Raw genomic sequence first — 265,737 nt, 5'->3', positions numbered from 1 at the left:
TTGCACCCACTCCTATGTAGTACTGTGTGCCTAATTAGGATAACATACTGACAGCAGTAAAAGGAAGGGCATTTTCTTGCGACGTAGCTTACTTCTGCTACAAAGAAAGTAAACTTCATGTGGAGTTTCTTTGATGCCCATTATCTCCTCTGAAGTAGATTGGTGCTGCCAGGAGTAGACATGTCTCACTGTAACAAAGAAAAAATAATAATTTATGTTTTAAAATGCCATGTTCTGTACATCTCTGAGGTGTTTGAAAATGGCCTATCTAAAATATTTTTGTTTGATATTGAAAACATATCTAATATAACTACAATTTAATTGTTATTGGTATCTAATTACTAATCTGAATTTTATTTATATCCTAAACAGTTGGTAATAACTTTTGAAAGACCGTACAGACCCCCTCCTCAAAACCCGTAGCTAGCATGCTCCCGGGGGAAAATCCTGTTTGCTTTAAAAAAATTCTCTGGATCAGCAGCCAGCCTGCTCCCTTAAGAACATCCCATGTGCCTGAGAGAGCAGGAGATAGAGATAGGAAGACTGCAAGGCAAGATGTCAATAAGATAGGATATCAACAAAGCAGGTTAGCTATAAGATAGGAACAGGATGATTGTTGCCAGGCATCCATGTTAAGAGAGGAAACCATTCATGCCCCCGCCGCATTCCGATAACCACGCTTTTGCTTCTGTAAACTTGCTTCTTGCTGACACCCATGCTGAGAGAGGAAACAACTCATGCCCCCGCCTCATTCCGGTCGACCGATAACCACGCTTTTGCTTCTATAAACTTGCTTTTTGCTCTTCCCTATAAAAGCCCGCCCTCCAGTTGGCAGGTGCGCAAATCTTCCGAGAGATCTTGCTGCCCACAGGTACCTCTGTCTACTCAATAAACCTCTTGCGATTTGCATCCCTGTGGTCTCGGCCTGTTCCTTGGCGTTGGGGAGGTCTCCCCGAAAAAAAGGTCCTCTCCAAGGGTCTTTCACTTTCTTTTTTTTAATAAATTTATTTATTATGTATATAATATTCTTTCTGCATGTATGCCTGCAGGCCAGAAGGGGGCACCAGACCTCATTACAGATGATTGTGAGCCACCATGTGGTTGCTGGGAATTGAACTCAGGACCTTTGGAAGAGCAGGCAATGCTCTTAACCACTGAGCCATCTCTCCAGCCCTGGTAATAACTTTCAAGAACATAAATTTGTATTACATTGTTAAATGAGCTGTATAGATACAATAATTTGAACAAGATTAGAATTGTATGTACAATGTTTTAACTAATTAATTACAAATTAATCTTAAATTTGTATTGATATACAAAATTTGTATACACTATACAATAATTTAGTGCAAAGTAAAATATTTAAAACTAGTCATTTTAGTGTTCTACCTTTTTCTCTTATCATATCTACATATATCTATACCTGCCTTTTCAGAGTAGATTCAATAATCTACTCTTTTATCCTATCATATTTTTATCCCCTTTTATCTTTTCAAAACAAGAACTCTGAGTCTGTTATAATTTGTTCAACGTGTTACCTGACAATTATCAATAACAACTTGTAACCAACCCCGCTAAACAACATCAAATATCCATAACCCATTGAACAACCTAAAATCACACAACCCACCTCTTAAATTTACTTCCTTGTTCCCAGAGTCAGCGACATCTTTAGGGGGTTCTGAAAAAAAAATTGGATTAATTTTCAAGTCCTGGGAGAGATAGCTTTAACATTTGTTGTCCACTGTCTACCTAATGGGAAGGTTGAAGATTTGAATCAAGCCCTGCCTGGAGTAGTCTGTGAGGCTGGATCATCTCAGCTAAATAGATTGATATTGTTCTGAGCAGTTTGTAGACCAAAGCCAATATTTAGGTGGCAGTTTTTTAGTTTATTGGTGTTGTCAGAGTCATGGAGTAGTTGTCATTGTGGGGCCCCACCCTTTTGGAGACTTCAAAGGTTATTGTTAGGCATGCTCATGGTTCACTGTAGAAAACTAATGGAGACTCAAACCCCAAATCATGTAGAGAAATGTAGATCAAACCTCTTTTAGAATTAGTTAGTACTCTATATATCCATTAATATTATGACAAAAAATTTAAGATATATATTCATGGACACATTAATCCTTTAAAATTTATACTGTAAGAAAAACTTTGAAAAAGTCAATATAGATCCAAAGGATTAAGAGTGAAGTGGCAATACAATAGTTCTTAAATATTTGCTTTTCTTCTGTCTCATACCAGGTGGCTCTTCTGACATGAGACAGATTTTGGATTTTACTTTAATAAGCTTATGTGGGTTTAGAGGAGAGAATCCCTCCAAACTGCAAAGTCAGCTTTAATCTTTAATTGGATTGGGACTACAAAATGGCCATTAGCATTATATGACTGTAGAGAATAACAGAAACAAACTTGGGAAAATTTATGAAATTTTATTGTCTTTGTAATGTCATATAACCAATATGCTCCTTTTCTTGGGACACTTTTTTCTGGATGATTTCTATTTTTTTCTTCAGATGTCTCATTTATCTGAGGTGGGAAATACTTCTGTATATGTATTGCTTTTATTGGTTAATGAATAAAGAAACTGACTAATGCAGAGTAGAGCTAGTTCGAAAAACTAAACTGAATCCTAGGAAAAAGAAGGCACAGTCAGTGAAAAGCCATGAAGCCACAGCTGGGGACAGATGCACTGGAAGGTTGCCAGTAAGCCACAGCCATGTAAAACACAGATTAATAGAAATGATTAACCAATAATATAAGAACTTACTAGCAATACACTTATGTGATTGGCAAGCAGTGATTTAAATAATATGGTTTCTGAGTGATTATTTCATGGTCTGGGTAACCAGGAACTAACAAGCGGCTTCACCTACATTTATTCAGTGGTCATTGGATTCCTCAGTGGGATATCCTTATTCTCCTGTAAAGACAGAAACAAAACCTTCCTCAACCCTAATTTTAGGGATATTATATTTTGGCCAGTTACATCTGATTAAATGAAAAGCATTTGCTAGTTTCATTTTCAGCAGATTATTTTTTATTACTTTATAAATAATACCAATCAAAATTTACACTTCCTCCCTTCCTCCTAATTCCCACCCACTCCCCCACTCCCCGTCTTTCCTCCCCCTCCAGACTTAAGAGAGGGCAGGGTATCCTGCCTTGTGGGAAGTCCAAGTCCCTCCCCCCTCCATCCAGGCTTAGGAAGGTGTGCATCCAAATAGAATAGGATCCCAAAAAGCCAGTACATGAAGTAGAGACAAATCCCAGTGCCATTATCCTTAGCTTCTCAGTCTGCCCCAATTGTCAGCCACATTCAGAGAGTCCAGTTTGATCACATGCTCGTTCAGTCCCAGTCGAGCTGGCCTTGGTGAGCTCCCATTAGATCAGTCCTACTGGCTCCATGAGCGGATGAACCCCTCAAGGTCCTGACTTCCTTGCTCATGTTCTCCCTCCTTCTGCTCTTCATCTGGGCTTTGGGAGCTCATATCAGTGCTCCAAATCCATCCATCACCAGATGAAGGTTCTATGGTGATATGCAAGATATTCATCAGTGCGTCTATGGGAAAAAGCCAATTCAGGCACCCTCTCCTCTACTGCCCACAGACCTAGATGGGGAGGAGGCTCATTCTTTATACCAAAACAATTGCTTAACAGCATTGTTTTTCATGTGATACAGATTATTCTTAAATTATCTTAAATTAATTCATTTTATCAGATATATGAGAACAGATTTTCATCAGACAGATGATCCTGGTGTGAGTCTATGGTTGGTCATGCTAGACATGGCTTGGCATTAGTTTCAATATAAATCTTTATATCTAGGCTATGAGTTCACGGCATGAACTAAGGGCAAGCAGTTGTGGTTAATAGTTACACAGTCTAGAGTCTTTTTATATTTCTGCGATCTATGTAGAAGAACTTCTTTTCTTCTCCTTCTCCATTTTTCTCCCATCCAAGTACTAACCAGGCCTGACCCTGCTTAGTTTTCGAGATCAGAGAGATTGGGCACGTTCAGGGTGGTATGGCCATAGACTCCTTCTCCATATTTTTAACTCTTTTTCAAACCTTCCCCCAAACCAATCTCAAGATGTTACAGGCATTTATCTCTCTCTTCTATTCTTATCTAATGTTAGGTGACTCTGTCTTAATTGCTTAATTAAGTTTGTCTTTTTTCCTCTTTATTAAGCACCAGATTAAACCTGGAAACCTTTTTGTCTTGAATGTTAACCCATCTTCCCCCATTAGCATCATATACTCCTGTATACGCCAATGTCTCATCAGTAGACTCTGGAAGCTTAAACATACTTTCTTCCCTTCCAGAAGAAATCAGACTGTATTTCTTAGAACATAAGCAGGTAACACCAAAAGTGCAAGGGCTCCAATGCAGGAAGTACAGCACACACACACACACACACACACACACACACACACACACACACACACACCTTCTCTGCAGGCACTTTTTCTTTAAGCTTGTGGCATATCTCACATGAGAGATCATGCAGACTCCACAGGAGGTGGCATGACAAAATTTTTTTGGAGGTAAAATATTTATTTATACCAAGGTGCCTATTCTAATTCATATATTCCCTAAAGGAAAGCATCACATGCCCTTGCTACTTTGGTCCTTATTTTGAACCCTTTGCAGTAATCATTAATTCGGCAACTTCAGTTTGTTATGTAAGCCCCCAAGAAAAGTCCAACCATCACATATGCAACATATAAGAGAACTTTATTAATTCCAACAAGTTGGGGTAGTGAATGATGAATGATGAAGCAGAGATATGAAAATTCCAGGGAGAAGGGTTTAATCTGGAACTGGTCGGTAGAGGAAAGATTGGTCTGATTGGTAGGAAGCCGTAGTTGAACCAAGATTAATAAAAACTCAGGGTCAGAAACTGGGGTTCAACCTGAAGATCTGATAACATAATTCTAGTATGAATATTAATAATGGGCACACAATTGGTTAAATTACAATTTTCATAACTTTGATCTAATAAAGGGAAATATTTTTTCTAATATATTCTAAAACCCAGTGTATTGCTGCTACTGACATCCAGGTATGTTTGAGCTGTTATAGTTCCTGAGTAATGAATACCAGCAGCAAAACCTTTATCTCATTCCTCCTTCTATACTGAAGAGGGGCTTTAGCTACACATGGCCTCCATAATAGTATTTGATTGTTCCGACAATCAAAAAGGGTATATTTCTGAGGCAACTGTTCTCCAGGCTTTCTATTTCAATAGCAAATAAACACTATATTCTCCATTCCAAGATGTAGTGACTAAAACAACCAAACATTCAGTCAGTGTTCCTCAGAATAATTAAGACTCACAGAGGTCTGGGTAATTTGCACAGTAGTTCTACCAAAAAGTTGGGAAGTATTAACTATGACTATAATCTCCTTCCCTTCCAAGACTGCAGGACACAATACTGGACAATCAGGAACATAGGTTCAGAAATCTCTTTCCAACTCATTTGAGGGGGATGGTGGTACATTAGCAGCCACAGTATCAGCAGAGCTGGCGTTCTTCTTTCCACACACCTCACCAAATGCTTAGGCAACTATTGAGCTTCATTTTCCTCCTGTAAAGAACACAAACATGCCCCTGACCCTATATCAACACAGGCTTGGAAACCTTCCATATTCTAGTGCAAGGATCTTTTTATTTCACTTGAGCAAAGTTGCACTAGTGCCATCATGACAAAAATCTATCCATGGGCATCCACATTTAAGAAATTTTAAAATAAATTGGGCATAATTCAATGCATTATGTGTGTATAACTCCCCCTTTTTATTTTTTCAACTTGTGTTTTCAAGGCACCATGGGCACATTTCACGAGGTCACTGAGGGTTATGGGTAATGCCTGTTTTATGCTCAATTTTCTGAAATGTTTTACTAATATATCTGGATCCATTATCCATTTTTATAATTTTAGAAATTATATATGAAAAGCACTTCAAACAATCAAATGCTTGGTAGCTTCCTCAGTTTGCACAGTGGCCATCAAGAACCCTGAATAGTTCGAGACCAGCCTGGTCTACAAGAGCTAGTTCCAGGACAGGCTCCAAAGCCACAGAGAAACCCTGTCTCGAAAAACCAAAAAAAAAAAAAAAAAAAAAAAAAAGAACCCTGAATAGGTATCAACTGCCGCATGCAAATATCTTAATTTGCTAAATTCTGCAACATGAGTAATTCTATTTGCCATAAATGATTAGGATGAAGATCTCAAGGATTTACCCCAAAGTGAGGCACAGGAAAATACTAAAAGCATACATCACGTTTCTTAACAATCTGATGAACAATTTCCCAGGTAAGACCAAATTGTTTTCTTAAATATCTACTATTCTAAGATGAAGGGCATATGACTATTGAGCCAGTTCTACTAGGGATAAGACAATAATCTTTGTTAATTTATAAGTGATGCATTACCATCCATTAGAGGGCCAAGAAAACTGAAATGAGCTCTAATATGACCCACAAAGCATGGCAACTTTCTTTTGAGGAATTTGCTGAAACAACATTACTAATTTTAATACAGGAAACAGTCTCTATACTTTGAAGTGCTCTCAAAATATAATAATTATTAGCATATAAATGAATTGAACTATTCATAAAAAACTAAAAAACCTTAGCTACAGCTCATAATTCAACTATTTGAGCTGAAGATAGAACAGTTAAAAAACAGCATAGCATCTTTTATAGAACCTTTGATCACTTCTTTAGGAAATATAAAGGTATATGTTTGGGCAAATTGCAACATTTCCTCAGCTGGAAAATGATTATCAATCTGGCCCAAAAGCTGAGCAAAAGCCCGCCTACACTTCCTGGTCATCCTACAGGGGCTATACTGCCCTATACCTCCTCTCTCTTCCTATCCCATCCAGCTTACATTCAGATCCCCCCACCCCCTGTCTCCCTCCCTCCCTCCCTTCTTTGGTGGCATAGCACCTCCCTGCTCAGCATGCTCGGGGGCTGGGACCAAACCAGAATCAGGAGGACAAAGGAGAGGGCTGTAGCTCCTTTGTCTCCATAGTCTGCCTGCAGCAAGCAGGGTGGGCCCTTTGTTTGTGAGCTAACCAAGCAGCATGGAGATCCGATCTGGACACCAGGAGAAACATGACTGGGGAGTGACATCACTGGGAAGGTACATCAGTGGGCAAGAAGATCTGATCCTGTAAAAGAAGATCCATAGGGGAGTATTGGGAGGAAGAGATGGGCAGATACCAATGCAAGAATTCACCCAACAATCTGAAAAACAACACAAAACCACCAAAAGCCAGCGACCTCACAACAGGAGGACATGAACACCTTAATCAAGAAGTAGAAAAAACTGACTTCATGAAAGTGATTGACACCCTTAAACAGCATATAAAAAACACCCTTATAGAAATGGATGAGAAATATAACAGAAAGTTTCAGGAATTGAGTAAATCAGTGAATGATACCCTAGGAAACCAAGGAAAAACAAGCAGATAATGGAAACAGTTCATGACATGAAAACTGAAATGGAGGCAAAGAAGAAAACACAAACAGAGGGCCGGCAGGACATAGAAAATCTAGGTAAACGAATAGAGACTACAGGAACAAGCATAACCAGCAGAATACAAGAGATAGAAGAAAGAATCTCAGATTCTGAGGATAACAGAGAAAATAAACGCACTGATCAAAGAAAACAGCAAGTACAACAAACTCTCATCACAAAACATTTAGGAAATATGGGACACAATAAATGGACCAAACCTAAGAATAATTGGAGTAGAAGAAGGAGAAGAAGTGCCTCTCAACGGTCCAGAAAATATACTTAATAAAATTATAGAAGAAAACTTTCCCAACCTGAAGAAAGATGTACCTATGAAGGTTCAAGAAGCATACAGAACACCAAATAGGCTGGATCAAAAACAAAAACAAAAACAAAACAAAACATCCCCTCACCATATAATAATCAAAACGCAAAATATACAGAATAAAGAAAGAATATTAAGAGCCACAAAGGAAAAAGGCCAAGTTACTTATAAAGGTAAACCTATCAGACTTACACCTGACTTCTCTATGGAAACCATGAAAGCCAGAAGGTCCTGGATAGATGTACTGCAAAAACTATGAAATCATGGATACAAGCCCAGACTACTATATCCAGCCAAGATATCGTTCACTATAAATGGAGAAAACAAAATTTTCCAGGATAAAAAAAAAATTAAACAATACGTAGCCACACATCCAGCCATATAGAAAGTAATAGAAGGAAAATCACTAAACAAGGAGTCCAACAATGACCACAATAACTAAGACATCTAGAGACCCTTCACCAGCGCAACTCAAAGAAGGGAAACAAACAAACCCTACTACTAAAAAAGTGACCGGAGTTAACAACCACTGGTCATTAATATCACTTAATGTCAATGGACTCAACAAACCTATAAAAAGGCACAGGCTTAGAGATTGGATACGAAAACAGGATCCAACAATCTGCTGTTTACAAGAAACACACCTCAACCACAAAGACAGGCACCTACTCAGAGTAAAGGGCTGGGAAATGGCTTATCAAGCAAATGGACCTAAGAAACAAGCAGGTGTGGCCATACTAATTTCTAACAAAGTTGACTTCAAACTTAAATCAATCAGAAGAGATGGAGAGGGACATTTTATACTCATAACAGGAACAATTCATCAGACAGAAACCTAACAGAGAAATTAGAGAATTAATGGAGGTAATGAAGCAAATGGAGTTAACAGACATCTATGGATTATTCCACCCAAAGAGGAAAAATATACCTTCTTCTCTGCAGCTCATGGAACCTTCTCGAAAATTGACCACATACTCGGTAACAAAGCTAACTTACACAGTTACAAAAAAATATTAGAAACCACATGTGTCTTATTAGATCACCATGGATTAAAGTTAGAATTCAACAACAATGCTACCCCCAGAAAGCCTACAAACTCATGGAAACTGAACAGTCAACTACTGAACCATACCTGGATTAAGTAAGAAATAAAGAAAGAAATTAAAGTCTTCCTTGAATTCAATGAAAATAAAGAAACAACATACTCAAACTTATGGGACCCTATGAAAGCAGACCTAAGAGGAAAGTTCATAGCACTAAGTGCCCACTTAAAGAAAACAGAGAAAGCACATGTTGGAGACTTAACAGCCCACCTGAAAGCTCTAGAAAAAAAAGAAGCAGACTCACCTAGGAGGAGTAGAAGACTGGAAATAATGAAACTGAGGGCTGAAATCAACAAAATAGAAACACAGAAAACAATCCAAAGAATCAATGAAACAAAAAGCTGGTTCCTGGAGGAAATCCACAAGAATGATAAACCCCTATCGAAACTAATCAAACGACAGGGAGAGAATACACAAATTAATAAGATCATAAATGAAAAGGGGGACATAACCACAGACACAGAGGAAATTCAGAGAATCATTAGATCTTACTACAAAAGCCTGTATGCCACAAAACTGGAAAATATAAAAGAAATGGACACTTTTTTAGATAAATACCATATACCAAAGTTACACCAGGACCAGGTGAACAATCTAAACAGACCAGTTGGTCGCAAAGAATTAGAAGCTGTTATCAAAAACCTCCCTACCAAAAAAAAAAAGCCCAGGACCAGATGGTTTCAATGCGGAATTCTACCAGAACTTCCAGGAAGACCTAATACCTATACTCCTTAATGTATTCCACAATGTAGAAACAGAAGGGTCATTACCAAATTCTTTTTATGAAGCTACAGTTACTCTGATACCAAAACCACACAAAGACTCAACCAGAAAAGAGAATTACAGGCCAATCTCACTCATGAATATCGACGCAAAAATCCTCAACAAAATACTGGCAAATGGAATCCAAGAACACATCCGAAAAATTATCAATTATGATCAAGTAGGCTTCATTCCGGAGATGCAGGGCTGGTTCAACATACGAAAATCTATCAATGTAATCCAGCATATAAATAAACTGAAAGAAAAAAAACCCATATGATCATTTCATTAGATGCTGAAAAAGCATTTGATAAAATTCAACACCCCTTTATGATAAAAGTATTGGAGATATTAAGGATACAAGGGTCATACCTAATATATAATAAAAGCTATATACAGCAAGCTGACAGCTAACATCAAATTAAACGGGGAGAAACTCAAAGCCATCCCGCTTAACTCAGGAACACGACAAGGCTGTCCACTCTCGCCATACCTCTTCAATATAGTGCTTGAAGTTCTAGAAATAGCAATAAGACAACATAATGGGATCAAGGGGATTCGAATTGGAAAGGAAGAAGTTAAACTTTCGTTATTTGCAGATGATATGATAGTGTACATAAGCGACCCCCAAAACTCCGCCAAAGAACTTTTACAACTGATAAACAGCTTTAGTAATGTGGCAGGATACAAGATCAACTCCAAAAAATCAGTCGCCCTCTTATACACAAAAGATATGGAAGCAGAGAGGGAAATCAGAGAAGCTTCACCATTCACGATAGCCACAAACAGCATAAAATATCTGGGGGTAAATCTAACCAAGGAAGTGAAAGATCTATTTGACAAGAACTTTAAGGCATTGAAGAAAGAAATTGAAGAGGATTCCAAAGAATGGATGGACCTCCCTTGCTCTTGGATTGGGAGGATCAACATAGTAAAAATGGTTTCTAGCCATAAATAAGGGTCACGGAGTCTACAATTGGTGAATCTAAAGAAGCTAAGTAAGAAGGTGAACCCAAGGAAAAACATATAGTTATCCTCTTGGCTTAGGGAAGTAGACAAAATTGCCGGGGAGAAAATTGGGATCTTGGGGGTGGGGTGGGATGGGGGTAAGCGGAGATGGGGAGAGAAAAGGTAGAAGGGAAGGAGGGGGGGACTTGGGGAAACAGGAGGATTGGGATAAAGGAACGTTGGTTAGGGGAGCACGGAACCACAATTCTTAGTTAAGGGAGCCACTTTAGGGTTGGCAAGGGACTTGACTCTAGAGGGGCTCCCAGGTGCCCAAGCTGAGGTCCCCAGTTAGTTCCTTGGGCAGCTGAGGATAGGGAACCTGAAATGACCCTATCCTATAGCAATACTGACGAATATCTTGCATATCATCACAGAACCTTCATCTGGTGATGGATGGAGATAGAGACAGAGACCCACACTGGAGCACTGGACTGAGCTCCCAAGGTCCCAATGAGGAGCAGAAGGCGGGAGAACATGAGCAAAGAAGTCAGGACCACGAGGAGTGCACCTATCCACAGAGACAGTGGAGCTGATCTATTGGGAGCTCACCAAGGCCAGCTGGACTGTGACTGAAAAAGCATGGGTTAAAACTGGACTCTCTGAACATGGTGAACAATGAGGGCTGATGAGACACCAAGGACAATGGTACGGGGTTTTGATCCTACTTAATGTGCTGGCTTTGTGGGATCCTAGCCAGTTTGGATGTTCAGCTTCCTAGATATGGACGGAGGGGGGAGGACCTATGACTTACCACAGGGCAGGGAACCCTGACTGCTCTTTGGACTGGAGAGGGAGGGTGAGAGGTGTGGGGGGAGGGGAGCGTGGTGTGAGGAGCGGGAGGGAAATGGGAGGCTGGGCGGTGGTGGAAACTTGTTTTTTTTTTCTCCTTTTCTCAATTAAAAAAAATAGCTGAGCAAAAAAATAATCACCCAAGAATCATTATGTTGAAATAACTAATCAATTTATTGTTCAGAATAAGGAACATTGATTACACTTTGTTCTCTACCAAAATATCACATAGATTTTATCTGGCTTTTCTGTACTAAACAAGCTGAGATTAAGGTTGTAAATTATATAATTATACTCAATCATTTAAAATTCCTGTCCTAAATATTATTTTTGAATTCAAATAGTATTAACTACAAGAAAATAGAAACATAATTTATAGGAACTTGCACACTAACAAGCTGTTGTGTAGTAATATGAGGCGGCGGGGCTGCGTCCCTGGCACCCCAGCTGCCTGGCTAGCTTATGTCCCGAAATAACAACACACAAACTGTATTCATTTAAACACTAGTTGGCCCTTTAGCTCTAGCCCTTACTGGCTAATTCTGATATCCCAATCAACCCATCTCTAATAATCTGTGAGAACCGGTCTTACCGGGAAGATTCTAGCCTAGTCCATCCTAGGTCGAGCTTCATGGCGTGTGTCTGCCCGGAAGCGGGGCATGGCGTCTCTCTCAGGCGTCTGCTCCCGAGAGGAGAGCTGTGGAGTCTGAGCTCACTTCCTCTTCCTCCCAGTGTTCTGTTCTGTTTACTCCTTCAACCTATCTTCTAACCAATAAAATGGGCCAAGGCAGTTCCTTTATTAGCCAATGACTTTCCTCCATCACTGTGGAAAATTTTTTGTACACTGTATAGATTAGTCACTCATATTAGTTTAATAAAATGCTGATTGGCCAATAGCCAGGCAGAAATTACAGGTGGGCAACCAAACTAGAAGAATTCTGGGAAGAGAAAAGGCAGAGAGATACAGTCACCAGCCAGATGCAGAGGAAGCAAGATGAGAATGCCTCACAGAATAAGGTAAATATAGGTAAGAATTATTGTTTAATTTAAGTTATAAAACCTAGTTACTAATAAGGTTGAACTAATAGTCCAAACAGTTTATAATTAATATAAGGCTCTGTGTGTTTGTTTGGGGCTGAATGACTTTAGGTCCAGGCGGCACAGAAATGTCCATCTAAACAGTCATAGCTCAAATATTTATGTATATATATTGTTGCAATTAGTGATTTTTCTTTTATTTTAGAGACAGGGTTTCCCCGTAGCTTTTTATGGTTCCTGTCCTGGAACTAGCTCTTGTAGTCTGGCCTCGAACTCACAGAGATCCACCTGCCTCTGCCTTCTGAGTGGTGGGATTAAAGGCATGCGCCACCACTGCCAGGCTGGAAAAGTTTTTAAAACTCTTCAAAATTAAATTTGTAAAAATAGTTGTTTAATTCTGACATTCAGCATTGTGAATGTTAACTTCATTACTGATATAGAAGAAACTTAATAAAGTTGTTTTAAATATTACTGAGCCTGGAGAGATGGTTCATCAGCTAAGAACACTGACTGCTCTTCTAGATAATACAGGTTTAATTCCAAGCAACCACATGACAGATAACATTGTTTGGTAACTCTAGTTTCTGGGAATTCGGCATCATCAGAAATCTACATTCAGGCAAAACATATAGGAAAAAAATTAAAAAAAATATTTACTAATGGATTTTCTTAGAGTAGAATCTATCTAAAAGAGTGTTATTTTCAAATAACCCAAAGATAAGTAATATGCTAACCAGCCCGTTAAAGATAAGCAAAATTTAGGATGGTACATTGTTTATTCACCAAGATTGACCAGTTGTTAGGCCCATCATCAAAGACATGCAGCTCAAGGGGGCAGCATAGGGTCTTAACTAAAGAGCCCAAAATATAAAATTTTAAGTGCAAATGTATTTTGGAAAAAAATAAGGCTGGAAGTCACTGTTAACCTTTAACAACCACTTTCTTCCTTAAGAGCAGACATTTTAGCAGTCACTATGTACAGAGATAACCTTTAAACAATTGTCTCCTGCTTTCCAGCTAGGCAGGTACTACAGGCAAACGTTAGCTTCTAACTATTGCCTCTATGGGATTCCCTGCATTATATTTCCTTAATTTTTAACTGTCCCTCTACATGATCGTGCTCTCTGCCTTGAATTTTTCAGGGACAGTGAAAAGCAGCTGTGTCAGTCATAGGTTTTCACAAATATCCTAAGTTAGTATCAAAAAGTTGTAAAAGTTAAAATGTAACATGTGTTTAAGTCTGACATCAAGGTTGGAAAAGCTCTTTGACCCACACCTTGTGCTTGATTTTACTATAAGAAGAGGATCAAAACCTGCTTCCATTGTCACACTGTCAGAAGTGTGAATTCTGACCTGGGGCCCATGTGCACTGGAACTTTTTGTGCTGCACTGTGATTGGAATAAAGTTTGCTTCTGGTTCCTAGACTTCAGTGGTCTGTTTCTCATTATTTTGCTTGCACATGGGATAAAACAATAACCATCATTAAGTACTGGTCTGCCATTAAGTCCTCTGTTCTCTTAACAGAGAAAACATAATTCTGCCAGGTGACCAATATAAACCTGCTTAACCATTTATAAAGAATAAAACTTGTGTTCTTCTGAAATAATTCTGGCACTATCTTTGCTGTGTAACTTTACCTCTGTCCAAATGGGCAGGCTTGCTTGTCTATGTGTAAATTTTTTAAAGCATAACCCAGATCAGGGAGCCAAAAGAGAACTAAAGACATCTTAGTTGTGAAGTGATATCATAACCACAGAAACTATTATAAATGAAAACGTTTCATTGGAGGTGGGTCATTTACAATTTCAGAGGTTCAGTTCATTATCATCATGGTGGGGAGTATGGCAACATACAGACAGATATGGTACTGGAGGTGAGAGTGCAGGCAATAAGAAATCAAATTACTATGACACTGAGCAAGCTTAAACAAAAGACCTAAATCCATTCCACTTCCTGTAACAAGGCCATACTCTCTCCAACCAAGCTACACTTCCTAATACTACCACTCCTTATGAGATTATGGGGACCAAATATATTCAAACTACTACAAAGGAAAAACATATTAAAATTCATAAGTTGTACGGTGCCTATAAGATAGCAAATTCTTCTGTTCATTATTTTTCCTTGAGCATTAGCCAAGAATCAGACAAGTAATACTAAGGAGCTTAAATAAACTTCATTAATCTCTGAATATACAGAGTGATTTTCTTAATGGAAAGGCATTTTAATTTTATTACCTTACAATGCCTAACAAATCCTACTTCAAATGACAGAAGACCTTACCAATTAGTGTGATTATCAGAATTATCCACACAAATTTGCACAATGATATCTTGAGAAACATGAGGTTTGATTTGCTTTAGGATCTCTTCTCTTCAAATTCAGATTTCTGATTTTCTTTTCTTTTTTGGTTTTTCAAGACAGGGTCTATGTGTACTCCTGGTTATCATGAAACAAATTCTGTGTACCAGACAAGTCTTAACCCTTAAACTCTTTGTGATTTTTCATTGTGGAAAGTTGATGTGGGGTGTCCTTCTTTCTATGTGTTGCTTTTACTGGTTAATAAAGAAACTGCCTTGGCCTGTTGATAGGGCAGAACTTATGTAGGCAGGAAAAACTGGACTGAATGCTAGAGAAAGAAGGGTGGAGTCAGGGAGATGCCATGGAGTTACCACCAGAGATAAATGTGTTGAAACTTTGCTGGTAGGCCATGACCTCGTGATAATGCACAGATTAATGGAGATGTAAGATCTTAATATGTAAGAGTTAGCCAATAAGAAGCTAGAGCTAAGGGGCCAAGCAGTGATTTAATTAATACAGTTTTTGTGTAGTTATTTGGGTTCTGGTTGGCCAGGATGAATAAGTGGCTCCTCCTCCAACAGAAAGTAATTTTGCTTTGGTACATATGTTTTAAGGTATCTCTAAGAGTTATAAGCTCTGTGTTATGACAGCATTATGAATCTCTTTGACCAAGTTAGCAATCAATGACAAAATTATTACTTTAACTGGCAGTTCAGTATTATTTAGTGCCATGCTAGAGTGCAGATAGTGCTATCAGAGTATCAAAAAAGTTTTATCTTTAAAAGTTATAGATCTATCAGACACATAGTTGCATGCCTTTAATCCCAAAAGTTGGAAGGCAGAGGCATATGGTTCTCTTGTGAGTTCAATACCAAATAGTCTATATAGCAAGTTTCAGGGCAGACAGGGCTACATAGTGAGCCTTGCTTCCAAAGTAAATAGCTCTATTTCATGGAATCTTCTAGGTATCAAGATAAAGCAAAATATCTTCTTCCCAAACAAAGGCTAACAGAAACTCATTGCAGTGGATGATGAATGCAAGCTTCATACTTCCTATGATAATCGACTGGCTACAGAAGTAGATGCTCTGGGTAAAGAGTAAAAGGGTCATGTAGTATGAATCAATTGTAAAACAATAAATAATATTTTACCATGGAGAAAGGTGTGCTAACCCATTACAGTGCAACTAATATTGAGTTTGGAACACTCGTATAGACCAAGGAGATTAGAGAGAGGAAGGGCACATATGTCCAAGAATGCATTGTGGACTGTTCTCAACTAAGTGTTATCAAGTTGGTTATTATTAAAAAGGAAATCAAAGGAGAGAAGAATATTCTTTCACTGACAGATGTAATGGTACCTTCACAGCTGGAGCCCAAAGAAACTAAAAGAATCCAAAAAATCTTCAATATCTCTAAAGATGATGATTTTTCACTACTATGTTGCTAGAAATTCCTTAAACAAAAAGAAAAAATGTCTGGCATCAAATCACTCAAAATTCAGTATCATGTTATTACATATGACTTGCAATATGAACACCAATATATTGCTCTGAATAAACAACAAAGTAAGAAAAGCAAGGAGGTTGCAGAATATGCTAAATATTTATCCAAGAGAATGAAGGAAGCCAAAGAAAACACCAGGAATAGATTGTCAAGAGATACAGGATGTTCTTTCTAAAGTCTTCTACTTCTAAGTCAGAATCTCATCAAAAATAAGACTTTAAGAGTGCAAATAAATTGAACAGACCTGAAAAAATTTTAATTTAAAAGAAAAGAAAAAATTGTTGTTCTCAAGTTAACGGTAAAATCATACTTCCATTGGGGATTCTTAGTCTCCCTCTTCTCTCGTCTAATAAACCTCCCATATGTGTTCTGCTGTGTAGTATGTCTTCTTTTCGTGGCCTTTTTAAAACTACAACATTGACCGGGAAAGGCTTCCTCCTCCTTGCAGGAAGTTTGAGGCATGCCAAGACCCTGAAATTCGGTCCACATATGACAGTCTCATTTCTCCAGATCTCGGGGCCCCACTATCCAAAACTGGTAATATTGGTAAGCCCCAACCTTTCCCCCATGTCTGTCTATTTCCCAAGAGGATTCATCTTTAGAGCAGGGTTTCTTGACTTTTGGCCTTGCAAAGTCCTAGTACCAGGCAAACATGGATCTCTCAGACTTAAAGCCCTTGGACTCAGCCCCCAGCTTTACATGACTACTCACAGACTCTTTGCACTACTGCCCCAGATCCTTGAGTGATGACCTTCTGGGGCACCTCATGCCTTTCTCATTTAATTCTCATTTACTTGTTCTGTCTCTTTCGTGGGAAATAAGCTTACAAAAATCGACTTTCAGGCACTCTATATCCTGAAATTTTTTGGGAGTTTTGCAACATTCTGCCAACAATCCTGATAAATGGAAGGAAGTAACACTCTTTCATCCTTCCACTTTTCCCTTCCCCCAATAAAACTCTTTCACTCTGTTGCTTGAGGCATGTTTTCTCAGAGGCAGGGCTCTATACGGAGGAAGTGGTCTCCTGTGCCCATCTCCTGTAGGGTACTTCCCACTTTCTCTTCTATCAGGTTCAATGTGTTCTGACTGATAGTGAGGTCTTTAATCCATTTGGACTTGAGTTTTGTGCATGGTGATAGATATGGATCTATATTCATTCTTCTACAGGTTGACATCCAGTTATGCCAGCACCATTTGTTGAAGATGCTTTCTTTCTTCCATTGTATACTTTTAGCTCCTTTATCAAAAATGAGGTGTTCATAGGTTTGTGGGTTAAAGTCAGGGTCTTCTATTCGATTCCATTGGTCGACTTCTCTGTTTTTATGCCAGTACCACACTGTTTTCATCACTGTAGCTCTGTAATAGAGTTTGAAGTCAGGGATGGTAATGCCTGCAGAAGTTCCTTTATTGTATAGGATTGTTTTAGCTATCCTGGGTTTTTTGTTTTTCCATATAAAGTTGATTATTGTCCTCTCAAGATCTGTGAAGAATTTTGATGGGACCTTGATGGGGATTGCATTGAATCTATAAATTGCCTTTGGGAGAATTGCCATTTTTACTATGTTGATCCTCCCAATCCAAGAGCAAGGGAGGTCCTTCCATTTTGTGGTGTCCTCTTCAATTTCTTTCTTCAAAGACTTAAAGTTATTGTCAAATAGATCTTTCACTTCCTTGGTTTGAGTTACCCCAAGATACTTTATGCTGTTTGTGGCTATCGTGAAAGGTGAAGCTTCTCTGATTTCGCTCTCTGCTTCCATATCCTTTGTGTATAGGAGGGCGACTGATTTTTTGGAGTTGATCTTGTATCCTGCCACATTACTAAAGCTGTTTATCAGCTGTAGGAGTTCTTTGGTTGAGTTTTTGGGGTTGCTTATGTATACTATCATATCATCTGCAAATAACGAAAGTTTAACTTCTTGCTTTCCAATTCAAATCCTGTTGATTCCCTTATGTTGTCTTTTCGCTATTGCTAAAACTCCAAGCTCTATATTGAAGAGGTATGGAGAGAGTGGACAGCCTTGTCGTGTTCCTGATTTTAGTAAGATGGCTTTGTTTTTCTTTCCATTTAATTTGATGTTAGCTGTCGGTTTGCTGTATATAGCTTTTATTATATTTACGTATGACCCTTGAATTCCTAATCTCTCCAAGACTTTTATCATAAAGGGATGTTGAATTTTGTCAAATGCTTTTTCAGCATCTAATGAAATGATCATATGGTTTTTTTTCTTTCAGATTATTTATATGATGGATTACATTGATAGATTTTTGTATATTGAACCAGCCCTGCATCTCTGGGATAGAAAAATGGATGATTTTTTTTTTGATTTTTCTAATGTGTTCTTGGATTTGGTTTGCCAGTATTTTATTGAGGATTTTTGCGTTGATGTTCATGAGTGAGATTGGCCTGTAAATCTCTTTCTTGGTGGAGTCTTTGTGTGGTTTTGGTATTAGAGTAACTGTAGCTTCATAAAAGGAATTAGGTAATGACCCTGTATCTATATTGTGAAAAACATTAAGGAGTATAGGTATTAGCTCTTCTTGGAAGATCTGATAGAATTCCGCATTGAAACCCTCTGGTCCTGGGCTTTTTTTGGTAGGGAGGTTTTTGATAACAGCTTCTAATTCTTCGCGACTAACTGGTCTATTTAGAATGTTCAGCTGGTCTTGGTTTAACTTTGGTATATGGTACTTATCTAAAAAGATGTCCATTTCTTTTGCATTTTCCAGTTTTGTGGCATACAGGTTTTTTTAGTAAGATCTATTGATTCTCTGAATTTCCTCTGTGTCTGTAGTTACGTCCTCCTTTTCATTTCTTATTAATTTGCATGTTCTCTCTCTGCCATTTGATTAGTTTGGATAGGGATTTGTTGATCTTGTTGATTTTCTACAAGAACCAGCTTTTTGTTTCATTGATTCTTTGGATTGTTTTCTGTGTTTCTATTTTGTAGATTTTATCCCTCAGTTTGATTATTTCCAGTCTTCTACTCCTTTTGGGTGAGTCTGTTTTTTTTTCCTCGAGATTTCACGTGTGCTGTTAATTCTCCAATGTGTGCTTTCTCCCCCCCTTTATATGTGGTTACTTAGTAATATGAACTTTTCTCTTAGCACTGCTTTCATAGTGTCCCATAGGATTGAATATGTTGTGTCTTTATTTTCATTAAATTCAAGAAAGACTTTAATTTCTTTCTTTATTTCTTCCTTGACCCAGGTGTGGTTCAGCAATTGACATTTAAGTTTCCATGATTTTGTTGGCTTTCTGGGGCTAGCTTCATTGTTGAATTCTAACTTTAATCCATGGTGATCTGAAAGACGCAGGTTGTCACTAAATTTTTTTTGTACCTGTAGAGGTTTGCTTGGTTTCCAAGTATGTGGTCAATTTTCCAGAAGGTTCCATGAGCTGCAGAAAAGAAGGTACATTCTTTCCTATTTGGGTGGAATTTTCTATAGATATCTCTTAAGTCCTTTTGATTCATTCCCTCCATTAATTCTCTTATTTCTCTGTTAGGTTTCTGTCTGATTGACCTGTCCATTGGTGAGAGAGGAGTATTGAAATCTCCTAATATTAATGTGTGTGGCTTGATGTCTGCCTTGAGTTCTAGTAATGTTTCTTTTACATAAGTGGGTGCTTTTATATTAGGGGCATAGATATTCAGGATTGAGACTTCATCTTGATGAATGGTTTCTGTTATGAGTATAAAATGACCTTCTCTCTCTCTTCTGATTGATTTTAATTTGAAGTCAATTTGTTAGAAATTAGAATGGCCACACCTGCTTGTTTCTTAAGTCCATTTGCTTGAAAAACCTTTTCCCAGTCATTTACTCTGAATAGATGTCTATCTCTGTGGTTGAGGTGTGTTTCTTGTACATAGCAGAATGTTGGATCCTGTTTTCATATCCAATCTCTTAGCCTGTGCCTTTTTATAGGTGAAATGCGTCCATTGATATTAATTGATATTAATGACCAGTGGTTGTTGACTCTGGTTGTTATTAATTTTTTGGTAGTAGAGTTTGTGTGTTTCCCTTCTTTGAGTTTTGCTGGTGAAGGGTTGCTAGATGCCTGAGTTATTGTAGGCAGTGTTGGCAGTGTTGGATTCCTTGGGTTGTGATTTTCCTTCTATTACTTTCTGCAAGGCTGTGTTTGTGGCTATGTATTGTTTAAATTTGTTCTTATCCTGGAATATTTCTTTTTTTTCATTGATAGTGAATGATAGCTTGGCTGGGTACAGTAGTCTGGGCTTGCATCCATGGTCTCTTAATTTCTGCAGTACATCTATCCAGGACCTTCTGGCTTTCATGGTTTCCAAAGAGAAGTCTGGTGTAAGTCTGATAGGTTTACCTTTATAAGTAACTTGGCTTTTTCCTTTGCAGTCTTAATATTCTTTCTTTAATCTGTATGTTTTGATTATTATATGGCGAGGGGAAGTTTTTTTTTTTTGATCCAGTCTATTTGGTGTTCTGTATGCTTCTTGAATATTCATAGGAAAATCTTTCCTCCTTTTGGGAAAGTTTTCTTCCATAATTTTGTTAAATAAATTTTCTGGGCTTTTGAGCTGTAATTCTTCTCCTTCTTCTATCCCTATTATTCTTAGGTTTGGTCTTTTTATTGTGTCCCATATTCCTGAATGTTTTGTGATGAGAATTTGTTGGATTTGCTGTTTTATTTGATCAGTGTGTTTATTTTCTCTATGGTGGCTTCAGAGTCTGAGATTCTTTCTTCTATCTCTTTTATTCTATTAGTTATGCTTGTTTCTGTGGTCTCTGTTTATTGACCTAAATTTTCCATATCCAGTCGGCCCTCGGTTTGTTTTCTTCCTTGCTTCCATTTCAGTTTTCAATTCTTGAACTGCTTCCATTACCTGTTTGATTGTGTTTTCTTGGTTTCCCAGGGTATCATTTATGTATTGATTCATTTCCTCAAACTTTTTGTTACACTTCTCATCCATTTCTATAAGGGCATTTTTTTACATGCTGTTTAAGAGACTCTATCACTTTCATAATGTCAATTTTTCCCCTTCTTCTGGATTAGGGTGTTCAAGACCTGTTGTCTGATCACTGAGTTCTGGTATTGTCATGTAGTTTTTTAAGTTGGTGGAGGAATTCTTGCCTTGGCGCCTGCCCCTCTCTTCCTTCAAATACTATCTGATGGATCTTATGGAACAGGATCAGGTTCCCTTGGTGGCCAGGAACCTCACTAAGAAAGGGCCTGTCTTGCTGCAGACAGGCTATTGAAGCAAAGAAATTTCCGCTGGCCCTGTTGCCCTCAGCACACCATCACAGCACCCAAATAGGCTGAGCTGGGGGATCGCGTGGCCCAGCAGAAGGGAGGAAAAAGGGAGGAGGTTCCTGGGTGCAAACTGGTATGGGTTAGGGAGAGAGAGGTCCCATCAGAGGGGAGTAGCCCCTGCTGAATGATCAGGGAATGAAGGGGGTCTGCAGCAGGTGATTTTCTCAATACAAGAATTCCAATAACTGCCAGCCTCAGAAGGGGAGCTCAAAGGTTCCTTGGCCCCCTATCCTTCTTGGGCTCTCTGCAGGGCCTCCACTCCCTGCATACCGCCTCTTTCTTCCTAGCCCACCCAGCTCCCATTCAGAACCCTCCCCACTTCGGCCCCACTGCCCTCTTTCTGCACATAACATCACTCAGCCCAGCCTGTCTGGGCACTGGGTTCGAATCCTCGGGGCACTCAAGCGGGCGGGACTCCCTTTGTTTCTATCGCCTGACTACACCAAGCAGGGTAGGCGCTTTGTTTGCGAACTGCCCACCAGCACGGAGGCCTGATCTCTCGGCGCCAGGAGAGACAGCATTGGGGGTAGGCACTTTGTTTGCAAGCTGCCCAACCAGCACGGAGACCTGATCTCTTGGCACCAGGAGAGCCAACATTGGGGAGAGCCCGCGTTGGGTAGGCAAGGAGACCTGATCCGGTAAAAGAGGATTCATAAGGGAGCATTTGGAAGAAGAGATGGGCAGATGCCAAGGCAAGAATTCGCCCAACAAGCTGAAAAGCAACATGAAGTCACCAGAAACCAGCGACCTCACAACGGGAGGACATGAACACCTTAATCAAGAAGAAGTAGAAAAGATTGACTTCATGAAAGTGATTGATGCCCTTAAACAGCATGTAAAAAACGCCCTTATAGAAATGGATGAGAAATATAACAGAAAGTTTGAAGAATTGAATAAATCAGTGAGTGATACCGTAGAAAACCAAGGAAAAACAATCAAGCAGATAATGGAAACAGTTCACAACTTGAAATCTTGTTGATTTTCTCCAGGAACCAGCTTTTTGTTTCATTGATTCTTTGGATTGTTTTCTGTGTTTCTATTTTGTTGATTTCAGCCCTCAGTTTGATTATTTCCAGTCTTCTACTCCTCCTAGGTGAGTGTGCTTCTTTTTTTTTTCTAGAGCTTTCAGGTGGGCTGTTAAGTCTCCAATGTGAGCTTTCTCTGTTTTCTTTAAGTGGGCACTTAGTGATATGAACTTTCCTCTTAGGACTGCTTTCATAGTGTCCCATAAGTTTAAGTATGTTGTTTCTTTATTTTCATTGAATTCCAGGAAGACTTTAATTTCTTAATTTCTTCCTTAATCCAGATATGGTTCAGTAATTGACTGTTCAGTTTCCATGAGTTTGTAGGCTTTCCAGGGGTAGCATTGTTGTTGAATTCTAACTTTAATCCATGGTGATCTGATAAGACACAGGTGGTTTCTAATATTTTTTTGTAACTGTGGATGTTTGCTTTGTTACCGACTATGTGGTCAATTTTCGAGAAGGTTCCATGAGCTGCAGAGAAGAAGGTATATTCTTTCCTCTTTGGGTGGAATAATCTATAGATGTCTGTTAAGTCCATTTGCTTCATTACCTCCATTAATTGTCTTATTTCTCTGTTCGGTTTCTGTCTGATTGACCTGTCCATTGGTGAGAGAGGAGTGTTGAAGTCTCCTACTATTAGTGTGTGCGGTTTGATGGCTGCCTTGAGTTTTAGCAATGTTTCTTTTATGTATATGGGTGCTTTTATATTAAGGGCATAGATGTTCAGGATTGAGACTTCATCCTGATAAACTGTTCCTGTTATGAGTATAAAATGCCCCTCTCCATCTCTTCTGGTTGATTTAAGTTTGAAGTCTACTTTGTTAGAGATTAGTATGGCCACACCTGCTTGTTTCTTAGGTCCATTTGCTTGATAAGCCTTTCCCCAGCCCTTTACTCTGAGTAGGTGCCTGTCTTTGTGGTTGAGGTGTGTTTCTTGTAAACAGCAGAATGTTGAATCCGGTTTTCGTATCCAATCTCTTAGCCTGTGCCTTTTAATAGGTGAGTTAAGTCCATTGACATTATGTGATATTAATGACCAGTGGTTGTTAACACTGGTCATTTTTTTAGTAGTAGAGTTTGTGTGTTTCCCTTCTTTGATTTGTGTTTGTGAAGGGTCTCTAGATGTCTGAGTTATTGTGGTCATTGTTGGACTCCTTGGTTAGTGATTTTCCTTCTATTACTTTCTGTAAGGCTGGATTTGTGGCTGCGTATTGTTTAAATTTGTTTTTATCCTGGAAAATTTTATTTTCTCCATTTATAGTGAACGAAAGCTTGGCTGGGTATAGTAATCTGGGCTTGCATCCATGGTCTCTTAGTTTCTGAAGTACATCTATCCAGTGTCTTCTGGCTTTCATGGTCTCCATGGAGAAGTCAGGTGTAAGTCTGATAGGTTTACCTTTATAAGTAATTTGGCCTTTTTCCTTTGCAGCTCTTAATATTCTTTCCTCATTCTGTATGCTTTGTGTTTTGATAATTATATGGCGAGGGGATTTTTTTTTTTGATCCAGCCTATTCAGTGTTCTGTATGCTTCTTGAACCTTCATAGGTATATCTTTCTTTAGGTTGGGAAAGTTTTCTTCTATAATTTTATTAAATATATTTTCTGGACCATTGAGCTGCACTTCTTCTCCTTCTTCTACTCCTATTATTCTTAGGTTTGGTCTTTTTCTTGTGTCCCATATTTCCTGAATATTTTGTGATGAGAGTTTCTTGGACTTGCTGTTTTCTTTGATCAGTGTGTTTATTTTCTCTATGTTATCCTCAGAATCTAAGATTCTTTCTTCTATCTCTTGTATTCTGCTGGTTATGATTGTTTCTGTAGTCTCTGTGCATTTACCTAGATTTTCCATGTCCAGCCGGCCCTCTGATTGTGTTTTCTTCTTTGCCTCCATTTCAGTTTTCATGTCTTGAACTGTTTCTATTATCTGCTTGATTGTTTTTTCTTGGTTTTCTAGGGTATCATTCATTGATTTACTCAATTCTTCAAACTTTCAGTTATAATTCTCATCCATTTGTATAAAGGCATTTTTTACATGGTGTTTAAGGGCCTCTATCACTTTCATAAAGTCAGTTTTTTCTACTTCTTCTTGATTAAGGCGTTCATGTCCTCCTGTTGTGAGGTCGCTGGGTTCTGGTGGTTTCATGTTGTTTTTCAGATTGTTGGGTGAATTCTTGCATTGGCGCCTGCCCATCTTTTCCTCCTAATTGTACCCTATGGATCTTCTTTTACAGGATCAGGTCTCCTTGCCTACTGATGTACCGTCCCCGTGTTGGGACTCCCCAGTGATGACTCTCCTTGTGCTCCAGTGATGATCTCCGTGCTGGTTGGGTAGCTCGTAAACAAAGCGCCTACCTTGCATGCTGCATGCAGGCTATAGAGACAAAGGAACTACTGCCCTCCTCTTTGCCCTCCCAATTCGGGTTCGGTCCCAGCACCCAAGCAGGCTGAGTTCGAAGGTGCTATGCTGCCAAAGAAGGGAGGGAGGGAGGGAGACAGGGGGTGGGGGGATCTGGACGTAGGCTGGATGGGATGGGGAAAGAAGGTATCGGGCGGTGTAGCCCCTGCCTCAGCAACTTATTTTATTAGACAATCTGATCCAGGCATTAGGCTAGATGCAGAGCTGAGATTGAACCTCCAGTATAATTATTAAATTTGACTTTTGAATGTGAAATACAATAAACCAAACATCAGCAGATGATCTGTCTGGGAGATGAAAGGTAGCAAATCATTTTCTTCAAAGCATGTAGTTTAGAAGAAATGGCCTCCTGGCCATGACTGGACCTTAAAATATGAGATGATTAACAGAAACAACAGCATATATGGGAACCTAAACATGATGTCACATTAAAGTGTAGAGAGGCTTTCTTTTTTTTTTTAAAAAAAAAGCCTTCCTAACAGCTGCCATGAGATGGCAAGGGTTAAGGTTGGAGAACCAATCCAGTCTTAAATCCAGAACTAAGAAAAATCAGTTTTACAAATTTTCAGGGTTGGTGGGAAATATGACATCGCATGATATAGGTTCACCATAGTGCACAAAATTAAGAACACAGAGGAGCAAGTATTGGTTAAAATTAGTCGTTGATGTTAGGCTATAGCAGTGTTCTGAATTTTCTATGACGTGGAAAGTTGCAGGGATGTCTTCCCTGATCTCTTCAAATGGTACAAGATGGCTTTTTAAAGAGTGGAATGCCTTTAGGAGGTAGACAAGTATTAGCTTACGAAAAATTATACAGGGGCAAAAGTCAAGTTAATATCATCAATTTTGCCTTGTAGGTAATGTATTTCCTTAGGCAAAATAATCTTTTGTCTTATAAACCTCAGGTGAAAAAAGATCTTAAGAGGGCAATATATCATAAACCAATGATGTTAGATTATACTCTTGTACACTGTAAAGATTTGTCACTCATATTGGTTTAATAAAATGGTGACTGGCCAGTAGCCAGATAGGAAGTATAGATGGGACAACCAAATTAGAAAAATTCTGGGGAATAGGAAAGCCATATGCAGAGGAAGCAAGATGAAAATGTACCAAGCCATGTAGCTAAACATAGAAAATAATTACAGATTAATTTAAGTCGTAATGTCTAGTTAGTAATAAGCCCAAACAAATTTAAGTTGTAAGGGCTTGTTAGTAATAAGCCTGAATAGGCCAAACAGTTCATAATTAACATAACCCTCGATGTATTAATTTGTGACTGAATGGCTGTGGGAATGTGAGGGACAGAAAGTTCTGTCTACAAGCTAATGTAAAACCAAGACACAGAAAAGTACATCCAGAAAAGTTCTTAAGAAACATGGATTTAAGCTCTGTCAAATAAACTACTTTCTAAAATAGTGGTTCACAAGCTGTGGCTCATGACCCCATTGTGGGTTAACAACCCTTTTACAGGGGTCTCTTAAACAAATTTGAAGTAACAATGAAATGCAAATTTGAAGTAACAATGAAAATTTTTTTATGGTTATGGATCACCATAACATTAAGAACTGTATTAAAGAGTTGCAGCATTAAGAAGGTTGAGAACCATTGTAATTCTTTTGTATCTTTTAATAGGAGAATGAGCCTTCATCTTCAATGATAGCTACCTGTCAAGATGTTTCGAAAGTGCTCAGTTAATATGTCTCAGTAAAAATGATTTTAGATAACCATCAGGCACTCTGGTAACTCTAGGTTTTGACAGGAGAAATTTTAAGTGTTTAACATGGTGATTGGATTTGTTCTTTTGCTTTGTTACAACTGAACCCTCTTTTTAAAATTAAACTTTAGTAACCAGTGCTAATAGAAATGTTCAAAACACCTGTCTATGCAAAACCAGTCTAATCTTAAAAATTAATTATTGGAAAAAAAGATTACAGCTAAAGTAGCTAGGACAGTGCTAGTCATTTGTAGATCTGTTAGGGAAAAAAAAACAAGGTATGTGAAACTAGACACTGGTTTTCCAGGAATTGTATAAGCAGTAATGTACAAGAGACACTCAAAATATATAAGCTGCTCAAAGAAGCTTAGACCAGCTAAATGATCTGGAAGACACACTAAGTACAGGCCGTGCAGTGTGCTCTAGGTTTTGGATGGGGTGGGTAAGTCATTTCTGCTACAAGTTAATTAATCTCTGTAGTTAATTGTAAGTTAACCTCAAAGCACTACATCAGTTCACCAAGTTAGATTCTTGTGGTCTCATTATTTTGGTCTGTGGCTGTTTCCTTATCAAGAGTGAGTAACTGCTTGCTCTTGACTTCCCAAGAATATTGTGTCTCAACATACTAAGTTATATCCTTAACTTTTTCCTTGAAAAACAAAGAGCTGTGAGTCACAAAACAAAAATAACATCTCTGCTGGTGGTGTTGTTGGTGGTGATGCCTTTCATCTCATGAAAGTACCATGGAAATACAAAAGGGCTGAATGTGGATATTTATTCCTTTTTGTCCCACATGAAACAAAATATTAAGAATTATTTGGATTACTGAACAGAGAAGAAATCTGCAAATGACCATGAACAAAGGGGGTAATATTTTCAAAAATTTTATCAATAATTTGCCGTTTTTTAGATTAAGGTACATTCTGGCCCATTCTGTTTAACAATGGGCCAAGGAATATATCAACTATATCAAACAGGCACATCAAGTTACAGGTTAAAGACTATGGTCATTTGAAGTATTAGTTGTATAAAATGCCTATTAACTAATTCAGTGTTCATGGTAGTTTTTAACTGCACAACTGTTATTAGTAATAAGAATTCACCATATAAAAGTATGATTACAAAAGGAAATTTAAATAGTAGTAATAATTTTGTTTTTTTTTTTAATGGAGCAAATCTTTATACTAGAGCTTAATGTGTCTGAAATGTTAGGTCAATGTCACACCAGAGCATGCTATGAATAAAATTAAATGTATAGTCTGTGAAAATGTGTAGATATTAATAAAGCACCAAGAAATAAAACAGAATAAATTTTCCCAATCTTTATTTATGAATCCAGCAAAATTTCTACAAAGCGGCAAAATTTTCATTAAGTATGTTGTATTGCTTGTGGAAATATTTAGTGTGAAGAGAGCTTCCAAAATACTATATATAATAAAAAGTTACCACTTTAAAAATAGTACTAATCTGAGAATCTTAAATAACAAACAACAACTCAGAATTATTTTAATTAAGTAGTTTCTGTTTTAACTGAAGCCTCTCCTCTATCTCAAAAGAACAGATTTTATGAATGGACAAAGAAAAATGGTGCTTCGAAGCATGACTGAGGATAACAAGAAAATAAGCCAGATATTTTGGAAAATGACAATTCAAAATGTTGTGGAATCTGATGATAGCCATTTAATTATAAGACTGAGGAAGCACGTTTAGAAGCCTAATCTAATAAACTCTACAAAATAATAAAAAAATCAGTACAGTTCCTCTACAATAGAAAAATATCAAGTACAGCTCTTCTATTATGCTTCTACACATTGTAGTAAAGCAAAAAGATGCATATTTGTTACTTTTTTGAGAATGAGAATTAATGTCAAATAATATATTTTGTACATTTTATCTTTTGCACACTGGTACTGGCATTCATCATAAAACACTATACATATTCCACAGTAGGTGATTTATATAATCACAATAAACACAACAAATACTTCCAACTCCATGTTTATTTGGAATCTCTTTTTATACTTTTAAATACTAAGCAGGCACAGAAAAAGCTCTGCATATAAGGCCAAAATGCACTGACACAACAAACCAGTTATTTATTTGTGTGTCACTGATCCTTTGTTAGGGGTGAAGATACTTCTTCATTGCTTTCATAAGTTTCTTGTGGTTCATCGTTTTTCTGAGGGTTATTCAAGAGATGTGCTCCTCGATTTGAATATGGCTGTTCAGGTACATAATTCTAGGAGGGGAAAGAAATTTTCAGCTCAAACTTTTCAAATATTACAATTTAAAATTTAAACCATATGTTCAAGCTTTTTAAAGCAGATTTAAAAATGTTACTACAACCTGTTTTATTAAATTCACGTAGTTGTTAAACAAAGAACTTACAGACTGATTCCTATGTTAAAGTCCCATCTGAAAAAGTAAGTATATATAAATCTTTGAACAATTTTCTTTGTTTTATATTTATAGAGAGGAAGCATTTAAGACTTTTCTATGTCTAACTCTGATAAAAATAAAGGCATTCCAAGTATGGCTCTTATAGCATCACTGGAGAACTTGCCAAACATGTCTGTTTTGGAGAAAGAATTTTCCTATGTAGATCAGGATGGTTTCAGCTAGAATATTTCCACAGCTGTATGTGGGAAATATGAAAACTACAGTCATGCACCATCATTTATAGAGTCAGAACATAAAATCTTTAAGGTTCTAATTAAGTACTTTCAAGCCACGGTTAGACTACATTTGAGAATGACTTTCTTAAAAGAACTGAACTATATAACACTCTTGGCTTAATATTATGACTGTCTTTCCAGAAGTGCCTCTTCCTGAAATCTTTTTTAAAAAATCTCATAAAACTGTTCAATCCGTAGTTAACTATTTTTTTTTTATTTTTCTTTGTTTCATGTTTCCCAGGCTGGCCTTGGACTTGTAATGTGTCCAGATGTTAACTCTCCCTAGACCTAGCTAAATTGTTCTAATGTATGAATTCCATTAATGAAAAACAAATAGAAGACTAATCTAAATTTTACATAATCACAATACATGGACATTGCCTTATAAATCAGTAACTTTTCATTCATGTTTTTACGTCTTTTATCAACTAATGTCTTTTAACTTATTTCTTACCTTTTCTGGCAACAGGTCACAGGCTTTTGCAAGTGTCATTTTTGCACTATGAGATCTCTCTAAAAAATAACCGTCTGATGTTTCATTGCTTTGTATTGGAGGAGAAGAATTGCTGTAAGTGCAGTGAGGATTACAAGAATATGTTCTTCTTTCAAGTTCATCTCCGAGCCATTCAACTGCCCTAGTCCATTCCTTTTTAAGATCTCCATTACCCTTAAATAGAAAAACAAAACTATATGTTTAGAATTAAGAAATTAGGGGGCTGGAGAGATGGCTCAGAGGTTAAGAGCATTGCCTGCTCTTCCAAAGGTCCTGAGTTCAATTCCCAGCAACCACATGGTGGCTCACAACCATCTGTAATGGGGTCTGGTGCCCTCTTCTGGCCTGCACAGACAGAATATTGTATACATAATAAATAAATAAATATTTAAAAAAAAAGAATTAAGAAATTAGCTGTGCAGTGGTGGTGTGCGCCTTTTAATGCCAGCACTCGGGGGAGGGGCAGAGGCAGGCAGATCTCTGAGAATTCAAGGCCAGTCTGGTCTAGAGTGAGTTCCAGGACAGCTAGGGACATGAGAAAGAGAAGTCCTATAACAAAAAACCAAAAATCATTAGGAAATTAAATTTACTATTTCAACCTAAAATGGGAACTCCCAAACTGTGTTTTCTTTGGAAATTTTGAGTCAGAACTTCATAAAACTATTTCAAAAAAAAAAAAAGACTTTTACCTGTAAGATTTGGTAGGCAACAGGACAACTGTTAAAGAGAGTTACCATGCATTTAATACACTGATATGCTCTTTTTTGGTAGTGATTCTTACAACGCTGAATTGTATCAAACAGCCCATCTCGATCATTTGGAATTCCTTTAAGTGCTTTATGAATTCTGAAAAGATCCCAAAACAAGACAAAATTGTAACACCTAGAAGAAATGCACTTTTCTTTTCTCTTTCTTTCTATCTCACTAACAGACCAGGCTAGCATTAAAGTCAAAGAGATCTATCTGCCACTGTTTCCCAAATCACCACATTTGTTCAAAGCCAATAATTTAAAATGATTTCTGTGCATAAATCAATCCTTTTGAGGTAAATATAGTTTCTTTTTGAAAAGTAGGTAGTATTAGTAAAACCCATCAATGCTAATCAAAAGAAACAAAAATTGTAACACCAACCAAAATAAACAATTGAAAATTATGGAAAGTTAGTGAAAGGAGTTTCACAACATTTGTTTCATGGTAACTTTTTTTTTTGGCTCTTGAAATTTCTTTAACATTAGTTGATTTATTGAATGCTTTTTGTTATTAATTCTAGGTACTGTTCTGAAAACAGTTGATAATCACATTGAAATTTATGATAAACTGGGTGACAATTTGAAACTACTAATAATTTATGCAATCTAACATTTCTAATCTAAAAACAAGATTGCAATAGAATTTTTCTTAACTGAAATGTAAATAAAATTTAATAACCACTTAACTGAACAAGGAAAAAGTAGAAGTACACTTTTTCACTGTCAGGTGCAATTTTTCCAAGAACTTGTGAAGCTAATTATGCTGTTAGAATAGAGGTGTACCATACCTATGAGTTTGCCAGGAATCCTCCATCAGAATAATTTGCAAGAGTAGATCCAAATGTTGCCGAAGTTCATATGTATATGAATATGCAATCTAAAAATAGTTTAAGGCACAGTTAGATTGCATTTAAAGGACTATGAATAAAAGTAGATATTTTTATTTTGCTTTACCTGCCAAAGCAGTTCGCTGAGAACAGAAGATGAGAATTGGGGATTCTCCCAGCAGCAGAAGCAAAGTAACTTGACTGTTTCCTCTGAGTTGCTGTAGTTTTCAATAATTTTCTTCACATAAGTGGTTCTTACAAATAAAATGTCATCCACATTCTGCTGAATTGGCATTATGGGCTGTGACAAATTTGGGTCACCAAAAGGATTTGGAAGAGGGGAATTACCTGCAACATATTTGTCATTAATGAAAAACCTCAAAATTGTAATAAAAGATTATTCCAAACAATGAAATCTGATGTTTACACTCTCTATAAAGCACAGTAGTATACATTCGATAAAGTGATCAAATTATAGATCTTAAATGGTAGTTTCTGGAAGTGAGAAAAATAATCTTCAAAAGGCTTGGAATACTTCAGAAATTTGTATGTCCTTCCTGAGCAGGGGCCATGCTAATCTTTTTATCATTCTAATTTTGTGAATTAGGTGAGAGAATAGGATCCTGATGATTTTCTTCACTCATATGCTATAGCACATATATGAATACATATAGTAAACTAAAAGCTATTTATTAGTAGCTGGATTAAAAGAAACCAATTTAAAACATAAATAAGCTAACATTTTTTTGATGGTAATACTGTCTAAAGCTTGTAGTTCCAACATGTGAGAAGCTGAGTCAGGAGAATTGTTGTGAGTTACAACTCAGTTAGTGCCCAATCATATGACAAAAGCATTTGTTCAACTATGTTCATAGCAGCATTATTTGTAATAGCCGGAACCTGGAAACAACCTAGATGTCCTTCAATGGAAGAATGGATGAAGAAAGTGAGGAATATATACACATTAGAGTACTACTCAGCGGTAAAAAACAATGACTTCTCGAAATTTGCATGCAAATGGATGGAAATAGAAAATACTATCCTGAGTGAGGTAACCCAGACCCAAAAAGATGAACATGGGATGTACTCACTCATAATTGGTTTCTAGCCATAAATAAAGGTCAGTGAGTCTATAATTGGATATCCTAAAGAAGCTAGATAAGAAGGTGAACTCAAAGAAAAACATATAGCTATCCTCCTGGGTAGGGGAAGTAGACAAGATTGCCAAGCAAAAAATCGGGATCTTAAGGGTGGGGTGGGAGGGGGGTAAGGGGAGATGGGGAGAGAAAAGTGAGAAGGGTAGGATGGGGAGAACTTGGGGCAACGGGGTGATTGGGATAAAGGAAGGTTGGATAGGAGAGCACGGAAGCACATATCTTAATTAAGGGAGCCATCTTAGGGTTGGGAAGAGACTTGATCCTAGAGTGGCTCCCAGGTGCCCAAGGTGAGGTCCCCAGTTAGTTCCTGGGACAGCTGAAGATAGGGAACCTGAAATGGCCCTATCCTATAGCCATACTGATGAATATCTTGCATATCACCATAGAACCTTCATCTGGCGATGGATGGAGATAGAGACGGAGACCCACACTGGAGCACTGGACTGAGCTCCCAAGGTCCCAATGAGGAACAGAAGGAGGGAGAAGATGAGCAAGGAAGTCGGGACCACGAGGTGCGCACCCACCCACTGAGACAGTGGGGCTGATCTGTTGGGAGCTCACCAAGGCCAGCTGGACGGTGACTGAAAAAGCAGGGGATAGAACCGGACTCTCTGAGCATGGCGGACAATGAGGGCTGCTGAGAAGCCAAGGACAATGGCACTGGGTTTTGATCCTACTTCATGTTCTGGCTTTGTGGGAGCCTAGCCAGTTTGGATGTTCACCTTCCTAGACCAGGATGGGTGGGGGGACTTTGGACTTTCCACAGGGCAGGGAACCCTGTCTGCTCTTCAGACTTGAGAGGGAGGGGGAGAAGATTGGGGGGATGGGGAGAGGAGTGGGGGGAGGGGGGAGGAGTGGGAGGCTGGGAGGAGGCGGAAATTTTTTTTTCTCAATAAAAAAAAAGACTACATAGTGAATTCTAGGCCTAAGCAAGAGAGGAGGAAGGAAGGGAGGGAAAGGGGAAATGGGAGAGAGAGAGTGATAAAAAGGGAACATATGCGAGAGAGAGTGGAGGGGAGAGAGGTTGTGCAAAAATAAAACAATAAAACTTCCTCCCAAACAATAAACTAATCCAAAAAGTTATCATCTAAAAATAATGAAAAATGCATCATACTTCAGACTTCTATTTTATAAACTTTCAGTATTACTTGGAGTATAATGCACAGCTAACAATACTTTGAAACTATTACACAATAAAGCATTCTACTTTACCACTGATTGAAGACTGCATTCTTGATGAGACACTGCAACATCGTATCAGTTGAGATACTACTGAGTATAACTTACCTAACTCAGCATACTGGTATTTAATTGGAGGACCTGGCCCTTCATCCAAAGACACAAGCATAAAGATAGCAGGTACATTTAGTTTTAGAAGCTGAGCTTTTTCTGCCAAACCTATAAAAACGGAAGATCATTTTGTAAGAAAAAGGATGAATTGAATGACAGTTCTTTGTAAGTTATGAATAAAATTCTCACTATTAGTTTTGAAATAGGTAACTACAGGCAGAATGTGGACAGAAAACACTGATATTAAACACTAAGTATTAAAAAAGGAAATTATCATGATAGTAGTGTCTTGTTTTTCCCATTTATTTATAAATATGAGAGTTTCACTTGCGTTGTTTCTGTGAACCAACAAGCATGTTTTAGTCCCCAAGGAAGAAATGGGTTTACATGTAAGTCCCGGGAATCAAACCAGGCTCACAAGTGTCCTTAACCACTCTTCAGCCCTCAAAGATACTAGCTTATTAACTACACTAGGTCAAAAAAGAAATTAACAAACTTTCTAGCAGAGGAAAAAAAGGAGAAATTAAAAGGCAAGTCAATTTTTTTTTCTGTGTGTGAACTATCAGTCTCTTTCACTAAGTGCAAAAATTCCTTGGGTAAAGAAGTATTTTTGTTGTTTTTGTTTTTTCAAGACAAGATTTCTCTGTGTAAAAGTCCAAGCTTGCCTTGAACTCAGAGCTCTACCTGTGTCTGCCTCATAGCGCTGGGATTAAAAGTGTGCATCACCACTGCCTGGCCAAAAAAGTATATTTATACTCTTCTTTCCTCTTTGATATCTGTCTCAATTTTCTTAACTCGAAACTAAAGAAAAAGAATTATTAAATCTCTATTTACTTATTTATTTCCCCCTTGGTTTTGACACAAGGTTTTTCTGGGTAGCAGTCCTAGCTATAAACCAGGCTGGTCTTGGACTCACAAAGATCAGCCTACCTCTGCCTCTGGAGTGCTCGAATTAGTCTTTCAAAAGGCAACATGAATCAGTTATAGAATCTAATATAAATTCTATCACAAGATAGTTTTTTAATTAAAAGGGTTAAATACAAGTTACCTTATGGTATAAGATGAAAAGCACCATAAAATATTAATTAGAAAATTTACAATTGGTTTTAAAGATATGATAACATACTTTAAAAGAATAATTATTATTAACTTTATGGTTTCATTTTCATAGTCATGAAACAATCATTAAAAGAATTAAGTGGGGGCTGGAGAGATGGCTCAGAGGTTAAGAGCACTGCCTGCTCTTCCAAAGGTCCTGAGTTCAATTCCCAGCAACCACATGGTGGCTCACAACCTGTAATGGGGTCTGGTGCCCTCTTCTGGCCTGCAGGCATACACACAGACAGAATATTGTATACATAATAAATAAATATTAAAAAAAATAAAGGTGTGAACTTCCACATACAACTCTGATGTATGATTCTCTTTAAAAAAATAAATAAAAGAATTAAGTATACTCCTTACCTAAACTGGCATACATTACAAATAAACTGAAGTATTGCTGTAAATGTCGCCCATGTTCAGAAACTTCCCTTCTCAAGAGATTTAATACAGCTTTTAGTAAATGATCACTCAAGTTCAAATTATCACATATCTGGAAAAACAACATTCTATCAACAGCTACATACATCGATGTATTTTTGTTGGCATAAAATGGTTACATTCCTGTATATGGAAAAAAATTCAGGTTTATCAAACAGGAAATAAAGAACTTCATCAAGCCTTCACACTTGGTATTGTTCATAAAAGAGCAAAAATATATGTGCGTGGTTGTTTGAAAAGGCCAACAAAGGAAGTAGCATTATAAGGAGATGTGACCTTATAGCCTCTTTGGAGGAAGTGTGTCACTGGGGAGATATACACATACATACATACACACACACACACACACACGCACACACACACACACACACACACACACACACACACACACACTGAGGTCATATATATGCTCAAGATACTGCCCAGTGTCTCAGAACATCACCTCTTGTTGCCTGCAAGCCAAGACATAAGAACTCTCAGTTACTTTTCTAGCATCACATCTGCCTGCATTTTGTTTTGCTTCCCACCATGCCAATAATGGACTAAGTCAAACAACTGTACAGGCCAGCTATCCAATTAAAGGTGTTCCTTATAATAAGTGTCATGGTCATACTGTCTCTTCATAGCCAGAGAAACGCTAGCTAAGACAAAAGTTAAGGATACTTAACAAGGTGTTAAGGTTTGTTTTTGAAACAAGGTCTATGTAGCTCTACCTATTCTGGAAGTCAGACTGGCTTGGACCTAGCAGAGACTTGCCTATCTCTGACTCCTCAATAGTAGAATAAAAAGGCATGCACTACCATACCATACGGAATGTTACAGTTTATAAATCTGGGTTTGATTGCATATAAGTTCGAGAGAAGTCTGAACTATGTATTGTGATCTGTCTTTACCAAACCCAACAGGGTATTTAACAAAAATATTGTGATTATAAGATCAAACTTTAAACACATTCTGAAGATATAGTCAATATCTGAGTAGAAATTTCCATATCAAAGTGCCCAGTGACAAATTTTCATTAGCATAAAATAATTTTAAAAACCTGCAAGTGTTACAATGTACATTTAGATGAATGGTAAATATTTCAAATGCAACACATAAATATTATTTTAATTGTAAGACACAAAATTTTATTTTTAACTAACTAACTATTACAGAGAAGCTGACAATTACCTGACCACAAGGTGCTGGACTTGCAAAAGGTGATAAAAAGGGTGAAGGATAAGATCCATCTTGCAAAGAAAAATGTGCAATGGATACGATAAGCTTTGCAAATGTACCTCTCACTTCTGCACTTGGACATTCCAGGAGATACTCAGAAAAACGATTTGATACATTAAATAGGACATTGTGAGCAAACCAAAATCGTACATTCTTGCTGTGACGGAGAAGAATACACAGCACATCGCACCTAAATCAGAAACATCTATTAGTATTGATTTATTAAGATACTTACTGGGGGTTCTCTACAAAAGAGGAAGTTTTTTATGAAACAAAAAAAATGAGGCTATTGTTGGTTCAGATACAAATGTCATATTAACCAATAAAGTATTATAACAAGTTCCACAAAGTAATCAAATGCGTTAAGTCAATGATGATGTTGAGTCTCTGTAAAAATCAACTTCTTTAATATAAATGATGTTGAAAGAGTTTTTATAGGTAGATAGTATGTTTTGTAATTTTATAGTTAGTAATGATTTAAAATTACAGCTAAGAAAATTTCATCTACTAAGTGACACAGCTTTACTCTTTTCACAGTGAAAAAGACCATAAGAATATGCCACGAATAAGAAATAACAGAAAACATTTGTGCTGGAAAGAAAGCTCAATAGTTAACAAATTATACAGCTACTGCAAAGGATGTAGTTCAGTTGTTAGCATCCATGTCTAACAGCTCAGAACTGCTAGTAGCATTAAATCTGGTGCTCTTTTCTGGCCTTCTCATGCACCTGGACATATGTAGCATAGACCCAGACACATACAATTAAAAATAACATGTTTTTAGAGACAAGTTTCTCTGGGTATCCTATGTAGAATAGGCTGCCCTCAAACTTACAGAGATCCATATACCTCTGCCTCTAAAGTGCTGGGATGAAGGGTGTTCACTACCACTGGGCCTGGATGTAATAGTCAATTATTGAAAAACTAAGTCTAATAAAATTTTTCTGAGGTCTAGGTGTTGTAGGAGAAATCTTAATCCCAGCTATGGAACACAGAGGCAAGCAAGACCTATAGAGCCAAGTCCAGGGTAGGCAGAGTACATAGTGAGACTGTCTCAAAACAACAGGAGTAAGAGAGACAGACCCCTCTTCACAGGACATGGAGTGTTAAATTTCCAATACCCATATCATGGGTCAGAGATATCTGTAACTCTAGTTTTAGGGCATCTATGAATGCTAGGAAATGTGTTACACACCCATAAATGACGGGAAAACAGTCTTTCTTAACAGTATACACAAAATACAAACAATTTGGAAGACTTTCCTCATATCAGTCCAAAGATCTTTCTCTGATGTTTGAAATTAGTATTGTCCTGTCACGGTTAAACACATACATACATGCACACACACATAACACAGCACCAGCTTGCTCTATATAGAGAGTACCAGGACAGTCAGGGCTACACAGAGAAACTAGGTATTAAAAACCCAAAAAAGGCAGGCAGGCAATGGTGGCCAAAGTCTTTAATCCAAGCACTCAGGAGGTAGAGGCAGGCAGATCTCTATGAGTTCAATGCCAGTCTAGTATACAAAGCAAGTTCTTAGTATAAGGCTACACATGAAAAAAGTCTCAATCCCCCAAAACCCAAACAAATCAAAACCAACCAACCAAAAACAAACAAAAGCCAAAAATCCAACAACAACAACAACCAGAACAACAACAACCAAACCATATAGCTGGGCAATGTTAATTCTGACACTCAGGAGGCAGAGGCAGGGGGACCTGGGTGTTTGAAACCAGCAAGGTGTGCATAGTGAATCATATGACAGCCAGACATAGACAGATACATAAGAGACACCATCTGAAAAAAAAGAAAAACAAACCAACCAACAACCAAAGAAACAAAACCCTAAGCAAAAATTGAAAAAGAAAAAAAAAACACCTAAAGAACCAAAACAGTAAAGTAAACATACCAATTATGTTAGAACACATAAAAAATGAAATTCATACTCATACCAGTCATCAGCAGGGCCACGGACTATTTTCTTAGTATGAAATCCAGTTGTAAAAAGGAATCTAGCAGCTAGCTGAATGCTAATCATTGTAATATCTTCCGCTTCAGGTGGCAAATGATCTTGTCCTTTAAGTTAAAAAGCAACACATAATTAGACATGTTTTATTTCAAGTTAAAAATAAAAGTTTTATTTCAGTGTTAACAAATACAAGAACCATATTTTCTACAACTTTTACTTTAAAATAGATCTTACTGAAAATGCTGACATATTAAATGGATTCAGGTGAATCAATGTACAAAGGTGTGTGTGTCTACATACTGAGTTCCAGGACAGCCAGTTACATAATAAAGACTGTTCTTCAAAAACCAAAAACCCCACCAAACGTTAAGGTAAAAATAGAAAAGATAAATTTAAGCACTGTGATATTTGGTAAGAAATTCTTCAAATCATTCACTAGATACCACTTTCATAGGATGTAAGTTCCAGGAAACTTACCTGGAGCAGGGTTTAAGTACACAGCATTACAGGTAAGCAGTTTCTTAATGAACTGAAAATATTCTAAGCTATACTGCATTTGATTATGCAGGAATTGCACATTTTGTTTCCATACATTTCTCTGAATGGCTGGTGACATAATCTGATGAGGTCTTGTGACTGTTAGCTTTGATATAGGTGTTACCATCTTGTCTTCATCAGTTGTACTAATCTGTTCATAAAACAGAATATACGCATTCCACCACCTTTTCTGACGCCTGTATGAAATGCGTTTCATAATATGGTCAAACACTTCTCCCATGTACTCTCCACCAAAGCACTGATTTTTCATTTCTTCGTCATCATCCATCTTACACTCTGTCACGTCCCCGTCATCAAATTTGAACCAGCGACCCCTCTCACTGTCTTTACTATTTCTTTGAATGATGTAAGAATAATAATGTCCACCATTTGCTTGACCACTGTGAACAAGGACACCAACAAGTCTATACTTTGTGCTTCCTGCTATCACACTTTCACATTGCTCATTCTGCTGAATTAAATGAGTCAATGGATTTACACTATCAGCTTCCAGTCTTGTGACGCCTGCTACTGTGTAAGGTTCCATATCCAGTTCTCTTGGGAATTCAAAGTAATCATTGAATTTGATTGCACATTCTCTTTCCCAGTCATAGTCAAATCGTTTCAGTTGGATAGCAAGAACAGTAGGGAGTTTTTTAATCAGTAGGCGCTTTACTGTATCAACCTAAAACAGAAAATATAAATCCAATACATAAAATTTAAAAATCAATCATCTAAATTTACATATGTTACAAATATGGAATATAATCAATGTCATTTTTCAACAATATTTGCAAAACATTTAAATAAGTATGCCTCTTCTTATAAGATGCAAAATAGATATTCCTGAAGGGATTCCATATTGTCACTGTTATCCAATCACCCCTTCAAGGTAGATCGGGAATTTAAAATCGTATTTCCTACATGAGGCACTGTCACGTATGGTGCGGGAGAATTGCCTGTATTCTGTCAATCATGTTTTAAATAAATGCTGATTGGCCAGGCAGGAAGTTCAGGTGGGAAAACCAAACAGGAAGTAGAAATGATGTAATGAGAACAGGAGAAATCTGGGAAGGAGGAAGTTGATTCCTCCCACTCCTGCCCAGACCACCGAAGCAGCACTGATGTGATCTGCTCTGCTGAAAAAAGGTACTGAGCCACATGGCTAACAGATCAGAAAAATGGGTTAATCAAGATGTGAGAGTTAGCCAGTGAGAGGCTAGAGCTAATGGGCCAATCAGCTTATAATTTATGGAGACCTATGTGTGATTTTCTTTGGGGCTAAACAGTTGTGGGGTAAAGGGTGGGACAGAAACACAAACAAGCAGACCCCTCATGTTACACACGTAACCAACCTACTACAATACAGACAGCTTAAAGAGGTATGTGGGTCAAGAAATAGGTGTATTATTTACTGTATACTATATTTAAACATAGTCTGTTTTTATATTCTACAATCTAAAAGCTCACAGGTAATTGACTGAATGTAATAACCATAAATGTACATAAAATAAAGGAGTTGTGAAAATCTGGTACAATCAAATGAACTTGATTTGGTGAGTAATCTGGAGTAAACACTTTTAAACTATTACTACAGAGTCAGGATCTCACTATGTAGTTAAAATTAATTAGCTAGTTCTGGGATTGAAGTTTGTACCACAGTTAACTATTACTTATTATATATGTATTAGTATGTCTTTGTGGGCTTTTGTATCTGTGAGGGCATGTGTATGTGTAGATAGATGCCTATGCACAAAGGCTCAAAGTTGATGCTTCTTCACTTTCTTCCTTATATATCAAGAAAGGATCTCTTATTGAACCTAGAACTCACCATTCTGCCTATTTAGTCTAGCAGTTTGGTCCATAATTCCTTGTTTCTGTCTTCTACACAGTGGGATTATAAGTAGGCGGTCACGCCCACCTAGTTTTTAAAGTGAGTTCTAGGAACCTGAACTCCAGTATTCACATTGGGTAGCAACCATTTCCCCCAAATCTACAAATTCTTTCTATTTTTGGGATGGGGTTGGTGGGAGATGGATGGGGGAGAAAGATGGGGACTGTGTATTACTGCCTGGCATGATGCGCTACATAAACCAGGTTGAGTATGGACTCACAGAGTTGTACCTGTCTGTGCTTCTTAAAAGCAGGGTGTGCCACACCTTGTCATGATATTGTTTTGCTGACGAATCTATACATAAGCTAGAATGCTAATTTCTTTTATGGGACCATTAATGGAAATTAAAGACATAACAGCACTAGGCACAGTTGTTCATACCTGAAATACCAGTATAGGTAACTCTTGAAGCAGGAGTCTAAGTTCAAAGCTAGTCTGGGCTATATAGTTCTAGTCCAGCCCAAGTAACAAGTTTTCCTGAACTAAGCAAATGTTCACAGGGGTGGTGCTATTTGGAAAAATTATGGTCATCTTGGAGGAAGTTTATCACTAGGGGTGAGGGCTTTGAGAGAAAAAAAAACTTGCCTACTTCTGCTTTGCTCTTTTTGCTTTGAACTTGAAATTTAAGATGTGAATTCTTATCTTGCTGTTCCAGGCAGCACATGCCCTACTTCCCTGTGATAGTGATGAACTGTTATCCCTACGGTACCATAAGCCCAAATTAACTCTTCCTTCTATAAATTGCCTTGGCAATGTTGCTGTATCACAGCAATAGAAAAGTGACTAATATATCAATCAGGCAGTCAACCAATGCAACCATTCACTCAAACACGAGACAGAAGTTAATTTTAAAGAAAACTACAAGCAACTCCAAAGTCTTCTGGTTTTGTTACATACTGTAATAACCTTGAAAGCTATAAAACATACCTTTTTATCACATTTTTCACAATGATATGCATTTGCACCTTCTAATAAATCTCCCTTGATATACTGTTCCAAAGAATCAAGAAGATTTTGGTGATTTCTAATGTCTACATTCAGAGTTGTAAAAGATTCTTCACACTCATACCTAAAAATATCAGGAAACAAAGGAATTTAAGTTTAAAATCTTTTTGTCTTGGTCATTATTCTACTTCAGTGAAAAGACACCATGACCAAATCAGTTCTTAAAAAAAGAAGACGTTTATTGGGTTTGTTTAAGTTCAGAGGCATAGTCCAGTGTTGTGAATGAACATGGCAGCATACATGGCACTGGTGCATAGCTGAAAGCTCTTTCTGGTCCACAGGCTGAGAAAGTGAGATGGCACTGGGTCTGGCTTGGCCTTCCGAAACCTCAAAGCCATTAATCCCAGCATTGAGCAGACAGATGCTGGTGAACTTGAAGCAAGCCTGGTCTATGTAAATAAAGTCTAGGCCAGCACACTAGATAGTAAGATCAAGCCCCAAAATAAATAAGTAAAAATGAAAATAAAACAAGAAAATTATTAATGATCAGGCTTAGCAGTTAAGAATACTAGTTTCTTTTGGAGAAGACCTCTTTCAATTCAGCATCCATAAGGCATTCTACAACCTAGTAGTCAAAAGAGTGTTAAGAGCAATGACCCCTATTTTTGTTTATTTTATTTTCAGGTAGGGTCTTTCTACTAGTCCTGGCTATGTCAGTACTTGCCACGTAGACTAGGCTAGCCTTTAACTAACAAAGATACATCTGTCCTGCCTCCCAAATACTGGGACTAAATGTGTGCACAGTTATACCCAACTCAAGCAATTTCTCCAAGTTGTTAGCCCCAAGTAGCAAAGAAGTCAAATCCTTGGTAAACAGGCAATACAAATAATGCTTTAAGCACATCATTTGAAAAAAAAGATAAATTAGTATCTAACTGAAGGTGTTGAGAATAAGTGATTAATGAATTCTAAAAACTCTGTACCTCTATATCACCCCTTCCAGGGTCTGGACTAATGCTCTAAAAACTCCTATGAGTCAGCCTTGAATAAACTATCCAACAAAGCTATTAGCCAACAAAAGATTTGAAAAGAAAATTATTCCATGATAAAACCAAATTTAATCAGTATTTATCTAATAATCAAGTTTTACAGAAGACAGTAGGAAACATCAGTCTGTAAATGTTAACCATACCCCAAAAGACACAAATAATCCCATAGTATAGTAATAAGGGTAGGAGTGAGAGGACCACACTATGGAATAAAATAAAAGGACCAAGAAATGCTACCTATTAAAGACCCCCAATTTTAATGCCTTCAATTTGCCAATAGAAAGACATAGACTAGTAGACTGGATTAGAAAACAGGATCCCTCCTACTGTATCCACAAATTACACCTTACCATTAAGGACAGAAATCACCTCAGGGTAAAGGATGGGAAAACATTTACAAGCAAAGGCACCCATAGAACAAGCCATGTAGCCATTTTAATATCTGACAATATAGGCTTTGAATAACAACTTAGCAGAAGAGACAGAAGGAACACTACATAGTCATCAAAGAAAAAAAAAGCCCACCATGAGGACACTAGAATTCTTAATACCTGTGCAACAACAACAACAAAATAAATAAAAAAATAAATTCAAACAACAAAAAAGTCCACCGAACAAACAAAAATACAAAAAACCCCACAAACCACTTAAATACATATTAATTACAGATAACATAATTATTGACCCTCACTGATAGTGGGAAACTTCTCTACTCCACTCTCTCCAATAGACAGGCCATTTAGACAAAAACTAAACAGAAATTCTGGCACTAAGTCACATCTTAAACCAAAAAGACCTGACTAATACTTGCAGAATAGTCAAACACAAAGGAATATACCTTCTTCTCAGAGGCTCAATAAACTTCCTCTAAAACTGAATATTTACTCAAACATACAGCAAGTTATCCGCAGAAAAACATAAAATTGAAATAACAAGCTGTATCCTATTAGCCTCCATGGATTAAAGTTGCAAATCAACAAATGAAAGAATAGAAACCCATAAAAACCGAACACCTCATTACTGAGTAATAAATAGGTTAATTCAGAAATCAAGAAGAAAATTAAAAGTATTTTAGAATTGAATGAAAATGAAAACATAACCTGCCCAAACCCATGAGATACAGTAGAAATGGTTCTGTAACATGAAATTGGAGAGATATCTCATATTAAGTAACTTTATACATGAAGGTCTCAAACAGTGTTTCTCAACTTTACTAATGCTGCTACCCTTTAATACAGTTCTTCATGTTGTGGTGACCCACACTGATAAAACAATTCCTGTTGCCAGGCGGTAGTGATACATGCCTTTAATCCCAGGAGGTAGAGGCAGGTGGATCTCTTTGAGTTTGAGGCCAGCGTGGTCTACAAGAGCTAGTTCCAGGACAGTCAGGGCAGTGACGCGGAGAAACCCTGCCTCATCCTCCCCCCATCTCAAAAAAATTTATGTTGTTATTTCATAGCTGCAATTTTGTAGTATAATACTGCTACGCAGGATTGTCTAATTGTATATATAACCATACGGGACTGAGGGAAACAAATGGGAAAGGAATGAGTCAAATTATCTTGATTTGCATATGATATGACAGTATATATATAAAAAATCCTAAAAGTTCTAATGGGGAAATCCTATAACTGATAAACACTTCCATAAAACAAACATGGCACAAAATTAACACAGAGAACTGAGTAGTGGACAAATGGCGGACTGGGGAAAAATCAGGGAAACAATACCCTTAACAATTGCTCCAAACAAAAAAATAAATCTTAGGGTAAATCTAACTAAGGAAGCGAAAGACTCGTACGATAAAAACTTCAAGTGTCTGAAGAAGATATCAGAAGCTAAAAAGATCTCATGTTTATGGGGTGGTTGGTTAACAGTAAAAATGACCATTCTACTTAAAGGAAATCTATAGGTTCCCTTTAATCCTCATCAAAATTCCAACACAGTTCCTCATAGCTCTCAAAAGGACAGCTTCATATGCAAACATAAAAACTCAGGATAGACAATCCTGAATAATAAAAGAACTGTAAAAGTTATCACCATCCCTGATTTAAGGCATGGTATTAACACCCCCCCCCCCATACCCACAAGAAACATTGACTAATGGAATCAAACTGAAGGTCAAGATGAAAATTCAAACACTCACAGACATCTGGTCTTTAATTAAGAAGCCAGAAACACAAACTGAAGGAAAAAACTCGCACCTTCACCAAACAGTGCTGGTGAAACAGGATGTCAGCATTGCAAGATGTGATCCTAAGTGCTGGGATCACACACACTTGGGATCTCATGCCTTTAATTCCAGAAACGGAGGCATATCGAGACAGGAGTGATACGGTAGGACAGAGAGAGGTACATGAGGAGATGACAAGAGCTCACTGGAGCCTGTGGTTTGGTACAGACACTGTGCAGTCTAGCCAGTCTGAGGACTGTCCCTTTGGGCTGAGCATTAGCAGAGGTAAAATGTCTCTCTAGTGGCTTACTGCTCTGCTTCTCTGATCTTGTGCTTTAATTCCTGTATCTGACTCTGGGTTTTGATTAATTAAGATCAATTAAATTTGTACTACAAAAGGTCAATATCTAAAAATACATAAATAACCAGAAAAAGACATGAAGAAAACAAACAAAAATCAATTAAAGACAGATACAGAAGTAAAATGTGTAAGAATATAAATAAAAATGTTAATATCTGCAGTCAGCTGCCAAGTTTGGTAGGTCAGCACTCTAGAGACAGAGGCAGGCAGATATCTGGTTCAAGGTCAGCCTGGTCTGTAGAATGAGTATTAGGACAGGAATAACCAAACGGAGAATCCCTGTCTCAATCCCACCCCCGCAAATCAGCAATATTCACCTCAAGACATTGATACTCATCTTACACCAGTAACAATGAAATATCAATAAAACAAATAATGGCTCACATTACTGAGGATGTGGAGTAAGTCATGCAAACTTGTACAGCCACTATGGAAATCAATATGGTGGTTTCTTGGGAAGATGGGAATCAATTTATCTCAGGATCCAGCTATACTACTATTGGTATAGTCCCAAATGATGCTAAATCCCAAGACACTTCTTCATCCATGTTCACTGCTGCTTTATATAATATTCATAATATCTATATGTTAGAGCCATCTAGGTTCCCATGAAGAAATGAAGTAATAAGGGCGGCAGGGCTGCGTTCTCAGCACCCCCGGCCGCCTGCCCGGCTAGCTTATGCCCAAAATAATTACACAGACACTGTATTCTTTTAAGCACTGCTTGGCCCTTTAGCTCTAGCACTTACAGGCTAATTCTCACATCCCGATCAACCCATCTCTAATAATCTGTGAGAACCGGTCTTACCGGGAAGATTCTAGCCTAGTCCATCCTGGGTCGGAGCTTCATCCCAGGAGCGGGGCATGGCGTCTCTCTCTGAGGCGTCTGCTCCAGAGAGGAGAGCTGTCGAGACTCTGACCTCACTTCCTCTTCCTCCCAGCGTTCTGATCTGTTTACTCCACCTACCTATGTCCTAACCAATAAAATGGGCCAGGGCAGTTCCTTTATTAGCCAATGACCTTCCTCCATCATTTCCCCTTTTTCGGTTTAAACAAAAAAAAAAAGGCTTTAACATAGCAAAATTACATATAACAAAACAGTTATCAAGTAAAAGTTACAATAATCTTTATCATAACTAAGGAAAACTATAACTATAACTAACTATTCTTAACTCCATCAAAGACTCCAGAAAGATACACTACTACCTAAGCAAACAAGAAAAAAGCAACTTTCAAACTCTAGAAATGACAGAGACATCTCGCTGCCTGGACAGTCACCCAAAGTTCCTCTGTACCGTTGGGGCATCCATCTTCAGCCTTCAGGCCCATGGTATCCAGCAGACATTTCCATAAAGCAGGAAAATTCAAAGTCAGTTCAGTCACTATCTGTTGTGTCCTGCAGAATGTCTTGCAGACTCTTTCATGAATCAGGAACCCTGAAAGATCATCTCACCTTAGGCAAGTTCAGTAGTCCTCTCTCTGTGGGTTCTGTGTCCAGTTTATGCAATAGTCCAGGCAAGAGCAGTTTCTTGCCCAAATGGCTATCAAAACTCCATAATGAGCCTCTTCGATGCCCATCTTCCTCTTGAAGTAGATTGGTGCTGCCAGGAGCAGAGTGTCTCATTGTCATGAAAAGTCCTCAGTTATTAAAACATTAAATGTCCTATTCTGTAATCTTTGAAAGACATGAAGAATGTCTATCTAACTGAAATACATCTCTATATATCTAGAAAATCTAACTAACATGACTACAAGCTTTACTATTATCGATGATTATCCATTAACAACCTATATTTCTTAATTATACAGTACATATTTAAATGAACTACACAATCACAATACCTTAATCAGAAACACTTATACATATAACAAAATTGACCTTAAATCTCTATCAATAAAGCAAAATCTATACTAATGCAAATTATTCATATCTATATCATATCCCCCTTTAAATGTAAAAGAACGTTTATAAACCATATTTGGGAACATGGGCGCAGTTTTTTCTCTCCAAACTGCTTCCTGCTGAATGGGGGCGTCGTTAATTAGGTCTTTTATGGTATAACCTGTGTGCTAGTTTCATCTCAGTTGGCAGTTGAGCGAAGTAAATTTTCTGAAGATGTTCACTGCAACCCTTCAGGAGGGCGTGGTCCATCATACCAAATCGGAATAGAAGAAATGAACAGGGTCTCATCCTCTGTGAAAACAAAATAAGGAACTCTTTTCCAAAGTATCATATCCTTAGATCCAAATTCAAGATATCTATGTTGGATTAGTTCAGCAGTATTTATAAATAAATATCTTTTAGCAGCTGTTGCTCCTTCCTCAGCATTCAAATAATTCAAAGAGAGCATAATAGCATACAGTATCAAGATTCTCTGTGTATTTTCCATCTTTGTTCGTTTTATTTTAACCTCTATTTTGTTTATTTTTACTTTTAACTTTTTGCTTTTTGAGATAGGTTCTCTGTATCTTTGACCTGAAGTAACTCTGTAGACCAGGCTGTCTTTCAACTCTCAGAGATCCGCCTGTCTCTGCCTCCCAGGCATTCGGGATTAAAGGTGTAAGCTACTACACCTTGAACTCACAGAAATCTGTTTGTCTCTGCCTTCTAGGCACTGGGATTAAAGGCGTGTGCTACCACACACAACAACTCTCTTTTTTTATGTTTTTTACTTTAAGAACTTTAACTTTTAGTCTGCATATATTTTTAACACTCTGTAAACCATTTAAAAATTTTCTTTGTCTTTGAATCTCTCTTTACTGTATATCTCTCTTTTTTTTTGACCACATGAATCTTTAATTTACCAAGCAATCTCAGTAGGATTAAAGGCGTGGCTTTGCCAGCTAGATCCAGTCCATTCCTTAGCTTTTCAGCCTCATGGCTGATATACAGGCTGTAGCCATGTTTACTGCCACAACTGTATGGCATTTTAAGGTCCCTGCCAGCAAGTGAGCTACAACAGACAACACTCAAGTCCTCTCTCTAGGTAGCCGGCCCTCCTGCCTCAAACAGTCAGAGTTTGCCCTGGCAGGATGGCCCAGAAAGCCGGCATTTTTAAACAACAGGTTTTTTCCTGTTGTTGCTGAAAACCGAAAAGCATGTGTTCAGCTTTTCGTCAACACCATTTAAGTGTTTCGTGGCAGGACTTCTTAATGAGCTGCAGGCTTTGCAGCTAAAGTTGAGTCAGGAAGCTTCTCTTAGAAGAAAGCGCATGCTTGCCTCTAACAAGCAGAGCAGACCCGAGAACACAGCAAGTCTAGTTGTCATCAAACAAATCGTAGCACTTTACTCCAAATGCTCTATTCAAAAGCTCTGTCTCCTGTAGGAGCCAGACAGAGATCACAATGGCAGCACAGCCCCAGGAAGTCGCGCTTTAAAATGACACAGCATTTTTTCTGCTATTGTTGCCGAATCAGGAAATCTCTCTACAGCATGCCACCAACAAACAGCAAAAATCTGTGTTAAACTCTCTCTCCCTTATTTTTAAGCCTTCTCAGGTTTTTTAAGTGGATTTAGTCCATCACGTGGGGCGCCATATGAAGTAATAAGGGCGGCGGGGCCGCTCCCCCAGCACCCCAGCCGCCCGCTCAGCTAGCTTATGCCCCGAAATAACAACACACAAACTGTATTCATTTAATCACTGCTTGGCCCTTCTGCCCTAGCCCTTACTGGCTAATTCTGATATCCCGATCAACCCATCTCTAATAATCTGTGAGAACCGGTCTTACCGGGAAGATTCTAGCCTAGTCCATCCTGGGTCGGAGCTTCATCCCAGGAGCGGGGCATGGCGTCTCTCTCTGAGGCGTCTGCTCCAGAGAGGAGAGCTGTCGAGACTCTGACCTCACTTCCTCTTCCTCCCAGCGTTCTGATCTGTTTACTCCACCTACCTATGTCCTAACCAATAAAATGGGCCAGGGCAGTTCCTTTATTAGCCAATGACCTTCCTCCATCAAAGAAATAAATAGAAAATGTGGTATATTTATTTACTCAATGGAATATTATTCAGCTGGTAAAAATGAAATTATAAAATTTTCAGGGCCAACCCACCCTGTCCCCAAACACGCCTTTTCGCCTACCTGGTCCTTGGAACCCTGCAACACAGCCTGCTACAGCACCCACAAGCCCAGACAGAGGGATGCCCCACGCTCTGCTCTGGGACCTTCCCATTGGGACACAACCTTGGAGTCCCTCCCAAACTCTCTAAGCTTTTCTAGACAGCCAGCAGATGTGTTCCTGCTGCTGGGCTTTCCCCCAACCCACCCTGCCCCCAATGGCTCACAAACAGGAACTACAGAGACAAGTATAACCAAGAGAATACAAGAGATAGGAGAAAGAATCGCAGGCGCTGAATATATTATAGAGGAAACAGACTCACTGGCCAAAGAAAACATTAAATCGAACAAATTCTTAACACAAAACGTGCTAAGATGTGGCTATCCTAATATCAACAAAATGGATTTCAAACTAAAATCAATAATAAGAGATGGAGAAGGATAATTTATAACAGGAACAACTCATTAAGATGAAGTCTCAATCCTGAATACCTACGTATGTAATATAAGAGCACCCACATATGTAAAAAAAAATCACTAAAACTTTAATCACATATAAAACCCCACACACTAATAGTAAAAGATATCAACACTCCTATCTCGCCAATGAACAGGTCAACCAGACAGAAACTTAACAGAGAAATAAGAGAATTAACAGATGTAATGGATCAAATGGACTTAACAGAAACCTATAGAACATTCCACCCAAAGAGAAAAGAATATACCTTCTTCTCGGCACCTCATGGAACCTTCTCTAAAATTGATCACATACTTGTTATCAAAGTACACATTCTAGACGCAAAGAAATTGGAGCAACTACCCGTGTCTTATCAGATTGTCAAGGAGTAAAGTTAAAATTTAACAACAATACTACCCCCAGAGAGTCTACAAACTCACTAAAACTGAACAGTCAACTACCGAACTACTCCCAAGTCAAGGAAAAAATAAAGAAATTAAAGTCTTCCTTGAATTCAACGAAAATGAAGGCACAACATACCCAAACCTATGGGACACTATGAAAGCAGAGCTAAGAGGAAAGATCATAGCACTAAGTGGCCACTTAAAAAAAACAGAGAAAGCACATATTGGAGACTTAACAGCCCACCTGAAAGCTCTAGAAAAAAATGAAACAGACTCGCCTAGGAGGAGTAGATGACTGGAAATAATCAAACTGAGGGCTGAAATCAACAAAACAGAAACACAGAAAACAATAAAAAGAATCAATGAAACAAAGAGCTGGTTCTTTGAGAAAGTAAACCAGACTGACACACCCTATCCAAACTTATCAAAAGGCAGAGAGAGAGAGCAACCCAATTAACAAGATCAGAAATGAAAAAAAAAAGGGGGGACATAACAGACTGAGGAAATTCTGAACATCATTAGTTCTATGAAAGCCTGTACTCCACAAAATTGAAAAATGTAAAAGAAAAGGACATTTTTTTACGTAGATACCATATACTCAAATTAAATCAAGACTAGGTAAGCAATTTAAACAGAATTATAAGTCACAAGGAAATAGAAGCTGTCATCAAAAACCTCCATCCAAAAAAAAAAAGCCCAGGACTGGATGGTTTTAGTGTAGAATTATACCAGAAATTCCAAGAGCTAATACCTATACTCCTTAATGTGTTACACACAATAAAAACAGAAGGGTCATTGCCGAACTTTTTTTTTTTTGAGGCTACAGTTACCATAGTTACAGTTACCATATAAAGACTCAACCAAGAAAGAGAATTACAGACCAATCTCACTCATGCAAAAATTCCCAATAAAATACTGGCAAACTCAATCCAAGAACACATCAAAAAAAATCATCCATCATGATCAACCAGGCTTCACCACAAAGATGAAGGGCAGGTTCAACATATGAAAATCTATCAGTGTAATCCATCAAATAAATAAATTCAAAGAAAAAAACTGTAAGATCATTAGATGCTGAAAAAGCTTTTGACAAAATTCAGCACCCCTTCATGATAAAGGTCTTGGAGAGATTAGGGATACAAGGATCATATCTAAATATAATAAAAGCAATATACAGCAAGGCAACAGCTAACATCATATTAAATGGAGAGAAACTCAAAGACATTCTACTAAAATCAGGAACATGACAAGGCTGTCCACTTTCTCCATATCTCTTCAACACAGTACTTGAAGTTCCAGCAACAGCAATAAGACAACGCAAGAGATCAAGATGATTTAAATTGGAAAGGAAGAAGTCAAACTTTCATTATTTGAAGACAATATAATAGTGTACATAAGTGACCTCCAAAACTCTGTACCAGAGAACTCCTACAGCTGATAAATACCTTCAGTGATGTGACAGCATACAAGATTAACTAAAAAAAATATCCCTCTTATACCCAAAGGATAAAGAAGCTGAGAGGGAAATTAAAGAGACATTACCTTTGACAATAGTCACAAATCACATAAAGTATCTTGGGGTAACTCTAACCAAGGAAGTGAATGACCTATTTGACAAAAACTTTAAGTCTTTGAAGAACGAAACTGAAGAAGATACCAGAAAATGGAAAGATCTCCCATGCTCTTGCATAAGGATCAACATAGTAAAAAAATGGCAATTCTACCTAAAGCAATCTAAAGAATCAATGAAACCCCCATCAAAATCCCAACACAATTCTTCACAGACCTTGAGAGAATAATAATCAACTTTATATGAAAAAACAAAGAACCCAGAATAGCCAAAGCAATCCTATACAATAAAGGAAATCCCAGAAGGATTACTATGTTTGACATGAAGCTCTATTACAGAGCTACAGTAATGAAAACAGCATGGTATTCACATAAAAACAGAGATGTTGACCAATGGAATCAAAATGAAGACCCAGCTATTAGCCCATAAACCTATGAACCTCTGACTTTTGACAAACAAGCTAAAAGTATACAATGGAAAAAAGAAAGCATCTTCAACAAACGGTGCTGGTATAACTGGATGTCACCCTGCAGAAGAATGAAAATAGATGCATATCTATCACCGTGCACAAAACTCAAGTCCAAATGGATTAATATTAATCTGAACACACTGAACCTGACAGAAGAGAAAGTGGGAAGTAGTCTACAACACATGAGCACAGGAAACCACTTTCTAAGTATAACCTCAGTAGCACAGACAATAAGAGCAACAGTGAATAAATGGGACCTCTTGAAACTGAGAAGCGTCTTTAAATCAAATGACACAGTTAAGAAGACAAAAAGGCAACCTATTGAATGGCAGGAGATCTTCACCAAATTCACATCAGACAAAGGTCTGATCTCCAAAACATATAAAGAACTCAAGAAATTAAACATTAAAATTCTAAGTAACCCAATTAAAAATGGTGTACTGAACTAAACAGAGATTTCTCTACAAAAAAGTTTCAAATGGTCAAAAGATACTTAAGGATATGTTCAACTTCCTTAGTATCAAGGAAATGCAAATCAAAACAACTTTGAGATACCATCTTACACCTGTCAGAATGGCTAAAATGAAAACACTAATGATAGCTTAGGCTGGAGAAGATGTAGAGCAAGGGCAACTCTCATCTACTGCTGGTGGGAATGCAAACTTGTGCAACCACTTTGGAAATCAGTGTGGCAGTTTCTCAGAAAATCTGGAATCAACCTACCTCAGGAACCAGTAATACCACTCTTGGGAATATACCAAAAAGATGCTCAATCATACTACAAAAGCATTTGTTTGACTATGTTCATAAAAGCATTATTTGTAGTATCCAGAACCTGGAAACAACCTAGATACTCCTCAACGAAAGAATGGATAAAGATATTGTGACACATCTATACATTAGAGTACTACTCAGTGGTAAAAAACAATGACATCTTGAATTATGCACGCACATGGATGGAATTTGAAAACACTATCCTGAGTTAGATAAAAGACCCAAATACATGAATATTGTATGTACTCACACATCAGTGGATACTAGCCATAAACAAAGGACTTTGAGCCTATAGTTCATGATCCTAGAGAAGCTAAGTAATACGGTGAAGCCAAAGAAAAACATATATAGATTCACCTGAAAATTGGAAGCAGACAAGATCGCCTGACAAAATTTGGGGTATGGAGGTGGGGGGGGGGGTAGTAGAAGAAAGAGGGAAGAGGGGAGAAGAGGAGAGCTTGAGGGAATGGAGATGGAGGAAGGACAGATATGAGAACAAGGAAAGAGATATCCTGATTGAGGAAGCTATTTTGGGGTTAGCAAGAAATCTGGCTCTAGAAATACTCCCAGGAATCCACAAGGATGACCCCACCTAAGACTCTAAGCAATAGAGGAGAGGGTGCCTGAACTGGCCTTGCCCTGTAGTCAGACTGATGATTATCTTAAATATCACCATAGAACATTCATCCAGTAACTGATGGAAACGAGACAGAGACCCCCATCGGAGCACTAGAACCTGGAAACAACCTAGATGTCCATCAATGGAAGAATGGATGAAGAAAGTGTGGAATATATACACATTAGAGTACTACTCAGCGGTAAAAAACAATGACTTCTCAAATTTTGCATGCAAATGGATGGAAATAGAAAATACTATCCTGAGTGAGGTAACCCAGACCCAAAAAGATGAACATGGGATGTACTCACTCATAATTGGTTTCTAGCCATAAATAAAGGTCAGTGAGTCTATAATTGGATATCCTAAAGAAGCTAAATAAGAAGGTGAACCCAAAGAAAATCATATAGCTATCCTCTTGGGTAGGGGAAGTAGACAAGATTGCCAGGCAAAAATCAGGATCTTAAGGGTGGGGGGAGGGGGGTAAGGGGAGAAGGGGAGAGATAAGGTAGAAGGGTAGGATGGGGAGAACTTGGGGCAACGGGATGATTGGGATAAAGGAAGGTTGGATAGGGGAGCAGGGAATAGATGGATGGAAATAGAAAACACTATCCTGAGTGAGGTTACCCAGACCCAAAAAGATGAATATGGGATGTACTCACTCATAATTGGTTTCTAGCCATAAACAAGGGGCACGGAGTCTACAATTGGTGATCCCAAAGAAGCTAAGTAAGAAGGTGAACCAAAGGAAAAACATATAGTTGTCCTCTTGGCTATGGGAAGTAGACAAAATAGCCGGGGAGAAAATTGAGATCTTGGGGGTGGGGTGGGATGTGGGTAAAGGGAGATGGGGAGAGAAAAGGGAGAAGGGGAGAATGGGGGGAACTTGGGGAAAAAGGAGGATTGGGATAAAGGAAGGTTGGATAGGGGAGCACGGAAGCACAATTCTTAGTTAAGGGATCCACCTTAGAGTTGGCAAGAGACTTGAACCTAGAGTGGCTCCCAGATACCCAAGCCGAGGTCCCCAGTTAGTTCCTTGGGCAGCTGAGGATAGGGAACCTGAAATGACCCTATCCTATAGCAATACTGACGAATATCTTGCATATCATCATAGAACCTTCATCTGGTGATGGATGGAGATAGAGACAGAGACCCACACAGGAGCACTGGACTGAGCTCCCAAGGTCCAATGAGGAGCAGAAGGAGGGAGAACATGAGTAAAGAAGTCGGGACCACGAGGGGTGCATCCACCCACTGAGACAGTGGAGCTGATCTATTGGGAGTTTACCAAGACCAGCTGGACTGTGACTGAAAAAGCATGGGATAAAACTGGACTCTCTGAGCATGGCGAACAATGAGGGCTGATGAGAAGCCAAGGACAAAGGCATGAAGTTTTGAACCTATGTAATGTGCTGGCTTTGTGGGAGCCTAGCCAGTTTGGATGTTCATCTTCCTAGTAATGGACGGAGAGGGGAGGACCTAGGACTTACCACAGGGCAGGGAACCCTGACTGCTCTTTGGACTGGAGAGGGAGGGGGAGAGGAGTGGGGGGTGGGGGAGAAGGGTGGGAGGAGGGGGAGAAGGGTGGGAGGAGGGAGAGGGAAATGGGAGGCTGGGAGGAGGTGGAAACTTGTTTTTTTTTCTCCTTTTCTCAATAAAAAAATGGAAAAAAAAGATTGGAGGGTGTGGGAAAGAAAATCTGTGGAGGGAGTAGGAGGGGAGTGGGAATTTCGATTGGTATTTTTTAAGTAATAAAATAAAATAATAATAATAATAAAATTTACAGGCAATTGTATCAGCTAAAAAAAATCTTCAATGAGGCAAGGTAATGAAGACTCAAATGATAATCACAACATCTTTTTTCTTAAATGTGGATGTATCTTTTTAAGCCTTTGATATCTATGCTAATCATAGTGGTTAGATACCTAGAAGGGGACTAGGTAGGATTAGAGGGTCTCCCAAGTAGGAGAAATAGGACATGAACTTATATCATAAAATTATGGTGGTACACAATAGTGCAATTCTGATTGGATTTAAGACCCACTCGTGAGACAGAACCCAATGCTGACACTTCCCAGGTGTCTAAGAAACAAACTAAAAAGGCAATAGACAAGGGAAAAGCCCATATTCTGAAAAAGGAGTGTAGCAATAAAATAACTCTTAATTAAATTCTATTATACTTATAGAGAGATGCCTAACCAAGTGCAACTAGACAGATATTGGAGTCAGATTTGATAGATGACTTGAATGCACTGAATTCCGGACTCAATAGGACTGATGTACATATGAACTGACCAAAACTATGACAGAACATAGAAGAGCTACACAGGCTCTGACAGAGGGAAAGTGGGCATGAGGTCACAACATTGATTGATCAAGAAGCTCTCTGTTCTAGGGATCACTTATGTTGGGGACAGACTGGAGGTGTGGATGGATGCCATGGCCCAGGACACCATCACAGCAAAGGCCTTCTCTACTTAGCTGGCTAGGTAGCCTTGCTCATGTAGTTTAGGGAACTAGAGCTTGGTTCAAGTTCTGGTGGCTGCTGAGGAGTCTGAGCTGGAACACTAATTGACAGCCTTCATTCAGCCACCAAAAATGCAATGTCCCTCTGTAATTAGTGAACTTTCTTGAGAGTTTGTTCCGGACCAGGCATTTGCAGAGCACCTCGTCACCCAAGCCCCCCTTGTCCAAATCCACTAAAATGGCTTTATCTTAAAAAAGATGAAAAAGAAAAAATAATAAAAGCTCACTGTAACTTCTTTGAAAGAAAAATAGCTTTTTCCAATTGAGTCTCATTAACTTAACTTTAGAATAGGTCCCCAGCCCCAAGCATAGTGTAGCCCATTAACACAAACAGAACTGAATAGCATTTCTGTAGATGTTTTTCTCCAATGGATGCTGAGTTTATGTATTTTTTGTCTTACTGATGTCCTTTTGGGTTTTTTTTTTTTTTTTGCAGAGAAAAAGGCTGGGGATGATCTAGGAAAAACTGTGATAGGAATATAGTTCACGAAAATAACTTAATAAAAAGAAAATAATCCTCAAACAAAACATTTATCTAGGCACGTATTTGTGGTCCTATCTGACCTTCCTAAATAAACATTAATATGGTTATTTTCACTTACGATACATATTCTATCCATTCTCTTTGAAGCTGAAAACTTAAGACTATTCTTAATTAAGAATTTACTCTGTATTAAAATGTTATAAAATGGTAGTCATTTTATACATCTATATTAAGACACATTGTTTTCATAAAAGAAATAAAAGACCTAGGTAATTGTAGACTTGCAGAAAATATCACCTTCTGATGTAACCCAGAAAAATCATAATGCATGAAAAGGAAGCAAAATATCAAGAAAACGAGAAGCAATATGATAAAGAACCATTTTCTATAATTAATTGAACTTCCGGTTTAACTTTTCATGACGGTGAGGCACATCAGCTCCTGGCACACCAAGCTACTCCCAAGGGTAATGGGCATTGAAGAGGCTCCTATTGGAGTTGGTTAGCCATTTGGGTAAAAAACTACTCTTGGATGGACTGCTTAACTGGACATGCAGGATCCACAGAGAAATGACTGCTCAACTTGCCTAAAGGTGAGACGATTCTTCGGAGTTCCTGCTACATGAAAGAGCCTGCAGAACACAGAAGAAAGTGACTGACAAACTGCCAATCCAGGCAGACCTACCTTTGAAATTTCCTGCTTTACAGAAAAGTCTGCCAGATATTATGGGCCTGTAGGTTGAAGATGGATGCCCCAGTGGTACAGAAGAACTTTGGGTTATTGTCCAGGCAGTGAGATGTCTCTGTCAATTCTAGAATTTTGCAAGTTGCTTATACTGCACTTCCTGTTTACTTAGGTAATATTGTATCTTTCTGGAGTCTTTGATGGAGTTGAGGAATAAATGGTTATAATTACAGTTTTCCCTTAGATATTATAAAAGATAAAGTAGATATAAATATTGTAACTATTATTTTTTGCTTGATACCTGCTTTGTTATATGTAATTTTACTATGCTAAATTTAAAGCTTTCCTTTTTATTTACACAGAAAAGGGGAAATGATGTTGGAGGTCCTTCTGCCTTGCTTAATGAATAAAGAAAACTGGCTTGGCCTGACAGTGTAGAATAGAGGTAGGTGGGGAAACCTACACTGAATGCTGGGAGAAAGAAGGGCGGAGAGGCCATGGAGCTGCAGCATGCCGAAACTTTGCTGGTAAGCCACTGCCATGTAGCGATATACAGATTAATAGAGATGGGTTAAATTAAGATTTAAGAGTTAGCAAATAAGAAGACAGAGCTAGTGGGACAAGCAGTGGTTTAAATAATGTAGTTTCTGTGTGATTATTTTGGGTTAAAGCTAGCCAGGCAGCCAGGAATGAACAAGCGGCCCCTCCTCCAACAACTAGTAAAGATTTTATTGACACTTCTGCAAAAACAAAAAGAAAAAAATATACAACAACAACAACAACAAATATTGGCACTTACTTATGTGGGCATCCTTGGCAAATCTTCTGATCAGCAAAGGATCCTCCAAGGACATTACTTATCATGGTTGGATGTCCTAAAGCTTTAAAAGCTTCATCTAAACTATCCACCAAAGAATTAAAAAACTCTAATGCATCATGTTGTTCATGAAGATTAATAGGTTCACCCCAAAGCCTGTTAACAAATACATAGGTTAATCAATACAAGAAAGTACCAGATGCATTTAATTTCTGTAAAACAAATAAAAATAACAATGTAAGCTGAAAGAAATAATTAAAAACAAAATATAAGCTGAAACTCTATACCTATAGAAGAGACAAAAGAAACCAAGTGCATACTGCACTTAAGTAGTCATGATACTGCATTCAACCAATTACAACAGAAATTGGGTATAAGGCTAGAGAGATGGCCTAGGAGTTGACATGTGGTGTTCTACCAAAGCTAATGAGTTATAACCAAAGAAGTTTTGTTCCTGTAGCAGATGGGAACTAACAAAGATCCACATGTGGAGAATGTGCAGAGATTAAAGAGACACTGGAATACTCGGTTCCAAATGGGATATCTTCATCAAATCCCCTCCCTCAGGTCTCATAGAATTCAGGAGAGGGGATATAAAGATTCTAAGAGCTTCTCTGATGATAGCTGAGCAAAACACTGATCTGTGAGAACATCAAAATGCCATTAGTGGTTATTTTACTACTACATCAGTTAGAACAGTAGGATTTAGTTTTCACCTTGGCCTATAACTTACACAGTCTTAAGTTCTTAGCCACCAGACCTATCTCCTATAGTGGGCCTTATAGAGGATATGAATGTCACAAAGGAAACAATGTTCAAGACATAACATAAACATTACTGATGCACATATGAACTCACAGAGAGGGACTCAAGTCAGATCAGTCCCAGGGCTCATGAGAGAAAGTGGACATGATCCCTTAACCCAGAACCAATCTCCAACTGACAACTGCTTGTAAAGGAAAAAATATCCCCTATGTGGAGTATACAAACCACACTTAAGGGAGACTCCATGCCCAGCAGCAGACAGCCAATAGAAAACAAATTCAATAGAATTTAAAAAATAACTTTACCCCCTTTTAATTTGCCTATTTGATTTTTAAAGAGAAAGAGGAGGCATGGACTTGGATGGATAGGTAATATCTGGAAGAAGGGAAACCATGATCAGAATATGTATGAAAAACTATTTCCACATATATTTTTTCCTGTCTGTTCTCCGAGACTCAATCCCTGAGACTCATCCCTAGACCTTCAACAAAACACCAACTACAGACTGTCCCCCCACCACCCACATATTCATTGCTGGGAGGAATGCAAGCTGGTACAACCCCTTTGGATATCAGTGTGGCGATTTCTCAGAAAATTAGGAAACAATCTTCCTCAAGACCCAGCAACACCACTTTTGGGTATATATCCAAAGGATGCTCAATCGTGCCACAAGAACATGTGCCTAACTATGTTCATAGCAGCTTTGTTTGTCATAGCCAGAACCTGGAAACAACCTAAATGCCACTCGACTGAAGAATGGATAAGGAAAATGTGGCACAGTTACACAATGGGGTACTACATAGTAGAAAAAAATAACAACATCTTGAATTTTGCAGGAAAATTGATGGAGCTAGAAAACATTATTTTGAGTGAGGTAATCCAGACACAGAAAGACAATTATTACATGTACTCACTCATAGGTGGTTTTTAAACATAAAAAAGAGAAAGTCAGCCTACAAACTACAACCCAGAGAACTTAGACAACAATGAGGATACTAAGAGAGACTTACATATATCTAATCTACATGGGAAGTAGAAAGTAAAAAAGGACAAGATCTCCTGAGTAAATTGGAGCATGGGGACCTTGGGGGAGGGTTGAAGATGGAGGGGAGCAGAGAAAAATGTAGAGCTCAATAAATATCAATAAAAAAATTTAATTACTAGAATAGAATTAAAATGAATATACAGCATACCTAAACTTATGGGATATATGAAACTGGTTCTAAGAAAATTCAAAATAAAAAACTTGAAAGATCTAGAAACTTAGAAACACACCTGAAAGTTCCAGAACAAAAATAACCAATCATACCAAAGAATAGACAGCAAAAAAAATAATTAATCTGAGGGTTGAAATCAGTAAAATTTAAACAGAAAATACAAAGAATCAACTGAATAAAGAACTGGTTCTTTGAGAAAAATCAGGAAAATATATAAACGCTTACAGAAAAATATCCAAATTTACAAAATTAGAGATGGAAAGGGAGACGTAACAACAGATACTGAAGAAATCCAGAAAATTTTAAGGACATACATTTAAAAACATGTACTCCACCAAATTGAAAATTTTAAAAGAAACATGAATTTTCTAGATAGACACTACTTACTAAATTTAAATCAAGATCAGATGAACAATGTAAAGAGACCTAAAACCTCTAAGCAAATAGAGCCATCATGAAAAGTCACCCTCCTCCTGAAGCCCCAGGACCAAATGTTTTAGTGTAGAATTTCAACAGACTACATGGGTCTGCACAACATCTTATGTGTGTACATTATACAGCTGTTTCTTTGAGACAGGGTTTCTCTGTATAATAGTTCTGGCTGTTCTGGAACTTGCTTTGTAGATCAGGCTGGCCTCAATCTTGCAGAGATCTGACTGCCACTGTGTCCTGAGGGTTGGAACTACAGGCGTGTGCCACCATGCCCATCTTTTAGCTTAATATTTTTATGAGACTCCTGACTATGAGAATGAGTGGGTATCTGACTATTTTGCCCGCTCTTGGAGCCTCTTTTCTTTTGTTGAGTTATGTCAAACTTTGATACAATAGTATTTACTTCATCTTATGTTTTATTTTTGCAATGTGGGGTTATTATGTTTTAAAAGTCTGTTCTTTTCTAATAAGAGACAGAAAGGAGGTGGGTCCAGAGGTTAGAATCCATGACTACCATGGAGGAAGAATGGCAATGGAAGACAGGCACGGTGTTGAAACCCCAGAGTTTATATCTTGACTGAACAACCATGAGATAGAGAAAGCTAATCGGGAACGGTATGAGCTTTCGAAAATTTTATGTATCATTTTTTGGGGGGTGTCAAAATCCAACAAGCTTAATAGCACACATTAATTTCTGGGTCTCCCATTGTATTTATTATTGGTTCTTTACAAATTTTCACTGTTGGAATGTCTTACTAACTTTGAAAGAAGTCTGAAAAATGGAAAACATGAGTATTTAAGCTTTTAAAAAAGCTTTTCCTGAGATTTCTTTTTTCTTTTTCCCCTCAAATTAAATGGAAGTATGCCAATATATAGATACACAAACAAAAGTACTGGCTGTTTGGCAGAGGTTCAATATGAGGAATTACTTGATATTTCAACAAAAACCTTTAACTCCAATCCCAGGGAATCAACCCTTTGTAGGCTTCTGTTGGCAATGCAGGCATGTGGTTCATAAACATATTTTAAGGCAAACCACTCATTTACATAATAAAAATAAAGGGGAGGGAGAGAAGGGCATATCGACCTTTTCATATACTTATGAAAAAACCTGTGGAAGTCTGTTATCAGTCTTTTAAAGTGACCAGGAATCAAATGCTTTAAGAAATATATAAACAGAGATAACTAGATTATTTAAAGAATACATTTGATTTAATATACATGTTTATCTTTAAAGTCACTAATCAAGCTCATGAACAAATTCTGTACACTTCTAAGATTGCTTATAGTAAGTACTACACCTTCAGTGGGTGATGGTGAAATATACTTTTAACCCCAGCACTTGGAAATCATGGAAAGGAAGATCATTCTTGAGTTCTAGGACAACATAACCCTGTATCAAAAGACAAAACCACAATACCCGGCACAAGAAGCCCTCTTTTGAGTTATCGGCTAGAGCTGCCCAAAAGACTCTCCCAAGCATACAATGTATTGCTACTGCCTTTGGTTACTTCCATAAGTAGTAACTAAGTCTCTACTGTTGTAGACTCCATGCACCTCAAAAACAGGACCCAGTGCTGTAACTGACCTGAATGATCTCTCTTTGAGGACCAGCTTTTATGAGCCAAAAAGCCCACAAAGCTTACAAAATCCTACACAAAGATAATGATGGCTATGAACAACATTAAGGAGAAATATGACATGGTAACCCTATGGTGCAGTAGTGTTACACAACTTGGTGGTAATAAAAAACTCTCCTAATTGTACTTAAGACCAGAAGAGAGAAACCATGTCCAGTGTTGGAAATATAGCTTATTCAGTGCTAATCAAATCACGGTTATAAGAGAATCTAAAATCTCTAGTTTAGCACAAAATACTTAGCAACAATCTATAATCATTTGTGTTTATACTCACAAAAAATGTAGTCTTCACTCCTCATCAAGAAAATTTCTCTTTACAACAGAGATCCCTACGTAATGGTAGAAGCAACATTCCATCCTGAGTGAGTTAACCCAGACCCAGGAAGATGATCATGGTAGTACTCACTCATAAGGGATACTAACTGTAAAGCAAAGGATAATGAGCATATATATCGTTCCCAGAGAAGCTAAGAGACAAGATGAACCCTAAGAGAAACATATATAGATTCCCTTGGAAAAAGGGAAATAGACAAATCTCCTGAGAAAATTGGAAGAATAGGGGTGGGAGGAGAAGGAAAGGCAAAACAGGAGGAATGGAGAAGGGGAGGGGAGAACTCAAGGAAATGGGATAATCAAGATGGGGGAAGGACAGAGAAGGAGAGCAAGAAAGGAGGTATCTTGATTTAGGGAGCCACTATGGGGCTAGCAAGAAACCTGGCACTAGAGAAATTCCTAGGATCCACAAGGATGACCCGAATCAATGGTGGAAAGGTGAATGAACTGGCTTTGCCCTGTAGCCAGATTGATGACTATCTTAAATGTAACCATAGAACCTTCATTCATCAACTGACGGAAGCATAGGCAGAGCACCACAGTGCAGTACTGCTCTGAGCTCCCAAATTCCAGTTGAAGAGTAGGAGGAGGAGTAAGAATATGAGCAAAGAGGTCAAGACCATGATGGGGACACCCACTGAAACAGTGTACCTGACTTAATAGGAGCTCACCAACTCTGTCCAGATAGGGAAGGAACTAGCATAGGACTAAACTAGACCCTCCGAATGTGGGTGATAGTTGAATGACTGAGACAGACTGCCAGGCTACTGGCATTAGGATTTCTCTCTACTTTATGTATTGACTAGGAGACCTTGCTCAACCTAGATATAACAGGGAGGGCTTTGCTCCTTCCTCAGAGCAATGTGTTTACCCTCTTTGAGGAGCAGATGGGGGTGGAATGGGGGTAGGGTGGAAGGATGGGAGGAGGAGAGGGAAAGAGAACTGGGATTGGTATGTGAAATGAAAAAAAGATAGTTTTGTTTTTCTTTTTAATTAAAAAAGAAAACAAAAAGCATTCAAAGTATAGAATTGTGAAGTCCAGTCCCATGGGATACATGATGTGGCATTCCCCTTCTATACGCTGTGATTATGTCTTTCATTACTATTGGCTAATAAAGAAGCTGCTTTGGCATATGGCAGGGCAGAATATAGCCAAGCTGGAAAAGATATAAAGAAGAGAGTAGGCAGAGTCAAAGAGATGCCACGTCATTGCCAAAGGAGAAAGACTCCAGAACTGTACTGGTAAATCACAGTCTTGTGGTGATACACAGATTAATAGAAATGGGCTAATTTAAGATATATGAGCTAGCTAGAAATATGCCTAAGCTATTGGCCAAAGAGTGTTTTAATTTAATTAATATAGTTTCTGTGTGATTATTTGGGTCTGGGCAGCCAGGAAACCAACAAGCAGTCTCCATTTACAGATACACCTACAAAACAGTTGCAGAAATGGTTCAGGGAGCACTGCAGAAAAAAGTTACTACCTTTTGCAACGAATTTTCAAGAACCAAAAGATCAGAAAGTTTGATAAGAGAATTTGCCTCCTAGTAATATCAGAAACCACATCCATGAAGTCTTATCAATGAGAATGTCAAAATATGAACTGAACAAAGACACCAATTAACATGCCAAACTAGACAGCCCATAAGGTCTCAAGTCTACACAAAGCAGCAAAAAGCAACTAAGGATTGCTCTCAGGTATGAGAAATAGTCTCAGAGAAGAACAACAACATCTGTTGTTGACTACCAAATGGCAAATTTTGAAAACAAACATAGGCAGTAACATAGAAAATGTGGTCACGAATTTCAAAGGTGGGAGAGGTATAGGGGCGTTGAAAGGAAGGAAAGTAAAGGGGAAAATGCTTTAATTTATATTAAAATCCAAAACAATAAAAGAGGAACCTGATGCCTTTGCAGAAGATCTGGGTTTGGATGCTAGCAACAACATGGTGGTTTATAACCACCTGTAACATCCAGTTCTGAGGAACTGATTCTATCTTCTGGCCTACATAGGCACCAGCACACATGGGAGGCAAAACACTAATATACATAAAATCAAAATAAAATCTTTAAAAATAATACTATTATAATACTTTTATCATTTGAATTTTGATACAAAAGCACACTAAAACATATTGTATGTCTAGAATATGAATAGTATGAATGGATAGTTATGGCACTGCTAGTATCAATATCATAAAAAGGTATGTGGGAGGCCACAAATATATTTTACTCAATTAAAAATATCTTATATTTTAATACATTTTAATACATATTATTATAAAAGGCAATCCATAGTTTTATAGAAATATATATGTTTTGTTTTCTTCCTCAGTTGTAATATGTACAATTATTCAGTGGGATACTACTGTTATCATGCAAATAATACATAACTTAGTGGTAGAGTACTTTTGGAGAAATCTGAAAATTGGAGTAATATGGAAGAACAAAATTAGAAATAGTGCCTAGAAAAGTAAACCTTTTGGCACATCTGGGGATAAAATAGCAAAAAGAAATAGCAGAAACAGGTAAGAACAAAGCATAGCTTAAAGTACAGAATCAAACAATGTGGTATTGCATATAAATATCATTATGATCTACAACAGCATGATGTGGGTGGGAAGTCTTGTAAATATGTTGCTTTTATTGGTTAATAAAGGTGTTTGGCCAGTGGCTTGGCAGAATAGAGCTATACAGAAAAACTAAACTGAATGCTAGGAGAAAGAAAGAGAGTCAAAGAGATGCCATGCAGTTGCCACCAGGGACAGATATGCTGGAACCCTGAAGGTAAGCCACAGCCACATGGCAGATACATGGGTTGTAATAAAAATGGGTTAATTTAAGATGTAAGAATTACCCAGAAATATGCTTAAGCTATTGGCCAAACACTATTACAAATAATATAGTTTCTGAATGATTGATTATTTTGTGTTCTGGGCAGCCGGGAACAAATGAGCGACGACTGACTACAGTAGCGGTTCATCTGAATGGAATTAAATTTATACTGAAACACACAAATTGAGTCATTGTACTATAAATATCCAACTGTAAAGGAAAAATAAAATGACACATTAAAAGAACTTGCAGTAAGTAGAACAGAAATAAGTGGTCACAAGTTAGAAGAGCCCTGTTCCAAATAATCTTTAAATAGACAGTGAAGTGCCTGGATAAAAGAACTTTACATTCTTATTGTTCTGGCTAGTTTTGTGGTCAGCTTGACCCAAGCTGGTTTATTTTAGAAGAGGAACTTCAACTGAGAAAAAGATCCTACGAGACTAGCCTATGGAGCATTTTCTTAATTGATGACTGACTCTATATATTTGGTGCCACCTCTGGGATGGCTGCATCGGTATATGAGGAACACATGAAGAGCAAGACATAGGAACGCATGAAGAGCAAGACATATTTCAGATTCTTGCATTCATGTTACTGCCCAGACTCCTCAGCACTGGAATATGATCGAGAGTTATAAGAAGCAAAGTTTTCCTCCTCAAATTGTTTATGGTGTTTTATCAAAGCAATAGAAACCCAAATTAAGATACTTCTTAAATATTAGAGCTCTTTTCCTAAAAAGGAAAAAGAAATGTAATGTAACTTACACATAAAAAGTGAGGGAACTAATGTCAAAATTAAAAACACTTCAAAAAAAGGGCAAAGAACAAATCCTAAACTCAAAAAATATTAAAAATGAAAAACAGCACTTATATGTAATGAACCCGAAAGTATGCTTCTTAAAATTCATATGGAAAAAAAAATAAACAAAATAATGAGTAGTGAAATGTTTACTGATAGTAAAAACATTTTATTTACATACAATGATGGATGACAATCATGCTTAAAGGCGTTGGTGGTTCTCGCCTTTAATTCCAGAACGTGGAATGCAGAGGTAGGCAGATCTCTCCGAGTTCAATGCCAGTTTGATTTACAGAGCTGGTTCAAGGACAGGCTCCAAAGCTACACAGAGAAACTGTCTCAGTAAACCAAAAAGAAAAATTTGAAAACTTGGCATGGTTGCAGTATTGAATGTTAGTGTGCGCCAGACAAATTCTTGTCTAAAAAGTAAACAAACCAAAGACAAACAAGAAAACACACCAAAAAGGAAATTCTCATCCATAATCTTACAAACACAGAGACTGATGATGAAATAAGCTTGATATTTGCTTTAGTTGAAAAGTATTGGTTTCAAATAACTATAAACTATAAATTTCATTTTATGAATTAGAAAATAAAAGCAAGATAAGACAAAAGTACAAGAGTTCTATAGTTTGAAGAATAGGGATTATTTGTTATCTCAATTTTTATACTTACTATTCGTGACAATAGAATAAGAAAAAAACAGAGTAAAAATGACATCTGGAAAACTACCATTATTTAAACATTACAACAAATATCCCAATCTTTATCTTTAAAAGCATAACTAAATTATATAAAAACATAAATAAAATTCACACATAATTTACCTGAATTGTTGCCAGAATCCTCTGGGCACATAGTATTGTAGTTGAGAAGAAGCTAAATGTCCAAAGATTATCTGAAGGTGTTTTAAAACACCAATGTTGTACTCTTTTCTATCTTCTACTTTACTTAATGTGGGTTTGTCTTCAAACTGATGAGGATATCCAAATATATCTCTGGGATCAACATGACTCTAGGGATTAGCAAAAACACAAAATAATAATGAGCTAACCTACATTTTCAAATACAACAAAATAAGTTTAAATAGAAACTACGTAGGGAATACATTAGTAGTGTCTTAACATTACATTGAATTTCCTGTTTGTAAAACACATTTCAATTTATACGATTATTTATTTCCAGGTGGGCTGTTATGAACCATTTTAGATGTAATAAAATACAATTGGGGAAATGGTATAGTGGGTAAGATAACTTGATGTTACCAGTACAAAGTGAATATAGCTGGATATGCCTTGTAATCCCAGCACTAGGAGGCAGAGAAAGGTAGACCAGACCATGACAACTCTCTTGTTATTTTAAATAGCAGAACTAATAAAATTTCTACTTAGTGAAAATTTCTGACTTAAGGGAGCAACGTAAAGTGAGATAGAGGAAGAAACTTTTCATCGTCTGGCTTCTGCATGTGCATGCATAGCAATCCACCCCACCAGAACACACAGAGTTACTAAAAAAATAATAACATTGATTAACAGTCTAAATTTTAGTCAATTAGACTAGAAAGGAAACAAATGAACACGCGCAGATTATAAAATTTATAGTATTCAGTATCATCTTAAGGAAGCAATACTTTATCTGTGCTTTATATTTCTATGACATGAGAACTACTAACACCTAATATTAGAATATTTAAGAGGAACCCACCACAATTGTTCTAAATGATATAGTCCCTTTGTAGTTATGTGGGCAGAATTCAGTGGTTATACAACTTAGCTGTTTATTGGAAAACTAAGCATCTTTTTATATGCTTTGTCCTGCACCTAAAGTTCATAATATAAAGGAGTATTCATAATCTTGGTAGAGAAGAAAGCATACAAGCAGGCAATATATGGTAGTACAGACAACATGAAACACAACATAACAAATCACAAAAGTGAAACATTTAATTTCAATTTTTATATATTGTTTGTATCATTTACTTGTAGTTAGCATAATTAGATATCTTTATCAGCACTGAATCAACAATCTAGAAGTAGCATGATCTACTAGAATCTCGAAGTTCAAATGGCCATGTATAACCCAAATCCAAAAGAGAAAACATACACAGGTCTCTTATTAGGTAAAATAACCATGCTTTTTCTTCTGCAGAAGACACAGGTTTGGTTCTCAGTACCCAAAGGGCGGATAATAATAGTCTATCACTGAAGTTCAGAGAATCTAATATACTCTTATCGTTTTTGCAGGCACTGTGGTACATTCATGTGGCACGCACGCACACACGCATGCACGCGCGCGCGCGCGCGCACACACACACACACACACAGAGATTATATGTATGTACACACACATACATGCAGGAAAAACTCAAATACACAAAATAAAAGTTTAATAGAACAAAAATCAAAACAAACACCAAAACACAAAACAAAAACCTATCCTAAAATCATGTGACAGAGCACCCATTTGGAAACATAAATGGACTCAGATAGAAAAAAAAATCTGAGTAGAAAGAACAAGGCTAGAGATTGTCAATTCCAGATTTTAAGATTTATTACCTCTCTACAGAAATAAAAACAAATGGTACTGGCATAAAACAGATACGATGGCATATAAGCAAGCAAGAGTCAAATGAATATACATAACTCCATCAATTTAATCTCTGACAAAGATGTAAAAACACACAGTGAAGAAAAAAAAGTGCTTAAAAATCGGGATGTCCCCATGAAGAATCATAAAATCAGGCCTGTACACCTATCATCCTGCACAAAAATAACTCCACATGGACCTAATTTTACCTTGAAACCTGTTAACACTGAACGGAAACACTGGTAATACCTTACATATATAGATAAAGAAATGATTTGATTTTCTGCTTATGATTTTCCAAGAATTAAGGCCAATAATTGACAAGTGGGACTTCATAAAATGAAAAAAAGCTTCTACACAGCTAAAAAAACAATCAAGACAACAACAAAAAATGGTAAAAAGGAACCCACAGAATGGGAAACTTTGCCAGCTGTACATCTGATACAGAATATTCAAATATATACAGGCATCCCTCAAAAAAGTCAAGGAAACAAATGATACAGATATGGGCTATGCATATGAGTAGAATCCCAAAAGACACAAAAAATGGGTAAGAAGTATCTAAAAACAGACAAACCAAGCAACTGACAAACAAAAAAATTACAACCATTCAATAGTCTTAGGAATTATGGAAATACGGAATCCTAACAATGTTGAAACTTCATCTGACATCAGTCAGAATGGCAAAAATCAACAAAATGATCAAAAATTAAAGATGAACAAGATGTAGAAAAGGGGGCATATTCCTTTATTGTTGGCAGGCTTACAAATTGGTCCAGCCACTCTGGAAATCAGTATGGAGAAACCTCAAAAAGTTAAAAATAAATTTAACATGCAATCCAGTTTTCTGTGCCAAATGCCCAAAGAACAATACCCTGCTCCATTAATTTCTACTCTCCTGATGATAGCCAGAAAATGGAAACAACATTTAACCAACAAATAGCTAATTAAAATATGAGACGTATACTATAAAATACTATTCAGCTGTACGAAAACCTAAAATGTAATCAGCAGATAGACATCATATTGATTGACTTAACCTAGACTCAAAAAGACAAAGGCTACACATTCTCTCAACTGGGGTTCCTTGCTGCAAATTGTCAGATGTGAGTAAGTTACTGCAAGTAATGCAGAAACCAGAAAAAGTAAAAGCTGTAAGAATATTTTTAATAAGTGTGTGTATAGTTTATGTTAAGTTATGCTCAATTTGACCTGGCAATGCTCTTCACAAGAGCTATATATACTAGCAAAATCCCAGAAAGTCATGAGACAATCCCTTTTGAGTTGTCCAGGATGCTCAAGAGACTCTCAAAAACAATTTGGGCTACTGCTGTTTCCCTTGGTTGTCTCCCAGAGTTTGAGTGTATGTCTTTATTGCATAAGAAAACATATGGAGGGTCCAACCTGGATTGGGCCTGGAAGCCTAATTGATAAGTACACTAGTTTTCATAGAAAGGAAGGGAAACAATCAAATCGAGCTGTTTTGACTATGAACCACAACAAAAACCAGTGTGACTAGACACCCGTAAAGGTGAAATATCAGCACTGACAACAGGTGTAAGCCATAGCTCTCCACTTGGACTTAACCAATTAACAGGAGGCAAATCATGCCTGGTACTGGAAACCCAGCTTAACTACTTGGTGCTAATTAGATCATGGATCTTAATAAAGAATTTACTACTGACACATTAATAAGCCAGTGTATCTCAAAATTGAGTTCTAAATATTTTTCCTTATACCTTCATCAAAGAAAGGTGGTGGTGGGAGAAAATAGGAAATGATAATTATATTTTAATAAAAGCGTAAACAGAATCATGCTAGTTATAAATATTTTTATTATAACTTAACTTCTGTCCACTTTTGCTTCATTTGAGTACATTCAGTGGGTACTGTGTAATATTTCATTTGTATTTTAATAAAGTTTAGAGAGTAAAATAGCTGCACCGATCATGCTTATACACCAGCTCTCACAGTATTTTGAGGATTCTTGGAGGCAGGATTGCCATTTCAGACTGAGGTAAAGGTAAGAGCCAGTTGGCTGGTTGTTCTGCTTTTCTGACCTTCAGGTTGAACCCCAATTTCTGTTTCTGCGTTTTTAATAATCATGCAACAAGGTACTGATTATCTGCTAATGTTTGTTAATGTTATCAGTGAATTATATAGTATTGCTGAAGAAACAGCTCTGTTCCATCAAAAGGAACTAAGATTTGATTAAAACACTAAGGGAACGCTATGAAAAAGGATAGTTTATAAAAAAAAATAGCAGGAAAGCTTTACAATAGATTGGGTACACAGTAAGGATAATTGCCGAAAATAGTTAAAAACTAATTATACTTAAGACATCACAGAAAACAGGAATACATCAACTGTATTTGTTTGAGGGAAGAACATAAAACAAGTAAAATTTTCTATTGTACTTTCCAATCTGTAGTATATAATGGGGTATTATAATACCCTAGACGCACCAAATCAGACATTATTCTACCACCAGCATCAAAGACAGTAGAGGATACTATTAAAAGTATAACAACCTGAGAGAGAACTGGGAATACCTGGTTTTAGGATTTGAAAAAATAATACAAAAAGTGACTGAAACTTACCTTACTGTCCTGCTTTTCATCCTTGAATGTATCATCATTTATATTACTCCCTATGTTTTCAATTGAAAGAATACTATTCCTGATAAGAGGAATCATGTATAGTTGCTGGATCACTGAGTTCATATAACAAGTAGCACCAGCATTTTTGAGTCCCACAAATCCTTTTGGTGGGCGCGGTCCAACAGGTGGTAGATATTCCCACTCAGTAAGTGCTTCACAAGCTGAGAGAAGAAAATAAAATGTTTACAGCAAGAAAGTGATGCTTCTAATTTACAACTCTTTTAGGCTAAGAAATTACTATTAGGAACTTTTTATTTTAAAGCACAAGATTTGGAATACTAAAATTTTCCTTTAGCAATGAGTCAAACTGATTTCATAATTTTATTGACATTACTTCTATATTTCTTAGAAATATTAGTATAAGATAGGATTGCATATTATTTAATATTTTAATAATTTAGTGTTATATAATAAATTTATACTGCATAACACTAATTAGGACTATATACTAAATTTCTGTAATTTAGTAAGACAATAATTTAAAGAATAAACATTAAAAATAGTTTGTACTTTTAAAAATTAGTATGCTCACAGAATGGTTTTGGTGCACACCTTTAATCCCAGCACTCAGGAGGCAGAGGCAGGTGGATCTTTGTGAGTTTGAGGCCAGCCTACTCTACAAATTTAGTTCCAAAATAGCCTCAAAAGCTACAAAGAAACTCTGTCTCAAAATACCAAACAAAAACAGACCAAACAAACCAAACCGAAACCAAACAAAACACACCCCAAACCAACCTTAGTATGGTCAATTTAGTATGAACAGAACTATACAGAAACAGTCCAAACGTCTTAGTTTTAAATATAAAATCACTTACCTTCAAGCCACAGTTCTACTCATAAAAAAAAAGGTTCTTCCACATAAATATTTACTGTTCCTCATAATAAAGTGAAAAATTTATTTTGCTCTCTGGAGTAGTGGCCCTAAACATTCCCAATGCTGATACCCTTTATTTAGTTCAGTGGTAACTGCCTCAACTATTTCATTGCTGTGTCATAGTGTGATTTTGCTATGCTTGTGAATTTTAAGTATCTGTGTTTTCTGGCAGTTTTATGAAACCTCTGGAAAAGGAGCATTTGATCCATAATGGGGTCCTGACCCACAGGTTGAGAACCACTGGTTTAGATCTAGCTTTATAACAAGGGAAGTAGATAGTAAAACTGAAATTACTGTGAGAACTATTATTTTATATGTCCAATACTTAGCAAAAATCCAAAAGCAATTTAAAAATCATCAAAAATCTGTAAATTACAAAAATTAAAATATATTAAATTGAAATTCATACCATTAATAGTTATAATCAGACCTCTAGCTGAGCTTATGCACACCTTTAATTTCAATACCTGGGCAGAGGCATATTGAGCTCTATGAGTTCAAGGTCAACATGGCCTATTAGTAAGTACCAGGCCTACTTAGACCCTGTCTCAAGAAAAACACCAACAAAACAAACCAACAAGAATCAGACATCAAGATGCTGCTAAATATATTAACTATAAAATAAAGTTGAGAATATTGCATTTACTACATCTCTACTTATATGGGGTGGGAAAAATCAACCTAAGCAGATATAATGTATGGGTGTGTGTGTGTGTGTGTGCGCGCGCGTGCGCACACACGTGTGGCTATCTGTATGTATACATGTAGTATATGTACAACTTGCATATCCCTATTACTAAAACAGGAATATGGAATACATGGGAAGTTAACAGTTTTTGTATGCATTTTGGTATCTTTGAAAACTAGCAATGCAAAAAGCATTTTCTGTGCAGCAATGGTTTTACCCAGAAAGATTTGTTTCTTGTACTTGTTTAATAAAATGCTGTTTGGCCAGTAGCCAGGCAGGTGGTGTGACCAGGCTGAAAATAGAGGTGGGACAATGAGAACAGGAGAATTCTGGGAAGATGAAAAGTCAGTCTGCAGTTGTCAACAGACACAGAGCAAGTAAATGAGAATGCCTCACTGAAAAAGGTACCAAGGTGTATGGCTAACACAGAAAAGAATTATGGGTTACTGTACAATGTAAGAATTAGTTATTACAAAGCCTGAGCTAATTTGTCAATCAGTTTATAATTAATGTAGACCTCTGTGTGTTTTATGGGACTGAACGGCTGTGGGACCAGGAAGGACAGAAATCTCTGTCAACAAGTATCAGAGGAAAAAAACAAATTCTGACAAATAAGTTTTTCATTACAAGTTCATTATAAGTTTACCACAACAAAGAATTTCAGCATTTATTTAATAATATAAGAACAAAAGGTATAACAGAATCTATGACAGAATTTCAGGTCTTATATTTCTGTTAAATAATGTAACAAATTTAATAAACTATCATGCTTTTCTACTAAAATGAGTTCATGTTTTCATTATAATTAAAATTATCTAGCCCCATGCTCCATTCCACATGATTCAAAACAGAGAGCTTGCTATACTGCCGAGTGGCCTTCTTTAACTTCCTGTGGATAGCACTGTGGCTGGCCTCAAATTCATCCTTTTCCTCCACTCTTCCCAGTCTTAGGATTATTGGCATGCAGCTCTAAGTTTAGCTTGACTTTCCTTTTAAGTTTAAAACTCTTGTAAAATCTTCAGAGTCACTTCATGGAACTCTGAGGGCATGGAAAGCATAGTAAGTCACCTAAATATTCTCTTTGAACCTTAAAAATAAGCCTATTCTCAGAACTCAAGAAACATTAAATGACCTCCATAGTAGGGTATGAAATTCTTTCCAATATCTTGTGTAAAAATATTTATATCTGTGGCATTTATTGTTAAACTTTATTATTAAATTACATACAACACTTGTGATACTTTCAATAATGTAATTTTTCTGTTTGCAGACATTTTAATTTTAAACACTGGAATACTAAGAAACAATAAAAAAACTTTACATTTTACTTACTTGTTCTTGTTGTGCTTAAATAATACATTTCAGTCAAACAGTTTACTATCTGATTAAGATTCCTTACACAGCCAAAAGCCAAGGCTACGAGTAGTTCAAACCCAGCATTAACTGTAGTTGGTGAACCACAGACTGGAACAGCTTGCTTGGCTGGCAGTTCTCCACTACTCATATATTGGAGGTAAGCTTTAGATGCAGGAAAGATGAAATCATCAATTAGTTCCTAAGGAGTTAAAAAAAAGACATTGTCCATTATTTTATATTTTATATTTATTACATTATAAATATATTTTTAGAAAAACAAATCTCTTATAAGAAATTACTTTTGTAATTTGACATTTAACTACTTAACTCAAAAAGCAGTTTCAGAAATCCTAACAAGACATTAATAAAACAAAGTAATTAATGAATACCAATTTTCTAGACAAAACAAGTGACGAATCATATACTAACTTTAAGTTCATTTTAAATATCAACAAAATACATCCCAGTTATACAAAGCACAAAAAAGATCACCAAAAACCAAAAAAACAAAACAAGTATTTTAAGAAATTCTCACTGTCAACACAATCCTGGGAAGAATTCAGATGTAGCAAACAGCAAATCTTATACAGCTGCTTAGTGATCCTATATTCTATCTGTATTCTTTTGTATAATTATGTTTATTAACAGTTATGAGCACCCTTTTTATTATCATCTCTTGCAGCAAAGGTCTTGGGAAAGAACAAACCAAGAGTCACTGAAAACTGTGTGTGATAAAATCCATGACATCACTAACCCTGTTTCCCATATGTCCCCAGAAGATAGTCATTAAATGAAAAAAAAATCACAGCATATTTTTGGAAAAGGAGAACACAGAGGCACCCAAATGATAATGATAGTCCATTTGGGGGTGGAACAAGAAAGTTTGGAGTAAATACACTGTATACATGAATGAAACTATCAAAGAATAAAAGATTAAAAAAAATTGCAAAGTAATTCAAAACTTTAAAAATTAAGGATTTTATTAAGATAAAGTTTTTTAAAAGATAGGCTTTTTACAAGAATTTTTTAAAGAGAAAAAGAGAAGGAGAGAAGAAAAGAGGAAGAGGGGGAGAAGAGAAGGGGAGTGGAAGGGAAAGAGAAATAACAAACATGGGTGAACAGAAAGCAGGGAAATCAAAACATGCAAAAATATTTTAATAAGAGAAAAATAATAAAAGCTGGCTTAAACTTCAGCTTAACAAAAAATATTATTTTCAAAGATATAGCCTATTAATGAGTTTTATCAAAAACATGGTAACATATGAAGTGTTTCAACAGTTTGCTTTTTCTTCCTTTGGATAAAGAACTCACTTGTGTATCCTTTTGGATGACACGGAACCTTGCCTACCTTAGCCTCTGGAATCCTAGAAAGAAGCATATGTGTCCTCATGTTGGTGAATAGTTCAGAATTACAATTTAAAAATAAGGAGTTGAAGAACATGGTTTAGTAGGTAAAAATAATCTGATTTCAAAACCCTAGAACCCATGTAAAAATGGGCGCAATATTAAGCATCTACAATCCAAGATTTACTAAAGCGTGGACACGCAGAAGAGGACAACTCCAGGAAGCTTGTAGGTCATCTAATGTGGTGTATTTGGTGGTGAATAACAAGGAGTCTCAATTTCAAACAAGGTGGAAGGCTACACATCTACCCCAGTATGCACACACCTGCACTTATTCATACAAACACACACAAAAGCAGTTGAATTTAGAACTTACTTTAACAAGATTAGTACCTCCTTTTTCACAACCAATATGGTATTTTTTCTCTGGAGTTTGAAAGGCTAGTAACTCTTTTGTTACTCCAAGATGGCCTTCCAAGATCGGATCTTCAACACCTGCTTCACCTGAGTCTTTAACACAATCCTACCAAAGAAAAAAATAATACCAGTCTAACCTATGAGGATAAACAAAGGGGCAGGAAGTCACAATTAAAAAAAAAGCTCTAAGAATGCATGTATAATTTCTCTGTACAGATAGTTATTTTGAAGTTATACAATCCCAGGGAAAGAGAAATTTCTATGGCAACAATTAGAATTTGAGGTCACAACTGTCCTTTAATATTATAAAATATAAACAGGGCGGCTAGATAACGAAAATGGGTTATCTAGTACCAAACAAAATAATGCTGGTTCAGTTAACTTTCAGCATTTTAAGGCTTTACATACTAATAGAATAATGCCTATTTTAATGACAAAATTTTGAACTACAGATTATATAAAATATATAATTTGGTAAATTTAACATTCTGAATAAAAATAAACTAAGAATAATACCAGTAACATAAAAAATTCAGTGTAATTTGTAATCAGTGTAACACATTAGGTTTAAATAGCATCTGGGAATTGTTGTAAGATCTTGCCTTAAAAGAAAAACACCCCTATCAAACCTAAGAACCAACATATGCCCTAAATGGTAGCACTGTAATTCGCAAACAGGCCAGTAATACCAAAATAGATATAATCAAACAGCAAACTAACAAGTTTCAAATTCATTTAAGCAAAATAAGATGTGTTTTCTGTAAGTCAACTCCAAGAAACAACAGTTTGTCTTTGTAAAATTTTTGTTGGATATTTTAAATAGTATTTCATAATGCTCATACTTATTTCCTACTTTTGAGTGTTGAAATTAAAGAGAATATGATCATGTCTAGTTTGTTCACTTTTGTCTTCAAAGCAGAATAAAATCTCAAAGTTTTAAAACCTCTGAAATCGTTAATCTTCGTTATCAATTTTCTTGGATTCAGAAGTGTCCAAAAGTGTGAGGTTTTGCATAGAAGAAAGTATGTCCTGAATAACAACTTTAACATTCTATAGGATAGAAGACTGAATGAAATAAGTGCAGAAACAAGAAATCCACAAACAGACATTTTCTCTGCTTTAAAGCCACCAGTAGATGTGTGGGCTATGCAACATACTCATACTAACACAGTAGTTCATCTTGTCTCAGACACAAGAAAATGAATGACTGTGGCACACTTCAACTGAAATTTCTAAAATGGTGACCAAAACTCATCGATTCCTCCCTAATTTTCATAGCAAACACATTCTGCTTTAATTACAAAAAGCTAACATATCCTTCCTTTAAAGTTAATTTAATAATAAAATAATCTGAATATTATTCATCTTACCCTAACCCTTTTGAGCCAGTCAATTTCATCACTAAGAAGAACATCAGCATTGGGTACAAGAACACTGCAGTTGTAAGCATGAGTGAGAAGACGCCTCAAAAGTGTGAAGTATTCTTCTGAATATTTCCCCCTTTCTGTTGTGACACTCTGAAATATTAACAAACACAAACTAAAACTGTGATCATTAATGACTTATTTGCCAAAAAAAGTCTTAATGTTTGTAATATCATATCTATTCCTATGGAACATGAACTAAATGAAATAAAAGTTGTAGTTTATCTTTGAATATCTCTCATTTTTAAGAATAAATATATTGACAGTTCCACTAAAATTGTCTCACCCCCAGAATGGTAAAGAGTAGAGTAATGAAGAACATCAGAGGTTTATGTCCCATGCAACATCTGGTACACATTAAGAAGAACTGCTCCTGTGCCAACTGCCGTATAGGTCTGTAATAATATAAGGCAACAAATATACATTAACCCTTAATTAGTAGCAAATAAGGAGTTTAAGATATTTGCAGAGTTAAATCTCCTAACATTTATATAAAAGATAAATACTGTGATAATTTACAACTTACAATCTATTAAAATATAAGTATTACAAGTCAAGGATGGTGTAGAATTATGTAAAAGAGAGGCACAAAAGAGTATGAATAGATTTTATTTCATTAAGAAGCAACCCGACCCAGAGGAAGCAATCTTCACCAGACCCAGAGTGGGACAGAACCATCTGCTAGGACAGAAAGCGAACAAGCTCCACCGGAGAAAATCCAGTCCTGGGACATTGGCAGACCAGGATTGAGCTAGCAATCTGACCCAGAGACAGCCATCTCCAACAGAACAGGTACAACTGCAAACCAGGGACTTCTGCAGGAGGGGGATCCAGACCAGGATTTACAGAAGCAGGTCAAAGCCAGCAACGTATGCCAAAGTAGGCCTGAGACAGAAAACTCCAAGGGAGCAGAAAAAAAAGCACAGGAGAACTGAGCTATCTCCAGGAACACCAAGTAACCAATAGGGTAACTAGAACTGTGACTCTGAGAGTACCACGAGGAACAACCATCTAAACTTTGGACTCAAAGGCACCTAGACGATTATTCAACAGAATCTCAGACATCTCCAACCACACGCACTAGAGGAAAAGATCAGTAGAAAAGGTAAGATCACACGCTAAAACACAACACCAGTAAAACCTACAGACCCTACAGCAGCAAGACCTAAACAACCAAATATAGATAAACCAGAAAAAATAACCTAAAAAAAATAACTTCAAGAGAATGTTTGAAATTCTTAAAAAGGAAATGAGAAATTCCCTTAAAGAAATCGAGGAAAAGACAAACAAAAAATTGGAAGATATCAGCAAATCACTTAAAGAAATGCAAGAAAAAGAAATCAAACATGTGAAAGAAACTATTCAGGATTTGAAAACTGAAATAGAAACAATAAAGAAAACACAAGCTGAAGGAATTATAGAAAGAGAAATCATGAGAAAAAGATCAGAAACCACAAACGCAAGCATGAACAGCAGAATACAAGAGATGGAAGAGAGAATCTCAAGTGCTGAAGAAACAACAGAGGAAATAGACTCCTCAGTTAAAGAAAACATTAAATCTAACAAAAGCTTAACCCAAAATGTTCAGGAAATATAAGACACCATGAAAAGGCCAAATCTTAGAATAACAAGTATAGAAGAAAGAAAAAAAATATTCAACTCAAAGGCACATAAAATTGATTTAACAAAATCATAGAAGAAAACTTTCCCAACCTAAAGAAAGATATGCCTAAAAAAAAAAAGAAAGAAAGATATGCCTATGAAGATAGAAGAAGCTTACAGAACACCAAAAAGACTGGATCCAAAAAAAAAAGTCCGGTCGCCTCATAATAATCAAAACACTAAACATGAGAGTAAAGAATATTACGAACTACAAATAAGTTACAAAGTAACATATAAAGGCAGACCTATCAGAATTACACCTGACTTCTCACTGGAGACAATGAAAGTGTTATGCAGACATTGAGAGACCACGGATGCCAGCCCAGACTATTATACCCACCAAAACTATAAATCACCATAGAAGAACAAAACAAGATATTCCATAAAAAATCTTGATTTCACCAATACCTAGCGACAAACCCAGCCCTTACACAAAATACGAGAAGGAAAACTTCAACCCAAGGAAGATGGCAATCATCGGTCATTAAAATTCCTTAATGTAAATTGACTCAACTCACCTATAAAAAGGCACAGGCTAACAGATTGGATACAAAAACAGAATCCATCCTTCTCTGCATATAAGGAACACATCTCAACCTCAAAGACAGACATTGTCTCACAGTAAAGGGTTGGGAAAAAATATACCAATAAAATGGTCCTAAGAAACAAGCATTTGTAGCTATCCTGTTATGTAACAAAATAGACTTCAAGCTAAAATCAGTCAAAAGAGACAAAGAAGGTCATTTCATATTAGTCACAGGAAAAATCCATCAAGAGGAAATCTCAATACTGAACATCTATGCCCTGAATACAAGGGCACCCTGATATGTGAACGAAACCCGTCTAAAGTTTAAATCATACATCAAATCCTACACAGTAATAGTGGGAGACGTCAACACTCCACTCTCACCACTAAGCAGATCAATCAAAAAAATGAACCGAGAAATAACAGAACTAACAGATATTATGACACAAATGAACTTAACAGATATTTATAGACTATTCCATCCAAACATAAAATATACCTTCTTCTTTCAACCTAATGGAACCTTCTCAAAAATAGACCACAGTAACAAAACAAACCTATAGAAATACAAAAAATTGGAATAACCCAATGTACCTTATCAGATAATCATGGTTTAAACTAGAAGTCAAAACCAATACTAATTCCAGAAAACTCACAATAATAGAAGTTAAATAATGCTCACCTGAATCATCAATGGGTCAAGGAAGAAATAAAGAAAGAAATTAAAGACTTCTTAAAATTCAATGAAAATGACCAAACAGCGTACCCAAATTTATGGGACACAATGAAAGCAGTGTTAAGAGAAAAGTTCATAGCACTAAATGCCAACATAAAGAAGCTACAAAAATCTCACACTAGAGAATTAATAGAACATTTGAAAACTTTAGAACAAAAAGAAGCGAACTCACTAAACAGAACTAGATGGCAGGAAATAATGAGAGCTAAAATAAAAACAAACAAACAAACAAAAAAAGATACAAAGAATCAGTGAGACAAAGAGCTGGTTTTTCAAGAAAAATCAACAAAATTGACAAACCCTTATCCAAACTAACCAAAAGGCAGAGAGAGAATATCCAAATTAACAAAATCAGAAATGAAAAGGGGGACATAACAACAGAAACAGAGTAAATACAGAGAAATCATTAGGCCGTATTTCGAAAGCCTGTACTCCACAAAATTGGAAAACTTAAAAGAAAGAGAAACTTTCTGGATAAATATTCCTTACCAAAATTAAATCAAGACCAGATAAGCAAATTAAACAGACCTAAAACTGCTTAAAAAAAAATACAAACAGTCATCAAAAGTCTTCCAACGAAAAAAACAAGCCCAGGACCAGATGGTTTCAGGTCAGAATTCCACAAGACTTTCAAAGAAGAACCAATACTCCTCAGATTATTCCACACAATAGAAACAGAAGGAACATCGCCAAACTCTTTTTATGGATCCACAATTACCCTGATACCCAAATCACACAAAGACATTACAAAGAGAATTACAGACTAATCTCACTCATGAACATTGATGCAAAAATACTAAACAAAACACTGCCAAATCCAACCCAAGAACACATCAGAACCATCATCCACCATGACAAAGTCGGATTCATCCCACAGATGCAGGAATGGCTCAACATATGAAAAACTATCAACATAATCCACCACATAAACAACTGAAAAATAAAAACCACATAGACATCTCATTAGATGCTGAAAAAGCATTTGACAAAATACAACAACCCTTCATGATAAAGGTCTTGGAGAGAGCAGGGATACGAGGAACATACCTAAACGTAATAAAGACAATATATACAATGGAGTACTACACAGCAGAAAAAAATACGACATCTTGAAATTTGCAGGAAAATGGATGGAACTTGAAAACATTATTTTGAGTGAGGTGACACAGACAAAGATAGACAATTATCACATGTACCCACTCACAGGTGGCTTTTAAACATAAAAAGAAAGCCGGATTACCAACATCAATTCCAGAGAACAATGAGGACACTAAGAGAGACTTACATAGATCCAATCTACACGGGAAATAGAAACTAGAAAAATACAATATCTCCTGAGTTAATAGGAAGCATGGGGACCTAAGAGGAAAGGTTGAAGAAGTAGGGGAGAGGCAGGGAGGGGAGCACAGAAAAATGTAGAGCTCAATAAATATCAATTAAAAAAGCATGGTGGTGATATTTATATTGATTGTAGATGACATGGTGTGTATCTTTAATTGATATTGTATAAAATAGATGGTACTATATCTATAAATGTATCTTTATATAAAATCTGGAAAGTTTGTGCTTGTCATTGTGAGTTTGGAAGGGTGGTATTAATGAGTACCTTCAATAAGACCAATGTGTTATAATAATCTGGGTCTCAGAATCAGTGTACTATCCTTGTTTGTCCTTCATAATAAAAAAAAATCTCAAGATTCACCCCAAAGATCCACAAATTCACAGGACTCTCCCACATTATTAACAACATTTCCACTCAGACCTATATACATCCACCCTCTGGATGGAGCTAGAAGCGCACTGTAACAGCCCAGTGGTCTTCTGTCTATATGATTTTATTTCATCCAAACTTTAATGTTCAGACCCAACTGAGGTCCGCAACTCTTCTTTCCCAGCCTGTTTTGACTACAACAAATGCAGAGCTGACAAAGAAAATCAATATACCTAGATCTCATCACATAAATAACAATATGAAAAAGCCAGTGTCTCCTCTCCAAAACCAAAATGTTTGTCAACAAGAATTTCCTAAATTCTAGAACACATTTTTTTTTTGTTTTTACAAAATTTTAAAGTATTGTAAACTTACTCAAATAATTCAAGAAATTTAAAGACACAACAAAATAACTCAATTTAAAAAAAAGAAAACCTGAGTAATAACCAAGAAAACAGAAAGAAAATTAAAGAGACAGAAAAGATGCAGACAATTGCTATAGGAATTCCCACTGCCAGTAAGTAGCCTTTCAGTTACCTGCCCACTTGGGCGTGGCCTCTTATACTATAATTGCTAATGTAAAGCAGGTGTCTAGCCTCTTTTCCTGATGTGGGATTCTACTGCTGATACCTGTTCGAGCAGAAGACTATAATCTGTTGAGTCTACCCTTAAATAAATAACTCTGTATTCTCAATTCATAGCTACTATGGGATTTCTTTTAACCATCTGTCTTCATCTGGTACCCCACATGGACTGGTTTAATGGCCTAACCAGTTCAGAGCCCAGAAAGTCTTGCACCCCTACCAGTTTGGCTTGCTTTTTTTTTTTAACCTAAACTTCTTTTTTTAAACCCAGACAGAGTGGAGCTAACTACATTTGGTGACTTGGAAATTTCCCAAGCTCGAATGCCTCCCCTCACCCCACTGTGTAACAACTTGCCTAACTTTTAGTTTGTGCTCCCAGCTCCTGAGTTCTGGGCTTCTTGCTCCATTTACAGTATTAATTGCTTTTAATTTGTCAAGCAAAGCATATTTCTCAGTATTTCACCAGCACCAAAGTGAAAAAAAAAACCCACTCAGGACAGTTCACAGCACCAGGTTGCACTGCTAGTAGCGATTCTGCAACCATGACACCTGCTGGACAATAAGGATTATCACACCTAAAACAATTTAATGGACCTCATAATAGGTAACAAAAGTCTCCTAACTGTGGTGAGGCATAATCACAAAACACCTCAAAAAGCTTAATTTATTAAAACTATATTTAATTCTTTTGAGGTGTTAACAATTTTTAAAATATAGTTGGTTTTTGTATGAAAAAAAAAAGCAAGAAGAGAATGTCAGATCATCTTCCACTAGAGATACTAGAGTTACAAATGATTGTTGAGTTGTCATGTTATGCTAAAAATTGAATCTCTTGAAAAACAAGTGACCTTAACAACTGAGTCTTTTCTCAAAAATCTACATTAAGACTATTTCAGCTGAAAGTATGTTTTGGCAAAAATATTTACAAGTATGAGTGTTAAAAGTGTAGTTTCATATACACATACATGCATTATATGTAGGTTATGTAAATGTATGCACAGTATGTGATTTTTAAAAATATTTTCATATTGCCGGGCGGTGGTGGCACATGCCTTTAATCCCAGCACTCGGGAGGCAGAGGCAGGCGGAACTCTGTGAGTTCGAGGCCAGCCTGGTCTACAAGAGCTAGTTCCAGGACAGGCTCCAAAACCACAGAGAAACCCTGTCTCGAAAAATCAAAAAAAAATTCATATATAGAATGAGCTATTTTAGAGATGTAATTGAATTCTAATCAAAATTCACTTAGTTTCCTTCACATTTTAAAACATTTATTTAAAACGATACGTGTATGGGTATTCTGTGTGCATGCATGTATGTCCGTGCACCATGTGTCTCTGTTACCTGTAGAGGATAGATGAGGGTACTAGATGCCCTGAATATGTAATTATGAAGAATGTCAGTTATCTTAAAAAGGATGAGTATTGAACCTAGAACCTTGGAAGAGCAGTTAGTGTTCTCAACTCCTTAAATAACTTCTCAGTCTCTAAATTTCACACACTTTACATTAACCATATGCAAATAGGTTACTCAAGCCTAAAGGTAACATTAGTGAGTGTGTGCAATCACAATTAATAATAATAACAAAAATAAATTTGTTAAGAAGCAACAAAATAATTTGTTCGTTGGGAGTCCTAAAAAAGTAGAGACACTAACATAAAGAGTTTTCTTTTCGTAGTATCATGTATATGAATTCAAAATTTGAAAAAAACTTGTATCTCAATTTGTGAAGGCAACCTTCTAAAATATATATTTCAATTCAATGGTTTTTAAACTACCAGAACTTGATCAAAAGCTTGACAAATTATCACATATCCTGTCATCATAAGTAAGATCTAAGAAAAATAAATACTATTCAGAATGAAAATCTTTTATTTATAGGCGATAAACACCTTACACTTAGAAATGGCAACCAGCTTCCTTAATTTTAAATCTGAGACAACTAAAACTATATATTATAGATTATTTTATGACATTTATGATTATTTTTTTTAATTTTAATAATTTTTTTATTAAGAAAAGAAGAAAAAAAAACATAAACAAAAAACAAGTTTCCACCTCCTCCCAGCCTCCCATTTCCCTCCCCCTCCTCCCACCCTTCTACCCCTCCCCCCACTCCTCTCCCCCTCCCTCTCCAGTCCACAGAGCAGTCCAGGTTCCCTGCCCTGTGGTAAGTCCTAGGTCCTCCCCCCCTCCGTCCATATCTAGGAAGGTGAACATCCAAACTGGCTAGGCTTCCACAAAGCCAGCACATTAAGTAGGATCAAAACCCCGTGCCATTGTCCTTGGCGTCTCATTAGCCCTCATTGTTCGCCATGTTCAGAGAGTCCGGTTTTATCCCATGCTTTTTCGGTCACAGTCCAGCTGGCCTTGGTGAGCTCCCAGTAGATCAGCTCCACTGTCTCAGTGGGTGGGTGCACGCCTCGTGGTCCCGACTTCTTTGCTCATGTTCTCCCTCCTTCTGCTCCTCATTGGGACCTTGGGAGCTCAGTCCAGTGCTCCAGTGTGGGTCTCTGTCTCTGTCTCCATCCATCACCAGATGAAGGTTCTATGATGATATGCAAGATATTCGTCAGTATTGCTCTCGGATAGGGTCATTTCAGGTTCCCAATCCTCAGCTACCCAAGGAACTAACTGGGAACCTCATCTTGGGCACTTGGGAGCCCCTCTAGGGTCAAATCTCTTGCTCACCCTAAAGTGGTTCCCTTAACTAAGAATTGTGGTTCCGTGCTCCCCTATCCACCTTTCCTTTATCCCAATTCTCCTGATTCCCCAAATCCCCCCTCCTTCCCTTCTACCTTTTCTCTCCCCATCTCCCCTTACCCCCATCCCACCCCACCCCCACGATCCTAATTTTCTCCCCGGCAATTGGGTCTACTTCCCTTAGCCAAGAGGATAACTATATGTTTTTCCTTGGGTTCACCTTCTTACTTAGCTTCTTTAGGTTCACCTATTGTAGACTCCGTGGCCCTAATTTATGGCTAGAAACCAATTATGAGCGAGTACATCCCATGTTCATCTTTTTGGGTCTGGGACACCTCACTCAGGATAGTGTTTTCTATTTCCATCCATTTGCCTGCAAAATTCGAGAAGTCATTGTTTTTTACCGCAGCGTAGTACTCTAGCGTGTATATATTCCATACTTTCTTCATCCATTCTTCCATTGAAGGGCATCTAGGTTGTTTCCAGGTTCTGGCTATTACAAATAATACTGCTATGAACATAGTTGAACAAATGCTTTTGTCATATGATAGAGCATCTCTTGGGTATATTCCCAGGAGTGGTATTGCTGGGTCCAGGGGTAAGTTGATCCCGAATTTCCTGAGAAACCGAAACACTGACTTCCACAGTGGTTGCACAAGATGGCATTCCCACCAGCAATGGATGAGGGTACCCGTTCCTCCACAGCCTCTCCAGCAAAGGTTATCCTTGGTGTTTTTGACTTTAGCCATTCTGACAGGTGTAAGATGATATCTCAAAGTTGTTTTGATTTGCATTTCCCTGATTGCTAAGGAAGTTGAGCACGACTTTAAGTGTCTTTTGGCCATTTGAACTTCCTCTGCTGAGAATTCTCTGTTCAGTTCAGTGCCCCATTTTTTAATTGGGTTAATTAGCATTTTAAAGTCTAGTTTCTTGAGTTCTTTATATATTTTGGAGATCAGACCTTTGTCTGTTGTGGGGTTGGTGAAGATCTTCTCCCAATCAGTAGGTTGCCTTTGTGTCTTATTGACTATGTCCTTTGCTTTACAGAAGCTTCTCAGTTTAAGTAGGTCCCATTTATTCAATGTTGCCCTTAATGTCTGTGCTTCTGGGGTTATACATAGGAAGCGATCTCCTGTGCCCAGCTCCTGTAGGGTACTTCCCACTTTCTCTTCTATCAGGTTCAGTGTGTTCGGGCTGATATTGAGGTCTTTAATCCATTTGGACTTGAGTTTTGTGCACGGTGATAGATAAGGGTCTATTTTCATTCTTCTACAAGATGACATCCAGTTGTGCCAGCACCATTTGTTGAAGATGCTTTCTTTCTTCCATTTTATACTTTTAGCTCCTTTATCGAAAATCAGGTGTTCATAGGTTTGTGGGATAAAATCCGGGTCTTCTATACGATTCCATTGGTCGACTTCTGTTTTTATGCCAGTACCACACTGTTTTCAATACTGTAGCTCTGTAATAGAGTTTGAAGTCAGGGATGGTAATGCCTCCAGAAGATCCTTTATTGTATAGGATTGTTTTGGGTATCCTGGGTTTTTTGTTTTTCCATATAAAGTTGATTATTGTCCTCTCCAGATCTGTGAAGAATTTTGATGGGATCTTGATGGGGATTGCATTGAATCTATAAATAGCCTTTGGTAGAATTGCCATTTATACTATGTTGATCCTCCCAATCCAAGAGCAAGGGAGGTCCATCCATTTTTTGGTATCCTCTTCAATTTCTTTCTTCAATGCCTTAAAGTTCTTGTCAAATAGATCTTTCACTTCCTTGGTTAGATGTACCCCAAGATATTTTATGCTGTTTTTGGCTATTGTGAATGGTGAAGCTTCTCTGATTTCCCTCTCTGCTTCCATATCCTTTGTGTATAAGAGGGCGACTGATTTTTTGGAGTTGATCTTGTATCCTGCCACATTACTAAAGCTGTTTATCAGCTGTAGGAGTTCTTTGGTGGAGTTTTTGGGGTCGCTTATGTACACTATCATATCATCTGCAAATAACGAACGTTTAACTTCTTCCTTTCCAATTCGAATCCCCTTGATTCCATTATGTTGTCTTATTGCTATTGCTAGAACTTCAAGCACTATATTGAAGAGGTATGGGGAGAGTGGACAGCCTTGTCGTGTTCCTGAGTTAAGTGGGATGGCTTTGAGTTTCTCTCCGTTTAATTTGATGTTAGCTGTCGGCTTGCTGTATATAGCTTTTATTATATTTAGGTATGACCCTTGTATCCCTAATCTCTCCAAGACTTTTAACATAAATGGATGTTGAATTTTGTCAAATGCTTTTTCAGCATCTAATGAAATGATCATATGGTTTTTTTCTTTCAGTTTATTTATATGCTGGATTACATTGATAGATTTTCGTATGTTGAACCAGCCCTGCATCTCAGGAATGAAGCCTACTTGATCATAATGGATAATTTTTCGGATGTGTTCTTGGATTCGATTTGCCAGTATTTTGTTGAGGATTTTTGCGTCGATATTCATGAGTGAGATTGGCCTGTAGTTCTCTTTCCTGGTTGAGTCTTTGAGTGGTTTTGGTATCAGAGTAATTGTGGCTTCATAAAAGGAGTTTGGTAATGACCCTTCTGTTTCTATCTTGTGGAATACATTAAGGAGTATAGGTATTAGATCTTCTTGGAAGATCTGGTAGAATTCCGCATTGAAACCATCTGGTCCTGGGCTTTTTTTGGTAGGGAGGTTTTTGATAACCTCTTCTAATTCTTCGCGACTAACAGGTCTATTTAGATTGTTCACCAGGTCCTGATTTAACTTTGGTATATGATATTTATCTAAAAAAGTATCCATTTCCTTTACATTTTCCAATTTTGTGGCATATAGGCTTTTGTAGTAAGATCTAATGATTCTCTGAATTTCCTCTGTGTCTGTGGTTATGTCCCCCTTTTCATTTCTGATCTTATTAATTTGCAAATTCTCTCTCTGCCGTTTGATTAGCTTGGATAGTGGTTTGTCAATCTTGTTGATTTTCTCCAGGAACCAGCTTTTTGTTTCATTGATTTTTTGTATTGTTTTCTGTGTTTCTATTTTGTTGATTTCAGCCCTCATTTTGATTATTTCCAGTCTTCTACTCCTCCTAGGTGAGTCTGCTTCTTTTTTTTCTAGAGCTTTCAGGTGGGCTGTTAAGTCTCCAATGTGAGCTTTCTCTGTTTTCTTTAAGTGGGCACTTAGTGCTATGAACTTTCCTCTTAGGACTGCTTTCATAGTGTCCCATAAGTTTGAGTATGTTGTTTCTTTATTTTCATTGAATTCCAGGAAGACTTTAATTTCTTTCTTTATTTCTTCCTTAATCCAGCTATGGTTCAATTGTTGACTGTTCAGTTTCCATGACTTTGTATGCTTTCTGGGGGTAGCATTATTGTTGAATTCTAACTTTAATCCATGGTGATCTGATAAGACACAGGTGGTTACTAATATTTCTTGTAACTGTGGATGTTTGCTTTGTTACCGACTATGTGGTCGATTTTCGAGAAGGTTCCATGAGCTGCAGAGAAGAAGGTATATTCTTTCCTATTTGGATGGAATGTTCTATAGATGTCTGTTAAGTCCATTTGATTCATTACCTCCACTAATTCTCTTATTTCTCTGTTAGGTTCCTGTCTGATTGACCTGTCCATTGGTGAGATGGCTGCCTTGAATTTTAGCAATGTTTCTTTTATGTACGTGGGTGCTTTTATATTAGGGGCATAGATGTTCAGGATTGAGACTTCATCCTGATGAACTGTTCCTGTTATGAGTATAAAATGCCCCTCTCCATCTCTTCTGATTGATTTAAGTTTAAAGTCAACTTTGTTAGAGATTAGTATGGCCACACCTGCCTGTTTCTTAGGTCCATTTGCTTGATAGGCCTTTTCCCAGCCCTTTACTCTGAGTAGGTGCCTGTCTTTGTGGTTGAGGTGTGTTTCTTGTAAACAGCAGAATGTTGGATCCTGTTTTCTTATCCAATCTCTTAGCCTGTGCCTTTTTATAGGTGAGTTGAGTCCATTGACATTAAGTGATATTAATGACCAGTGGTTGTTAACTCCGGTCATTTTTTTTAGTCGTAGACTTTGTGTGTTTCCCTTCTTTGTTTTGTGTTGGTGAAGGGTCTCTAGATGTCTGAGTTATTGTGGTCAGTGTTGGACTCCTTGGTTAGTGATTTTCCTTCAATTACTTTCTGTAAGGCTGGATTTGTGGCTGCGTATTGCTTAAATTTGTTTTTATCCTGGAAAATTTTATTTTCTCCATTTATAGTGAATGAAAGCTTGGCTGGGTATAGTAATCTGGGCTTGCACCCATGGTCTCTCAGTTTCTGCAGTACATCTATCCAGGACCTTCTGGCTTTCATGGTTTCCATGGAGAAGTCAGGTGTAAGTCTGATAGATTTACCTTTATAAGTAATTTGGCCTTTTTCCTTTGCAGCTCTTAATATTCTTTCCTTATTCTGTATGCTTTGTGTTTTGATAATTATATGGCGAGGGGATGTTTTTTTTTGATCCAGCCTATTCGGTGTTCTGTATGCTTCTTGCACCTTCATAGGAAAATCTTTCCTTAGGTTGGGAAAGTTTTCTTCTATAATTTTATTAAATAGATTTTCTGGACCATTGATCTGCCCTTCTTCTCCTTCTTCTACTCCTATTATTCTTAGGTTTGGTCTTTTTATTGTGTCCCATATTTCCTGAATGTTTTGTGATGAGAGTTTGTTGGACTTGCTGTTTTCTTTGATCAGTGTGTTTATTTTCTCTATGGTATCTTCAGAATCCGAGAGTCTTTCTTCTATCTCTTGTATTCTGCTGGTTATGCTTGTTTCTGTAGTCTCTATTCGTTTACCTAGATTTTCCATGTCCAGACGGCCCTCTGTTTGTGTTTTCTTCTTTGCCTCCATTTCAGTTTTCAGGTCTTGAACTGTTTCCATTATCTGTTTGATTGTTTTTCCTTGGTTTTCTAGGGTATCATTCACTGATTTATTCAATTCTTCAAACTTTCTGTTATATTTCTCATCCATTTCTATAAGGGCGTTTTTTACATGCTGTTTAAGGGTGTCAATCACTTTCATGAAGTCAATCTTTTCTCCTTCCTCTTGATTAAGGGGTTCTTGTCCTCCCGTTGTGAGGTCGCTTGTTTCTGGTAGCTTCATGTTGCTTTTCAGCTTGTTGGGCGAATTCTTGCCTTGAGGTCGGCCCATCTCTTCTTCCAAATGCTCCCTATGGATCTTCTTTTACCGGATTAGGTCTCCTTGCCTACCAAACGCTGTCTCTCCCCAATGTTGGCTCTCCCAATGCTGGGTCTCCTGGCGCCAAAAGATCAGGCCTCCGTGCTGGTTGGGCAGCTCGCAGACAAAGCGCCTACCCCGCTTGGTGCAGGCAGGCCACAGAAACAACGGAACTGCTGCCCGCCCGGGAGCCCCGGATACTCGGACCCAGCGCCCAGATGGGCTGGGCTGGGCGATGCCACGCGCCTAAAGAGGGCAGTGGGGGCGAAGTGGGGAGGGCTCTGGACGGAAGCTGGGTGGGCCAGGAAGAAAGAGGAAGCACCCGGGGAGTAGAGGCCCTGCAGAGAGCCCAAGCAGGACAGGGGGCCAAGAAACCCCCGAGCTCCCCGTCCCAGGCTGGCGCCGTGGGCCAGAAACTCACCCCAATGCTGGGTCTCCTGGCGCCGAAAGATCAGGCCTCCGTGCTGGTTGGGCAGCTCGCAGACAAAGCGCCTACCCCGCTTGGTGCAGGCAGGCCACAGAAACAAAGGAACTGCTGCCCGCCCGGGAGCCCCGGGTACTCGGACCCAGCGCCCAGATAGGCTGCGCTGGGCGATGCCACGCGCCAAAAGAGGGCAGTGGGGGCGAAGTGGGAAGGGCTCTGGACTGAAGCTGGGTGGGCCAGGAAGAAAGAGGCAGCAGAGAGCCCAAGCAGGACAGGGGGCCAAGAAACCCCCGAGCTCCCCGTCCCAGGCTGGCGCCGTGGGCCAGAAACTCACCCCAATGCTGGGTCTCCTGGCGCCGAAAGATCAGGCCTCCGTGCTGGTTGGGCAGCTCGCAGACAAAGCGCCTACCCCGCTTGGTGCAGGCAGGCCACAGAAACAAAGGAACTGCTGCCCCCCTGGGAGCCCCGGGTACTGGGACTCAGCGCCCAGATAGGCTGGGCTGGGCGATGCCACGCGCCAAAAGAGGGCAGTGGGGGCGAAGTGGGGAGGGCTCTGGACGGAAGCTGGGTGGGCCAGGAAGAAAGAGGCAGCACCCGGGGAGTAGAGGCCCTGCAGAGCGACATTTATGATTATTAAAATATGACAAACACTGAAGTCTGAATAAGCATTTTTAAGATTAGACTTTTAAACTCAATCCAGTGAAGAAGGTAGATTAATTACCTAAAGGACCCTTCGCTCACTTCCTCCAAATATAATCCATCATCCCTCTAATAATCCCCATCTTCAGCTCATCCAAAAACAGATCTCCAGCATCTTTCACAACAGCCTTGTGAACATAAAATATTCTAGGGTAGCACTTAACCAAGCAAGTAAAAATTTGTATGATAAAAACTTAAAAGACATTGAAGAAAGAAACTGAAAAAGATATCAGGAGATGGAAAGATCTCTCATGTGCATGGATCCAGAAGATAACAGTGTAAAAAGCAATCTACAGATTTAATGTAATCCCATCAAAATTCCAAAATAATTCTTCACAAATATGGAAAAGATAATCCTCAAAAGGAAACATAAAAATCCCAGGAAGTTATGATAATTCTGAGTAATAAAAGAACTGCCAAGAGAGAGGACCAAAAAGTGAGTAATCACTCACACACAGCTGGACATCCCACTCTGTAAGCCTTCAGTACCTCAATAAAACCCCTGGCCCTGCTCCTGGCCTGGGAAGGAGAAATAAACAAGATCTGAGAAAACTGAAAGCATGGGGATGGGAGAAAAAGTGGAAGGCAGAAGGGAAGGAGGAGAGAAAGGGAATGGGAAGAAGATTTTGAGGGAACTGAATAGTCAAGATGGGGGAAGGAAAGAGACAGAGGGCAAGGTAAGAGATATCTTAATTGAGGGAGTCATTATGGGGATAGCAAGAAAACTAGCACTAGATTCCAGGATCCACAAGAATGATCCCAGGTAAGACCCTGTGCATTATTGAAGAGGGTGCCTGAACTGGCCTTGCCTTGTAGTCAGATTAATGATGATCTTAAATGTCATAAATGTCACCATAGAACTTCCATCCAGCAACTGATGGGAGCAGATGAGGAGAACCACAGCAGAGCACTGGGCTGAGCTCCCAAAGTCCAGCTGAAGAGCAGAAGGAGTGTGAATATGAGCAAAAAGGTCAAGACCATGAGTGGAATAACCAGTGAAACTGCTTACCTAACTTAATGAGAGCTCACCCATTCTGCTCAGAACAGGGAAGGCACCAGCATACAACAAAACTAGGCCTTCAGAATGTGGGTGACTGTTTTATGGATGGGGCAGACTGTAGGATCAGTGACAGTGGGACCAGAATTTATCCCTATTGTTTGAACTGTTTGTTTGGAACCCATTCTCATAGGAGGGAGACCTTTTTCAATCTAGATACAGTAGTGGAATTCCTATGTTCTTCCTCAAAACAATGCGTCTTACCCTCTCTGAAAAGTGGAAACTTGGATTGTTAGGTAAAATGAAAAAAAAAAAAGACAGCTTTTTATTTAGTAAAATAAGAAAGAACTGCCTGAGCTATCACCATCCCAGATTTCATGTTTATTACAGACTTATAAGTAATAAAAAATGAAAAGGCATTTGCACAAAACATATACGTTGACCAGTGGATCAAACCGAAGGCCAACATGAGAATGAAAAAACCCACAGACACCTGATTTTTAATAAAGAAGCTAGAAACATACACTAGAAAAAAAACCAAACAAACTGCACCTTCAACAAAGAGTGCTGATGGAACTGAATGGCTGCATGCAAAAGAATGCAAATAGATCCATACATAACACCATGAACAAAACTCAAACTTCAAAAAGATGAAAGATTAAACTGTATTCCCTGAACCTCAAAGAAGAGAAAATGGGGGTATAGCCTTGAACTCATGGCACACAAAAAAAGGCTTCCTGAACAGAAAGAACACTGTTAACGCAGACTCTTGAGATCAACAATTAATAAATGGGACCTCTGAAGCTGAGAAGCTTCTACACAGCCAGGGGCACTGTCATTTGATCAAAGAGGCAGCCTATATAATGTGAAAAGCTTTTTTCCACAGGTATCTCCTAGGAAAAGGAGATGGGAAGTGTTAAGAGTCAGAGGGGAAGGAGGATACCAGAACAAGGACCTCTAAATCAACATGATCAAAGTTCAAATGAACTCAAGAGTGGAGCAGCATTTTACAGGGCCTGCGGTGGTGTGCACTATGTCCTTTACATTATTTTGTGGGATTAACAAGTAAGAGTATGTATGAATCTGTCTCTGCTTCTTTTATCTTCCTGGGTTAGTTTCCTTCTGTTTCTTTTGTTCAATCCTGATGTGTTGGTTTTGTTTAGTTTATCATAATGTATTGTATTATTATCTCTTAGAGACCTCTTTCTTTCTTAATGAATCGCGATGGATTGTGAGGTGCAGAACCAAGAGCAGAGGTAGGAAACACTCATATCAGAATATATTATGTGAAAAAAAATATTTTCAATAAAAGGATAAAAACAGAAGAGACTTTTGACAATATAATATCCCATCAAATGAAGGTCCCATGATTGTAGTCAACGCACTCTGGAATCAGTTTATAGCTGGCCTTAACTACATTATAGAGTTAAAGACTAGCCAAGCAAACAGCAGTCTGTATCACAAAAACATGGGGGAGTAGTGAGGAATGAACTTCAAAATAGATTAACTGTTACACTTAACAGGTAGTAACAACTTGGAAAAACAAAATAAAAAAATTCTAGTTAAGGGATGAGTGTTTTATTAGACTATAACTAGATATAAAATATTTCCTCAAAGTTCACACTTTTAAAAAAGTAAAATACATTAAAATGTAAATGGCATTCACATTTTGCTAAATAATACTGTAAGAAAATATTAGTTGCAAGTTACTCTTAGATCAAGTTTACAAACCTTGACAAAGGAAGAATAATTCGTTCCCCATGATAATCACTGTCACATTCACTTATGTACTCTCTTAAAACCGTTAGTACACGAACCATCTGAATGGCTTCCTGTCTTGTACAACTAATAGTGTCTTTTTCACTATCCAAAACACACAACATGCCATATGAGGCTTTCAAGCGATCAAAGCATGTCTGAATAAAATCTTCATGGATAGCTACCTGCAAATGTGTCAAACAGAAAACAATACAATAGTTGCTTGTAAAAAAAAATCACCAAACATGACAACAAAAAGCAAAAAAAAAAATTACTTAAAAGCAATTCTCAATTACAATTATAACTAATCACAATAAATACAAGTTGTTTTTTTTTAAAAAAGCCTTAATATGAAACAAAGTAGGGAACACATTAATATTCTCATTAAAAAACTGAATCTTTCTTTCACACTCACACTGAGAATCATGCATGTATACATATACACACACAGAAAAAAGCACAAAAATAAAATGTATAGTTAAAAATAATAATAAAAAAAGAAGCTAGGGTTCGTTCATATGACTACAGTCCCGGGATCCAGAAGGCTGAGAAAAGAGGAATACCATGAATTCAGTAATTCCAGACCAGTCTGGGCTACATACATTATGTGAATCTTTCTCTCACCAAAGCAATTCCCCAAAACAAAAACAAAATAAAAAAGCAACAAAAACAACCGTAGAAATATGTCTTTAGTTAATATTGTACAAATAAAATAACCAATTCCTAATTCATTTTAAGTTTAAAATGGTATTATTACTAATGCTATTTTAATCTGTGAAGTTCTTTCAGTACTTCAATCCTTACCTTATTTGCCTGTAATCTGGGACCGAGATTTGTGTGTATTTCTTTTAGAAGATCTATTGCTCTGTTCGAAATATTGTCATTACTCTTTATCACAACCTAATTTTTAAAATAATAAAATAAATACCATTTAAGATGTAACTTGCCATTTAGAATATTCTCCTTTCCAATAAATAAAAGCTTACATTAATGTGATATAAATTCAAGTTTAAAAAAGGAAATAACACAAAAGATTTTCAGATGATACAATTAGAAAAATTACAATAGTATTATACTGGCAATTTTGTTGCTGAACTAAGACATTTCAAGTTATCAATAAGTCACTACAGAAAACTCACTCCCAGAATTTCTGATATTATTTATTAAAAATGACTTTATTAAAATATACTGTAGATTCCCTGGCTTCAGAGATTTTTTTTCATGAATTATAAATAAAAATTGGAAAAGGAAAAGAGCAAAAACATGTTCTGATTTTCTTTCCTCACTTTCTTTTCCTTTTTATCATTAGGTTCCATTTGCAGATTGCAGTCAGAAGAAAATTTAAACAATTAACCCGAATGTATGAACGATCCTTAAAAACATGACTATATTTAAAATTTGCTTAAGAAATGAGTGATTAAATCCCCAATGAAACTAAGCTACAATAAGAGAGTCTAAGACTGAAATAAATACACTATATCAAAATTGCAAAGTCAGCATTAGAGCATAAAACATTTTTCAGATACTTACTATTGATTTCAAGTGAAACAATTTATATAAAGGTTTTATTATTCACATTTCCTATTAAATCATTTTTCTGCTCTATCATTAATTATGGTACTTAAATATGTATCCATCTTATATAAAAACCGGAGAGACTAACTTTCATGGATGACAACAGGCAAAATATGTTTGCGAGGAAAGTTACATTTACATGAAACCTTTGAAAAGAATATATTTAATGTGAATGCCAAAGAATCACCTGTGTCAGACATAAACTAAGTCCTTTAATTTCTAGGACATATATCCAATCCGTATAAATATACAGAAGAAAATCTATAAAAACATCTGCAATTGTAAAAAACTACTTTAGATACTTTTGCCATAATTTCTCCTCTTTTACTTACCTCCCAAAGGTAATCTAATCCTATTAGGTCTAAATCATCCATCATATAGACTCTTCTTTTTATCATTAATTTCCCTTCTTGACAATTGACAGCCTTGAAAAATCTTTCAAAACACGTTATTCCACTTTCGGTTAATAGAGTCGGATCAAGTTGAAGCACATTACTTTCAAAAAAATCCTGAATAATATCAGGATCTAGGTCTGGATCGTCGCCCATTAACGTGGAAAACCACATAAAACAGGCTTCTCGATCACTAAAGAAAACTGCATTCTTTGCTAAGCAGTTCCATATTTGTTTGGCTTGGAGAGCATAGAGCCAAAGTTGACCATCCTTCAGTAAAAATCTTGAAAAACACATAAGAAACTAATTAGGTTCAAAATGATTTTATTCTCATCAGTACACTGTTTTGACACACAGAACACATAGTAAAATATCTTGAAGACCATACATTCTTTAAAAGTAATACATCTAAACTTACATTCTATTTTTTTCCACATATTTAATGAACGCAACCAGAAACTTTACCTATCTACATGACTCAAAAAGACTTTTGCTTTATTTTAAAATATTACAGCTTTTGAAACAAGTTAGATACCTAAACTGATGTAGGTTTGAGTTTAACAACAAATAGTTCTTATGACTTAAATCGGCTTTAACGCATGACAGTCAGGGTGCACCTTTAATCCCAGCACTTGCGAGGCAGAGGCAGGCGGATCTCTGTGAGTATGAGGACAGCCTGGTCTACAGAAGGAGTTCCAGGACAGCCATGGTTACACAAAGAAACTGTGTCAGAAGAAAAAAATTAAAGCTATTTTAGCAATCTTTACATTGTTGAAATTCTTTAGCCACTACTCAGTCATATTAAACAAAATTATTTACCTATAATTTTAATTTATTTCTATGATTATCCTTTTATGCTCAAAATTTAATTAGCCGAGAAGAACATTTTTAGTTTCAAGACTAAAAAATAATGATAATCATTATTTTAAAAGTTTACTAAACACTTCCTTAAATTCTTAACCTATTCTGAGTATTTCTCAATGAGTATTACATTTTCTTAAAAATCAAAATAAGCAACACCTGCCTTACAAAGTTGCTATGATGACACATCAATAAAAGGCATTAACTCTTAGTTTATTTTCTTTTGAATTAATTATACTGTTAACAGTTTATAGAGCTGCCACAAAGGAATGTCTTCTGATTCTTAACTTTATAGAGCTGATATTTTTAATTCATTTTTCTGATGCTTAGTACCTTACTAAAAGGTAGTGTTCATATAGTTTCTATGTATAGACAGAAAAGCAAACACTTTTAATAAAGTCAAAGTAAACCTAATAAGTGTTTTTTAGCATTATTCAAAATAGGGCCTTACCATGTCATTTTAAAATATTTTAAAACAATAAACCAATTTCCCACACATAAGAAATCAGATGTATTCTGATATTTAAAATTTAAATCAAAATTTAAACCTGTTTTTTAATTTTAAAATGTTAAGCTAAATTACCACAAAGAATCTTATGAACATTTATGGCATAGGGAGGAGGATCAATAGGTAAAGCATTTTGTGTACATACATCAGGGTCTATGTGTGGACCAAATGTTAAATGTAATGATTCAGGCCTGTAACACTGTTAGTGGGGGAACAGACACAGACAGATCTCAGATAAAAAAGAAATGTTTAGTAAAATCCCTAAGAAAAACAAAAAGCAAAAAGGTCAGAGTAATGGAGAAGGCTTACTGGACTCTAATCATAGGCACATATATACTACATATTAAAAAGTACTTAATAATAATGACTATAAAGCAAAATGATATGCAAACTTTGAAAATGTCCTTTTGGGGGGACAATATATTGCTATGGTAGCCAGCTAGTCACCTAATGAAGATTTAGCAAATTGAAATCTTTTATCTGTGCATTAACGAGAACAGCAGTATTGATCAAAACAAACCTGAGGAAATTAAGTCGTTCTTGGACTTCTTGAATATGACTGTATCTACTTCCTAGTCTTACAGTTTGTGGGTCATAGTCTTCATAATCTGCATATTAAAAATACCGTGAAAAAAATACCATGAAATTACATGCATCCACTGCTGAATTTAGCAAAAATACAGAAATAATCACTTTACTTAATAAGTAAGATGTAATACTTCATAATATTTCTATGTGTAGACAGAAAGCCAAAGATTTTTAATTTGTCAAAATATAAACTGCCAAGTGTTTTTTTTTTAAATTTTTGTTTTCTGAGTGAAGGTCTTGCTATGCAGCCCTTGCTGACAACGAATTCAAGACGTATAGACTAGAGAGAGGCTTGCCTTTACCACCAGAGTGTTGAGAAAAAAAGACTTGAACTTTAATCTGCCTAATTGTCAAATGTTATAAAAATCATTTTTCTCTGTAATAATTCTTTCCTTCTGTGCACAGTTATACTTCCCACCACATTTTATTCTGCTATTATAATTTGGAAATTTATATAAAATATTTAGTGTAAAATATGGTATTATTTCATTCACTCCAAAAGGTACAGTAAGAAAAGGCATTAAATTTTATGAAATTACCATAATTATATTTGTCACAAGGGTATGAGCATTAAGCATGGATCAAATATTTTAATGTTATTCTTCCTGTTATGATTATTGACACATGCATTACTAACTAGACCTAAGACAGACTGAAATACTTTCTTTTTCTTAAGAATAAAATCAACAGTATGGATTTCTTTTATTAACAGCATCACATATGTCTCTAGTGTCTATTAAAAGAAAAAATGCATAGTAAAAATTCTAAAGGGGTAGGCATGGTGACATATCTTTATTACCAGCACTCAGGAGATAGTTGTAGGCTGCTATCTGGGAGCTCAATTCCAGATTGATCTACACAGCAAGTTCTAAGTTATCCATAGCTATACAGTGACAGAATATATGAAAACTCCAATCAAATGCGAATGAACCTATCAAGCTCCCCTGAAAGTCATTCTGACAAAAACTAAAGTATCTACTATGATTAAAAAATAATGACCATGCTAATTTATTAATCTTAGATTACAGGAATGCATCAATGATTATAACAGATGAGAAAGATAAAATTAAATTTTTAGAAACTCCAGTGGAGACCAAGGACATCTATCTGGGACAAATGTATACTAATGAAATGAAGCAAACATTCTGATATTACCTCTGTTTTAACACGTAATTTATCTACAATGCAAGTATGTTATTATTCTATAAATGTAAAAACCATAATAATGCTTGAAATAACTTCCATGGTTCTTAGCTGTTCAGTGGGAAAAGGATTAAATCTGCACCAGAGCTCTGAATTTATCGAAACATAAAGAATATAGAAAAATAAAAATGTGAACATTTTTATGATCAGGAGGGATGAACCAGTAATGGGAACAGAATCTGATTATAAAGCAGAGAGAATTACATTGGCTTTGAAATACATACATGGCCTTTTTCCAGACTATCTTGGAAACCTTCACTTCCTGACTAGACATTAGAAATGAAATCATAGGAAAAAAAGATCCAAAATAGTCTACTTTTCAGAAGGAACTTTGTTAGCATTTTGAGGGCTCTTTATACTCAAGTAGGTTTGTGGTAACAGACTAAGAAAAACAGTAAACTTTCACTTGTCTAACTGTTTCTTTTCAAAAGAAATATGCTACAAGGTTTTAATGCATATGTTGCCTTGCTTGTTCAAGCAATCCACTGAGAACCTTTCTATGGCACTGGTCATTTGAATTTGCTTTTATAAGTTCTTTAATGGGAGAAAAGAATTTATCTGTGGAAAAACAGAAGAGGATGCAGAATTCTTACTCTCCTTTCTGTACACCACTGCAATATCTAGTCTCATCTCCAACCCTGGAGTAGACAGTCTGAAGGGGATCCTTCCCACTCTACTTCCATTCTCTTTCCTGTGGACATTCTCAGCCCTCCCTTCTAGTCCAGTCCCATTCCTTTGGGTCAAACTCCAATACCTAGAAACACAATACCTAAAAATTCTATGTGTATTAGAGCTCTCATTTTACAGAAACAGTAACTCCATGGTCAACTTGGCAAAGACCCAATCCTCCCTGTCCTCCACTATGACTTCCTCATTCTCACCTCAGTCAAGTAACACCAAGTTTACAGGTGCCATTCCTCCCATATCAACTGCATTCACTGGAGAATACACTCTTTATAAATGATAGGGTCTACCTAGCCCTTTCAACTCATCTTTCTGAATTATTCTTTTGTCTTTAAGAGCCAATTTGTACAATCCTCTAAGTTCCTTCCCAAAATTTATCTCAGCCTTTTATCTTAGCCCATCTTTATTTCCCTCTGTTATCCACTAACCTGGAAAAGTACTCTCTACCAGGTATTACACAGCCACCATATGTTGTTAAGGTCCAGAAAGAAAACAAGGTACAAATCCACTAACAAAGACAGGAGCAGGTATCAACACCTAGAATCAACTAAATCAATCCAAACCCAGATGTCTACACAACATCACAAAAGGACATATTAACACTCAAGAGAACATGCGTCCATCAAAAACCTAGTACTATAACAGGGCATTAAAATGCACTACCATTGTATAGTTAAATGTAGTCCAGTTATAGTTGAAGCATAAGATATGAATTTCAAAATAAAAATTATGAGTTGAGGATAGTGGAACACATCTTTAATCCTAGCACTCCAGGAGGCAGGGACAAGTGGCAGATCTTTGTGAGTTCAAGGCCCATCTGGTCTACAAATCTAGTTCTATGACAGCTAGTACTGTACAAAGAAACTCTTGGAAGAAAAAAAAGGAAAAAGGAGGAAGAGTAAGAGGAGAAGAAAGAAAAAAGAAAGGAAAAAAGGAAAAAAGAAGGGAGAATTATGAACATGTACAATTATGAACATGTACAAGAACCTTAAAGGTGATAAGAATCATTCCCTTAATAAAGTCTGTGAAAACACAATGGGATGAAATAATGAATATAGTTCAAGACAAGAAAGTAGAAGCAGAATCAATGAAGGCAAGGCAAACTGAAATAAAACTAATAATTAAAATTTGGAAGGCAGACAAAAACTTCAGAGGAAAGCCTCTCCAACACAGAACAAAACATGGAAGACAGAATCTAAGGCACTGAAGAAAGGTAAGAAGAAACAGAAACAACAGCCAAGGAAAATGTTAAGTATAAATATATTCAGGCATAAAACATACAGAAAATCTGAGATACCACAAAAGACCCAATTTACAAACAACAGAAAAAACAGAAGAAACCCAGATCAAAAGTACAGAAAACATTTTCATGAAAATCACAGAAGAAAAATTTTCTGATTTGAAAATAAAGTTGCCTTTCAGGGTACAAGAATAAAGGGCCAGAAAAAATTCTCCACAGTACATAATAATTTAAACACCAAATGTACAGAACAAAGAATGTTCAAAGGTTAAAGTAAAAAGGAAAAGTAACATATAAATGCAGACCTATCAGAATAACACCTGACTTGTCAATGAAGACTCGTAAGAAGCAGAGGGTCTGCATGGTTGTTCTATATTCCAAATTTAACCATACAGAAAGCACTAGAAGAAAACCTGAAGTTCTCACTGACAAAAAAACAGAAAGAATAAATAATTTCTTATCAGAATATTAAATGAGGTAAAAAGAAACAAAAGTCATAACAGTAAAATACCAGAATCAGTTAGTACTGCTCCTTGATAACTCAGTATTAATGATCTCAATTTCCAAATAAAAAGACACACACTAAGAGAGTGGATTAGCAAATAAGATACATGTTTTTACTGCATCAAAGAAATGCATCTTACTTGAAAGGTGAGAGATCACATTAGAATAAAAGAAAATTTATTCCAATGAATTTAGTCCATGAAACAAGTTGCTGCAACCATTTCAATATCTAACAAAATAGACTTCAAACAAAACTTAATCGAAGAGATGCAAAAGGACACAACAGATTCAAAGGAAAAAAATCAAGAGGATACTGCAATTCTTACCATCTATGCATCAAACATAAGGGCACCCAAGTTCATAAAAGAAACACTACTACATTTTAAACCACACATTGAGTTTCATGCAGTGATAGAGCATGACTTCAAAATGCCAATCTCAGCAATAAACATGTCTCTCAAACAAAAACTAAACAGAGAAATCCTGGAGTTAAATAACACCATAAAGATTTAGCAGATATTTATAGAACAATTCATTCAAATACCAGTTATACAGTACACACACATGTATATTGTTCTCAGTGTATCACGAAAGTTTTCCCCAAATTAACCACATATCTGGACACAAAGCAACAGATACAAGAAGAATGAAATAACACTCCGAAATCCTGTCTGACTGTGGCTTAAGCCGGATATCAATGTCAACAGTAACAAAAAAAAAAAAAACAAAAAAAAAAACGACCAAACTCATGGAAACTGACTCACTACAGAATAAAGTCAAGAAAAAAATAAATAAGGAAATTAAAAGCAGAAATGAAAAGAATATCAAAATATACTAAAATCCATTAGAAACAATAAAAACAGTTCTAAGAGGAAAGTTTAGAGTCCTAAGTACCTGCTCTGACACTTGGCACAGTGACAGTCATTTGGAAGAAAGCCTCTGTTGAAAAATGGCTCCATAACATCTGCCTGTAGGTATTTTCTCAACTAATACTGGGGTGTCAGGGGTAGGGCATGGGACACAATCCCATTTGTGAGCTGGTGGCCCTGGGATGAGGAAAGGGGGCTGAAAAGCCAGTAAACAGCTCCCCTCCATGCCTCTACACCAGTACCTGTCCCCAAGTTTCTGTCCTGACTTCCTTCAGTGATGAACAATGATTTGGAAGCGTAGGATAACTAAGATCTTTTCTCCCCAGTTTTCTTTTGGTTAGGTATTTCATCAAAACAATAGTAACCTAAGAAAAGGTCAACATAATAAAACTAGGAGAAGTCTCACAGAAGCTTAAAAACATACCTGAAAGCACTATAACAAAAATAAGAAATAACAGTCAAAAAGAGTAGAAAGCAAGGGGAAAAAGATTAGGATTGAAATCAATAAAATAACAACAAAAACAATACCCCACCTCCCAAAAAGTAAAAGGAAGATGTAGTTCTTTGAGAGAATTCAGTAAGATAGACCATGAGCAAATTAAGAAAGAGAAACCCATCTCGGCACAAGGAGAGCCATCATTGGGCTTGCATCCAGAACCCTCCCCCCTTCTGCCTCCATTCCCGCTTCTGGCACATAAAATCACCCAGCTCAGCCTGTCTGGGCGCTGGGGCCGAATCCTGAGGGCAACCAGGCAAGTAGGAACTCCTTTGTTTCAATAGCCTGCATGCAGCAAGCAAGGTAGGCGCTTTGTTTAAGAGCTACCCAACAAGCACGGAGATCATCACTGGAGCACAAGGAGAGTCATCACTGGGGAGTCCCAACACTGGGATGGTACATCAGTAGGCAAGGAGACCTGATCCTGTAAAAGAAGATCCATAGGGGACAATTCAGAGGAAGAGATGGGCAGGCGCCAATGCAAGAATTCACCCAACAATCTGAAAAACAACACGAAACCACCAGAACCCAGCGACCTCACAACAGGAGGACATGAACACCTTAATCAAGAAGAAGTAGAAAAGATTGACTTTATGAAAGTCATGGATGCCCTTAAACAGCATGTAAAAAAAATGCCCTTAAAGAAATGGATGAGAAGTATAACAGAAAGTTGGAAGAATTGAATGAATCAGTGAATGATACCCTGGGAAACTAAGGAAAAACAATCAAACAAATAATAGAAACAGTTCAAGACTTGAAAACTGAAATGGAGGCAAAGAAGGAAACACAAACAGAGGGCCGGCTGGACATGGAAAATCTAGGTAAACAAATAGAGACTATAGAAACAAGCATAACCAACAGAATACAAGAGATAGAAGAAAGAATCTCGGATTCTGAAGATACCATACAGAAAATAAAAGCACTGATCAATGAAAACAGCAAATCCAACAAACTCTCATCACAAAACATTCAGGAAATATGAAACACAATAAAAAGACCAAACCAAAGAACCAAAGAATAATAAAAGTAGAAGAAGGAGAAGAAGTGCAGCTCAATGGTCCAGAAAATATATTTAATAAAATTATAGAAGAAAACTTTCCCAACGTAAAGAAAGATATAATTATGAAGGATCAAGAAGCATACAGAACACCGAATAGGCTGGATCAAAAAAAAAACTTCCCCTCGCCATATAATAATCAAAACACAAAGCATACAAAATAAAGAAAGAATATTAAGAGCTGCAAAGGAAAATGGCCCAGTTAATTATAAAAAAAACCTATCAGACTTACACCTGACCTCTATGGAAAACATGAAAGCCAGAAGGTCCTTGATAGATGTACTGCAGAAACAAAGGGATCATGGATGCAAGCCCAGACTACTAACCCAGCCAAGCTTTCATTCACTAGAAATGGGGAAAACAAAATTTTCCAGGATAAAAACAAATTTAAACAATACGTAGCCACAAATCCAGCCTTACAGAAAGTAATAGAAGGAAAATCACTAACCAAGGATTCCAACAATGCCCACAATAACTCAGATATCTAGAGACAATTCACCAGCACAACTCAAAGAAGGGAAACACACAAGCTCTAATGCTAAAAAAGTGACCGGAGTTAACAACCACTGGTCATTAATATCACTTAATGTCAATGGACATAACACACCTCTAAAAAGGCACAGGCAAAGAGATTGGATATGAAAACATGATCCAACATTCTGCTGTTTACAAGAAACACACCTCAACCACAAAGACAGGCACCTACTCAGAATAAAGGGATAGGAAAAGGTTTATCAAGCAAATGGACCTAAGAAACAAGCAAGTGTGCCCATTCTAATTTCTAACAAAGTTGACTTCAAACTTAAATCAATCAGAAGAGATAAAAGGGGACATTATATACTCATAACAGGAACAATTCATCAGGATGAAGTCTCAATCCTGAACATCTATGCCCCTAATATAAAAGCACCCACTATGTAAAAGAAACATTACTAAAACTCAAGGCAGTCATCAAACCACACACACTAATATTAGGAGACTTCAACACTCCTCTCTCACCAAAGGACAGGTCAATCAGACAGAAACCTAACAGAGAAATAAGAGGATTAATGGAGGTAATGAATCAAATGGACTTAACAGACTTCTATAGAACATTCCACCCAAATAGGAAAGAATATACCTTCTTCTCTGCAGCTCATGGAACCTTCTCGAGAATTGACCACATACTCGGTAACAAAGCAAGCTTCCACATTTACAAAAAATATTTGTAACCACCTATGTCTTATCAGATCACCATGGATTAAATTTAGAATTCAACAACAATGCTACCCCCAGAAAGCCTACAAACTCATGGAAACTGAACAGTCAACTACTGAACCATACATGGATTAAGGAAGAAATAAGAAAGAAATTAAAGTCTTCCTTGAATTTAATGAAAATAAAGACTCAACATACTCAAACTTATGGGACCCTATGAAAGCAGTCCTAAGAGGAAAGTTCATAGCACTAAGTGCCCACTAAAAGAAAACAGAGAAAGCACACAGTGGAGACTAAACAGCCCACCTGAAAGCTCTAGAAAAAAAAGAAGCAGACTCACCTAGGAGGAGTAGAGGATTGGAAATAATGAAACTGAGGGCTGAAATCAACAAAATAGAAACACAGAAAACAAATCAAAGAATCAATGAAACAAAAAGCTGGTTCCTGGAGGAAATCCACAAGATTGATAAACCCCTATCCAAACTAATCAAACGGCAGAGAGAGAATATGCAAATTAATAAGATCAGAAATGAAAAGGGGGACAGAACCACAGACACAGAGGAAATTCAGAGAATCATTCGATCTTACTACAAAAGCCTGTATGCCACAAAACTGGAAAATGTAAAAGAAATGGACACGTTTTTAGATAAATACCATATACCAAAATTAAAACAGCACCAAGTGAACAATATAGACGAGATCCACGCTTTCAGGGTGGTATGGCGGTAGACCAGGTGAACAATCTAAATAGACCTGTTAGTCTCGAAGAATTAGAAGCTGTTATCAAAAACCTCCCTAACAAAAGAAGCCCAGGACCAGATGGTTTCAATGCGGAATTCTACTAGAACTTCCAAGAAGAGCTAATACCTATACTGCTTAATATATTTCAAAATATAGAAACAGAAGAGTTATTGCCAAATTCCTTTTATGAAGCTACAGTTACTCTGATACCAAAACCACACGAGACTCAACCAAGAAACAGAATTACAGGCCAATCTCACTCATGAACATCGACACAAATATCCTCAACAAAATACTGGCAAACCGAATCCAAGAACACATTAGAAAAATTATCCATTATGATCAAGTAGGCTTCATTCCTGAGATGCAGGGCTGGTTCAACATATGAAAATCTATCAATGTAATCCATCATATAAATAAACTGAAAGAAAAAAAACCATATGATCTTTTCATTAGATGCTGAAAAAGCATTTGACAAAATTCAACATCCCTTTACGATAAAAGTCTTGGAGAGATTAGGGATACAAGGGTCATACCTAAATACAATAAAAGCTAATTACAGCAAGCCACAGCAAACATCAAATTAAACGGAGAGAAACACAAAGCCATCCCACTAAATTCAGGAACATGAAAAGGCTGTCCACACTCTCCATACCTCTTCAATATAGTGCGTTAAGTTTTAGCAATAGCAATAAGACAACATAAGGGGATTAAAGGGATTCGAATTGGAAAGGAAGAAGTTAAACTTTCGTTATTTGCAGATGACATGATAGTGTACATAAGCGACCCCAAAAACTCCACCAAAGAACTTATACAGCTGATAAACACCTTTAGTAATGAGGCAGGATACAAGATCAACACCAAAAAATCAGTGAACCTATTATACACAAAGGATATGGAAGCAGAGAGGGAAATCAGAGAAGCATCACCTTACAAGATAGTCACAAAAAGCAAAAAAAAAAATCTTGGGATAACTCTAACCAACTAAGTGAAAGGTCTATTTGACAAGAACTTTAAAGCATTAAAGAAAGAAATTGAAGAGGATACCAGAAAATGGAAGAATCTCCCTTGCTCTTGGATTGGGAGGATCAACATAGTAAAAATGGCAATTTTACCAAAGGGAATTTATAGATTCAATGCAATCCCCATCAAGATCCCATCATAATTCTTCACAGATCTGGAGTGGACAATAATCAACTTTATATGGAAAAACAAAAAACCCAGGATAGCCAAAACAATCTTATACAATAAAGGAACTTCTGGAGGCATTACCATCCCTGACTTCAAACTCTATTACAGAGCTACAGTAATGGAAACAGCGTGGTACTGGCATAAAATAGAGAAGTCGACCAATGGAATCACATAGAAGATCCGGTTTTTAACCCACAAACCTATGAACACCTCATTTTCAATTAAGGAGCAAAAAGTATGCAATGGAAGAAAGAAAGCATCTTCAATAAAACCACGTGCTGGCATAACTGGATGTCAACCTGTAGAAGAATGCAAATAGACCCATATCTATCACCATACACAAAACTCAAGTCCAAATGGATTAAAGACCTCAATATCAGTCAGAACACAGTGAACCTGATAGAAGAGAAAGTGGGAAGTACCCTACAGCAGATGGGCACAGGAGATCGCTTCCTATGCATAACCCCAGAAGCACAGACAGTAAGGGAAACACTGATTAAATTGGACCTCCCAAAACTGAGAAGCTTCTTAAATCAAAGGACACTGTCACTAAGACAAAAAGGCAACCTACTGACTGGGAGAAGATCTTCACTAATGCCACAACAACGGTCTGATCTCCAAAATATATAAAGAACTCGAGAAACTAGACTTTAAAATGCTAATTAACACAAATAAAAAATGGGGCACTGAACTGAACAAAGAATTCTCAACAGAAGAAGTTCAAATGTCCAAAAGACACTTAAGGTCATGCTCAACCTTCTTTTTTTTTAAAAAACTTTTTTTAACTTTCTTTTTGTTTTATTGAGGAAAAAACAATTTCCGCCTCCTCCCAGACTCCCACTCCTCCCCCCCACTCCTCTCCCCGTCCCCCTACACCTCTCCCCCTCCTTATCAAGTCTGAAGAGCAGTCAAGGTTCCTTGCCCTGCGGAAAGTCCAAAGTCCTTCCCCCCCCACCCCCTCGCCAATCCTGGTCTAGGAAGGTGAACATCCAAACTGGCTAGGCTCCCACAAAGCCAGAACTTGAAGTAGGATCAAAACCAAGTGCCATTGTCCTTGGCTTCTCAGCAGCCCTCATTCTCTGCCATATTCAGAGTGTCCGGTTTTATCCCCTGCTTTTTCAGTTACAGTCCAGCTGTCCTTGGTGAGCTCCCATTAGATCAGCCCCACTGTCTCCGTGGGTGGATGCACCCCTCGTGGTCCTGACTTCTTTGCAGAAGTTCAACTTCTTCAACAGAAGAAGTTCAAATGGCCAAAAGACACTTAAGGTCATGCTCAACCTCCTTAGCAATCAGGGAAATGCAAATCAAAACAACCTTGAGATATCATCTTACACCTGTCAGAATGGCTAAAATAAAAAACACCAATGATAGCCTGTGCTGGAGAGGTTGTGGAGGAAAGGGTTCCCTCATCCATTGCTGGTGGGAATGCAAATTTGTGCAACCACTTTGGAAGGCAGTGTTTTGGTTTCTCAGGAAATTCAGGATCAACTTGCCCCTGGACCCAGCAATACCACTCTTGGGAATATACCCAAGAGATGCCCGATCATCTCACAAGGGCATTTGTTCAACTATGTTCATAGCAGCAATTTTTGTAATAGCCAGAACCTGGAAACAACCTACATGCCCTTCAATGGAAGAATGGATGAAGAAAGTGTGGAATATCTACACACTAGAGTATTACTCAGTGGTAAAAAACAATGACTTCTCAAATTTTGCATGCAAATGGATGGAAATAGAAAATACTATCCTGAGTGAGGTAACCCAGACCCAAAAAGATAAACATGGGATGTACTCACTCATAATTGGTTTCTAGCCTTAAATAAAGGTCAGTGAGTCTATAATTGGATATCCTAAGAAGCTAAATAAGAAGGTGAACCCAAAGGAAAACATATAGCTATCCTCTTGGGTAGGGGAAGTAGACAAGATTGCCAGGCAAAAATCGGGATCTTAAGGGTGGGTGGGGGAGGTAAGAGGAGATGGGGAGAGAAAAGTGAGAAGGGTAGGATGGGGAGAACTTGGGGAAATAGGATGATTGGGATTAAGGAAGGTTGGATAGGGGAGCAGGGAAGCATATATCTTAGTTAAGGGAGCCACCTTAGGGTTGGCAAGAGACTTGAACCTAGAGTGGGTCCCAGGTGCTCAGGGTGATGTCCCCAGTTAGTTCCTTGGGCAGCTGAGGATAGGGAACCTGAAATGACCCTATCCTAGAGCAATACTGAAGAATATCTTGCATATCACCTAGAACCTTCATCTGGTGATGAATGGAGATAGAGAGAGAGACTCACACTAGAGCGCACTGGACTGAGCTCCCAAGGTCCCAATGAGGAGCAGAGGCGGGAGAACATGAGCAAGGAAGTCATGACCACGAGGGGGGCACCCACCCACTGAGACAGTGGGGCTGATCTATTGGGAGCTCACCAAGGCCAGCTGGACTGTGACTGAAAAAGCATGGGATAAAACTGGACTCTCTGAACATGGCGAACAATGAGGGCTGATGAGAAGCCAAGGACAATGGCACTGGGTTTTGAGGCTTTGTGGGAGCCTAGCCAGTTTGGATGTTCACCTTCCTAGGAATGGATTTAGAGGGGAGGACCTTGGACTTTCCACAGGGCAGGGAACCCTGACTGCTCTTTTTACGGGAGAAGGAGGGGGAGAGGAGTGGGGGCGGGGGAGAGGGGCCGGAGGAGGGGGAGGGAAATGGGAGGTTGGGAGGATGCGGAAATTTTTTTTTTGGATATAAGATAAAAAAAAAAAAGAAAAAAAAGAAAAAAAAGAAAGAGAAGATCCACATAAATAAAATTAGAGATAAAAATGGGACAACACAACAAACACTGAGGAAATCCAGACAAATAAGAACAAACTTTAAAAAGCCTCTGTAAGGCAAGGGATAGCATCATTCAGATAAAATGTCAAAGTATAAAATGGGAAAGAACTTTAACAATACCACATCTGACAGAGGGCTAATGACTTAAAAATATAAACAACAAAAACAAAACTGGTTATAGTTAAAAGACACTGAAAATTAGTCTAGAATTCAAATTGTACACAATTTATGGTGACATAAAATATAAAGAAAATAGTAGTCCTCCATTTTACAGTGTTCTACAACTTTAGATTGAAAACTCACTCAAATGAAAAACCTACATCCGTACTGAGTTCTTTCTTGTCATCATATAATCAATATACTATTATGCTATTTACAGTTATTATGATTTATCAGTTATTATTATTAGACATAACTCAACATTATTAAAACGTATGGAGATACTAGGGGTTATTCAACAGCTGGAAACACATGCTTCTTTTGCAAAGAATATTAGCTATATTTCCAGAACCTACATGGTGGCTGACAACCATATATAACTTTAGTTATTGTGGGTCTGACACTCTCTCCTTGCCCTAAGAACACCAGATACATACATGGGGAGGATAAGACACACAAGAGTACAAAACATCCACTGCCATAAACATAAATAAGAATCTTATTAGTATATTTATTATATGCAGTGCTAATGTACTTTATTACAAAAATTTAAATAATTAATGCCCTTTATCTGGATGATGGTACTGGAATCCTACAGTTTAACAGAATTTTACAATTCATGACACTAACAGATATTTTTCACCAATAAAAATAAATCTCATTTCTGAAAACATTAACATTCTACTAAATCAAAATAAAGTCAGGAAATTTATTTCTAAAACAGATTCCTAAAAGTTAACTTTAGGTTAGCATACATACCTCTAGCATATAATCTTATGGTGTTCATGTAAGTTGCAAGATTTTCTGTTACCAAAGTAACTAAAGTATGATTATGTTGAAGTTGCCTGATTAAATCACGACGATAAAATACATGAGGACTTTGATGAGTTCGACTGAAATTAAAAATTGGGCATTAACATTAATACCACTGTTAGTAGAAAATTAAATTTAGCCACTACATGTAAAATGCTAAAAAAATTAAGGCAAAATATGGCCAGTAGTCTTCTCTTAATAATAAATGTAACAGTAACAACGATCTATAATGCCACGTACCATTTATTTCCATTTTACGTAAAAGGTATCAGTCTTTTTTTCCAATTTACTACTAGAGTACAAGTGTTTACATGACTCAAACATTATACAACAAAGGTATATTATAAAATACTGCATTTGCAACATGTTCTGTTTCTGGATATTACCGGAAGTAAAGTTACCTAGCTTCTATTTCATTTTGTTGTTGTTGCTATTCTAATGAAAACACTCAGTTTCTCAATATTATGGAGACACAATCCTTCCTGGCCATGAACTTCCAATGCTTTTGTTTCCACCTCCCCAGTGCTGTGGGCCTTTGTTATTTTTTTCTTAATTCAGTATTAAGGTCAAATCCCAGACTTTCATGTATGCTCACCAAGAACTGAGCTATGTTTTCTAGCCTACATTGCTCTTCTAATACTAATAAAATTACTAACTTTAGGATAGTACTAATACATTTACCTGAAAACAGTATGAATGTATTTTATAAATGAAAAAAGGTTGGATCTTATGTAATCAAAATAGATTGTTAATCAATATTATTTAATTTCTCCATTGCTTATCTCCATGAAATTCTGTGATTATATATGATTTTCTAGTACTAGAAAAATAAGTTAAAATTCCTCTGAAAAAAAAGTCAAAGCACATAAAAGATACCTTACATTCCTACTTATATAAGACTTCTATGTTACGTCATAATCATACCAGACCGAGATAGAAAGGATTTTGCCGATTATCATAAACATAGGAAACTATTTAAAACAGATGGAAGTTCCTTTCTAAAACATATTTTATTTAGCTAGTACACCTCTCAGAATCTCTAGAAATCATTATTGCACTGCAAATGTTTTGGTGACAACACACATTTTTCACGAAGGGAAATTTTTCAGAAAATTCATTACAAATGTATTACTAAAAAGTGAAGGAAAAAAAATGAAGGAACCAGGCAGTGGTGGGCACAGGCCTTTAATCCAGCTCTTGGGCTGGGAGGCAGAGACAGGAAGAGCTCTGTGAGTTGGAGGCCAACCTAGTCTACAAGAGCTAGTTCCAGGACTGGCCCCAAAGCTACAGAAAGACCCTGTCTCAAAAATAAAAAAAAGGGGGGGGGAAGTGAATTAGGAACAAGATATTGGATTCACTAAGATAGGTTAGATAATAGAGTATTTTCTCTGAATTTGTCAAATGCAAATGAACTAGACATTGTTGATATATTTATTGCCCATCTATATTATATATAGTTATTGTAGTTGTTGTATGTAGTTTTTCTTATATTAGCTATAACCCTTTTTATTTTAGACAGAAAGGAAAAATGTGGTATTCTGTTTGTGTTCTGACAAAATTTGTCTGAAGATCAGAATGTGGAGCTAGTCACACTAGTTAGCCACAGAGACCATGCAATGGTGGCATACACCTTTAAACCCAGCACTAGGGAGAAAGAGGCAGATGAATCTCTGTGAGTTCAAGGATACCCTGGGTTACAAGAGATAATCAATCTAAAAGAGAAATAGAGCCAAGCAGTGATGGCTCACATCTTTAATACTAGGGAGGTGGAGACAGGAAATGATATGGCTGGGCGAACAAAGCAATATAAAGCAGGAGGAAATAGAAGCAAAATATTCAGTCTGAGGACTTATAGAGACAGGATACCCTATTTGGTCTGAAGATTTTGTAGATGTAAAACTAGTGTCTGGCTCCTCCGCTTCTCCTATCTTTCAACTTTTACCCACTAATATCTGACTCTGGGCTTTTATTATGAAGACCAATTAGAATTAGAGCAACAATCAATAGTATCTTCTTCAACACATCTAATTCAATAAAAAAGGAATAGAAAACAACTAATATTTAGCATATTCCAAACAAAAGAACATACAAACAACAACAAAAAATGGCCATGTGTAGCAGTACTTGACTTTAATCCCATCACTGCAGTGTACTCTACAGAATGAGTTTCAGGACAGCTAGGAATGTATAGAGAGACCCTGTCTTACAATACAAAAACTAAACTCAAATAGAAAGATCTCTTTCTCTAACTTTGTCACTTTCCTTTATTTACAGTTTGCTAATACTCATAGACTAATTTCAACACAATCATAAATAGCAAGGAAACTGTATAAAAACCTTACCTTAAATTTGGAGGTGCTTCATTAAACAAACTACAAATCTCTTTTATTTGTTTCAGTGCAGGGATAACCCATTTGTTATTTGTTCGAAGTTCTTCTATAAAGTGATCTATCCACTGGATTTTTTGCAAATCTCGATCCTTACATATAAAAAAAATTACTTAAGTTCTGGCATAACTCATGATAACTATATAGAATTCAGCATTTAATATAGATTAATAAAATTCAACATGTCTCTCTTTAAGGTTGCTGAAACTTTCAAAATAGAAAAAGAATTTAAACTTCATATAATTGTAATTTAACTGAATTTAATCAAACCAAATGCTCTGTAATATAAAATATTACAATACACTCAATGTTACATGTTTCTAATATATTTTAAGTATTTCTCCCATCTATGCACAAGAAACATGGTTTTTAAAGTATCTAAATTTGGGCTTTGTGTATTATTTAGTGTTTTGCTCATTCTACATCATTATAAAAATTCAACAAAAAAATCAGCAAAATAAGCAAAAGTGTTAATCTTGAGAAAATTAAAAACTGTAGTGAGCTCACTTTAAATATTCTGCCACAGTTACTTTTCTTAATATTGTACAGGACTTTGCTGGCAATCATAATTTTAGGTTTAGTTTATTAGTGGTGATTCTGTGCAGATTTGGAGAACAATAATAGGAAATACTAAATATGTAAGGAAAAGTTGTGTGTGTGTGTGTGTGTGTGTGTGTGTGTGTAACAGGTCAGCATTTGTTATTTGCCTTAATCATTCTTCATTTGAATTTTTGACTTAAGGTGTCTCACTGACTGCAGAGTTCATTCTTCAAGATTGTCTGACCAACAAGCCTCAGGGATTATCTAATTGCTACCTCTTTTGTACTTAGCTCACATTTGGGCCCTAGTTTTTGCATAACAAGAACTTCAGAGACTGAGTTATTTCAACTCCATAAAGAATATTTAAAGAAAATACTATGATTGCTAAATTTGTCACTACTTTTCAAGTCTTCAATGGGAAGCCTAGGAATAAACACTGCATTTTCAAAATAACAAGAGATAAAGGCTGAATTTGAAAAAGAAAATTTTACTATCGTAATGACTATAATAACCAATAATCTGGCCAAATTCAAGATAGTATCCAAAGCAGTAATATGAATAAGCAAGTGCTAGATGAGCATTTATAATAATTATTTTGATTACTTACAATGCTTTTCTATTTGATAAAATATTATTTGTTTGCAAGAACCTTATTAACAATTTTAAATGCTTAGTAAAATGTCATTATCAAATACATAATATACCATGATCTGATTAAGTAACTTGATTCAGATTGATTTCCTCCTCATGCCTCTGAAAATCCAAAACTACTGTATTTTTATCTAACTGTAGAAGGAAACAGCTAAGATAAATTTTTATTTGTATCTTCTTCAGAATCGAAACAAACCTTCAGCTATGTGAATAAGTATGTAGTCTAGACTATGACTGTCTTTTTAAAAAGTATTCAAGCCTAAGAATATTCTCTTATTTACACATATAAGGATAACAATTAACACATAAGAGATTTTAAGAGTATTTTGATAAAGATAGTTCTGTAAGTACTTTCAAAACATCGGCAATACATTTTCATAACTATGACCAATTTAAGTTTGAAAAATTATATGTGCACGCATTAAGCAGTAGTTCAAAGTGTAGAGGCAAGAGGAAAAATTCATAAAGTCTGTTGTCTCCTATTTTAAGGTAGGATCCTGATGGAGGAAGGTCATTGGTTAAATAAAAAGAAACTGCTTGGCCCTCATTGGTTAGAAGATAGGTGGGAGGAGTAAACAGAACAGAAAGCTGGGAGGAAGAGGAAGTGAGCTCAGACTCCACAGCTCTCCTCTCGGGAGCAGATGCCTCAGAGAGACGCCATGCTCCCAGCTCCCAGGCAGACGCACGCGATGAAGCTCCGACCCAGGATGGATATAGGCTAGAATCTTCCCGGTAAGCGCACCTAGGGGCGCTACACAGATAATTAGAAATGGGCTAAATTAATATGTGAGAATTAGCCTAGAAGAGGCTAGATAGAAATGGGCCAAGCAGTGATTAAATGAATACAGTTTGTGTGTTGTTATTTCGGGCATAAGCTAGCCAGGCAGCCGGGGTGCTGGGGATGCATCCCCGCCGCCCTTATTACTACAGGATCCAAAGATTAAAACAAAGTCATCAGGTCTGCATTGCAACCACCTATTCCTGATGACCTATATTTCAGGCCTCGGAACACCTAACTTTGATTTTTCATGACCTGATTTATTCAAATGAGTAAAACATAAAGAAACCTGTACCTACACCTTTTAAACTTTTGTTTCAAAACAGAATACATCATACCTACTAAATCTTTAACTGAAGATGCTAAAGAGGATTCTATAACAAAATTCAACTAATAATTAAAAATGTCTTTGAAAACAAAAATTATGGAATAAAATGCAACTGTCCTCCAACTAAGACATCATATTTAACAAAATAAAAAGAGTTAACAAACAAAGTAATGAAGCACTTTCTAACCTGGGAACAACTATAATCGAGTATTTTTATGTGGGCACTGAGAGCGAGATCCATGATATCTACAGGTACATCATCACTGTGGGCTAGATTCCACAGAAGAGTCAATACTTTGTGTGCCATTACACCATCCTTGTCATCTTCTGCAAGGCGACGAATCAGTTGAAGAAGCTTTTGACGTTGTTTCTTACTTGCATTTGTCCAACTTGCCTAGAAAAAATAGGAGTGACACAGCAAAATCTACTGGAGCAGAGCACAGAGTGACCAATGGGGTAACTAGAACTGTAACACTGACTGTACTATGAGGAAAAACCACTGAATCTTGGATCCTACTAAGAATGGCACCCACATGGATAACTGCATCCATAGAAAGCCTGAGAAAGCTTGGGAAAGAATAAAGTAAAGCATGTTTTCTTGGTAGCCACAATTTCTCGGGTCTGCTCTGCTTGCTAGAGGCAAGCAAGCGCTCTCATCTAAGAGAAGCTTCCTGACTCAGCTTTAGCTGTAAAACTGCAGCTCTTTTAAGAGGTCCTGCCACGAAACACTTAAATAGTGTTGATAAAAAGCTGACTGCACGCTTTTCGGTTTTCAGACTTAGCAGGAAAAAAGCTGTGCAGTTTTAAAATGCCGGTTTTCTGGGCCATCCTGCCAGGGCAAACTCTGACTCTTTCAGTCAAGCGGTCTGATTATGGGGCATTTGAGTGTGGTTTGTGAGCACACTGTTGCAGCTTGCTTGCTGGCAGGGACCTTGAAACACCACAGAGTTGTGGCAATAAACATGGCTACAGCCAGTACCTCTGCTATGATGCTGGCATCGCAGAAAGCCAAGGAATGAGCTGAATCCAGACATCAAAGCCACGGTTTAATCCTACTCATATTGCTTGGTAAATTAAAGACTCGTGTAGTCAGAAAAAGAGAGATATACAGTAAAGAGAGATTAAAAAAAAACCTCTTAATGGTTTACTCTGTGTTAAAATATATGCTGGTTTGGGAGGGAAAAGAAAGCAGTTAAAGTCCTTAAAAAAAAAAGAAGAGAATAGTTGGGTGTGGTGGTACACACCTTTAATCCCAACACTTGGGAGGCAGAGGTCGATGGACCTCTGTGAGTTCAAGGTACAGTGGCACACGTCTTTAATCCCAAAGCTTGGGAGGCTGAGGTAGACAGATCTCTGTGAGTTCAGGGTGTAGTAGCACACAGCTTTAATCCCAGCACTTGGGAGGCAGAGGTAGGTGGATCTCTGTGAGTTCAAGGATAGCCTGGTCTACAGAGTGAGTTCCAGGATAAGATACACAGAAACCCTGTCTCAAAAAGCCAAAAATTAAAAATAAAAAATACAGTTTAAAATAAAACTGCATAAAGATGGAAAACACATAGAGAATCTGGACAATGTATGTTATTATGCTCTCTCTGAATTGTTTGAATGCTGAGGAAGGAGCAATAGCTGCTAAAAGATATTTGCTTATAAATGCTGCTAAATTAATCCAAGTTAGGTACTTTGAAAATACCTTGATTTCAAAATTGAAGTCAAGAGGTATGTTACTTTGGAGAAGAGATTTTGCTTTTTCCTCAGGACATGAGAGGCTGTGGATTCATTCTGAGTTAAGAAAAATCTGGTTTGATCAAGGAAGACCAGCTGAGAAATCTCTGATAGGAACAGACAGCCCAGATGTCTGAGTTCTACATCCAGAACAGATTCAAGACTGCCACCTGAGATGATCAAGACTCACAGGATACTCCAGTCAGGACTTGATCATAATTCTACATTTTCTGTAGCTCCCCATAAGATTATCAGCGCTCCCAACCAGCTGGAAGTAGCATGGAATACTGTGCCCACATTCCCAAAAAATGGACTAAGGATGTTTTCCTTTGTTTAAAAAAATAAAAGGGGAAAGTGGTGCGGGAGAATTGTCTGTATTCTGTCAATCATGTTTTAAATAAACGCTGATTGGCCAGGCAGGAAGTATAGGCGGGTCAACCAGAAAGAAAGCAGAGGCGGGCGATGAAAACAGGAGTATTCTGGGAAGAAGGAAGCTCTTTCCCGAGTCCTGCCCAGACCACAGAAGAAACAGGATGTGATCTGCATGACTAAGAAAGGTACAGAGCCATGTGGTTAACATAGATAAGAATTATGGGTTAATATATAAGAGCTAATACGAAGCCTGAGCAAATGGGCCAATCAGTTAATAAACTTATGGAGACCTCAGTGTGATTTTCTTTAGGACCTAAAGACTGTGGGAGCCAGGCAGGACAGAAATCCTGACAAGCAGCCCTCATACTACAACAATTGATGATTTTAAAGCAGCAAATCCCAAAGAAGGGAAAAACACACAAATTAACATCACCAACAATGAAAACAGACATAGCCTCACAGTAAAGGGTAAAATATCTAGTCAAATGAACCTAAGAAACAACCTGGTGTAGCTATTCTAATACCTGATAAAATAGACTTCAAACTAAAATCAATCAAAAGAGACAAAGAAGTTCATTTCATATTAGTCACAGGAAAAATCCATCAAAAGAAACTCTCAATATTGGAAACCTAGGGCCCAAATACAAAAGCACCCTCATGTAAAAGAAGCACTTCTAAAGCTCAAATCATACATTAAGCCCCACACGCTAATAGTGGGAGACTTTAACACACTCCCCTCTCACCACTGGACAGGTCAGTCAAACAAAAAATGAACAAATAAGGGAACTAACAGATTTTAAGACTCAAATGGACTTAACAAACACCTAAAGCATAGTCCATCCAAATATGAAAGAATATATACATTCTTTTCAGTACCTCATGGAACCCTTCTGAAAACTGACCACATACGTGGTAACAAAAGAAACCTCAACAAATACAGAAAAACTGGAATAACGCCAAGTATCTTATCAGACCACTATGGCTTAAAACTAGAATTCAAAAGCAATACTAATTCCAGAAAGCCCACAAACACATAGAAATTTAACAATGCTCACCTGAATTATTGATGGGTAAAAGAAGAAATAAAGGGAGAAATTAAAGACTTCTTAAAATTCAATGAAAATGACCAAACAACATACCCAAATTTATGGGAAACAGTGAAAGCAGTGTTAAAAAGAAAGCTATTAAATTCCTACATAAAGAAGCTGGAAAATCCCACACTAGTGAATTAACAGAACATTTGAAAACTTTAGAACAAACAGGAGAAAACTCACCCAGGAGAATTAGCAGGAAATAATCAAAATGATAGCTGACATCAACAAGTAGAAACAAAGAAACAATACAAAGAATCAATGAGACAAAGAGTTGGTTCTTTGAGAAAAATCAACAAAATAGACAAACCTTCATCCAAACTAACCAAAAGGCAGAGAGAGAATATCCAAATTAACAAAATCAGAAACGAAAAGGGGGACATAACAACATACATGGAGGAAATCCAGGTCAAATTTCAAAAACCTGTACTCCACAAAATTGAAAAACTTAAAGGAAATGGACAAGTTTCTGGATAAATATCACTTACCAAAATTAAATCAAGACCAGATAAACAAATTACACAGACCTACAACTGCTGAAGAAATAGAAGCAGTCATCAAAAGTCTCCTAAACAAAAAAAGCCAGGAGCAGATGGTTTCAGCTCAGAATTATACAAGATTTAAAGAACTAATACCAACACTCCTCAAATTGTTCAATACAAAAAAACAAAAGAAATATTGCTGAATTCTTTTTATGAGGCTACAATTACCCAATCCACATAAAGAAAAACCACACTAAAAAAAAAAGAATTACAAACCAATCTCATTCATGAACACTGATGCAAAACTACTAAATAAAATACTGGCAAATCAAATCCAAGAACAAAACAGAACCATCATCCACCATGATAAAGTTGGCTTCATTCCAGGGATGCAGGGATGGATGGTTCCCTGTATGAAAGTCTGTCAACGTAATCCACCAAATAAACAAACTAAAATATAAAACCACATCTCATTAGATGTTGAAAAAAGTTTTCAACAACATTCCTTCATGATAAAAGTCTTGGAAAGAGCAGGGATACAAGGAACAAACCTAAATACATACAGCATGCCAACAGCCAACATCAAACTAACTGTAAATAAACTCCCAGAGATCCTACTGAAATCAGGAACAAGACAAGGTTGTACACTCTCTCCATATCAATTCAATATAGTTCTAGAGGTCTTAGCTACAGCAATAAGACAAAGACAACCAAAGGAGATCAAAGGATACAAATTGCAAAAGAAGAAGTCAAACTCTCACTGTTTGCTGATGATATAATAGTTTACATAAGTGACCCCAAAAATTCTACCAACGATCTTCTACAACACATAAAAACTTACAGCAATGTAGCAGGATACAAGACTAACTCAAAAACAATCAGTAGCCCTCCTGTACACAGATGATAAAAAGGCTGGGGAAGAAATAAAAGAATCAATACTCTTCACAAATAGTCACAAACAGCATTAAAATACCTTGAAATAACGCTAACCAAACAAGTGAAAGTCTTGTATGACAAGAACTTTAAGGCCGGGCGGTGGCGGCACATGCCTTTAATCCCAGCACTCGGGAGGCAGAGGCAGGCGGATCTCTGTGAGTTCGAGACCAACCTGGTCTACAGAGCTAGTTCCGGGACAGGCTTCAAAGCCACAGAGAAACCCTGTCTCGAAAAACCAAAAAAAAAAAAAAAAAAAAAAACAGAAGAAGAAGAACTTTAAAGCTTTGAAGAAAGAAATTGAAGAATACACCAGAAAGTGGAAGGTATCCCACCCTCTTGGGTAGGCAGAATTAACATAGTAAAAATTGCGATTTTACCAAAAGCAATATACAGATCCAATGCAATGTCCATCAAAATCTCAGCAAAATTCTTCACAGACCCTGAAAGCAATGTACTCAACTTAAAATGAAAAAGCAAAAAACCTAGGATAGCCAAAACAATCCTGTACAATATAAGAACTTCCAAAGGCATCACAATCCCTGACTTCAAGCTCTACTACAGAGTTACAACCCTGAAAACAGCCTGGTTTTGGCATAAAAACAGACAGGAGGACCAATGGAACCAAACTGAAGACCCGGATATTAATCCTTTGAAATATAACACCCAATTTAGACAAAGAAGCAAAAAATATCAAATGGAAAATAGAAAACATATTTAACAAATGGACTGGCATGACTGAATATTTACATGTAGAAGAATGAAAATAGATCTATATCTATCATCATGCACAAAACTCAAGTCCAAATGGATCAAAGACCTCAGCATAAAGCCAGCCACACTGAACTTTATAGAAGAGAAAGTGGCAAGTACACTTGAACGCATTGGCACAGGGAACCACTTCCTAAATACAACCCCAGCAGTACAGACACTGAGAGAAACAATTAATAAATGGGACCTCCTGAAACTGAAAAGCTTCTGTAAAGCAAAGGACACAGTTAACAAGATAAAATGACAGCCTACAGACAGGAAAAGATCTTCACTATCCCTAAATCAGACAGGGGTCTGATCTCCAAAATATACTAGAACTCAAGAAATTCGTCATCAAAAGAACAAATCATCCAATAAAAAAAAATGGAGTAGAGACCTAAACAGGGAACTCTCAACAGAGGAATCTAAAATGGCTGAAAGACACTTAAGGAAATGTTCAACATTCTTAGTCATCAGAGAAATGCAAATCAAAACAACTCTGGGATTCAATCTTATACCTGTAAGAATGGCCAAGAACAAAAGCACTGATGACAACTTATACTGGAGAGGCTGTGCGGTAAAGGGAACACTTCTACATTGCTAGTATGAATGCAAGCTGGTACCGCCCCTTTCAATATTAGTGTGGCAATTTCTCAGAAAATTAAGAAACAGCCTCCCTCAAGACCCAGTAGTACCACTTTTGGGTATATATCACAAGGGATGCTCAATCATTCCACAAAGACATGTACTCAACTATGTTCATAGCAGCATTATTTGTCATAAACAGAATCTGGAAACAACCTAAATGCACCTCGACTGACGAATGGATATGTGGTACATTTACACAATGGAGCACTACACAGCAGAAAAAAAAATTATGACATCTTGAAATTTGCAGGCAAATTGATGGAGCTAGAAAACATCATTTTAAGTGAGGCAATCCAGATGCAGAAAGACAATTATCACATGGACTCACTCATATGTGGTTTTAAAATATAAAGTGAAGAAAACCAGCCTACAAATCATAAATCCAGTGAACCCAGACAACAACGAGGACCCTAAGAGAGACATACATAGATTGCAGAAAAAGAGAGGGTCTGCTGAGTTAATTAGGAACATGGGTACCTTAAGAGAGGGTTGATAGGGAATGGAGAGGCAAGGAGGGGAGGAGAGAAAAATGTAGAGCTCAATAAAAATTAGTAAAAAATATACATAAACATGCCAGTAGTATTCACAATATCAAACAACTTTACTTTTTAGAATATCACTTCATTTCTTTCCCTCAGATAGCTCCACCTATATATAAAATGGTTCTAATATATTGGTTTTTGTCATTTTAATGAGAGTATCTTCTACTGTATCCTTCTATAATTTATACACATTTAATTTCAGTTTGGGGCCTACAAAACTACAACTGTTAAAATGCTGAACAGGCATCCTACAGTATATACTATGAATTTCTTCAAGGTATAGCTGGCATTAACAGCAATTGGGATATAGAATATAATTCTTCACATTTTAATGAAAATTATCAAACAAATACTTTATCTTCAGGGCCTAGTAAAAGTTATTGCCAAAAATGTAATAATGATTTTAAACAAGAAATCTTGTATAGCTAAAGTCAATGGTAAGGGGGCTGGAGAGATGGCTCAGTGGTTAAGAGCATTGCCTGCTCTTCCAAAGGTCCTGAGTTCAATTCCCAGCAACCACATGGTGGCTCACAATCATCTGTAATGAGGTCTGGTGCCCTCTTCTGGCCTGCAGACATACACACAGACAGAATATTGTATACATAATAAATAAATAAATATTTAAAAAAAAATAAAGTCAATGGTAACTAGAATATTTGTACACTAATACTGTAACAGGGTTCTAACTTTTGATTAGTCAACTTTCTAACCAAATACACAGAAAAAGAATACTTAATAGTTAAACAATTCCATCAATACAAATGCAAATACACATTACAGAGTATGTACAAAATAATATTTCTTATTATTTTATCATGGTTGAGCAGTTAGGTATTTTCTCCTCATCATCCCACCCTTCATTATATTTATGTAAGATATTTTACCATAAACATTAAAATTTCCAGAAAAGACTAAAGTCAAAGAACTAAGCAGAATTAAAATGGTTACAAGTGCATACGCATGACAGAAATTATTATATAAACCACTTATAAGTTCTAATTAGAAGAAAAAGGAACTATCCAATGATCAATGTTTTTTTCCAAAGGCACATAAAAGCAAAGAAGACCAAATTAAATAATAGCAATATTTTATTATTTGTACTTTTACCTTAAAACAATCAAAAAGATGATCAAGTTGTTCAGGAGAAAAATCCCAAGCTAATTTTGCTAGTAGGTCATGTACATTCTTCACAATGGCTTCATGCTTTCCTGCCTTCAAAGAAAGAAAACAAAAAAAGGTAAAAGTAAATATAAACCACTGTATTATGACTTGGATAACCCTTAGTTACCTTCTCACCTGAAAGTGTAAGAATAACCCTTAACATAAAACAATTTCCACTGAAACTAAAGCAACTTAGTTTTTCCACTTAAAGTACTTAATAAAAAAGAAATTATTAATTTAACTTATTAAATTAATTAAAGAATTAAAGATTAAAACACCAATAATATTCAGGAAAAAAAACTTAGTCTATAAAATATAGTAAACTTTTTCAAAATTAGAAACCCAAGTAGGCTCTCTGCTCCTCCCTGTTCTAGGGAGCTTCTTTTCATGCAGTACCAGCCTCGTTCCAGAGACACAATGGTAAAGGTCAGAGGGAACGAATTTGGCCATATTGGATGCCTGGTTACCAGGGTTGCCTTCACTTCTGGCACAGTGGACGTTGTTGCCATCAATCTCAACTACATGGTCTACATGTTCCAGTATGACTACACCCATGGCAAGTTCAAAGGCACAGTTAAGGCTGAGAATGGGAAGCTTATCATCAACAGGAAGGCCAGCACCGTCTTCCAGGAGGGAGATCCTGCCAACATCAAATGGGGCGAGGCCGGTGCCGAGTATGTTGTGGAGTCAACTGGTGTCTTCACCACCATGGAGAAAGCTGGGGCCCACATGATGGGTGGGGCCAAACAGGTTATCATCTCCACCTTCCGCGAATGCCCCCATGTTTGTGATGGGTGTGAACTATGACATGTATGACAATTCCCTCAAGATTGTCAGCAATGCTTCCTGCACCACCAACTCCTTAGCTGCCATGGCCAAGGTCATCCATGACAACTTTGGCATCGTGGAGGGACTCATGATCACAGTCCATGCCATCACAGCCATGCAGAAGACTGTGAATGGCCCCTCTAGCAAGATGTGGTGAGATGGCCGTGGTGCTGCCCAGAGCATCATCCCTGCATCCACTGGAGCTGCCAAGGCTGTGGGCAAAGTCATCCCAGAGCTGAACTGGAAGCTCACAGGCATGGCCTTCCATGTTCCTACCCCCAATGTGTCCGTTGTGGATCTGACATGCCACCTGGAGAAAGCTGCCAAGTATGACGACATCAAGAAGGTGGTGAAGCAGGCATCTGGGGGTACACTAAAGGGCATCCTGGGCTAGGCTGAAAACCAAGTTGTCTCCTGTGACTTTAACAGTGACTCCCACTCTTTCACCTTCGATGCTGGGGCTGGCATTGCTCTCAATGACAACTCTGTAAAGCTCATTTCCTGGTACCACAATGAATTTGGCTACAGCAACAGGGTGGTGGACCTCATGGCCTACATGGCCTCCAAGGAATAAGAAGCCTGCCCAGGAACCCCATCCCAGCAAGGACACAGCAAAAGAGAGGCGCCCTCGGTTGCTGAGCAGTCTCTATCCTAACTCAACCCTTGACACTGAGCATCTTCGTCAGTTTCCATCCCAGACCCCCAGAATAGCAGGAGGAGCTTAGGAAGCCCTACTCTCTTGAATACCATCAATAAAGTTAACTACACCTGTCAAAGAAAATAAAAAAGAAACCCAAGTATTCAAAAAAAAAATCAACCACAATGCTCAAACAGGCTCCATCCTAAAGATGCAGGGATAATTCAAAATACATAAATAAACATAAAGGCACAGAAATAGTGGTGTACACCGTTAATCCCAGCACTGGGGAGGCAGAGGCAGGCAGATCTCTGAGCTCAGTGTAGGGGAAGCCCAGCGCGCTAACCCCTCCCGCCTGTCTCGGCTGAGTTTCCCAGCATTCGAGCTTGGTTGGCAGCAGTACAGCCCCGGCTGAATGAGCACAACCCTGCTGCAGTTCTAGCCAGCTGTTACCGCCAGCGCTGCAGTAAGGTAGGCGCACCACAGGGCACGTGACTCCATCCAAGCGAGCTCCCCCCAATCACTCTAACCTCTCAGGCAGCGCCATCCACGCTCCCACTGCTGTTTACAGCCATACTCTAATTCACATAGCACATTGTCTGTGGTTTAACTTCCAGTTTTGAGCCAGATCTCCTAGAAACACTCAGAGGCTAGTTACAATTTTCTTAGGCCAAATGTTATTATGGGAATTTTACCATCATTTGCTTTCACAGGACCCCCTAAGAAGAACGTCGCCCCCATGTCAGCTTAAAGCCCTATTACAGGACGACATCCCCTCTCCCAGCGGAGTTTACCCTCAGGTTTAGGGACATCATTTAGTGGTTGATACGGGTTGAGGGGATTCTTGTATATTGATATACTGAATATTAAATGTGAGTATGCTTCTACCTCTATTTCTTGTATAAGAGTATGCTTATACCTGTTTATATTGTATTAATATATTTACCATATCGCAATATACATTTCTACCTCTGATATTATTTATGTAATGACACTGTTTACAGTTGGAGATCATTGTCCTCATATATTGCACAGTTGTTTATTCTCTTAGTCTTCAAGCTAGATAGGTATTGAAAATTATATCTTTGTCATATTTATATTAGGATAATCAGGTTCTTTAGATACATAGAGATATTTAGTATAGATAGTATAATCTTCAACTTCTTCGAAGAGCTGTAGAAAATGGCCTTTAATCTAACCTAGGAATTCCGTGCCAATGAGACACAGTCACTCCTGGCAACACCGCTCTACTCCTGAGAGAACGTTGAGCACCAAAGACACTCCACTGGGAGCTTGTCTTCTTCTTCGCACAACTGGCCTTCAGGCAAAAGAAAAGCCCACACCTCAACTACTGACAAAGATACAAAATATCCGTAAGTGGATAAAACAGGATTGTCCTATCTTGCCAAGACAGGGTAGGATAGTTCTAAAAAAAGTTTCTTGCCTTTGATAACGATCTGCCAGTTATGTTAGGCCTTAGCCAAAGTTGGTTGACTCAACATTGCTAATGAGAGGTTGGGTGATTGCACAGGCAGTCAGCTGTCTCTGTCATTTGTTCCACATTTTGGAAATTTCTCGTTTGTTCTTCCTGTTTGCTTAAGTAATATTACTTCCCCTCTCAGATCTTTGACGGAGTTGAAGATTAGATAATTGCAATTACTCTCTACATTATTTAGATTCCTTGAAATAGAATGTTTAGTAAAACTTTTGTTACAGGTTTCTTGCTCAATATTGTTTGTTATTTGTAATTTTATATTTATTATTTGTTCTTATTGTATATAGTTGTATTTGGTTTGGTTCTGTCTTATTTAGACAAAAGGGGGAGATGTGGGGGAAGGCAAGCCAATCACCTTGTTTGAAGGGCAGGATCCCCTTAGGCTAATATTTACTTATAAATCTTGCGGGTGTACTCCCCAGTCTTCCCTTCTGTTTCCTGCTCTTTGTTGGAACCTTGGTTTTGTTAGCTATCCTCTTCTTCCCCTTAATAAAGCTGATATTAAAGCTAGCCTGATTAATCCTATTTGCCGGTCGTTTACACCCCATCAGTTCAGAGCCAGTATTATCTACAGAGAAAGTCCAAGACAGGCTCCAAAGCCACACTGTCTTGAAAACTATTTCAAAAAACTGTCTCAAAAAATCAAAAATAAATAAAATGAAAATTAACTGAAAGAAAAAAACACATAATCAAATCGTTAGATTAAGAAATACTCGATCTGGGCGCTGTGTCCGAGTACTCGGGGCTCCCGGGCGGGCAGCAGTTCCTTTGTTTCTGTGGCCTGCCTGCACCAAGCGGGGTAGGCGCTTTGTTTGCAAGCTGCCCAACCAGCAGGGAGGCCTGATCTTTCGGCGCCAGGAGACCCAGCATTGGGGTGAGTTTCTGGCCCACGTCGCCAGCCTGGGACGGGGAGCTCGGGGGTTCCTTGGCCCCCTGTCCTTCTTGGGCTCTCTGCAGGGCCTCTACTCCCTGGGTGCTGCCTCTTTCTTCCTGGCCCACCCAGCTTCCGTCCAGAGCCCTCCCCACTTCGGCCCCACCGCCCTCTTTTGGCGTGTGGCATCGCCCAGCCCAGCCTATCTGGGCGCTGGGTCCGAGTTCTCGGGGCTCCCGGGCGGGCAGCAGTTCCTTTGTTTCTGTGGCCTGCCTGCACCAAGCTGGGTAGGTGCTTTGTTTGCGAGCTGCCCAACCAGCACAGAGGCCTGATCTCTCTGCGCCAGGAAAGCCAACATTGGGGAGAGCCAGCGTTTGGTAGGCAAGGAGACCTGATCCGGTAAAAGAAGATCCATAGGGAGCATTTGGAAGAAGAGATGGGCCGACGTCAAGGCAAGAATTCGCCCAACAAGCTGAAAAGCAACATGAAGCCACCAGAAACAAGCGACCTCACAATGGGAGGACAAGAACCCCTTAATCAAGAAGGAGAAAAGATTGACTTCATGCAAGTGATTGACACCCTTAAACAGCATGTAAAAAACGCCCTTATAGAAATGGATGAGAAATATAACAGAAAGTTTGAAGAATTGAATAAATCAGTGAATGATACCCTAGAAAACCAAGGAAAAACAATCAAACAGATAATGGAAACAGTGCAAGACCTGAAAACTGAAATGGAGGCAAAGAAGAAAACACAAACAGAGGGCCGGCTGGACATGGAAAATCTAGGTAAACGAATAGAGACTACAGAAACAAGCATAACCAGCAGAATACAAGAGATAGAAGAAAGACTCTCGGATTCTGAAGATACCATAGAGAAAATAAACACAGTGATCAAAGAAAACAGCAAGTCCAACAAACGCTCATCACAAAACATTCAGGAAATATGGGACACAATAAAAAGCCCAAACCTAAGAATAATAGGAGTAGAAGAAGGAGAAGAAGGGCAGCTCAATGGTCCAGAAAATATATTTAATAAAATTATAGAAGAAAACTTTCCCAACCTAAAGAAAGATATACCTATGAAGGTTCAAGAAGCATACAGAACACCGAATAGGCTGGATCAAAAAAAACCATCCCCTCGCCATATAATTATCAAAACACAAAGCATACAGAATAAGGAAAGAATATTAAGAGCTGCAAAGGAAAAAGGCCAAATTACTTATAAAGGTAAACCTATCAGACTTACACCTGACTTCTCCATGGAAACCATGAAAGCCAGAAGGTCCTGGATAGATGTACTGCAGAAACTGAGAGACCATGGGTGCAAGCCCAGATTACAATACCCAGCCAAGCTTTCATTCACTATAAATGGAGAAAATAAAATTTTCCAGGATAAAAACAAATTTACACAATACATAGCCACAAACCCAGCCTTACAGAAAGTAATTGAAGGAAAATCACTAACCATGGAGTCCAACAATGACCACAACAACTCAGACATCTAGAGACCCTTCACCAACACAAATCAAAGAAGGGAAACACACAAACTCTACGACTAAAAAAAAAAATGACCGCAGTTAACAACCACTGGTCATTAATATCACTTAATATCAATGGACTCAACTCACCTATAAAAAGGCACAGGCTAAGAGATTGGATAAGAAAACAGGATCCAACATTCTGCTGTTTACAAGAAGCACACCTCAACCACAAAGACAGGCACCTACTCAGAGTAAAGGGCTGGGAAAAGGCCTATCAAGCAAATGGACCTAAGAAACAGGCAGGTGTGGCCATACTAATCTCTAACAAAGTTGACATCAAACTTAAATCAATCAGAAGAGATGGAGAGGGGCATTTTATACTCATAACAGGAACAGTTCATCAGGATGAAGTCTCAATCCTGAACATCTATGCCCCTGATATAAAAGCACCCACGTACATAAAAGAAACATTGCTAAAATTCAAGGCAGCCATCAAACCGCACACAGTAATAGTAGGAGACTTCAACACTCCTCTCTCACCAATGGACAGGTCAATCAGACAGAAACCTAACAGAGAAATAAGAGAATAAATGGAGGTATGAATCAAATGGACTTAACAGACATCTATAGAACATTCCATCCAAATAGGAAAGAATATACCATCTTCTCTGCAGCTCATGGAACCTTCTCGAAAATCGACCACATAGTCGGTAACAAAGCAAACATCCACAGTTACAAAAAAATATTAGTAACCACCTGTGTTTTATCAGATCACCATGGATTAAAATTAGAATTCAACAATAATGCTACCCCCAGAAAGCATACAAAGTCATGGAAACTGAACAGTCAACTATTGAACCATACCTGGATTAAGGAAGAAATAAAGAAAGAAATTAAAGTCTTCCTTGAATTCAATGAAAATAAAGAAACAACATACTCAAACTTATGGGACACTATGAAAGCAGTCCGAAGAGGAAAGTTCATAGCACTAAGTGCCCACTTAAAACAGAGAAAGCTCACATTGGAGACTTAACAGCCCACCTGAAAGCTCTAGAAAAAAAAGAAGCAGACTCACCTAGGAGGAGTAGAAGACTGGAAATAATCAAACTGAGGGCTGAAATCAACAAAATAGAAACACAGAAAACAATAAAAGGAATCAATGAAACAAAAAGCTGGTTCCTGGAGAAAATCAACAAGATTGACAAACCACTACCCAAGCTAATCAAACGGCAGAGAGAGAATTTGCAAATTAATAAGATCAGAAATGAAAAGGGGGACATAACCACAGACACAGAGGAAATTCAGAGAATCATTAGATCTTACTACAAAAGCCTATATGCCACAAAATTGGAAAATGTAAAGGAAATGGATACTTTTTTAGATAAATATCATATACCAAAATTAAATCAGGACCTGGTGAACAATCTAAATAGACCTGTTAGTCGCGAAGAATTAGAAGAGGTTATCAAAAACCTCCCTACCAAAAAAAGCCCAGGACCAGATGGTTTCAATGCGGAATTCTACCAGAACTTCCAAGAAGATCTAATACCTATACTCCTTAATGTATTCCACAATATAGAAACAGAAGGGTCATTACCAAACTCCTTTTATGAAGCCACAATTACTCTGATACCAAAACCACTCAAAGACTCAACCAGGAAAGAGAACTACAGGCCAATCTCACTCATGAATATCAATGCAAAAATCCTCAACAAAATACTGGCAAATCGAATTCAAGAACACATCCGAAAAATTATCCATTATGATCAAGTAGGCTTCATTCCTGAGATGCAGGGCTGGTTCAACATACGAAAATCTATCAATGTAATCCAGCATATAAATAAACTGAAAGAAAAAAACCATATGATCATTTCATTAGATGCTGAAAAAGCATTTGACAAAATTCAACATCCATTTATGTTAAAAGTCTTGGAGAGATTAGGGATACAAGGGTCATACCTAAATATAATAAAAGCTATATACAGCAAGCCGACAGCTAACATCAAATTAAACGGAGAGAAACTCAAAGCCATCCCGCTTAAATCAGGAACACAACAAGGCTGTCCACTTTCGCCATACCTCTTCAATATAGTGCTTGAAGTTCTAGCAATAGCAATAAGACAACATAATGGAATCAAGGGGATTCGAATTGGAAAGGAAGAAGTTAAACTTTCGTTATTTGCAGATGATATGATAGTGTACATAAGCAACCCCCAAAACTCCACCAAAGAACTTTTACAGCTGATAAACAGCTTTAGTAATGTGGCAGGATACAAGATCAACTCCAAATAATCAGTCGCCCTCTTATACACAAAGGATATGGAAGCAGAGAGGGAAATCAGAGAAGCTTCACCATTCACAATAGCCAAAAACAGCATAAAATATCTTGGGGTAAATCAAACCAAGGAAGTGAAAGATCTATTTGACAAGAACTTTAAGGCATTGAAGAAAGAAATTGAAGAGGATACCAAAAAACGGATGGACATCCCTTGCTCTTGGATTGGGAGGATCAACATAGTAAAAATGGCAATTCTACCAAAGGCAATTTATAGATTCAATGGAATCCCCATCAAGATCCCATCAAAATTCTTCACAGATGTGGAGAGGACAATAATCAACTTTATATGGAAAAACAAAAAACCCAGGATAGCCAAAACAATCCTATACAATAAAGGATCTTCTGGAGGCATTACCATCCCTGACTTCAAACTCTATTACAGAGCTACAGTAATGAAAACAGTGTGGTACTGGCATAAAAACAGAGAAGTCGACCAATGGAATCGTATAGAAGACCTGGATTTTATCCCACAAACCTATGAACACCTCGTTTTTGATAAAGGAGCTAAAAGTATACAATGGAAGAAAGAAAGCATCTTCAACAAATGGTGCTGGCACAACTGGATGTCATCCTGTAGAAGAATAAAAATAGACCCTTATCTATCACCGTGCACAAAACTTAAGTCCAAATGGATTAAAGACCTCAATATCAGCCCGAACACACTGAACCTGATAGAAGAGAAAGTGGGAAGTACCCTACAGGAGATGGGCACAGGAGATCGCTTCCTATGTATAACCCCAGAAGCACAGACATTAAGGGCAACATTGAATAAATGGGACCTACTTAAACTGAGAAGCTTCTGTAAAGCAAAGGACATAGTCACTAAGACACAAAGGCAACCTACTGACTGGGAGAAGATCTTCACCAACCCCACAACAGACAAAGGTCTGATCTCCAAAATATATAGAGAACTCAAGAAACTAGACTTTAAAATGCTAATTAACCCAATTAAAAAATGGGGCACTGAACTGAACAGAGAATTCTCAGCAGAGGAAGTTCAAATGGCCAAAAGACATTTAAAGTCGTGCTCAACTTCCTTAGCAATCAGGGAAATGCAAATCAAAACAACTTTGAGATATCATCTTACACCTGTCAGAATGGCTAAAGTCAAAAACACCAAGGATAACCTTTGCTGGAGAGGCTGTGGAGGAACGGGTACCCTCATCCATTGCTGGTGGGATTGCAATCTTGTGCAACCACTGTGGAAGTCAGTGTTTCGGTTTCTCAGGAAATTCGGGATCAACTTACCCCTGGACCCAGCAATAACACTCCTGGGAATATACCCAAGAGATGCTCTATCATATGACAAAAGCATTTGTTCAACTATGTTCATAGCAGTATTATTTGTAATAGCCAGAACATGGAAACAACCTAGATGCCCTTCAATGGAAGAATGGATGAAGTAAGTATGGAATATATACACGCTAGAGTACTACGCTGCTGTAAAAAACAATGACTTCTCGAATTTTGCATGCAAATGGACGGAAATAGAAAACACTATCCTGAGTGAGGTGTCCCAGTCCCAAAAAGATGAACATGGGATGTACTCACTCATAATTGGTTTCTAGCCATAAATAAGGGCCACGGAGTCTACAATAGGTGAACCTAAAGAAGCTAATTAAGAAGGTGAACCCAAGGAAAAACATATAGTTATCCTCTTGGCTAAGGGAATTAAACCAAATTGCCGGGGAGAAAATTAGGATCTTGGGGGTGGGGTGGGATGGGGGTAAGGGGAGATGGGGAGAGAAAAGGTAGAAGGGAAGGAGGGGGGACTTGGGGAATCAGGAGAATTGGGATAAAGGAAAGGTGGATAGGGGAGCACGGAACCACAATTCTTAGTTAAGGGAGCCACTTTAGGGTGGGCAAGAGATTTGACCCTAGAGGGGCTCCCAAGTGCCCAAGATGAGGTTCCCAGTTAGTTCCTTGGGCAGCTGAGGATCGGGAATCTGAAATGACCCTATCCTAGAGCAATATGGACGAATATCTTGCATATCATCATAGAACCTTCATCTGGTGATGGATAGAGATAGAGACAGAGACCCACACATGAGCACTGGACTGAACTCCCAAGGTCCCAATGAGGAGCAGAAGGAGGGAGAACGTGAGCAAAGAAGTCGGGGCCACGAGGCGTGCACCCACCCACTGAGACAGTGGAGCTGATCTACTGGGAGCTCACCAAGGCCAGCTGGACTGTGACTGAAAAAGCATGGGATAAAACCGGACTCTCTGAACATGGCGAACAATGAGGGCTGATGAGACGCCAAGGACAATGGCAGGGGGTTTTGATCCTACTTAATGAGCTGGCTTTGTGGAAGCCTAGCCAGTTTGGATGTTCACCTTCCTAGATATGGACGGAGGGGGGAGGACCTAGGACTTACCACAGGGCAGGGAACCCGGACTGCTCTGTGGACTGGAGAGGGAGGGGGAGAGGAGTGGGGGGAGGGGTAGAAGGGTGGGAGGAGGGGGAGGGTAATGGGAGGCTGGGAGGAGGTGGAAACTTGTTTTTTGTTTATGTTTTTTTTCTTTTCTTAATAAAAAAAAAATCAAAAAAAAAGAAATACTCTCTGTTGACTGTGACTGAAAAAGCATGGGATAAAACCGGACTCTCTGAACATGGCGAACAATGAGGACTGATGAGAAGCCAAGGACAATGGCACGGGGTTTTGACCCTACTTCATGTTTTGGCTTTGTGGGAGCCTAGTCAGTTTGGATGTTCACCTTCCTAGACATGGACGGAGGAGGGCGGACCTTGGACTTTCCACAGGGCAGGGAACCCTGACTGCTCTTTGGACTAGAGAGGGAGGGGGAGAGGAGTTTGGGGGAGGGGGAGGGAAATGGGAGGCTGGGAGGAGGCGGGTACTTTTTTTTTCCTTTTCTCAATAAAAAAAATAAATAAAGAAAGAAAGAAAGAAAGAAAGAAAGAAAGAAAGAAAGAAAGAAAGAAAGAAAGAAATAGTCTCTGGCAAAATCCAAGATATCTTCATGATAAAAGTCCTAGAGGATTAGGGATATCTCAACATAACAAAGGCAGTTTCCGGAAAGATTATAGCCAACAGCATCTTGAATGGAGAGAAATGAAACTCTAGACTTCACTAGAATGAGGAACAAGACAAGGTTGTCCACTCTCCACATCTATTCAAAATTTGATGTCTTAGCTAGAGTAATAAGACAACAGGAGATCAAAGGGTTAAAAATTGAAAAGGAAGAAGTTAAAATATATTTATTTACAAATAATATGGTAACATACACAAGTTACCGAAGACTAATTCCACCAGGAAATTTCTATAGATGATAACACTTTCAGCAAAGGATCTGCACACAAAATTAACTCACAAATATCAGGAGCCTTCCTATATTCAAATGACAAGCAGTCTGAGAAAGAAATTAGGGAAAAAAACATCTTTTATAAAAACTTCAAACATAAATAACCTGGGTATTTTGAACTAAGCAAATAAAAGACCTGTATGAAAACTTAAAAGTCATGAAGAAATAAACTGAAGAAGACACCACCAGTACACTGAAAAACCTGTCTGTGCTCATGGATCAGTAGGATAAAATAGTAAAAATGGCCATGCTACTAAAAGCTATCTACAGAACCAACGCCACTTTCATCAAAATCCCAACACAATTCTTAACAAATCTTGAAAGGTCAGTCAAACTGTAGAAGACTGAAAATAGATTTATAATTATTACCCTGAAAAAAACACTTCAAATAGATGAAAGACCCCAACATAAAACCACTTACACTGAACCACATAGAAGAGAAAATGACAACAGTCTTGAACGCACTGACATAGAAATAGACAAGAATAGTACAGGCAGTAAGATCAATAACTAAGGGACTGGAGAGATGGATCAGAGGTTAAGAGCATTGCCTGCTCTTTCAAAGGTCCTGAGTTCAATTTCCAGCAACCACATGGTGGCTCACAGCCACCTGTAATTGGGTCTGGTGCCCACCTGTAATGGGGTCTGGTGCCCTCTTCTGGCCTGCAGACAGAATATTGTATACATAATAAATAAATATTTAAAAGATCAATAACTAATAAGTAGGATCTCATGAATTGAAGATGTTTCCGCAAGGCAAAGGACACATTATTCAAAGTGGCAGCCTACAGAATGGGAAAAGATGTTTCACCAACTCCAATCCAATAGAGACCTAATATCCAAAATAAATAAAGAACTCAAGAAACTATCAAGGAAACAAACAAACAATGGGTACAGATATAAACAGAGAATTCTAAATAGAGGAAATTCAGTGACTGAGGATACTTAAATGGCCAACATCTTTCAGCAATGAGGGAAATACCAATCAAAACAATTCTGATAGTTCATTTTACATCTGACAGAATGCCTTGTGACAAGTGACAGCTCATGCTGAATAACAGAAGTGACAGTTCATCCTATGGAGAATGTAGACTGCCTAAAAGATATGATAGGGCAATGGTGGCACAAAGCTTGTGGGAGTAACACAACCAATATAACGACTTAATGTCTACTTCACAGAAACCATACCCTAACCTACCTGTGTTTTTCTTAAATATTTATTTATTATGTATACAATATTCTGTCTATGTGTATGCCTGCAGGCCAGAAGAAGGCACCAGACCCCATTACAGGTGGCTGTAAGCCACCATGTGGTTGCTGGGAATTGAACTCAGGACATTTGGAAGAGCAGGCAATGCTCTTAACCTCTGAGCCATCTTTCCAGCCCCTGTGTTTAAAAGCTCCTAAGACTAGATAGTCCAGAGGCCTAGGGCAAAACCAAGTAAGACTGGTTTATTAAAAAATAGTGAATAAATGACTCCTGATGGTATTACATTACAGATCAGTGCCTTCTTTACTCAATCATCAGAAGAGAAACTTTCCCCTGCAGCAGATGGAAACAAATACAGAGAGGCCTGTCATCAAACAGTAGGCAGAAAGTGAGTGATCTTAGAGCACTCAGCCCTAAATGATGTCTCCATCAAATTACCCCAACTCAATAGTCCAGGGAACCCCATGGAAAAGGAGGCACAAAAGAGCCAAAACGAGAATAAAGGCCTCTAAACCAACTGAGCAAAGAGACTGAGGCAACATGTACAGGGCCTACATCAGGTCCTCTATGAATATATAATGACTTCCAGGTTAAATGTTTTTATGGAATTACTACTGTGCAAAGTAGTGGTTCTCTGATTCTTGTGCCTTCTCTTGGGCTCTTTTCCTTCTGTTGAGTTGCCTTGATCAGACTCAATGTGGTTGCTTTTGTTTTATCTTGCATTTTACACTGTTATTAAAGAATTAATGAATGAATAAAACCTAGACACTATAATACCTACAGGGATTAATAACTACTCCAGGAGAGGCCTAATGTTTAGCAGTAGTTGAACAATGAATAATGGATTCTGGGCAGTGGTGGCACATGCCTTTAATTCCAGTACTTGGGAGGCAGAGGCAGGTGGATCTCTGGGAGTTCAAGGCTGGCATGGTCTACAAGGTTCGTTCCAGGAACAAAAAAAATAGATTCCACAGTTTTTTGTGTGCTTTTATTTAGCTAAAGTTTGAAGTTTGTTTTTGTACTTTGTTTCCTGGGTTTGTTGTTATACTTCCTTCCTTTTGTTTGGGAAAGAACTTAAAATTTGGGTGGATAAACAGGGAGGAAGAAATGATCTGGAAAGACTTGGGTAGAATCAAATTATAATTAAACTTAAGTTGTTTTAAATAATTAAAAATTTTAAATCATATTTAAGACATATGAAATTCTGCCTTAATAGTCATATATTTAGAAATAACTATTGGTGTCAATCAAGTCAGTATATTCATTATCTCACAGTCTTTTAGTTTGAGTGCCTAAATGTTATATTATCCAAAATCTCTCTCTCTCTCTCTCTCTCTCTCTCTCTCTCTCTCTCTCTCTCTCTCTCTCTCTCTCTCCCTCTCCGTCTGTTTTGAGACAAGAGTTCCTGGCTGTCCTGGAACTCACTCTGTACACCAAGATAGCTTTAAATCCAGATATCTGCCTGTCCCTATCTCCCAAGTTCTAGGATTAAATGTGTGTGCCACCACCACCAGCTTATTATCTACTTGGTACTATATACTTATATGTTACTGTTATAACTGTTATGCTGTGTATTTTTATTTAATGTTTCATATGTATCTGTGATATTATATATATAAAATTTAAAGAAATAATGAATAAAGTCCTTTGCTCTGTTAAAAAAAAGAAAGGAACCTAAATGTTTAATGAAGGAAATATAAAATATTTTATCTGAACAAAAAACTTGGCAGCATCTCTATAGTTGTTCCTTGCTGTCAGTTTCAGTAATTCTTCTGAGACCATCTCCTTTTGTTTGACTGGTGAACCACTATCTACTAGGGACCTTAGAAGTGCCACACTTGTCTGGAACCTAGGTAGTCTAACTGTGCACACCGTACCCTCTTTCATTCTGGTTTCTGGAGAGTACTCTTAGACTTTCTGCTACCTGCCCATCTCAGCTCCTCCTCAACCTCTACCTCTTCCATCTTCTTTGTACTCATTCACATCCTTAATAGTGTAATCCTAGTCCTTTTTCTGACTTAAAGACCTTGAAGGAACTCCAGGATTGGTTGTCACTGGAGGTCCGATAGCTTATCACCCAACCCCATCACTACAACAACTTGGACATGGTTGGGGTCTAAACCCCAACTCTAATCAGGTTTCAGAACTGAGCTGTGAAAACTGAGATCCAAGCATCATTCTTCTGGCCAATCAACTGTCAGATTGGTGTAATAGATTCAACAAAGCTCTATTCCAATAAACAACATAACTACAGATAAGCAGAGTCAGTGTAAACACAACATGAATAACAAAGACAATATGGCTTCACCTAGAACATAGCAACACTACTGTTTGGGTCTGAAAAAGTAATTTATTGGAAGCACATATATATTTGTTTATTGGTAGACATATTGGAAGCACTAGGACTTCAAAATAGCATTTATAAACATGATAAAAAAAGTTGAATGAAATAAAAATTCAAGACATGAAAATATAGATGAAGAAAAAATAGAACTGGTAAAGAAAAGGTGAACCAAAATAAAGTTCAAAATCAAAATCTTACCATGTAAGCTCAGAGGGTAAGACACATCAGTAGCATAAAAGAAAAAAACAAAGACTTTCAGGGCTTGAGATAATCTAACCAAGGAAGTGAAAGATCTATTTGACAAGAACTTTAAGGCATTGAAGAAAGAAATTGAAGAGGATACCAGAAAATGGAAGGATCTCCCTTGCTCTTGGATTGGGAGGATCAACATAGTAAAAATGGCAATTTTACCAGAGGGAATTTATAGATTTAATGCAATCCCCATCAAGGTCGCATAAAAATTCTTCAAAGATCTGGAGAGGACAATAATCAACTTTATATGGAAAAGCAAAAAACCCAGGATAGACAAAACAATCTAATACAATAAAGGAACTTCTGGAGGCATTACCATCCCTGACATCAAACTCTATTACAGAGCTATGGTATTGAAAACAGCTTGGTATTGGCATAAAAACAGAGAAGTCGACCAATGGAATCAAATAGAGGACTGGATTTTAACCCTCAATCTTATGAACACCTGATTTTCCATAAAGGAGCTAAAAGTATACAATGGAAGAAAGAAAGCATCTTCAACAAATCCAGGTGCTGGCATAACTGGATGTCAACCTGTAGAAGAATGAAAATAGACCCCTATCTATCACCATGCACAAAACTCAAGTCCAAATGGATTGAAGACCTCAATATCAATCTGTACACACTGAACCTGATAGAAGAGAAAGTGGGAAGTACTCTACAACTTATGGGCATAGGAGACCACTTCCTACGTATAATCAGAGCAGCACAGGCATAATGGGCAACATTGAATAAATGAAACTGAGAAGCTTCTAAAGCATAGACACTGTCACTAAGACACAAAGGCAACCTACTGACTGGGAGAAGATCTCACCAACCCCGCAACAGACAAAGGTCTGATCTCCAAAATATATAGAAAACTCACGAAACTAGATTTTAAAATGCGAATTAACCCAATTAAAAAATGGGGCACTGAACTGAACAGAGAATTCTCAACAGAAGAAGTTCAAATGGCCAAAAGACACTTAAGGTCATGCTCAACCACCTTAGCGATCAGGGAAATGCAAATTAAAACAACTTTGAGATATCATCTTACACCTGTCAGAATGGCTAAAATAAAAAACTCCAATGATAGCCTCTGTTGGAGAGGCTGTGGAGGAAGGGGTTCCCTCATCCATTGCTGGTGGGAATGCAATCTTGTGCAACCACTTTGGAAAGCAGTGTTTCGGTTTCTCAGGAAATTCGGGATCAACTTACCCCTGGACCCAGCAATACCACTCCTGGGAATATACCCAAGAGATGCCCTATCATATGACAAGAGCATTTGTTCAACTATGTTCATAGCAGTATTATTTGTAATAGCCAGAACCTGGAAACAACCTAGATGTCCTTCAATGGAAGAATGGATGAAGAAAGTATGGAATATATACACAGTAGAGTACTACACTGCGGTAAAAAACAATGACTTCTCGAATTTTGCATGCAAATGGATGGAAATAGAAAACACTATCCTGAGTGAGGTAACCCAGACCCAAAAAGATGAACATGGGATGTACTCACTCATAATTGGTTTCTACCCATAATTAAGGGTCACGGAGTCTACAATTGGTGATCCTAAAGAAGCTAAGTAAGAAGTTGAACCAAAGGAAAAACATATAGTTATCCTCTTCGCTATGGGAAGCAGACAAAATTCCCGGGGAGAAAATTGAGATCCTGGGGGTGGGGTGGGATGGGGGTAAGGGGAGATGGGGAGAGAAAAGGGAGAAGGGGAGAATGGGGGGAACTTGGGGAAAAAAGAAGATAGGGATGAAGGAAGGTGGATAGGGGAGCACGGAAGCACAATTCTTAGTTAAGGGAGCCACCTTAGGGTTGGCAAGAGACTTGAACCTAGAGTGGCTCCCAGGAGCCCAAGGCGAGGTCCCCAGTTAGTTTCTTGGGCAGCTGAGGATAGGGAACCTGAAATGACCCTAGCCTATAGCAATACTGACGAATATCTTGCATATCATCATAGAACCTTCATCTGGAGATGGATGGAGATAGAGATAGAGACCCACACTGGAGCACTGGACTGAGCTCCCAAGGTCCCAATGAAAAGCAGAAGGAGGGAGAACATGAGTAAAGAAGTCGGGACCACGAGGGTTGCACCCACCCACTGAGACAGTGGAGCTGATCTATTGTGAGCTCACCAAGTCCAGCTGGACTGTGACTGAAAAAGCATGGGATAAAACCGGACTCTCTGAGCATGGCGAACAATGAGGGCTGATGAGACGCAAAGGACAATGGCACTGGGTTTTGATCCTGCTTAATGTGCTGGCTTTGTGGGAGCCTAGCCAGTTTGGATGTTCACCTTCCTAGATATGGACAGAGGGGGGAGGACCTAGGACTTACCACAGGGAAGGGAACCCTGACTGCTCTTTGGACTGGAGAGGGAGGGGGAGAGGAGTGGGATGAGGGGGAGGATGGAAGGAAGGAGAGAAGGGTGGGAGGAGGGGGAGGGAAATGGGAGGCTGGGAGGAGGTGGAAACTTTTTTTCCTTCCTTTTCTCAATAATAAAAAAAATGAAAAAAAAATTACACAGTATTTTCTAGCAAAATAAGGTAACTTATTATTAAAAGTTCCAATCTAACATAGCAATCATAGGTTTTTGGAACTGATACAGTAATAAATTTTTTTTCCAAATTTTTCACACTTCCTTCTTCAAAGACTATAAGAAAAACTTCTTCCAATTACTAAATTCTTTATACTTTTTCCACCATTATTCCTTCCAAAATTGCTTCAATAGATGGTTTTGTAATATAAAATCATCTATATCTTTACTACATAAATATATGTGTATCTTTTAAAAAAAGAATTCCTGACCAGATATCTAAATAAAATAGCTTACTGAAATTGTAGTAATAAAAATCTGTTACTGAAGTCACTAGATAAACCTGTAATTTTATTAAATTTTTACTATCTTAAGAAAATTTCTTACCTGTGCTGCCCAGATATTATTAAGATCCTGTAAAGTAAGAGCCTTTTCTTTAATGACAAAATGCAGAATCTTCTCTAGCTTTTCCACATACTGTAGCTGATGAAGACTATCTTGTAAGAGTATGGATAAGATATTATTTTGTTGTATCCACTACTAAATTTAAAACAGCACAAATATTGTTTAACTGTAGAAAATAAAAATATTCCAAAAACCAAAATAAAATTTTTCACTTATACAGATGACACAAGTGAAATCAATCTTTAATGCAGTTACTAAATATTAAAATAAGTAATTTTATAGAATTAAATTCTGCATGTAAAATGTACCCATTAAGATAACACAATTGCTGCCTTAATGGGTAATTACAAACTGCATGTAATTTAATTCTGAAATAAAGAGAAATTCCTCATCTATGAGCAGCAGTATCACATATTTTAGTTATAATGTATGAGCATAATGACTTTTATATTTCCAGTATGTTTTAGAACATTCTCTTGTAAAATGTATTCAAATACCTCATAAATGTCACATTAATTTATAACAAAAAATGCTTCTTCTTTTTTTTTTTAAATAATTTATTTTATTAAGAAAAGAAGAAAAAAAAACATAAACAAAAAACAAGTTTCCACCTCCTCCCAGCCTCCCATTTCCCTCCCCCTCCTCCCACCCTTCTCCCCCTCCTCCCACCCTTCTACCCCTCCCCCCACTCCTCTCCCCCTCCCTCTCCAGTCCACAGAGCAGTCCAGGTTCCCTGCCCTGTGGTAAGTCCTAGGTCCTCCCCCCTCCGTCCATATCTAGGAAGGTGAACATCCAAACTGGCTAGGCTTCCACAAAGCCAGCACATTAAGTAGGATCAAAACCCCGAGCCATTGTCCTTGGCGTCTCATCAGCCCGCATTGTTCGCCATGTTCAGAGAGTCCGGTTTTATCCCATGCTTTTTCGGTCACAGTCCAGCTGGCCTTGGTGAGCTCCCAGTAGATCAGCTCCACTGTCTCAGTGGGTGGGTGCACGCCTCGTGGTCCCGACTTCTTTGCTCATGTTCTCCCTCCTTCTGCTCCTCATTGGGACCTTGGGAGCTCAGTCCAGTGCTCCAGTGTGGGTCTGTCTCTGTCTCCATCCATCACCAGATGAAGGTTCTTAGCCAAGAGGATAACTATATGTTTTTCCTTGGGTTCACCTTCTTACTTAGCTTCTTTAGGTTCACCTATTGTAGACTCCGTGGCGCTAATTTATGGCTAGAAACCAATTATGAGCGAGTACATCCCATGTTCATCTTTTTGGGTCTGGGACACCTCACTCAGGATAGTGTTTTCTATTTCCATCCATTTGCCTGCAAAATTCGAGAAGTCATTGTTTTTTACCGCAGCGTAGTACTCTAGCGTGTATATATTCCATACTTTCTTCATCCATTCTTCCATTGAAGGGCATCTAGGTTGTTTCCAGGTTCTGGCTATTACAAATAATACAGCTATGAACATAGTTGAACAAATGCTTTTGTCATATGATAGAGCATCTCTTGGGTATATTCCCAGGAGTGGTATTGCTGGGTCCAGGGGTAAGTTGATCCCGAATTTCCTGAGAAACCGAAACACTGACTTCCACAGTGGTTGCACAAGATGGCATTCCCACCAGCAATGGATGAGGGTACCCGTTCCTCCACAGCCTCTCCAGCAAAGGTTATCCTTGGTGTTTTTGACTTTAGCCATTCTGACAGGTGTAAGATGATATCTCAAAGTTGTTTTGATTTGCATTTCCCTGATTGCTAAGGAAGTTGAGCACGACTTTAAGTGTCTTTTGGCCATTTGAACTTCCTCTGCTGAGAATTCTCTGTTCAGTTCAGTGCCCCATTTTTTAATTGGGTTAATTAGCATTTTAAAGTCTAGTTTCTTGAGTTCCTTATATATTTTGGAGATCAGACCTTTGTCTGTTGTGGGGTTGGTGAAGATCTTCTCCCAATCAGTAGGTTGCCTTTGTGTCTTATTGACTATGTCCTTTGCTTTACAGAAGCTTCTCAGTTTAAGTAGGTCCCATTTATTCAATGTTGCCCTTAATGTCTGTGCTTCTGGGGTTATACATAGGAAGCGATCTCCTGTGCCCAGCTCCTGTAGGGTACTTCCCACTTTCTCTTCTATCAGGTTCAGTGTGTTCGGGCTGATATTGAGGTCTTTAATCCATTTGGACTTGAGTTTTGTGCACGGTGATAGATAAGGGTCTATTTTCATTCTTCTACAAGATGACATCCAGTTGTGCCAGCACCATTTGTTGAAGATGCTTTCTTTCTTCCATTTTATACTTTTAGCTCCTTTATCGAAAATCAGGTGTTCATAGGTTTGTGGGATAAAATCCGGGTCTTCTATACGATTCCATTGGTCGACTTCTCTGTTTTTATGCCAGTACCACACTGTTTTCATTACTGTAGCTCTGTAATAGAGTTTGAAGTCAGGGATGGTAATGCCTCCAGAAGATCCTTTATTGTATAGGATTGTTTTGGGTATCCTGGGTTTTTTGTTTTTCCATATAAAGTTGATTATTGTCCTCTCCAGATCTGTGAAGAATTTTGATGGGATCTTGATGGGGATTGCATTGAATCTATAAATAGCCTTTGGTAGAATTGCCATTTTTACTATGTTGATCCTACCAATCCAAGAGCAAGGGAGGTCCATCCATTTTTTGGTATCCACTTCAATTTCTTTCTTCAATGCCTTAAAGTTCTTGTCAAATAGATCTTTCACTTCCTTGGTTAGATGTACCCCAAGATATTTTATGCTGTTTTTGGCTATTGTGAATGGTGAAGCTTCTCTGATTTCCCTCTCTGCTTCCATATCCTTTGTGTATAAGAGGGCGACTGATTTTTTGGAGTTGATCTTGTATCCTGCCACATTACTAAAGCTGTTTATCAGCTGTAGGAGTTCTTTGGTGGAGTTTTTGGGGTCGCTTATGTACACTATCATATCATCTGCAAATAACGAAAGTTTAACTTCTTCCTTTCCAATTCGAATCCCCTTGATTCCATTATGTTGTCTTATTGCTATTGCTAGAACTTCAAGCACTATATTGAAGAGGTATGGGGAGAGTGGACAGCCTTGTCGTGTTCCTGAGTTAAGTGGGATGGCTTTGAGTTTCTCTCCGTTTAATTTGATGTTAGCTGTCGGCTTGCTGTATATAGCTTTTATTATATTTAGGTATGACCCTTGTATCCCTAATCTCTCCAAGACTTTTAACATAAATGGATGTTGAATTTTGTCAAATGCTTTTTCAGCATCTAATGAAATGATCATATGGTTTTTTTCTTTCAGTTTATTTATATGCTGGATTACATTGATAGATTTTCGTATGTTGAACCAGCCCTGCATCTCAGGAATGAAGCCTACTTGATCATAATGGATAATTTTTCGGATGTGTTCTTGGATTCGATTTGCCAGTATTTTGTTGAGGATTTTTGCGTCGATATTCATGAGTGAGATTGGCCTGTAGTTCTCTTTCCTGGTTGAGTCTTTGAGTGGTTTTGGTATCAGAGTAATTGTGGCTTCATAAAAGGAGTTTGGTAATGACCCTTCTGTTTCTATCTTGTGGAATACATTAAGGAGTATAGGTATTAGATCTTCTTGGAAGATCTGGTAGAATTCCGCATTGAAACCATCTGGTCCTGGGCTTTTTTTGGTAGGGAGGTTTTTGATAACCTCTTCTAATTCTTCGCGACTAACAGGTCTATTTAGATTGTTCACCAGGTCCTGATTTAACTTTGGTATATGATATTTATCTAAAAAAGTATCCATTTCCTTTACATTTTGCAATTTTGTGGCATATAGGCTTTTGTAGTAAGATCTAATGATTCTCTGAATTTCCTCTGTGTCTGTGGTTATGTCCCCCTTTTCATTTCTGATCTTATTAATTTGCAAATTCTCTCTCTGCCGTTTGATTAGCTTGGATAGTGGTTTGTCAATCTTGTTGATTTTCTCCAGGAACCAGCTTTTTGTTTCATTGATTTTTTGTATTATTTTCTGTGTTTCTATTTTGTTGATTTCAGCCCTCATTTTGATTATTTCCAGTCTTCTACTCCTCCTAGGTGAGTCTGCTTCTTTTTTTTCTAGAGCTTTCAGGTGGGCTGTTAAGTCTCCAATGTGAGCTTTCTCTGTTTTCTTTAAGTGGGCATTTAGTGCTATGAACTTTCCTCTTAGGACTGCTTTCATAGTGTCCCATAAGTTTGAGTATGTTGTTTCTTTATTTTCATTGAATTCCAGGAAGACTTTAATTTCTTTCTTTATTTCTTCCTTAATCCAGCTATGGTTCAATAGTTGACTGTTCAGTTTCCATGACTTTGTATGCTTTCTGGGGGTAGCATTATTGTTGAATTCTAACTTTAATCCATGGTGATCTGATAAGACACAGGTGGTTACTAATATTTTTTTGTAACTGTGGATGTTTGCTTTGTTACCGACTATGTGGTCGATTTTCGAGAAGGTTCCATGAGCTGCAGAGAAGAAGGTATATTCTTTCCTATTTGGATGGAATGTTCTATAGATGTCTGTTAAGTCCATTTGATTCATTACCTCCACTAATTCTCTTATTTCTCTGTTAGGTTCCTGTTTGATTGACCTGTCCATTGGTGAGAGAGGAGTGTTGAAGTCTCCTACTATTAGTGTGTGCGGTTTGATGGCTGCCTTGAATTTTAGCAATGTTTCTTTTATGTACGTGGGTGCTTTTATATTAGGGGCATAGATGTTCAGGATTGAGACTTCATCCTGATGAACTGTTCCTGTTATGAGTATAAAATGCCCCTCTCCATCTCTTCTGATTGATTTAAGTTTAAAGTCAACTTTGTTAGAGATTAGTATGGCCACACCTGCCTGTTTCTTAGGTCCATTTGCTTGATAGGCCTTTTCCCAGCCCTTTACTCTGAGTAGGTGCCTGTCTTTGTGGTTGAGGTGTGTTTCTTGTAAACAGCAGAATGTTGGATCCTGTTTTCTTATCCAATCTCTTAGCCTGTGCCTTTTTATAGGTGAGTTGAGTCCATTGACATTAAGTGATATTAATGACCAGTGGTTGTTAACTCCGGTCATTTTTTTTTAGTCGTAGAGTTTGTGTGTTTCCCTTCTTTGTTTTGTGTTGGTGAAGGGTCTCTAGATGTCTGAGTTATTGTGGTCATTGTTGGACTCCTTGGTTAGTGATTTTCCTTCAATTACTTTCTGTAAGGCTGGATTTGTGGCTGCGTATTGTTTAAATTTGTTTTTATCCTGGAAAATTTTATTTTCTCCATTTATAGTGAATGAAAGCTTGGCTGGGTATAGTAATCTGGGCTTGCACCCATGGTCTCTCAGTTTCTGCAGTACATCTATCCAGGACCTTCTGGCTTTCATGGTTTCCATGGAGAAGTCAGGTGTAAGTCTGATAGGTTTACCTTTATAAGTAATTTGGCCTTTTTCCTTTGCAGCTCTTAATATTCTTTCCTTATTCTGTATGCTTTGTGTTTTGATAATTATATGGCGAGGGGATGTTTTTTTTTGATCCAGCCTATTCGGTGTTCTGTATGCTTCTTGCACCTTCATAGGAAAATCTTTCCTTAGGTTGGGAAAGTTTTCTTCTATAATTTTATTAAATAGATTTTCTGGACCATTGAGCTGCCCTTCTTCTCCTTCTTCTACTCCTATTATTCTTAGGTTTGGTCTCTTTATTGTGTCCCATATTTCCTGAATGTTTTGTGATGAGAGTTTGTTGGACTTGCTGTTTTCTTTGATCAGTGTGTTTATTTTCTCTATGGTATCTTCAGAATCCGAGAGTCTTTCTTCTATCTCTTGTATTCTGCTGGTTATGCTTGTTTCTGTAGTCTCTATTCGTTTACCTAGATTTTCCATGTCCAGACGGCCCTCTGTTTGTGTTTTCTTCTTTGCCTCCATTTCAGTTTTCAGGTCTTGAACTGTTTCCATTATCTGTTTGATTGTTTTTCCTTGGTTTTCTAGGGTATCATTCACTGATTTATTCAATTCTTCAAACTTTCTGTTATATTTCTCATCCATTTCTATAAGGGCGTTTTTTACATGCTGTTTAAGGGTGTCAATCACTTTCATGAAGTCAATCTTTTCTCCTTCCTCTTGATTAAGGGGTTCTTGTCCTCCCGTTGTGGGGTCGCTTGTTTCTGGTAGCTTCATGTTGCTTTTCAGCTTGTTGGGCGAATTCTTGCCTTGACGTCGGCCCATCTCTTCTTCCAAATGCTCCCTATGGATCTTCTTTTACCGGATTAGGTCTCCTTGCCTACCAAACGCTGTCTCTCCCCAATGTTGGCTCTCCCAATGCTGGGTCTCCTGGCGCCGAAAGATCAGGCCTCCGTGCTGGTTGGGCAGCTCGCAGACAAAGCGCCTACCCCGCTTGGTGCAGGCAGGCCACAGAAACAAAGGAACTGCTGCCCCCCCGGGAGCCCCGGGTACTCGGACTCAGCGCCCAGATAGGCTGGGCTGGGCGATGCCACGCGCCAAAAGAGGGCAGTGGGGGCGAAGTGGGGAGGGCTCTGGACGGAAGCTGGGTGGGCCAGGAAGAAAGAGGCAGCACCCGGGGAGTAGAGGCCCTGCAGAGAGCCCAAGCAGGACAGGGGGCCAAGAAACCCCCGAGCTCCCCGTCCCAGGCTGGCGCCGTGGGCCAGAAACTCACCCCAATGCTGGGTCTCCTGGCGCCGAAAGATCAGGCCTCCGTGCTGGTTGGGCAGCTCGCAGACAAAGCGCCTACCCCGCTTGGTGCAGGCAGGCCACAGAAACAAAGGAACTGCTGCCCGCCCGGGAGCCCCGGGTACTCGGACCCAGCGCCCAGATAGGCTGCGCTGGGCGATGCCACGCGCCAAAAGAGGGTAGTGGGGGCGAAGTGGGGAGGGCTCTGGACTGAAGCTGGGTGGGCCAGGAAGAAAGAGGCAGCACCCGGGGAGTAGAGGCCCTGCAGAGAGCCCAAGCAGGACAGGGGGCCAAGAAACCCCCGAGCTCCCCGTCCCAGGCTGGCGCCGTGGGCCAGAAACTCACCCCAATGCTGGGTCTCCTGGCGCCGAAAGATCAGGCCTCCGTGCTGGTTGGGCAGCTCGCAGACAAAGCGCCTACCCCGCTTGGTGCAGGCAGGCCACAGAAACAAAGGAACTGCTGCCCGCCCGGGAGCCCCGGGTACTCGGACCCAGCGCCCAGATAGGCTGCGCTGGGCGATGCCACGCGCCAAAAGAGGGTAGTGGGGGCGAAGTGGGGAGGGCTCTGGACGGAAGCTGGGTGGGCCAGGAAGAAAGAGGCAGCACCCGGGGAGTAGAGGCCCTGCAGAGAGCCCAAGCAGGACAGGGGGCCAAGAAACCCCCGAGCTCCCCGTCCCAGGCTGGCGCCGTGGGCCAGAAACTCACCCCAATGCTGGGTCTCCTGGCGCCGAAAGATCAGGCCTCCGTGCTGGTTGGGCAGCTCGCAGACAAAGCGCCTACCTGGCTTGGTGCAGGCAGGCCACAGAAACAAAGGAACTGCTGCCCGCCCGGGAGCCCCGGGTACTCGGACCCAGCGCCCAGATAGGCTGCGCTGGGCGATGCCACGCGCCAAAAGAGGGTAGTGGGGGCGAAGTGGGGAGGGCTCTGGACGGAAGCTGGGTGGGCCAGGAAGAAAGAGGCAGCACCCGGGGAGTAGAGGCCCTGCAGAGAGCCCAAGCAGGACAGGGGGCCAAGAAACCCCCGAGCTCCCCGTCCCAGGCTGGCGCCGTGGGCCAGAAACTCACCCCAATGCTGGGTCTCCTGGCGCCGAAAGATCAGGCCTCCGTGCTGGTTGGGCAGCTCGCAGACAAAGCGCCTACCTGGCTTGGTGCAGGCAGGCCACAGAAACAAAGGAACTGCTGCCCGCCCGGGAGCCCCGGGTACTCGGACCCAGCGCCCAGATAGGCTGCGCTGGGCGATGCCACGCGCCAAAAGAGGGTAGTGGGGGCGAAGTGGGGAGGGCTCTGGACGGAAGCTGGGTGGGCCAGGAAGAAAGAGGCAGCACCCGGGGAGTAGAGGCCCTGCAGAGAGCCCAAGCAGGACAGGGGGCCAAGAAACCCCCGAGCTCCCCGTCCCAGGCTGGCGCCGTGGGCCAGAAACTCACCCCAATGCTGGGTCTCCTGGCGCCGAAAGATCAGGCCTCCGTGCTGGTTGGGCAGCTCGCAGACAAAGCGCCTACCCCGCTTGGTGCAGGCAGGCCACAGAAACAAAGGAACTGCTGCCCGCCCGGGAGCCCCGGGTACTCGGACCCAGCGCCCAGATAGGCTGCGCTGGGCGATGCCACGCGCCAAAAGAGGGTAGTGGGGGCGAAGTGGGGAGGGCTCTGGACGGAAGCTGGGTGGGCCAGGAAGAAAGAGGCAGCACCCGGGGAGTAGAGGCCCTGCAGAGAGCCCAAGCAGGACAGGGGGCCAAGAAACCCCCGAGCTCCCCGTCCCAGGCTGGCGCCGTGGGCCAGAAACTCACCCCAATGCTGGGTCTCCTGGCGCCGAAAGATCAGGCCTCCGTGCTGGTTGGGCAGCTCGCAGACAAAGCGCCTACCCGGCTTGGTGCAGGCAGGCCACAGAAACAAAGGAACTGCTGCCCGCCCGGGAGCCCCGGGTACTCGGACCCAGCGCCCAGATAGGCTGCGCTGGGCGATGCCACGCGCCAAAAGAGGGTAGTGGGGGCGAAGTGGGGAGGGCTCTGGACGGAAGCTGGGTGGGCCAGGAAGAAAGAGGCAGCACCCGGGGAGTAGAGGCCCTGCAGAGAGCCCAAGCAGGACAGGGGGCCAAGAAACCCCCGAGCTCCCCGTCCCAGGCTGGCGCCGTGGGCCAGAAACTCACCCCAATGCTGGGTCTCCTGGCGCCGAAAGATCAGGCCTCCGTGCTGGTTGGGCAGCTCGCAGACAAAGCGCCTACCCCGCTTGGTGCAGGCAGGCCACAGAAACAAAGGAACTGCTGCCCGCCCGGGAGCCCCGGGTACTCGGACCCAGCGCCCAGATAGGCTGCGCTGGGCCAAAATGCTTCTTCTTTTGCATTGTTGAGAGATGCTAATTTAATTTATCGATATAAACATAAAATCTGAGCTTAAATAAATCCTTAGTCAAAGTCTTTGTCTTAGGTATATACTATTTTCACAACAGTTAAGAAAAAAAAGCCCTCAAAGTTCTGAGTCAATCTGGTAATTAAGACTCTTGTAAGACAATGATTATTCTTCACAAATATGTATAAACAGTACTCATATTAAATTATAATTCAAGTTTTTATAACTGCTATTCACTTCAAATTAAAATGTTTTAAGTGATTCCATAGAATACTCATTCACTAGATTCCAGAAGTTTTCTCTTTAATTTAAACAAGTCACCTATATTCAGTACACATTCACAAAAGATACAGTAAGTTACTTAACGTTCTTACCAATCCATTGTTTATCAACTTAAAAAGTTCAGCAGTTTTAATTTTAAGAGTTTACTTATTTGTGTATACAGTGTGTTTTTATCATATGTTAGTGAACCATGTGTATATTATGTTTGAAGCATTCCCTGGTTGTCTAAAAGAGGGTGTGTGATTCCCTCAAATTAGAATTAGAGATATTTGCGGCAACTGGAAACCAATGGCTCTGGAAGCACAACAAATGTGCTCGAAGCCATTAAGTCATCTCTCCAGGCCTTATTATTTTTTTGTTTTGTGGTAGAAGTAATAAACACTTGGAGTTTGCTGCCAAGTTTGGTCATTAGATCCCAGATTGACAGGCAGAAAACTGAGTCTCATAAACTGTCCTCAGAAATTCCAGCCCTATACACAAAAAAATAAAGAGGCAAGTATGTTTCGATTATATAAAAAAATGGAGCTTACTGCCATTTGTTCAGCGGTTAGCCATTCTTCCTCAGAATTACCATGTTGATGTGTATAATATGATACACTTGACAGCATCTTGTTAATTTCATTCAGTGCATTCATCTTTCCATTAAAAGAAGAAATCTGCAGCAATCTATAAAAATTGTAATCAATAATAATTTTTCATGATCCATAGGAATAGCAAAGGGCTAGTGCCACATGCATAACACAAAAGCAACTCTAAAGACTGAAGTGGGAGTATCACAAAATGAAAGCCAGGGTTACACAGTGAATTCATAGCCAGCATAGACTGTTACAACCCCAAAACAAACAATAAAAACCCAAATCCAAACAAACCATTTTTTTTCAAATTGGTAAAATGGCTGCCTATCATACAGGATCCTAAATTCAATATGCAATCACCGAATAGGCAACAACATAAATCACAGTAACAGTAACTATAGGTAAAAAGTATCTCACCTGAGTATCATTTTTAACCTAAGAATGTCTAAATTTCTAATAGTTTCTTCTTGTCCTGGAATTCTTGAGGCTAAACTCTTTAGAGATTTAATAATCATTGAAATGGCATCATTTTTCACTTCACTCTTTGCTTCTCATTTCAGTTCTTCATTAGTTATTTTTTGTAATAATTGTGGAACTACCTCAATAACTGGGATGAAGTACTTTCTTAAAGTGTGTTGAGTGAGAAACTCATAGCACTGTCCAAAAGGCCTGAAAAGAGGGAACACAAAACTTTAATATCCAATTTTTCTTCTACAGTCTAGTTTTCAAATTAGTTTCAATACGTACAAGCAAATCATGCTAAATTCAGAAAAAAAACATTTAAGAATTAAAACTCAATTATTTCCAAGTAAATAAGAGCAACTTGTATATTATGCTGAAAATATCTTAAAATATAACTTACTTAATTAGAGCTGAAATTGTTTGAATTGTTAATGCTGATCCAGTAATGAAACGATCATGCAAAATCTGGAAACCATCTAATGTGCCAAATGTGTTAATAAGATCCACTAACCAACCCTGTAAGTGAATGATAAGCATTAAATTACTTCTTTAAGAAATTACTACCTAAAATTTATGTTTTAAAACAGACAATATATAATTATAAGCCAAACACTGTTATAAAATCACACATATATGATTTACTTGTTTAGGAAGACCCTTTAAGAGTGACTGTTTCTTTTTATATTTTTGCTCAGAAAGAGTTAACTTTTTAAATTGCATATATATTACGAGCAAAATATTGGGCTTTGATCAGCTAACATTTTCTACATTTAAGAAGTAAGTTTTAGCTGGTCGGTGGTGGCACATGCCTTTAACCTAAGCACTCGGGAAGAAGAGGTAGACAGATAGATCTCTGTGAGTTTGAGACCAGCCTGGTCTACAAGAGCTAATTCCAGGCTCCAAAGTTACAGAGAAACTCTGTCTCAAAAAACAAACAAACAGTTCCTGCTTCTACACTGAAGAGATATACCCAGAGAGTCAATCACAGCAAAGGCTGGACCAAGAGACCAGGCCTCTCCTGGCTCCATTTGAAGGAAGAGATGGGAAGGCGCCAATACAAGAACTCCTCCAACAACCTGAAAGGCAACATGACACCACCAGAAACCAGGGATCCCGAAATAAGAAGAATTGTACACCCTATTCCTGAAGAAATAGAAGAAATCGACTCAAAAGTGAACTATATGAAAATAATAGAGGACCTTAAACAGGAGGTGAAAACTGCCATAAACAATAAGAGATTACAAACAAAAAGGTAGAGGAAATCGCTCAAAGACACGCAAGAAAACCAAGAGAAACAAGAAAAAGCAATCAAACAGGTTAGGAAAGCGGTTCAAGACATGAAGAATGAAATGGAAGCAATGAAGAAAGCACAAACCGAGGGAAGAATGGAGATGGAAAATCTGGGTAAACGAACAGGAACGACAGAGACAAGTACTAACAACAGATTACAAGAGATAGAAGAGAGAATATCAGACACTGAAGACACCATAGAGAAAATAAACACACTGATCAAAGAAAACAGCAAAACAAACAAATTCTCATCACAAAACATTCAGGAAATTTGGGACAAAATAAAAAGACCAAACCTAAGAATAATTGGAGTAGAAAAACGAGAAGAAGTGCAGCTCAACGGTACAGAAAATATACTTAATAAAATTATAGAAGAAAACTTTCCCAACCTGAAGAAAGAGGTACCTATGAAGGTTCAAGAAGCATACAGAACACCAAATAGGCTGGATCAAAAAAAAAAAACATCCCGCCGGGCGATGGTGGCGCACGCCTTTAATCCCAGCACTCGGGAGGCAGAGGCAGGCGGATCTCTGTGAGTTCGAGACCAGCCTGGTCTACAGAGCGAGTTCCAGGACAGGCTCCAAAGCCACAGAGAAACCCTGTCTCAAAAAAAAAAAACATCCCCTCGCCATATAATAATCAAAACACAAAATATACAGAATAAAGAAAGAATATTAAGAGCCGCAAAGGAAAAAGGCCAAGTTACTTATAAAGGTAAACCTATCAGACTTACACCTGACTTCTCTGTGGAAACCATGAAAGCCAGAAGGTCCTGGATAGATGTACTGCAAAAACTAAGAGATCATGGATGCAAGCCCAGACTACTATTTCCAGCCAAGCTTTCGTTCACTATAAATGGAGAAAACAAAATTTTCCAGGATAAAAACAAATTTAAACAATACGTAGCCACAAATCCAGCCTTACAGAAAATTATAGAAGGAAAATCACTAACCAAGGAGTCCAACAATGCCCACAATAACTCAGTCATCTAGAGACCTTTCACCAGCGCAACTCAAAGAAGGGAAACACACAAACCCTACTACTAAAAAAGTGACCGGAGTTAACAACCACTGGTCATTAATATCACTTAATGTCAATGGGCTCAACTCACCTATAAAAAGGCACAGGCTAAGGGATTGGATACGAAAACAGGATCCAACATTCTGCTGTCTACAAGAAACACACCTCAACCAGAAAGACAGGCACCTACTCAGAGTAAAGGGCTGGGAAAAGACTTATCAAGCAAATGGACCTAAGAAACAAGCACCTGTGGCCATCCTAATTTCTAACAAAGTTGACTTCAAACTTAAATCAATCAGAAGAGATGGAGAGGGGCATTTTATACTCATAACAGGAACAATTCATCAGGATAAAGTCTCAATCCTGAAAATCTACGCCCCTAATATAAAAGCGCCCACGTATGTAAAAGAAACATTACTAAAACTCAAGGCAGCCATCAAACCACACACACTAATAGTAAGAGACTTCAACACTCCTCTCTCACCAATGGACAGGTCAATCAAACAGAAACCTAACAGAGAAATTAGAGAATTAATGGAGGTAATGAAGCAAATTGACTTAACAGACATCTATAGATTATTCCACCCAAAGAGGAAAGAATATACCTTCTTCTCTGCAGCTCATGGAACCTTCTCAAAAATTGACCACATACTTGGTAACAAAGCGAACTTACACAGTTACAAAAAAATATTAGTAACCACCTGTGTCTTATCAGATCACCATGGATTAAAGTTAGAATTCAACAACAATGCTACCCCCAGAAAGCCTACAAACTCATGGAAACTGAACAGTCAACTACTGAACCATACCTGGATTAAGGAAGAAATTAAGAAAGAAATTAAAGTCTTCCTTGAATTCAATGAAAATAAAGAAACAACATACTCAAACTTATGGGACACTATGAAAGCAGTCCTAAGAGGAAATTTCATAGCACTAAGTGCCCACTTAAAGAAAACAGAGAAAGCTCATATTGAAGACCTAACAGCCCACCTGGAAGCTCTAGAAAATAAAGAAGCAGACTCACCTAGGAGGAGTAGAAGACTGGAAATAATCAAACTGAGGGCTGAAATCAACAAAGTAGAAACACAGAAAACAATCCAAAGAATCAATGAAACAAAAAGCTGGTTCCTGGAGAAAATCAACAAGATTGATAAACCCCTATCCAAACTAATCAAACGGCAGAGAGAGAATACGCAAACTAATAAGATCAGAAATGAAAAGGGGGACATAACCACAGACACAGAGGAAATTCAGAGAATCATCAGATCTTATTACAAAAGCCTGTATAACACAAAACTGGAAAATGTAAAAGAAATGGACACTTTTTTAGATAAATACCATATACCAAAGTTACACCAGGACCAGGTGAACAATCTAAACAGACCTGTTGGTCGCGAAGAATTAGAAGCTGTTATCAAAAACCTCCCTACCAAAAAAAGCCCAGGACCAGATGGTTTCAATGAGGAATTCTACCAGAACTTCATGAAGATCTAATACCTATACTCCTTAATGTATTCCACAATATAGAAACAGAAGGGTCATTACCTAATTCCTTTTATGAAGCTACAGTTACTCTGATACCAAAACCACACAAAGACTCAACCAGAAAAGAGAATTACAGGCCAATCTCACTCATGAACATCGACGCAAAAATCCTCAACAAAATACTGGCAATCCGAATCCAAGAACACATCCGAAATATTATCCATTATGATCAAGTAGGCTTCATTCCTGAGATGCAGGGCTGGTTCAACATACGAAAATCTATCAATGTAATCCAGCATATAAATAAACTGAAAGAAAATAAGCATATGATCATCTCATTAGATGCTGAAAAAGCATTCGACAAAATTCAACATCCATTTATGTTAAAAGTCTTGGAGAGATTAGGGATACAAGGGTCATACCTAAATATAATAAAAGCTATATACACCAAGCCGACAGCTAACATCAAATTAAACAGAGAGAAACTCAAAGCCATCCCGCTTAACTCAGGAACACAACAAGGATGTCCACTCTCGCCATACCTCTTCAATATAGTACTTGAAGTTCTAGCAATAGCAATAAGACATCATAATGGGATCAAGGGGATTCGAATTGGAAAGGAAGAAGTTAAACTTTCGTGATTCGCAGATGATATGATAGTTTACATAAGCGACCCCCAAAACTCCTCCAAAGAACTTTTACAGCTGTTAAACACCTTTAGTAATGTGGCAGGATACAAAATCAACTCCAAAAAATCAGTCGCCCTCTTATACACAAAGGATAGGGTAGGGAAGCAGAGAGGAAAATCAGAGAAGCTTCACCATTCACGATAGCCACAAACAGCATAAAATATCTTGGGGTAAATCTAATTAAGGAAGTGAAAGATCTATTTGACAAGAACTTTAAGGCATTGAAGAAAGAAATTGAAGAGGATACCAAAAAATGGATGGATCTACCTTGCTCTTGGATTGGGAGGATCAACATAGTAAAAATGGCAATTCTACCAAAGGCAATTTATAGATTCAATGCAATCCCCATCAAGATCCCATCAAAATTCTTCACAGATCTGGAGAGGACAATAATCAACTTTATATGGAAAAACAAAAAAACCCAGGATAGCCAAAACAATCCTATACAATAAAGGATCTTCTGGAGGCATTACCATCCCTGACTTCAAACTCTATTACAGAGCTACAGTAATGAAAACAGTGTGGTACTGGCATAAAAACAGAGAAGTCGACCAATGGAATCGTATAGAAGACCCGGATTTTAACCCACAAACCTATGAACACCTCATTTTTGATAAAGGAGCCAAAAGTATACAATGGAAGAAAGAAAGCATCTTCAACAAATGGTGCTGGCACATCTGGATGTCAACCTGTAGAAGAATGAAAATAGACCCACATCTTTCACCAGGCACAAAACTCAAGTCCAAATGGATTAAAGACCTCAATATCAGCCCGAACACACTGAACCTGATAGAAGAGAAAGTGGGAAACACCCTAGAACAGATGGGCACAGGAGATCGCTTCCTATGTATAACCCCAGAAGCACAGACATTAAGGGCAACATTGAATAAATGGGACCTACTAAAACTGAGAGTCTTCTGCAAAGCAAAGGACACTGTCACTAAGACACAAAGGCAACCTACTGACTGGGAGAAGATCTTTACCAACCCCGCAACTGACAAAGGTCTGATATCCAAAATATATAGAGAACTCAAGAAACTAGACTTTAAAATGCTAATTAACCCAATTAAAAAATGGGGCACTGATCTGAACAGAGAATTCTCAAAAGAAGAAGTTCAAATGGCCAAAAGACACTTAAGGTCATGCTCAACCTCCTTAGCAATCAGGGAAATGCAAATCAAAACAACTTTGAGATATCATCTTACACCTGTCAGAATGGCTAAAGTCAAAAACACCAAGGATAACCTTTGCTGGAGAGGCTGTGGAGGAACGGGTACCCTCATCCATTGATGGTGGGAATGCAATCTTGTGCAACCACTATGGAAGTCAGTGTTTCGGTTTCTCAGGAAATTCGGGATCAACCTACCCCTGGACCCAGCAATACCACTCTTGGGAATATACCCAAGAGATGCCCTATCATATGACAAAAGCATTTGTTCAACTATGTTCATAGCAGTATTATTTGTAATAGCCAGAACATGGAAACAACCTAGATGCCCTTCAATGGAAGAATGGATGAAGAAAGTATGGAATATCTACACATTAGAGTACTATGCTCCGGTAAAAAACAATGACTTCTCAAATTTTGCATGCAAATGAATGGAAATAGAAAACACTATCCTGAGTGAGGTATCCCAGACCCGAAAAGATGAACATGGGATGTACTCACTCATAATTGGTTTCTAGCCATAAATAAGGGTCACGGAGTCTACAATAGGTGAATCTAAAGAAGCTACGTAAGAAGGGGAACCCAAGGAAAAACATATAGTTATCCTCTTGGCTAAGGGAAGTAGACAAAATTGCCAGGGAGAAAATAGGGATCTTGGTGGGGTGGGATGGGGGTAAGGGGAGATGGGGAGAGAAAAGTTAGAAGGGAAGGAGGTCGGGCCTTGGGAAAACAGGAGGATTGGGATAAAGGAAGGTTGGACAGGGGAGCACGGAACCACAATTCTTAGTTAAGGGAGCCACTTTAGGGTTGGCAAGAGACCTGACCCTAGAGGGGCTCCCAGGTGCCCAAGCTGAGGTCCCCAATTAGTTCCTTGGGCAGTTGAGGATAGGGAACCTGAAATGACCCTATCCTAGAGCAATACTGACGAATACCTTGCATATCATCATAGAACCTTCATCTGGTGATGGATGGAGATAGAGACAGAGATGCACACTGGAGCACTGGATTGAGCTCCCAAGGTCCCAATGAGGAACAGAAGGAGGGAGAACATGAGCAAAGAATTCGGGACCACGAGGCGTGCATCCACCCACTGAGACAGTGGAGCTGATCTACGGGGAGCTCACCAAGGCCAGCTGGACTGTGACCGAAAAAGCATGGGATAAAACTGGACTCTCTGAGCATGGCGAACAATGGGGGCTGATGAGACACCAAGGACAATGGCAGGGGGTTTTGATCCTACTTAATGTGCTGGCTTTGTGGGAGCCTAGCCAGTTTGGATGTTCACCTTCCTAGATATGGACGGAGGAGGGAGGACCTAGGACTTAACACAGGGAAGGGAACCTGGACTGCTCTGTGGAGAGGGAGGGGGAGAGGAGTTGGGGGAGGGGGAAAAGGGTGGGAGGAGGGGGAGAAGGGTGGGAGGAGGGGAAGGGAAATGGGAGGCTGGGAGGAGGTGGAAACTTGTTTTTTGTTTATGTTTTTTTTTTCTTCTTTTCGCAATTAAAAAAAGAAAAAAAATACAAAAAAAAAACAAAAAAAACTGGACTCTCTGAACATGAACATGGAGAACAATGAGGGGTGATGAGACGCAAAGGACAATGGCACGGGGGTTTGATCCTAGGTAATGTGATGGCTTTGTGGGAGCCTAGCCAGTTTGGATGTTCACCTTCCTAGATATGGACGGAGGTGGGAGGTCCTAGGTCTTACCACAGGACAGAAAACCCTGACTGATCTTTGGACTGGAGAGGGAGAGGGAAAGGAGTGGGGGGAGGTGGAGAAAGGTGGGAGGAGGGGGCGTAGGGTGGGAGGAGGGGGAGGGAAATGGGAGGCTGGGAGGAGGTGGAAACTTGTTTTTTTGTTTTTTTTCTCCTTTTCTCAATAAAAAAAATAAATTAAAACAAACAAACAAACAAACAAAAAAAGAAACAACAACAACAAAAAGGTGAATTTTAAAATTAAAAAATTGGAAAAATAAACATGTTTAATTAAAAAGGCCTGTGAGTCTTTTGTTCTAAAAATCAATTTTAAGAGAAAATAGAAATAGTAATGGAGAGAGAATAATGAACCTGCAGGGGAAATATTTTCTGAATTTATATAGAAAAGGGACTCCAAAAAATGTTCAGTCTGCAAAATGCTTGCCAGGCCAGACTGATGTAAAAAACATAAGTGTGGCTGCAAGTGACTGTACTCCCAGCAATGATGATGCAGACGGGAGGATGCCCAGGACTTGATGGTCACCTTGTCATGTCTATCACTGACCTCCAGGTTCATGGAACGCTCCTAAGTCAAAAGTTAAAATGAAGTGCAATTGAGAAGGATACCTAACACTGACCTGTAGTTGTGCGGGACCCAATTCCAGTTAAATATCACCCTCCCATACACAAATACACACCAAAACAAAACAAAAAGTACAACATTAAACAATGCTACAGAAAAGTCAAATTCTTGAAAAATAAATCAGTATAAGCTATTGCTAATTTTAAGAGATGAGAAACTAAATAAAGACTAAAACTACTAGGTTTATGGTTGTTTCCACTTTTGTTTATAAATTCCTAATGTTATCTGAAAGTAAAATGAATTCAGTTTGTAAACTCTGTATGAGTTAGAACTTTATAAAAACCTTGAAAATTGGTTAAACATACAATAAATTAAACATAGTGCCAAAAAAACCCCAGTTGAATCAAAAGGAGAAATAATTTTGTAGTAACCTGCCAGGAGGCTACCTGAGGTGCTAACTTTTATGTTAAATGGCTTAAGACAGAAGAGTAAAGATAAGTCAAGAGAAGAATGGTATGAAAACATACTGGAACTACAGAGCAGACAGACTACTAAGACAAATTACTTAATAAAGAATATAAAAGTGAGGTATTCAAGCAATCTGAGGTAGGATTTAAAAATTAAAAAATTTTAGCCGGGCGGTGGTAGTGCACGCCTTTAATCTCAGCACTCGGGAGGCAGAGGCAGGCGGATCTCTGTGAGTCCGAGGCCAGCCTGGTCTACAGAGCTAGTTCCGGGACGGACACCAAAGATACAGAGAAACCCTGTCTCGAAAAACAAAAAAAACAAAAAAAAAATTAAAAAATTTTAAAGCAGCTATGCACATAGAAAAGAATATATATGGTGGGTCATCTCTTCAGGCTTTAAGTCCATGTCCATACATTAAAAGTATTCCTTTTCTTGCCCAAGTTCAAAAATACTATAAAATGTGAAATTTCAACAAATGTTAAGATTGTGGAAAGAAAACCAGACAATCAGACAGACCTATTTGAAAAGTATTAATATCAGGTATTCTTAAGAGCTATAAGAAATACTGACGAAAACCTGAAGGTAACTAGAAAAAAATATAAGCAAATTGAGTACACCAGTGAGGACAAAAAAAAAATAAAAAACCTATCATTATAGATAAAAATATAACACATTCAACAGTAAGTCTGAACAAGGCAGATTTAACTACTAGAAATTTAATATGCGTAATTTTAACTCCTAAAGTCAGATAAGAAAAAGCTGTATTGATCCCAAAGGATTTATAAATCACCACCCATGGAGAAAAATACAGAACATAATGTTCAAAAAAGGCAAAGATGGAGTTTATTTGAATGCTATACAAAAGATCTTCCTAATTTTGAGAACAGAAATATATAAATTTAAGAAGTCATAAAAATCTAAGAAGACACAAGCAAGAACTCATACGCATTACTGTGAAATCATGACCAAGAAACAGAAAGTAGATTTGGCGGTTGGAATAAGATGATCCCCACAGACACATACATCTAAATATTTGGTCCTACTGGGTGAACTGTTTATGAAAGGTTGTTAGTATGGCCTTGTTGAAGAAGGTGTGACCTTGCTGGGGGTGTGTCACTGGCTTTGATGTTTCAAGACATCAAGCAAAGTGTCTCACTCTGTGTATAACTTACAGATCAGATGTGTGAGCTTTTAGCTGTTGATTCAGTCTGCCTGCTCCCACACTCCCCACCACAATGGTCATGGACTAGATCTCTGAAACTATAAGAAAGCCTCTAATTAAATGCTTTCTTTCATAGCTGCCATGGTCATGGTGTCATTTTACAGCAATAAAAAAGTAACTAAGATACCAGAAAAGAACCTTAAGAAAGATGCATATCCATATAAACTCAGAATCATCATTAGGAACCCTGCAAATCAGGATTAATTACATATTTGAAAGTTTTAGAGAAAGGAGAATGAAACAAACCAATCTGAAAGACAAATTTAAAATAAACCTGTATGGTATTTTTTCAAGATATTATTTCCCCACATTTTATTTTGGGCCTCTATATTCTACTCTAAACTTCCAAAACCTATACCAACACAGTAAAAATATTATAGCAGACAAAATATGTACCAAAATGCAGAGCTACCAACTGTAAGAAACAAATATTCACAAACTGAATTGAGAACTGGTCAGAACATTAAATACCATACTTTAATGATGGGTAACAGTCATACAAAAGTTCAGGAGAAGCCGGGCAGTGGTTGCGCACGCCTTTAATCCCAGGAGGCAGAGGCAGGAGGGTCTCTGAGTTCAAGGCCAGCCTGGTCTACAAGAGCTAGTTCCAGGACAGGAACCAAAAGCTACGGAGAAACCCTGTTTCGAAAAATCAAAAAAAAAAAAAAAGTTCAGGAGAATCTACAAAACAAGCACACATTCCCCCACAAATTAACAGAAGATGCTTTCCCAAGAGCCGATGAAGCATTTATCAGCCTACACTACATCACAAGATAATATCCAAGACTAATAAAACAGAATGTTTTTCAGAACATAATGCAATGAAACAAGAAATCAAAAGAAAAAAGCGTAATTATAAATAAAACAGAAATTAAATTATACATTAGAAACAATCTATCTCTCAAAGAGCAAAAAACAACTGAAATTAAGATAATTAAAACAAGTAAAAAAATCAAACATAGGATGCAAAAAAGTTATTGTAGGGGGAAGTCTAGAATTATGAGAAAAAGGGTTTCAAACCGGCAACTCAGCCACATCTTATTCTTTTCTTCTACAGTGCTAATGTTTTAACTCAACTTTGGGCATGCTAGAAAGGCACTGTACAAATAAATTACACCCCCCCAGGTCCACACTATGAACCAAAAGGAAAAACCAAACACAAAGTTGGAAGAAAATGGAACACATTTGAATGTATACAATGGAAATAAATGTAGAGAAGAATATGAAAAGCATCAAGAAAAATGGATAAAGCCAAGTCTGATTATAGGCATTACAAGTTCTACAGAAATAAAACAATTGTAGTACTTTAGTGTAATGAATTAGATAAACTGGATAAAAGAAGAAACTTCTAGAATTATCCAAACTAATCCTACACTAGAGAATATTATTGAATTAGTAATTAAGAACTCAATAGCTGGGTGTGTGTTGACAAAAGCCTGTGATCCCTCCACAGATTAAGTGAAAACAAGACAATATGAGATTCAGGGCCATAACTATTGATAGTCTATCAGTATGGGCTGGAAGAAACTTCAACAAAATGATCAAGGACCAAAGCGTATTCTTCCTGAGGGCAATCATATTTCAATATTTAACTACTAACCAATATGATGTATCACATTAACAGAATAAAACACCAGAAAACCAAAATAATCTGTTAATGCAAAAACCAGTAACAAGCAAAATCCAACCACCTAAGCACCCAACAATTATTTCAACATAACAATGGTCACACTAGAGAAGAATCAAAGTTAATGTAATACTCAATGTAGAAACAAAATGTTTTTAAGATTAGGAATGCCAATTTTTTTACATTTCATGGCCAAGATAATATTAATGTCTAAGTTTCAAATATTATACAAGAACAGATATACAGTTAAAAAAAACAAGGCACAAAATTTCCTACTTTTTAAAAGATGTACTCTATCACTTTATATTCCCTCTTAGATTTTATTTCTGTGTATGTGTTCACATGATAAAACTGTATTATTCTTTGTATGCTTTTTTAAAAAATGGTTGGTTATTCTACATAGTTCAACTATATTTGAGACACCACAAACCCATTAAAAGTGACACTAAGACATAAAAAAATCTACAAATCTATTAATAAGTATTTTTAGTTCTTTAGATGAGAAAGTATTTTCTTGCTTAATGAACATGTTATAACATTTACTAGTATAAAGCACAACTTTCATTTCAAGTTAAGAATAAAATAATTATTACTTGATTCAATATTCACATTTTGATGAACACTAAGATTTACTTTTAGAGAATCAAATTCTAATAACTGCCTAATGGTAAGTGAAAATGGAAATTTAAATGTGAATTTTCAGCATCTATTAAAAAGTATTTTTTGTTTTTTAAGAACATATACACACAAACACACACATGCATGTACATGCGGACTTAAAGCACAAAGAAGACAACATGCAGTCAATATTTGTCCTATAGTAGTTAAATTGTCTAACATCAGAGGAAACACAAAATTAATAAATACAAAGAATCATTTTTCCCTGAGAAAAAAATATAAATTAATTTTCAGCAAGCATACTTATCAATCAATTAGTTAGTGTGTTATATGTTTTCTTCAGGTTTTAGTTATAATGTTACCAGGAATTCCATGATTATGAACCAACAATACACATTAAATAAAAAAACTGCATAAAGCAAGGTTACATATTTAGATTGGCTATTGTTATTTTAAGCAGTACATTTTATTTAAATGCAAGTTTGTAGCAGTATTTATATATAACAAATGCTAAAAATAGTTAATACTGGATCTTTAAAACAAACCAACATACTTTTGGTAAACGTAGGTCTGGAGAACAGGCAAAGAGTTCATCTTCAGGAAACTGAACACTTGAGGACACTGACTCACAAGGACGTGCACCATTACAGATATGAAATTTGCAATGAGGATTTAAGGCCATTGCTAGAAGTTCTAGAAACAGACAGCAGTCCTGAGACAACTTCGTCACACAAAGCTCCACTAGGCGATGGGTATTGTTAATAATATACCTCTGTTAAACAAGTAATAGTTAGGGAGACAATATGGTTTACATTAAGAACAGACTACAATTTCACATACAGAAAATTTCATTCTTGTTAATCATCTTTTCATTCATTTCTGCAGTAATTATGTGAAATTTCTTACACAGCACTACTGTGAACAAATTAACATTTTCATTATAGTAATATTCAATTCACTGTATAATTTTATGTTTCAGAACCACCTGCAATCTTAGCACTTAGAAAATATAAACAGGAAGATTTTAGGCCAGTTCAACTGTATAATGAGCCCAGTGATATAAAAATTCTATGTCATATGAGAATATTAAAATAAAACCTAAAAAAGATTTCTAATGATGTATCAGCAATGGATTGCTTATAACTAACTACACTGTGTACACAAAATAAATGCAACAGTATTTTCTCACCCTGGTATGTTGCAGTCTAGAAGCAAAAATCAAAAGTCTAAACATTCTTTATTCACTACAAACATTAAGTCTTAATTGATAAATCAAACATTACTTCCAAACTTTGCATTAACTGACAATTAAAAAGTAAATTCTGAAGTTTACAGCACGTCTGCATAAACACACATATAGCCAGGCGATGGTGGTGCAGGCCTTTAATCCCAGCACTCGGGAGGCAGAGGCAGGCGGATCTCTGTGAGTTCGAGACCAGCCTGTTCTACAAAAGCTAGTTCCAGGACAGGCTCCAAAGCCACAGAGAAACCCTGTCTCAAAAAACCAAAACACACACACACACACACACACACACACACACACACACACACACACACACACACACACACACACACAGGCCCTGGCCATTTTTGAAAAATTTAAGTGACATTCTGCCCATAAAAAATATGTATGTTTCACAACTCATGGTTACTTGCAGTTCATAAATGACTGCCTTGTCATTCAGTAACTTGTTAAAAAGACTTCTATATTGTCATTAAAAGAAAACTGAGTCTCTTGCCAAGTCTAAGTTCAAGTCTCTTGCCAACTCTAAGTTCAAGTCTCTTGCCAACTCTAAGGTGGCTCCCTTAACTAAGAATTGTGCTTCCGTGCTCCCCTATCCAACCTTCCTTTATCCCAATCCTCCTTTTTCCCCAAGTTCCCCCCATTCTCCCCTTCTCCCTTTTCTCTCCCCATCTCCACTTACCCCCATCCCACCCCACCCCCAAGATCTCAATTTTCTCCCTGGCCATTTTGTCTACTTCCCATAGCCAAGAGGACAACTATATGTTTTTCCTTTGGTTCACCTTCTTACTTAGCTTCTTTGGGATCACCAATTGTAGACTCCGTGACCCTTGTTTATGGCTAGAAACCAATTATGAGTGAGTACATCCCATATTCATCTTTTTGGGTCTGAGCCTAGCCAGTTTGGATGTTCACCTTCCTAGAAATGGACGGAGAGGGGAGGACCTAGGACTTACCACAGGGCAGGGAACCCTGACTGCTCTTTGGACTGGAGAGGGAGGGGGAGAGGAGTGGGGGGAAAGGGGAGAAGGGTGGGAGGAGGGGGAGGGAAATGAGAGGCTGGGAGGAGGTGGAAACTTGTTTTTTTTCTCCTTTTCTCAATAAAAAATGGAAAAAAAAGAGAGCAATATGAATAAACAAAAAAAAAGAAAAAAGAAAACTGAGATGCAGGAAAAGATGGCTCAGCGGTTAAGAGCACTGCCTGCTTTCCCAAGGTACTGAGTTCAATTCCCAGCAACCACATGGTGGTTCACAACCATCACATAATGAGATTTTGTGGGAGGAGGGAAGGAGGTGGAAATTTTCTTTTTTTTTTTTAAAGATCTGCTACTATTTATTTATTTATTTATTTATTTATTTATTTATTATGTATACACTATTCTGTCTGTATGTCTGAAGGCCAGATGAGGGCGCCAGACATCTTTACAGATGGTTGTGAGCCACCATGTGGTTGCTGGGAATTGAACTCAGGACCTTTGGAAGAGCAGGCAATGCTCTTAACCACTGAGCCATCTCTCCAGCCCAGAAATTTTCAATAAAAAATAAATAAATTAAAAAAATAAAAGAAAAATGAAATCTTATGATGGATCAATAGTAGTTTAAGTTATTTCTGTTCTAAGCTATAATCCATCTGAGAATACAAAATTATGTTTGACGTTTTCAGTGTCAAAATTAAAGTTTGAACTTCCAAAATATTTTAGTATTAATTTGTGACTTATATTTCAAAAAGAAAATTAAACTTTTATCTTCCAGGGTCAAGGTAAGTATAAGTTTCTTTGCTTGCTTCTACATGAAAACTGCTAAGTAATTTTATCATTATCAGTTAGTGTTTCAGCTATATTGAGACATTATTCCCCAATTTAGAAATATATTTTAAAAATAAACACAACTGTGGATAACTTAGAATCAATACTATCACACATCTGGTAAACTATATTGTTACAAGATACTTGAATTCCTAGAGGCAGATTTTATTTAAAACTGTACTTAAAACCCCACGCAAGATTTACCTAAAAAAAAAACTCCTCCTTCCAAATTATATCACACCTATTAATAAAGTTGATACTTTATTATTATTACCAATAATATTTTTCAAACAGACTCATAGAAATCATTATATAAAACCAAATCTCCCTTTTACAAAACTCACATGAATTTCAAATTTCCATCCACTCAGTGCCTCATCCATAAGTATTTTGGTAAAAGATACAGTTAAAACATCTCGAAAAAAACGCTGACAAGCTTCACTTTTAGCATCAAGGCCTATGAAAAAGTATAATAAAACAGATAAAAACATTCCTATAGCCAAGTTTGTGACTACATATAACATACTGTTAGAAACTGGTGTGTTTTCTAATCCACATAGAATATTATATAGTGTTTGAGAGAATTAGCATTAATATAAAAACTCAGGATAGAATTCAGAAAAACTACATGAAAAACTCATCAAGGAATTGCAACAACTGAAAATGTCTCAGAACATCATGTAGCTTAACATTTTCTGATGTCAGTTAAACCTAAAACACTACTTAAAAAGAAAGGCATCTCTGCTTCACATGATGCCCCAAAATAAGGGAAAGCCCTATAAACTGAAAGTGAATCATTATCAAGCATAATTTAGAATTCTGGTTCAGCTTACACTGTACTGTAAAATGCCCTGTACGTATGTGACATCTTCTGAATTAAGAAGATCTCTCTACAGTTGCTAAAGAGATACGTCACCAGTTAAAAGAATGAATGTACTGTTTTTGGAAAAAACATTGTTTAAGTCCCAACACTTCCACCATAGATTCATAAAACACTAGTAACTCTAGCTCCAGGGTATCCTATACCTTCTGGCCTTCATGGACTCCTCAAGTCATAGGCATATTTCCCCATAGAGACAGATATACATGTATAGATCTGATTGAAAAAATTGACACAAGGACCAAAGATATATAAATATGCCATCTCATTTCAAGGACTTGAAAAATGATCATTACATTAAGTTGGTTTATCGTTTGCCTTTGAAGACTTAAAAAGTAAAGAATATTATACAAATTCCTAATCAGTGGTAAGAATGCACAATACCTGACATGATAAAACAGAAAAAAAAACCTGTCCATTCTAGGATCTAGGACATAATTCAGTTAGTAATGTCTTTAACTTATACGTCTAAGACCTAAGTTTGATTCCTAAGTTTATACAAAAATAACATGTAATCTCAGTGCTTGGAGAGGATAAAAAGATTCCTGGGGGGAAAAAAAGATTCCTGGAGCTCCCTAAACTACGTGACAAGTGCTAAGACTGACATTCCCAAATGTCAGGTCTTCTCTGTCCTCTCTATGTACAATCATACACACATGCTCACCTGTACATACAGACACAGATAAAAATTTAAACTACAGCTATGCTGCAAAAGTAAAAACTAGACTTTATTATTTCTTTTCCTGTGGTTGCTTCACGGCAAAAGACCCCATATTTCAAAATATCCATGTTCCTTTTGAAAAACAAAAGACCTCTTTTTCTTCATTAAAGAAAGCAAACATGTAAGAATATTTATTAGAAAATATACATGTAGTAGTAATGGAAAAACAATTTTCAAAAAATATCAGGGGCTTTCATTATCACATAATTTTATTTACTGGCATTCTAGTCAATAAAATAGCATGTTTGGGTAATTTTTGCTGAAATAATTTTATAAATAAATGTCTCAATGCCTTAAATCTAAATTTCACCAAAAATACAAGAAATTATATAGCTATCAAAAAGCAAAACTTTTAAATTGTAAATAATCCTTAATGTGTATTATAATTTAAAATGAATGTGAATTAAACTTTATTGCCTTCTTAGAAACATGTAAGTACACATAAAATCCTGCTTCAAATTTTACAAGTTCAGATTGCTTTTTATTTGTCATGTTAAATATTTTTCATGTTTTTTAAAATTCATTTTTTTTTAAAATCCACTCCATATTCAATTCCTCTGGCCATTTTCCTACTGGCATTTTGAAATCCTATGGTCCAATGTTTAAATAGGCCTTAACCTCTATGTATCAACCTTAAGACTAATCTAATGTAATGTGAAAATGACTACAGATCAGCAGTTTTCTATCTCCGGGTCTCAACCCCTTTGGCAAACCTCCATCTCCAAAAAACTTGAAATTATGATCCTTAACCATAAAAAACTTATGGTTATAAAATAAGGACAAAAATATTTTATGATTGGAGCCACCACAATATGAAGAACTGTACTAAAGTGTTACAGATTAGACGGTTCAGAACCACTCTATAAAGTTTGCAACAGCCTCAGGCTCTCCAAAAATATGTGGACAAAAGTTTAATTTTCCATTTCATTTCCCTGACCAGGTCACTACAACTAAACATAAAAGTTTAGGTGAGATCAAAATACTTTCCTTCTTCATTATTTATAATTGTAAGGAGGGTGTAAGACATGTTTAGGTGAATAAATGTCACTAAGGCTGACACAGATTTCTAAACATATAGGATATCAATAAAACTAACCCCGTTAATAAACATAATGAGTAACATGGAAAATACCTATTTTGTCGATACTAATTATAGTGGCTAGAGAACTAAGAGATGCTTCTGCTGTCACATGCAGAGCACCTAGCTTCTTAGTTCTTAGAGTAGAGATAATTCCTCTAAAGATTTTCCTGACTCCTTACTCTCAGTGAATGAATGCCCATATATATATATATATATATATATATATATATATATATATACACTTAGCCTTACCAGGAAGTTTATTGATATTGACTGAAAATCACAAATATTTAACTTTGTAATAGAAAAAAAACAAAACCTTCAAAAATATTATTTACATATATAAAAAGCATATACTATGAAAAGAATGGGAACATGTGAAACTCACCTTTTTTACTAAGATCAATAGAAGCTTCTAAAAGTACTTCTAATTCTCCCTTTGGCACAACAGGAACCACCCATTGAGGTCTAATAATGATTATAAAATAAGATTATTTTTCAGAACATTACTCAAACACTTTAAGTTATGTAGAGTGCTTTTAGTAGGATAAAGAGTGAAACAAACAACAAACAAAATCCTTTTAGATTTAAAGGAAAATCCTGCAAACATCTCCTTTCGTGGCATTAAAGATATACATTATAATCTATATAAACTTTTAAAGATAATATCAAATAACAAATAACTCATCATTCTTAACAAAAAACAAAACAAAATTCAATTGCTAATGCCTGTAGTTAGAAAGGAAAGTGTTCTTTCAATTTTTTTTTTAAAGGAAGAGGATGTTAAGAGAATGTGAGTCTTTTGGGTGCCCTTGCGTGCTATGTGCCATAAAAGCTACCAAGATTATCTGGAGCCTTTTGTCATAACAGTTTTTGATGATAATGTGATGATGGCATCTATCTCCTTATTACTTGATTCAGGAATCAGGGATTTTTGAAGATGTAGCTACATACTTCATTTACCAACAATGGGTGAGTGGGCAAGCCTGACAACTTACTTAGAAGGTTCTATATAGGGACACGTTGCAGCAGAACTTTACTTCATTAGAGCAAGAAAAAGAGGTATATTCTCTCAATCAAAGGTGTTAAGAACCAGGGGTTTGGAAAGCAGGGAACTTCTCAAAACTAAGAAAATATGCTCAACAACTTAAAAGAATATGTGGAATGAAATCAAGTTGGCTGTGTTAGACAAACAAAAAGGAAGTTTAACTCCTGACCTTTAAATATCAGTTTGACAGATTTATTAGACATGTTAAATAGCAAATGTAGCTTCTTCTTTCTGTAGTTATGCATATTTTCTAGTAACCTAATGTATCAATAAATGTACTAACAGAGTACAATTAGCAACAAAACTAAAAAAGAGAGTATTATGGGTAGAACAGAGTGTGCACAAAGGGAAAACCACAGAAAAGGAATAAAAAAATCTCCTAAATTAGTATTATCCACTGACCCTCCCCTTTCCTCTTATTTAATACCAATTAATTTTTTGGTCAAAAGCAGTTTTTTCTTTCAAGTCATTACATCAGTATGCATACAGATAAAAATAAATGCACCTGTTGACCAAATCTTCCAACTTTGCCAGGTCAGCATGGGGAAATGAAAGATCTTCATCTTCATGCTGTGGTGGAGCATCACCTTGACCTTGTTCATCTGGAAGAGTCACTGGAGAATTCTCATTGGAAGAGTCAGATGATGAGATCTTAATTAAAAGTTAAAAAATCCCAGACTTAACTATTTATAAACACATGTACAGGACTTAGCAATTCACATATCAATATATATCTAGGATAGGCTTACTTATTATCTGATATATATTATCTCTGTATTTAATTAAACTGGGGTAGTACTACTGATCTCTGCCCCTTTCCATCATCATGAATGCTATTTCCCACAAGATTAAAAATAATAATTATTATATAGCACTGTATTAATTAAGCTAACTTAGAGAACACTTTTTAAAATGATTACTACTAGTATAAATAGTTGTAGTTAAATTTATTCACAAAACTTTAAGACTTTAAAACGTTCATTTGTCACCACACACATACCATGACATAACTAATAACTAGAAACATGCTTTTGACAAAATATAAAACCCCTTCATGATAAAGGTCTTGGAGAGAGCAGGGAAACAAGGAACATACCTAAACATAATTAAGTGAATAATCAGCAAGCCAACAGCCAACATAAAACTACATGGAAAGAAACTCCCAGTGCTTCCATTGAAATCAGGAATAAGACAAGGTTGTCCACTCTCTCTATATATATTCAATATAGTTCTTATGGTCCTAGCTACAGCAATAAGACACCAAAGGGAGATCAAGGGGTTACAAATTAGAAGAGAAGAAGTCAAACTCTCACTGTTTGCTGATGATACGGAAGTTTATTTAAGTGATCGCAAAAATTCTACCAAGGAACTTCTACAACTTATAAATACTTTCAGCAATGTAGCAGGATACAAAATTAGCTTTAAAAATCAGTAGCCCTCTTTAACAAAGATGAAATAAGGGCTGTGGAAGCAATCAGAGAATCAATACTCTTCAGAAATAGCCACAAATAGCATAAAATATGTTGAAATTACTCTAACCAAACAAGTGAAAGTCTTGTATGACAAGAACTTTAAATCTTTGAAGAAAGAAATTGAAAAGGACACCAGAAAGTAGAAAGATATCCCACACCTTGGGTAGGTAGAATTAACATAGTAAAAATGGCAATCTTACCAAAAGCAATCTACAGATTCAACACAATGCCCAGCAAAATTCTTCACAGATCTTGAGAGGACAATAATCAACTTTATATGGAAAAACAAAAGACCCAGGATAACCAAAACAATCCTGTACAATAAAAGAACTTCTAGAGACATCACAATCCCTGACTTCAAACTCTACTACAGAGCTACAGTACTGAAAACAGGCTGGTATAGGCATAAAAACACACAGGAAGACGAATGGAACCAAACAGAAGACCCAGATATCAATCTACACAACTTTGAACACCCGATCTTTTGATAAAGAAGCAAAAAATATCAAATGGAAAAAAAGAAAGCATATTTAACAAGTGGTGATGGCGTAACTGGATATCATCAACATGCAGAAGGATGAAAATAGACCAATATCTATCACCATGCACAAAACTCAAGTCCAAATGGATTAAAGACCTCAACATAAAGCCAGCCACACTGAACCTTACAGAAGAGAAAGTGGGAAGTACACTTGAATGCACTGGCACAGGGAACTACTTCCTAAATATAACACCAGCAGCACAGAAACTGAGAAAAACAATTAATAAATGGGACCTCCTGAACCGGAAAAGCTTCTTTAAAGCAAAGGACATGGTCAACAAGACAAAACGACAGCCTACAGAATGGGAAAAGATCTTCACTAACCCCATATCACACAGAGGACTGATCTGCAAAATATAGAAAGAACTCAAGAAATTGGACACCAAAAGATCACAAAATCCAATAAAAAATGGAGTAGAGACCTAAACAGAGAACTCTCAACAGAGGACTCTAAAATGGCTGAAAGAAACTTAAGGAAATGTTCAACATCTGATGTAGGTGAGTCTTCTTTCTATGTGTTTCTTTCATTGGTTAATTATTTCGGGTAAAGCTAGCAGAGAGCCGGGCTGCAGCCAGCGGCTCTGATAACTACAAACATCCTTAGTCATCAGAGAAATGCAAATCAAAACAACTCTGAGATACCATCTTACACACGTAAAAATGGCCAAGATCAAAAACACTGATGACAACTTTTGCTGGAGAGGTGGTGGGGAAAAGGGAACAGTTCTGCATTGATGGTGGGAATGCAAGCTAGATGTCAGTGCAGCGATTTCTCAGAAAATTATGGAACAAACCTTCCTCAAGACCCAGTAATACCACTTTTGGGTATACACCCAAAGGATGCTCAATCTTGCCACAAGGGCATGTGCTCAACTATGTTAATAGCAGCTTTGTTTGTCAAAGCCAGAACCTGGAAACAACCTAAATGCGCCTCTATTGAAGAATGGATAGGAAAATGTGGTACATTTTACATAATGGAGAACTACACAGCAGAAAAAAATTATAACAGCTTGAATTTTGCAGGAAAATGGATGGAGCTAGAAAACATTATTTTGAGTGAGATAACTCAGACACAGAGAGACATTTATCACACGTACTCACTTATAGGTGGGTTTTAAACATAGAGCAAAGAAAAGCCAGTCTATAAACCCCAACCCCAGAGAACTTAGATAACAATGAGGACACTAAGAGAGACTTACATAAATCTAACCTACATGGGAAGTAGAAAGTAGAAAAAGACAAGGTCTCCTGAGAAAGAAAATTGGAAGCATGGGGACCTTAGGAAAGGTTTGAGGGGGAAGGAGAGAGGCAGGGAGTAGAACATAGAAATATGTAGAGCAATAAAAAATGTGAAAAAAAAGAAAGAAAAGAAAAATACTAATCAACTACAATATACTTAAAAAACAAAAGAAATAGTTATGTTAAATCAATCAATTTGGTCAACAATAGAGATAAGAATTATAGTTATAGCCGGACGGTGGTGGCGCACGCCTTTAATCCCAGCACTCGGGAGGCAGAGGTAGGCGGATCTCTGTGAGTTCGAGACCAGCCTGGTCTACAAGAGCTAGTTCCAGGACAGGCTCCAAAACCACAGAGAAACCCTGTCTCGAAAAACCAAAAAAAAAAAAAAGAATTATAGTTAATATTAGCTATCAAAAAATTAATAACCAAACCAGTTAATACTACTTATCAAAATTCACTGAAATGACAAGTCACATGAATAATCTGCAAAACTTTACTCAAATTTTTTTATTTCTGGGAAAGAAACATTCAGAATGTTCAGGTGTTGCACTTCTGAATGATAAAAGTCTAGAATGGAGTGCTCTAAAGAAGTAGTTTTCTAGCATTCTCACAAAGTACAGTTTATACAATAGGAAGATGAGAATCACAAAATTAGAAAAAGGTTCTAAGTATCATGACTTAAAAGAATGAACAATTTCTGAACACAGGATTATAGCTCATAAGCAGTGTAGTTATTTAGCAATGAATAAGGCTATGAAGTTTGATCCCTAAAACTCTGTAATCCAAACAGAAAAAAGTACATCACTAGTATAAAAGGCTATTACTTTATCTATCCATATTGAATTATCTTCATGAATCAATTGAAGTCTCCAACACAATCTATTCAGAAAAAACACATCTATAAATAGGGCGGTTAACATTTCTATACTTAAAGTAACTATGAAGCTGTAAAGGGTTGCATTAAATTAACAGAGGGGGACTTTCAGAAATTGAAGGTTTCTAGAATAATTCGTAAGTGAATACTTATAAAATGCTCTAAATGTAAAAGGAAGATAATAACTAAAAATTTATTAAGTTGATAAGGAAATGTTCAACATCCTTAGTCATCAGAGGAGTGAAAATCTAAACAACTCTGAGGTCACATCTTACACATGTCAGAACGGACAAGATTAAAATGACAACTTATCCTGGAGAGGTTATGGGGTAAAGGGAACACTCCTGCATTGCTGGTGGGAGTGAAAGCTCTCTATAGCCAACTTAGAGGGTAGAAAAGGACAGTAAGAAGCTCAGAAATGTAAATGGTTAGAAATCAAAATACTGAAACTGAACCACTATTCTATTTTCCTACAAACTTATCACCACAAAGGATTTATTAAGAAGTTTGTTTTCACACAGTATGTTCACATTTCAACTGCAAATTTCAAGCCATATGGAAGATCATGTTGGAGAGAGAGTAAGTCTGACTGGAAATTAAGTATTTAATTATCCTCAGAATTGCAGAGGCTGTAAAATCAATAAAAAAATTGTAAATTTAAAATAACCATTAAAAAATGAAGGGTTCTAACAAATAAAGACAGCAAGGTGAGCAAAAATAAAAACCAGGAGATGAAAATTTTTAAAAACAAAATAAAATATTAGCAATAGACAGGGGCTATACTGCCCAAACCGCCTCTCTCTTCCTATCCCATTCAGCTTACATCCAGATCCCACACCCCCTGTCTCCCTCCCTCCCTCCCTCCTTTGGGGCATAGCGCCTCCCTGCCCAGCCTGCTAGGGCGCTGGGACCAAATCCAAACCGGGAGGACAAAGGGGTGGCCGGTAGCTCCTTTGTTCCCATAGCCTGCCCACAGCGAGCAGGGTGGGCCCTTTGTTCGCGAGCTAACCAAGCAGCGCGGAGTTTCGATCTGGGCACCGAGTGAAACATCATTGTGGTGAGTGAGTGCTGCGGCAGCTGGGATCATACCTCAGCCCGCCCACACTTCCTGGCCATCCTACAGGGGCTATACTGCCCAAACCGCCTCTCTCTTCCTATCCCATTCAGCCTACATCCAGATCCCCACACCCCCTGTCTCGCTCCCTCCCTCCCTCCTTTGGGGCATAGCGCCTCCCTGCCCAGCCTGCTAGGACGCTGGGACCGAATCCGAACCGGGAGGACAAAGGGGTGGCCGGTAGCTCCTTTGTTCCCATAGCCTGCCCGCAGCGAGCAGGGTGGGCCCTTTGTTCGCGAGCTAACCAAGCAGCGCGGAGTTTTGATCTGGGCACCGAGTGAAACATCATTGTGGAGAAACATCTCTGGGCAGTGATATCAATGGGAAGGTACATCAGTGGGCAAGAAGACCTGATCCTGTAAAAGAAGATCCAAAGGGGAGTATTGGGAGGAAGAGATGGGCAGACGCCAATGCAGGAATTCTCCCAACAATCTGAAAAACAACACGAAACCAACAGAAGCCAGTGACCCCACAACAGGAGGACATGAACACCTTAATCAAGAAGAAGTAGAAAAAACTGACTTCATGAAAGTGATTGATACACTTAAACAGCATATAAAAAACGCCCTTATAGAAATGGATGAGAAGTATAATAGAAAGTTCGAGGAATTGAGTAAATCAGTGAATGATACCCTAGGAAACCAAGGAAAAACAATCAAGCAGATAAAGGAAACAGTTCATGACTTGAAAACTGAAATGGAGGCAAAGGAGAAAACACAAACAGAGGGCCGGCTGGACATGGAAAATCTAGGTAAACGAATAGAGACTACAGAATACAAGAGATAGAAGAAAGAATCTCAGATTCTGAGGATAATATAGAGAAAATAAACACTCTGATCAAAGAAAACAGCAAGTCCAACAAACTCTCATCACAAAACATTCAGGAAATATGGGACACAATAAAAAGACCAAACCTAAGAATAATTGGAGTAGAAGAAGGAAAAGAAGTGCAGCTCAACGGTACAGAAAATATACTTAATAAAATTATAGAAGAAAACTTTCCCAACCTGAAGACAGATGTACCTATGAAGGTTCAAGAAGCATACAGAACACCAAATAGGCTGGATCAAAAGAAAACATCCCCTCGCCATATAATAATCAAAACACAAAATATACAGAATAAAGAAAGAATATTAAGAGCCGCAAAGGAAAAAGGCCAAGTTACTTATAAAGGTAAACCTATCAGACTTACACCTGACTTCTCTATGGAAACCGTGAAAGCCAGAAGGTCCTGGATAGATGTTCCCCAAAAACTAAGAGACCACAATGCAAGCCCAGACTACTATATCCAGCCAAACTTTCATTCACTATAAATGGAGAAAACAAAATTTTCCAGGATAAAAACAAATTTAAACAATACGTAGCCACAAATCCAGCCTTACAGAAAATAATAGAAGGAAAATCACTAACCTGGGAGTCCAACAATGACCACAATAACTCAGACATCTAGAGACTCTTCACCACCGCAAATAAAAGAAGGAAAACACACAAACCCTACTACTAAAAAAGTGACCGGAGTTAACAACCACTGGTCATTAATATCACTTAATATCAATGGGCTCAACTCACCTATAAAAAGGCACAGGCTAAGAGATTGGATACGAAAACAGGATCCAACATTCTGCTGTCTACAAGAAACACACCTCAACCACAAAGACAGGCACTTACTCACAGTAAAGGGCTGGGAAAAGGCTTATCAAGCAAATGGACCTAAGAAACAAGCAGGTGTGGCCATACTAATTTCTAACAAAGTTGACTTCAAACTTAAACCAATCAGAAGAGATGGAGAGGGACATTTTATACTCATAACAGGAACAATTCATCAGGAAGAAGTTTCAATCCTGAATATCTATGCCCCGAATATAAAAGCACCCACGTACGTAAAAGAAACATTGCTAAAACTCAAGGCAGACATCAAACCGCTCACACTAATAGTAGGAGACTTCAACACTCCTCTCTCACCAATGGACAGGTCAATCAGACAGAAACCTAACAGAGAAATTAGAGAATTAATGGAGGTAATGAAGCAAATGGACTTAACAGACATCTATAGATTATTCCACCCAAAGAGGAAAGAATATACCTTCTTCTCTGCAGCTCATGGAACCTTCTCGAAAATTGACCACATACTTGGTAACAAAGATAACTTACACAGTTACAAAAAAAATATTAGTAACCACCTGTGTCTTATCAGATCACCGTGGATTAAAGTTAGAATTCAACAACAATGCTACCCCCAGAAAGCCGACAAACTCATGGAAACTGAACAGTCAACTACTGAACCATACCTGGATTAAGGAAGAAATAAAGAAAGAAATTAAAGTCTTCCTTAAATTCAATGAAAATAAAGAAACAACATACTCGAACTTATGGGACACTATGAAAGCAGTCCTGAGAGGAAAGTTCATAGCACTAAGTGCCCACCGAAAGAAAACAGAGAAAGCACATATTGGAGACTTAACAGCCCACTTGGAAGCTCTAGAAAAAAAAGAAGCAGACTCACCTAGGAGGAGTAGACGACTGGAAATAATCAAATCGAGGGCTGAAATAAACAAAATAGAAACACAGAAAACAATCCAAAGAATCAATGAAACAAAAAGCTGGTTCCTGGAGAAAATCAACAAGATTGATAAACCCCTAGTCAAACTAATCAAACGACAGAGAGAGAACAGGAAAAGGCAGTCCACTCTCGCCATAGATCTTCAATATAGTGCTTGAAGTTCTAGCAATAGCAATAAGACAACATAATGGGATCAAGGGGATTCGAATTGGAAAGGAAGAAGTTAAACTTTCGTTATTTGCAGATGATATGATAGTGTACATAATCGACCCCCAAAACTTCACCAAAGAACTTTTACAGCTGATAAACAGCTTTAGTAATGTGGCAGGATACAAGATCAACTCCAAAAAATCAGTTGCCCTCTTATACACAAAGGATATGGAAGCAGAGAGGGAAATCAGAGAAGCTTCACCATTCACGATAGCCACAAACAGCATAAAATATCTTGGGGTAAATCTAACCAAGGAAGTGAAAGATCTATTGGACAAGAACATTAAGGCATTGAAGAAAGAAATTGAGGAGGATACCAAAAAATGAATGGACCTCCCTTGCTCTTGGATTGGGAGGATCAACATATTAAAAATGGCAATTCTACCTAAGGCAATTTATAGATTCAATGCAATCCCCATCAAGATCCCAACAAAATTCTTCCCAGATCTGGTGAAGACAATAATCAACTTTATATGGAAAAACAAAAAACCCAGGATAGCCTGAACAATCCTATACAATAAAGGATCTTCTGGAGGCATTACCATCCCTGACTTCAAACTCTATTACAGAGCTACAGTAATGAAAACAGTGTGGTACTGGCATAAAAACAGAGAAGTCGACCAATGGAATTGTATAGAAGACCCGGATTTTATCCCACAAACCTATGAACACCTCATTTTCGATGAAGGAGCTAAAAGTATACAATGGAAGAAAGAAAGCATCTTCAACAAATGGTGCTGGCACAACTGGTTGTCAACCTGTAGAAGAATGAAAATAGACCCTTATCTATCACCGTGCACAAAACTTAAGTCCAAATGGATTAAAGACCTCAATATCAGCCCAAACACACTGAACCTGATAGAAGAGAAAGTGGGAAATAGCCTACAACAGATGGGCACAGGAGATCGCTTCCTATGTATAATCCCGGAAGCACAGACATTAAGGGCAACATTGAATAAATGGGACCTACTTAAACTGAGAAGCTTCTGTAAAGCAAAGGACATGGTCATTAAGACAGAAAGGCAACCTACTGACTGGGAGAAGATCTTCACCAACCCCGCAACAGACAAAGGTCTGATCTCCAAAATATATAGAGAACTCAAGAAACTAGACTTTAAAATGCTAATTAACCCAATTAAAAAATGGGGCACTGATCTGAACATAGAATTCTCAACAGAAGAAGTTCAAATGGCCAAAAGACACTTAAGGTCGTGCTCAACTTCCTTACCAATCAGGGAAATGCAAATCAAAACAACTTTGAGATATCATCTTACACCTGTCAGAATGGCTAAAGTCAAAAACACCAAGGATAACCTTTGCTGGAGAGGCTGTGGAGGAATGGGTACCCTCATCCATTGCTGGTGGGAATGCAATCTTGTGCAACCACTGTGGAAGTCAGTGTTTCGGTTTCTCAGGAAATTCGGGATCATCTTACCCCTGGACCCAGCAATACCACTCTTGGGAATATACCCAAGAGAGGCTCTATCAAATGACAAAAGCATTTGTTCAACTATGTTCATAGCAGTATTATTTGTAATAGCCAGAACCTGGAAACAACCTAGATGCCCTTCAATGGAAGAATGGATGAAGAAAGTATGGAATATATACACGCTAGAGTACTACGCTGCGGTAAAAAACAATGACTTCTCGAATTTTGCATGCAAATGGATGGAAATAGAAAACACTATCCTGAGTGAGGTATCCCAGACCCAAAAAGATGAACATGGGATGTACTCACTCGTAATTGGTTTCTAGCCATAAATAAGGGTCACAGAGTCTACAATAGGTGAACCTAAAGAAGCGAAGTAAGAAGGTGAACCCAAGGAAAAACATATAGTTATCCTCTTGGCTAAGGGAAGTAGACCAAATTTCCGGGGAGAAAATGGGATCTTGGGGGTGGGGTGGGATGGGGGTAAGGGGAGATGGGGAGAGAAAAGGTAGAAGGGAAGGAGGGGGGACCTGGGGAAACAGGAGAATTGGGATAAAGGAAAGGTGGATAGGGGAGCACGGAACCACAATTCTTAGTTAAGGGAGCCACTTTAGTGTGGGCAAGAGACTTGACCCTAGAGGGGCTCCCTAGTGCCCAAGATGAGGTTCCCAGTTAGTTCCTTGGGCAGCTGAGGATTGGGAACCTGAAATGACCCTATCCTAGAGCAATACTGACGAATATCTTGCAGATCATCATAGAATCTTTATCTGGTGATGGATAGAGATAGAGACAGAGACCCACACAGGAGCACTGGACTGAGCTCCCAAGGTCCCAAGGAGGAGCAGAAGGAGGGAGAACATGAGCAATGAATTCGGGACCACGAGGCGTGCATCCACCCACTGAGACAGTGGAGCTGATCTACGGGGAGCTCACCAAGGCCAGCTGGACTGTGACCGAAAAAGCATGGGATAAAACCGGACTCTCTGAACATGGCGAACAATGAGGGCTGATGAGACACCAAGGACAATGGCAGGGAGTTTTGATCCTACTTAATGTGCTGGCTTTGTGGGAGCCTAGCCAGTTTGGATGTTCACCTTCCTAGATATGAACGGAGGGGGGAGGACCTAGGACTTACCACAGGGCAGGGAACCCGGACTGCTCTTTGGACTGGAGAGTGAGGGGGAGAGGAGTGGGGGGAGGGGGAGAAGGGTGGGAGGAGGGGGAGAAGGGTGGGAGAAGGGGAAGGGAAATGGGAGGCTGGGAGGAGGTGGAAACTTGTTTTTTTGTTTATGTTTTTTTTTCTTCTTTTCGCAATAAAAAAATATTAGCAATAAATAGTATAATAAGAAAGAAGGAAAATATGGACGGGATTGTTAATAGACTAGTGTTCCAACACAGAAAAGCAGAGAGTGAATTAAAAACACTAATATCCAGAAATGTGAGATACTTATATATCCAAAAAAAAGAAGAAAGAAAACTAAATAGAAGTAATTACTAAAATTTTTCATATGGTTTTAAGCAAGATAAAGTAGTGCCTAATTGCTAAATGTTAGGTGGCAATCCTAGAAATAACAGATCAAAATTTTTAAATAAAAATCTTTGAGTACCAGGATTAAGTTTTGCACTGTGTTATTAGTTCTTTTTATTTCACAAAAATATTACTTTTATTTATCTATAGTGTATATACACTTATTGAATTCCCAGTTTCATAGTATTTTTAACATAGTGCTTACATATCTGTTTAGACACCTTCTCTTTATGTGGCTTTGGAAATGTTGAAATATAGGCTCAAGATAAAGGAGGAATAATGTAAACATACACATAGACTTGCACAAAGGAATGAAAGAAGAAAAGAAGGGAGGGAGTCTGGAAGATTAAAGATGCATACAAAGTCAGATAATCTGAGTTAAATCCCAACAACATAAATGGTGGAAGTAAATATGCACTTCCATATATTCCATGTTTTCTGTTTTCCATACATAATAAGTTAATAAATAACAAAAAATGAAAGTAAATTATCAACATTAGATAATTGGTCCTTTCTAAAATCTTACTTGTGAATAAAAATTCTTACTCCCATGACAGGAAAAGAAACAATTTTTGAGATCTAAATCAAAACAAAACTTTAATACTCATCTATATCTTAATACTTAAACAAATATTTCATTGATTTTTATTTTACAAATGAAGGGAAACAAGTTTAAAGTTTAGTAACTTGCATGGAACTTGAACATAAATAGCTTATTTCACTCTATGCTTCTGACCAGCTATAATGAGTAACTTAATAATTTTGCTCCAGATTCATAATTATCTTTAAACAAAGTAAACACAAGTCTTCAGCATACATAATATTTAAGTTTTTCCTGTTACTAACAGCTAGTCATTTTTCTTAAGTACAATGAGACAGCTTTTTTGGTTAAAAGTTCAGAACTATTATCCAATTGTTAATTTTCTACAATACCCTAAAATATACTATAATCATACCTGGTTCTTTTGGAAAGAAGACTGAGACTGCCCATCAGGAGCCTGCCCCTGGTTTTCATTCCCTCCTACTGGAGAGCCACGAGTCATGACTGTCATGATCACCAAAGAAAAGACCTTCGCTAGTTTTGTCTGTTTATGGAGTTGTCCTAAGAGAAGAAATTATAATCTACTCATAAGAGAGAAAGTACTAGCATGTGCCAATCCCTAAAATCTCTAATTCAAGAGCAAACAATACTGCAGAAATTACTTTAATAACCTAAAAGTATAATAAAAATTGAAAAGACGAATAGGAAATCAACCTAACTTTAATGACCACTCCAAATTTAAGCAAGATCTCTATAATTTGTAATACAGGATTATAAAAATGAAACAAAAGTAATAAAAATTTTAACAATATTTTTACTCACCCTGATAAACTGTTTTACCGAGAAAACAAGACTTGCCAGTTAAGTAAAGGCCAAAGTATAACACTAGAATCCTCAAAGGATTACATTATGGCGAGAGATTTTGCAAAATAACACAATAGCATTGATTAAAACGTTTAAAATATTTAGGACAGTGATTTTTTAACCAAAGCTATAAATCTGAAAATAAAATTTCCTGTCTTTTCTAAGGATGCTAATAAAGCCTGACTTTGGCCTGGACAGGGCTAGACCACCTTTCTAAGGTTAGAACTTGGTATTTGTTAAATATCTCTAAGAAAATAATGTGCCAATTAGTGAAAACCAAGTTTCACACGAAAAGCCAAGTGTTGGAAGTCAAATAAAGTAAAAAGGAATAATCTGACATTTACCTGAAATAATCACAAGAACCATCTCCAGCTAAAAGAAGTCATGATCACAAAAAGCAAGCTAGATAGAGTGAAAACTGAATAACCAAAGGAATTGTTTGATCATATTGGTAATTGATCAGTTACCAATACATAGGTAAAATAATATAATAATAATGGTTTTATAATAATAATGTAGTCTTTCTCGTGGATTAATTTTTCTCGTATACAAAATGGTTATATTTTTTATGAATAAAGAGGCACAAAAGGAAAAAAGCTCATTTTCATGTACTTAAGTAAGCAAAATATAATCATAACCTAGAGTCTAACTTTAGAATAAGTTAAAGTACTATAAACTTTAGTAATAACCATAAACAAAGGAAACCAATAAAAGTTAATTTTTGACTGAAAAATTTACTAAATTTTTTAGATATTAAACATCATTATGGTGAGGACAAACATGAATTTTTCTTAAATACAAAATGACAATTGTCAAGAAATAATGTGACCTATCACCATATACAAAACTAACGTCCAAATGGATCAAAGACCTCAACATAAAGCCAGCAACACTGAACCTTACAGAAGAGAAAGTGGGGAATACACTTGAATACATTGGCACACAGCACCACTTTCGAAATATAAGTCCAGAAGCACAGACACTGTGAAAAACAATTAATAAAAGAGACCTCCTGAAACAAAAAAGCTTCTGTAGAGCAAAGGACACAGTCAACAAGACAAAACGAAGGTCTACAGAATGGGAAAAGATCTTCACTAACCTCACATCACACAGAGGTCTGATCTCCAAAATGTACAAAGAACTTGAGAAATTGGACACCAAAAGATCACAAAATCCAATAAAAAAATGGAGTACAGACCTAAACAAAGAACTCTCAACAGAGGAATCTAAAATAACCGAAAGACACTTAAGGTCATGCTCAACCTCCTTAGCAATCAGGGAAATGCAAATCAAAACAACTCTGAGATACCATCTTACACCTGTCAGAGTGGCTAGAATCAAAAACATCAATGATAGCCTTTGCTGGAGAGGTTGTGGAGGAAGGGTTACCCTCATCCATTGCTGGTGGGAATGCCAACTTGTGCAATCACTATGGAAAGCAGTGTGGTGGTTTTTCAGAAAATTAGGGAACAAACCTCCTTCAAGACCCAGTAATACCACCTTGGGGTATTTATCCAAAGGATGCTCAATCATGCCACAAGAACTTGTGCTCAACTATGTTCATAGCAGCTTTGTTTGTCATAGCCAGAACCTCGAAACAACCTAAATGCCCCTCGACCGAAGAATGGATAAGGAAAATGTGGTACATTTTACATAATGGAGAACTACACAGCAGAAAAAAATTACAACAGCTTGAATTTTGCAGGAAAATGGATGGAGCTAGAAAACATTATTTTGAGTGAGATAACCCAGACACAGAAAGATATTTATCACACGTACTCACTTATAGGTGGGTTTTAAACATAAAGCAAAGAAAAGCCAGGCTATAAACCGCAACCCCAGAGAACTTAGATAACAATGAAAACACTAAGAGAGATTTACATAGATCTAATCTACATGGGAAGTAGAAAGTAGAAAAAGATAAGATCTCCTGAATAAACTGGGAACATAAAGACCTGGGGAGAGAGTTTAAGGAGGGGGGGGGGCGGGAAAGAAACAGGTAGGGGAGCAGAGAAAAATGTAGAGCTCAATAAATATCAATAAAAAAATAAAACAAAACACCCCAAAGGAAATAATGTGATCCTAGACAAGTAATAGACCAAAAGTGGAAAAGAAAAAAAAAGATAAAATATGCACACTTATGTATCCATTATCTCCATAGTGATGATAATATCTTATAAATTCTTACTTTTGTTGTCTATGAGTAATCATTTAAACAGCCTATGTAAAAATTTCATGACAATCTTATTGTTTTCTTATGGTTTGTCTTGCTAATAAAACTAAAAAGTTTTCATTAAATTAAGGCAGGGTAACTTTCTGTTATTAGTTTAAATCTGTTCTATAGATCGAGAGCAACGTATCTGTCTGTTTTGGTACTGGCTTCGTATCTGTCTGTTTTGGTACTGGCTTAAATCTGTTCTATAGAAAGACTGAGGAACATACCTATTTTCTTGCAAGAAGGTCATTGTTAAAAAATGGCTTTCCCTTTTCATTATTTATATTATGTATAAACTGCATTGAACCAGGGTGATTAAATTCAATCAGGGTAGTTTTTGTTTGTTTTTTCCCATTTTTCAAGAGAGGATTTCTCAGTGTAACAGCCCTGGCTGTGCTGGACCTCCCTCTGTAGACTAGGCTAGTTTTGGACTCGGAGATCCCCCTGCTTCAGCCTCCTGAATGCTGGGATTAAAGGCCTGTGCCACCGCAGTCCAGTTCTAATTGCTTTTAAATAACAAAAGGAAAGGCTGGAAAGATGGTTCGGCAGTTAAGAGCAGTGGCTGTTCTTACAGAAAATCAAGGGTTGATTTCCAGCATCTAAACAGAAGCTTTACTACTGGCCAGTTCCACGAGAAATACTACTTGTTTCTGTCCTCTGAAAGCACTAGGCATACAGTGTGCACATATATGCAAGCTAAATATTCATCCATATAAAATAAAACAATAAAAAGGTTTATAAAAATGAAAAAGTTTAAAAACTATGTACTCAAAAGCTTACATTGGGCCAGTATGAAAACATGTACCAAATAAGTATATGAGAAGACGTGCCATGTTACTTATCCATTAATGAGGGGCCTACAAAATAAAACCCCGAATAAGAGTATCCTATACATTCACTAGAAAAAAGTCAAATAAAGACTGAAGGAATTGAAAGCTCAACAGCTGCTCATAGGAACAGAAAAGGAAAGTTATCTGGAATACTACTATTTAAATAAACATAAATTCAACTATTATTTAAATTAACATTCAACAATTTTATATCCACAAGCCAATCAAAACATAATTGAAAAACTGATTCTGCAAAATTAAGTTCTTTTCTGTCAATTTAATAGTCTCAAAGTAAAAACAACCCAAATGTTAACCAACAAACGAGTAAAGTGGTTTGTGCATATATAATGGAATACCATTAGTATGCCATATAAATACCAATAATTTAAAATGCACACTATTGCATAATATAACATTAATTTCAAAAACAGGGAAAAAGATATACCCAAACATTACATATTGCCCAGGTGGCAGTGGCGCTTGTCTTTAATCCTAGCACTGCAGGAGGCAGAGGCAGACAGAGGCAGGCAGAGCTCTATGAGTTCAAGGCCAGTCTGATCTACATACTTAGTTTCAGGACAGCTAGGTTGTTATACAGAGGAACCCTGTCTCCAAATAAATAAATAAATAAATAAATAAATAAATAAATATCAGATTATGTGTTTGCTTTATGTGTGACACTTGAAAATTAAAAATTAATGATGAAAAATCACCTATTAGAAATTATCTAGAGCTAGAAGTAGAAAAGAAGCAAACATTATTGTTTGCCTAAGAATGGACTACATTAGATTGAGATAGCTTTCAGAATTCTATAAACACAATTTATTGAAAATCAGATTTGTACATAAAACAGGAAAAATTTTATATGTAAATATCTTTGTGTCACTATTAAGTTAATCAGCACAGTTATGAAAACAATATTATTTATCTATAGCCTGTTGCAAAGAAATCAAAATAAGAAACTTTCTTTTTTCTGTTTTTGAGATAGTGTCATGATAGAGTTCACACTAGCTTGCAATTTGCTATGTATCTCACTCTACACTCAAACTCATGGTCCTCAATTTCAGTCCCACAAGTTCTGAGATAGGACTCTCTAAGAAACACACTTTAGAAAACAAAACAATATAATGGCTGCTGATAGAGCTGAGTGGGAGAGTGTGCTTAGCATGTTTTCAGGACTGGGTTTGAGGCTCAGCACTGTCAAAAGAAAAAGGTTTCTCGAGTTGAAACAATTATCATTCAGGTTAATCAAAAGTTGATTTGCACAAATGGTAACCTAAGTTTGTGCATTTTGTATATTGTAGTTTAAATTCTACTCTTCTAGAAGCTAAGTATTCATTTATATAACTCATAAAAACCTCTTAAAAATTACTTCTCTAGGGATTGGAGGAAAACAGACTGAACATTCATTCATGTTAATGCTGCTTAGGAATAGTAAAGAAAACAAGTAAATCTATCCAACTTATTTTAAAGCCAGAAGCAAACAAAAAAAATCATTGTGAACTCACCAAATAAATTCAAGCTTTCATTCTTCCCACACTGGAAAACATAAAGTTTAAGATGTTAAAAGTAAAATCACATGACTGATCTTTGAATTAAGAGTAAACAAAGATACCTTCATATTCACATATGCCCAACTATCAGCTAATTAACATACCAAGGAAATGCAGTTTAAGGTTCTTTCAGCTTTTCAAGATATGGATTGCAATTATCAACAGTAGTACAGTTAACCCTTTTATCATATAAACTTATTGATAATTAGCCTTAAGATACTGAAACTTTATAACCAAAACACCCTAATTCATTTTGTAAAGATGTAAAAAAAAGTAATCAAAACACCTCAAATAATTTTAATGACAGTGGACAAACGTTAGTTAGATTTACAAGATGAACAAGCAATGTCTCATTAAAAATTACAGCTCGAGTATTTAGGAATCCTTGAGTCAAAAAGTTAAACAAAAATTTCAAAGTGTAGGCATTCAAAGTGTTTCCATTATGTCAGTTATGTACGTAACGCTTTTATAAATACATCATAAAACCTAGTTTTGCATCCTTTGAATTGGTACGGCAATAGAAAAACACATTTATGAAACATCACAAAAATCAGATCCACCACTAACTAAGCCAGATTTTTCTTTTTTGAACAGAGAAAACCAGATAAAGTGGCAGACCAAGGCCAGCTTAGGAAAGACTTTTTCATTAAAACATCCTTCGAGGTATGTTCAACCTCAGCAGCCTCAGGAAGGGCAAAAATGTTTATTTCTCTGGAGAAGATGCCACTAACATACCGGAAGTGGGTAGGCAAATGTCGCTTGGCCAAAAGCAGTACCCGAGGCTTAGCTTGACTGTAAAATATTCATTGTCAGGAATGACATTTGGACCAACCCGTGGGTGCACAAAAAACAAGACGCGAAGCTTTAAACAAGGACCAAGCTCTTTCTGCACTCAGTCCTCAAAATAACCGGAAAGGGAAGGGGAGGGTCAGCCATTTTCTCGCCATATGCAAACGTTAACAATTCGCAACAGCCCGCCTTTTTAAAACACGTGACAGAGAGCGTAAACTAAGAGTGATAGATCTACAAGCCACTGCTTCATTCTCCTATCCTGTCTGAATTCCACTGAGTAGTGCTTCGTCTCTTCTGAGGCCACAAGTATAGTGGCCGCGTCAAGAATCAAGAAGCAAATTTCAACAAATTACTGCCTGTGGCAAGAGTGTGCCTTACCACAGAGACCTAGGATACTATCCCGGCTTCTCCCCACAGGAAAAAAAAAAAAACGAGCTTCTTACCTTTTCTTCTCTGTCCTGGGAGCCGAATGCTCTAACCGCAGAATTCCGTTTCTGTAACTCCGGGCGTTTTTCTGGCGTCACCTCCGATTTCTCCGGTGATTATGGGTACACTTTTCTTTGATCACTGTTCTTGGTCTTGTGATATCACAAGAATGGCATAACCAAGCAACAGGAAACAGGGGAAAGGGAATTTTAGGTCCTTTTAATATACCAACATGGCGGATCGAGTGATCCTCCACACAATAACGGACCGTAGCTACCAGCAAAAGCGAAAACTCCCAACAGTCTTTGCGCCACGCAAAGGCTCAAGGGATCCTGATGCACGGAAGCCACGCCCCGTAAACCTTCCCTTATGTACTTCAAAACGGTTCCTTCCTACATGCCGTGGTCCTTACCTTTCTTCTTCCGTTCCCCCATTTCCAGCACCAGTAGCTAATAAATGGTTCGGTCAGAAACTGGAGGACAAATGACACTTAAGTTCCCACTTACCTATAGCGGGCGCTTAGGCACTACCTGAAACTTGACTTTGTGCTGGGAAAATTATACGTGGTCAGAGTGATCAAATTTCATAGTTGTCCATAAGGCCCTGAGACTGCTTGCATACATGTATAATTTCATTTTTTTTTTATTTTTCAAAACAGGGTTTCTCCGTAGCTGTTTTGGTTCCTGTCCTGGAACTAGCTCTTGTAGTCCAGCCTGGCCTCGAACTCACAGAGATCTGCCTGCCTCTGTATAATTTTAATATCGATGATTGACGAAAATGATTGATTACCATTTTGAGGACAGTTTTCTGTTTTTCTTTTTATTACATTAATTTATTTTATTTTAATTTAATATGCATTGGTGTTTTGTCTGCATGTGTATCTGTATGAGGACGCCAGACTCCCTAAAGGTGTAGTTACAGGTAGTTCTAAGCTACCATGTGGTCGCTAGGAACTGAACCTAGGTCCTTTGGAAGAACAGCAGAAGGCTGAGTGTGTGACATCCCGGGGGAGAACTGTCCGGGAAGGGAGCACAGCCCCCTCAGCTCCTGCTGCAGGGGCTTCTTTGTTACACAGGACCCTGCATATCCCCCCACCCCTGCAAGCCTGCCCTATTGTCTGCAAGGTCCTTGGCTGTAGTAAATAGGGGGCAGCGGGACTGCGTCCCCAGCACCCCGGCTGCCCACATGGCTAGCTTATGCCCCGAAATAATTACACGGACACTGTATTCTTTTAAACACTGCTTGGCCCTTTAGCTCTAGCACTTACAGGCTAATTCTCACATCCCGATCAACCCATCTCTAATAAACTGTGAGAACCAGTCTTACCGGGAGGATTCTAGCCTAGTCCATCCTTGGTCGGAGCTTCATGGTGTGTGTCTGCCCAGGAGCGGGGCATGGCGTCTCTCTCAGGCGTCTGCTCCCGAGAGAAGAGCTGTGGAGTCTGAGCTCACTTCCTCTTCCTCCCAGTGTTCTGTTCTGTTTACTCCTCCCACCTATCTTCTAACCAATAAAATGGGCCAAGGCAGTTCCTTAGTTCCTTTATTAGCCAATGACCTTCCTCCATCATTGGCCCAGGAACAGTTCCTGCTCCTGCACTAAGGCTATCCACCCAGAGGGGCGAGTGTCTACAGGCCTGGCAGGCCTGAAGGTCTCCCACAAGTGAGTGCAGGGCACCTTCAGCTTTGGCTGCAGGGTCTTCTTTGTTCCACAGGACCCCACCCTCCCCCCAAATTCGCCCTTTTGTCTCGGGGGGGGGGGTCCTTGGACTGCCAGGTGTGCTAAGGAGTTCCATCCAGATGGGTGAATATGTGCCATCCCTGGGGCAAATAGTCTGGGAAGGGAGCACAGCCCCCTCAGCTCCTGCTGCAGGGGCTTCTTTGTTACACACGACCCTGCATCCCCCCCCCAAACCTGCCCTATTGTCTGTGTTGTGCTTTCCTGTCACTTTAAGGGACAAGCCATGCCCACTTTCATTACCTCTGATCTTGGGCCCTTCCTTTTCTGCTTCCTTGATGTACGTGCTTTTTATTATAAGGAAGACCTGGGAATGTTATGGTTTTGGTCTCCTTAAGAGACAAGCCACACCCATTCCCCTCCCCATCCGCTGAGGCAGACTGATCTTCAGCTTCCGGCCTGAGCTCGCTCTCTTTTCCATCTTCCTCTCGGAGAGGCAGCTTTGCTTCTGCCTTGCTCCCCACTTCTTAGCTTCCCCCCTTCTCTGTATCTTTCCCCTCTCTCTCTCTCTCTCTCTCTCTCTCTCTCTCTCTCTCTCTCTCTCTCTCTCTCTCTCTCTCTCTCTCTCCCCTTCACCCTTCCTCCTCCATAAACCCCTGAATAAACATTCAACCTCACCCTGCATGTCATGTCTATTCATGTTTCTGTCTTCTGCCCGCCCGCCATGTGTCTCCCTGCCTGGTACCAGCCACTGCTCAGGGACCAGTAGCTGTCTCTGCCTGGGGCCCACTGCCTGCTGCCACATGGCCTGCCACCACTGCTCTGGGACCAGCAGCTGTCTCTGCCTGGGACTGGCTGCTCCCAGGGCCTGCTGTCTGCTGCCACATGGCCCGCCGCCACCGCTCAGGCCGCCACTCTGGGACTGTTAGCCATTTCTACCTGGGACTGGCTGCTCCCAGAGCCCGCTGCCTGCCACCACATGGCCTGCTGCCACCATTTGGGACCTATAGCATTTCTGCTGCCTACTGCCACGGGGATCTTGGAGCATTTTTTAAAAAAGAACAACATTTTGGAGCCATGACTTGGATGATTCGCCCGCCCCAGACTTTCACCTAGGGCCAGAGTTCCGGCTGTAGGTGCCGTCCGGGACTCTGAGCTCCCTCTTGGGGCAGAATCAGGACTTGAGGACCTTCTCTACAATGACCCACGTGTTCCATCTGCCTGGACGCAGTTCCTCCAAACAACAAGGGGGCTGGAGAGATGGCTCAGTGGTTAAGAGCATTGCCTGCTCTTCCAAAGGTCCTGAGTTCAATTCCCAGCAACCACATGGTGGCTCACAACCATCTGTAATGAGGTCTGGTGCCCTCTTCTGGCCTGCAGGCATACACACAGGCAGAACATTGTATACATAATAAATAAATAAATATAAAAAAATCAACTAATCGTGAGTGTCCCCATCTTGGCTAGCTTAACCATCTCTTTTAACCCAAGGGATTGACCATTGAGCTCCCAGCAACCCTTCACGGTTTTTAGGGATGGGGGGACCTCCAACCACGGGCTTTCAGGGCCTCGGTGGTTCCCTTCACTGGCATTCAATTCGGCTTGTCTCCTGCGCTAAGCCTGTGCCTGAGACGGCTGGCCTTAGCCAGCCCCTCAGCTCACCCACGCCTGGAGGCCCAGGGTCTCCAGTTCTCCCTCTTTTTCTTTTTTCATTCCTTTTCTTCCTTCTTTTCGTCGTAACTGCTGCTACGGTGCAGCATGCCGCTACAGTGCGGCCTGACCTTGGCTGAATCCCTTCTGCCCGGGAATCCCTCTCCCGTCGGAGGCTCGAGTCAATTCAGCCAGGTTATAGCACCCCCCCCTGTGAGCTCGGACGCCTGTTCACAGGGCCTGGGTGTTCGTGCCATCTGCATCTTGCCTTAACGGGGAGCCGTTCTCGTTGTAGGCTTGAGGTGCCACGGTTTTTGCGGGTGTTTTCACAGCCTTGACCATGGGAGCCAAGCCATCCAGACCTATCACTCTGGCCTCATGCTTTAAATGCCTCACACTTATCAGTCTCTATCCAAAATGGCCCCAACTACCTTAAAAAAATTTAAATGGCCAGTTTTTTCGGTTCCAGCATTTTGCCCCTCCCCTCTGCGGCTTTTGTTATGGCATGGCAGGCTCTCCAACAGAGCAGACTACACGTGGTGGTCGCCATCTTGGCTGAGGGCCAGATGGGTCAGGTGACTTTTTCTGCCATCTTGGCTGAGGGCCAGATCACATGACCACACTCTCCTGGTTTTACCCTGCCTTTTCACTTGGTTTTTACTAGACTCCTCATGCTAACTCTGTTAAATGTGTTTTGAGCAATGGCATGTCTCTGATAGGGCCCATCAGAGTTGTCCACATTGCCCAATTCCTGTTCATTCTTTCTATACATAATAATACATATATTTTAAACTGGTGAGAGGTTTTGCAAGGTGACCTCACCTAACAAATTTCAAACCAAATTTATCTTCTGTTTTCACAAAGCCAAGGAGTTCTCGTGAGTTCCAGGGAGCAGAATTAAAGAATCCACCTTAAACAGGTCAGATACATCCCCCTCAATTCCCTGGTCCTAAATTTTTTTTCCCCTTAATTTAACTTTGTTCTTTGTTCTGCCAATACCTTACGGACACCAGACATCCCCATGCCACAGACATCGGTCAGAAGCAAAGAGACCAGCTATGCCAGGATGTGATCAGCACCCAGCCTTCTCTCGTGCCCACCCCCCAAAGACGACGCCCATAATCAGCCGGAAGCAGTCTTGAGAGTTCGCCGCCCCAGTTCCTTTGGGCTGTGGTGCCTGGTCTCCTGCTATTTATTATAAGGAAGACCTGGGAATGTTGTGCTTTCCTGTCACTTTAAGGGACAAGCCGTGCCCACTTTCATTACCTCTGACCTGCCCACCGCCATCTTGGGCCCTTCCATTTCTGCTTCCTTGACGTACATGCTTTTTAGTATAAGGAAGACCTGGGAATGTTATGGTTTTGGTCCCTTTAAGAGACAAGCCACACCCATTCCCCTCCCCATCCACTGAGGCAGACTGATCTTCAGCTTCCGGCCTGAGCTCGCTCTCTTTTCCATCTTCCTCTCAGAGAGGCAGCTTCACTTCTGCCTCTCTCCCCACTTCTCTCTTCCCCCTTCTCTGTCTCTTTCTCCTCCTCTCTCTCTCTCTCTCTCTCTCTCTCTCTCTCTCTCTCTCTCTCTCCCTCTCCCTCTCTCTCTGTCCCCCACTTCACCCTTCCTCCTCCATAAACCCCTGAATAAACATTCAACCTCACCCTGCATGTCATGTCTATTCATGTTTCTGTCTTCTGCCCGCCCGCCATGTGTCTCCCTGCCTGGTACCAGCCACTGCTCAGGGACCAGTAGCTGTCTCTGCCTGGGGCCCACTGCCTGCTGCCACATGGCCTGCCACCACTGCTCTGGGACCAGCAGCTGTCTCTGCCTGGGACTGGCTGCTCCCAGGGCCTGCTGTCTGCTGCCACATGGCCCTCCGCCACTGCTCAGGCCGCCGCTCCGGGACCGGCAGTCATTTCTACCTGGGACTGGCTGCTCCCAGGGCCCGCTGCCTGCCACCACATGGCCAGCCGCCACCATTTGGGACTTACAGCATTTCTGCTGCCTACTGCCACGGGGATCTTGCAGCATTTTTTATTTTAAAAAAACAACAGTCTGCAAGATCCTTGGCCCAGGAACAGTTTCTGCTCCTGCGCTAAGGCTATCCACCCAGAGGGGCGAGTGTCTACAGGCCTGGCAGGCCTGAAGGTCTCCCACAAGTGAGTGCAGGGCACCTTCAGCTTTGGCTGCAGGGTCTTCTTTGTTCCACAGGACCCCACCCTCCCCCCAAAGTTCGCCCTTTTGTCTGGGGGGGTGTCCTTGGACTGCCAGGAGTTCCAGTTGGCTGTGCTAAGGAGTTCCATCCAGATGGGTGAATGTGTGCCATCCCTGGGGCAAATAGTCTGGGAAGGGAGCACAGCCCCCTCAGCTCCTGCTGCAGGGGCAGGGGCTTCTTTGTTACACATGACCCTGCATCCCCCCCCCAAGCCTGCCCTATTGTCTGCAAGGTCCTTGGCCCAGGAACAGTTCCTGCTCCTGCACTAAGGCTATCCACCCAGAGGGGCGAGTGTCTACAGGCCTGGCAGGCCTGAAGGTCTTCCACAAGGGAGTGCAGGGCACCTTCAGCTTTGGCTGCAGGGTCTTTTTTGTTCCACAGGACCACGCCCTCCCCCCAAGTTTGCCCTTTTGTCTGGGGGGGGGTCCTTGGACTGCCAGGAGTCCCTGTTCCTGTGCTGAGGAAATCCATCCAGACTGGTCCTGGGCCCAAGAACAGTTCCTGCTTTTGCACTGAGGAGATCCACGCAGAGAGTCAGTCACAGCAAAAATTGGACCAAGACGCCAAGTCTCTCCTGGATGCATTTGAAAAAAACAGATGGGCAGGTGCCAATGCAAGAATTCCTCCAACAACCTGAGAGGCACCATGACATCACCAGAATACAGGGATCACACAACAAGAAGACTTGAACACCCTACTCCAGGAGAAGTAGAGGAAATCAACTTTAAATGGAACACTATGAAAATAATAGACGACCTTAAACATGATGTGAAAAACTGCCATAAAGAAATGGAGATTTTTAAAAATACTGCAAGATCCCTGGCGGACCCGCCATGAGCGGCCCGTGGGGGGCCGGGAGGCAGGCGGGTCCTGGTGCCCAGTCCCAAGCTTGGGGGAAGGCCCAACCATGCAGCACTGGGCTGGTCCCAGCGGGCTGGCAGGTGTGAGCAGGAGGCGGGAAGAAGGAACATAGGCAGACACATCATACAGAGTAGAATTGCATATTTATTACTTAAAGGGGGGAAGAAAAAAGAAAGAGGAGAGAGATAGAGAGAGAGAAAGGCAAGAGAGAAGAGAAAGGAGAGAGACAGAGATGGACCCAAGAGAGAGACACGCGAGCACCAAGAAAGACAGACAGAATCTAAGATGGCAGAAGGAGGGCAGGGGGTGTGGGAGCGGGCACGGCTTGTCTCTTAAAGAGACAAAAACTATAACAGAGATGACAAACCAAAAGGTAGAGGAAATGAATAAATCTCTCAAAGATCCCCAAGTAAACCATGAAAAAGCAATCAAACAGGTAAGGGAAACAGTATAAGACTTGAAAAATAAAATGGAGGTAATGAAGAAAACACAAACCGAGAAAAGGCTGGATATGGAAAATCTGGGTAAATGAACAATATAACCAACAGAATACAAGAGATAGAAGAAAGAATCTCAGACACTGAAGATACTAAAGAGGAAATAAACTCATTGGTTGAAGAACAAAACAAATCCAACAAATTCTTAACACAAAACATCCAGGAAATCTGAAACACCATGAAAAGACCAAAACTATGAATTACAGGTATAGAAGAAAGAGAAGAATCACAGCTCAAAGTCCCAGAAAATATATTTAACCAAATTATAGAAGAAAACTTCCCCAACCTAAAGAAGGATATTCCTATGAAAGTACAAGAAGCATACAGAACACCAAATAGACTGGATTAAAAAAAAACCACATCCCTCACCATATAATAATCATAACAAAGAACATACAGAAAAAAAGAACGAATATTAAGAGCTGCGAGGGAAAAAGGTCAAGTAAAATATAAAAGAAAACCTATCAGAATTACACCTGACTTCTCAATGGAAACCATGAAAGCCAGAAGGTCTTGGATAGATGTGCTGCAGACACTAAGAGACCATGGATGCAACCCCAGAATTCTATGCCCAGCAAAGCTTGCATTCACCATCGATGGAGAAACCAAGATATGCCAGGACAAAAACAGATTTAAACAATACATAGCCACAAACCCAGCCTTATCAAAAATACTAGAAGGAAAATCACAAATCAAGGAAGCCTACAACACCCATAATAACACAAGCATCTGACAATCCTCCACCAGCACAACTCAAAGAAGGGAAACACACAAACACTACCACCAGAAAAAAGATCCGGAGTTAACAACCACTGGTCAATAATATCACTTAATATCAATGGACTCAACTCAACTATAAAAAGGCAAAGGTTAAGAGAAGGGATACAAAAACACGATCCAAAATTCTGCTGTTTACAAGAAACACACCTCATCCACAAAGACACACATCTACTCACAGTAAAGGCCTGGGAAAAGGTTTTTCGAGCAAATGGACCTAAGAAACAAGCAGGTGTGGCCTTACTAATTTCTAACAAATCTGACTTTAAACTACAATCAATCAGAAGAGATGGAGATGGACACTTTATACTCATAACAGGAACAATGGACGAGGGTGAACTCTCAATCCTGAATATCTATGCCCCTAATAGAAAAGCACACACATACGTAAAGGAAACATTACTAAAACTCAAGACAGACATCAAACCACATACACTAATAGCAGTAGACTTCAACCTCTCTCACCAATGGACAGGTCAATCTGAAAGAAACCTAACAGAGAAATAAGAGGATTGTTGGAGGTAATGAAGCAAGTGTACTTAACAGACATCTATAGAACATTACACCCAAATGTGAAAGAATATACCTTTTTTTCTCTGCAGCTCATGGAAACTTCTTGGAAATGGACCACATATCAGTAACAAGGCAAACATCAACAAATACAAAAAATTTTAGTGACCACCTGTGTCATATTGGATAACCACGGAATAAAGTTAGAATTCAACAACAATGCTACTCCCTGAAAGCCTCCAAACTCATGGAAATTGAACAGTCAACTACTGAACCTCACCTGTGTCAAGGTAGAAAGAAAGAAAGAAAGAAATTAAAGTATTCCTTGAATTTAATAGAAATAAAGACACAACATACTCAAACCTATGGGATACTATAAAAGCAGTGCTAAGAGGAAAGTTCATAGCACTGAATGCCCATATAAAGAAAATGGAGTAAACACACATTGGAGACCTAACAGCACACCTGAAAGTTCTAGAAAAAAAAAGAAGCAGACTAACCCAGGAGGAGTAGAGTACTAGAAATAATCAAACTGAGGGATGAAATCTACAAAATAGAAACACAGAAAACAATCCAAAGAATCAAGGAAACAAAAAGCTGGTTCCTGGAGAAAATCAACAAGATTGATAAACCGCTAACCAAACAAATCAAACGGCAGAGAGAGAACATGCAAATTAATAAGATCAGAAATGGAAAGGGGGACATAACCACAGACACAGAGGAAATTCAGAGAATCATTAGATCTTACCACAAAAGCCTGTATGCCACAAAACTGGAAAATGTAAAACAAATGGACATTTTTAAAATAAGTACCATATACCAAAGTTAAACCAAGACCAGCTGAACAATCTAAATAGACCTGTCAGTCAAGAAGAATTAGAAGCTGTTATCAAAAACCTCCCTTCCAAAAGAAGCACAGGACCAGATGGTTTCAATGCAGAATTCTACGAGAACTTCCAAGAAGACGTAATACCTATACTCCTTAATGTATTTCACAATATAGAAACAGAAGAGGCATTGCCAAACACCTTTTATGAAGCTACAGTTACCCTGATACCAAAACCAAGCAAAGACACAACCAAGAAAGAAATTACAGGCCAATCTCACTCAAGAATATCGACGCAAAAATCCTCAACAAAATATTGACAAACCTCATCAAAGTACATATTAGAAAAATTATCCATTATGATCAAGTAGGCTTCATCCCAGGGATGCAGGGCTGGTTCAACATACGAAAATCTATCAATGTAATCCATCATATAAATAAACTGAAAGAAAAAAAACATATGATCGTTTCATTAGATGCTGAAAAATCATTTACAATATTCAAAACCACTTTATGATAAAGGTCTTAGAGATTAGGGATACTAGGGTTATATCTACATATAATAAAAGCTATTGACAGCAAGCCAACAGCTATCATTAAATTAAATGGAGAGAAACTCAAAGCCATCCTACTAAAATCAAGACCATGACAAGGCTGTCCATTCTCTCCATATCTCTTCAATATTGTGCTTGAAGTTCTATCAATAGCGATAAGACAACATAAGGGGATCAAGTGGTTCAAATTGGAAAGGAAAAAGTTAAACTTTCATTATGTGCAGATGATATGATAGTGTACATAAGTGACCCCAAAAACTCTACCAAAGAACTCCTACAGCTGATAAACACCTTTAGTAATGTGGCAGGATACAAGATCAACTCCAAAAAAATCAGTTGCCCTCTTATATACTTAGGATAAGGATGCAGAGAGGGAATTCAGAGAAAAATCACCTTTCACGACAGCCACAAATAGCATAAAACACCTTAGGTAATTCTAACAAAAAAACTGAAAGATCTATTTCACAAGAACTTTAAGGCATTGAAGAAAGAAATTTAAGAGGATGCCAGAAAATGGAAGGATCTCTCTTGCTCTTGGATTGGGAGGATCAACATAGTAAAAATGGCAATTCTACCAAAGACAATTTATAGATTCAATGCAATCCCCTTCAAGGTCCCATCAAAATTCTTCACAGATCTTGAGAGGACAATAATCAACTTTATATGGAAAAACAAAAACCCAGGATAGCCAAAACCATCTTATACAATAAAGGAATTTCTGGAGGCATTACCATCCCTGACTTCAAACTGTACTACACAGCTACAGTATTGAAAACATCTTGGTTTTGGCTTAAAACAGAGAAGTTGACCAATGGTATTGAATAGAAGACCGGGAATTTAAACCACAAACCTATGAACACCTGATTTTTGATAAAGGAGCTAAAAGTATACAATGGAAGAAAAAGAACATCTTCAACAAATGGTGCTAGCAGAACTGGTTGTCAACCTGTAGAAGAATGAAAATATATCCTTATCTATCACCACGCACAAAACTCAAGACCAAATGGATTAAAGACCTCAATATCAGGCTGAACACACTGAACCTGACAGAAGAGAAAGTGAGAAGTACTCTACATTGTATGGGCACAAAAGACCACTTCCTACATATAACCCCAACAGCACAGACATTTAGGGCAACATTCAGTAAATGGACCTTCTGAAACAGAGAAGCTTCTGTAAAGCAAAGGACACTGTCACTAAGACAAAAAGGCAACCCACTGACTGGGAGAAGATCTTTACCAACCCTGCAACTGAAAAACTTCTGATCTCCAAAATATATAAATAACTCAAGAAACTAGATGTTAAAATGCTAATTAACCCAATTAAAAATTGGGGCAATGATCTGAACAGAGAATTCTCAACAGAAGAATTTCAAATGGCCAAAAGACACTTAAGGTCTTTAGCGATCAGGGAAATGCAAATCAAAACAACTTTGAGATACCATCTCACACCTGTCAGAATGGCTAAAATCAAAAACACCAATGATAGCTTTTGCTGGAGAGGACGTAGAGTAAGGGGTACACTCATCCATTGCTGGTGGGATTGCAAAGTTTTGTGACCAATTTCGAATTGGTGTGGTGGTTTCTCAGGAAATTTGAAATCAACCTACCCCAGGACTCAGCAATACCACTCCTGGGAATATACACTAGAGATGCCCTATCATACAACAAAAATATATGCTCAACACTGTTCATAGCAGCATTGTTTGTAATAGCCAGAACCTGGAAACAACCTAGATGTCCTTCAATGGAAAAATGGATTAAGAAAGTGTGGAATATATACACATTAGAGTACTACTCAGTAGTAAATAACAAGGACTTCTTGAGTTTTGCATGCAAATGGATGGAAATCGAAAACACTATCCTGAGGGAGGTAACCCAGACCCAAAAAGATGAACATGGGATGTACTCACTCATAATTGGTGTCTAGCCATAACTAAAGGACATTGAGCCTATGTTTCCCGATCCTAGATAAGCTAAATAAGAAGTTCAACCCATAGAAAAACATATAGTTATCCTCCTGGATATTGGAAGTAGACAACATTGCTGTGCAAAAATTTTTTGTTCTGGTGCTTTCATGTGTGCTGTTAATTCTCTAATGTGAGCTTTCTCCAATTTCTTTATGTGTGCACTTAGTGCTATGAACTTTCCTCTTAGCACTGCTTTTATAGTGTTCCATAGGTTTGGGTATGTCATATCTTCATTTTCATTACATTCAAGGAAGACTTTAATTTCTTTATTTCTTCCTTGACTCAGTGGTGGTTCAGTAGTTGACTGTTCAGTTTCCATGAGTTTATAGGCTTTCTGGAGGTATAATTTTTAAATTCTAACTTTATTCCATGGTGATTCAATAAGACACAGGTTGTAACTTCATTTTTTTTTGTATTTGTGGATGTTTGCTTTGTTACCGATTGTGTGATCAATTTTCAAGAAGTTTCCCTGAGGTGCTGAGAACGTATATTCTTTCTTCTTTGGGTGGAAAGATCTTTAGATATCTGTTAAGACTATTTGATTCATTATAACTGTTAGTTTTCTTATTTCTCTCTTAAGTTTCTGTCTGGTCCACATTTCCATTGGTGAGAGAGGAGTGTTGAAATATCCTACTATTAGTGTGTGTGGTTTGATGTGTGCTTTGAGTTCTAGTAACGTTTCTTACACATATGTGGGTGCTTTTCTATTAGAGGCATAGATATTCATGAATGAGACTTCATCTTGATGAATTGTTCCTGTTATGAGTTTAAGATGTCCTTCTCCATATCTTCTGACAGATTTTAGTTTGAAATCAATTTTGTTACCTATTAGGTTAGACACACCCACTTATTTCTTAGGTCCATTTGCCTCAAAAACCTTTTCCCAACCCTTTACTTTAAGGTTATGTCTGTCTTTGAGATTGAGGTTGTTTTTTTGTAAACAGCAGAATTCTGGATTCTGTTTTCATATCCATTCTCTTAATCTTTCCCTTTTTATAGTTGAATTGAGTCCATTGATATAAAGTGATATTAATGACCAGTGGTTGTTAATTCCAGTTAGTTTTTTGATGGTAGAGTTTATGTATTTCCCTTTTTTGAGTTTTGCTGGTATAGGGTTGTCAGATGTCTGTGCCATTGTGTGTGTTTTTCTCTTCTTGGGTTGAGGTTTCCTTCTATTACTTTTTATAAGGCTGGGTTTGTAGAAACGTATTGTTTAAGGCTCTTTTTGTCATGGAATATCTTGTTTTCTTCATCAATGAAAAAGCTTTGCTGGGTATAGTAGTCTGGGCTTGTGTCCCTGGTCTCTTAGTGTCTTCAGTACATCTATTCAAGATGTCAGTTGTAACTCTGATAGGTTTCCCTTTATATGATACTTGAACTCTTTCCTTCGCAGCTCTTTGTTTTTGCTTTTTTTATTTATTAAAAATTTCTGCCTCCTCCCATCCCCCCATTTCTCTCTTCCTCCCCTCAATCTCCCTCTCTCTCCCTCTCCAATCCTAATAGAAGTCAGTATGTCCTGCTCTGTGGAAAGACCAAGGCCCTTCCCCCTCCATCCACGTCTATGAATGTGTGCATCCAAACAATTTAGGCTCCCAAACAGCCAATACATGCAGTAGTATCAAACTCAATGTCATTATCATTGGTTTCTCAGTCCACCCTCATTTTCAGCCACATTCAGAGAGTCTGGTTTTATCCCATGCTCATTCATTCCCAGTCCAGCTGGCCTTGGTGAGCTCCCATTAGATCAGTCACACTGTCTCAATGGGTGGACACACCCCTCGCAGTCTTCCTTGCTCATGTTCTCCCTCCTTCTGCTCTTCATCTTGGCCATGGGAGCTCAGTCCAGTGCTCCAATGTGGGTCTCTGTCTCTATCTCCATCCATCACTACATGAAGGTTCAATGGTCATATGCAAGATATTCTTCAGTATGGCTATAGGATCAGACCATTTCAGGCTCCCTCTCCTCAGCTGCCAAAGGGCCTAGCTGGGGAAATCCCCTTAGACACCTAGGAACCTCTCTAGAGCCAAGTCTCTAGTCAACCCTAAAATGGCTCCCTTAGGTAAGATATCTTCTTCCTTGCTCCCATACTGACTCTTTTCCATCTCAACCATTTTTCCCCCAAGCTCTACCCAACCTTTTCTCTATCCTCATCTCCCCATGCCCACTGTTGCGGGAGGTCCTTCCGCTCCGCCAGCCCATAGCCACTGAGATACCAGCCCATTGGGGTGTGGTCTCTCTCCCTTTAAAAAAGCGGCCACTTCCCTCTCCTCTCTTCCTTCACTTCCTGCTCCTCTGGCGACTAGACTCCCTTCCTGGTTGCGTAGAGGGCTGTTGTCTGGGACGATGATCTGTAAGTTTTTTCTCCTTTAAATAAATACCACCCTATTAATGATAATTCCAAACTGGTGTGGCATTGTTTGTGACTTATGCCTTCAATTGGCGCCCAACGTTTGGTGTTAGGACCTCTCCTTACCTTGCTCGGCTGCCGGCCGTGAGTTCGGTTTGGCGCGAGCCCTCCCTCAGCCTGCGTCTTGTGTGTGGAGCCAGCAGCTTAATATAAATCGTCACGCACTGGCTTTTCTTGCTGCAGTTCTTTATATTTTCCCTTTAGACACCTCAGATTGACTTCCAGTCCCCACACACCCTATTGTCTGCCTCCTCACGTGGATTTAAACTCCACAGGCCTGCGTAGTCTCTGCCCGTGTGGTTTGCTCTTTTCTGAGTTGTTTTTAAATCTCCCTTGCAAGCACAGCTCTTAAGTGGTGCGAACCAGAGCACACAGTTGCTGGTTGCTGAAAGCTGCAAACCCTCAGGGTGACTCTGTCATGTGGAGACATAAGCGGCTTCCAGGTTGCTCTTCTCTACCCCTGGATTCTGGGTTTCTGGTTCTGTCTCTGGAATTGATTTAATTACATTTACTTTGTTGAGAAACTCACATTTTCCGGTTTTTAACATCTACTAAGGCACTGAAACAGGACCCCATTTTCATTGCGACTCAGCAACAGCGCCACATGCTGGACAATAGGTAATAATATAGCAGTTTTCGTTTCTAACACAAATTTTACTGCTTTGTTTTCACTAATACAATGGATTAGTAAATTTATATTTACTAATGCAATGGATTATGTCATACAAGGTTTATATGATAATGGGGATACCTTAATTTGCTTGTTACTAGGTTTCAGTTTTCTTTTCCATATTCTATCATTAAGGAAGAATATGGCACACCTAAGAACGATAGGATCTTTACGAACTAATAATGAACAAGTAATTGACAGGATTAAAATTATTGAAAATCAGAGGTTATCTGAACAAGTGGATACTATGACAGACAAAATTGACTCCATATCCAAGGGTATTAGATAGTTACCTGAAAGGGTTCAGGCTGTTGAATTTGACGTTCAGACTTTATCACAAAGTTTTGGTAAGGTAACAGACAGAATGTACCTCCAAGATGGGAATCTACATGATATACAAGAAAAGTTTAAGGAGGACGTGTTATCTTTGAAGGAAAAAATTAAAGCTTTGGAATCACAGGTGCAGAATGGGGACCAAAAAATTGATACCTCAGTGAAATCACTGGAAAAACATACAGGTCAGAAGATTCAGGATTTAAGAGAAACAATGATAAAAAGATTTGAAAAGACTGGAGAAATTATTAGAGCTGGTGAACAGAGTAAGGAGGCACAAGGACAGGATACAATGCCTCCACCAGCTATTAGAACTGTCTTACCCAGGGTTCTAGTGACATACCCTATACTTAATTCTGACAAAGCATCAACTTCTAAAGGCTCAAAGGGAATCAAAGAAGCTAGATGGATGCCAATAGCAATGAATGATCTGAAAGAAATTAAGCAAACTGTTGTTAACTTTGGCTTGCACAATGTATATGTAAAGGAAATGATAAGGACTTGGGCTTCTAATGCTAGAGCTACCCCCCCATTATTTCCATCAGTTAGTGTCTGCAGTTTAAGATAATGGACCTTCCTTGATGTTTGGAATTTATTTCAGAGAAGAATCCAAACATATGGAACAGCAAGGAAGAGCAAAAGGTGTGGAGGTTTCCCAAGATCAAATTCTTGGTGCAGGAGAATATGCCGATCCACAGGTCCAAGCTCTTTATGACGATGAAGTACTGTGTCTATGTCACCAAGCAGCTTTAAATGCTTGGAATAGGATACAGGATCCAGCAAAAAGAGTTGAATCCTATACCAGAATTAGGCAGGGACAGAGAGAACACTTTATTGACTTTTTGCAAAGATTAATTAAGGCTCTGGACATAGTGGTAACAGACCCAGAAGCTAGACGAATACTTCTTGAATCTCTAGCTTTTGAGAATGCAAACATAGAATGCAAAAAGATAATTGGGCCTTTAAAGTCTAGATCAGCATCTATGGATGAATGGATTCAGCATACGATGAATGTTGAGACATTTAGCTATAATGATGAATCATGGGTAGGAGAAGCAATTTCCAAAGCAATGAGGAGACATCAAACTGCCAGGTGTATTAATAGTGGTAAATTGGGAAATTTGCAAAGGGATTGCAGGCAAAGAGTTTCTAGGAATAATATCTCTTCTGAGAATGACAAAAATAGGAGGCCTCGGCCTTCAGGTATATGTAGGAGATGCGGTAAAGGATGACATTGGTCCAACGAATGCAGGTCAATAACAGACAGACAGGGCAATCTGATATCATCGGGAAACTCCTTGAGGGGCCTCTCACAGGCCCCCAAGCCAACAGTAGCCCAGTCATTCCCAGTCACAGTGGAGAATGTGCCTCACCAAGAAAATTAAAAGCACCAATATCTGCTGTAAAAAGTAATACTGGTCTAAATGTTGAATTACGTGTGGAGGATGAGTCAAAAAACCCAGTAGGACAGAGTAAATGTATATTTTGGCAGACTTCTATTAATGATCAAAGACCAAGGCTGAGTCTGTATAAATGGCACTTTTATTGAAGGCTTATTAGACACAGGTGCGGATGTAAGTATCATTACCCCAGAATTTTGGCATCCGATTTGGCCTCTTCAAGAGGTAGATGTTCAGTTCCTGGGAAATGTAAAACAAAGCACAAGATGGGTTGAATGCATAGGGCCCGAAGGGCAAATAGGAAGACTAAGACCATATATAGCCAATATTGCCATAAATTTATGGGGCCGTGACCTGCTACAGCAATGGAATACCCCGATTAACATTCCTGTATTTCCAGGAACTCATAATTCTGGGAAGGATATGATGAGGTATTATGGAAAAAGGTCACCAGCCATTCAGACTGTACAAGAACAAACAGCAAATACCAAACCTTTAGAGGTACCAACAGCCCTACCTTTAAAATGGCTAATGGAGAAGCCAATATGGATCAAACAGTGGCCTCTAGCTGAAGATAAATTACAGGCATTGGAACAGCTGGTGCAAGAGCAACTAGATGCTCACCATATTGAAGAATCAACCAGCCCTTGGAATTCTCCTGTGTTTGTTGTAAAAAAGAAATCTGGTAAATGGAGAATGGTGACAGATTTAAGAGCTGTCAACAAGGTAATTCAACCTATGGGCCCACTACAATCTAATTCCTTTGCCTTCTCTGTTACCAAAATGATGGCCTCTTATAGTTATTGATTTGAAAGATTGTTTTTTCACTATACCATTACAAGAAAAGGATAGAGAAAAATTTGCCTTCACAGTGCCTACTTATAATAATTCTCAGCCTAATAGGAGATATCAATGGACTGTCCTCCAAAAGGGTATGCTCAATAGTCATACATTGTGCCAATATTTTGTAAGTAAGCCATTGGAAATAATTTGCAAACAATTCCCCAAATCCATAATTTATCACTACATGGATGAGATCTTGTTATCTGATTCAAATAAAGATACTTTAGAAAGGATGTTTGAAGAAGTAAAGAAAGTTTTGCCTAGGTGGGGATGACAAATTGCCCCTGAAAAGATTCAAAGAGGAAATTCTATTAATTGCCTAGGTTACAGAATAGGATTAGAGAAAATTAAAACTCAAAAGGCACAAATTTGGAGAGACCAGTAAAACACTCTTAATGACTTCCAAAGATTGTTAGGAGACATTTCCAGTCTACGTCCAGCTGTTGGGATAACACATGATCATTTAAACAAAACCTTAGATCGTGATAAAGATTTGAATAGTCCAAGAAAACTGACAGCTGAAGCAGATAAGGAACTGACAATGATTGAGGAAAAATTACAGGAGGCACATTTGGATAGGGCGAATCCAAATCTTAGCTGCATCCTAGTCATATTGCCTTCCAGAATTTCTCCTACAGGGATTCTAATGCAGAGGGAAGATATTATTTTAGAGTGGATATTTGTACCTGATAAACCAAGGAAAAAATTAAAAACTTATGTGGAAAAAGTCTCTGAATTAATTATAAAAGGTAAGCTGAGACTTCGTCAACTAGCAGGTATAGACCCAGCAGAAATTATACTGCCTTTTACTACTGAAGAAATAAAAAAGTTTTGAGAAGACAATGAACCATGGCAAAGAGCTTGTGCTAATTTTTTGGGAGAAATTAATAGCAACTATCCCAAAAGTGGTAGACTTAACCTCATAAAAAGAACTTCTTGGATTCTTCCTAGAATTGTACATGATGCTCCAATAACTGGAGGCCATATGTTCTATACTGATGCAAATAAATCAGGGAAAGCAGGTTACAAGTCAGATGAATTGAGTAAGGTGGAACAAAGCCCTTATAATTTTGCTCGGAAGGCATAATTATATGCCATTCTTATGGTGCTAAGGGATTTTAAAGAACCTCTTAATATAGTTACGGATTCACAATATGCAGAAAGAGTTATCTTGCATATTGAAACCGCTGAATTTACACCAGATGACACACAGTTGATTTTATTGTTTATCCAGGTATAACACATAATCAGGAACAGTCTTTGTCCGATGTACACATAACACATCCAGTCCCATACAGGTCTGCCTGTTCCTCTAGCCCAAGGCAACGCTGAGATTGATCAATTATTGATTGGAAGCACGTTGCAGGCCTCAGAATTTCATAAGAAGCATCATGTCAATAGTAAAGGCCTAAAGAAAGAATTTTCCATTACTTGGCAACAAGCTAAGGACATTATAAAGAGATGTCCTACTTGTTCTTTCTATAATCAAACACCATTGACTGCAGGGAGTAACACAAAGGGTACTAAGAGAAATGAAATCTGGCAGATGGATGTGTTCCACTTCATGGAATTTGGTAAATTAAAATATGTACACCACACCATAGACACATATTCAGGTTTTCAATGGGCTACTGCCCTGATCTCAGAAAAGGCTGATTCAGTAATCACACATTTATTGGAAGTTATGGCCATCATGGGTATACCTGCACAAATACAGATAATGGTCCAGCATATGTATCTAAGAAAATGAAACGCTTTTTTGATAATTATAATATAAAACACATTACAGGTATACCAAATAATCCTACAGGTCAGGCAGTTATAGAAAGATCAAATCGTACTATAAAGGATATGCTGAACAAACAGAAAGGCACCGAAAATACCCCCAGAAATAGATTACATAATGCTTTATTCACCTTGAATTGTCTTAATGGTAATGAGAAAGGAACAACAGCAGCAGAAAAACATTGGATAATGGAAAAGTCTGCTGAGCTAAATCAACTAATTTATTTCAAAGATGTGCTGACCTCACAATGGAAGCCAGGAGAAGTGCTACATTGGGGAAGGGGTTTTGCTCTTGTTTCCATATGAGAAAAAAATTGTGGGTACCATCAAAATTAATAAAGTTTCAATTTGAAGAGGAGAAACCTCTTGGAAAGGAGAAATGACAACTCATCCACAATGATGATATTCATACAGGTGTTAAGAAAAACATATAGAATGGGGGTAGAGTTCTGTTCTTATCTCCACAGGAAAACACTCATCATTGAAAAATTCAAGGGACCCTGGATATTTGGATACCGATAGATGGAAAAATACCTGCCCAATAGGAAATATCAAGAAAACTGAATGGCTTATGTAAGTAAAATATATTAAACCATATTTCTAAATTTATAGAGCTGGTTTGGAAGTTGACTCTGGCTCAGTCACTCTCCAATTCCAAGCCTGTTAGTAAGAGAAAAACCCAGAGTTTCTGGAGTTTCTGACTCATGTCAAGAGCCATGATATGGGACAGGAAGAAATGTGAGTTTAGAAAACATCTTTGCTTTTCTTTATATCTATCATACTTTTCATTGAATACATCTATCATGCCTTTCATTGAATATATATATGTCTATATGATTAATGTTTAAGTTTTTCACAAAGAACAATGAGTTTTTCCTGAAGTGACATTTGAAGTTTCCAGGAAGAAGATGGGGCCCCATAACAACAACTCCACCTGGTTGATATGACGTCATGATACTGATAGCGCTACTACAAGATCTGTTTTGGGTACCAGCTGCACAAGACGATCCCAACTTGGTTATGTGAAATGGTGCACATCTTGTACAACATTCTGGCCAGACCAGCACAAAATACTAAGAGACTATTTGCAATTTTAAAAGACATTGATCTTGAAATTTAACCATCATTTTACATTCACAGGATCCCCCAGAAAGAACGTCGCCCCCAGGAGAGCTGGAAGTAATTCTAGAGGATGATGTCCCCACTCCAGATAAGGTTTGCCCTTGGGTTTAGTGACATCATTTAGGGGTTGATTATAATTAGTATATGATTAAGGGTTGGAGGAGGAATTTTAAAAGCTCAGAGATTATTTTGAAAAAAAGAGGGATGATGGGATAATAGATTTATAATTGTGAGTTACTGTTTTTAGACAAATATATTGGTATCGATTCTTGTATATTGATACAAAGTTGAATTATATTGACTATTATATGCATGCATGTTTCTACCTCTGTTTAAAATATTTTTATGTATTGACATATATTGTATTGATATATATATATCATATTGCAGTGTACATTTCTACCTCTGATTAAGATACTTATAAATTGTTTATGTATTTATATATATTTACCATACTGCAATGTATATTTGTTCATTGTTTATATTTGGAGGTCATTGTCCTCATTTGTTTCACAGTCGTTTATTGTCTTAGTCTTTAAGTTAGATAGATATTGAGAATTATATAGATTAATAGTCATCTAAGTTTGTCATTTATAATTAGACTAATTAGGTTCTTTAGCTATATAGAGATTATACTCAGTATAGATAGATAATCTTCAACTTCTTCAAAGAGCTGTAGAAAACGACCTTTAATCTAACTCAGAGTTTTGTGGTAGTGAGACACAATTGCTCCTGGCAACACTGCTCTATTCCTGAGAGAATGTTGAGCACCAAAGACACTCCACCTGGAGCCTTTCTTTTTGGCAGAACTGGCGTTTGGACAAAGAAATGCCCATACCTCAACCACTGACAGAGATACAGAGCATGCATCAATGGATAAAACAGGACTGTCATATCCTGCCCAGACAGGGTAAGATAGTTTTGAAAAGTTGCTTGCCTTTGACAATGGTATGTCAGTTATGTTAGGCCTTAGCCAAAATTGGTTGCTTCAACGCTGCTAATGTGACTTTGGGTGATTGCCCAGGTAGCTAGTTGTCTCTGTGATTTGTTGCATGTTTTGGAAGTTGTTTTACTGAACTTCCTAATTACCCAGGTCACATTATTTCCCTTCTCAGATCTTCAATGGGGTTGAAGACTATATAAATGTAGTTACTTTTCTCTCATGACTTGGCCAAGTTATTTGTTATACAAGACCTAATCTAGTTAGAATAGGATATTTGTACTTATTGTATATAATTTCATAGTAGGTTTAGAACTCTCTTACTTAAACAAAAGGGGGAGGTGTTGCAGGAGGTCCTTCCGCTCCTCCAGCCTATAGCCATTGGGGCGTTGTCTCTCTCCCTTTAAAAAAGCGGTCGCTTCCCTCTCCTCTCTCTCTTCACTTCCAGCTCTGCCAGCGACTAGACTCCCTTCCTGGTTGCTCAGAGGGCTGTTGTCTGGGACGGTGATCTGTAAGTTTTTTCCCCTTTCAATAAATACCACCCTATTAATCATAATTCCAAACTGGTGTGGCATTGTTTGTGACTTACTCCTTCACCCCACAACCACCCATGCCTGTCCTCCCAACTTTTGCCCAGTAATCATGTCTACTTCCAATATCCAGGAAGAATAATATGTGTTTTTCTTTGGGTTACCTTCTTATTTAGCTTCCCTAGGATCATGAATTATAGGCCCAATGTCCTTTGTTAATGGCTAGACTCCACTTATGAGTGAGTACATACCCATATTCCTCATTTTTGGGTCTGGGTTATCTCACTCAGTAAAGTATTTTTTATTTCTTTATATTTGCATGCATCATTCAAGATATTATTGTCTTTTGCTGCTGAGTAGAACTCTAAAATCTAAATGTGCCACACCTTCTTTATCCATTCTTCAATTGAGGGGCACTTTGGTTGTTTCCAGGTTCTGGCTATTAAAAATAGTGCTGCTATGAATATAGTTTAATAAGTGCTTTTGTAGTATGATTGGGCATCTCTTGGTTATATTCCCAAGAGTGAAATTGCTGGATCCTGAGATAGATTAACTCCCAGTTTCCTGAGAAACCGCCACACTGACTTCCAAAGTGGTTGCACAAGTTTACATTCCCACCAGCATTGGATGAGTGTTCCCCTTACTTCACATCATCTCCAGCATAGGCTATCATTGGTGTTTTTTATTTTTGCTATTCTGAGAGGTGTATGATTGTATCTCAGAGTTGTTTTGATTTGCATTTCCCTAATTTCTAAGGAAGTTAAACATGACCTTAAGTATCTTTTGGCCATCTGAATTTCTTCTGTTGAGAATTCTCTGTTCAGTTCAGTATACCATTTTTTAATTGGGTTAATTAGAGTTTTAATATCTGGTTTCTTGAGTTGTTAATATATTTTGGAGATTAGACCTTTGTCTGATGAGAGGTTGGTGAAGATCTTCTCCCATTCAGTTGGTTGTGTTTTTGTCTTAATGACAGTGTCCTTTGCATTAAAGAAGCTTCTCAGTTTTAGGAGGTCCCATTTATTCATTCTTGCACTTATTGTCTGTGCTACTGGAGTTATATGTAGGAAATGGTCTCCTGTGCCCATGTGTTGTGAATTACTCCCCACTTTCTCTTCTATCAGGTTCAGTGTGGTCAGATTTATATCGAGGTCTTTAATTCACTTGAACTTGAGTTTTGTGCATGGTGATAGATATGGATCTATTTTCATTCTTCTACAGGTTGACATCATTATGCCAGCATCATTTGTCAAATATGGTTTCTTTCTTCTACTGTATAATTTTAGCTCCTTTGTCAAAAATCAGGTGTCCATAGGTTTGTGGATTAATATCCGGATCTCTGATTTGATTCCAGCGGTCGACATCTTTGTTTTTGTGCCAAGCTGTTTTCATTACTGTAGCTCTGTATTAGAGTTTGAAGTCAGGGATGGTAATGCCTCTGGAAGGACTTTTATATAGGATTGTCTTTGCTAACCTAGGTTTTTTTGTTTTTCCCTATGAAGTTGATTATTGTTTTCTCAAGGTCTGTGAAGAATTTTGTGGGATTTTGATTGGGATTGCATTGAATCTATAGATTGCCATTGGTAATATTGCTATTTTTATTTACTATGTGGATCCTACCAATCCAAGAGCATGAGAAATCCTTCCATTTTCTGGTATCCTCTACAATTTCTTTCTTCAAAGACTTAAAGATCTTGTCAAATAGATCTTTCACTTCCTTGGTTAAGAGTTACCCCAAGATACTGTATGCTGTTTGTGGCTATTGTGAAAGATGATGCTTCTCTGATTTCCCTCTCCGCTTCTTTGTTCTTCGTGTATAGAAGAGCAACTGAATTTTTGGAGTTGATCTTGTATCCTGCCATGTTACTAAAGGTGTTTATCAGCTGTAGCAGTTCTTTGGTAGAGTTTTTGGGTTCGCTTTTCTACACTATCATATCATCTGCAAATAACGAAAGTTTGACTTTTTTCTTTCCAATTTGAATCCCCTTGATCCCCTTATGTTGTCCTTATTGCTATTGCTAGAACTTCAAGTGCTGCATTGAAGAGGTATGGAGAAAGTAGACAGCCTTGTTTCATTTCTGATTTTAGTGGAATGGCTTTGAGTTTCTCTCCATTTAATGTGATGTTAGCTGTTGGCTTGCTGTATATTGCTTTTATTATATTTTGGAATGATTCTTTATACTGTACGTTTTGTGTTTTGATCCTTATATGATGAGGGGATTTTTTTGATTCAGTCTGTTTTGTCTTCTGTTAGCTTATTGTACCTTCTTAGCAATATCCTTCTTTAGGTTGGGAAAGTTTTCTTCTATAAGTTTCTTGAATATATTTTCTGTGCCTTTGAGCTGGAATTATTCTCCATAGAAGAATTATTATTCTGACATTTGGTCTTTTCATGGTGTCCCAGATTTTGTGGATGTTTTGTGTTAAGAATTTGTTGTATTTGCTGGGGTTTTTGATCAATGTGTCTATTTTCTCTATAGTATCTTCAGCACCTGACATTCTTTCTTCTATCTCTTGTATTCTGTTGGTTATACTTGTCTCTGTAGTTCTTGGTCATTTACCCAAATGTTCCATATCCAGCCATCAGATTGTTTGTGCATTTTTTATTGCCTCCATTTGAGGCTTGAAGTCTTTAGCTGTTTCTTTCACCGGTTTAATTGCTTTTTCTTTTTTTCTTTTTTTTTGAAGGTATCTTTGAGGGATTTATTAATTTTTTCTAACTTTTGTTTGTCTTCTCTTCCATTCCTTTAAGGGAGTTTTTCATTCGCTGTTTAAGGGTCTCCATTATTTTCATAAGGTTACATTTAAAGTCTATACCTTCTACTTCCTGTTCAAGTCTTCCTGTTGCATGTTTACTGGATTTTGGTTTTATTATCTTGCTTTTCAGGATGTTGGAGAAATTTTTGCATTGGCACCTGCCAATCTCTTCCTCTCCAGTTCCCCCCAGCACTGCAGCAGGGTTTCTTGTGAGGTTCCAAGTATCTTGCAGACAGAAAGGCAGCTCTCTGGATCCTCTCAGCATGAAAGCAGGACCTCTTGCTAGGCTCCAAGCACCTCTCAGACAAAAATGTGGGCTTTCTGGATCCTTTCAGCACAAAAGCAGGTTTCCTTGATGGTTTCCACAAGACAAAAAAGACAAAAAAGCCCAATCAGTTTATCATTAATGTATACCTCTGTATGATTTCTCTGAGACTTAATGACTGTGTGAACCAAGAAGATCAGAAAATGTAAACAGCAGAATGGCACGCACGTAGACAACTGCCTCCATCCACATAAAGCCTGACAAAGCTTGGGATGTAATTATAGACAGAAAAGAATAGAATTAAACATAGCTTCTTTGTAGTAACATTTTCTCAGATAGGCTCTGTTTGCTAGAGTCCTGAACTCTCATTTAAGAGAGGCATCCTGACTCAGCTTTAGCTATAAAACCTTGCAGCTCTTTTAAGAGGTCCAGCCATGAAACATTTATATGGTGTTGATACAAAGCTGATGACATGCTTTTTGGTTTTCAGCCATAGCAGGAAAGAAAGTCATACCATTTTAAAATACCAGCTTTCGGGGTCAACTTGCCAGTGCAAACTCTGACTCTTTCAGGCAGGAGATCTGGCTACAGAGAGTTTGAGTGTGGTTTGTGAGCAGATTGCTACATCTTGCTTTGTGACAGGGACTTTGAAATGCCATAGAGTTGTGGCAATAAACATGGCTACAGCCGGTACCTCTGCCAGGAGGCTGAAATCTCAGAAAGCTAATGAATAGGCTGGATCCAGCAGTCAAAGCCACAGCTTTAATCCTAGTCATATTGCCTAGCAAATTAAAGACTCACATGGTCAGAAAAAGAGAGATATACAGTAAAGAAAAGATTCAAAGACTAAGAAAACCTCTAAATGTTTTTTTGTTCTTTTTTTCTTTTGTTTTTGTTTATTTATTTATTTATTAAGGATTTCTGCCTCCTCTCCGCAACCACTTCCCATTTCTCTCCCCCTCCCCCGATCAAGTCCCCCTCCCTTATCTGCTTGAAGAGCAATCAGGGTTCCCTGACCTGTGGGGAGCCCAAGGACCGCCCACCACTATCCAGGTCTCTTAGCTGAGCATCCAAACTGCCTAGGCTCCCCCAAAGCCAGTACGTGCAGTAGGATCAAAAACCCACTGCCATTGTTCTTGAGTTCTCAGTATTCCTCATTGTCCGCTATGTTCAGCTTGTCCGGATTTATCCCATGCTTTTTCAGACCTAGGCCAGCTGGCCTTGGTGAGTTCCCGATAGAACATCCCCACTGTCTCAGTGTGTGGGTGCACGCCTCGCAATCCTGACTTCCTTGCTCATGCTCCGTCTCCTTCTGCTCCTGACTTGGACCTTGAGATTTCTGTCCAGTGCTCCAATGTGGGTCTCTGTCTCTGTCTCCTTTCATCACCTGATGAAGGTTAATATTCATGAGGATGCCAATGTGTTTGTCATTGGATTCACCTTCTTATTTAGCTTCTCTAGGAACATGAATTATAAGCTCAATGTCCTTTATTTAGGGCTAGAAACCAAATATGAGTGAGTACATTCCATGTTCAGCTTTTTGGGTCTGGCTTACCTCACTCAGGATAGTGTTTTCTATTTCCATCCATTTGTATGCAAAATTCACGAAGTCCTTGTTTTTTACTGCTGAGTAATATTCTAATATGTATATATTCCATACTTTCTTCATCCATTCTTCTGTTGAAGTGCATCTAGGTTGTTTCCAGGTTCTGGCTATCACACACAATGCTGCCATGAACATAGTTGAACATATACTTTTGTTGTATGATAGGGCCTCTCTTGGGTATATTCCCAAGAGTGGTATTGCTGGATCCAAGGGTAGGTTGATCCCGAATTTCCTAAGAAACCGAAACACTGACTTCCATAGTGGTTGCACAAGATTGCATTCCCACCAGCAATGGATGAGGGTACCCCTTCCTCCACAACCTCTCCAGCAAGGGCTATCATTGGTGTTTTTTATTTTAGCCATTCTGACAGGTGTAAGATGGTATCTTAAAGTTGTCTTGATTTGCAATTCCCTGATCGCTAGGGAAGTTCAGCATGACCTTAAGTGTCTTTTGGCCATTTGAAGTTCTTCTGTTGAGAATTCTCTGTTCAGCTCAATGCCCCATTTTATAATTGGGTTGATTAGCCTTTTACAGTCTAGTTTCTTGATTTCTTTATATATTTTGGAGATCAGACCTTTATTAGTTGTGGGGTTGGTGAAAATCTTCTCCCAGTAAGTGGGTTGCCTTTTTGTCTTAGTGACAGTGTCCTTTGATTTAAGAAGCTTCTCAGCCTCAGGAGGTCCCATTTATTCAATGATGCCCTTAATGTCTGTGCTGCTGGTGTTATACATAGGAAGTGGTCTCCTGTGCCCATGTGCTGTAGAGTACTTCCCACTTTCTCTTCCATCAGATTCAGTGTGTTCGGACTGATATTGAGGTCTTTAATTCACTTGAACTTGAGTTTTGTGCATGGTGATAGATATGGATCTATCTTCATTCTTCTACAGGTTGACATCCAGTTTTGCCAGCACAATTTGTTGAAGATGCTCTCTTTCTTCCATTGTATACTTTTAGCTCCTTTATCGAAAATCAGGTGTTCATAGGTTTGTGGGTTAAAATCCGGGTATTCCATACGATTCCATTGGTCGACTTCTCTGTTTTTATGCCAATACCAAGCTGTTTCAATTCTGTAGCTCTGTAATCGAGTTTGAAGTCAGGGATGGTAATGCCTCCAGAAGTTCCTTTATTGTATAAGAATGTTTTGGCTATCCTGGATTTTTTGTTTTTCCATATAAAGTTGATTATTGTCTTCTCCAGGTCTGTGAAGAATTTTGATGGGATTTTGATGGGGATTGCATTGAATCTATAGATTGCTTTTGGTAGAATTGCCATTTTTACTATGTTGATCCTCCCAATCCAAGAGCAAGGGACGTCCTTCCATTTTCTGGTGTCTTCTTCAATTTCTTTCTTCAAAGAATTATAGTTCTTGTCGAATAGATCTTTCACTTCCTTGGTTAGAGTTACCCCAAGATATTTTATGCCGTTTGTGGCTGTCGTGAATGGTGAAGCTTCTCTGATTTCCCTCTCTGCTTCCATATCCTTTGTGTATAAGAGGACGACTGATTTTTTGGAGTTGATCTTGTATCCTGCCACATTACTAAAGCTGTTTATCAGCTGTAAAAGTTCTTTGGTGGAGTTTTGGGGGTCGCTTATGTACACTATCATATCATCTGCGAATAACAAAAGTTTAACTTCTTCCTTTCCAATTCGAATCCCCTTGATTCCCTTATGTTGTCTGATTGCTAATGCTAGAACTTCAAGCACTATATTGAAGAGGTATAGCGAGAGTGGACAGCCTTGTCGTGTTCCTGATTTTAATGGGATGACTTTGAGTTTTTCTCCATTTAATTTAATGTTAGCTGTTGGCTTGCTGTAAATAGCTTTTATTATATTTAGGTATGACCCTTGTATCCCTAATCTCTCCAAGACTTTTAACATAAATGGATGTTGAATTTTGTCAAATGCTTTTTCAGCATCTAATGAAATGATCATATGGTTTTTTTCTTTCAGCTTATTCATATGGTGGATTACATTGATGGGTTTGTGTATGTTGAACCAGCCCTGCATCGCTGTGATGAAGCCTACATGATCATAATGGATAATTTTTCTTATGTGTTCTTGGATACGGTTTGCCAGTATTTTATTGAGAATTTTTGCGTCGATGTTCATGAGTGAGATACGTCTGTAATTCTCTTTCTTGGTTGGGTCTTTGTGTGGTTTTGGTATCAGGGTAACTGTAGCTTCATTAAAGGAATTTGGCAATGACTCTTCTGTTTCTATATTGTGAAATTCATTAAGGAGTATAGGTATTAGTTCTTCTTGGAAGATCTGGTAGAATTCTGCATTGAAACCATCTGGTCCTGGGCTTTTTTTCGCAGGGAGATTTTTGATAACCATTTCTAGTTCTTCGCGAGTAACCGGTCTTTTTAGATCATTCACCTGGTCTTGCTTTAGCTTTGGTATATTGTACTTATTTTAAAAAAATGTCCATTTCTTTTGTATTTTCCAGTTTTGTGGCATACAGGCTTTTGTAGTAAGATCTACTGATTCTCTGAATTTCCTCTGTGTCTGTGGTTATGTCCCCCTTTTCATTTCTAATTTTATTTATTTGCGTGTTCTCTCTCTGTCGTTTAATCAGTTTGGATAGTGGTTTGTCAATCGTGTTGATTTTCTCCGAGAACCAGCTTTTTGTTTCATTGATTCTTTGGATTGTTTTCTGAGTTTCTATTTTATTGATTTCAGCCCTCAGTTTTATTATTTCCAGGGTTCTACTTCTCCTGGGCGTGTCTGCTTCTTTTTTTTTCTAGAGCTTTCAGGTGTGTTGTTAAGTCCCCAATGTATGCATTCTCCGTTTTCTTTAAGTGGGCACTTAGTGTTATGAACTTTCCTCTTAGCACTGCTTTCATTGTGTCCCATAAGTTTGAGTATGTTGTCCCTTTATTTTAATTGAATTCAAGGAAGATTTTAATTTCTTCTTTGATTTCTTCCTTGACCCTGGTGTGGTTCAGTAGTTGCCTGTTCAGTTTCCATGAGTTTGTCAGTTTTTTGGGGGTAGCGTGGTTGTTGCCTTCTAACTTTAATCCATGGTGATCTGATAAGACACAGGTGGACACTGATTTTTTTTGTATCTGTGGAGGTTTCCTTTGTTTCTGAGTATGTGGTCAATTTTTGAGAAGGTTCCATGAGCTGCAGAGAAGAAGGTATATTCTTTCCTATTTGGGTGGAATGTTCCATAGATGTCTGTTAAGTCAATTTGCTTCATTACCTCCAATAATTCTCTTACTTCTCTATTATGTTTCTGTCTGATTGACCTGTTCGTTGGAGAGAGAGGTGTGCTGAAGTCTCCTACTACTAGTGTGTGTGGTTTGATGTCTGCCTTGAGTTCTAGTAATATTTCTTTTACATACGTAGGTGCTTTTATATTGGGGGCGTATATATTCAGGATTGAGACGTCCTCCTGATGAATTGTTCCTGTTATGAGTATAAAGTGACCGTCTCGGTCTCTTCTGATTGATTTTAGTTTGAAGTCAGTTTTGTTAGAAATTAGTATGGCCACACCTGCTTTTTTCTTAGGACCATTTGCTTGAAACACCTTTTCCCAACCCTTTACTCTGAGTAGGTGCCTGTCTTTGTGGTTGAGATGTGTTTCTTGCAAACAGCAGAATGTTGGATCCTGTTTTCGTATCCAATCTCTTAGCCTGTGCCTTTTTATAGGTGAATTGAGCCCATTAATATTAAGTGATATTAATGACCAGTGGTCGTTTACTCCGGTTATTCTTATTGCTTTTGGTAGTAGAGATTGTGTGTCTCCCTTCTTTGAGATGGGCTGTTGAAGGGTCACTAGATGCCTGGGTTATTGTAGGCAGTGTTGGCAGTGTTGGATTCCTTGGGTTGCGATTTTCCTTCTATTACTTTCTGTAGGGCTGGGTTTGTGGCTATGTATTGTTTAATTTTGTTCTTATCCTGGAATGTCTTGTTTTCTCCATTGATAATGAACGATAGCTTGGCTGGGTATAGTAGTTTGGGTTTGCATCCATGGTCTCTTAGCTTCTGCAGTACATCTATCCAGGACCTTCTGGCTTTTATAATTTCCACAGAGAAGTCAGGTGTAAGTCTGATCGGTTTACCTTTATAAGTTACTTGCCCTTTTTCCTTTGCAGCTCTTAATATTCTTTCTTTAACCTGTATATTTTGTGTTTTGATTATTATATGGCAAGGAGATGTTTTTCTTTGATCCAGTCTGTTTGGTGTTCTGTATGCTTCTTGAATATTTAAATGAATATCTTTCTTTAGGTTGGGAAAGTTTTCTTCCATTAGTTTGTTCAAAATATTTTCTGGGCCTTTGAGCTGTGACTCTTCTCCTTCTTCTATTCCTATTATTCTTAGGTTTGGTTTTTATATTGTGTCCCATATTTCCTGAATGTTTTGTGTTGAGAATTTGTTGGCTTTGCTGTTTTCTTTGATCTGTTTGATTATTTTTTCTAAGGTGTCCTCAGCATCTGAGATTCTTTCTTCTAGCTCTTGTATTCTATTGATTATGCTTGTTTCTGTAGACTCTGCTCATTGACCTAGATTTTCCATATCCAGCTAGTCCTCAGTTTGTATTTTCTTCCTTGCCTTCATTTCAGTTTTCAAATCTTGAACTGTTTCCATTACCTGTTTGATCGTTTTTTCTTGGTTTCCCAGGGTATCATGTACGTATTTACTCATTTCTTCAAACTTTTTGTTATACTTTTCATCAATTTCTATAAGGGCATTTTTTACATGTTGTTTAAGGGACTCTATTGCCTTCATAAAGTCAATTTTTCCACTTCTTCTGTGTTAGGTTGTTCAAATACTTCTGTTGTAAGATCATTGGGTTCTGGTGTTTTCATGTTGTTTTTCAGATCATTGGGTGAATTCTTGCCTTGGAGCCTGCCCATCTCCTCCTATTGGTCCTATCTAATGGGTCTTTTAAAAACCGGATCAGGTTTCCCTGCTGGCCAAGGGCTCCTCTTACAAAATGCCCTCACTCTGTTTCCTGGTTCCTGCTGCAGGCCAAGAACTCACTCACCACTCTGAAGGGTCTTCAGGATAGGACCCGGCTCCCTGTGTGCCAGTGACCTGGCCAACCAAAGGCCTACCTCTTTGATTTAATTGTAGTAGGGCGATCTGCTCTCCTTATTGCACGCCTGTCCCCGCCGCTTGCGTCTGCCACCGCGCCGGTCCCCCAAAGCCTCTTCCTGAATGTGGTGTCGCTCTGTTACATCTGGCCGCCATGCCGCTCCGCCTCTGTGCGTCTGGCCGCCACGCCACTCCGCCTCTGTGCCTCTAAACGTTTTAAAGTGTGTTAAAATATATGGAGGCTTGGAAGAGAAAAGAAAAAGGTTAAAGTCATTAAAATAAAAAAGAAAAAGAAGATTTGGGTGTGGTGGCACACACATTTAATCACAACACTTGGGTGACAGAGGCAGGCAGACATCTGTGATTTCAAGGTGTGGTGGCACATATCTTTAATCCCAACATTTGGGAGGCAGAGGCAGGCAGATCTCTGTGAATTCATGGACAACCTGGTCTATAGAGGGAGGTCAAGGAAAGCCAAAACCACACAGAGAAACTCTGTCTCAAAAAGACAAAAATTAAAAATAAAAGAAATAGAGGTTAAAATAAAGTCATATAAAGATGGAAAATACACAGAGACTCTGGATACTGTATGTTATTATGTTCTCTTTGAGTTGTTTGAATGCTGAGGAAGGAGCAACAGCTGCTAAAACATGTTTGTTTATAAATGCTGCTGAATTAATCCAATAGGTATTTTGAAAACACCTTGAGTTCAAAATTGAAGTCAAAAGGTATATTACTTTGGAGAAGAAATTTTGATTTTGTTTCTACAGAAAATGAGAGGCTGTGGATTCATTCTGAGTTAAGAAAAATCAGGTTTGATCAAGGAAGACCACCTGAGAAATATCCTATAGGAGTGGATGTCCCAGATGTCTGAGTTCTACATCCAAAACAGTTCAACATAGCTGCCTGAGATGATCAAACCTCATAGGATACTCCAATCATGATTTAATCATAATTATAAATTTTCTTTAGGTACCCATAAGATTATCAGCACCCCAATTCAGCAGGAAGTAGCCTAAAACACTGCAACCACATGGACTATGAATATTTTCCTTTGTTTAGAATATTGGTTATAAGTTGTTATAGATGAAGGTCAGAAAAAAAGCAAAATAAAAGATATTAGATTCAGAGTTCTTGTTCTTTAAAAAAAAGAGGGAAGTGCTGTGGATTAACAGTATGTACCCTGTCAATCATATTTTATAAAACACTGGATTGGCCAGTAGCCTGGCAGGAAGTAGAGGCAGGGCAACCAAAACAGGAGAATTCTGGGAAGACAAAAGATTCTGCAGTCATGACCCAGCCATCGAGGAAGCAAGATGTGACTGCCTCACTGATAAAGGTACCAAGCCATGTGGTTAACTCAGACAAGAGTAATGGGCTAATATAAGATGTAAGAATTAGTAAATAAGAAGCCTGATATAATGGTCCAATCAGTTTATTACTAATATAGACCTCTGTGTATTTCTTTGGGACTTAGTGACTGCAGGAACTGGGCAGGAGAGAAACCTCAGTCAACACTACATGCAGCATGTTTGCATCACCTATGTATGACACAGCCATGTAAGCCCTTGCAAGCGGGCATGAGCTCTGTCATCTGCATATGATGTAGCTACATCAACCTTCCTGCTTGCATTAGGCAGGCTTTAAAAGCTGGACATGCCATCTTCAAGCTCTTTTTCTCTACACAGACTTCCCAAGGCAAGAATGTAGAAGGAGCTGCGGGCCTCCTTTTCATCCCGCCTGGCTCCCAGCTGCCTGGCTAGCTTATGCCTCGAAATAACAACACACAAATTGTATTCTTTTAAACACTGCCTGGCCCATTAGCTCTAGCCTCTTACTGGCTAACTCTCACATCTTGATTAACCCATATCTAATAATCTGTGTAGCACCACAAGGTGATGTCTTTCCAGGAAGATTCTAGTGTACGTCCATCTTGGGCTGGAGCTTCATTGCCTCTGACCCAGAGAAGAGCGGCATGGTGTCTGCATAACTTCCCTTCTTCCCAGCATTTTGTTCTGTTTACTCCACCCACCTATGTTCTAACCTATAAGGCCAAGCTGTTTCTTTATTAATTAAACAATGAAATCAACAGATTGGTATATGACACTCCCACATCACAAGAACACATTTCTCTCCTTTAATAAGCTCTTAAGTGGGTTGCTGGTGTACTTCATTTTCAGTAGCACCAGGTAATTTCATCAGGACAGTTCATCTCCTTTCTCTGGGATGTGGTAGACACATACTCAGTATTTAGGAATTCTGGGGGCTTACTTCTCCTTCTTGTTTTCCTATTGTTGGGGTAGAAGGGCAGCCTTATCTATCTCGGCAGACCCTACCACTTAACTGTATTTTTAGAGGTATTTATCTCTTTTCCTCTACCTACCTCTCAGGTGGACCCCACCAAATCCCTTCATTGCTAAACACCATTCCCCCATTGTTATCCAATTACAAGACCCTACTAATTACATTACCCAAGCTCAATATCCCCCCCTCTCTCTAGAGTCTTAGGGGACTTAAGCCCATTATCACTGACCTTCTAAGAAAAAAAGCTACTTTGCCCTACCTGTCCTCCCTTTAACACCCCTAAACTATGTGTTAAAACGCCTGATGGAACCTATCATCAAGCCTCATTAACTCCACAGTGGTCCCTCTTCATTCCACAGGGGAATACACTTATACACTTCTTTCCACTATTCTTCCAGGAACCCCATACTTCTCAGTTCTAGATTTCAAGGGTGTTCTCAGTCTCAAAATATCTTTGCCTTCACCTGGACTGACCTTGACAGTCATCTCTCCACACAGCTCACCTGGACCATCCTTCCCCAGTGACTCTGGGACAGCCCACACCTATTTGCTTCTAATCTACCCTCATTGTCTCTCCCTAAGTCTAAACTCATACAGTATGTAGACTATATTTTACTTTACAGTTTACCCCTAGAGATTAACAAAATTGATACCTCACTCTTTGAAATTTCCTGTCCAAAAGGGGCTATAGAGTCTCACTTTCTAAGGTCCAACTGTCTACCTCTCAGGTAATTTACTTGGGATTAATTACTATCACCCCAACCCCAAAGGTATTACCATAGACAGAAAAAAGCTAATTTAATTTCTTGCAGTTTCTTCTACAAAAAACAAACAAACAAAAAAACAAAAAACGAGGTTTTATTGTCCCTTGGAATAGCTGGCATCCTGCACTCCTGCATCCCCTCTTTTTCTCTCCTCACTCTCCGCTTATGCAAGGCAACTCTCAGCTCTTTGTTTGAGCACCTTCCCTACTCTATTATTAAACCCTCCAGAGACTCCAACAAGCCCTTATTCTATAAACTTGTGCACATGTGTGAGAGTTTAGGATTGTTTTTTTTTCAAAAATCAACCTGAGATCTGACTTCAGCACTGTTGTTTATGAACAACAAGACTTCCTTCCCCCAGAAGATAATATGTATGGAGAAAAAAAAAGGAGGCAGTGATGAAAGGTGAGGATTGCAAAGCTATGACTGCTCTAAGTAGCTGAAGACTGAGTCTCCCTGAGAGAGGCATAGAACTCACCTGCTAGCTATTCTAACTGAAGAATGTCAAGTCCAAATGAAATTCAGGATAATGGCTATCAATGGTGCCTTTTAGCATACCAAAGTACATGCTGATCCCCAGGCACTCAGGCAGTCTCAGCATTACAAATATCTATTATAGAGTCCATCCTGACATCTTGTCTCTTCTCAGTCTTTCCTAATCTTCTCCAGTCCATAAACTTTCATTACCATTGTTTCTCATGCCTATATAATGTTTCCATTTTGACCATGTACTTACTCTCTGGTCCCCCTCTTTCAGCCCTCTCTCCTCTTTATTCTCTATCTTTTCCTCCTTCTCTCTTGTCCTGTCTTCTATGCTACCATTCAGACTGCTGACTGTTCAGTCCACTACTTTCTTACCCTGCTCTGGTTTCCTATAGATGCCTCAGACTGTTCTCTTCATCATATCTACAATAAAAACCATCACCTCAACAATAGCCTGGGACAGTCATGTCCTCAATGTATACAAAGAATAGTGAGCTGGACTGTTGATACTCCACTCTCAAGGATTATTTGTTGGGTCTGCTTTTTGGGAAACCAGATCTTCTGTCCTGTGGCTTGTAGCTGAGCTTGCTTTGTTGGCATAAAGTATGCCAGAACTCAAGGTTATCAACTGCAGCATGAAGTATAAAGAAACATTGAGTAAAAATACTTCCATTTGATTCCTTGAGAGCTCAAATAATAAATATTTATAAATAAATTTAAAACTGTAGTTTCAACAGAAACACCAGGATGTAGAGCACAACAGTAATCCCAGAACACATGATGCAAAGACAGGAAAGGCATGCATGCTTACAAGTGTAACAAGACCCAAAAACTGTTTTTAAAGCCAAAGTGCTAAAGTGCTGCGGATGTGCTTCAATGGTATGGCTCGTAACTTAAGATGCAAGGCCATGGATTAAAAAAAAATAGAAAGGAAAAGTCAGAAGAGAAGTGACTATACATTAGCAGAACTGTCTGTGTGATTGACAATGGGAAGTACAGAACCAGAGTCTCTTATTCAAAGAATTGAAAATAGTGTGAGAAGCACAGACAAGGTGGGCAACAGCCTCAAGTTGGCCACATATCAAATTGGACTTGGAATGAGCCTGTGGCCTGTGTACCTTCACTGGACAGTGATTGAACTTGGTCTTAAATGTTAAAACTTTGTATCAAAGTTTGTGCTAAAGTTTCTTAAGAAGGTAAACTTATTCCTGATATATTAGCTGCTTATTTACCATAAGATTGGATCAATCTTGGAATGTCTAGGTTGTGTAGATGAAGACTGGGCAAACTTGTTCTGTCAAGACTAGACTTGGTAACACAATTGGTAACCTTTGTAGCCTGATGGGTTTCTGTCCAACTGTATTACTTGCAGACAGTTATAAACAGCAAGGCCTCATTGTGTTTTTATTCAAATACAATTTTCCTTAAGGTTGAAGATGCTGACATAGTTTATAATTTTCCTCTGCCATGAAATAACGTTCTCTTTATTATTTATAACAGCATCTCTCACTTAAAGCTAAGAGTGACCTTTAAGCTATGATGTTGCTCAGGTTGTTCTTAAACTTTCCATTCTCCTGCACCAGGCTGTCAAGTGCTCAGATTATGTGTTCATACCATCAAACTCAGCTTCTTTGCTTCTTTTGGTTGCATCTTCTTCCCATCATCCTGCTTCCTCTTTTCTTTATCCTTCTCCTTCTGATATTTTCTCCTTCTTGCTTATCCTTCTTTTCCTGCTTCTCATCCTTCTTTTCCTGTTCCTCCTCCTCCTTCTCTTTCTCCTTCTAATGTCTTCTTTTTCTTCTTCTTCTCTTCCTGTTCCTCCTCTTCTTCTCCTCCTCCACTTCCTCCTCTTCTTCCTCCTCCTCCTCCTCTTCTCCTCCTCCTCATCCTCTTCCTCTTCTTGTTCTGTTTATGTTTCTCCTTCTGCTTCTTATTTTCCTTCTCCTCCTCCTTTTTTCTTTCTCCTTCTTCTCCTTCTGGCTTCTCCTCCTCCTCTATCTTCTGCTCATTCTCTTTGTTTTTCTTTTCTTTCTCTTTTTTCTATTTCTGGCTTCTTCTTCTCCTTTTATCCTCCTCTCCTTCTCCTTATTCTCCCTCTCCCTCTCCTCCTCTCCCTCTTCCTCTTTTCTTTATCTTTCTTTCCACCTCCTCCTTCTCCTTCTCCTCCTTCTCCTCTTCATTCTCCTCCTTCTCCTCTCCTCATTCTCCTTCTTCTGGCTTCTCCTCCTTCTTTGTCCTTTCTTTCATCTCTCTTTCTAGCTTCTCTTTCTTTGTCTTTTTTCTCTTCCCTCTCCTTCTGACTTCTTCTTTATCTCCTCTTCTTTCTCCTGGCTTTTCTTCCCTCTTTTTATTTTCTTTCTCCTCCCTCTCCTTCTGGCTTATCTTTCTTTTATTCATTTTTATTCCCTCTCCTTCTAACTTCTTCCTCTCCTCATCTTCTCCTCCTCCTCCTCTTTCTTGTTTCTCCTTCTCCTCCTCCTCCTCCTTCTTCTTCTCCTGACTTCTCATTTTTCTCCTTCTTCTCCTTTTTAGTCCTCCTCCTCTTTTAGTTGATGTCTCATATATGGCAGATGGGCATCTCTTGAACCTCATGCTGACCTTGAAATTTCTGTCTAGCTGTGAATAACCTTGAACTTCTGGTGTTCTAAATCGACCTCTCAAGTTCTGAGAATACAAGTCAGTGTCACCATATTTAGCTTATGTAGGCTGTAATGCTAGCAAAACAATAAGAAAACGTCATTGTTTTCTCCCTGGCAGAACCCAGAGACTTCTGTATATTAACCAAGTACTCTACCAGTTGAGAATAAAGCAGCTTTCCTCTGCTTTATTTTTTTTGCTTTAAAAGGGAAGATTTTTAAGAAGTGTGTGTGTGTGTGTGTGTGTGTGTGTGTGTGTGTGTGTGTGTGTGATTTAGTATGTGCACATGATATAAAGTATCCACAGAAGCCAGAGGAGGGCTTCTTCAGGAGCTGGAGTTATAGGTAGTAATTCTATGAACTTCTGAGCCATCTCTCCAGACCCTGATTTTACTTTATTTTGAGTGATTATCTGATAACTTTGGCTTGCCTTGAATTCACGATAAAATGTCTTGAACTCCCAATCCTTTGCCTCTGCCTGCCAAATTCTAGAATTATAGGCATGTACCATGTCCAGGTACCTTCTGATATTTTAAAATACTTAAATATGGCAAAAATAATTCATAGTTCTTGAATCTTAGAGACGGTGAGCAATAGTTGGCTGAGAGCTACTTACACAGCAGGCAGTTTCCACTGCCTGCTTCCTGGCTGTGGTGAAAAAATAATGACTTGTCTCATGTTCCTGCTGTCATTCCTTCTCTACCATAATAGACTGTAGTTTTACATATGAACCAAACACTCCTTTCCTTAAATTGTTTTGCCATCTATCCTATGAGAGCAGCAACGGGGTAACCAGTATAGTAAATGACTTGACCTCACGATGAAAGATGAGTTTCATGAGTCAAGAGCTCACACTGGGCAAAAATCTATTTTGGTAGCATTAGTTAGATTTCATTGTTTTATGGCTAAAAAGCTTAAACCCAGGTTCTAATGTCTTGATTTCTTTGGCCCGAAGATACAAAAGAAGGGTCTAGAAGTCCCTCCTACACAATCAGTTAGGAGACATAGCTTCCATGTGTGTTCATTTAACTCAAGTGAGAAAGAAACCTAAGAAGCCCAGTACATATTGACACCTATATATACACTGTTTAATCATCAAAATGTCTTTTAGTTCAGATATGTACTGTTAATAAGAATGTTTAACACAATAGTTTTTAACAGAAGGCATCAAACATCCTAAATCTAAAATCTGAAAATTTCTAGGGGTTTGCAGGTGTGAAAAAGCATCCTTAAGACATTCAGGTCTAATTTTTTTTATTGTTTTTAATTATTTTACATCCCTACTACATGTTCTTATCACTCCTTTCCTCCCATTCACTTCTTCCACTTCCCATCCACTCCACCTCTGTATTCACTCAGAAAGGGGCAGGCCTCCCATGGGCATCAGCAAAGTGTGCGTTATCAAGTTACAATAAGACCAAACACCTCCCCCAGTATTCAAAATGGGCAAGGCAAGCCAGTATGAAGAATAGTTTCCCAAGAGTCAGCCAAAGCATCAAAAACAAAAATGTTGCCATTGCCAGGGGTCTCACAAATAGACCAAGCTAAGTTGGCATTTTGGTATGTTTACTTAAGACCACATGCCTGGCAGGTCGAATTTTGGTGTGCCTATTTAACCATTTGCCATTTGCAGTCTTAATCTTATCAAAAGGAAGAGGGGCTGGAGAGATGGCTCAGAGGTTGAGAGCACTGACTGCTCTTCCAGAGGTCCTGAGTTCAATTCCCAGCAACCACATGGTGGCTCACAACCATCTTGTACTGAGATCTGGTGCCCTCCTCTGGCGTGCGGGCAAACATGGAGGCAGAATGTTTTTTACATAATAAATAAATAAATCTTAAAAAAAAGGAAGAGAAAGATTACAGCAAATAAAGCTTTTTTGAAAATGTCAGTCTTTTATGAAAACTTTGGTTTAGTTTAGCTTGATAACATTTGAGAATACAGTGGGGAGTGGCTGAAATTTTAACCATATGTAACAATTTACAATTGGCCTCTTATATAAGTTAAATGTCTTTCAGCTCTAATAAATAGTAAACCCTCCATAATATTTTCACTCTTAAAAAGTTTATCTTAGTTAAAAATAAGGGACAAAATTCTCTGTCTCAGCTTTCTACAGTCTGATATGATTGTGAAATTCGGTCAAGGAGTAAAAATTTATGTTAAAATATTGTTTACTTAAATCAAGCTAATCTAAGACACTAAAAATGAGTAGGAAGTAACAATATTAGGTATAACTCATTTTATAATCCTTCTTGTCAAAAGAAGTAGACCAGCATCCCTGTGTGCATCTTACGTTGCTATAGCAGCTCAGAGTATGTCAGAGTTTCAGCGCAAAAGAACTGCGCTGCTACTGAGGGAAAGTCGCTTCTTTGGGGAAAACTAGGAAATAATGTGTTAAAGAGGTGACAAATGAAAAACTTTCAAGAATAAAAGCTTTAGAGAGCCCCTGGGAAACGTAGAGAATAGGGATTTTTATTTTTTTTAACAAAAGCGGTCATCAGAGTCTCTCTTTAAGGTAGACTAAGAGTGGGAGTTGAGTCTTTACCAGGCCTCCCTTTGGCAGCATAGCCATGTCAGGGTCTAAATTCATCTCGGCTCATCTACAAGTACTTTATTATTTTGTAAGTAAGACTGATAATGCTTCTCACAATCTCGTGAGAGGCAGGTACTTCTTTTTCTGTGCCTGGCATAGTTCCTGGCATGAAGCAGGTCATCAGCAATATACTGGAGCTGAGTAGATTCAAGGATGTGATCAGGCAAGGGGAAGACTTGAAATAGGAGAGAATGGACAGCTAAACTAGTTAGTGATTATGGAGATAAAAATGGAATCAAATGGCTTTGGATATCTCTGAGAATGGAAGAGTTTTAGAGAGGCAGCCATAAAAATGAGGAGGTAAACAGAAGAGAAAACAGCGGATATTCTGGACAAACTAGGTTTGAAGTGATAGTGACCAAACAAAGGGCAGTCCAGAGATGAAGTTTTCTTTTGATTTGATGTTTATTTTGTTTTTATATTTTCAGTGCTATTGTTTCAGCTTCCAGTGAACTTTCAAATGAAACATTTTGTTTGGACTTCAAACAAACAAACACACAAAAAACCCGAAGAAGGGAAAACATGCACACACAATAACACCATCAACAACAAAATAACTGTAATTAATAGTCATTGGTCATTAATATTATTATTAATAAACTCATCATTATTAATAAACTCAATTCCTCAATAAAATGCAGACTATAGAATAGACACCAAAATAGGATTAATTTATCTGCTGCATAGAAGAAACACACTTCAATATAAAAGTTAGACATTACCTCAGAGTAAAGGGTTGAAAAAAGATTATCCAATCAAATGGACCCAAAGAGAAATTTGATATAACTATGCTAATATCTATCTAAATAGACTTCTAAACAAAATTAATCTAAGGAGATGGAGAAGAACATTTCATTTTCATCACAGGAAATATTGATCAAGACAAAGTCTCAATTCAGAACACCTTTGCACCAAATACAATGGAACCTCTATTTGTAAAAGAAATATTGCTAAAGCTTAAATCACACATAGAATCCCACACAATAATAGTGGGAGATTTTAAAACCCAACTCTTACCAATGAACAGACTTTTCAGACAGAAACTTATCAGAGAAATAAAGCAACTAATAGATGTTATGGCACAAATGATCCTAACAGATATCTACAGATTATTTTTAAAAACAAAAAATATACCTTCTTTTCAGCATCTCACAGAACTTTTTCCAAAACTGAGCATGTACTCAATCACAAAGCAAGTCTTAAAAGATACAAAATAATTGCAACAACTACCTGTATCTTTTCAGACCACCATGGATTAAAGCTGGATTTCAATAACAGAAACAACAGAAAACAACAAACAACAGAAACCCTACCAACTCAGAAACTCTCTGCAGAATAGCTATTCAGTTAAGACAGAAACAAATTATCCCCAGGAATCTATATACAGTTAAACATTTATCTTCTAGACTTCTCACAGACCAAAAGCCTTTAGGCCATAACAGGAGGTATGTATATACAAAATGATGAGAAAAAGAGATTACTGGTTTCGCTGTTCATATTGAGACTCCTGTTAAATTATTTTAACTAAGCATCCAATTTTTTTCTAGTTACAAGAAGTCAGTTCTTTAAGCTTTGTTTCAGCTATGATACACACCAAAACCTGTGAACACATTTCCCAATATCTAAAAGAACTTGAGCTAACTCCTGGGATGCAATTGCTTAATTATTAACCTAACCCACAGTCTGTACAGTTCTTCAAGAGAAAGTTGTTTCATGACACTGCCTTGTATCTATTTTCTGTCCTCTACAGTCCTTGACTTACCAGGTTTCATAGCAATACTATCTGCTACCCTTTCCTCTATCAATTTTCCTTCTAAACTAGCCTCTATCATAATCTCTTTCTACATTTATTAAAATCTTAACCATCAAAATTCTATTTAATGTTATAAAATCATTATTTCAATTAAATAGTATAACTTAAAAGGAAATAATTTTTATAATAATATACAAATAATAATCTCTAGTAGAGTGGAATATTTCCATGACACAATCATACTATAATAAAGGGAATGGGGAGTTGGGCAGTGGTGGCGCATGCCTTTAATCCCAGGCCAGCCTGGTCTACTAGAGCTAGTTCCAGGACAGGAACCAAAAGCTACAAAGAAACCCTGTCTCTGAAAATCAAATAAATAAATAAATAAATAAAAATAAAGGGAACGGGAAACCCATTCATACCATACCAGATACAAAAGAAAAATGGCAGCATCATATATGTGAAGACAAAGCAGTAGCAAGAGATATTCTGGATCCAAAGCTCTCAAGCCTTGCCTATCTGAGACTCACTTATCAGGGACTTGCATTCTAGTGGTCAGAACTCTTGAAGCTCATGTGCCACCTGCTGCTCCTCAGACATGGCCCCTGGCACTAAGTGGCTCTTTAAGTTTCTTTACTGTGCCCATTCATAAGCAAGTCTAACTTTTGAGCAGTAACCCTGGACAATGTAATCTTAAAGCAAAGCCTCATTTCTTACTAGCATCTTTTTAAATTCAAAATCATGTAACTTTGAGCATTTATTTCTTCAAGAAACTTCCATAAAGAAATGTGAGACCAAAACAGTAAAAATATGCTGTACAGGGTAAGACTTCTGTTTGCAGACTTTCTGTCTGAGCCCAAGCAGAAAGAAAAAGTTCCTGTTTGTCCTATGTTTGACCCATCAGTACCAGATGTGTTTAATTACTTGTAGGCAGATGCTATGACCAAAGGAAATATATTGTAGGATGTCCCTGATTGGATGTAGGGAGGAGGTGTGGTGGTAAGAAACACATCAGATATATGTTTGCTTTTGATAAGACCTGATAGGATATGTGAATTGTGGATTTTGCCTTTTTAAGCCTCTGGAAAATGTAACTAGTGGCCATTTCCTGGGAGAAATGGTTAAGAACCTTGCTAGAGTCTCTCATGATAAAATGGATTTACTGAAAGATTGCTTCAAGTTTGACTTAAATTTGTGGAAGATGTCTTAGTTTCCACAGGTGGTATTAACAGAACCTAAGAAAACACTGGAAGAAGTTAATATCAATGGCCTATATTCAGACCCGTGCTCGGGCAGACTTGATGGCTTAAAGATGCTTGCGTGAAGCTGACAACTTGGGTTTACTGCCAAAGATAAAGATTATAGAATGATATAACTGATTCCCATAAATTCTCCCCAGAGCTCTCTATATGACACTCCCCAGCCCCCACAATAAACAAACAAACAAACAAACAAATAGGGGCTGGGGAGATAGTTCGGGGGCTAAGAGCACCTGCTGTTCTTTTTTTTATTTTTTATTTATATTTACTTATTAAATATTTCCACCTCCTCCCATTTTCCTCCCCCCCCCAAATTCCCTTCCCCCTCCCTCTCGAGAATGAAGAGCAGTCAGCGTTCCCTGTCCTGTGGGAAGTCCAAGGTCCTCCTCTTTCCATCCAGGTAGAGAAGGTGAGCATCCAAACACACTAGACTCCCACAAAGCCAGTCCACGCAGGCAAATCAAAACCCAGTGCCATTGTCCTCGGCATCTCAGTCAGCCCTCATTGTCAGCCACATTCAGAAAGTCCAGTTTAATCACATGCTCATTCAGTCCCAGTCCAGCTGGCCTTGAGGAGCTTCCATTAGATCAGCCCCACTGTCTCCGTGGTTGGATGCACCCCTCGCAGTCCTGACTTCCTTGCTCATGTTCTCCATTCTTCTGCTCTTCATTTGGACCTTGGGGGCCCGGTCCAGTGCTCCAATGTTGGTCTCTGTCTCCATCGTCAGATGAAGGTTCTATGGTGATATACAAGATATTCATCAGTGTGGCTATGGGAAAAGGCCAGTTCAGGCATCCTCTCCTCTGCTGCCCAAGGAACAAGCTAAAGACATATCTTTGGAACCTGGAAACCCCTCTAGAGTCAAGTCTCTCGCCAACCATGAAATGGCTTCCTTAATTAAGATATCTACCTCCCTGCTCCCATATCCACACTTCTTCCATCTCAACCATCCAATTCCCCCAAGCTTTCCTCATCCTCCCCTTCTTCCTTCTCTCTCCCCATCTCCTCTTACCCCCAACCCACCCCAAGCCCCGTGCTCCCAGCTTTTGCCTGGTAATATTGTCTACTTCCACTAACCAGGAGGATAACTATATGTTTATCTTTGGGTTCCCCTTCTTATTTAGCTTCTCACGAATTATAGGCTCATTGTCCTTTATTTATGGCTAGAAACCAATTATGAGTGAGTACATCCATGTTCATCTTTTGGGCCTGGATTACCTCACTCGGGATAGTGTTTTCTATTTCCATCCATTTGCATGCAAAATTCAAGATGCCATTGTTTTTTACCTCTGAGTAAAACTCTAAAGTATATATGTTCCACACCTTCTTTATCCATTTTTCCATTGAGGGGCACCTAGGTTGTTTCCAGGTTCTGGCTATTACAAATAGTGCTGATATGAACATAATTGAATAAATGCTTTTGTAGTATGATTCGGCATCTCTTGGGTATATTCCCAAGAGTGGAATTGCTGGATCCTGAGGTAGGTTGATTCCAGTTTTCTGAGAAACCGCCAAACTAATTTCCAAGGTGGTTGCACAAGTTTGCATTCCCACTAACAATGGATAAAAGTTCCCCTTACTCCACATCCTCTCCAGCATAGGCCACCATTAGTGTTTTTGATTTTAGCTATTCTACCAGGTGTAAGATGGTATTTCAAAGTTGTTTTGATTTGCATTTCCCTGATTGCTAAGGAGGTTGTGCATGACCTTAATAGTCTTTTTGCCATTTTAACTTCTGTTGAGCATTCACTGTTCAGTTCAGTACCCCATATTTAATTGGGTTAATTAGAGTTTTAATGTCTAGTTTTTTGAGTTCTTTATAGGTTTTGAAGATCAAACCTTTGTCTGATGGGGGGTAGGTGAATATCTTCTCCAATTCAATAGGTTGCCTTTTTGTCATAATAACAGTATTTGTAGAAGAACCTGAGGGCTGCGTTCCTACCTCCCAGTTCCCAGCTGCCTGGCTAGCTTATGCCCCAAAATAACAACACACAAATTGTATTCTTTTAACACTGCCTGGCACATTAGTTCTAGCCTCTTATTGACTAACCCTCACATCTTGATTAACCCATTTCTATTAATGTGTGTAGCACCACGAGGTGGTGGCTTACCGGGAAGATTCTAACCACCATCCATCTTGGGAAGGAGAAGTATGGCAAATGCCTCACTTCCCTTCTTCCCAGCATTCTGTTCTGTCTACTCACCCACCTATGTTCTGACCTATCAGGCCAAGCAATTTATTAATTAACCAATGAAAAGCAAGACATAGAAAGAAGACCCACTTATATCAAGTGTCTTTTATTAGGAAAGCTTCTTAGTTTCGCGAGGACCCATTAATTCTATGTTGCTCTTATTTTCTGTGCTACTGGGGTTCTACGTAGGAAGTGGTCTTCTGTGCCCATGTGCTAACGACAATTTTCCGCTTTCTCTTCTATCAGGTTCAGTGTGGTCAGATTTATATTAAAGTACTTAGTCCATTTGGACTTGAGTTTTGTGCATGGTGATAGAAATGGATCAATTTTCATTCTTCTACAGGTTGACATCCAGTTATGCGAGCACCATTTGTTAAAGATGCTTTCTTCCATTGTATAATTTTAGCTGCTTTGTCGAAAATCAGGTGTTCATAGGTTTGTGGGTTATTATCTGAGTCTTCTATTTGATTCCATTTGTCAACATCTCTGATTTTGTGCCAAAACCAAGCTGTTATCATTACTGTAGCTCTGTAATAGAGTTTGAAGTCAGGAATGGTCATGCCTCTGGAAGTACTTTTATGGTATAGGATTGTTTTTGTTATCCTGGTTTATTATTTTATTTTTTCTTTATGATAAAATGGAACATCCTTTGGTACTGGTACTTGACATTGATCATATAAATTCAAATCTAATTTTTAATTAATCAATAGATTTTTGAGATAGAAACATTCTTTTTGCAAATTAGCTACGTTAGTCAGCAATTAACTAATATTAACTTTTTTGTAGTTTTTCGAGAGAGGGATTTCCTTTTGGCATTTTTTTTATTATTATTAAAAATTTCTGCCTCCTCCCCACCTCTGCCTCCCATTTCCCTCCCCCTCCCCCGCTCCCCTCCCTCTTCCTCTCCAGCCCGAAGAGCAGTCAGGGTTCCTGCCCTGTGGGAAAACCAAGGTCCTTCCCCCTCCAACCAGGTCTAGGAAGGTGAGCACCCAAACAGCCTAGGAACCCACAAAGACAGTTCATGCAGTAGGATCAAAACCCAGTGCCATTGTCCTTGGCTTCTCATCAGCCCTCATTGTCCTCCATGTTCAGAGAGTCCGGTTTTTTCCCATGCTTTTTGAGACCCAGTCCTGCTGATGTTGGTGAGTCCCCAATAGATAAGCCCCACTGTCACAGTGTGTGGGTGCACTACTCGCAGTCCTGACTTCCTTGCTCATGTTCTCCCTCCTTCTTCTCCTCATTTGGACCATGGAAGCACAGTCCAGTGCTCTAATGTGGGTCTCTGTCTCTATCTCCTTCGATCGCCAGATGACTGTTCTATGATGATATGCAAGATATTCATTAGTATGACTATAGTGTTGGGACATTTCAGGCTCTCTCTCCTCGACAGCACAAGGAACTAGCTGGGGACATTTCCCTGGACACCTGGGAACCCCTCTAGGGTCAAGTCTCTTGCCAACTCTAAAATTGGCTCCATAATTAAAATATATACTTCCCTGCTCCATTATCTATCCTCCTTTATACCAACCATCCCTTTCCCCCAAGTTCTTCCCATCCTCCCCTTCTCATGGTCTCTCCCCATTTCCCCATTACCCCATCCCACCCCACACCCATTTCCCAGTTTTTGCCCAGCAATCTTGTCTACTTCCAATATCCAGGAGTATAACTATATGCTTTTCTTTGGGTTCACCTTCTTATTTAGCTTATCTAGGATCAGAAATTAGAGGCTCAATGACTTTATTTATGGCTAAAAACCAATTATGAGTGAGTACATCCTATGTTCATCTTTTGGGTCTGGGATACCTCACTCAGGATAGTGTTTTCTATTTCCATCCATTTGCATGCAAATTTCAAGATGTCATTGTTTTTTTTTAACAGCTGAATAGTACTCTAATATGTATACATTCCATAGTTTCTTTATACATTCTTCCATTGATGGGCATCTAGGTAGTTTCCAGTTTCATGCTATTACAAACAATGCTGCTATGAACATAGTTGAACAAAGGCTTTTGTCATATGATAGGGCATCTCTTGGGTATATTCCCAAGAGTGGTATTACTGGATCTTGGGGTAGGTTGATCCCGAATTTCCTGAGACATCACCAAACTGATTTCCAAAGTGGTTGCACAAGTTTGCATTCCCACCACCAATGAAAGAGTATACCCCTTCCTCCACAACCTCTCCAGCAAAGGCTATCATTGGAGTTTTTGATTTTAGCCATTCTGACAGGTGTAAGATTGAATCTCAAAGTTGTTTTAATTTGCATTTTCCTTATCTCGAAGGAGGTTGAGCATGCCCTTAAGTGTCTTTTGGGCATTTGAATTTCTTCTGTTGAGAATTCTCTGTTCAGTTCAATGCCCCATTTTTTTAATTGGGTTAATTCGCATTTTAAAGTCTTGTTTCTTGAGTTCTTTATATATTTTGCAGATTAGACATTTGTCTGTTGCTGGGTTGGTGAAGATTTTCTCCCAGTCAATGGGTTGCCTTTTTGTCTTAGTGACAGTGTACTTTGCTTTACAAAAGCTTCTTAGTTTCACGAGGTCCCATTTATTCAAAGTTGCTCTTAATGTCTGTGCTGCTGGGGTTATACATAGGAGGTGATTTCCTGTGCCCATAAGTTGTAAAGTACGTCCCACTTTCTCTCCTATCAGGTTCAGTGTGTTCAGATTGATATTGAGTTCTTTGATCTATTTGGACATAAATTTTGTGCATGGTGATAGATATAGATCTATTCTATTTTCATTCTTCTGGAGGTTGAATCAAGTTATGCCAGCACCATTTGTTGAAGATGCTCTCTTTTTTTCCACTATAAAATTTTAGTTCCTTTATCAAAAATCAGGTGTTCATAGGATTGAGGGTTAAAATCCAAGTCTTCTATTCGATTTCATTGGTCAACCTCTGTTTTTTTTGCCAATACCAAGCTGTTTTCAGTAGCTTAGCTATGTAAGAGAGTTTGAAGTCCGGGACGGTAAGGACTCCACCAGTTCCTTTATTATATAAGATTGTTTTGGCTATCCTGGGTTTTTTGTTTTTCCATATAAAGTTGATTATTGTTCTCTCAAGATCTGTGAAGAATTTTGATGGGACCTTGATGGGGATTGCATTGAATCTATAAATTGCCTTTTGTAGAACCGCCATTTTTACTGTGTTGATCCTCCCAATCCAATAGCAAGAAAGATCCTTCCATTTTCTGGTGTCATCCTCAATTTTTTCTTCAAAGACGTAAGGTTCATGTCAAATAGACACTTCATTTCCTTGGTTAGAGTTATCCCAAGATATTTTATGCTATTTGTGGATATTAGATAAGGTGATGCTTCTCTGATTTCCCTCTCTGCTTACTTATCATTTGTGTATAGGAGGGCAACTGACTTTTTGGAGTTAATATTGTATCCTGCCACATTACTAAAGGTGTTTATCAGCTGTAGGAGTTCTTTGGTGGAGTTTTTGGGGTAGTTAATCATATCATCTGCAAATAACGAAAGTTTCACTTCTTCCATTCAAATTCAAATCCCCTTGATCTGCTTATGTTATCTTATTGCTATTGCTAAAACTTCAAGGACTATATTGAAGAGGTAGGGAGAGTGGACAACATCGTCGTGTTCCTGATTTTAGTTGGATGGCTTTAAGTTTCTCTCCATTTAATTTGATGTTAGCTGTTGGCTTGTTGTATATAGCTTTTATTATATTTAGGTATGACCCTTGTATCCCTAATCTCTCCAATACTTTTATCATAAAGGGATGTTGAATTTTGCCAAATGTTTTTTCAGCATGTAATGAAATGGTCATATGGTTTATTTCTTTCAGTTTATTTATATGATGGATTACATTGATAGATTTTGGTATGTTGAACCAGCCCTGCATCCCTGGGATGAAGCCTACTTGATGAGAATGGATAATTTTTCTAATGTGTTCTTGAATTCGATTTACCAGTATTTTTTGAGGATTTTCTTCTTGATGGTCACGAGTGAGATTGGCCTGTAATTTTCTTTCTTGGTTGAGTCTTTCTGTGGTTTTGGTATCAGGGTAACTGTAGCTTCATAAAAGGAATTTGGCAATGACTCTTCTGTTTCTATATTGTGGAATACATTAAAGAGTATAGGTATTAGATCTTCTTGGAAGTTCTGGTAGAATTCTGCATCGAAACCATCTTGACCTGGGCTTTTTTTGGTAGGGTGGTTTTTGATGACAGCTTCTGATTCTTTGTGACTATCAGGTCTATTTAGATTGTTCACCTGGTCCTGGTTTAACTGTGGTATATGGTACTTATCTAAAAAATTATCCATTTCTTTTACATTTTCCAATTTTGTGGCATACAGGCTTTTGTAGTAAGATCTAATGATTCTCTGAATTTTCTCTGTTTCTGTGGTTATGTCCCCCTTTTCATTTCTGATCTTATTAATTTCCATGTTCTCTCTCTGCCGTTTGATTAGTTTTAATATGGGTTTGTCAATCTTGTTGATTTTCTCCGAGAACCAGCTTTTTGTTTCATTGATCCTTTGTATTGTTTTCTGTGTTTCTATTTTGTTGATTTCAGCCCTCAGTTTCATTATTTCCAGTCTTCTCCTCCTCCTACGTGAGTCTGCTTCTTTTTTTTCTAGAGCTTTCAGGTGGGCTGTTAAGTCCACAATGTGTGCTTTCTCCATTTTCTTTAAGTGGGCACTTAGTGCTATGAATTTTCCTCTTAGCACGGCTTTCACATTGTGCCATCGGATTGAGTATGTTGTATCTTTATTTTCATTGAATTTAAGGAAGACTTTAATTTCTTTTTTTATTTCTTCCTTGATCCAGGTGTAATTCAGTAGTTGACAGTTCAGTTTCCATGGATTTGTAGGCTTTCTGGGGGTAGCGTTGTTGTTGAATTCTAAATTTAATCCATGGTGATCTGAAAAGTCACAGGTCATTACTAATATTTTTTTGTATCTGTGTAAGTTTGTTTTGTTACTGAGTATGTGGTCATTTTTCGAGAAGGTTCCATGAGCTGCAAAAAAGAAGGTATATTTTTTTCTATTTGGTTGGAATGTCCTACAGATGTCTGTTAATCCATTTGATTCATTACCTCCATTAATTCTCTTATTTCTTTGTTAGGTTTCTGTCTGATTGACCTGTCCAATGGTGAGAGAGGAGTGTTAAAGTCTCTTACTATTCATGTGTGTGGTTTGATATCTGCCTTGAGTTTTAGTAATCTTTCTTTTACAAAAGTGGGTGCTTTGTATTAGGGGCATAGATATTCAGGATTGAGACTTCATTCTGATGAATTATTCCTGTTATGAGTATAAAATATCCCGCTCCATCTCTTCTGATTGTTTTTACTTGATGTCAACTTTGTTAGAAATTAGCACAACCTTAGCTGCTTGTTTCTTAGGTCCATTTGCTGGATAAATCTTTTTCCAGCTCTTTACTCTGAGTAGATGTCTGTCTTTGTGGGTGAGATGTGTAAACAGCGGAATGTTGGATCCTGTTTTCGGATCCAATCTCTTAGCCTGTGCCTTTTATAGGTGAGTTGAGTCCATTGACATTAAGTGATATTAATGACCAGTGGTTGTTAACTCAGGTCATTTTTTTCTTTTTTTCTTTTTGTAATAGAGTTTATGTGTTTCCCTTCTTCGACTTGCACTGGGAAGGGTCTCTAGATGTCTGAGTTATTGTGGGCATTGTTGGACTCCTTTGCATTGTGATTTTCCTTCTATTACTTTCTGTAAGGCAGTATTTGTGGCTACATATTGTTTAAATTTGTTCTTATCTGGAAAATATTGTTTTCTCCATTTATAGTGAATGTAAGCTTGGCTGGGTATTGCAGTCTGGGCTTGCATCCATGGTCTCTTAGTGTCTGCAGTACATCTATCAAGGACCTTCTGGCTTTCATGTTTTCCATAGAGAAATTAGGTGTAAGTCTGATAGGTTTACCTATAAGTAACAACCTTTTTCCTTTGCTGCTCTTAATATCCTTTATTGTTTATGTTTTGTGTTTGTATTATATAGTGAGGAGAATTTTTTTTTGATTCAGTCTATTTGGTGTTCCATATGCTTCTTGAACCTTCATAGGAATATCTTTGTTAACGTTGGGAATGTATTCTTCTATAATTTTGTTAATATATATTGTCTTGACTGTTAAGCTGTATATCTTCTCCTTCTTTTACCCTTACAATTCTTAGGTTTGGTCTTTTTTTGTGTCCTAGATTTCCTGAAAGTTTTGTGATTTTCTGTTTTCCTTGACCAGTGCGTTTATTTTCTCTATGGTATCTTCAGTGTCTGACATTCTATCTTCTGTCTTTTGTATTCTGTTCATAATACTTGTCTCTGTAGTTCCTGTTCATTTACCAAGATTTCCATATCCAGCCTTCCCTTGGTTTGTGTTTTCTTCATTATTTCCATTTCATTCTTCAAGTTTTGAACCATTTCCCTTACCTGTTTGATTGCTTTTTCTTGTTTCTCCTGGGTTTTTTTTTGGGGGGGGGGTATCTTTGAGCAATTTATTTATTTCCTCTACCTTTTTGTTTCTCATCTCTATTTCTTTATGGCAGTTTTTCACCTCTTGTTAAAGTCCTCTATTATTTACATACAATACACTTTTGAGTCGATTCATTCTAAATCTTCTAGAGTAGGGTGTTCAGTTCTTATTTTGGGATCCCTGGATTCTGGTGATGTCATATTGCCTTTCAGGTTGTTGGAGGAATTTTTTCATTGGTGCCTGCCCATCTTTTCCTTCAAATGGATCCAGGAGAGGCTGGGAAAAGGCTTATCAAGCAAATGGACCTAAGAAAAAAGCAGGTGTGGCCATACTAATCTCTACAAAAGTAGACTTCAAACTTAAATCAATCAGAAGAGATGGAGAGGGGCATTTTATACTCATAACAGGAACAGTTCATCAGGATGAAGTCTCAATCCTGAATATCTATGCCCCTAATATAAAAGCACCCACTTTTGTAAAAGAAACATTACTAAAACTCAAGGCAGACATCAAACCACACAAATGAATAGTAAGAGATTTCAACATTCTTCTCTCACCATTGGACAGGTCAATCAGAAGAAACCTAACAAAGAAATAAGAGAATTAATAGAGGTAATGAAGCAAATGGACTTAACAGACATCTATAGAACATTCCACCCAAATAGGAAAGAATATACCTTCTTCTCTGCAGCTCATGGAACTTCTCAAAAAATCGACCACATAGTCGGTAACAAAGCAAACTTACACAGTTACAAAAAAATATTAGTAACCACTTGTGTCTTATCAGATCACCATGGATTAAAATTAGAATTCAACAACAATGCTACCCCCAGAAAGACTACAAACTCATAGAAACTGAACAGTCAACTACTGAATTCAACCTGGATTAAGGAAGAAATAAAGAAAGAAATTAAAGTCTTCCTGGAATTCAATGAAAATAAAGAAACAACATACTCAAAAATATGGGACACTAAGAAAGCAGTCCTAAGAGGAAAGTTCATAGCACTAAGTGCCCAATTAAAAAAAAAAAGAAAGCTCACATTGGAGACTTAACAGCCCACCTGAAAGCTCTAGAAAAAAAAGAAGCAGACTCACCTAGGAGGAGTAGAAGACTGGAAATGATCAAACTGAGGGCTGATATCAACAAAATAAAAACACAGAAAACAATCCAAAGAATCAATGAAACAAAAAGCTGGTTGATGGAGAAAATAAATGAGATTGATAAACACCTGTCCAATCTAGTCAAATGGTAGAGAGAGAATTTGCAAATTAATAGGATCAAAAATGAAAAGGGGGACATAACCACAGACAAAGAGGAAATTCAGAGAATCATTAGATCTTACTACGAAAGCCTGTATGCCACAAACCTGGAAAATGTAAAAAAATGGACACTTTTTTAGATAAATACCATATACCAAAGTTAAACCAGGACCAGGTGAACAATCTAAATAGACCTTTTAGTCGCGAATAATTAGAAGATGTTATCAACAACCTCCCTACCAAAAAAAGCCCAGGACCAGATGGTTTCAATGCGGAATTCTTCCAGAACTTCCAAGAAGACTTAATACCTATACTCCTTAATGTATTCCACAAAATAGAAACAGAAGAGTCATTGCCAAATTCCTTTTATGAAGCTACAGTAACTCTGATAACAAAACCACACAAAGACTCAACCAGGAAAGAAAATTATAGGCCAATCTCACTCATGAATATCGATGCAAAAATCCTCAACAAAATACTGGCAAACCGAATCCAGGAACACATTAGAAAAATTATCCATTATGATCAAGTAGGCTTCATTCCTGAGATACAGGGCTGGTTCAACATAGGAAAATCTATCAATGTAATCCATCATATAAATATTCTGAAAGAAAAAAACCATATGATCATTTCATTAGATGCTGAAAAAGCATTTGACAAAATTCATCATCCCTTCTTGAGAAAAGTATTGGAGAGATTAGGGATACAAGGGTTATACCTAAATATAATAAAAGCTATATACAACAAGCCGACAGGTAACATCATATTAAACAGAGAGAAACTTAAAGCCATCCCACTTAACTCAGGAAGACTACAAGGGGGTCCACTCTCGCCATACCTCTTCAATATAGTGCTTGAAGTTCTAGCAATAGCAATAAGACAACATAATGGGATCAACGGGATTCAAATTGGAAAGGAAGAAGTTAAACTTTTGTTATTCGCAGATGATATGATAGTGTACTGAAGCGACCCACAAAACTCCACCAAAGAACTTTTACAGCTGATAAACAGCTTTAGTAATGTGGCAGGATACAAGGTCAACTCCAAAAAAACAGTCGCCCTCTTATACACAAAGGATATGGAAGAGGAGAGGGAAAGCAGAGAAGCTTCACCTTTCACGATAGCCACAAACAGCATAAAACATCTTCGGGTAACTCTAACCAAGGAAGTGAAAGATCTATTTGACGAGAACTTTAAGGCATTGAAGAAAGAATTTGAAGAGTATACCAGAAAATGGAAGGACCTCCCTTGCTCTTGGATTGGGAGGATCAACATAGTAAAAATGGCAATTCTACCAAAGGCAATTTATAGATTCAATGCAATCCCCATCAAGGTCCCATTGAAATTCTTCACAGTTCTTGAGAGGACAATATTCAACTTTATATGGAAAAACAAAAATCCCACGCTAGCCAAAACAACCTTGTACAATAAAGGATCTTCTGGAGGCATTACCATCCCTGACTTCAAACTCTATTACAGAGCTACAGTAATGAAAACAGTGTGGTACTGGCATAAAAACAGAGAAGTCGACCAATGGAATCATATAGAACACCCGAATTTTAACTCACAATCCTATGAACACCTCATTTTTGATAAAGGAGCCAAAAGTATACAATGGAAGAAAGAAAGCATCTTCAACAAATTGTGCTGGCATAACTGGATGTCATCCTGCATAAGAATGAAAATAGACCCATATCTATCACCATGCACAAAACTCAAGTCCAAATGGATTAAAGACCTCACTATCAGTCAGAACACATTGAACCTGATAGAAGAGAAAGTGGGAAGTACCCTATAGCAGATGGGCACAGGATATCGCTTCCTATGTGTAACCCCAACAGCACAGACATTAAGGGCAACATTGAATTAATGGAACCTACTAAAACTGAGAAGCTTCTGTAAAGCAAACAACACTGTCACCAAGAAAAAAGGCAACCTACCGACTGGAGAAGATCTTCACCAACCCTGCAACAAAGGGCAGATCTCTAAAATATATAGAGAACTCACGAAACTAAGCTGTAAAATGCGAATTAACCCAATTAAAAAATGGGGCACTGAACTGAACAGAGAATTTTCAGAAGAGGAAGTTTAAATGGCCAAAAGATACTTACGGTCATGCTCAACCTCCTTAGCGATCAGGGAAATGCAAATCAAAACAACTTTGAGATATCATCTTACACCTGTCAGAATGGCTAAAATAAAAAACTTCAATGATAGCCTTTGCTGGAGAGGCTGTGGAGGAAGGGGTACCCTCATCCATTGCTGGTGGGAATGCAATCTTATGCAACCATTTTGGAAATTGTTGTTTCGGTTACTCAGGAAATTCGGGATCAAACTACCCCTGGACCCAGCAATACCACTCCTGGGAATATACCCAAGATATGCCATATCAAATGACAAGAGCATTTGTTCAACTATGTTCATAGCAGTATTATTTGTTTTTTTTAGACTGTGTACACAGATATTTATTTTTTTTCTTTTTTTTTTATTGAGAAAAGAAGGAAAAAAAACATAAAGAAAAATCAAGTTTCCACCTCCTCCCAGCCTCCCATTTCCCTCCCCCTCCTCCCACCCTTATCCCCCTCCTCCCATTCCACTCCCCTCCCTCTCCAGTCCACAGAGCAGTCCGGGTACCCTGCCCTGTGGTAAGTCCTAGGTCCTCCCCCCTCCGTCCATATCTAGGAAGGTGAACATCCAAACTGGCTAGTCTCCCACAAAGGCAGCACATTAAGTAGGATCAAAACCCCGTGCCATTGTCCTTGGCATCTCATTAGCCCTCATTGTTCGCCATGTTCAGAGAGTCCGGTTTTATCCCATGCTTTTTCGGTCACAGTCCAGCTGGCCTTGGTGAGCTCCCAGTAGATCAGTTCCGCTGTCTCAGTGGGTGGGTGCACGCCTCGTGGTCCCGACTTCTTTGCTCATGTTCTCCCTCCTTCTGCTCCTCATTGGGACCTTGGGAGTTCAGTCCAGTGCGCCTGTGTGGGTCTCTGTCTCTATCTCTATCCATCACCAGATGAAGGTTCTATGATGATATGCGAGATATTCATTAGTATTGCTCTAGGATAGGGTCATTTCAGGATCCCAATCCTCAGCTGCCCAAGGAACTGACTGGGAACCTCATCTTGGGCACTTGGGAGCCCCTCTAGGGTCAAGTCTCTTGCCCACCCTAAAGTGGCTCCCTTAACTAAGAATTGTGGTTCCGTGCTCTCCTATCCACCTTTCCTTTATCCCAATTCTCCTGTTTCCCCAAGTCCCCCCTCCTTCCCTTGTACCTTTTCTCTCCCCATCTCAACTTACCCCCATCCCACCACACCCCCAACATCCCAATATTCTCCCCGGCAATTTGGTCTACTTCCCTTAGCCAAGAGGATAACTATATGTTTTTCCTTGTGTTCACCTTCTTACTTAGCTTCTTTAGGTTCACCTATTGTAGATTCCGTGGCCCTTATTATGGCTAGAAACCAATTATGAGTGACTACATCCCATGTTCATCTTTTTGGGTCTGGGACACCTCACTCAGGATAGTGTTTTCTATTTCCATCCATTTGCATGCAAAATTCGAGAAGTCATGGTTTTTTACCGCAGCGTAGTACTCTAGCGTGTATATATTCCATACTTTTTCCATCCATTCTTCCATTGAAGGGCATCTAGGTTGTTTCCAGGTTCTGGCTATTACAAATAGTACTGCTATGAACATAGTTGAACAAATGCTTTTGTCATATGATAGAGCATCTCTTGGGTATATTCCCAAGATTGGTATTGCTGGGTCCAGGGGTAAGTTGATCCCGAATTTCCTGAGAAACTGAAACACAGACTTCCACAGTGGTTGCACAAGATTGCATTCACACCAGCAATGGATGAGGGTACCCGTTCCTCCACAGCCTCTCTAGCAAAGGTTATCCTTGGTGTTTTTGACTTTAGCCATTCTGACAGGTGTAACATGATATCAAAAAGTTGTTATGATTTGGATTTCCCTGATTGCTAAGGAAGTTGAGCACGACCTTAAGTTTCTTTGGCAATTTGAACTTCTTCTGTTGAGAATTCTCTGTTCAGATCAGTGCCCCATTTTTTAATTGGGTTAATTAGCATATTAAAGTCTAGTTTCTTGAGTTCTCTATATATTTTGGAGATCAGACCTTTGTCAGTTGCGGGGTTGGTGAAGATCTTCTCCCAGTCAGTAGGTTGCCTTTGTGTCTTAATGACAATGTCCTTTGCTTTACAGAAGCTTCTCAGTTTAAGTAGGTCCCAATTATTCAATTTTGCCCTTATTGTCTGTGCTTCTGGGGTTATACATAGGAAGCGATCTCCTGTGCCCATCTGTTGTAGGGTATTTCCCACTTTCTCTTCTATCAGGTTCTGTGTGTTCGGGCTGATATGGAGGTCTTTAATCCATTCGGACTTGAGTTTTGTGCACGGTGATAGATATGGGTCTATTTTCATTCTTCTACAGGATGACATCCAGTTGTGCCAGCACCATTTGTTGAAGATGCCTTCTTTCTTCCATTGTATACTTTTAGCTCCTTTATCAAAAATGGGGTGTTCATAGGTTTGTGGGATAAAATCCGGGTCTTCTATACGATTCCATTGGTCGATTTCTCTGTTTTTATGCCAGTAGCACACTTTTTCATTACTGTAGCTCTGTAATAGAGTTTGAAGTCAGGGATGGTAATGCCTCCAGAAGATCCTTTATTGTATCGGATTGTTTTGGCTATCCTTGGGTTTTTTGTTTTTTCATATAAAGTTGATTATTTTCCTCTCCAGATCTGTGAAGAATTTTGGTGGGATCTTGATTGGGATTGCATTGAATCTAAAAATTGCCTTTGGTAGAATTGCCATTTTTACTATGTTGATCCTCCCAATCCAAGAGCAAGGGAGGTCCATCCATTTTTTTTTTTGGTATCCTCTTCAATTTCTTTCTTCAATACCTTAAAGTTCTTGTCAAATAGATCTTTCACTTCCTTGGTTAGATTTACCCCAATATATTTTATGCTGTTTGTGGCTATTGTGAATGGTGAAGCTTCTCTGATTTCCCTCTCTGCTTCCATATTCTTTGTGTATAAGAAGGCGACTGATTTTTTGGAGTTGATCTTGTATCCTGCCACATTACTAAAGGTGTTTATCAGCTGTAGGAGTTCTTTGGTGGAGTTTTGGGGGTCGCTTATGTACACTATCATATCATCTGCAAATAACGAAAGTTTAACTTCTTCCTTTCCAATTCGAATCCCCTTGATCCCATTATATTGTCTTATTGCTATTGCTAGAACTTCAAGCACTATATTGAAGAGGTATGGCGAGAGTCCACAGCCTTGTCGTGTTCCTGAGTTAAGTGGGATGGCTTTGAGTTTCTCTCTGTTTAATTTGATGTTAGCTGTCGGCTTGCTGTATATAGCTTTTATTATATTAAGGTGTGGCCCTTGTATCCCTAATCTCTCCATGACTTTTAACATAAATGGATGTTGAATTTTGTCAAATGCTTTTTCAGCATCTAATGAAATGATCATATGGTTTTTTTCTTTCAGTTTATTTATATGATGGATTACATTGATAGATTTTCGTATGTTGAACCAGCCCTGCATCTCAGGAATGAAGCCTACTTGATCATAATGGATAATTTTTCGGATGTGTTCTAGGATTCGATTTGCCAGTATTTTGTTGAGGATTTTTGCGTCGATACTCATGAGTGAGATTGGCCAGTAGTTCTCTTTTCTGGTTGAGTCTTTGAGTCGTTTTGTTATCAGAGTAATTGTGGCTTCATAAACGAATTTGGTAATGACCCTTCTGTTTCTATATTGTTGAATACATTAAGGATTATAGGTATTTCGTCTTCTTGGAATTTCTGGTAGAATTCTGCATTGAAACCATCTGGTCCTGGGCTTTTTTAGGTAGTGAGGGTTTTGATAACAGCTTCTAATTCTTCGCGACTGACAGGTCTGTTTAGATTGTTCACCTGGTTCTGGTTTAGTGTTGGTAAATTGTATTTATCTAAAAACGTGTCCATTTCTTTTACATTTTCCAGTTTTGTGGCATACAGGCTTTTGTAGTAAGATCTAATGACTCTCTGAATTTCCTCTGTGTCTGTGGTTATGTCCCCCTTTTCATTTCTGATCTTATTAATTTTCGTGTTCTCTCTCTGCCGTTTGATTAATTTGGATAGGTGTTTATCAATCTTGTTGATTTTCTCCAGGAACCAGCTTTTTGTTTCATTGATTCTTTGGATTGTTTTCTGTGTTTCTATTTTGTTGATTTCAGCCCTCAGTTTGATTATTTCCAGTCTTCTACTCCTCCTAGGTGAGTCTGCTTCTTTTTTTCTAGAGTTTTCAAGTGGGCTGTTAAGTCTCCAATGTGTGCTTTCTCTGTTTTCTTTAGGTGGGCACTGAGTGCTATGAACTTTGCTCTCAGGACTGCTTTCATAGTGTCCCATAAGTTCGAGTATGTTGTTTCTTTATTTACATTGAATTCAAGGAAGACTTTAATTTCTTTCTTAATTTCTTCCTTAATCCAGGTATGGTTCAGTAGTTGACTGTTCAGTTTCCATGAGTTTGTAGGCTTTTTGGGGGTAGCATTATTGTTGAATTCTAACTTTAATCCATGATGATCTGATAAGACACAGGTGGTTACTAAAAATTTTTTTGTAACTGTGTAAGTTAGCTTTCTTACCGAGTATGTGGTCAATTTTCGAGAAGGTTCCATGAGCTGCAGAGAAGAAGGTATATTCTTTCCTTTTTGGGTGGAATAATCTATAGATGTCTCTTAAGTCCATTTGCTTCATTACCTCCATTAATTCTCTAATTTCTCTGTTAGGTTTCTGTCTGATTGTCCTGTCCATTGGTGAGAGAGGAGTGTTGAAGCCTCCTACTATTAGTGTGTGTGGTTTGATGGCTGTCTTGAGTTTTAGTAATGTTTCTTTTATATATGTGGGTGCTTTTATATTAGGGGCATAGATATTCAGGATTGAGACTTCTTCCTGATGAATTGTTCCTGTTATGAGTATAAAATGTCCCTTTCCATCTCTTCTGATTGATTTAAGTTTGAAGTCAACTTTGTTAGAAATTAGTATGGCCACACCTGCTTGTCTCTTAGGTCCATTTGCTTGATAAGCCTTTTCCCAGCCCTTTACTCTGAGTAGGTGCCTGTCTTTGTGGTTGAAGTGTGTTTCTTGTAGACAGCAGAATGTTGGATCCTGTTTTCGTATCCAATCCCTTAGCTTGTGCCTTTTTATAGGTGAGTTGAGCCCATTGACATTAAGTGATATTAATGACCAGTGGTTGTTAACTCCGGTCACTTTTTTAGTAGTAGGGTTTGTGTGTTTCCCTTCTTTGAGTTGTGCTGGTGAAAGGTCTCTAGATGTCTGAGTTATTGTGGTCATTGTTGGACTCCTTGGTTAGTGATTTTCCTTCTATTACTTTCTGTAAGTCTGGATTTGTGGCTACATATTGTTTAAATTTGTTTTTATCCTGGAAAATTTTGTTTTCTCCATTTATAGTGAACAAAAATTTGGCTGGATATAGTCGTCTGGGCTTGCATCCGTGGTCTCTTAGTTTTTGCAGTACATCTATCCAGGACCTTCTGGCTTTCATGGTTTCCATAGAGAAGTCAGGTGTAAGTCTGATAGGTTTACCTTTATAAGTAACTTGGCCTTTTTCCTTTGCGGCTCTTAATATTCTTTCTTTATTCTGTATATTTTGTGTTTTGATTATTATATGACGAGGGGTTGTTTTCTTTTGATCCAGCCTATTTGGTGTTCTGTATGCTTCTTGAACCTTCATAGGTACATCTGTCTTCAGGTTGGGAAAGTTTTCTTCTATAATAATATTAAGTATATTTTCTGTACCGTTGAGCTGCCCTTCTTCTCCTTCTTCTACTCCAATTATTCTTAGGTTTGGTCTTTTTATTGTGTCCCATATTTCCTGAATGTTTTGTGATGAGAGTTTGTTGGACTTGCTCTTTTCTTTGATCAGAGCGTTTATTTTCTCTATGTTATCCTCAGAATCTGAGATTCTTTCTTCTATCTCTTGTATTCTGTTGGTTATGCTTGTTTCTGTAGACTCTGTTTGTTTACTTAAATTTTCCATGTCCAGCCGGCCCTCTGTTTGTGTTTTCTTCTTTGCCTCCATTTCAGTTTTCACGTCTTGCACCGTTTCCATTATCTGTTTGATTGTTTTTCCTTGGTTTTCTAGGGTATCATTCACTGATTTATTCAGTTCCTCGAACTTTCTGTTATACTTCTCATCCATTTCTATAAGGGCGTTTTTTATATGCTGTTTAAGGGTGTCAATCACTTTCATGAAGTCAGTTTTTTCCACTTCTTCTTGATTAAGGTGTTCATGTCCTACTGTTGTGAGGTCACTGGCTTCTGGTGGTTTCGTGTTGTTTTTCAGATTGTTGGGAGAATTCCTGCATTGACGTCTGCCCATCTCTTCCTCCCAATACTCCCCTTTGGATCTCCTTTTACAGGATCAGGTCTTCTTGCCCACTGTTGTACCTTTCCAGTGATGTCACTCCCCAGAGATGTTTCTCCACAATGATGTTTCACTTGGGGCCCAGATCGAAACTCCGCTGCTTGGTTAGTTCGTGAAGAAAGGGCCCACCCTGCTAGCTACGGGCAGGCTATGGGAACAAAGGAGCTGCAGGCCACCCGTTTGTCCTCCCGGTTCGGGTTCGGTCCCAGCGCCCTAGCTGGCTGCTATGCCACCAAAGAAGGGAGGGAGGGAGAGAGGGAGACAGGGGGTGGGGGGATCTGGATGTAAGTTGTATGGGATAGGAAGAGAGAGGAGGTATGGGCAGTATAGCCCCTGTAGGATGGCCAGGAAGTGTGGGCGGGCTGAGGTATGTTCCCAGCTGCCACAGCACTCACTTACCACAATGATGATTCACTGGGTGCCCAGATCGAAATTCCGCGCAGCTTGGTTAGCTCGCGAACAAAGGGCCCACCCTGCTCGCTGCGGGCAGACTATAGGAACAAAGGAGCTACCTGCCACCCCTTTGTCCTCCCTGTTCGGGTTGGGTCCCCGTGCCCTAGCAGGCTGGGCAGGGAGGCGCTATGCTGCCAAGGAAGGGAGGAAGGGAGGGATACAGGGGGTGGGGGGATCTGGATGTAAGCTGTATGGGATAGGAAGAGAGAGGAGGTATGGGCAGTATAGCCCCTGTAGGATGGCCAGGAAGTGTGGGCGGGCTGAGGTATGTTCCCAGCTGCCGCAGCACTCACTCACCACAATGATGTTTCACTCGGTGCCAGCAGTATTATTTGTAATAGCCAGAACCTGGAAACAACCTAGATGCCCTTCAATGGAAGAATGGATGAAGAAAGTGTGGAATATCTACACATTAGGGTACTATGCTGCAGTAAAAAACAAGGATTTCTCATATTTTGCATGCAAATGGATAGAAATAGAAAAAGATATTCTGAGTGAGGTAACCCAGACCCAAAAAGTTGAATATGGGATGTCCTCACTCATAATTGGTTTCTAGCCATAAAAAAGGTCATGGAGTCTACAATCGGTGATTCCAAAGAAGCTAAGTAAGAAGGTGAACCAAAGGAAAAACATATAGTTGTCCTCTTGGCTATGGGAAGTAGACAAAATTGCCGGGGAGAAAATGGAGATCTTGGGTGTGCGGTGGGATGGGGGTAAGGGTAGATGGGGGAGAAAAGTGAGAAGGGGAGGATGGGGGGAACTTGGGGAAAAAGGAGGATTGGGAAAAAGAAGGCTGGATAGGGGAGCACGGAAGCAAAATTCTTAGTTAAGGGAGCCACCTTAGGGTTGGCAAGAAACCTGACCCTAGAATGGCTCCTAGGTGCCCAAGCCGAGGTCCCCAGTTAGTTCCTTGGGCAGCTGAGGATAGGGAACCTGAAATGACCCTATCCTATAACAATACTGACGAATATCTTGCATATCATCATAGACCCTTCATCTGGTGATGGATGGAGATAGAGACAGAGACCCAGACTTGAGCACTGGACTGAGCTCCCAAGGTCCCAATGAGGAGCAGAAGGGGGGAGAACATGAGCAAAGAAGTCTGGAAAACGAGGGGTGCACCCTCCACCTGAGACAGTGGAACTGATATTGGGAGCTCACCAAGACCAGCTGGACTGTGACTGAAAAAGCTTGGGATAAAACTGGACTCTCTGAGCATGGCGAACAATGAGGGCTGATGAGAAGCCAAGGACAAAGGCATGAAGTTTTGAACCTACTTAATGTGCTGGCTTTGTGGAAGCTGAGCCAGTTTGGAGGTTCACCTTCCTAGAAATGGACGGAGGGGGGAAGACCTAGGACTTACCACAGGGCAGGGAACCCGGACTGCTCTTTGGACTGGAGAGGGACAGGGAGAGGAGTGCGGGAAGAGGGAGAAGGGTGGGAGGAGTTGGAAAAGGATGGATGGATGGGGAGGGAAATGGGAGGCTGGGAGAAGGTGGAAACTAGTTTTTTTTAATCCTTTACTCAATAAAAAAAAAAGAAGAACAGCTCAACGGTCCAGAAAATATATTTAATAGAGTTATAGAAGAAAATGTTCCCAACCTGAAGACAGATGTACCTATGAAGGTTCAAGAAGCATACAGAACACCAAATAGATTGGACCAAAAAAAACCCATTTCCTCACCATATAATAATCAAACACAAAACATACAGAATAAAGAAAGAATGTTAAGAGCTGCAAAGGAAAAAAGGCCAAGTTCCTTATAAAGGTAAACCAATAAGACTTACACCTGATTTCTCTATGGAAACAATGAAAGACAGAAGGTCCTGGATTGATGTACTGCAGAAACTACGAGACCATGTATGCAAGCCCAAACTACTATACCCAGCCAAGCTTTCGTTCAGTATAAATGGAGACAATAAAATTTTCCAGGATAAAAACAAATTTAAACAATACATAGCCACAAATCCAGCCTTACAGAAAGTAACAGAAGGAAAAATCACAAATGAAGGAGTCCAAAAATGACCAAAATAACTCAGACATCTAGAGACCCTTCACCAGCACAACTAAAAGAAAGGAAACACAGAAACTCTACTACTAAAAAAGTGACCAGAGTTAACAACCACTGATCATTAATATCATTTAATGTCATTGGACTGAACTAACCTATAAAAAGGCACAGGCTAAGAGATTGGATAAAAAACAGTATCCAATATTCTGCTCTTTACAACAAACACACCTTAAGCACAAAGACAGGCAACTACTCAGAGTAAAGGGCTGGGAAAAGGTTTATCAAGCAAATGGACCTAAGAAACAAGCACCTGTGGCCATCCTAATTTCTAAAAAGTTGACTTCAAACTTAAATCAATCAGAAGAGATGGAGTGGGACATTTTATACTCATAACAGGAACAATTCATCAGGAAGAAGTCTCAATCCTGAATATCAATGCCCCTAATACAAAAGAAACCACTTATGTAAAAGAAACATTACTAAAACTCAAGGCAGACATCAAACCACACACACACTAATAGTTGGAGACTTCAACACTCCTCTCCCACCAATGGACAGGTCAATCAGACAGAAACCAAACAGAGAAAGAAGTGAATTATTGGAGGTAATGAATCAAATGGATCTTACAGACATCTATGAAAAATTCCACCCAAATAGGATAGAATATACCTTCTTCTCTGCAGCTCATGGAACCTTCTCAAAAATTGGCCACATACAAAGCAAACTTCCACAGTTACAAAAAAAATATTAGTAACCACCCATGTCCTATCGGATCACCATGGATTAAAGTTAGAATTCAACAACAATGCTCCCCACAGAAAGCCTACAAACTCATGGAAACTGAACAGTCAACTACTGAACCCCACCTGGATTAACGAAGAAATAAAGAAAGAAATTAAAGTCTTCCTTGAATTCAATGAAAACAGACACAACCTACTCAAACTTATGGGACACTATGAAAGCAGTGCTAAGAGGAAAGTTCATACTATTCAGTGCCTACTTGAAAATGGAGAAAGCACACATTGGAGAATTAACAGCCTACCTGAAAGCTCCAGAAAAAAAAAGAAGCAGACTCACCTACGAGGAGTAGAAGACTTGAAATAATCAAACTAAGGGATGAAAATAGCAAAATAAAAACACAGAAAACAATCCAAAGTATCAATGAAACAAAAAGCTGGTTCCTGGAGAAAATAAATGAGATTGATGAACCCCTATCCAAACTGGTCAAATTGCAGAGAGAGAATATGCAAATTAATAGGATCAGAAATGAAAAGGGGGACATAACCACAGACACAGAGGAAATTCAGAGAATCGTTATATCTTACTACAAAAGCCTATATGCCACAAAACTGAAAAAATGTAAAAGAAATGTACACTTTTTTAGATAAATACGATATACCGAAGTTAAACCAGGACCAGGTGAACAATCTAAATAGACTTGTTAGTCACGAAGAATTGGAAGCTGTTATCAAAAACATCCCTACCAAAAAAAGCCCAGAACCAGATGGTTTCAATGCAGAATTCTACCAGAACTTCCAAGAAGAAGTAATATCTATTCTCCTTAATGTATTTCACAATACAGAAACAGAAGAGTCATTGCAAATCTCCATTTATGATGCTACAGTCACTCTGATAGCAAAACCACACAAAGACTCAACCAGGAAAGAGAACTACAGGCCAATCTCATGCATGAGCATAGACGCAAAATCCTCAACAAATTACTGGCAAACCGAATCCAAGAGCACATCCGAAAAGTTATCCATTATGATCAAGTAGGCTTCATCCCAGAGATGCAGGGCTGTTTAAACATACAAAAATCTATCAATGTAATCCATCATAAAAATAAACTGAAAGAAAAAATCCATATGATCATTTCATTAGATGCTGTAAAAACATTTGATAAAATTCAACACCCCTTTATGAGAAAAGTATTGAAGAGATTAGGGATACAAGGGTCATACATAAATATAATAAAAGCTATATACAACAAGCCGGCAGCTAACATCAAATTAAACAGAGAGAAACTCAAAGCCATCCCACTAAATTCAGGAACATGACAAGGCTGTACACTCTCGCCATACCTCTTCAATATAGTGCATGAAGTAACAGCAATAGCAATAAGAGAACATAATGGGATCAAGGGGATTCAAGTTGAAAAGGAAGAAGTTAACTTTAGTTCTTTGCAGATGATATGATAGTGTACGTAAGTGATCCCCAAAACTCCACCAAAGAACTTTTACAGCTGAAAAACAGTTTTAGTAATGTGGCAGGATACAAGATCAACTCCAAAAAATCAGTCGACCTCTTATACACAAAGGATATGGAAGCAGAGAGGGATATCAGAGAAGCTTCACCTTTCACAATAGCCACAAACAGCATAAAATATCTGGGATAACCCTAAGCAAAGAAGTGAAAGATCTATTTGACACGAAATTTAAGGTATTGAAGAGAGAAATATAAGAGGATACCAGAAGATGGAACGTTCTCCCTTGCTCTTGGATAGGGAGGATCAACATAGTAAAAATGGCAATTCTACCAAAGGCAATTTATAGATTCAATGCAATCCCCATCAAGGTCCCATTGAAATTCTTCACAGATCTTGAGAGGACAATAATCAACTTTATATGGAAAAACAAAAAACCCAGGATAGCCAAAACAACCTTGTACAATAAAGGATCTTCTGGAGGCATTACCATCCCTGACTTCAAAGTCTATTACAGAGCTACAGTAATGAAAACAGTGTGGTACTGGCATAAAAACAGAGAAGTCGATCAAATGGAATCATATAAAAGACCTGGATTTTAACCCATGAACCTAGGAACACCTCATATTCGATAGAGGAGTTAATAGTATACAATGGAAGAAAGAAAGCATCTTTAACAAATGGTGCTTGCATAACTGGATGTCAACCTGTAGAAGAATGAAAATAGACCCATATTTATCACCATGCACAAAACTCAAGTCCAGATGGATTAAAGACCTCACTATCAGTCCGAACACACTGAAACGGATGGAAGAGAAAGTGTGAAGCATCCTACAACAGATGGGCACAGGAGATCGCTTCCTAGGTATAACACCAGCAGCACAGACATTAAGGGCAACATCCAATAAATTGTTTCTACTAAAACTGAGAAAATTCTGTAGAGCAAAGGACACTCTCATTAAGACAAAAAGGCAACCTACTGACTGGGAGAAGATTTGCACAAACCCTGCAACAGACAAAGGTCTGATCTCCAAAACATATAGAGAACTCATGAAACTAGACATTAAAATGCAAATTAAACCAATTAAAAAATGGGGCACTGAACTGAACAGAGAACTCTCAACAGAAGAAGTTCAAATGTCCAAAAGACACTTAAGGTCATGCTCAACCACCTTAGCAATCAGGGAAAAGCAAATCAAAACAATTTTGAGATATCATTTTACACCACTCAGAATGGCTAAAATAAAAAACACCAAGAATAGCCTTTGCTGGAGATGCTGTAGAGGAAGGGGTACACTCATCCATTGCTGTTGGGCATGAAATCTTGTGCAAGCACTTTGGAAATCAGTGTTTCGGTTTCTCAGAAAATTTGGGATCAACCTACCCCTGGACCCAGCAATACCACTCCTGGGAATATACCCAAGAGATGCCCTGTCATATGACAAAAGCATTTGTTCAACTATGTTCATATCAGTATTATTTTTAATAGCCAGAACCTGGAAACAACCTAGATGTCCTTCAATGGAAGAATGGATGGAGAAAGTGTGGAATATATACACATTAGAGTACTACGCTGCGGTAAAAAACAATGACTTCTCGAAATTTGCATGCAAATAGATGGAAATAGAAAACACTATCCTGAGTGAGGCAACCCAGACCCAAAAAGATGAACATGGGATGTAGTCAGTCATAATTGGTTTCTAGCCATAAATAAGGGTCACGGAGTCTACAATTGATGAACCTAAAGAAGCTAAATAAGAAGGTGAACCCAAGGAAAAACATATAGTTATCGACTTGGCTATGGGAAGTAGACAAAATTGCTGGGGAGAAAATTGGGATGTTGGGGGTGTGGTGGGATGGGGTAAGGGGAGATGGGAAGAGAAAAGGGAGAAGGGGAGGATGGGGGGAACTTGGGGAAAAAGGATGATTGGGATAAAGGAAAGCTGAATAGGGAGCACGGAAGCACAATTCTTAGTTAAGGGAGCCACCTTAGGGTTGGCAAGGGACTTGAACCTAGAGTGTCTCCCAGGAGCCCAAGGCGATGTCTCCAGTTACTTCCTTGGGCAGCTAAGGATAAGGAACCTGAAATGACCCTATCCTATAACAATACTCTCGAATATCTTGCATATCACCATAGATGGATGGAGATAGAGACAGAGACCCACACTGGAGCACTGGACTGAGCTCCCAATATCCCAATGAGGAGCAGAAGGAGGCAGAATATGAGTAAGGAAGTCGGGACCACGTGGCCTGCACCCACCCACTGAGACATTGGGGCTGATCTATTGGGAGTTCACCAAGGCCAGCTGGACTGTGACTGAAAAAGCATGGGATAAAACTGGGCTCTCTGAACATGGAGAATAATGAGGGCTGATGAGAAGCCAAGGACAATGTCATGCGGTTTTGATCCTACTTCATGTTCTGGCTTTGTGGTAGCATAGCCAATTTGGATGTTCACCTTCCTAGAATGGACGTAGGCAGGAGGACCTTGGACTTTCCACAGGGCAGGGAACCCTGACTGCTCTTTGGACTGGAGAGGGAGTGGGAGAAGAGTGGTGGTAGGGAGAGACAGTTGGGAGGAGGGGGAGGGATTTGGGGACTGGGAGGAGGCAGAAACTTTTTTTTTCCTTTTCTCAAAAAATTTATTAATAGAAAAACAATACTTAGCCACAAATACTGCCTTACAGAAAGTAATAGATGGAAAATCACAGCCCAAGGAGTCCAACAATGCCCACAATAACTCCGACATCTAATGACCCTTCAACAACCCAACTCAAAGAAGGGAATCACACAAACTCTAGTACCAAAAAACATGACCGGAATTAACAACCACTGGTCATTAATATCACTTAATATCAATGGACTCAACTCACCCATAAAGAGGCACGGGCTAAGAGATTTGATACAAAAACAGGATCCAACATTCTGATGTTTATAAGAAACACAACTCAACTACAATGGCAGGCAACTACTCAGAGTAAAGGAATGGGAAAAGGCTTATCAAGCAAATGTGCCTAAGAAACAAGCAGTTGTGGCCATACTAATTTCAAACAAAGTTGATTTCAAACTTAAATCAATCAGATGAGATGGAGAGGCACATTTTATACTCATAACAGGAACAGTTCATCAGGATGAAGTCTCAATCCTGATTATCTATGCCCCTAATATAAAAGCACCCATGTACATAAAAGAAACATTGCTAAAACTCAAGGCGGTCATCACAACACACACACACTAATAGTAGGAGACTTCAACATTCCTCTCTCACCAATGGACAGGTCAATCAGACAGAAACCTAACAGAGAAATAAGAGTATTAATGGAGGTAATGAATCAAATGGATCTTACAGACATCTATAGATCAATGAACCAAAATAGGAAAGAATATACCTTCTTCTTTGCAGCTCATGGAACCTTCTCAAAAATTGACCACATACTCGGTAACAAAGCAAACTTACACTGTTACAAAAAAATATTAGTAACCACTTGTGTCTTATCAGATCACCATGGATTAAATCTAGAATTCAACAACAATGCTACACCTAGAATGCCTATGAACTCATGGAAACTGGACATTCAACTACTGAACAACACCTGGATTTAGGAAGAAATAAATAAAGAAATTAAAGACTTCCTTGAATTCAATAAAAATAAAGACTCAACCTACTCAAACTTATGGGACACTATGAAAGCAGTGCTAAGAGGAAAGTTCATAGTATTAAGTGCTCACAGGAAAATGGAGAAAGCACACATTGGAGACTTAACAGCACAACTGAAACTCCAGAAAAAAAGAAGCAGACTCACCTAGGAGGAGTAGACAACTGGAAATAATAAAACTAAGGACTTAAATCAACAAAATAAAAACACAGAAAACAATCCAAAGAATCAATGAAACAAAAAGCTGGTTCCTGGAGAAAATCAACAAGATTGATAAACCCCTATCCAAACTAATCATACGGTAGAGAGCGAATATGAAAATTAATAAGATCTAATTATTTTGTAATTAATTAATTAATAATGATCATAAATGGAAAAGGGGACATAACCACAGACACAGAGGAAATTCAGAGAATCATTAGATCTTACTACAAAAGCCTGAATGCCACAAAACTGGAAAATGTAAAAAAAATGGACACTTTTTTTGATAAATACGATATACCAAAGTTAAACCAGGACCAGGTGAACAATCTAAATAGACCTGTTAGTCACAAAGAATTAGAAGCTGTTATCAAAAACCTCCCTACCAGAAAAAGCCCAGGACCAGATGGTTTCAATGCAGAATTCTACCAGACCTTCCAAGAAGACCTGATACCTATACTCCTTAATATATTTCACAATTTAGAAACAGAAGAGTCATTGCCAAATTCCTTTTATGAAGCTACAGTTACTCTGATAAAAAAACCACACAAAGACTCAACCAAGAAAGAAAATTACAGGCCAGTCTCACTCATGAACATCAATGCAAAAATCCTCATGAAAATACTGGCAAACCGAATCTAAGAACACATTAGAAAAATTATCCATTATGATCAAGTAGGCTTCATCCCAGAGACGAAGGGCTGGTTCAACATATGAAAATCTATCAATGTAATCCATCATATAAAAAACTGAAAGAAATAAACCATATGATCATTTCATTAGATGCTGTAAAATCATTTGACTAAATTCAACATCCCTTTATGATAAAGGTCTTAGAGAGATTAGGGATACAAGGGTCATTGCTAACTATAATAAAAGCTATTTACAATAAGCCGACAGCTAACATCAAATTAAATGTAGATAAATTCAAATCCATCCCACTAAAATCCTGAACATGACAAGCCTGTTCACTCTCTCCAAACCTTTTCAATATAGTGCTTGAAATTCTAGCAATAATACTACATAAAAGGATGAAAGGGATTCGAATTGGAAAAGAAGTTAAACTTTCATTATTTGTAGATGATATGACAGTGTACAGGTGTGACCCCCAAAACTCAACCAAAGAACTCCTACAGCTGATAAACACCTTTAGTAGCTTGGCACGATACAAGATCAATTCCAAAAAATCAGTTGCCCTCCTCTACACAAAGGATAATAAAAGCAGAGAGGGAATTCAGAGAAGCATCACCTTTCACGATAGCCACAAATAGCATAAAGTATCTTGGAGTAACAATAACCAAGGATTTGAAGGGTCTATTTGATAAGAACCTTATGTCTTTGAAGAAAAAATTGAGGAGGACACCAGAAAATGGAAGGATTTCCCTTGCTCTTGGATTGGGAGGATCAACATAATAACAATGGCAATTCTACCAAAGGCAATTTAAAGATTCAATGCAATCCCCATTAAAATCCCATGAAAATTCTTCACAGTTCTTGAGAGGAAAATAATCAACTTTATATGGAAAAACAAAAAACCCAGGATAGCCAAAACGATCTTAAACAATAATGGAACTGCTGGAGGCATTACCATCCCTGACTTCAAACTCTATTACAGAGATTCAGTATTGAAAAAAAAAAGGTTGGTATTGGCATAAAAACAGAGAAGTTGATCAATGGAATAGAGTAGAAGACCCAGAGTTTAACCCACAATCTTATGAACACCTGATTTTTGATAAGGAGCAAAAAGTATTCAATGGAAGAAAGAAAGCATCTTCAAAATGTGCTGGCAAAACTGGTTATCAACCTGTAGAAGAATGAAAATAGATCCATATCTATCGACATGCACAAAACTCAAATCCAAATGGATTAAATACCTCAATATCAGGCTGAACACACTGAACCTGATAGAAGAGAACGTGGGAAGTACTCTACAACATATGGGCAGAGGTGATCACTTCCTACGTTTATTCCTAGTAGCACAGACATTAAGGACAACATTGAATAAATGGGACCTCCTGAAACTGAGAATCTTCTGTAAAGCAAAGGACACTGTCACTAAGACAAAAAGGTAAGCCACTGACTGGGAGAAGATCTTCACCAACCCTGCAACAGACAAAGGTCTGATCTCCAAAATATATAGAGAACTCAAGAAACTAGACTTTAATATGCTAATTAACCCAATTAAAAAATGGGGCACTGAACTGAACAGAGAATTCTCAGCAGAGGAAGTTCAAATGGCCAAAAGACACTTAAGGTCATGCTCAACCTCCTTAGCAATCAGGGAAATGCAAATCAAAACAACTTTGAGATACAAACTTACACCAGTCAGAATGGCTAAAATCAAAAACACCAATGATACCCTTTGCTGGAGAGGTTGTGGAGTAATGGGCACACTCATCCATTGCTGGTGAGAATGCAAACTTGTGCAACCACTTTGGAAATCAGTTTGGTGATATCTCAGGAAATTTGGGATCAACCTACCCCAAGATCCAGTAATACCACTCTTGGGATTATACCAAAGAGATGCCCGATCATATCACAAAAGCATTTGTTCAACTATGTTCATAGCAGCATTATTTCTAATAGCCAGAACCTGGAAACAACCTAGATGTCCTTCAATGGAAGAATGGATGAAGAAAGTGTGGAATATATACATATTAGAGTACTAATCAGCGGTAAAAAACAATGACTTCGTGAATTTTGCAGGCAAATGGATGGAAATAGAAAACACTATCCTGAGTGAGGTATCCCAGACCCAAAAAGATGAACATGGGATGTACTCACTCATAGTTGGTTTTTAGCCATAAATAAAGTCATTGAGCATATAATTTGTGATCCTAGAGAAGCTAAATAAGAAGGTAAACCCAAATAAAAACATATAGTCGTCCTTCTGGATATGGGAAGTAGACAAGATTGCTGGGCAAAACCTGGGCACTTGGGGGTGATGTGGCATGGGGCTAAGGGTAAATTGGGTAAGAAACGTGAGAAGGGGAGTTTGGGGAAGCTTGGGGGAATGGTATGTTTTCTATAAAGGAACGGTGGACATGGGAGCAGAGAAATATATATCTTAAGTGAGACATCTTAGGGTTAGCAAGAGCCTTGACATTAGAGGGGCTCTCGGGTGTCTAGGGAGATGTCCCCAGATAGTACCTTGAGCAACTGAGGAGAGGGAACCTGAAATGACCCTATCCTATACCTATAGTGAAGAATATTTTGTATATCACCTTATAACCTTCATCTGGATATAGAATGAGGTAGAGACAGAGACCCAAATTGGAGCACCGGGCTTTTTTTTATTGAGAAAAGGAAAAAAAGTTTCAACCTCCTCCCAGCCTCCCATTACCCTCCCTCTCCTCCCACCCTTCTTCCCCTCAACCCACTCCTCTCCCCCTCCCTCTCGAGCCCAAAGAGCAGTCAGGGTTCCCTGCCCTGTGGAAAATCCAAGGTCCTCCCCCCTCTGTCCATATCTAGGAAGGTGAACATCCAAACTGGCTAGGCTACCACAAAGCCAGAGCATGAAGTAGGATCAAAACCCCGTGCCATTGTCCTTGGCTTCTAATCAGCCCTCATTGCTCACCATGTTCAGAGAGTCCAGTTTGATCCCATGCTTTTTCAGTCACAGTCCAACTGGCCTTGGTGAGCTTCCAATAGATCAGCCCCAATGTCTCAGTGGGTGGGTTCACCCTCGTGGTCCTGACTTCCTTGCTCAACTTCTCCCTCCTTCTCCTCCTCATTGGAAACTTGGGAGCTCAGTCCAGTGCTCAAATGTGGGTCTCTGTCTCTATCTCCATCCATTACCAGATGAAGGTTCTATGGTGATATGCAAGATATTCGACAGTATTGCTAAAGGATAGGGACATTTCAGGTTGCCTATCCTCAGCGGCCCAAGGGACTAACTGGTGACATCATCTTGGGATCCTGGGAGCCACTCTAGGTTCAAGTCTCTTGCCAACGCTGAGGTGGCTCTCTTAACTAAGAATTGTGGTTCCGTGCTCCCCTATCCAGCCTTCCTTTTATCCCAATCATCCTGTTTCCCCAAGACCCCAATCCTCCCGTCTCACTTTTCTCTCCCCATCTCCCCTTACCCCCATCCCACCACACCCCCAACATCCCAATTATTTTCCCAGCAATTTTGTCTACTTCCCATAGCCAAGACGGTAACTATATGTTTTTCCTTGGGTTCACCTTCTTATTTAGCTTCTTTAGGTTCATCAATTGTAGACTCTGTGACCCTTATTTAAGGCTAGAAACCAATTATGAGTGACTACATCCCATGTTCATCTATTTGGGTCTGGGTTGCCTCACTCAGGATAGTGTTTTCTATTTCCATCTATTTGCATGCAAAATTCGAGAAGTCATTGTTTTTTACCGTAGCGTAGTACTCTAATGTGTATATATTCCACACTTTCTCCATCCATTCTTCCATTGAAGGACATCTAGGTTGTTTCCAGGTTCTGCCTATTACAAATAATACTGCTATGAACATAGTTGAACAAATGCTTTTGTCATATGATCGGGCATCTCTTGGGTATATTCCCAAGATTGGTATTGCTGGGTCCAGGGGAAGGTTGATCCCGAATTTCCCGAGTAACCGAAACACTGATTTCCAAAGTGCTTGCACAAGATTGCATTCCCACCAGCAATGGATGAGGGTAACACTTCCTCCACAGCCTCTCCAGCAAAGGCTATCCTTGGTGTTTTTGATATTAGCCATTCTGACAGGTGTAAGATTAATCTCAAAGTTGTTTTAATTTGCATTTCCCTGATTGCTAAGGAGGTTGAGCGTGACCTTAAGTGTCTTTTGGACATTTGAACTTCTTCTGTTGAGAATTCTCTGTTCAGATCATTGCCCCATTTTTTAATTGGGTTAATTCGCATTTTAAAGTCTAGTTTCTTGAGTTGTTTATATATTTTGGAGATCAGACCTTTGTCTGTGACGGGGTTGGTGAAGATCTTCTCCCAGTCAGTAGTTGCCTTTTTGTCTTAGTGACAGTGTCCTTTGCTTTACAGAAACTTCTCAGTTTTTGTAGGTCCCATTTTTTTCAATGTTGCCCTTAATGTCTGTGCTGCTGGTGTTATACCTAGGAAGCGATCTCCTGTGCCCATCTGTTGTAGGGTACTTCCCCCTTTCTCTTCCATCAGGTTGAGTGTGTTCGGACTGATATTGAGGTCTTTAATCCATCTGGACTTGAGTTTTGGGCATGGTGATAGATATGGGTCTATTTTCATTCTTCTACAGGTTGAGATCCAGTTGTGCCAGCACTATTTGTTAAAGATGCTTTCTTTCTTCCATTTTATACTTTTAGCTCCTTTATCAAAAATCAGGTGTTCATAGGTTGTGGGTTAAAATCTGGGTCTTCCATACTATTCCATTGGTCGACTTCTCTGTTTTTATGCCAGTAAAAACTTCACTGTTTTCATTACTGTAGCTCTGTAATAGAGTTTGAAGTCAGGGATGGTAATGCCTCCAGACAGTCCTTTATTGTATAGGATTGTTTTGGCTCTCCTGGGTTTTTTGTTTTTCCAAATAAAGTTGATTATTGTCCTCTCAAGATCTATGAAGAATTTTGATGGGACCTTTATTGGGATTGCATTGAATCTATGAATTCCCATTGGTAGAATTGCCATTTTTACTATGTTGATCCTCCCAATCCAAGAGCAAGGGAGGTCCTTCCATTTTCTGGTATCCTCTTGAATTTCTTTCTTCAATGCCTTAAAGTTCTTGTCAAATAGATCTTTCACTTCTTTGGTTAGAGTTACCCCAATATTTTATGCTGTTTGTGGCTATCGTGAAAGGTGAAGCTTCTCTGCTTTCCCTCTCTGCTTCCATGTCCTTTGTGTATAAGAGGACAACTGATTTTTTCTAGTTGGTCTTGTATTCTGTCACATTACTAAAGCTGTTTATCAGCTGTAAAAGTTCTTTGGTGGAGTTTTGGGGGTCGCTTATGTACACTATCATATCATCTGCGAATAACAAAAGTTTAACTTCTTCCTTTCCAATTCGAATCCCCTTGATCCCATTATGTTGTCTTATTGCTATTGCTATAACGTCAAGCGCTATATTGAAGAGATATGGAGAGAGTGGACAGCCTTGTCATGTTCCTGAGTTTAGTTGGATTGCTTTGAGTTTCTCTCTGATTAATTTGATCTTAGCTGTCGGCTTGCTGTATATAGCTTTTATTATATTTAGGTATGACCCTTGTATCCCTAATCTCTCCAATACTTTTCTCAAGAAGGGATGCTGAAATTTGTCAAATGCTTTTTCAGCATCTAATGAAATGATCATATGGTTTATTTCTTTCAGATTATTTATTTGATGGAGTACATTGATAGATTTTCAAATGTTGATCCAGCCCTGCATTCCTGGGATGAAGCCTACTTGATCATAATGGATAATTTTTCGGATGTGTTCTTGGTTAGGGTTTGCCAGTATTTTGTTGAGGATTTTTGCGTCGATGTTCATGAGTGAGATTGGCCTGTAATTCTCTTTCCTGGTTTAGTCTTTGTATGGTTTTTGTATCAAGTAACTGTAGCTTCATAAAAGGAATTTGTCAATGACACGTCTGTTTCTATATTGTGGAATACATTAAGGAGTATAGGTATTACGTCTTCTTGGAAGTTCTGGAAGAATTCCGCATTGAAACCATCTGGTACTGGGCTTTTTTTGGCAGGGAGGTTTTTGATAACCTCTTCTAATTCTTGTGACTAACAGGTCTATTTAGATTGTTCACCTGGTCCTGGTTTAACTTTGGTATATCGTATTTATCTAAAAAG

The 265,737-nt window shown here is 38.4% G+C and overlaps 1 protein-coding gene and 1 non-coding gene across 2 annotated transcripts; both read right to left on the bottom strand.

Moving 5' to 3' along the window:
- Nucleotides 1–28,912: 28,912 nt before the first annotated feature.
- LOC121437306 (probable ubiquitin carboxyl-terminal hydrolase FAF-X) lies at nucleotides 28,913–182,890 on the bottom strand. Its single transcript, XM_041637168.1, is given in 35 exon segments — nucleotides 28,913–29,044; nucleotides 29,935–30,147; nucleotides 30,663–30,819; nucleotides 31,511–31,599; nucleotides 31,677–31,897; nucleotides 33,919–34,104; nucleotides 35,461–35,590; nucleotides 36,712–36,949; nucleotides 38,716–38,839; nucleotides 39,210–39,954; nucleotides 42,091–42,232; nucleotides 58,528–58,701; nucleotides 67,393–67,580; nucleotides 71,752–71,972; nucleotides 74,706–74,928; nucleotides 76,450–76,596; nucleotides 77,861–78,007; nucleotides 78,201–78,309; nucleotides 94,903–95,114; nucleotides 95,734–95,829; nucleotides 96,837–97,179; nucleotides 98,786–98,873; nucleotides 111,778–111,911; nucleotides 114,174–114,310; nucleotides 116,703–116,909; nucleotides 124,163–124,267; nucleotides 141,913–142,065; nucleotides 151,720–151,855; nucleotides 152,182–152,433; nucleotides 152,627–152,742; nucleotides 164,644–164,862; nucleotides 167,483–167,595; nucleotides 170,209–170,288; nucleotides 171,374–171,519; nucleotides 182,795–182,890. Coding segments are annotated over 35 exon segments (6,219 nt in total).
- LOC121437309 lies at nucleotides 32,070–32,174 on the bottom strand. Its single transcript, XR_005972956.1, has one exon. It is a non-coding gene; the product is annotated as a U6 spliceosomal RNA (small nuclear RNA).
- Nucleotides 182,891–265,737: the final 82,847 nt, after the last annotated feature.

Source organism: Microtus oregoni, unplaced genomic scaffold, assembly GCF_018167655.1.
Source record: "Microtus oregoni isolate MIOR12 unplaced genomic scaffold, Mior012 000051F_ref0000332, whole genome shotgun sequence".
In the NCBI taxonomy this organism is placed as follows: Eukaryota; Metazoa; Chordata; class Mammalia; order Rodentia; family Cricetidae; genus Microtus; species Microtus oregoni.
The sequence above is the reverse complement of the archived record's forward strand: the minus strand, read 5'-3'. Positions and strand labels throughout refer to the sequence as shown.